The sequence below is a fragment of the Urocitellus parryii genome, chromosome 1 (genome assembly GCF_045843805.1).
Source record: "Urocitellus parryii isolate mUroPar1 chromosome 1, mUroPar1.hap1, whole genome shotgun sequence".
Classification (NCBI taxonomy): domain Eukaryota; kingdom Metazoa; phylum Chordata; class Mammalia; order Rodentia; family Sciuridae; genus Urocitellus; species Urocitellus parryii.
This window is the reverse complement of record NC_135531.1, coordinates 36,124,714-36,358,432: the sequence shown is the minus strand read 5'-3', so window position 1 is coordinate 36,358,432 and position 233,719 is coordinate 36,124,714. Positions and strand designations below refer to the sequence as shown.

At 43.9% G+C, this 233,719-nt stretch overlaps 2 protein-coding genes across 3 annotated transcripts; both read right to left on the bottom strand.

Annotated features, from left to right (window-relative positions):
• Positions 1-57,547: 57,547 nt before the first annotated feature.
• Positions 57,548-73,052, bottom strand: Znf622 (zinc finger protein 622). Its single transcript, XM_026393598.2, has 6 exons — positions 72,280-73,052; positions 70,812-71,072; positions 70,409-70,571; positions 66,277-66,389; positions 58,951-59,094; positions 57,548-57,814 (listed from the first exon to the last, which is right to left on the bottom strand). The coding sequence occupies exons 1-6, from the start codon at positions 72,902-72,904 to the stop codon at positions 57,687-57,689; spliced, it is 1,434 nt and encodes a 477-aa protein (XP_026249383.2). The 5' UTR covers positions 72,905-73,052; the 3' UTR covers positions 57,548-57,686.
• Positions 73,053-77,872: 4,820 nt separating this feature from the next.
• On the bottom strand, positions 77,873-215,468 carry Retreg1 (reticulophagy regulator 1). 2 transcript variants are annotated; one of them, XM_026393594.2, is made up of 9 exons: positions 215,037-215,468; positions 175,735-175,841; positions 163,204-163,234; positions 87,730-87,856; positions 85,405-85,489; positions 83,454-83,591; positions 82,665-82,729; positions 82,303-82,429; positions 77,873-79,985 (listed from the first exon to the last, which is right to left on the bottom strand). In XM_026393594.2, exons 1-9 carry the CDS (start codon positions 215,348-215,350, stop codon positions 79,492-79,494), a joined length of 1,488 nt encoding a protein of 495 aa, XP_026249379.1. In that variant the 5' UTR covers positions 215,351-215,468; the 3' UTR covers positions 77,873-79,491. The 2 variants fall into 2 exon arrangements, with proteins under 2 accessions (XP_026249379.1, XP_026249380.1); XM_026393595.2 differs by lacking the exons at positions 163,204-163,234; positions 175,735-175,841; positions 215,037-215,468 and adding an exon at positions 113,952-114,312.
• Between the last annotated feature and the right edge of the window lie 18,251 nt (positions 215,469-233,719).

Genomic DNA, 233,719 nt, shown 5'->3' with positions numbered 1-233,719 from the left:
CCAGAATAATATTCTGTTAAATGGTGTTTCAGGGACACACTGGGTGTGGTGGGCTCCAAATCTGCCAATATATTCCTTTCCAGGTACTTTTGAAGAGGGGTCTTTCACCCTCTTGTTCAATGCAGGTCTAATTAGGGAATAAGCATCTAAACTTATTCCTGTCCAGAACCATTCTTTGTTCATGAGGGTTCCTCCACAGACCCAACAATCTTTAACCCCAAGACTTTTGGCTATTCTTTCTGCTAGGTTCAAAAAGGAATTCTTTCCCAAAGAGGGAGGGTTAAGATTTGGGCTCAAACCCTCATATAGTTTAGCAGCTTGTTGTAAGGCTCAGGGTGGTTGATTTTGGATCAGAATTCTTATTCCATGTTAGAGCATGAATGTCCAGTGGCCAGCAATACCAAGTTCCCTCAGTTGGAGGGAAAATTCCTGGGTAAGTTATGTCTCCCACATAATAGGATTTGACCCTAACTATGTTGACTCTTTTTCCTTTCTAGAGACAAGTGGCTTCTGAGCTATAGCATCTCTCTGGTGGGGCAGGTCCTGAATATATATTTCAAAATGTCCCTTGGTTACAATAAATTAGTTGGACACATGGATCACATGATGGCAAAATATGCAGCCATGGTGGGGAAGGATCCTCTAAGATTATGAAAGGAAAACCACACTAAGTTATCACTTATTAACATTTTGGCTAGCAAAGGTTTAACTGTGTAAGGCAATAAAGTCAAACTAACAACACCAAATAAATCCTAGAAAACCTATGTAATCAAAGTAAAACAGTACGAATGAAATTTTTGTTACCAAGTGTCCAAAAAGCATAGGAGTTGCTTTTATCGAGGAAAGGGCTACATATAAGGTAGAAGTAAGGGGTGGTATCTCTAGCAATCAGAGAAATGTAAATTAAAACCACTCTAAGATACCATCTTACTCCAGTAAGATTGGCAGCCATTATGAAGTCAAACACCAAGTGCTGGCGAGGATGTGGGGAAAAGGGTACACTTGTACATTGCTGGTGGGACTGCAAATTGGTGCGGCCAATTTGGAAAGCAGTATGGAGACTCCTGGGAAAGCTGGGAATGGAACCACCATTTGACCCAGCTATTCCCCTTCTCGGACTATTCCCAAAAGACCTAAAAAGAGCATACTATGGGGATACAGCTACATCAATGTTCATAGCAGCACAATTTACAATAGCTAGATTGTGGAGCCAACCTAGATGCCCTTCAATAGATGAATGGATAAAAAAATGTGGCATTTATACACAATGGAATATTACTCAACACTAAAAAATAACAAAATCATGGCATTTGCAGGGAAATGGATGGCATTAGAGCAGATTATACTAAGTGAAGCTAGCCAATCCCTAAAAAACAATTGCCGAATGTCTTCTTTGATATAAGGGAGGTGACTCAAAACAGATCAGGGTGGAAGAGCATGAGAAGAAGATTACCATTAAACAGGGAAGAGAGGTGGGAGGGAATGGGAGAGAGAAGGGGAATTGCAAGAAAGATGGAAGGAGACCCTCATTGTTATTCAAAATTACATATAAGAGCTTGTGAGGGGGAAGGGGAAAAAAAGAGAGAGAAATGAGTTAGAGTAGATGGGGTAGAGAGAGGTGATGGGAGGGGAGGGGAAGAGGACTAGGAAGGGGATAGGAAGGGCAGCAGAATACAACAGACACTAGTATGGCAGTATGTATAAACGTGACTGTATAACCAATGTGATCCTGAAATCTGTACAAGTGGGAAAAAATAAGAATTCATACACCATTTGAATCAAATGTATGATATATGGTATGTCAAGATCAATGTAATGTTTTGAACAACTAATAAAAAATAATAATTTTTCCACTGAGAAAAGTAAAAAAAAAAAAACGTAAGGAGTGGCAATACATCACAGTATAAGAACTGTCTTGGAGGAGGAAATAGTTCATTTGTCCTGTTGGTTGGTTGTTCTTCCACCATACATTGATGAACTACCTCCTACGAGGCTGAAGCAGGGCTGCTGTTTCCTCAAGCTTCAGCCATGCGCAGACTAGTCAGCTTCGGGAGTGACTAGAGCAGGGCTGTTGTCCTTCTGATCCTCAAGCTTGTCTGGTGTTTCCGTCCTCCAGATGGTCAGCTTAAGGGGTGCAGTGGGGTCTGGAGTGCACTTTCAGTCCATGGCTGCGGGCTAGACCCTGGTATAAGGAATCCAAGGGCCTGAAGATGCAACTTTTACTGTAGTTGGGGTAGATAAAATAAGAGTGAACAGTGAAAGGACTCTTTCAAATAGTGTTGTGGTTTGTTTTGTTTTGTTGCTTTTTTTTTTTTTTTTTTTTGTACCAAGGATTGAACTCAGGGGCACTCAACCACTAATCCACATCCCCAGTGTTTTACTTAGAGACAGGGTCTCATTGAGTTGCTTAGTGCCTCATTTTTGCTGAGGGTGGCTTTGAACTTGTGATCCTCCTGCCTAAGCCTCCCAGCCCACTGGGATTACAGGTGTGTGACACTGCTCCAAAGAGGTTTTAAGGGTGGAATATTCTATTCTTTGACCTAGATTGAATCTCTAGGCCTGAAGGAATGTACATCTCTGTTTAAACTTACTGGCAACCTTCCCTGACCCATTGGTTGAGAGTCTGTAAGGTTTTTTCTAAAGCTTAAAGCTGTTGTATTAATATTAATTCTCCTATTTCCTGCAATCCCCTGATAAGTAGGTGAGGTCTCCTATACATTATCTCATAGGGAGAAAATTTAGTATTTTAATGGGAGAGGATGTAATTCTCAACAGTGCAATAGGGACGATTTCATCCCAATGGAGGTGAGTTTCCTGACACAGTTTACACAACTGAACCTTTAAAGTGCTATTCGTTGATTCTATTTTACCAGAACTTTGTGGCCTATAGGCAGTATGTAATTTCCATCTAATATTTAAACTTTTGCGCATAATTGTATCACCTCTGATACAACATCTGGTCTGTAGTCTGAGTCAATGGTTATTGTGATGCCAAATCTAGGAATAATTTCCCAGAGGAGCAGCCTTTTCATTGCTAGTTGGAAAGGCTTCCACCCAGCCAGAATAAGAGCACACAAAATCCAAAAGATATTTATAGTCTCGTGAACATGATATATCAGTAAAGTTTACGTCTAGGTCCTCAAAAGGTGCTCCTCCTACAGTTTGGATTCCTAGTTGATGCCTTGGCCCCTGGTTGGGTAGTTGTGGGCAAAAATTTCACATTGTTCACAAATCATCCAAGAGATGCTTATGGGTAGGTGGGTTGAGGGCATAGAAATGTTGACTTAGAACAGTCTCAGGTGCTTTTTGGCCAATGTGTGTTCCCCTGTGGAACTCTCTGATGAAGGCAGGAACTAGACTCTCAGGGATGGCTATTCAGCATCAGAAAATCTCCACCATCCATCTGGGAGATAGCTTCCCTTTGTAGTCTTAAACCAACTATTTTCCTGCTAGGAATACTGTCAAGGCCCACATGATGTTTACTCATTTTCCCTGAGCTAGGGCAATGAGTCAGGTTAGAAATATTAAAGGTATGAGAAATTTAAGAAATAAAGACAAGACAGGAAAATAAGTAAAACAGTGGGATCCTATGGGGACCAGCTCTGATGGAGACTGGGTCTAACTCCCCCAAATGGGGACACCAATGGGATTCCTTGTAAAGAATTTCCCGAGGAAGCAAAAAAGATGATAGAAACAACTCAGTTGGAGCTTAGCATATCAGGCCCAGTGTCTCAACTTCTGGGCAGCTGTGTTTCAACCTAAGGGTGTCCAGCTCAGGTAAGATGTCAACTTGATCTGAGCAGTCTTGAACCAGTGGATTCTCAATGGGAGTTCCAAAAAAAGTAAACCCCCTGCCTTATGAGGGCACAAATCCCCCCATAATTCATGGTCGGCCTCTAACAGATTATTTTGTTTCCCATTCTGTTAGAGGATTAGGGAGAAGAGCAATGATGTTGAAGACTAGGAGCTGAGTGTTCTGTCTGCCTTTTACAAGCTGCAAATATCTTGCTTCTTGGTCTACTCTTTGTTTGCCCTGAGCAACCATAGTGTTCACCTTTTTGGTGGCCATGGCAATTAATAACCATAATTTTTTTGGTGCACCTACTACATCTAAAAGATAAAGAATTTTCTGGCCATATTTTCTGGCTTTTCCTCCTGAATTAATTGGCCCTTTTCCCTTATGGCCCTGTAAACTTGAGGAGTGGTGAAGGCATATTTTGAGTCCACAGATATTCCCACAGATTCCTGCTGCCAATTAGAGTGCTTAGGTAAGAGAGATTAGTTCTGCCCTTTGTGTTGAAGTTCCCTGAAGCAGAGGCTCTGCCTCAACAGTGGAGTCCAGAGTGACGAATGCATATCTGGAAAAGCATATTCTGCCTTCTATTAAAGCTGCTTCCATCTGTGAAGTACTGCACATTAAGGTATTTCAGGGGCTGCTCAATGCAGTTGTGATCAGGCTGCCCAGTCCCAGTGGGCAGCAGAGTTGCTGGGTTTAGAGGAGTCCTGACAACTTCAATGTGGCCATGTGGATTTTCACATAACATGCCCTGGTATCTGATCATCCCCTCATGAGTAGCCATATTGTCATTTGTACTCTAACAGTGTCAGTATGGAGTAGGGTACCTGAACTGTCCCATAGTCAGTGTTGGCCTCTAACATCCGAAAAGCCTTGGCTGCAAGGGCCCATAGACAAAGTGGCCAGCCTTGAACCAGAGTTCAGCTGTTGAGAAAGATAGGCCACTAGATGGTGCCATGTCCCCACCATGTACAGTTAGGACTCCTATGGCTCTTCCAGACTGTTCATGGACATACATAAAGAAAGGCTTTGTGGGGTCAGGGAGTCCTGGTCCACATGGACTGGGGTCCAGTTGCTGTTGTCTCTGAGTTAGATATAAACCAAGGTGCATGACTTTTCCTTGACATATTTGGACTTTCTTATTTGACACTTTGTAACCAGCTTTGCGTAGGAGAATGAGGAGTCATGTCCCCTTCTTGCAGTATTCTCAGGTGTCTCTGGCCAGGAATATATCATCTACAGATTGGACCAATGTGCATCCACATTGTTGTTCAAGAAAGGCCCTCAAATTAGAAGCCTGAACCATCCCAAAGATGGTTGGTGAGGTTTTGAAGCCCTGTGGCAGCCTGGTACAGGTCAATTGGTCATTGTTCCCATTAGAGTCTTCCCACTGCAAGGTGAAGAATGGCTGACTCTGAGGTGCCAATTGAGTGTAGAAGAAGGCATCTTGGAGATCCAGGCATGTGAAACAGGTTGCCTCAGCAGGGAGCAGACTTAGGAGAGTGTATAGATTGGAGATCATAGGTTGTGAGGTGATTGTGGCCTGATTTACTACTTGTAAATAGTGAACTGGCCAGTAATCATCAGTTCCTGGTTTCTTGACAGGCAAAAGGTGTGCATTCTATGGTAATGGCCAAGGCTTAAGAATTCCATATTGTAAAAGCCTATTGAAATGTTACTGAATTCCAAGTTGTGCCTTATGAGGAATATAGTATAATACTCTTAGGCAGACGGGTATTGTTCCTTGTTTAAATTCCACCACATCAGGGGATGTTCTGGGCTAGTCCAGGTGGATTGTCCCCAGTCAATACTCCTGGTACTAGGAAAGGGAGCTTTGGCCCCTGTTGTAGTGCCAATACAACAAGCCAAGGAGTCGCTAATTATCTTCCCCGAGAATTGTAAGGGTTAGAACCTTTCTATCAGGTTTTCCCAGTGACAGGACTACCTGAACATTAGCATCAAAGGTTATCTGGTCTTAGAGCTTTCCCATCGGGTCTCAACCCATCAATGACACCAGGCAATCTGGCATGTACAGAAACTCGTGGATCACTTTGTGACCTGCTAGGTTGCAGTTCCAGGGTATTGGCAACCAGTGATGAGCCTTGTAGCCAGTGGCTACCACAATTGTGGTCTACTTATTTGAAAGTGGGCCCACAGATGAGGTGATGGAATGGTGAACCCCACGGTTCACCATAAAGTCCATGGGACGTTCCCCGTAATTATTAGGATGATAGGAACCTGGGGGGCTCAGAGAGATGGAGACCAGCTGGTCCTAGACCTCATAATTTTCCATGACTACCATCCATAAAAATCCTTCCTTGAGGTACCACAGAGACATCCATGGTGTTGAGGATAATGGGAATGTGTGGGGCTGGTATTACCCTTGATTGATTTGGCCACTTTCATCCTGGTAAGGAGTAATTTTAGCTCTGTTGTATTCCTTCAGGTAGGGGAATTAAATCTTCCAGTAGCCAGAAAGGTGTCAGCAGGCAAATTGGAATACTCTCAGCCTTGTCTTCAGATAGCTGGTCCATCTATCCAGACAGTCCTTCAACCCTGCCTCTAACCAAAATTTTCATATTGTCATTGGCTTTGTCCTGGCAGGAAACCCCCATTAGCGACCATCTGGATTTGTGGTGAGAAGAAGCTGAAAAAAGAACTCTCATCTTCATCAGCCGGTCTAGTTCTAATTGAGCGCCCAGGACAAACTTGATGAAAACTGTGGTGGACATGCCATACAGGTCGCATGAATTCAGTTCACAAAAACACACTGCTTTAGTTTTAGTATTTGAAAATGTCTTCATGAGTGTGTCAAAAAAAAGCCTTCATTGATCATCTACTGCTACATGGTGCCTAGAAATCAAGGAGAGTAAAAATTCAGAAGGTATTCATTCAATAGTGCTTTAAAGAACAACCAAGGTGAAAACAGATAAGGGAAAAAGAAAAAAGTAATTGATGCCAGGCATCAAGGTTTGGGCCATGAAGGGGAACCAGGTGAGGGGCAGGGCTGTGTTTCCCATAGGGAGCCTTCGGGGCCTCGAGCCAGCCAATTCCTCTCCTCTGCCCCAGATGAGTAGGTCCTCAGGGAGGGACAGGGATCAGAGGAGGGGCAAAGGAGAGCACTGTGTGGGTATATCTTTGGTCTGGAATTGGGGACAGGGCTGACTGGGTGGGTGGGGAGCCAGAACCCACTGGAGGAGCCCAGCTTGGGAGAAGCTGAGGGTACGGGCAGTGTCAGGATACCACAGCACAAGAGGAGCAGAGGGGAGGCACAGGAGGGGGCGTGAGCAAGGGGCCTGAAATCAAGGGACAGGGACAGGGACAGGACAGGGACAGAGACAGGGTCCTCGAGGAGGGCTGCCTGGGGCTCAAGCAAGGAGCCAGGCCCAGGAATGGAGAGCCAAGTGGGATGAAAGGAGGGCCAAAGGAGGGCCCAGCGTGAAGAGCCGGAGGATAGGTGCTGGTGGGGTGGGGGCCAGGACCCCAGCAAGGAGCCCAGGTTGGGGACCTAGAGGAGGGCCCTCGCCAGGCTAGAGCAGGGAAGGGCAGGGCCGGGCAGGCGTGTGGCACTAGTGGACTGCAGTGCAGGGAAACCAAGGGGAGCGGGGAAGCAGCCCAGGCAAGGGGCCCCCTGTCAATGCCCAGGGACGCACTGGGCAACAAGGGCCACCAGAGGCTCAAGCGAGGAGCCAGGCCAGGGAGTGGAGAGCCAAGGGTTGGGGTTGGGGCAGAGGGCTCAGAACAGTGGACAGGGCTGGGGAAGGAAGGCAGGGCATCCTGCAGGCGGTTGGGGTGGGGGTGGGGGTGGGGGTGGAGGCAGGATCGAGGCTTAGGGCCACTGCCAGGTGTCAGGGTTCTGGGTGTAGGACCAAGGGCCCAGAGAGAGCAAGGGGCCCAGGTGAGGAGCAGGCCTCCATTTCCCGAAATGCGCACCGGCCCAGATGAGAATCGTGGGACAGGGACTGGGCAAAGGAGGCCTGGCAAGGGACTGGGGCCAGGAGGAGGGTGATGGGAGGGCAGCTTGTCTTGGCATCACAGTGGGGGAGGAGAGGGGTGAGAGCCAGACCCAAGCAAGGAGCCCAGGCAGGGGGCCAACCCGACCGACGATGAGGGACCGAAGTCACGCACCAACCAACCCACCGACCGAAGGAGTAGGAGGCCCGCGCGAGGGGAGAGCAGGGAGGGTGAGGAAGGGGTGGCATGAGGATGAGGGGACAGCGGGCAGCACAAGGGGCACCGAGGAGAGCACGGTAGGGGGCCCAAGCAAGGGGCCGCCAGCTCTGACACCACGCCCCGCCACACGACAGGAGGAATGGGGTCAGGGGCTCAGGGGACTGGAGTGTGAAGGGCTGGGCTTAGGGACCGCTGGGTTGGGGTGGGGGACAGTATGCAAGGCCAGGGTGCAGGGGAGGGTAGGGAGGGCAACTCGAAGGCGAGGGTCGGTGCAAGGCCCACGTCCACTGCCAGGTGTCAGGGTTGGGGCACCGAAGGGGGCCCAGGCCAGGAGCAGGGCTCTGTTTCCCGTAAGGAGACTGTAGGGCGCACAGGCCAGCCAATTCCACTCTGCTGTCCCGAGGAAGTAGGTCCTCAGAATGGGACTAGGAACAAACAAGGGCCAAAGGAAGGCTCTGTGTGGTGATTCAGTGGATCTCAATCCGGGGTTAGTTTAGGGGAAGGTCCTAATCCAGGAGCCCAGGCTAGGGGCGAGCAGGGGTGAAAGGAAAGTGACCACAACATTTTTAGCGATCAAGATTTGTTATTGCAACAGTTTAAAAGAGGAGATAAGAGAGAGAAAAATAAAAAGAACAGAGAAAGGAGAGAGAGAGAGGGAGAGAGAGAGAGAGAGAGAGAGAGAGAGAGATAGAGATACAGCAATTGCGCACAAGAGAAGAAAGAGAGAGGAAGAGCAAAAGAGAGGGGCTCATCAGGAGGGAGTTTTTATAGCCAAAATCTAATGGGGTCTTTGGGTCTGCAAGCTGCCTTGTTGGCGTACAGTGATTGGATCATACAGTAGTTGCTAAAGGTATCATCTTCTGCCTTCAGGCAGATGCGGCAAGGGTCAGATGTGGGTTTCCATTGCACCAGACTGGTGGGGGTCCAGTGTTCAGCCTTTAGTGGCATTGAGTGTTCAGACTTGATGCAAGCAAGTGATAAAGGACCAGACAGAGGGGGGTTTGAGTGCCTGGATTATCCTGTAGCTAACATTCATTAAGACTGCCCTGCACCTAATGTTTCTCCCTTTTTGTTTTTCTAAGTGACGTGGGGGTGGTGAAAATTTGTCCGTCTACTTCCTGCTGAGAGGGGATGGTGTGGGGCCTACCTGGGAGAGCAGGGGTATGTTTGGGGACGGGCTTGTGAATACCAGGGTAGCTAGAGATAACGTCCAGAGGCTATAGACAGTTATCCCAGAAGGGAAAAAGTCCATAAAGGTTCTTTGAAGCCATAGGTTGTCAATGGCATCAAATCATTCCTGAGCAGTGGAGATCCTGGGTATCAGTCATTGGTCCTGTTGTAGGGACTCTAGGAAATATCAGAGGTGGCTTGGTTTAATCCAGTAATGTTAAGGGTGTCTGCCCAATTGTAGCCAGTGGGCAATAGTCTTGACCCATAAACTGAGAGTGGGTGGTGTCATCCTGGTGCCATGTTGCTTGGATGTAGAAGCGCCATCTGTGGTTTGATATAGAAATTTGAGAGAGATTAATGATTATAAAAGAAGAAGAGGGTTGGCGAAAAATCTTGAATTTGGTGGGCATGGTGGAAGTTCAGTACTGGACATTTGGAACAGGTGCTTTTTAAGGTGGGAGACAGGGTACCAGGGGGAGTAGCCCAAGAGCTTGGCCACCGTTGGGGTAGTAATTATGACTGTATGAGGTCCTGTCCAGTGAGGTTCCAACGATTGAGGATGCAGTTCCTAAAGTAATACTGAGTCACCCAGTTGAAGAGGGTCTGATTCGGTTTGTGATTGTGCTGGAATTAAGGCAATGAATGGCGCAGGAAGGCACTGGTCTGCGTGTTCCCTTAGGAGTTTGTGTAGAAGTGTGAGATTGGGCAGGAAGGACACAAGGGGAGGAGGAGTAACTGGAAAGCTTTGGTTGGTTAAGAAAGGGCGCCCACAGAGTTCCTCAAAGGGACTAAGGCCTGAGGGAGCTCTAAGGTCTACCTGAATTGGGGTGAGGGACAATGGCAGGAGATTGGGCCACGAGAGCCTGAGTTCAGTAGCAAGTTTAGTGAGATGATCCTTAAGAATTCTGTTAGCCCTCTCAACCTTACCTGAGGATTGGGGTCAGTAGGGGATGTGGAGTCTCCAAGTGATGTTGAGGCTTTTGGACATTAGTTGAATGACCTGAGAAGTGAAGGCTGTAAGATTGCCTGACTGGATGGAGGCAGGAAGTCCAAACCTGGGAATGATCTGCTCCATGAGAATGGAGGTGACGGTGTCAGCAATCATCTATCCAATCTGAAAAAGTATCAACCAAAGTAAGTAGGTAGTGCCGCTTTTTGTGCCTAGGCATGTGAGTGAAGTTGATCTTCCAGTCTTCACCTGGCTGGTGGCTCCTTATCTGATGCATGGGAAGTTTATGTTTGTTGCTTCCTTGTGGGGATACTGTAGAGCAGACAGAACAAGCAGATTGGACCTGCTGGAGAGTAGTTCTCCTTTAGGAAGTAAAAGAGGGGTTGTAAAAACTGGAAAAGGGGTCAGGGAGGGCTTGAGATGGGGGCAGAGTATCTCCATCTTGGGTATCAGGGGCTGGTAGTCTTGAAGAAGTAGTTGATTGGCCAACTGATGAGTGAATTTGTGTATCTGATCTTGTAGGAACTTTTGTAGGCAATTTAATAGACATAGTCCTATTAGGAGAAACATAAAGAGGATTAATAGGAGTCCTATGAGCAGGAGGAGCCAAGGCCATACTTTACTGAACATTTCCCATGGAGATTGTTGGCCTAGTTGTTGTTTCCTCTTTTCTAGCTGTTCTTATAATTGTTTGATCTTGTCCTTCATTACCCCCAGGAATGACTGTGTTTTGATTTAACTGCTTTTGTTAGGTGTTCAAGACCAAGCTGGTAAAAATTGACTTTGTTTCTATTGTTAAGAGTCAGCTGAGTTCTCATAGAGGTCACTTGTGGGGAAACTTGAGAGCAGCTTCTTAGTTATGCTAGTGCCATTTGTGCTAGGATGGGTCCAGGTCTTGCTTGACCATGTGGCTTCCCTTGGAAGCATCAGGGATGTCTCCTTTTTTCCAATGATCCTGCTATTTATAGCAAGTGCACTGATTGGCTTTTCATTCTCCAGTGTTCTCATTAATTTCCCTGATCAGGAGGTTATGTGGCCCAGAGTTGCAAAGCTCTTTAGAGAATTTCCATGTTTCCTGGGTTCAGACTGACTCAGAGGATAAGAGCCAAATATTGGTTTTCTTGGCCATTTTAATTTAACTTTAATTTTAAGTCTTGATCTTAAACATCTAGCAAGTCAGTCTCATCAGTTTTAAAATAAGAGTACTAGGCTTTAACTAAAGTCTGACCTACTTTGGAGTCATACTGACATGTAGTAAGATAAGAGGTAGAGCCTTATCTCAGGTAAGGCGGGCTCTTTTTAAATCTTAGGTAAAGTATTCTAGAATTGAAGCTGATCTTTGCTTCTTAAATATCATTTTATAAAGCTTACATATATTGTTGCTTGAGATCACATGAATACTAGCTAACACAATATGATATTACGTTTAAATTGTACCCCAGTGTATAGAACTTTATATTAATATTATTGATAACAGGTCCAGTTATATAACATTAAATGATATAAATAAATCTCCAATGTTATTTTTATAAACTTAAAATTACCATGCAAAGTTTTGGAGAACATCAGCTTGATATAATTCTCTTTTAAAGCTTCTACTTTAAAGACTTATATACCTGGAAAATATGAACACATTTAATATATAAAGAAGAGTAATAGTACCACCATTACATTGATGTTCTTATATTAATCAAATTTAGCTTTTAAAGAAATAACATATTATAATATTGCAAAATAACAGTTGTTGTTTACCTATAGTTGTATAATCCTTAATTCCTTCAAGATTACTTGCTCAAAAAACTCACATATATAACCAACTTACACAGACCTTCTTTATCACTTACTTAAACCTTCTTATTTGCTTAATCGTATAGACTTTTTAAAATCCAGAATCACCTTTTTTCCCTTCTATTAAATCCATACCTAGAACCTTCTAATTTATCTTTCCTATCTATTAACCACTTCTTTATTCACATTTTGAAACAATCCTTGTAAATTTCTGAATTTAAGCAAATTATTCCATTTTGATAAGAAAAATTGTGTTATTTACAATATACAGCTAATCACATCTGTTTACCATTTTATGAAAACATAAACAATGTTTAAGTATATAGAATTATACTGTTGTAGGGATGGACAAGGCAAGACACGTAAGATAGCAGGAAATAGTTTTATTTGGCTGTAGCCAGATTCAAAGGGCACAGCTTTTACTGCAATCAGTTAATCCCCTGAACCCCGAGTTCAGGTAGTTTTGGAATTTTATATCCAGCATGTAAGGGGAGGGGCTCAGAAGTTCACAGTCTGCAGAAGTTCACATAAAAGCAGTTTTTTTTCTCTGTTCTGGGCAAGTTAACCCTTCAAGGACACCCGAGAAGGGAAGAGCTTCTTTTTCCCTTTTTTTCCTCTCCCTGCCAACGGTTACCATGGAGCCCAGTTGGTAACTTCCCTTATTTTTGAAATGTAGCCATCTCTGAGAAGCCCCAGCTCAAGGCCAGAGGCCTTGTTTACATATTTTTGTGAAAAACTAGTAAGGGGGTGTCTAGCATCCGGAGTGCTGATTTTTTCTATCCAGTGGAAAGTGGCCAAGTAAAACAGGGCAACATGAAAAGAGGAAGTTTATCTACATTAAACTTTCTGTAGAGACTCTTTGGCTGACAGTCCTAAAATCAGCCATGGTGAAGACTTCTGGAGAAGGTCAGTGAAGACTCTTCTGTGGGCCTGGGTAGGGAGGGGGAAGATAGGAGGGTGGGGCTGAGAGCAGCTCGGGTGGATCTGAGAATGAGGAAGGAGATGTTATAGAATAATGGGAAAGGGATTTGGGATTTTCCCTAGCAAGGAAAACTTGAGCAGTAGAACAGGTAGAGCAGAGGGGAAGACAGGAGCAAATATCCCCCAAAGCCTGTAAGGGACTTAAATTCTCAGTAACCTGTTTTCAGTGATGACAAAACAACTTTAAACTTTAAAGCCATTTTCAACAGATCTCTGATAGGGGTCCAAGGGCTCTCCTTAGCTCGTTTGAGCTTTGGGTTAGCTGGTAAGAGGGCCTGGTGGGACGGGGTATGGGCACTGACAGGAGAAGAGAGGAGTAAGTGGGTGGAGGGATACCTTCAGTACCTTCAGTATCTCAGCAAGGGGGCAAAGGTCTGAGGAAGGGTGGTGGTTTGGGTTTTTGATCTAGTAATTGGAGGGGAGAAAGCAGGTTATTGAGGCGGGGGAGACGGTGGAGGGGCTGGGGCAGAAGGTTGAGGGTGAGGACTATTGGAGCCAGGCCAGAGGGTGGGGGTTCATAAGCAGGATCAAAAGCATTGGATGAGTCCAGAGGAGGATAAGGTTGGGGATTGGTGGTTGGGGGGATTGGTTTGCAAACTAGAAGAATTTGTAGAGGTTTGCAAGAGGTGCAGAGAACAGGATTGAATTGAAGTAAGAAGAAAGCGATCTCTACCCATTGTTTCAAACGCTCACAGTAATGATCAGTTATGATCCCTTAGAATGGAGGGATCCAGAGACCCAAAGGGGGGCCATTTGCTTTGGTTGTCTAGGGGATAAGTGGATCAAGCCTGGGTGCTATATTTGATTAATTTTGGGGGATTTGATATCTGGTGTCCAGGAGAGGGTTTTGAGGTTGTCTAAAAGGCATTGTAAGGGAGAGTTGACCAGCAGAGAGGACACACTATGCTTGTCGCAAATGTAGTATAAGGGGGGGAGGGAAGGAGAAGAAAAGGTAGCATAGGGGAGAAGGAAGGAGACACCAATGGTAGGACAGGGGAGAAGGAAGGAGATGCCAACATAGCATAGGAGAGAAGAAAGGGGACAAAGAGGCAGCACAGGGGAGAAGGAAGGAGATTCAAATGTAGTATAAGAGAGGGGGAAGGAACTGATTTATTGGCAAAAGGGGCATCCCCACTAGAGCCAAAAAATCAGGAGTGCCTAGTGGCAGGTTTGAGGTGCAGAGATTGGCCGGCACCAAATCCTAACAGACGAGGCTCCCATCCTGGATGGGGTCGGAGCCCTGGGATGCTTTGGCAAAGGCCTTCTGGGACCCCTCCTGGAGGGGCCAGAGACTCCCAGGGCCAAAAAGAAGAGAAGGGAAGGGGAGGGTAAGCATATCTCTAGCAGCCGAGTCTTAAAGGTGAGAGGACTTTATGAGGGTCACCGCAACCATGAAGGTCTGGGTAAGGTGTGATTTTCAGTGTTCTGTTATGTGTTCCCAGAGGTTACACAGACCCTTGAAGATGATGTATAAATCCTATGCTGGGGAAGGGGAAAGAAATAATTTTGGACCTGAGAGTCAAATCTGCTGGAGGAGGGAGTCCCTGAGGACCACCTGGCCTTGAAGGCTGTGGTGGGGTGCTTTCCTCCCTGCAGGTAGGTGAAGAGGTTTGCCGGACAATCAATGGTCAAATCCTCCTGACACCACCATTGGGTTTAGGACTCCAGAGAGGGGAAACTCATCAATCGAAGGCCAGGGGGTGGATGTAGTTCTGGCGGTCGTGCAAACGGGTTCAGGCTGTCCTGCAAGTGGCACTTCCGAAGGAAGAGGGAAGCAAAAAGTGGGCTTTCACACTCTTCCTGGGTTTCAAGAACAGAAGAAAGGAAAGTAACCACAACACTCAGAGCAACCAAGAGATCTTTATTGCAGCAGGGCAAAAGAGAAGAAGAGAGAGAGAGAGAGAGAGAGAGAGAGAGAGAGAGAGAGAGAGAGAGAGCAAGATAAAAAAGAAGGCCAGAGAGGGTGCAGAAGAGAGAGGTGTTATAGCCAAAATCTCATAGGGTCTCTGGGTCTGCAAGCTGCCTTGTTGGCATACAGTGACTGGATCATAAGTAGTTGCTTTCACACAGAAAAGCCATGGGTCAGATGTGGTTTTCCTTGCACTTTTCCTTCCACCAGGTGGGAGTATTCAGCCTTGTGGGGTTGAGTGTCCAGACAACACACAAACAGGTGATAAAAGACAAGACCAAGGGGGGAGGGGTTGAATGCCTGGGTTATCCTGCAGCTAACATTCACTGTACTCTGTAGACAACATAGTTCAGCCTGCCATGCATCTAACAAAAGAAGGTGAGGGACCGGACGGTGCAAGGCTACACAGCATGAGGGGAACAGAGGGGAGGTACAGGAGTAGGCCCAAGCATAGGGGCTGAGATCATGGGACAGGGACAGGGTCCTCCAGAAGGGCAACAGGGGCTCAAGCAAGGAGCCAGGCCCTGGAATGGAGAGAAACGTGGGGGGTGGGAGGGCCCAGACCAGGGCCCATGGGAACAAAACAAGGTTGGAGAGGGATGGAAGGGGAGGGCATAGCACAGGGGGAGGTAGGGTCAAGGCCCAGGTCCACTGACGGGGGCCAGGCTTGGGGAATGGGGCTCGGGCTGAGGGAGGGCAAAGAGCCCAGGCAAGGGGCAGGGCTACCTTGTCCCCTAGGAAGCCCGTAGGGACGGGAGGCCAATCCCACTGCCCTGGCCCAAGGGAGCATCCTGGGAAAAGGATCAAGCCAAAGGGCCTGGAGGGGATAGGGACCAAACAAGGGCCAAGGGAGGGAATAGTGCAGGGATGTGGTGGGCACTGAGGGGGGCTGTGGGGCTTGGGGCCAGGACCCAAGCAAGGAGCCCAGGCTACGCACCTAGAGGAGGGACCATGCAAGAGGAAACAGGGAAGGGTTGGGGCGGGCAGGCAGGCAGCACTAGTACAGGGCAGTGCAGGCAAGCCCAGGGGAGCACTGAGCCACGAGGGCCAGCAGAGGCTCAAGCCGGGACTCAAGGCAGGGAAGGCAGAGCCAGGGGCTAAGGGCTGGGGCAGGGGGCTCAGGACAGTGGACAGGGAGGGGGAGACAAGGGGGAGCTGGGGCCAGCAGGGAGGCAGGATCGAGGCCCAAGTCTATTGCCAGGTGTTGGGTTTCGGGGGTGCGGGACCAAGGGTCCAGGGAGAGCAAGGGGCCCAGGCGAGGGGCAGGCCTCGGTTTCCTGAAAGGTGTACCGGCCCAGATGAGAATCTTGGGACAGGGACTGGGCAAAGGGGGCCTGGAAGGGATGGGAGCCAGGAGGAGGGCGACGAGAGGACAGCGGAAAGACCGAAGGAGCAGGAGGCCTGCGAGAGGGGAAAGCAGGGAGGGCAAGGAAGGGCGGCGCGAGGATGAAGGGACAGCGGGCGGCACAAGGGGCACTGAGGGGAGCGAGGTAGGGGGCAAAAGCAAGGGGCCCCCAGCTCTGAAACAAAACCACGCCACGCCATGCGACACAAGGGTCGAGGTCAGGGGCTCAGGAGCCTGGAGTCAGAAGGGTCGGGCTTAGGGACAGCTGGGTTGGGGTAGGGGGCAGCATGCAAGGCCAGGGGGCAGGGGAGGGTAGGGAGGGCATCGAGCAAGGGAAGGTAGGCACATGGTCCACGTCCACTGCCAGGTGTCAGGGTTCGGGCACCGAAGGGGGCTCAGTCCAGGAGCAGGGCTCTGTTTCCTGTAGGGAGCCTGCAGGGCGCACAGGCCATCCAATTCCACTCTGCTGTCCTGGGGGAGCAGGTCCTCAGAAAGGGACTGGGAACAAACAAGGGCCAAAGGAGGGCACTGTGTGGGGATACAGTGGGTTTCAAGTGGGGGTGCGGGGAGAGCCAGGACCCAATCCAGGAGCCCAGGCTAGGGACAAGCAGGGGAGGGGAGGGTCCACACAGTGCAAGACTATGCAGCATGAGGGGAACGGAGGGGAGATATGGGAGTGGGCCCAAGAATAGGGGCTGAGATCATGGGACAGGGACAGAGTCCTCCAGAAGGGCAGCCGGGGCTCAAGCAAGGAGCCGGGCCCTGGAATGAAGAGATATGTGGGGGGTGGGGGGTAGGGAGGCTCGGACTGGGGCTCATGGGAAGGGAACAGGGCTGGGGAGGGACAGGAGGGAGGGCATGGCACAGGGGGAGGTAGGCTCAAGGCCCAGGTCCACTGCCGGGGGCCAGGCTTGGGGAATGGGGCTCAGGCTGAGGGAGGGCAAAGAGCCCAGGCAAGGGGCAGGGCTACCTTGTCCTCTAGGGAGCCCGCAGGGACGGGAGGCCAATCCCACTGCCCTGGCCCAAGGGAGCATCCTGGGAAAGGGATCAGGCCAAGGGGCCTGGAGGGGACAGGGACCAAACAAAGGCCAAGGAAGGGAACAGTGCGGGGACACGGTGGGCGCTGAAGGGGGCCATGGTGCGTGGGGCCAGGACCCAAGCAAGGAGCCCAGGCTAGGCACTAGAGGAGGGACCTGCAAGAGGAAACAGGGAAGGGTTGGGGCGGGCACGCGGGCGGCACTAGTACAGGGCAGTGCAGGCAAGCCCAGGGGAGCAGGGAGGCGGCCCAGGCAAGGGACCCGCTGTCAAAGCCCATGGGAGCACTGAGCCACGAGGGCCAGCAGAGGCTCAAGCCGGGAGCCAGGGCAGGGAAGGCAGAGCCAGGGGCTAAGGGCTGGGGCAGGGAGGGAGAGACAAGGGGGGGCTAGTACCAACAGGGGGAGGCAGGATTGAGGCCCAGGTCTACTGCCAGGTGTCTGGGAGTGGGGTGCAGGACCAAGGGCCCAGGGAGAGCAAGGGGCCCAGGTGCGGGAAATGGTGACCTTTTCCCAAGGGAGCCTTCAGGGCCAAGAGGCCAGGTCAAGTCCCCTGGCCCTGGTGAGCATCCTGGGAAGGGGATCAGGAAAGCGGGCCTGGCAGAGACAGAAATGGCAGGAGGGCCGAAGGAGGGCACAGCCTGAAGGACCACAGGATGGGTGTGAGACGGGTAGAGTCCAGGACCCCAGCAAAGAGCCCTGGCAACAGACCTAGAGGAGGGCCCAGGCCAGGGAGAGCAGGGAAAGGTGGGACTAGGAAGGCTGGGCTGCACTAGGGTACTGCAGTGCAGGGAAACCAAGAGGAGCAGGCAAGCAGCCCCAGCGAGGGGTCCTCAGACCAAGCCCAGAAAATCATGGAGCAAGAAGGGCCACCAGAGGCTTAAGAAAGGAGAGAGGCCAGGGAACGGAGAGCCTAGGGCCAGAGCTTGGGCAGGGGGCTCAGGACAGTGGACAAGACTTGGGAGGGAAGGCTGGGGATCCAGCAGGGGGCAGTCAGGCTCCAGGACCAGGAACACCTCCAGGTTTCAGGGATCCTGGTGCAGGACCAAGCACCAGGGAGAGCAAGGGGCCCAGGTGTGGGGCAGGGCTCTGTTTCTCATAAGGCGCCTTGGCTCAGTTGAGAATCCAGGGCCAGGGTCCTGTCAAAGGAGGCCTGGCAAGGGAAGGTGGCCAGGAGGAGGGCGACAGGAGGGCATGGCAGGGGTTTGGTGTGGCCGCACATAAGGGACCAGGACCCAAGAATCAAGAAATCCAAGAGCGCCAGGGGAAAGCACGAGGGGAAGGGGAGGAAGGGATACGCGAGGACCAGGAGGCAGAGGGAAATGCAAGGGGCACCTAGGAGAGAGAGCCTGCTGGCAGTCCCAAGCAAGGGGCCCTCAGGTCAGACCCAACATGAAGAGACTCCATGCTATGCCAAGGGACATGAAGAACCAGATCAGAGGCTTAGGCGAGTGCCCAGGCCCAGGGAATGGAGTGCAAAGGGTTAGGGTGAGGGAGGGCTGGGTTGGGGTAAGAGCAGCATGCAAGGCAAGAGGGCAGGGGAGGGAAGGGAGGGGACCACTCAGGCTGGGTTGGAGCAAGTCCCATGTTAAGTGCCAGGCCTTAAGGTTCAGGCTGTGAAGGGGACTCAGGTGAGTGGCAGGGCTGTTTTCCATAGGGAGCATTCAGGGTGCAGAGGCCAGCCAATTCCACTCCTGTGCCCCAGGTGAGTAGATCCTCAGAGAGGGACCTGGACCAAAGGAGGGGCAAAAGAGGGCACTGAGAGGCTCTGTTTCCCATAAGGCACCCTGGAGTGTGGAGGTGGGAGGGTGGTTGGTGGACTGCCAGAACCCATTCGAGGAGCCTAGGCTAGGGAGAAGCAGGGAGAGCAGAGGATCTGGGCAGTGCCAGGATACCACAGTATGAAGGGAACAGAGGGGAGGCACAGGTGGGGGCCGGGAACAGGGGCCTGAAACCAAGGGACAGGGAAAGGGTCCTGGAGAAGGGCGGCCAGGGGCTCCAACAAGGAGCCAGGACCAGTAATGGAGAGCCAAGTACTAGCACCTGGGCCTGGGTGAATGAAAAGAAATATGGATGGGGAGGGGTGGGGAGGCAGGGAGGAGAGGGGAGGCAGGGAGGGGAGGAGGGAGGGGAGGAGGGAAGGGAGGAGGGAAGGGAGGGCAGGGAGGGGAGCAGGTGGCACAGGGGGAGGAAGGCTCAAGGCCCAGGGGCAGCATTCAAGGTGAGAGGGCAGGGGAGGGAAAGGAGATGATTGCTCAGGGCTGGGTTGGAGCATGTTAACTGACAGGCCTCATGTTAACTGACAGGCCTCAAGATTCAGGAAGTGAAGGGGACTCAGGTGAGTGGCAGGGCTGTGTTTTCCATAGTGAGCATTCAGGGCTCAGAGGCCATTCAATTCCACTCCTGTGCCCCAGGTGAGTAGATCCTCAGAGAGGGACCTGAGCCAAAGGAAGGGCAAATAGAGTTCTGTAAGGGGATATCTAGAGTGTGTGTGTGTGTGTGTGTGTGTGTTGATCAGTGGGCTGCCAGGACCCAATAGAGGAGCCTAGGCTAGGGAGAAGAAGGGGGAACGGAGGGTCTGGGCAGTGCCAGGATACCACAGTATGAGGGAAACAGAGGGGAGGCACAGGAGGAGACTGGCAAAAGTGGCCTGAATCCAAGGGACAGGGACAGGGTCCTTGAGAAGGGCAGCCAGGAGCTCAAGCAAGGAGCCAGGCCCAGTAATGGAGAGCCAAGTACTAGCACCTGGGCCTGGGTGAATGAAAAGAAACATGGATGGGGAGTGTAAAGGTAAAATTTCTAAGCTGATTCTAAGCCGTAAAGCCTGAGTTAAAGTGTAAAAGACCAGGCATTGTAAAGTTTCTAAACTACGGGGTCTGAGTTAAAAAGTAAAATACTAGGTATTGTTAAAATTCCTCTGCTACCCCCAGAACCTGTAATCCCTGTAGCTGTTAGGACAAAACTGGAACTGCCCAGTAAAAATTTCCACTGATTCCCTGGTTGTTTAATAGCTAAGGGCTCTGAGTAGCTCGGCACGTAGGCATCCAGGCCCCAAAACCAATCAGTTTGAATGTGTACCCCGCTTAGAAGTGACCAATCACCCCTGGCCAGACTGTTCCCGCCAATGAATGTACTAATCCCGTCTCAGAGTTGTTGTTCAATTTTCCCGCGCCTCATGATGATTTGTTCTGATGTATGCAAAGCCCCCCGCCCTCTCCAAAAAGTGTACTTAAGCTCTGCTTGACCTCTGCTCTGGGCTCTGGGCTGCTCTCCTTTCTTGAGTGGTCACGGAGCCCCAGCGTGCTGGTTCAATAAACCCCCCCCCTGCTTATTGCATGAAGCTGGTCTCTTGTGGTCTCTTTCTCCGACGCTTCGCGGGACCCTTACAGGGAGGAGCGGGAGGGGAGAAAGGGGAGCAGGTGGCACAGGGGGAGAAAGGCTCAAGGCCCAGGTCCACTGCAGGGTGTCAGGGTTCAGGAGCAGGGCCGGGCTGAGGGAGGCCAAAGGGCCCAGGCAAGGGGCAGGGCGACCTTTTCCCAATGGAGCCTGCAGGGCCCAGGGGCCAAGTCAAGTCCCCTGGCCCTGGTGAGCATCCTGGGACAGGGATCAGAAAAGGGGGCCTGGCAGAGACAGAAATGACAGGAGGGCCTCAGGATGGGTATGGGTGTGGTGGAGCCCAGGACCCCAGCAATGAGCCCAGGCAGTGGACCTAGGGGAGAGCCCAGGCCGGGGAGAGCAGGGAAGGGCAGGGCCGGGAAGGCGGGGCTGCACTCTGGTACTGCACTACAGGGAAGCCAAAGGGAGCAGGCAAGCAGCCCCAGCGAGGGGCCCAAAGACAAGGCCAAGAAAATCATGAAGCAAGAAGGGCCACCAGAGGCTCAAAAAAGGAGCCAGGCCAGGGAATGGAGAGCCAAGTGCCAGAGCCTGGGCAGGGGGCTCAGGACAGGGGACAAGACTTGGGAAGGAAGGCTGGGGATCCAGCAGGGGGCAGTCAGGTGGGACTGCACTAGGGTACTGCAGTACAGGGAAGCCAAGGGGAGCAGGCAAGAAGCCCCAGCCAGGAGCCACCTCTAGGTTTCAGAGTTCCTTGCACACCAAGCACCCAGGGAGAGCAATGGGCCCAGGCGAGGGGCAGGGCTCAGTTCCCATAAGGCACTCTGGCTCAGAAGAGAATCCAAGGCCAGGGACCTGTCAAAGGAGGCCTGGCAAGGTAAGGCGGCCAGGAGGAGGGCAACGGGAGGGCACGGTGCAGGGTTGGGGTGGCTGCACGGATGGGTGAGAACCAGGACCCACACCAGGCGCCCAGGCAAGGGATTCACCCGTCCAATGGTGATGAGACCCACGGAGCAAGAGAACTAGGAGCATCAGGGGAAAGCGCGAGGGGAAGGGGAGGAAGGGGATGCACAAGGACCAGATAACAGAGGGAAACACAAGGGGCACCTAGGGGAGCTCGCTGGCGGGCCCAAGCAAGGGGCCCCCAGGTCAGACCCAACACGAAGAGACTCCATGCTATGCCAAGGGATTTGAGGAACACGGTCAGGGGCTCAGGTGAGCCCCAGGCCTGGTGACTAGCGCAAAGGGTCAGAGTTTGGGAGGAATGGGTTTGGGTAGGGGCAGCAGCAAGGCGAGAAGGTAGGGGAGGGACAAAAGGGGATGGCTCAAGACTGGGTTGGAGCAAGTTTTGTGGTAACTGCCAGGCTTCAAGGTCCAGGCTCTGAAGGGGACTCAGGCGAATTGCAGGGCTGTGTTTCCAATAGGGATCATTTATGGCCCAGAGGACAGCCAGTTTGGCTCCTCTTCTCCAGATGAGTAGATCCTCAGAGAGGGACCTGGAGCAAAAGATGGGCAAAGAGGGTACTGTGAGAGGATACCTGGTGTGCGGAGGTGGGGGAGATCAGTGGGCTGCCAGGACCCATTCAAGGAGCCTAGGCTAGGGAGAAGCAGGGGGAGCGGAAGGTCTGGCAGTGCCAGGATACCACAGCATGAGGGGAACAGAGGAGAGGCACGGGAGGGGGCTGGCAAACGGGGCCTTAAACCAAGGGACAGGGACAGGTTCCTTGAGAAGGGCAGCCAGGGGCTCAAGCAAGGAGCAGGGCCTAGTAATGGAGAGCTAAGTGCTAGCACCTGTGCCTGGGTGAATGAAAAGAAACATGGATGGGGTGGGGCTGGAGGGGAGAAAGGGGCTTGAGTGGCACCCGGGGAGGAGGGCTCAAGGCCCAGGTCCACTGCAGGGTGTCAGAGTTCGGGAGCTAAGAAATTGTTCCCAGGGCAAGGTTAGCGAGGACATGGCTTCTATCTGAGCATGTAAATCTTGAAGGATATCAGTCACATTGCCAGAAGTGTCAGGGATGTCAAGGCAACCTTCAGTTTTAATAATGGCACAAGTACCGCCTTGAGCTGGAGTGAGGACATCTAAAGCCATCCGTTTTTTGTGTTTTTTTTAAATATTTATTTTTTAGTTATAGGTGGACACAATATCTTTATTTTATTTGTATGTGGTGCTGGGGAACAAACCCAGTGCCTCACGCATGGTAGGCAAGCGCTCTACCTCTGAGCCACAGCCCCAGCCCAAGCCATCTGGTTCTGTAAGGTGGCCTTCCTCATAAGTGTTACTTCAGTGTTAAGGAGATACTTTCCTCAACCTCATGGAGGGCAGTTTGAGTATAATTGTTTAAAGTCTCTACATGCCACATTACATCCTCTAAACCAAGTCGTGGAATAAATAAGGAAGCTAGATGATCATACCAAGGAAATACAGCTCGTCCCCATCTATGTTTGAGATGGAGGAGGTTTGCTGGCTGAGTTATATTTGGGGTCCATCTCCCCTGCATCCAGGGGTACCCAATAGTACATCTCCCTATCCAGCCTGGGGGAAGCCAGGGCCATAAGTTAGTTCCACATATCCATTGAGTCCCATTGGGGGTGCTGGCCAAATAGTTTTAGGTCTAGAGAGCCAATCTGTTCCAAACCAACCATTGGCTTGTAAAATTATCATTTGTTGGCCTAGTGACTCTGGGTCCATCCTAATTCTCGAGTAGCATTAGGCCACTTGTCATAGGTATGGTTTTGTTGTTCCCAACAGATGGGGGCTTCTTGGTTTAAATGCCCAGTAGTGGGAGTGAGCCATGAATCTCCATCCCAAATTTAATAGTAACCATCTTGATATCCGTGACACATTGATGGTGTGGATGGTGGGAGGCGAGAATTAGATGGGCCTATATGGGATTTGACAGCGGTAGAAGTCTGAAGGTCGGTCTGTTCTAAGGTGAAAATACTTACATGTCCAGGTTTTGATAAAGTTTCATTTATAGGCCATAAATTAACATCGGCACAAGAGGCATTTTGTAAAGAGGGTCTTTCTTTTGTTCTAACATTAAGGATTGTAAATTTATCCAATCATTTCCTTGAAAGGCAGCCCAGAAGTTCTGGAAAGGGGTAATAGTCCACATATCCAGCAATTGTCTTTCTGTAACCTAGTGGCATATTGTTGGGCCCACATTAGAAAAGAGTTCATCTCAGTGGATCTGTTTATAGTAATAAAGAAAGAAAGAAGGGAAAGTTTACATATCACCATTGTCTCTTGGGAAGAGATATTTTAGGTCCTCTACTGAAGTGCAGGAGTATGGCTCCTCAGTTCCTTGGGAAGAAGAAGTCTCTTTGGGTATCGGCTCAGGATGGCAGGTTTTAATCCGAGAGCGATGGATCCAGTTCTCCTGTCCCAGCACTTTGACTACAGAAGGGGTGGATAAGATTACAGAAAAAGGTCCTTTCCAAGAAGGGTCTAAGTTTGGGGAGTTTAAAGGTATGATCTTAATCATAACTAGATCTCCAGGCTCATATAGGGGTGGAGAAGTAACTGGCTCAGATATGGGATATTTATGAATTTCAGCTTGAAATTTGGCCAACTTTGTGATAGGAGTCACTAGATGTGCAGTTTCTTGGTCTTTAAGGATATCATTTCTTAGGAATGGTCTCCTGTATAAGGGCTCAAATGGGCTGAGCCCTGATGTTTTGGGGGTGTTCCTGATTCTGAGCAGTGCCACAGGAAGCACCTTAGGCCATGGGGAGTGGGTTTCTTGAGTGAGTTTCCTTAGATGTCTTTTAAGAATATCATTAGTTTTTTCTGCCCTTCCTGAGGATTGAGGTCTCCGTGCACAATGGAGATGGTATTGGATGCCTAAGGCCTCAGATATTCCTTGAGTGACAGCTGCCTTAAAGGCTGCTCCATTGTCACTCTGCAGACTTTGAGGCAACCCAAATCGTGGGATTATTTCCTGTAATAATGTCTTGACTACCTCTCCTGCCCATTCAGTTTGGGAGGGGTAGGCTTCAGTCCACCCAGTAAAAGTATCTATCATAACTACTAAATATTGGAATCCATTACTCTTGGGCATGTGGGTAAAATCAAGTTGCCAGTTCTCTCCAGGGAACTGTCCTGTCCTTTGTAATCCTGGGGGCTTCTTGGCATAATTGAGTGGATTATTTCTTTGGCATGTTTCACAGGCTTTGACTATTTGGTGGATGGTCTTTGAAATATCCTTTCCTTCAAATATCTCTGGGGTTAATTTGAGAGTATTTTCTTCTCCTAGGTGGAAAGATTGGTGTAGGGCATGTAATATCTTCCACTGGGAATTAGCAGGTAAATAAAGTTTGTCACCTTACATTTGAATCCACCCAAAGGGTAGGGGAATACCTCCTTTAGATAATGCCTTGTTTGTTTCCTCCTGGGTGTATTGAGGTCTTATGTCTGGGGGAGGGCCTGTCCATATCAAAGGGGGTAAGGTTATCACCTGTAAACTTCCCTTAGCAGCTTCTTTGGCTTGTTGATTTGCTAGCCTGTTTCCTTCTGCTATTTCATCTATCCCTTTTTGATGTCCTTGATAGTGAATGACTGCTACCTCTTTGGGTAAATGAACAGCTTCTATCCGTTTTTAAGATTTGTTCATAGTTCTTTATGGACTTTCCCCCAGTTGTTTGAAATCCTCTTTCGTTCCAAATTGCTGCATGTGCATGCAGGATTAGGTAGGCGTATTTAGAGTCAGTGTACATATTAATTCTCTGTTGTTTCTCTATTTCAAGTGCTCTCCTTAGGGCTGCCAATTCAGCTAGTTGTGGGCTTGTCCTGGGGCCAAAGATTGTGCCTCTATGGTGTCATGTAAAGTCACCACGGCATATCCAGCTTTGCGTTCTCCTTTGCATTCTCCCATCTGTGAACATGGTAAGGTCTGGATTGGACAGGGGAAGGTTCTGAAGGTCCTTCCGGGCTGAGTAATTTATAGCTAGGACTTGTTGGCCATCATGTTCAGGATTTCCCTCTAATTTCTCTGGAAGGAAGGTGGCTGGTCTTGAAATATCCTTTCCTTCATATATCTCTTGGGTTAAATTACAGCAAGTCTTTATTTGAGTTACAGGTCCATCTAAAAGTAGGGTTTGATATTTTAGAAGGCGATTGTCTGAAAGCCATAGTTCTCCTTTTGTATTTAAAATCCCTGAGAGATCATGGGATGTATAGACAATAAGGTCTCTTCCTGGGGTGATTTTAATTGCCTCAGGGACTAGTAAGGCATTACCCTCAAACAATGAGGCCATCCTCGAGACAGGAGACAGTAGTCAGTAGTAGATCAAGCTCCTTACTGAGATAAGCTATCTGCTGATGAGCTGGTCCTTTCTTTTGTGTGACCACTCCTAGGGCTATTCCTCCACTCTCAGTGACAAATAGGTTGAATTTTTGTTCAGTAGGTAATCTGCAGGCAGGGGCTTGGAGTCAGGCTCCTTTCAATGCCTTAAAGGCTTTCATCTGTTGGTTCCCATATCAGGGAAGTTGTTCCTTGGTGTAGTGTCTCTTTGAGGAAGCTATAAAGAGGCTTACCTAACCTCCCCATAGCCAGGGATCCAAAGCCTACAGTATCCAGTTATTCCTAAGAAGCCTCTAAGTTGCCTTATGGCTTAGGTAGAGGATATTGTCCTTTAGGGGTTATTCTTTCTGGTCCTAGTATGCAAGTTCCTTGAGACAGCTGTTATCCTAAATATTGAACTTGTTTTTGGCACAATTGAGCTTTTTTCTTTGAGACTTTAGAACACTTATCAGCTAAAAAGTTTAAAAGTTCTTTAGTGGCTTCTTGACATTCCTTTTGCGTTGAGGCACATAAAAGTATCTCATCTACATATTGCAGGACACTCAGAGAAGTTTTATCTCTGAATTCTGTTAAGTCCTTAGCTAGGTTTGTCCAAACAAATGAGGGCTAACTCTGAGTCCTTGGGGCAATACTGTCCAAGTTATTTGAGATCCGCTAACCGGTTCCTCAAAGGCAAACAGATATTGTGATTGGGAGTCGAAGGGTATACAGAAAAAGGCATCCTTTAAATCTAACACAGTAAACCAAGCACTGGCTGCTGGAATCTCAGATAACAGACTGTATGGATTAGGGACTCTAGGGTGGAGAGGAACAACTGCTTCATTAATTCTTCTTAGGTCCTGAACTAGTCACCATTCCCCATTGGGTTTTTGTATTCCTAAAATGGGTGTGTTACATGGGCTGTTGCAGGGCACTAAAAGTTTCTGTCTTTTGAGGTTCTTTTATTATTATTATCATTTGGTGGAGATATTTATTTATTTATTTATTTTGTTTTTTTTAGTTTAGTTTTTTTTATTGGTTGTTCACAACATTACAAAGCTCTTGACATATCATATTTCATACATTAGATTGAAGTGGGTTATGAACTCCCAATTTTTACCCCAAATGCAGATTGCAGAATCATGTCGGTTACACATCCACAATTTTACATAATGCCCAATTAGTAATTGTTGTATTCTGCTACCTTTCCTATCCCCTACTATCCCCCCTCCCCTCCCCTCCCATCTTCTCTCTCTCCCCCATCTACTGTAATTCATTTCTCTCCTTGTTTATTTTCCCATTCCCCTCACAACCTCTTATATGTAATTTTGTATAGCAATGAGGGTCTCCCTTCATTTCCATGCAATTTCCCTTTTCTATCCCTTTCCCTTCCATCTCATGACTCTGTTTAATGTTAATCTTTTCTTCCTGCTCTTACTCCCTGCTCTGTTCATAGTTGCTCTCATTATATCAAAGAAGACATTTGGTATTTGTTTTTTAGGGATTGGCTAGCTTCACTAAGCATAATCTGCTCTAGTGCCATCCATTTCCCTGCAAATTCCATGATTTTGTCATTTTTTAATGCTGCGTAATACTCCATGGTGTATAAATGCCACATTTTTTTTATCCATTCATCTATTGAAGGGCATCTGGGTTGGTGTGACAGTCTAGCTATTGTGAATTGTGCTGCTATGAACATCGATGTGGCAGTATCCCTGTAGTACGCTCTTTTAAGGTCTTCAGGGAATAGTCCGAGAAGGGCAATAGCTGGGTCAAATGGTGGATCCATTCCCAGCTTTCCCAGGAATCTCCATACTGCTTTCCAAATTGGCCTCACCAATTTGCAGTCCCACCAGCAATGTACAAGAGTGCCCTTTTCTCCACATCCTCACCAGCACTTGTTGTTGTTTGACTTCATAGTGGCTGCCAATCTTACTGGAGTGAGATGGTATCTTAGGGTGGTTTTGATTTGCATTTCTCTGACTGCTAGAGATGGTGAGCATTTTTTCATGTACTTGTTGATTGATTGTATATCCTCCTCTGAGAATTGTCTGTTCAGGTCCTTGGCCCATTTGTTGATTGGGTGATTTGTTATCTTATTGTCTAATTTTTTGAGTTCTTTGTATACTCTGGATATTAGGGCTCTATCTGAAGTGTGAGGAGTAAAAATTTGTTCCCATGATGTAGGCTCCCTATTTACCTCTCTTATTGTTTCTTTTGCTGAGAAAAAACTTTTTAGTTTAAGTAAGTCCCATTTGTTGATTCTTGTTATTAACTCTTGTGCTATGGGTGTCCTATTAAGGAATTTGGAGCCCGACCCCACAATATGTAGATTGGAGCCAACTTTTTCTTCTATCAGACGCAGAGTCTCTGATTTGATATCAAGCTCCTTGATCCATTTTGAGTTAACTTTTGTGCATGGCGAGAGAAAGGGATTCAGTTTCATTTTGTTGCATATGGATTTCTAGTTTTCCCAACACCATTTGTTGAAGATGCTGTCCTTCCTCCATTGCATGCTTTTAGCCCCTTTATCAAATATAAGATAGTTGTAACTTTGTGGATTAGTCTCTGTGTCCTCTATTCTATACCATTGGTCCTCCCGCCTGTTTTGGTACCAGTACCATGCTGTTTTTGTCACTATTGCTCTGTAATATAGTTTGAAATCTGGTATCGCTATACCGCCTGATTCACACTTCCTGCTTAGAATTGCTTTTGCTATTCTGGGTCTTTTATTTTTCCATATGAATTTCATGATTGCTTTCTCTATTTCTACAAGAAATGCCGTTGGGATTTTGATTGGCATTGCATTAAACCTATAGAGAACTTTTGGTAATATCGCCATTTTGATAATGCCTATCCATGAACAGGGTATATTTTTCCATCTTCTAAGATCTTCTTCTACTTCTCTCTTTAGGGTTCTGTAGTTTTCATTGTATAAATCTTTCACCTCTTTTGTTAGGTTTATTCCCAAATATTTTATTTTTTTTGAGGATATTGTGAATGGAGTGTTTTTCCTCATTTCCGTTTCAGAAATTTTGTCGCTGATATACAGAAATGCCTTTGATTTATGTGTGTTGATTTTATATCCTGCCACTTTGCTGAATTCATTTATTAGTTCTAGTAGTTTCTTTGTAGACCCTTTTGGGTCTTCTAGGTATAGAATCATGTCGTCCACAAATAGTGATAATTTAAGTTCTTCTTTTCCTATTTTTATGCCTTTAATTTCTTTCATCTGTCTAATTGCTCTGGCCAGTGTTTCGAGAACTATATTGAATAGAAGTGGTGATAGAGGGCATCCCTGTCTTGTTCCAGATTTTAGAGGGAATGCCTTCAACTTTTCTCCATTCAGAATGATGCTAGCCTGAGGCTTAGCATAGATAGCTTTTACAATGTCAAGGTAAGTTCCTGTTATCCCTAGTTTTTCTAATGTTTTGAACATAAAGGGATGCTTTACTTTGTCAAATGCTTTTTCTGCATCTATCGAGATGATCATATGGTTCTTATCTTTAAGTCTATTGATGTGGTGAATAACATTTATTGATTTCTGTATATTGAACCATCCTTGAATCCCAGGGATGAATCCTACTTGATCATGGTGCACAATTTTTTTATGTGTTTTTGTATTCGATTTGCCAGAATTTTATTGAGGATTTTTGCATCTAGGTTCATTAGATATATTGGTCTGTAGTTTTCTTTCTTTGAGGTGTCTTTGTCTGGTTTTGGAATCAGGGTGATGTTGTCCTCATAGAATGAATTTGGAAGAGCTCCCTCTTTTTCTATTTCCTGAAATAACTTGAAAAGTATTGGTATTAATTCTTCTTTAAAGGTTTTGTAAAACTCCGCTGTATACCCATCCGGTCCTGGGCTTTTCTTGGTTGGTAGTCATTTGATTGCTTCTTCAATTTCATCCATTGATATTGGTCTGTTCAAATTGTGTGTATCCTCCTGACTCAGTCTGGGCAAATCATATGACTTAAGAAATTTATCGATGTCTTCACTATCTTCTATTTTATTGGAATATAGGTTTTCAAAATAATTTCTAATTGTCTTCTGTATTTCTGTAGCATCTGTTGTGATATTGCCTTTTTCATCCCGTATGTTAGTAATTTGAGTTCTCTCTCCTCTTCGTTAGCATGGCTAAAGGTCTGTCGATCTTATTTATTTTTTCGAAGAACCAACTTTTAGTTTTGTTAATTTTTCAATAGTTTCTTTTGTTTCAATTTCATTGATTTCTGCTCTGATTTTAATTATTTCTTGCCTTCTGCTACATTTGCTGTTGTTTTGCTCTTCCTTTTCTAGGGTTTTGAGATGAAGTGTGAGCTCATTTATTTGTTGGATTTTTCTTTTTTTGAGGAATGACCTCCAGGCAATGAATTTCCCTCTTAAAACTGCTTTCATTGTGGTGTCTTTGTCTGGTTTTGGAATAGATTCCGATATGTTGTGTCTGTATTTTCATTTATCTCTAAGAATTTTTTTATTTCCTCCTTTATGTCTTCTGTAACCCATTGATCATTCAGTAACATATTGTTCATTTTCCATGTGATGTAGGATTTTTTTCTTCCTTCTTTTATCATTGATTTCCAGTTTCATTCCATTATGATCAGATAAAATGCATAGTATTATCTCCACCCCTTTATATTTACTGAGGATTGCCCAATGGCATAATATATGGTCTATTTTTGAGAAGGATCCATGTGCTGCTGAGAAAAAAGTATATCCATTTGATGATGGTTGATATATTCTATATATGTCAGTTAAGTCTAGGTTATTGATTGTGGTATTGAGTTCTATAGTTTCTTTATTCAACTTTTGTTTGGAGGATCTGTCCAATGGTGAGAGAGGTGTGTTGAAGTCACCCATAATTATTGTGTTGTGGTCTATTTGATTCTTGACATTGAGGAGAATTTGTTTTATGAATGTCGCAGCACCATTATTTGGTGCATAAATATTGATAATTGTTATGTCTTGTTGGTGAATGGTTCCTTTTAACAGTATATAATGTCCTTCCTTATCCCTTTTGATTAACTTAGTATTGAAGTCGATTTTATTCGATATGAGGATGGCCACTCCTGCTTGCTTACGAGGACCGTGTGCGTGGTATATTTTTTCCCATCCTTTCACCTTCAGCCTGTGTATGTCTTTTCCAATCAGATGTGTCTCCTGGAGGCAGCATATTGTTGGATTTGTTTTTTTAATCCATGATACCAGCCTATGTCGCTTTATTGGAGAGTTTAAGCCATTAACATTTAGAGTTATTATTGATATATGGTTTGTACTTCCAGCCATGTTTGATTATTTATCCTTTTTTAAAAAAATTTAGTTTGTTTCTCCATGATTATCTTTCCCCCCGCCCTCTGTCTTTACCGAGGCACTTCCCACTGATGGTTTCGGTTATTGTTTTTCATTTCTTCCTCGTGTAGTGTTTTGCTCAAGATGCTTTGCAATGCTGGTTTTCTGGCTGCAAATTCTTTTAACTTTTGTTTATCATGAAAGATTTTTATTTCGTTTTCATACCTGAAGCTTAATTTTGCTGGATATAGAATTCTTGGTTGGCATCCATTGTCTTTCAGTGTTTGAAATACATTGTTCCATGACCTTCTTGTTTTCAGCGTCTGTGATAAAAAATGCGCTGTTAACCTTATTGGTTTACCCCTGAATGTAATCTGCCTCCTTTCTCTCGTAGCTTTTAATATTTTCTCTTTGTTCTGTATATTGGATATCTTCATAACAATGTGTCTTGGCGTTGGTCTACTGTGATTTTGTGTGCTCGGTGTCCTGTATGCATCTACAATTTGTATATCTGTTTCCTTTTTTATTTCTGGAAAGTTTTCTGTAATTATTTCATTCAGCAGGTTACTCATTCCCTTAGTTTGAATCTCTGTACCTTCTTCTATCCCGATGACTCATAAGTTTGGTTTTTTTATGTTATCCCATAACTCTTGGATGTTTTTCTCGTGATTTTTTTACCAGCCTTTCTGAGTTGGCTAGACTCTTTTCAAGATGATATATTTTGTCTTCATTATCTGATGTTCTGGCTTCTACTTGCTCCACTCTGTTAGTGATACTCTCAATTGAGTTTTTAATTTGGTTTATCGTTTCCTTCATTTCTAGAATTATTGTTTGATTTTTTTAATAATCTCTATCTCCTGATAAAGATGCTTAACTTCTTCTTTTATCTGTTTATGTAATTCGTTTTCAATGTGTTCTTTCACTGTTTGAATTTGCTGTCTCATATCCTCTTTAAGGTTCCATTCCATCTGTCTAAGGTGTTCCTTGAGTTCTTTATATGACCATTTTTCTGATGACTCTAGGTCCTCCTGAATATTTAGGCTGTCCTGCATTGTTTGTACTCCTTTTCTTCCTTGCTTTTTGAAGCTGCTCATGTTACTTCTTGTTCTGTTTGACTGCTGAGTTACTGTTTACTCCTATAAATTTATTTGATGCTTGGGAGGAAAGGTATTAGAAGGGAAGGGAAGAAGTCACTAAAGAGAATGAGAGTAAGCAGGTAGAATTCAAGGAAGGGGGAATAAGAAAATTGAAAAGAAATGAAAAGACAAAAGAAAAAAATAGGAAATAAAACAAAAATTTTTAAATAATAATAATAATAAAAATTAAAATTAAAATTAGAAGAAAAAAATTAAAAAATTAAAATTAAGAAAAAATTTAAAAAACAAGAAAGAAAAATGAAAATAAAAAAAAACCCAAATTAAAAAAAAAAAAAACACTAATAAATGCAGTCTTAGAGTTTGATTAACTTCTCTTCCAGTAGGTGGCGCTGTGCCCACCAGGCCAAGCTTCTCCTGTCAATACACGGGAACCAATCACTCTGCAGTAGCTCCTCCTCCCAGACTGGGCGAGTCTCCAATCCTGAGTGTCTAGGGCCTCCTCTTGTGTCTAGTCACTTCCACTTTTCCTCTGGCCAGGCCCCTCTCACCGGTGCCGCTCACCACAATACTGGGTACACGCCAGGTCTGCTGCTCTCGGGAGCCCTGTTTTCATGAATGACTGGGCACACTCTCCCTGTTTGCCATTCCCTCAGACCCTAAGTTTGTAGAGCTTGGGGCTGAGAATCCTCAGCGAATTTTACTTGCCCTCCGGTAGCCACGCCCCCGGTAGCTGGTGCAAGAGACCTCAGTTGTCAGCATTGGTGGGAGTGGTAGCCGGGAGTTCCGCGCCTCGGGTCCTGCGCCACGTCTGATTCCCTCGGTCTGGCTACCGTGCTCATGGGAGAGCTGGGAGGGGCCCTTAAGCTTTCCCCGATGTGTGGAGAGGGAAGGCTAGGGGATTACACACCTGTAGCCGCAGGTTTCAATGAAGTTATCTCCTCCGCCGCAGTCTGGTGACATCAGTTCTCTGCCATGGTGGTATCTCTTGCAAATGGCGACAGTTCGTTTCCCTTTGCTGGGTGACCAATGCAACGGGTGGGTCCTTACTGTCTCTCCCAAGCCCGGTTTTAAACCTGTGGCCGCTACCTATGAAGGCTCGGTTGCCATTACCTCCGTAGGATCAGAAGGGCCGACCAGTTGTTTCAGCCGGATGGATTAGTGCTGAGTCACAGCTGTTTGTCTGCGGGAAGCAGGCGAATGGGAGCTTGAATTCAGCCGATCCGGGCTCAGTGTGTGTTCTGAGAGGCCCAGACTGTTCGCCCCAGATCCACGTCAGCTCAGCATTGCCTAGTGATCCTGAGCAAACAGAATTTAGACTGTTTACGACTCCCTATGCCCGCGCAGCTGAAGAGGTCAGAGACTTGATCTCTCCGCGCCCGCCGCCATATTGGATCTCCCCTTGAGGTTCTTAATAATCTTCAATAAGCCCTTTTATTGCCTCTGGGCATAGGGGATATTGTCTCTGATGTGGAAAGACAGAAGGATCTTTTAAGACTATTTTGATATCTTCATGGCAGATATCTTAGCTAAGTCTACTTTACATTGTTGACATAATTTGGGGTTTTCCCTTAGGGCAAAGAAAACCTGGACATATGGCACCTCACACCATTTCCCTTCCCTTTTGCAAAATTTTTCAAGCTGTAAAATCGTATTAAAATTGATACTTACTTCTGGTGTCCAGGGTTCTCCATCAAGGAGTTTGTATTGAGGCCATGCCTGGTGGCGGAAGTAAATGAGGCGCTTTTTCTTGAGCGTCTGTGGGTCAAACTTCTCCCAATTTTTCAATATGCAGGTAAGTGGTGTACCTAGCCTATTGGAGAGAGAAGCTCCCATCTGAGTGAGAAGAGAAAAAAACAGGACTCAGGCGCCTACACTGGAGAAAACTATTCTCATTAGGAATGTCTCCCTAAGCTTGAGCTTCCTTATGGTCCAGAAAACCTGTCTCTCACCTTGCTTTGCCAAGGGTGTTTCTGGTCCCCTTTGGCAAAGTGCTAGGTTCCCAGTGTGCCCTGTGCCAGAGACTCTGGGAGGATTCAGCCTTAAGGGCATTACTGCTTTCCTCCCTGCCACTATAAAACCCACAGCAAAAGAAAATCGCCTACTCTTCTTGTGGCCTTTTTGGCCCGAAGACTAAAGGAATTTCCTGGGGATGAGGGATATCACTGGTTGTAAGGAATATGGCACTTTATATCAGAGGGACTCCCAGAAGAGTTGATTCTAAAAATGCCTCCCTCTGGCAGCTTAAAGAGAACATAGCACATTTTAAACATCGGAGCAGTAATGGGAAATTTTAACACAGACTAGTGAAAGTTACCTGTGAGCATGAGAGGAACCTTATCCTATGTCTTTCTCAGTCCTACAACCTGAATTGCTAGTGTTTCTGACCTGCGAAGAAAGGGGAGCATCCAGGAAGGAATGGATGCAGGGTTGGGAGTGTTGCCCAGCCCAAATAGAGGCAAATGTAATTGAGGCTTTCCCCCAGTGCCATTCATCTACCGATCACCTTAGATACGCCTTAAGGCAGTCGGGAGGGGGTTCAAGAGAAAGGAACCTTAGGAATCCTTTTAAGTGTAGCCCAAACCAGAATTCTGCAGGTGTCCCAAACTCCTTCCTCCACCTCCGCACATCCAAAGCAGATGGAATTAGGGACACTGTGTACTCATGCCAATTGTTCTCCAGGCCCAGGCAAAAAAGTGGGAAGCGGCTTTGGCAGAACCCAACATGCCTGCTCTGTATGGAACAGGTGATTGAGAACTTCCTAGGCTGAGAAACCTCTCACCCCAGTCTTGAAGATGGCAGCTGCACTCAGTGCATTTAAGTAGCCATCCAGTGCCCACATCACCCTCCAGAAAGAAAGAGAGAAAGATGCACCTCAGACAGATGTGGGGTGCATGGAAAGGGTTCCAGTGGCAAAGGGGGCCCAGGCATGGGGCAGTCTGTGTTTCCCATAGGGAGCCTTCAGGGTGCAGAAGCCAGCCACTTCCACTCCTCTGCCCCAGGTGAGTAGATCCTCAGAGAGAGAGAGAGGACCAAAGGAGGATCGAAGAGGGCACTGTAAATGGATCTTTTGCTTAGGGAATTGGGCATCTGTCAGGGGGAGCCAGGACCCATTTGAGGAGCCCAGGCTAGGGAGAAGCAGGGGGAGGGTTGGGTCCGTGAAGTGCCAGGATACCACAGTACCAGGGGAACTGAGGGGAGGCACAGCAGGGGCTCGAAAATGGAGCCTGAAATCAACGGACAGGGACAGGGTCATCGAGAAGAATGGCCAGGGGTTCCAGCAAGGAACCAGGCCCAGGAATGGAGAGCCAAGTGCCTTGGCCCTGGCCAGGGTTGCATAAAAAGGGACAGGACTGGGAAGGGGAGGGAGGGGAGAAAGGTGAGCAGGTGGCACCGGGATTGGAGGGCTCAAGGTCTAGATCGACTGCTGGGTGTCAGAGTTGGAGAGGTAGGCTCCGCTGAGGGAGGCCAAAGGGCCCAGACATGTGGCAGGGCTACATTTTCCCAAAGGGAGCCCACAGGGACCAAAAACAGGTCTAGTTCCCTGGCCCTGATGAGAATCCTGGGGAAAGTGTCAGGAAAAGAGTCCTGGAAGGGACAGGGATGACAGGAAAGCCAAAGGCACAGCGTGAAGGGCCACAGGATGGGTGTTGTGGGGTGGGGGCCAGGTCCCCAGCAAGGAGCCCAGGCTAGGGACCTAGAGGAGGGCCCAGGCCATGGAGGTGCAGGAAAGTCTGAGCCAGCACTAGGGTTCTGCAGTCCAGGAAAGCCATGGGGAGCAGGGAAGCGCTCCAAGCAAGGGGCCCGCAGTTCAAGCCCAGGGATGCACAGAGCAAGAAGGGCCACCAGAGGGTCATGTAAGGAGCCAGGCCAGGGAATGGAGAGCCAAGGGCCAGCACGTGGGCAGGGGGCTCAGGACAGTGGACAGGGCTGGGGAAAGAAGGCAGGGGATTCGGCAGGGGGGAGCCAGGCTCGAGTGCCAGTGCCACTGCCAGGTGTCACGGTTCTGGGTGCAGGACCAAGGGCCCAGGGAGACCATGGGTCCCAGGTGAGGGGCAGGACTCTGTTTCCCACCAGGTGTCCTGGCCCAGATGAGAATCAAGGGCCAGGGACCAGGGCAAGGGGTCCTGGCAAGGGACAAATTCCAGGAGGACGGTGATGGGAAGGTATTGCACAGGTTTGCGGTGGGTGCGGAGAGGGGCAAGAGCCAGGACCCAAGCAAGGATTCCAGGCAAAGGATCAACCTGACCAAAAGAGGAAAGGAACCCAAGGAGCAGGAGGCCTGTTCTCCAGGGGAAAGCTCTAGGGAAAGGAGAGGAAGGGGCGGTGGTAGGATGAGGAGACAGAGGGTGGTGAAAAGGGCAAGGAGGGGAGCGCACTAGGATGCCCAAGCAAGGGGCCCCCAGGTCAGACCCGACACCAAGAGACCCCATGGGAAGCCACTTGACCTAAAGAATGCCATCAGGGGCTCAGGTGAGCGGCCAGGCCTGGAGATTGGAGCATGAACAGTCAGGTTAGGAGGGCCAGGTTGGGGTAGGGGCAGCATGCAAGGCTAGAGGGCATGGGATGGAAGGGAGGGGATTGGGCAGGCAAGGTCTGCACTAGGCCTTCAGGGGTCAGCCAATTCCACTCCACAGCCCCAGGTGAGTAGATCCTCAGAGACCTGGACCAAAGGAGGGCACTGTGAGGGGATACCTTTTGTCCAGAATTAGGGGGATTGATGGGGAGCCAGGACCCATTCTTGGAGCCCAGGCTAGGGAGAAGCAGTGGGAGGGGAGAGTCCAGAGTCCGGGAAGTGCCAGGATACCACAGTACTGTTGTTGGGACAAATGAGGCAAGACACCGAACATAGCAGGAAACAGTTTTATTTGGCTGCAGCTAGGCTCAGAGGGCACAGCTTTTGCTGTAATCAATCAACCCCGTGAACCCCGAGTTCAGGTAGTTTCAGAATTTTATATCCAGCATGTAAGGGGAGGGGCTCAGAAGTTGACAGTTTGCAGAAGTTCACATAAAAACAGCTTTTTCTTGCACTGTTTTGGGCAAGTTACCTCTTCAAGGACAACACCTGAGAAGGGGAGAGCTTCTTGTCCCTTTTTTTCCTCTCCCTGCCAGTTGTTACCATGGAGCCCAGTTGGTAACTTATCTTAAAAATGTAGACATCTCTGTGAAGCCCAGCTCAATGCCAGTGGCATGGTTTGCACATTTCTAGAAACTACTATATGTTTGTGAAAAACTAGTAAGAGGGCGACAGGAAAAGAGGAAGTTTATCTACATTGAACTCTTTTGCTGACAGTCCTAAAAACAGCCATGGTGAAGATTTCTGGAGAAACCAGGTTAAGAATTTTCTGTGGAAGATTAACATTAACCAGGGATGAGAGGTGGGAGGGAAAGGGAGAGAGAAGGGAAATTGCATGGAAATGGAAGGAGACCTTCATTGTTACACAAAATTACATATAAGAGGAAGTGAGGGGAAAGGGAAAAAAACAAGGGGCAGAAATGAATTACAGTAGATGGGGTAGAGAGAGAAGATGAGAGGGGAGGGGAGGGGAGGGGAGAGGGGATAGTAGAGGATAGGAAAAGGGCAGCAGAATACAACAGACACTAGTATGGCAGTATGTAAAAATGTGGATGTGTAACTGACGTGATTCTGCAATCTGTATATGGGGTAAAAATGGGAGTTCATAACCCACTTGAATCAAATGTATGAAATATGATATGTCAAGAGCTATGTTATGTTTTGAACAACTAATAATAAAAAATAAAAATAATAAAATAAAATAGAAGATGAAAAAAAAAAGAATTTTCTTTGGAGAAAGGGGGTGCCACTTCAATACAAGGAGAAGTGGGGGAGGCCCAGGAGGGGGCACAATAAAGGGGCTTGAAGTCAAGGGAAAGGGACAGGGTCCTGAAGAAGGGCAGCCTCAAGCAAGGAGCCAGGCCCAGGAATGGAGAGCGAAGTATGTTGGCCCTGGCAGGAGTCCCATGAAAACAGACAGGGCTAGGGAGGGGAGGGAGGGGAGAATGGGGAGCGGGTGGCACAAGGAGAGGAGGGCTCAAGGCCCAGGTCCACTGATGGGTGTCAGGTTTTGGGTACAGGGCCTGGGCTGAAGGAGGCCAAAGGTCCAGAAAAAGGGGAAGGGCTACATTTTCCCAAAGAGCCTGCAGGTCCAAAAGTCCAGGTCCAGTCCTCTGGCCCAGGTGAGCATCCTGGTAAAGGGATCAGGAAAAGGGGCACGGCAGGGACAGAGACAGAGACACCAAGGAGGGCACAGCAGGAAGTGCCAGAGGATGCCTGTTGGTGGGTTGGGGGCCAGGACCCCAGCAAGGATACCAGGCTAGGGACCTAGAGGTGGGCCCCATCCTGAAAGAGCAGGGAAGGTCTGGGCTGGGAGGTGGGCAGCACTAGGGTTCTGTGATGCAGGGTAGCCAAGGGGAGCAAGGAAGCATCCCAAGCAATGGGCCTGCAGTCCAAGTCCAGGGATGCATGGAGCAAGAAGGACCACCATAGGCTCAAGTGAGGAGACAGGCCAGGGAATGGAGAGACAAGGGCCAGGGCTGGGGCAGGGGGCTCAGGACAGTGGACATGGCTGAGGAGGGAAGGCAGGGGATCTGACAGTGGGGAGGCAGGCACAAGCCCAGGGACACTGCCAGGTCTCAGGGTTCCAGGTGCAGGACCACGGGCCCAGGGAGAGCAAGGGGCCCAGTCGAGGGGCAGGGCTCTCTTTCCCAGGAGGTGCCCTGGCCCAGACAAGAATCAAGGGTTAGGGACCAGGCCAAGGGGGCCTGGCAAGGGACAGGGGCTAGGAGGAGGGCGATGGGAGGTCATGGCGCGGGGTCTTAGTGGGTGTGGAGAGGGGAAAGAGCCAGGACCCAAGCCAGGTTCCCAGGCAAGTGACCGATCCCACCAACAGAGCATTAGAAACCCAAGAAGCAGGAGGCCAACACTCCAGGGGAAAGCACTAGTGGAAAGAGAGGAAGGGTTGGCGCTAGGATGTGGAGACAGAGGGCAGTGCAAAGGGCACCCAGTGGAGCGCACTAAGGGGCTCCAGCAAGGGGATCCCAGGTCATACCCTGTACGTAGAGACACTTCACAATACCAAGCAACATGAGGAACATGGTCCAGAGCTCAGCAAGCAACCAGGCCCTGAAACTGGAGCGCAAAACGTCAGGATTAAGGAGGGCTGGGTTGGGGTAGGGGCAACATGCAAGGCTAGATGGTAGGGGAAGGAAGGGAGAAGACTGTGCAAGGCAAGGTCAGCGGAAGGCCCAGGTCCACTGCCAGATGTCAATGTTTGGAAGGCGAAGGGGACCCAGGCAAGGGGCAGGGCTGTGTTTCCCATAGGGAGTCTTTAGGGCGCAGAGGTCAGCCAATTCCACTCCTCTGCCCCAGGTGATTAGAACCTCACAGAGAGACAGGGACCAAAGGAGGGCCACAGGAGGGCTCTGTAAGGGGATACCTTGCATTGGGAATTAGGAGCAAGGGTCCGTGGGGAGCCAGAACCCTTTTGAGGAGCCTAGGCTAGGGAGAAACAGGGGGAGGGAAGGGTCCTGGCAATGCCAGGATACCACAGTAAAAGGGGAACAGAGGGGAGGCACAGGAGGGGGCTGGAAAAATGGGCCTGAAATCAGGGGACAGGGACAAGGTCCTCGAGAAGGGTGGCCAGGGGTTCAAGCAAGGGATGAGGCCAAGGAATGGAGAGCCAACTGGCAGGGCCTGGGCCGGTGTCTCATGAAATCGAACAGGGCTGGGAGAGAGGGAGAATAGAAAAGGGAGCGGGAGGCACAGGAGAGGAAGGCTCAAAGACCAGGTCCACCTCTGGGTGTCAGGGTTGGGGAGCAGGGCCCGGGCTGAGGGAGGCCAAAGGGCTCAGGCAAATGGCACGGCTACATTTTCCCAAAAGGAGCCTGCAGGGCCAAAAGGCCAGGTCAAGTCCCCTGGCCTTTGTGTGCATCCTAGTAAAGGGATCAGGAAGAGGGGCACGGCAGGGACAGGGACAGCAGGAGGTCCAAAGGAGGGCACAGAGGACGGGTGTTGTTGGGGTGGGGGCCAGGACCCCAGCAAGGAGACCAGGCTAGGGACCTAGATGAGGTGCCAGGGCAGAGCAGGGATGGGTGGGACCAGGCAGGTGGGCAGCACTAGTGTTCTGCAGGGAAGGGAAGCCAAGGGAAGCAGGGAATCGGCCCAAGCGAGGGGCACAAAGTCAAAGCCCAGAAACGCAGGGAGCAAGGATACCGGAGGCTCCAAGGAGGAGCCAGGCCAGGGAATGGAGAGCCAAGGGACAAGGCTGGGACAGGGGGCTCAGGACAGTAGACAGGGCCAGGGAGGGAAGGCAGGGGATCCGAGAGGCGTCAGGCAGGCTCTAGGCCCAGGGCCACTGCCAGGTGTCAGGGTTCCATGTGCTGGACCAAGGGCCAAAGGAGGGCAAGTGGCCCAGGTGAGGGGCAGGGTTCTGTTTCCCATAAGGTGCTCTGGCCCAGATGAGAAACCAGGGCCAGGGAATGGGCAAAAGAGGCCTGGCAAGGGATGGGGCCCAGGAGGAGGGCAATGGGAGGGCATGGAGTGGGGTTGTGGTGGGTGCAGAGAGGGGCGAGAGCCAAGACCCAAGCAAGGAGCCCAGGTAAGGTCCCACACAACTGACCAAATATGAGGGACCCAATGAGCAGGCTGCTTCCAGGCATGCCCAGGTAAAGCACAAAGGGATGGGGAGAAAGGGGCGGTGCAAGAAGGAGGAGTCAGCTGGACGCACAGGGCGAACCAAGCAGAGCACGCTAGGGGGCCCCAAACGGAAAGACATCAGGCAAAACCACACGATGCCACGCGACTTGGGAACACGGTCAGAAGCTCAGGCAAAGGGTCAGAGTCAGGGAGGGCTGGGTTGTGATTGCGGCAGCATGGAAGGCCAGAGGGCAGGGGAGGGAAGGGAGGGAATGGCGTAGGGCATGGCCAGCGCAAAGCACACTTCCACTGCCAGGTGTCAGGGTTCTGGCGGCAAGGGGGACCCAGGCGAGGGGCAGGGCTCTGTTTCCATAGGGAGATTTCAGGACACAGAGGCCAGCCAATTCCACTCCTCTGCCGCAGGTGAGTAGATCCTAAGAGAGGGACCAGAAACAAAGGAGGGGACCTTGAGGAAATACCTTTCTTCCGGACGTGGGGGGCATTGGTGGGGAGCAAGGACACAATCAAGGAGCCCAGTCTAGGGAGAAGCTGTGGGAGGGGAGGGTCCAGGCAGTGCCAGGATATCACAGCACAAGGAAATCCAAGGGAAGGCATATCAGCACCCCGAGTAAGGGGTCTGAAATTAAGGGACATAAGCAGGTTTCTTGAGCAGGGCGGCCAAGGGCTCAAGCAAGGAGCCAGGCCCAGGAACAGAGAGTCAAGTGCAAGGGCCGGGGCCAGGGGCACATGAAAACGCACAGGGCTGGTGAGGGGAAGGAGGCAAGGGAGGGAGCTGGTGGTGCAAAGGAGGGAGGCTCAAGGCCCAGGCCCACTTCAGGGTGTCAGTGTCAGGGAGCAGGGCCCGGGCTGAGGGAGGCCAAAGGGCCTATTTACAAAATGGAGCCCGCAGGGCCAAGAGGCCAGGTCCAGTCCCTTGGCCCTGGTGAGCATCCTGGGAAAGGGATTAGGAAAAGGGGCACGGCAGGCACAGGGACGACAGGAGGGTCCAAAATGGCACAGTATGAAGGGCCAGAGGACTGGGGAGGGTGGGGTAGGTACAGGACCCAAGGAAGGAGCCCAGGTTAGGGACCTAGAGAAGGGTCCATGCCAGGGAAGAGCAGGGAAGGGCAGGGCCACGAAGATGGGGGTGCTCTAGGGTACCGCAGATACAAGGAAGCCAAGGGGAACAGGCAAGTGGCCCCGGTGAGGGGCCCTCAGACAAAGCCCAGGGACGCAATCAGCAAGAAGGGCCACCAGAGGCTCAAGCGAGGAGCGAGGCCAGGGAATGGAGAGCCAAGGGCCAGGGCTGGGGCAGAGGTATCAGGAAAGTGGACAGGGCTGGGGAGGGAAGGCAACGGATCCAGAAAGGGGAGGCAGGCTCCAAGCCCAGGGCCACTGCCAGGTGTCAGGGTTCTGGGGGCAAGAACAAGGGCACAGGGAGAGCAAAGGGCCCAGGCCAGAAGCAGGGCCCTGTTTCCCATAAGGCCCCCTGGCCCAGATGAGAATCAAGGGCCAGGGACAAGGCCAAGGGGGCCTGCCAAGGGACAGGGCCCAGGAGGAGTGTGATGGAAGGGCACGGTGGGAGGTTGCGGTGGGTGCAGAGAGGGACAAGAGCCAGGACCCAACCAAGGAGCCCAGGCAAGGGACTGAGCCAAAAAAAGATATTAGGGACCCAATGAGCACGAGGCCTGTGCTCCAGGAAAAAGTGCTAGGGGAAGGAGTGGAAGCTGTGACACTAAAATGAGGAGAGAGAGGGTGGCACAAAGGGCACAGAGGGGAGCAGGATAGGGGGCAAAGCAAGGGGACCCCAGGTCAGACTCAACACAAAGAGACACCACTCAAAGTAACAAGACACAAGGAATGCAGTAAGGGGCTCAGGCCGGCAGCCAGGCCTGGGGATTGTGGGGGAAAAGGGTCAGGGTGTGGGAGGGCTGGGTTGGCTTTAGGCAGCTGGCAAGGCTAGAGGGCAGGGGAGGGAAGGCAGCGGATCGCCCAGGGCAAGGTTATCGCTAGGCCCATGTCCACTGCCAGGTGTCAAGTTTGGGCTGCAAAGGGGCCTAGGTGAGGGGCAGGGCTGTGTTTCCCATAGGGAGCCTTCAGGGCCCAGAGGCCAGCCATTTGCACTCCTCTGCCCCAGGTGAGTAGATCCTCAGAGAGGGACCAGGACCAAAGGGAACCAAAGGAGGGCCATGTGAGGAACACCTTTGTTCTGGGATTGGGGGATTTTGGTAGGAAGCCAGCACCCATTGGAGGAGCCCAGGATAGAGAGAAGCAGGGGGAGGGGAGGGTCCTGGCAATGCCAAAATACCACAGTACAAGGGGAACAGAGGGGAGGCACAGGAGGGGCACTGAGCAACAGGCCTGAAATCAAGGGACGGCCACAGGGTCCTCGAGAAAGGCGGCCAGGGGCTCCGGCAAGGAGCCAGACCCAAGAATGGAGAACCAAGTGCAAGGACCCAGTCCTGGGTCCCATGAAAACAGACAGGGCTGGGGAGGGGAGAACGGGGAGTTATTGGCACAGGGAGAGCAGGGCTAAAGGCTGGGTGTCAGGATTGAGGAGCAGGGCCCGGGCTAAGGGAGGCCAAAGGGCCCAGGCATGGGGCATGGCTACCTTTTCCCAAAGGGAGCCCGCACGGCCAAGTGCCCAGTTCCAGGCTCCTGGCCCTGGTGAGCATCCTGGGAAAGGGATCTGGAAAAAGGGCTCAGCAGGGACAGGGACAAGAGGAGGGCAGATGGAGGGCACAGCGTGAAAGACCAAAGGAAGGATGTTGGTGGGGTGAGGGCCAGAACCCCAGAAAGGAGCCCAGGCTAGAGATCTAGAGGAGGGCCCAGGCCAGGGGAGAGCAGAGAAAGGCAGGGCCAGGAAGGAAGGTGGCACTAGGGTTCTGAGGTGCAGGGAAGCCAAGGGGAGCAGGGAAGTGGCCCCATCGAGGCCCACAGTCCAAGCCCAGGGAAGCATGGAGCAAGAAGTGCCCCCAGAGGCTCAATAGAGGAGACAGGCCAGGGAATGGAGAGCCAAGGGCCAGCACGTGGGCAGGGGGCTCAGGACAGTGGACAGGGCTGGGGAAGAAGGCAGGGGATCCAGCAGTGGGGAGGCAGGCTCAAGGCCCAGTCCCACTGCTAGGTGTCAGGTTTCCCGGTGCAACCCCAAGGGCCCAGGGAGAGCAAGGGTCCCAGGCGAGGGGCAGGGCTGTTACCCATAAGGCGCCCTGGCTCAGGTGAGAATCAAGGGCCAAGGACAAGGCCAAGGGGGCCTGGCAAGGGACGCCAGCCAGGAGGAATGCGATGGAAGGGAACTGTAGGGGGTCGCGGTAGGTGTTGAGAGGGGCAAGAGCCAGGACCCAATCAAGGAGCCCAGGCAAGGGACTGACCCCACCAAAAGATATTAGAGACCCCATGTTCAGGAGGCCCCTGCTCCAGGAAAAAGCGGGAGGGGAAGGAGAAAAAGGGGCGGTACTAGGATGAGGAGACAGCGGGAGGCACAAAGGGCACAGAGGGGAACGGTGGCGCTACGGGGCCAAAGCAGGGGGCCCCCAGGTCAGATTCAATACAAAGAAACACCAGACAAAGCAAAGCGACACAAGACATGAGGTAAGGGGCTCAGGCCGACAGCCAGGCCTGGGGACTAAGGGTCAGGGTGAGGGAGGGCTGGGTTGGCTTCTGGGTGTCTTGCAAGGCTAGAGGGCAGGGGAGGGAATGCAGCGGGTAGCCCAGGGCAAGGTCATCACTAGGCCCACTTCCACTGCCAGGTGTCAAATTTGGGCAGCGAAGGGGGCCCAGGCGAGGGGCAGGGCTGTTTCCCATAGGAGCCTTCAGGGCCCAGAGGCCAGGCAATTGCACTCCTCTGCCCCCGTTGAGTAGATCCTCACAGAGAGACCAGACCAAAGGAGGGCCAAAGGAGGACTGTGAGAGATACTTTTGATCCTGGATTGGGGAAGTGTTGGTGGGGAGCCAGCATCCATTGGAAGAGCCCAGGCTAGGGAGATGCAGAAGGAGGGGAGGTTCCGGGCAGTGCCAAAATACCACAGTATAAAGGGAACAGAGGGGAGGCACAGGAGAAGGGCCGAGCAAGGGGCCGGATATCAAGGGACAGGAACAGGGTTCTCAAAAAAGATGGCTGGGGGCTCTGGCAAGGAGCCAGGCCCAAGAATAGAGAGCCAAGTGCCAGGACCCGGAAAGTAAGGGGTCACCATGGGTGTAAGGTTTAAGGAGCAGGGCCCAGGCTGAGAGATGCCAAAGGGCCCAGGCAAAAGGCATAGCTACCTTTTCCCAGTAGGAGCCCGCAGGGCCAAACGCCCAGTTCTAGGCCCCTAGCCCTGTTGAGCATCCTGGGAAAAGGATCTAGAAAAGGGGCCCAGCAGAGACAGGGACAACAGGAAGGCTGAAGGAAGGCACAGCGTGAAGGGCCAGAGGAAGGGTGTTGGTGGGGTGAGGGCTAGGACCCCAGGAAGGAGCCCAGGCTAGGGACCTAGAAGAGGGCCCAGGCCAGGGGAGAGCAGGGAAGGGCAGGGCCAGGAAGGTGGGGCTGCACTAGGGTATTAAAATTCAGGGAAGCCAAGGGGAGGAGGCAAGCAGCCCCAGTGAGGGGCCCTCAGACCAAGCCCAGAAAACCATGGAGCAAGAAGGGCCACCAGAGGCCCAATCGAGGAGGCAGGACAGGGAATGAAGAGCAAAGGGCCAGGGCTTGAGCAGGGGGCTCAGGAAGTGGACAAGACTTGGGAGGGAATGCAGGGGATCCAGCAGGGGGCAGTCAGGCTCCAGGCCAGGGCCACCTCGAGGTGTCAGGGTTCCTGGTGCAGGACCAAGCACCCAAGGAGAACAAGGGCCCTAGGCGAGTGGCAAGGCTATGTTTCCCATAAGGTGCCCTGGCTCAGTTGAGAATTCAGGGCCAGGGATGTGTAAAAGGATGCCTGGCAATGGAAGGCGGCCAGGAGGAGGGCAATGGGAGGGGACAGTGGGGGATCGGGGTGGCTGCACAGAGGGGCGTGAGCCAGGACCCAAACCAGGCGCCCAGGCAAGGGACCCACCCGACCCATGGTGATGAGAGACCCAAGGAGCAGGAGACCCATGATTGCCAAGAGAAAGCGTGAGGGAAAGGGGAGAAAGGGGCTGCAGGAGGACCAGGAGACAGAGGATAGCGCAAGGGGCACCTAGAATAAATAGCTCGCTGGCAGGCCCAAGCAAAGGGCCCCCAGGTCAGACCCAACACGAAGAGACTCCATGCTATGCCAAGGGATATGAGGAACGCGGTCAGGGGCTCGAGTGAGCGCCCAGGCCCTGGGACTGGTGTACAAAGGGTCAGGGTGAGGGAGGGCTGGGTTGGGGTAGGGGCAGCATGCAAGGCAAGAGGGCAGGGGAAGGAAGGGAGGGGATCGCTCAGGGGTGGGTTGGAGCAAGTCCCATGTTAAGTGCCAGGCCTCATGTTTCAGGCGGTGAAGGGGACTCAGGCGAGTGACAGGGCTCTGTTTTCCATATGGACCATTAAGGGCAGAGAGGCCAGCCAATTCTGCCCCTCTGCCCCAGGTGAGTAGATCCTCAGAGAGGGACCTGGACCAAAGGAGGAGCAAAAGAGGGCACTGTGAGGGGATACCTGATGTGCAGAGGTGGTGGTCTGTTGGTGGGCTTCAGGACCCATTCGAGGAGCCTAGTCTAGGGAGAAGCAGGGGAAGCGGAGGGACTGGGCAGTGCCAGGATAACACAGCATGAGGGGAGCAGAGGGGAGATACAGGAGGGGGCTGGCAAAAGAGGCCTGAAACCAGGGGACAGGGACAGGTTCCTCAAGAAGGGCGGCCAGGGGCTCAAGCAAGGAGCCGGGCCCGGTAATAGAGAGCCAAGTGCTAGCACCTGGGCCTGGGTGAATGAAAAGAAACGTGGATGGGGAGGGGTGGGAGGGGAGAAGGGGAGCAGGTGGCACAGGGGGAGAAAGGCTCAAGGCCCAGGTCCACTGCAAGGTGTCAGGGTTCAGGAGAAGGGCCCCGGCTGAGGGAGGCCAAAGGGCCCAGGCAAGGGGCAGGGCGACCTTTTCCCAAGGGAGCACACAGGGCCAAGAGGCCAGGTCAAGTCCCCTGGCCCGGGTGAGCATCCTGGGAAGGGGATAAGGAAAGCGGGCCTGGCAGAGACAGAAATGACAGGAGGGTTGAAGGAGGACACAGCCTGAAGGGCCGCAGGACGGGTGTGGGTGGGGTGGGGGCCAGGATTCCAGCAAGGAGCCCAGGCAGGGGACCTAGAGGAGGGTCCAGGCCAGGGGAGAGCAGGGAAGGGCGGGGCCAGAAAGGCGGGGCTGGACTAGGGTACTGCAGTCCAGGGAAGCCAAAGGGAGCAGGGAAGCGGCCCCAGGAGGGGTCCTCAGACAAAGCCCAGAAAATCATGGAGCAAGAAGGGCCACCAGAGGCTCAAGTGAGGAGCCAGGCCAGGGAACGAAGAGCCAAGGGCCAGGGTACCACAGCATGAGGGGAATAGAAGGGAGACACAGGTTGGGGCTGGCAAAAGGGGCCTGAAACCAAGGGACAGGAGAAAGCATGAGGGAAAGGGGAGGGACTCAAGCATGAAGCCAAGGACTCAAGCAAGGAGCCAGGCCAATTAATGGAGAGCCAAGTGCTAGCACCTGGGCCTGAGTGAATGAAAAGGGACATGGATGGGGAGGGGAGGGAGGGGAGCAGGTGGCACAGGGGGAGGAGGGCTCAAGGCCCAGGTCCACTGCAGGGTTTCAGGTTTCAGGAGCAGGTCCCAGGACTGAGGGAAGCCAAAGGGCTCAGGCAAGGGGCAGGGCTACATTTTCCCAAAGGGAGTCCACAGTGCCAAGAGGCCAGGTCAAGTCCCCTGGTCCTAGTGAGCACCCTGGGAAGGGGATCAGGAAAGCGGGACTGGCAGAGACAGAAATGACAGGAGGGTCGAAGGAGGGCACAGCCTGAAGGGCTGCAGGATGGGTATGGGTGGGGTGGGTGCCAGGTCCCCAGCAAGGAGCCCAGGCAGTGGACCTAGAGGAGGGCCCAGGCCAGGGGAGAGCAGGGAAAGGCAGGGCCAGGAAGGCAGGGGCTGCACTAGGGTACTGCAGTACAGGGATGCCAAGAGGAGCAAGGTAGTGGCCTCAGCCAGGCGCCAGCTGTCAAACCCCAGGGACTCACATGGAGGAAGAAGGACCACCAGAGGCTCAAGTGAGGAGCCAGGCCAGGGAATGGGGAGCCAAGGGCTAAGCTCAGCGATGGGGTTGTTGACGGCTGTCCAGCCGAAGTATCATTTTAAAGTCCTCTTGCTTGGACCTTTTCTGGTACCAGTGGTTTTAAGTGAAAACAAATTTTGATGTAACTTACATGCAAGACTTTCACTGGGGAGATCTTTCAGGACCCATATTTACAAACAAGTAAGTGGAAAAGGATTGCGCAGAGGGACAGGTTGAAGTATGATCCACATGCAATAAGGGAAATCCAATGCATTATCTAAGATTTTTTCTTGTCAGGGCAAGGAGCCACCCAGGATGCAGGCTGCCCCTAACATCTCCACTGCAATGCAGGGTGAGTGTGGCCCCAGGCAGGGCCATTACTTCCACCACAGGAACTGATCTGTGAGGCATCAAAGGCCAACATTTCTGGCAGCTGTGGAATGAGTGCCTCTGGGAGGGGAGGTGTTGAGTTCATGAGTTCATGGTAAGCAGACCAGATAGGCAGCCAGGAGCCCAGTTTTACCCTTACATGGAATCTTGGGAGAAGATCTGTGCTCAACTAATCATTATTGTCATGTTGTTCTTAAAGGAATTCTAAGTAATGAAAGTACCAATGGTTCACTGCATATACAAACATTAAAACCTACTTTTGAAGGGTAAAAGAAACAGAGAGGAGGAGAACGCGAGGCCGGGAGGGGAAGACAGATAAAAGTGAAAGAGAGGAGAGGGCAGAGAAGAGAGGAAAGAAGGGAAAAGAAAAGGGAGGAACTAAGAAGAAAGGGAGGAAACAGGGAAGGAAAGGGGAAAAGAAGAAACCTCAAGTCCTCCCAACTCAGTGCAAAAGATACATCTAGTTAACTGAATACACACACACACAGTCTTTCTACATCCCTGCTTTTTTTCCCCCTTCCTTTGAGATCAGGGTCTTGATATGTTGCTTAAACTTTTGATTCTCCCATCTTAGCCTACTGAGTAGCTGGGATTACAAGGCAAACATCACCACTGTACTTCTCTGTTTCACACATTTTCTGCTTTTTAGTATGGCTGGGGAGGGGACATTTGAAGTTGAAAGAAAAATGACCACAACACTCGGAGCAACCAAGAGATCTTTATGCAGCAGTGCAACAAAGAGGAAAGAAAGAAGGAAAGAAGTGGGAGGGGGTGGGGAAGGCTTTTATAGCCCTTCTGCTGTGCTGCCTAAATCTAACAGGGTCTCTGGGTTTGCAAGCTGCCTTGTTGGCACACAAGGGGGTTAAGTGCTCGGCCTTGAGAGGTGGGCTACGTGTTCAGCCTTGAGCAGGGGCTTGGGCACTTGGGCTTGAAGCAAACAGGTGATAAAGAATCAGACGGAGGGTTAGAGAAGCCAGGTCATCCTGCAGCTAACTTTGTTTGGCATGCCCTGCAGACAGCTTACTCAGCCTGTCCTGTGCCTAACAGAAGTTCCATATTCTGAATCCATGACAGTGGCAAACTTAAATAGGTCTATTACAATTTCAACATATATATGTATTTAAGTGCTCATTATATGTGTGCCATGTATAGATCCCCAAATTAATGCCACTTATTTGTTCCTAAAGTCTAAATGATATTGTAGGTAACATTAGAAAATGTAATTTTAAATTATTTTATCTTTGAAGTTATAGATGATGATAAAATATCACAGAAACCAATAGTTGAAATGGTTTCTCAAGATTTTCTAGTATTGTCATTGAAAAACCAGCCTCTACCTCAGAGCAAACCTGTCCAAGGAAGGGACATCACCTTTGTCCTTGGAAAGACCCACAGAGCACTCCTAGGCACATTCCCACCCTGCTAAGTTGTTTATCTACAAATAACAGGAGAGATCTGCTGTGCCAGGTATCCCTGACTCAGTCAGGCTAGGTGGGGATCCATAGCAACCCCCTAGCAGCCACCAATCAGCATCAGACAGGGAAATACCTGGGATGCCAGATGACTCTCCCAGTAGTTTATGGTGGTTGATAACGTGTTGGGAAACCATATAGTTCAGCACTACACTCCTCTTGGCTTAAACCAATCAGTTCAAACGAATCCCCCTCTTGTAGTAACCAATCACCCCTATCCAACTTGTTCCCGCCAGTGAATGTGCTAATCATGTTTTAGAGTTGTTATTTGATTTTCCCGCGGTGTGTGATGATTTGCTAAGAGATGCTATGATGTATGTGGGGGTCCCTGCCTTCTCCAAAGAATGTATAAAACTTCTGCAAACCCTGGGCTTGGGGCCTCTCAGCGTCACCAGTTACTGTGTGAGCGTGGAGGACTGAGCTAGCTTGCAATAAACACCTCTTTGTTGCTTACATCCATCTTGGTATCTGGTGGTCTTTTGGGGGTCCCGAATTCGAGCATAACATCATAAGATTTGTGTAATTTCAAATTCTGATGAATTCTTTATAAATTTACTTCCAAGCACCTATTTTCCTTTCTTTTTGTTCAAAATCCATTCATAGCAAGAAATTTTATCTTCAAACAACTTTAGGATTTATTTCTCTGTGAAATTCTATAAGTTGGAAATTATACATATGAAACAATCGGTGTGGGCTCTTGTTTTACAAATTTTGAAATGTTGCCATTTGTTCCATTTATATCCCTATAAATGTAATGAGTAATTGATCTCATTGGTGCTTATTGGTGTTCAAAATATATCATCACACCTTATATTTGTTCTTCAGGATATTAGGTTCCTAGCTAGGTGGCTTTCCAACAAGCTTAATATGAAATTTATATGCATTCATTAAAATATCTGCTAATGCCATTGGTTCATTTGGAAATACACCCACAAGCATAATTCACATGTCTAACTCTCCTCCCTCCACCACCAACAAAATAAATGTTTAGTCTTTAAATTGCAGGCAATAGCCACAGGCAGAGTCAGACACACCACTCCCAACCTAGGATCCTATAAAACTGACTGAAAGGCAAAAACCAGACAAGCATGTTTCTGGATCCTTAGATGTCTCCTTCTTGCCCAAGGAGTTGAAAGAATTAAATGAATTAACATTGGTCACAATTCCTAGACTGGTACTGGAACAGTTGCATTAGAAGGTCCACCATATTTTATCTATAATCCCAAATCCCCAGAGTACTGAACACAGAAGATTTTTGTACATCCTTTGGCCTTGCCACATCCTCCTCTGGTCATCATTAGCCAATCTAAAATCAAAGCAACCCTTGGTCAGGCATCCTCTGTCACCCTGTGACATATTTCTTGGAATCATAAAAAGCCCTAGTTTAAAGATGAAGAATCTGAAAAACAATTGACATAATGAAGGTCAAGAATTCCCAAGTGTTCTCATGGTAGTACCCTAGTCTCTGACCATGAATAGCCACTTCTCTTCATCCTTCCACAGCAGGCTGGGGTTTACTTGAAGAAACTGTTTCTTAAGGAGCACTTAGAACCCAGCCAGGACATTTTCTCTATGTACTAAGCAGTGACATGTAGTGTAATGTTCTCTGTGTGATTCAGGGGCCCTTGGATGTCCCTGAGACCCTTGCAGGGGATTTGTAAAACCAAAACTATTTTTGTAATAATATTAAGATGCCCATTCATCCTTGTTCTCCCATTATAGAACAAAAGAGTTTTCAGGGTCTACATGTTTCATATAGCAGATGGAATACAGAAGCAGATATAGCAATCCAGTTACCTTAATATAGACTTATATTAAAGAGATTTGCAAAATGTATGCTATGCTGTGTGTCCCCCAATATTCATGAATTGAAAACTTAATACCCCATACAACAATGTTGAGAGGTATGACCTTTGAGAGGTGATTGAGCCATAAAAGCTCTGCTTTCATGAATCACAAAAAGGTTTGTTGCCACAAGAATGGGTCTGCTATAAAATTGAGTTCAGGCCTCTCTTTCTTGCCCTTCTGCCTTCCATCATAGAATGACACAGCAAGAAGGCACTGCCAGATGCTGACACCTTAATATTGGACTCCTCACTCTCCAGGAAATATATTTCTATATAAATTACCCAATCTGTGGCTCTGTGTTATAATACAAAATAGACAAAAGACAGAAAGGATGAGAATAGGGATGCTACTATAAAAAATATCCAAAAATGTGAGAAACTTTGGAATTGGATAATGGGTAGAGGTTGGAAGAATTTGGAAGAGCTACCTAGAAAAATCCTGTGTTGCTGTGAATGGAGCAATTAAGGACAACTCTGGTGAAGGCTCAGAAGACAAAAGAATTAAGAATTCTTAGGAATTAAGTGGTTTGATCAGACTTTTGGTAGAAATATGGATGGTCATGGCCATACTAACCTGGTATGAGATGAGAATGAGGAACTAAGAGTAAAGTCCATCATTGTTACAAAGTAGCAAAGAATTTGGTGAGATTGTGTCCATGCCCTGGAGTTAAATGGAAGTGGAATTTAAGAGTAATAAACTAGGTATCTTGGCAGAAGAAATATCTAAGCAGAAAAACATTCAAGGTACTATAATGACTTCTTTTGGCTGACTAAAATTAAATAAGAGAGGAATTATTTGAAGATGTAATTTATAATTAAAAGGAAAACGGAATGGAAAAATTTGAAAAACTCTCAACCTAGTGCATGTAAAGAATAAAAAAGTATGTTTGGGAAAGAATTCTAAGGTCGTTGTATTCTCAAATAACTATTTACTAAAGGGTTAATAGGGACAGAAGAAAATTAGGTTCTATTCAACAGAACAACAGAATGACCATGAAGACATTTTTGAGATCCTTGAGGCAAGTTATAACCTTTAGGGCAAGGTATCCAGAGAGGTGCCTGTGGAACATCAGTGTTTATTGCTCTGAATTGCTCTCCACTTCCTGAATTCCAAATCAGTGCCCCCTAAGTTGTGGCTCAAGCAGTCCCAGAGTCCACCATGTGGTGCTAATTCTGCAAGTGTACAGAATGCAAGAACTACAAGGCCATGGTAATCTACACCTAGATTTCAAAGGATATCAGACTGGTTGGAGGGCAAGGGAGACAGGAAAAGAGATCACAGGGCAGAGCCACTGTAGAGAGCCCTCACTAGGGTAATGCCTTTTGAAACCTTGAGAGTAAGGCAGCCTTTGAGGCCACAGAACAAAAGGTCCACCAGCATGCAATGGTAGCCTGGGAAAGCTGCAGGCATGAGACTTCAAGTCCAGAGAACTGCTGGGTGGACTGAACCCACCTAAGCCATAAGGACAGGGCTGCCTGGAGGATTTGGGGATCAAACGCCCACCCCAGTGTGCACAAAATGTGGGACATGAAGCCCCAGGGGATATTCTCAAGCTTTAAGACTATTATTTTCTGTGCTGTTTTGGGACTTATGCTCCTTCCTTCTTGCCTGTCACTCCCTTTTAAAAAAGAACCGTCCTTCCTATTTCCCACCACTGTATCTTAGAAGCATAGGACTTGTTTTGATCTCAAAAGCTCATAGCTGGAGAACTGGCCTCAGGATGAGTCATGCCTTGAGTCTCACATCTGATTTAGGTGAGACTTTGGAGTTCTTATTCAGTGAAACCAAAATTATAGATTCCTTTAAGAAATACAGATCTGATGGTTTTAGTAGTTATAATGTTTTTAATGTAGGGTTAGATATATGTTAAACATAGATGCATTCTCTTCCTCTAAATCACCATATTTACTCAGTAATAGTTTATACTGAAAGATTTTCTTTAATAGCTGTCAATAGTTTCTTTTTTTAATAGCTGTCAATGTCGTTACCAGATTACATTTCTGGTATGAAATCATGACAAGAAGGTACAGGCAGAGTAGTGGGAAGTGATTTAAGTTAGTCACAATGTGTCATCAAAGTCTAAAAATCTACAACTCCAGAAAGCTCTCATTTTTCAGCAGAAAATAGGATAGCAATTAAGTGCAGTATGACCTTGGTCTATTCCTCAGGTGTAAAATGAAAATGATAATTGTGTCTTCTTAATGGTGTCATAAAGATTAAATAAAATGATGGAATGTACGTAAAGCCCTTGCCCTTAATACCATTAATAACAGGGAAATTCCTCAAGGTAGTAAATAGAACCCCAAAACTTCATATTGTGTAAATCCAGTGGTATAAAAACTATTTTATTATGTCCGTCAATTCTATAGACTAAGAAATTTGGAAGGGCTCCATTGGGCAGCTTTTGCCTGGGTCTGTCATAAGGTTGCAGTCAGAAGTAACAGAGAGCTTAAGACTTGACTGGGTTGGTCATGCAAATAGGTGTCCTCACATGCTGGCATTTGATGCTGTCAACTGGTACTTCAGCTGGGCCTGTCAACCTAAATGTGATCTCTCGATGTGGCCCGAGAGTCGATATGTAGGACCCCCTCAGGGTAGTCAGATTATTCACATGATCCAGAGTCTAAGAAAAGGTGTGAGCTGAATTGCAGTTCCTGACTATCGCTGGAAAACTGGCAGCATTACTTCTGCAGTTTTATTACTTGTGAGAGTAATTAAGACTAATCCACTACCAAGGGAAGGGGAGGCTGACCCTACCTCTCTAGGGTAGGAATGTCAAAGAATTAGCAGGCTTATTGTAAAGTTGCCCTATAAGATTAGTAAAAATATTTTTAGTCTGTACTGTCTACAAAATAATAATAATTGAAAATGTTGCCTGAAAAAAATCCCAAATGACTTCCAAGGCACTTACTTCCTAATGTCTCTAAACCCAACCTCACCTAAGAATTTAGCCCATCTTTTTGAGAACAAGGGCACTGGGGAAGGTAACACAATTGCCAATTGCATCTGAAACAAATTTGCATTATACCAATTTACATTAGCAATATCATGGGGTTTTACTTATTAAAATTGTAAGCTAGGCTACTCTAACAAAAACTCAACATGATGGCTTCAATTATTTCACATTAACAATACAATGAACTAAGCTGGTAGGCAGCTCTACTCCTTAATATAATTTAGCAATCCAGGTCCCTTCCATGCTATTACTTTGCCATCCCCTAAGACACTGACCTTATCTGCAAGGTTAGCACCTCACTTCCAACTTCTGAGACACAGAGGCAGATCTAGAAAAGCAGCTTATCTGAGGGAATCTGCAGCAAATTGCATCCATGATGTTTCTACTCCCAACCATTGGCCCAAATTGAGCCACATGTCCACACCTTGCTGGAGGGGAACCTAGGAAATATAGTCCCAGGCTGAAAGCCACATTCTCAGGACAGAGACAACAGATTAGGGAAACAATAGTCTGCCCCACAAATGAGAGTAATTATCATTATAATATCCAAACATTTGCATCATTAACAAGCTAATCGAGATACCTTAACTTCCACCAATTTCATCACCCTAAATTAAGATGCCAATTGCAAATGAATCTGAACCAAATGACATGTTTTTGAAAGCATTTACAAATTTCTGTAGGACAGCAATTCTCTTGAAAAAAAAAAAAAACAATCCACCCATTTGAGAGTTCACCTGGACTACTGCATATGAATTACTGTGAGTTCAAAATTAATGTCTGATTGTATCTTAATAGATTAGAAATGATAATCAAGGTAGGGAAAAACAGCTTAACAATTAATTAAGAATCCACAGATAATTGAAACTGGTTGAGAGCAAAATGTGTTCACATTAAAGGCAAGGTGATGCTTTCTCTCATGTATTAATGTGAACATTAGATTGTGTGTAGATTTATGAGCTTTTTTTGCAGATACTGCAAATTTAATGGACTTGAGTGTATTTTTATAGCCCCATTTTCTCCCTTTGAGGGGATGATGCTAAGAACACTGCACAGATGTGTTGCAATATTAAGATGCTGTACCAGAAATTATCTGGCTACTTTCTGTTGTCTCCTTAAAAATAATTGAACTTTCCTAAGTCGATTTCCTCATTTATAAAACAGTGATACTCCTATACCTCACAGCAGAGAATCATAAAATGTGATTATATTCAGTTAAACACAAATTCATAGTACACAAAGCAGAAAGAATATATCAGTGCCATGTCTAGTCTGAAAATGGGCAGTGAGACCAGCCAGCCAGGCTGCCAGGAGCTTCTCAAAATGCACGGAGAGGGAACAAGATTATGTTCTCTCACTTTTGATCCCAGTCTCAATGGCTCAAGCTAAAGCCAGACAAACCATCCTGTGAGAGCCATCTGGTCCTAGGAATACTCCCAGGAGGAAAGACATCACACAAGCCAGAAAGGCAAACAAACTGAATTTTATAAATTGTGATGTGAATAGGGTGAGAAAGTAGATTATTTCAAAAACTCAAAATTAGAAAAAAAGCTATCTCCCAAAGCCTAGAAGACATGGCTAATAAAACAAATACAGGCAACAGTAGTATCTTAGAGGTCAGAAAATATATTACCCTCCCACTACCCCCACTTAAAACAGCATGTGTATATGAGATACAAGCTATCAGTGCTGGGCTGAAGTGGTAATGTGGATTGGGAGATGATTAAGACACTACAGCAGGAGATGACTACAACATGGTAGACACCCATTTTTGGAACCCTAGCCAGCAGAAGCAATAAACTAGATATTGCTACTTAACTAAAGAAAATGTTGATTGAAAAATGAAACCGAGAAGAGCAATAACATGGTATCACGTACAACTGGTTGAGTATAAATTAAAACCACACCATATGCAACACACTATACCATTTTCTTAGGCTACAGATTTAAAAGATGTGGGGAAATATTAGGAAAGAGGATGAAGGACCAATGTGCAAACCAGGGAGCCCTCTATTGTTGGATAATAGTGAACCTGTATATTAAAGAAATAAAATGAATTCGACTCTGCATCCAAAGTTTAAAGAATAGATGAGAGCAAATGAAGACTGGTTAATACATGGTGAGGGCAACTGCATCCTCTGGCATCCTGAGTACACTTCTCAGAATAGTGTGCTGGCTAGGACACTGGCCTTATGTGCCACCAATTTCCTCTACAAGGGAGAACTTCAAGCACTAATTCAGTGCTAGGAACTTCAGCAGATTTATTTAGCCCTACAATCTGTGAAATGACATACACCTGCATTTTACAGATGTAAAAAATTAAGTCACTTTTCCAAAGTCATCAAGGTATTTCAAAGGCTATAGATTTCACTTTTGGATTCATTTCCAATTTATTAGTGCCTTCTTCTAGGCTAATCATCTCTTCAGAGAGCTAACCATGAGGTAGTCTTTCTAAGATGATATTAATCATTTACCTTTGTTCTTCTCCTAAACTAACTATTCACATAAAGGCAACACTGAAAGTGAAGTCTAAGTGCCTAGCACTATCATTCTTCATGTGTTCACATTTAGAAATAGAAAAACCTTAACAATAACCCACTTTACCTCTGCTGGATTTAATCAATGCCAGAGACACACACCTCCACACGAACCACAATGAGTGACAATTTTTCTCCCACAGAAGTCTCAAAAAGCCCCCTCAAATATGTCCTAGTGCCCTTATGTCATGAGTTATTCTGAAAGTTAAACTGATTTTGGAGCAGACAAGTCACTCAAGTTTCCCCTATCATGCTGACAGCCAGATATCGCTTGAAAGCTGAGGCAATAATGTGACTGCCACACAGCAGTTCAGGTATCAGACTGCAGCAGACACACACCATGTAAACTTAAGCTGAAAACACTGTTCACAAATGCCACCTGAAAATCAACATAAGTCTAATTTTATTATTAGGTCAGAACAAGTGAAGTAGCAGCAAAAGGGTGTATCCCACAAGCCAGGTTCCACTGGTCCTCAGGCAAGGAGGAAACTCAAGCAGGAGACAATCACTCAATCCAGCAGACTCTCAGAATCTCACTTGGGCCCTAAAGTGCATTTGCTTGGTGGCATTATTCTTCATTCCTGTCTTCAGCATCCATTTTGATTTCATCCTTTGGACATACTGCATGTCCCGCTCTCGCATAAGAGCTGCTCCTGTGATTGGAAAGAAGTTTAAAAATGAGCGGAAGCTCAGTTATTTATGGTCAGTGAAAGCCCAATCTTTGTACAGAATGCCAAAGTTAATTTGGGAAGAATGGGCTCTTTTATACTTAAAGAAGAGATGCTATCTTGAGGTTTCCCACCAATGAGCCTAGAGGGTAAATGTGTATCCCAGCCATAGATCAGAACTTTTGTAAATATACATTTCTCTGTATTAGCTTCTTTAATTTTTATAATCTTGAAAGGATTATAGGCTCCACTGATCTAAGAGGACAGGGTGGGAGCTATAAATTGAGTCAGAGAATAATTCTTGACAGGAGTGAAAAGTTAGTTTTTGCTAGATTCAAGTGGCCTCATGGCTCACAAGCAGCCACGATGAGGGTAACAGGTGCATATAAACACAGGGTTTAAAATGGATCAGGAGGCAGTTCTCCCCCTGCCCTTTCCATGTGCCTCTGGCTGGACTGTTTTCCCTGAAGATGTACAGATAAGCAGTTTTATGCAGTCCACACATCAGAGTAGATTTAAATAGCATCATACTGATGAAGTTTCAAAGCTTAATAACTTCAGTGGCCAGCTGTACTATCTGAATATTCTAAGTTTTCTATGGAAAGATCATAAGAAGAGGACTGAGAGCCAACCTTACTATTTGCACACCCTGTATCACACATGCATTATGAGGGTCAATCCTCTCAACTCAAAAAGGTAGGCCCTTCCCTTAACATCCTCAGTGTATAAACAAGGAAAAAGAAGCGTAATTAAATTACTCATTTTCATCACATAAGAACTTGTAAGTACATCATATAAATCATGGTCAACTCCACAGCCTAAACTATTTATAACCACCAAGATATTACTCAATTCTTCTGTGTAGCCTCCAGGATAATTTCAGCCTGGGATGATTACTAAGTAATTCTTTTTCTAAGTATTGTCTGTTGAAAAAGTTAATGGTGTATATAGAGTTATTATACCAGGAATATGAAGTTTTTAAGTCGTGGAGCCTTGGGCTTCACTATAACTAAGTGATAATGAAAACCCTACAACTAAGAAATCAGGCTTGTAATGACAATATAAATAGAAATGATATCACCCAGGTTCTTGGGCTGGTCAATAACCGTAAACAGATGTACCTGTGCTGCCAGTCCACCCTAGGGCTCGGTACTGTTGGAGTACCCTGCCCACAGCCTTCTGATTTTTAGCAACTGCCACAGCTCTTGGCAAGCCAAATCGCTGTTTGTAGTATCTCATCAAGGAGCGATGACCAACTCTGGCACCTGTTTTTCAAAAGAATGATATTTTTTTATTTTTACTTATGGTTATACTTTTTAAAAATTTTTAATTTGTTCTTTTTAATTATACATGATGGTAGAATGTATTTTGACATATGATACATACATGGAGTATAACTTCCCATTTTTGTGGTTATACACGATGTGGAGTTACACTGGTTGTATATTCATATATGAACATAGGAAAATTATGTCCAATTCATTCTACTATCTTTCCCATTCCCATGCCCACTCCCTTCCCCAAGTCCATTCCAGTAAAACTCCACCCTTCCACACCTATTGTGAATCAGCATTCGAATATCAGAGAGAACACTGGGATTGGGTTATTTCACTTAGCATAACAGTCTTCAGTTCCTGCCATTTGCCTGCAAATGCCATGATTTCATTCTTCTTTATGGCTGAGTAATATTCCATAGTGTATACATATCACATTTTCTTTGTCTACTCATCTTTTGAAGATCACCTACATTGGTTCTATAGTTTACCTACTGTGAATTGAGCTGCTATAAACATTGATGTGGCTGTGTTACTACAGTATGCTGATTTTAAGTCCTTTGGGTATATGCCAAGGAGTGGGATAATTGGGTCAAATGGTGATTTCATTCCAAGTTTTCTGAGGAATCTCCATACTGCTTTCCAGAATGGTTGCATCTCTCTTTCTCTCTCTCTCTTTTTTTTTAAATAGGGATAGAACCCAGTGGCACTTAACCACTTATCCTCAGTTATTTTTAAAATTATGAGTCAGGGACTCACCAAGATGCTCAGGGCTGGCTTTGAACTTGTGACCCTCCTGCTTCAGCCTTCTGAGTTACTGGGATTATAGCATGCACCACCATACCCAACAAAGAGCAAAATTTAAACACTGAGTTGGATAGTTTTTTCAAGGTAGAATTATAAAGCAAGGGCTTTCCCAAATCAATCCTTAAGATCTAGCTGGAAAATGGATATGTCAGAAGAAACAGTGTTCTAGCTACTAAATAAAGACAAAGCAGAGGAAACAAAGACAGAATGGGCTGGGCACAATGGCACATGCCTGTAATCCCAGCAGCTCTGGAGGCTGAGACAAGAGGATTCCGAGTTCAAAGCTACCACCCTCAGCAAAAGCAAGGTGACAAGCAACTCAGTAAGACACTGTTTTTAAATAAATACAAAATAGGGCTGAGGATGTGGCTCTGAGTTGAGTGCCCCTGAGTTCAATCCCTGGTACAAAACAAAGAGAGAATGGTAAATCACTTTTCAGCAAAATTTCAGAATCTTGTACTTACAATATGCCTCCCAAGAACTCCCCATAGCAATTCCTACTAAAACAGATAAAAGGGCCCTAGAAAATAAGGAATTTTTAGTCTTTTTTTTTTTTTAATACAAAGATTAAACAGAGAACAATCCTGATAGTTAGGCCTAAAAACCCCAGTCAGAGTCCACAATAGAAATCCATCTTTCCTTTACCTAAATTCTCCATTGCATTCTCCAACAGAGGTAATTTTATCCCACAGGGAACATTTGGCTCTGATTGGAAACATCTTGGGTTGTTACAACTAGAGGCCATCTAGTAGGTAGATATCAGAAATACTTCCTAAACTTTTAAACACACAGGATAGCACCTGGCAACAAGTATTATTAGACCCAACTATCAATAGTACCAGGGCTTAAAATCCTATTACTTCCTAAATGATAAAAAACATTTGGTGAATCAATTAGTGAACTAGAATTTTAAAAGATGATTAAGTTGAATTCTCTCTACAAAGAATTTTTATTTACTTAGAAAAAACTGATAAAATTCTGTGGGTCAATCAAGCTTTCAGAAACTAATTTCTAACTTTCAACAAATTTTGATGTCATTACAATATGAAATTGTATATATAAGCCCCTCAGCAATTATAACACAGTGTGAAAATACTATATTTCAAACAAGAACTGTTCCAGGGGCTGGGGTTGTGGCTCAGAGGTAGATAGCTCGCCTAGCAGATACAAGGCACTGGGTTCAATCCTCAGCACCACATAAAAATAAATAAATAAAACAAAGGTATTGTGTCCAACTACAACTAAAAAGATTTAAAAAAAGAAAATGGAACAAATTTATTGACCACCAAAAGCTTTGGAATTTCTGTACCTAGTCTTAATAAAAACCTGAAGATATTTACCAGAGGAACAATCCAAGATTCCTATTAAGAGGATGTTATAGCTGATGTAATAATCAAGGAGTCACCAGAGGACCAAATCCAACCAACCACCAAATAAATAAATAAATAAATAAACAAACAAACAAATAAATAAAGCTAAAGTAGAGATTTGTGTATAGTTTCTAAAAAAGTTTTATATTTGTGTATATAAAACTATTTCTTTCAGAATCTTTTGATTAGAAAGACCATGAATGGGATACTAAATGTAAAAGCTTGTATGTGTACAAGCTTATATTTGTTTTTGGGATCTAGACCTTTAATTCACATTAAAAAAATGTTGTCAGGTTATTTTAAATCCCTATACCTGGCAAGACACTGGAAAATGACTGCCTTGCAACACAGACATGGAAAAGTACTTACTTGGTTTTGGTTTTATGATCATACTCAAAGAGATGACAAAAAGAACCTTCCATCTCAAAGACCTAGTCTTTGCCAATAGGAATGAAACTATTTCCCTTGAACTTGACTGGTCAGGCAGCACAAGAGTTAACAAACCTCCAAAATAACAAGAAATAAGTGAGATGCATCTGATGGAAAGAGACTCAAGCTAAAGTGGAAACCTAACAGAAAAATCCCAGAATCATTCACTGTAATTTTCTATTTGCAATATTAGGTCAGGGTGCTCTAGTTCCAGGTTTGCATGATGATTATTCCTAAACCATTATATGACAATGCTGGTTTATATTTTTATACACCATTTGGAAATACATTCTACAGTTTCCAATAGTTGGCAGGAGAGAAGTAAAAACACAGTGTTTAGAGTTATTCCTGATGTGTTGGTGGCAATGAGCACAGGACATTAGTACCAAGTATACTATGCTAAGAACAGCTCAACGTGAAAGCCTTCATCATGGAAAAGTATCCTTAGGGACCGTGTGACTGTCCAATTAACAACAGATAGGTTTTGTCTGATTTATGGTGAGGCATACAACCTGTCCATCTAAATTTCAGGTACAATACAAAAATCCGATTCTTCTTAACAAATAGCCATGCAATTGACAACAGATACTGTAAAAGAAAACATCCCCATCTCTAGTTTTGATGATTAATAAGATAAGATGACTAATTATATATTTCTTATGGATTCAACAACAGTTTCATGTAGCTAGTCAGCAGCTAGAGGAATGTGTCTTTCACTTCAGCTTCCTCTAAGTGAACTGAGGAGCAAACAAAGAAATTCAAGGAACCCAGCCAGACCACAATCTGCAAAAGATATGCTAATAGTGCCCTCTACTGGATAATTTTGTCACTGGCTCTGGGATCATCAGCTTGCATTTTACTGAGAACAATCTGAGTAACTAGATTTAAAATAATTTCCAAATTAGCTTTAAGCTAACTAACATCCATGCTAACCCAGTCATATAGATGAGCATATCTGAAGAAGTTTCTGAAAAGTTATGTTCTTCAAAGAGATAAATAGGTAATTAAACAATGATGCTGCTACATTTTTACAATTTTTTTTTTAGAGTGTTCCTATTTTCTTGAGCCATTTAAACCCCTCCCTTTTAAACCAATATTGAGGCACAAGAACAAACCAATGGACCGTCAGGTATCACTACAAACATGACTGACAAAAGCATGACTGGCTTTTAAAATCTGAGATGATAAAGTACAGGCAATATTAAAAGCACTATGTCAGTCCAGATGGAGAAAATTTCAGAATACAATGTTTTTTGATTTGTTGCCATTTAGACAAAACCATTATTTGTGATGAGTAGTGATTTGTATTTGCATATTCTTATTAATGGCCCTGAATCTTCTCCAGGTCACAAAACTACAATCTTTCTCAAGAAAAACACATACTCCCACACACCAAAAAAAGGGCACAGTCTAGTTAAGACTACTTGGAGTAGACAGTTTCTGGTTGTTGGCTAGGTCTTTCCTGAGCTAGTTTGCCTAAAAGTACAGTATTTTGCAATACTAGACTACCAAACCAGTTACCTCACTGCTTCTCGGTCTACATCAAAGAGCAATCTGAGATTCCAAGCAAGCCAATAATTACAAAGAAATAAAGTCAATGTTACCACAGATATACAAGCATCCTGGGAATAGAGGAGACTTCTGTCACCCAATTACTGAGACTATTATCCAGTACTTTAAAATAATATGAATCAACTACTGGGCCCATATCTGTGAGTAAGGAAAAAAGGCTTTAAAACCAAGAGAAAATGGACCTTCCAGCTAATCTCAGGTCACTTTCTTCAGACTATATTACACACAGGCAAAGCAATCTTCTCCAAGGACTTAGGGGGTAATGAAGACAAATAAGATTCTATGTCCCCGTAAACTCTCTCTGCTTGCCTTTTCCTTTATTGTCATAGGCTCCAGGGAATCAACCTTGCTTTACTTTTAAAAATATCACCTCTACCCTTTCAGTCAACAAATATTTATCTCTCTTTTATGCGTCTGAGACCCTGTACTGAGATGAAAAGATGAAAGAAAATAATCTGTTCTCCAAAGTGATTGGGGGTTAGAGAAAATAACTTCCAAGGTTCTATAGCACAGCAGGGTAACTATGGTTGACAACAATTGAGTATTTCAAGATAGCCAATAGGATTTTGAATACTCCCAGCACAAAGAAATGGTATTTTGTCTGAGGTAACAGATATGCCAATTATCCCCTTTACACATTGTATACATGTAAAATGTCTCACTGTCTTCTATAAACATGTACAATTAGTCTCTGTCCGTTTAAAAAAATACACACATATACATTTTTAAAATGTAACCTGGGAAGACAGGCAAGCAAACCAATAATTACAAAAGAGTAAAGTCAATGTTATCACAGATATACAAGCATCCTGGGAACAGAGGAGATTTCTGTCACTCAATAAAGTGACAGTAGAGGGGTTGGGGAAGGCTTTCTGGGGAGCGGGGTGAACCTAAAGAAGATGAGTCTTAGAGGAGGAGTGGGAATACAATAGAGGCACCACCATGCAAAGATCCAGAGAAGCAAACAAACTGTAAGTGGGCATATAGAGGAAGAGCACAAGACACCTGAAGGACCAGAAGCTAGAGAAACTCAGGCAAAGGCTCCACCAGAGGAATTCCAGAAGGTAAAGTATACTGAAGTTTTGGAAAGAATGTTCTGGTATGCATGTGGAAAACAGATTACAGAAGGCCAGACAGGAAGTTATAATAGTGTCACAAAGAGATAAAAAGAAAAATAAAGAAAAAAGTATTCAAAAGATATTTAGGAGTTGCCAAATCACCTGAATGTGGGAGAAAAAAAGAGTATCCTAAAATGATAGCCATTTTTGGCTTTGGCTAATCTAAGAAAACTCAATCATCCTAGGACAACGTGTTTTCTATATAGCTGAGGAGTTTCCATTTTTTCCAAGTTTCAAAAATTTAAAGTCCAGATGAAAACTTCTTTCAAATATGCTACATTTCTTATATATGACATGCTCACTGTGATGTATATTTTTTGCAATATAGTATACTAAAGTAGATGAAAAATGAAGTGAACAGTATAGTGATTCTACAACATGTCAGATACTGCTTTATAAGGATGTCTTTCTCAACTTATTTAAGGTCTGCTGTTATCATATCCTACAGTTAAGTGGAAGCTAAAAAGACGCAAAGCCAAAGAGTCACGAAAAATAAATTATTAAACATAGTCAATCCTTGGTATCTGGGAGGGACTGATTCCAGAATACTACCTTCAAATACCAGACTCCAGGGATTCAGGTCCCTTATATAAAATGGTACAGTATTTCCATACAGCCAATACTTTAAATCATCTCTAGATTAATTTTAATACCCAAGAGGGTAAATGCTACATAAATAATTGTTATGCCATGTTGTTTAAGGAATAATGACAAGAAAAAAGCCTACACATGGTCACTACAGACACAATTTTTTCCTCAGATATTTTTACTTGGTTGACTGCAGATGCAAAAACCACTGATATAGAGAACTGACTATATTTCTTATATTCTGTATTGGTAAAGACATAATATATTGCAATTAACTTCCGTATCACTATAGGAAGAATTGTATCTTCAAGACACATTCTGCCTGCCCTTTCTTTCTACTGTCACATCCTAAAGTTGCCCTTAGCCTTCAAAGGTTATGGTTCTGAATTAAGATGGCTGTCTGTACCAACACAGAAATTTTGCATATGGAAAGCAATACTACAGGGTTGCTTCTTCATCAGACACCTCCACTGGCAATGTGTTGCTCCCACCCCACCATTACTACATTTGCCACAGTTAATATAGGAAAGTCAGAAATAGGCTTCACTAACTAGGTGTGTGGTTTGGGGTAAATTACTCAACCTCTCTAAGTTCCTTGAAGACTTATTGTAAAGCCTGAACATACTAATAACTGCACAGTAAATATCAGGAATTATGAGGATCTTATCATTTCTACTATTTCCTTTCCTTTTACCCCTCACTGTGTATGCCCCTCTGTAGCTTCCCCACAACACTTCCTTCTTTCCACACAATAAACAACAGTTGACACCTCTCATATTTGTAGTTACTCTTAATCTTCTCATATCTAGGATGAATTTCCACCCTGAATCCTATTTCCCAGAGAAGGCAGAACTGAAATTTCAAGCCTGCCCTACAACCAGAATACAGAAAGGCAACTCAGGGAATATCAGTCAGACACATACTTGCCAAGACTACCATTTGGAAGTCTGAGTAACATAAAGACACAGTAATCAGTTCAAAGAATTAGAGTAAAAGCAATATTAGCAATAACAACAAAAGATGAACAGAATAAAAAGTGTTCACATGTTTTTTAAAACCCAAAAGAAAAAAGAAATGCCTAATCAAAATGTTCTGAGCCATAAAAGAAATGAGCAAAAACACTGGCCCAGTTAAAACAAAAGAGCCAACTTAGAGCTAGGCAGCAACCTTCTGAATTCATATGTACATGAGAATGCAAACATACACTAGAATTTATGTTTTATTTTCTTCAGCTATGCCTCTTTCACAATCCACTGGCAGCAAGTCACTTATATTTGACAAACACTTACCAGAAGGCAGAATCAGCTCCATAGTTTCATCGTCATATTCCAAGTTCTTTTCTGAGGGTAATTCCTCAGCCTCATTGGGGTCCTCCCCTTCCATGTGATCTGGGTAGCTGCTCCTATTAACAGCGAACAGGTGTTAATAAACAGATTACCTCAATTAAAAATAAAAATGGTATTTGCAAATGTGGTCAACCTGCTAGCTATTTAAAAAACAGCTGCATGAACTGCCAGCTGAAAGGTTTTAGGGGAAAAACAACTTGTTAGCATTTTTCAGTAGAAGTGAGCAAATGTCCTAACAGGAGAATTTTTCCTCTTATTTGTTTCTCCTCCAGAAGGTTACCAAGTAAGTGCAAAGAAGAGGATAATACAGATTGGACACGGAGCTCTAGTCAATTTAACCACTGTAAAAACAAATTCTAGAACTATGCTATCCAACAGAACTGTAATGTCAGAAATGTTCTATATGTGTGCGTCCTACGCAGTAGCTCTAGACGTGTGGGTTTCAAAGCACTGAAATTTAAAATGGGGTACTGTGACTGAAGAATAGATTTTTAAAATTTTTAATTTATATTCTTTATAGACACAATATATTTTATTTATTTTTATGTGGTGCTGAGGATAGAACCCAGCACCACACAGGTGCGAGGCAAGCGCTCTACCACTGAGCTATAACCTCAACCCTAATTTATAATTTTAACTGATTTAAATAGCCACAAGGGAACACTTAGTAATTACTGTATTGACAGTACAATTCTGGAAGAATCTCTACATTCCTAAAAATTATCATAAATTCATATTTACACATGTACATGGAAAACTCAGATTAAAATATTAATAGACAGCCCAATAAAAAAATGAACAAAAGATTTAATCAAAGACTTCACAAAAAGATCTCCAAACAGCCAACAAATAAATAAATAAAAACATTCTCAATTACATGTTTCATAATAAGGAAGAATTAAAATGACTACATAATTGCCAAGGGGCTAAAATAAAAAATTCTCCCTCACCAAAAGTGGAAGTACAGATAACCACTTTGGAAGACAATTTGACATCATCTTCTAAAATTAAACATACGTATATCCTCTGGCCAGACTCCTAAATATATATCAACATATAATACGTATACTTTTGCCAAAAGACATATACCAGAATTATGCAGGGGCATTACTGATGATAGCTCCAAACTAGAAACCACTTGAATGTGCACCAGCAGTAGGTGAGGTACCATGATGCATTCAACAGAATACTCTACAACAATTAGAACCAATAATCTACAACTGTATAAGTTAGTATGGGTGTAAAGGAAGATGTAAGGAAGAAGGCGATCCAAAAGAGTATATTCTTTCATTTATGTAAGTCCAAAAACAAGCAAAATCAACTACTCAGTTCTATGTCAGAACAGTGGTTATTCTTCAAGACTGGAGGGACACTTCCTGAAAATACACACAAGGGAAATGACAGAGTATCATTAGTGTTCTGTTTCTTGATCTGGATGCTCTCTATATACAATTTCACCAAAGTGAATTATGATCTCATCTGTTCATCACACATTAATGCACCTTCTATAAGTTTATTCTTCAATAAAAAATTTCAAGCCAAAATAAGTTAACATTGGTTATATTTAGAGGAAGGAAGAATTATGGGCAACTGGTCATTTTTTATCTGAGTGAATCCACATAAAGAGCTTATTAAACAGTGTCAGGCAGGCAGTAAGTACTCAGTGCTGGCTTTGCATGTAAGGCTTTCTATTTACCAAGTTTTCTTTACTGAGCACAATCAACTTTTGGGTTTTTTTTAATGTAAATAAGCCACTTAATATTCATTTTTATAAAGGCTCACACCATTTTTCATTTTTAGGAATTCACACAATAAACTCTGTACAGATTCAAAAAAGCATTATTTGAATTAAAGAAAATTCACTTCTTGAACCATTTACATCAGTTATTAATGTTAATACAAATAGTCCACACAACAACCAGTAAACAACACAACAACAAAAGCCTTTCCTTTTTTGAAGCTTAGATTCTAGAAGGAGAAAACAATAAATAAATAATATGCAAAATGGCAGCAAAACTATTAAGAAAAATAAAGAGGATTAAAAAATATCAAGTAGGTGTTGTGATTTTATGAAAGGTGGTCATAGAAGGCCACCCTGAAAAGGTGGAATTTATGCCAAACCCTGCAGAAGTGAATGAACAAGTCATATAAATATTTCAGCAAAGGTTACAGGCAAAGACAACAGGAAGTACAAAGGAACTGAGAAACATAATTTTTGTTTTTAGAATAGCTAGGAATAGGGCTAGGTTGTGGCTCAGTGGTAGAGCACTCACCTAGCATGTGTGAGGAAGTGGGTTCGAGCCTCAGCATCACATAAAAATAAATCAACAAAACAAAAGTATTGTGTCCATCAATAACAGGAAAAAAAAAAAAAAGAAGAAGAAGAATAGCTAGGAATGGAACAAGCAAGAAACAGAAAACACCAAAGTGATAAGGACAGCCAAACCACAAAAGGTTGTGTAGATCATTAAACTTTAGCTTTTGCTTTGAGTAAGACAGGAAGCCCTTGGAAGATTTTGAGGAGAATTTTCTCTTATACTTTAAGAGAATCCCTGTGGCTAGCTCTGAGAATAGAATGTAAAGAATGGTAAAAATGAAAGTTAGGAGACAAGCAAGCAGGGAAGTACTGCAGCACATTCAGTGAAACCTAAGGGGGACGTGGATCCAGGTTGCAGCAGTGTAGGAAGTAAGAAGTAGTTAGATTCTGAAGGTGTGTGGGGCAGGAATGGTAAAGGAGTTAATGAAAGCATGCAATAAAACAGAAAAGATGATGGCAAACTTTTTGGCTTAAGTAACTAAAAGGACAGAGCTGTCATTTACTTAAGGAAGATCAAAGTAGCGAGCACAGCAGGAGTTTGATTTTGAATAAAGTGGAAACATCAAGGAGGGCTGGATACATAAACTAGAGCTGAAGTGAATGCTCTAGTAGAGAGAAAAATTGGGGTGACATGAGCCTGCAAGAGGTACTAAAATCTATGAGACTAGGTAGGATCCTGAATATATAAGAAGGCATGGATAGGGGGGCTAGAAAACCAACACTGCAGCATTCCAAGCCAGCTGCTAGCTACAGCCTCTTGACTCAATCATTGGCTTTGAGCACTTTGATTAGAACAACCTAAGTCAAAAGGTAATAAACACTGCTGACAGGAAACCTGAGAGGGAGAAATACTGTCTCTTGTCTGTAAGAGGATGCTCTCCACTTTTAGCAGATATTCTGTCTTCTTGTCTGCCACCACCTCTAACCCCCTACTTATGCCCACAACTACAAAGTCCTCAATTGCAAAAGGACAAATCAGGGAGAAAACATGAAGTTTAACAGAAGACGACTTTTCTGAGCTCCTGTATCACTTCAGCTATGAATGGTTGGTATGATGATTATATATGCCTGCTTCTCTCCTTTACTACATTGGAGGAATTCTGACAATAAAATCTTAGTTTTTCATGAGCACCTAACATCCATTTGTTGCATGACGTAAGAACTACTTGAGATTTCAGTTAGGGTTAAACCATCAATGGGATAATCTCACCACCAAATACCATGATCTAGTATTATGATCATCCTAGTTTAGCAACCATCTCAACTCCTTTAGGAGACAGCTTGATTCAAGGTCCCTCAAGGAATGAAACCTAATTTCTTCACCTCTGTTCACAAGGTAATTGGCAAAACTAAACTCCTGACCATTTAACTACAAAGAACAAAAACAAGTGAGACAAACTACAGTTTGTGCCTGAAATCTTAATCTTCTCTTTCTAAATGTGCTAAACTGAGTTTCTTAACCTATACAGAGGTGCTACAAGAGTTATTATGAATATACATATATATAATGAATATATTGAGCAGAGCTGCATTCCAGCAGCTCAGGAAGCTGAGGCAGGAGAATCACAAAGTCAAAGCCAGCCTCAGCAATTTAGCAAGGCCCTAAGCAACTTAAAGAGCCCCTGTTTCTAAATAAAATAGAAAGAGGGCTGAGAGGTTAAGCACCACTGGGTTCCATCCCTGGTGCCGGGGGTGGGGGAAGAATATATTGTTGAATACCACCTCAATTCACTTCACATTATGAACCCCTAGACTTACCTAAAATCATAGAAGTCTGCAAATTCCAAAGCAGCATCACCATCTGTGAAAAGCTTACAGTGGCTTTTGTCGTTCATATGTGCCTGTACAGCTTCTGTGGAGTAGAAGGATTTCCCTTTCTCATTGCACCACAAGCAAATCTTCCCAACACCAACTTTCTCTCCTGGTTAAATAATTTGAGGAAAAAAAATATGAAAGCAGTTTTTTGCAGCCAGACTAAATCTCAACATTTATTTCCACAACTCAAAAACAAAAACAAAACAAAAATAATGCATTCATTTCTAATTTTCACTAAATAATTAAATCAAAGATTGATGAGAAACATAAAACTCATGTTCCCTCAAGAACTGCCCACCCCAATAACATGGTATTTCCTCATTAAAAGGAAAACTATTATACTTACCTAAATATTTTATCAGACCCTTAAGGTCTGAAAGATACTCTATATCAGGAATAAAAAAGCTGTGGACTTTAGTCATATGAGCCACATTCTTCATGAGGGAACTTGAATGATGGGGACAAAATAAGCAGTCCGTTACTGGGATGGCACCTAGGGGTGGGCTATGCCCAGCTTCTTCCTCATCTGCATCCTGCTCCTCCGTGTCATCCATCACTTCAGTATCCTCACATTCCAATTCTTCATCAGAATCAATATCTTCCCAATCTTCAAGCCAGAGTTTTGATAAACAAAGTTAACTTTAAAGAGTAGTAACCACAATCAAAGACACCACAATGATTCACACAAAGAGGAATATCTATGTTTGGGGAGACAGAATGGCAACTGCATCCCCCTGAAAAAAAAATCCTTTTTCAAGATCTCAATTTTAACTATTTATTTACCACAGACAAATTTGTATGGGTAAGAAACTTGTTAATCTTGCTTTCCAGTATATGGTAATATCCCTGAATTAGTGTCACACTTCTTTCCTATGTCTGTGGTTTCATTTGGCTGATATTCTTATTCAGTACTATAACAACATCTAGGACTTCACAGGAGTACTACAGTGCCATGTATGTGGTGGTGGTAGTGGTGGTATTGTGCTACAAATTGCTGCTGTCCTTTGAATGTATGTGCTCTTTCATGTTTAAACTGAATCACCACAGTTACAGTACTAAGAGGTGGGGAAGGAGGAAAGTAGCTTTTTTTTTTTTTTTTTTTGGCCTTTTGCTCCTTCTGCTATAGGAGGACACAATCCTTATCTTCGGCCTTTTCTATCATTTGGGTAAATCACGAGCAAACTTCCTTTATGGAAGGCCCTGCCAATGCCTTGATTTTACACTTCCCAGCCTCCAAAACTATGGGAAAATAAATGACACTGTTTATAAACTTCCATCCAAGTCTCAGGTATTTGCTACGGAGACACAAATGAATTAAGTCACTAAGACATACATTAACAATGTTAACAGGACTAGGCATGAGGGAAGGAGAGATCAAATAGTTCATGAAGCTCAAGCTCCACACCAGTTTTGCTAGTTGATTGGGAGCCCCTCGTTCAGTTCTAATCAACAAATCTAAGTGAAAAACCATTAGAACCATGAAGTCCAATAGAATCACCGATTTTACAGCAGCCAGTGTGACAATAACGTGTCTTTCTATGCGTATGTGAAAAACTTATCCGAAACAGAGAACGCGTCAATTCATCCTACAGATATTTACTAAACATCTATTCCTCTTCCAGGTGAAGTTTTAGGCCCTGGATGTACAGCAGTGAACCAAACAGAGAAAATTCCTTCTGAGGACGCTGGCCACAGAAGGCACTTCAGAAATCTAATGATCATTTTCACACATCCACACACCCCTTAAGTATAAACTTGGAAACTTAAGGGAAGCCAACTTCCTCTGGTCCTCCGCCCCCAGACAAGGCCATTACCTTCTCCATCCAGGTCCTCCTCCTCTTCTTCCTCCTCCTCACTCTCTCCGCCCTGCTGCTTGGCCAGTTTCTTCGCCTGCTGTTCAAACCACTGGAGCCGGGGCGGTTTCTCCGCCGGGTCTCGGTCGTGAGTTCCACGTCCACCCGCAGCGACGGCCACCGCACTCCGGAACTCCTCTGTGGACACCTTCTTGGGAGACGTGGACGGCTGGGCCTTGATGGCCTGCTGGATGGCCGCGTTCATGGCGTCCTTGTCCACACTGTCCACGTCTAGCCCCTTCTCCAGGTTCTTCTCGTTCATCATTTCCACTTTCCGATTCACAGCCTGCACCGCCTTCTTCTCCAGCTCCACATGCCGCCGGGACTTGAGGTGATTTTCGTAGGCGTTGAAGGAGGCGAACTTCTTACTGCAGACAGTGCAGTAGGTGGCCGTGCCCTTGCTCTCCTCCTCTGCAACGGCCCGCTGCGCCCGCACTCGCTCCTGGAAGCCTTCGGCAGTGACTGGAGCCATGTTGGCCACTTTTCGCCGCAGGTTGTAGCGGTGCCAGTCCGTTTTGTAGTGGGCCCGCTGCATCTCCGCGTCGCGGAATGCCACCCGGCAGGTGATGCAGGTGTATGTCGCCATGGCCAGGCGAGAAACAAGAGGCGACCTAGCCAAGAATCTAACGATTAGCGTTCCAGTCTCACAGTCCGCTAGCGATTAGTCTTACGCAGAGATAGGGAGACAGGCTCGGCGCTCCGACTTCCTGCTTCTCACTGAGGGAACTTCCGGTACGCGCCGGAAGATATTCACACCTGGAAGGGAAGTCCCGCCTCTTGGCCTGGGGCCACGCCCCGGAAGGCGAGAGAAGTTCGTGGCTGACGACCTCCCGGATCCACTCAGCCAGCCGGAGGGCGGGGTGGGTGTTGATTGTCAGGTACCGCGTCCTCTGTTACCTTCCTCCGCGGTTGTGCGGTGATGTGTGACGCGGTCCAGGCGATGGCTATAATAGAGGGTGATGTGGGTGCCCGGGGCTGCTCCTGGTCCTGGGAACCCTCGAGGAAGGTCCTGCGGGCGAACGGAGGTCGGAGGTCTCGACACCCGCATGCTTTGCCCACGAGCCTGCTTTGCCCACGAGCCGGGTGAATGCAGATGGCGAAAGCGGGAAACGCCCTCTAGGACCTCCGCACCCCAGCCCCTCCCGCTGTACTGATTCACCAAGTGACCCGAGCCTCTTCTTAAGGCGAGGGAAGAGCGCAGGCGAAGCTCTTAAATGAATAAACGTTTTGCCTGCGAGGTTCCCAAAGCATAGCCAAACCACTGTCCAATGGAAATATAATCCAAGCCACATCTGTAATGTTTAATCCGTGTCCACATTATTAAAAAAGTAAAAATGGGTGAAATCGCTGTTAGTGATATAGTTTGTTCTTAAGTTTTCAGTAGAAAAGATTTAAAAAGATAATTTACGTTCTTTTCTTGGTATTAAATCTTGGAAATCTTGTATCTTGCAACCATAGCTCATCTCTAGACTAGCACCATTTCATGTGGTCAGTTGCTTATGTGCCTTCACATATATATATATGTACGGTTTTATAGGAAAACATGGAACTTTAAAAACTTGGGGAAGTTCATAGGTTTATCTACACAGTTGAGTAGAACCAGAGTCAGATTTTTTTCAGAATCCAAGCTGCCAATAGCACCAAGAGAAGACACGTTTTTAAAATATAGGCCAGATTGTGGAGCTCTTTGCTCAAAATCCTTCAAACACCTACCTTTGTGTTCTAGGTCCTACAAGATCTGCTACCAGGAGGACCCCTACCTCTGATCTACTCAACCTTCTCTACCTTGCTCAACCTACTTTGGTCACAGTGACACTTGATGTTATTCTAACAGGCTAAGCAAGCATCTTTTGTTGGTATTGTTCTAGAACTCCTGTTATTCTGCTCTGATCTTCTTGCTCACATTATAAATCTTGAAATAGACTTTCTCTGAAATTAGGGCAACCTCCTGTTAACTTGTTTTTCTGCGTTCTGTTTTTCCTTATTTCAAGAATAGAGGCTGAGGGGCTGGTCCCCCTGGCCTGACAGATTCCCAGTAAATTAAAACTGATATAGTCTCTGGCTAAACATAAACTAGCTAAATCTGCATATGTATATTTTCTGCCTTTAGTCTGTTTGCCTTTTTTTAAGAATATTTTTGGTTGTAGGTGGACACAAAACCATTATTTATTTTTTATGTGGTGCTGAGGATTAAATTTAGTGCCTCACACATGCAAAGCAAGCATTCCACCACTGAGCTACAACCCCCAGCCCTTGCCTCCTCTTTTGAAAGCTTTCCTTGAGCCAGGCACTATGGCCTATGCCTGTAATCCCAGCAGCTCAGGAGATTTAGGCAGGAGGATTGCAAGTTCAAAATCAGCCTCAGCAACTTAGTAAGGCCCTAAGCAACTTAGTGAGACCCTGTCTCAGAATAAAAAAAACATGGGGAGCAGGGAGGCTTGGGATGTGGCTCAGCAGTAAAGTGCCTTGGGTTTAATCCCTGGTACCAAAAAGAAAAAAATAAGATTTCCTTGTCCTTGAGTTCCCCGGATGATTTGAGGCAAAAAATAAAAACAAATATCCTCCATAATCCTTCAAAGTTGGCTTCAAATAACCATTTTCCTGCCCACTTGACCCTATAATATTTGTGGAGTCTTGTGAGTACTAAAAAGCCTAACCTCTTACCCTCCCTACTGCATGTAGTAACAATCTGAGTACCTTCAGAAGAGAGGCTTATCTAAATCCTTTGTAAAAAATAGTGCCCACCCCTATTCTTACCAGACATAAAAGTTCTCTATGATACTATTTGGTTATGTATTACTTTGTATTGAATTACTCCAAAATTCAGCATCAAATTTCTGCAAATCTTGATTTGAGTGGCTTAGCTGGGTAGTTCTGACTCAGTCTTTGAGGTTGCAGTGAACCTGCTGCCAGGGCTAAAGCCATTTGAAGGTTTAGTTTTTGACTGTGGCTGATGGAGTCCCATCAAGAATGGTTCACTCACATATTTGATAGCAAGAGATTTTGGTTTCTCACCAAGAGGAAGACCTAGGTCAACTTGAGTACGGTATCCCCTTCGCACAGAGTAGAGTCATAAAGTCTTTTTTATGACCTGGCCTTGGTCACACACAGTTATTACATAAGGTGCAATTATGCAGGTCAGCTCTATTGAATGTGAGAGGGAACTACAGCAGGGAATGGATACTAGCAGAATGGGGCAAGGTGGCCTTTCAGGACCATATTCAGAGATAGGCTACCACTCAATTATTATCACTGATTTTCCAGTTTTAGCAAACATAACCTAGCTATTTTATCTTTATTTTGTTAAATTAGAGAAACAGAGTTGTTAGGTGAACTTTCCAGAGCCCCAAAGCCAGTGGGGCTAGTTTAGAACCTTACACATTGTGCCCAGTTAACTGAAATAATAGGCATTTTTTGTAGCATTTCCATACATTTATTCCACAGGTATTTATTGGACTATGAGGCCACTATAGTGCTATACCCATCATAAGAACGTCACAGAATTTTCTTGTAAACTTACTGATTGCCTTTGTTATAATGTTTAAAACATTGGCTTAATTGGGACACAGGCAGGAAAAATAGCTCCCCTCCAAAAAAATTATTTCAGATACTTTTTTTCATTTATTCTTAAAACATCCCAGTGTGAAAAGGGAAGAATTAACTTCTTTATTGTATGTTTAGGGAAATTGAATCATGATTTGTAGACATGGTATGACTTTGACATTGTGTTTTAGAGCCATAATATTTAACATTAGAACCAGAATTCCTATTTCCAACATTCTGTTCTAACATAAATACTGCAGTGGAAATGGAGGAATAATACACAAAATATAATTCTGAGACTTTCTAACTTGACTATGATACAAATGATCTGTGACAACAGATATTACATTACAACAATAATGTTTGCATTAAAAGTTTTGTAAAAAGTACCATTAATGTATTGTGTAAATTTGTATTCATATACTTTTGTAAAAATACTAAGTTTTTCTTAATATTTTTTTAGTTGTAGATGGACACAATATCTTTATTTTTATGTGATGCTGGGGACCGAACCCAGGGCCTCACGCATGCAAGGCAAGCGCTTTACCACTGAGCTACAACCCCACCCCCAGTAACAGTTTTCACAATGATTTCCTGTCTTGCAGCTAATACTCATGGAACAGTATAAAGAAATACACTAGTGGGCACTGTGGTGCATGCCTTTGATCCCAGCGGTTTGGGAGCCTGAAGTAGGAGGGTTGCAAGTTCAAAGCCAGCTTCAGCAACTTTTCGAGGCCCTAAGTAACTTAACAAGACCCTCTCAAAGGAAAATATTTGATAAAAAGGTTGGAGATATGACTCAGTGGTAAAGCCCTGGTTCAATCCTTGATATAAAAAAAGAAAAGAAATACACTAATGTAAATTATAAACAGAAAATAAAAATGTTAAAATAACTTAAGTGTCACTTTGCTTCTGGGTCTACAATCAACATGCTGGCATTTGCCACTTTTTTAAAGGAAGAAAGGCACTTGTTTTAAGTAAGAGTGAGATTCCTAAATATGTTGAGAATATTTGCTAATTGCAAAAACCTTGTAAATAAAATAAAATACTAATTCTACTAAATTAGGGAGGGGTAGTTTTTAAAAATCACTTTTGAAGATTTTAGGGTAAGGCAAAAGCAAAGGCATTTTAGAATGAGCCTGTCCAAGCCTTTGCTTCCAAAGCAAACCAACTTTTTGAGCACTGCTTTATTGTTTTAGATCAAAATACGTGATAATATATGCTATTCCCTTTTATGATTTTGCTCAGCACTTTCTGTTGGAAGTAAGCAAAACTTGACAGCTCCTCTACAATTTGAAAAGAAAAAAATCCACAGTTCACATTTTAATGACTTCATTCCATGTAGATACTACAAGCCATTTTTTTGTCAGTTCTTTTTTTTCTTTTTTTAGATATTGAAGAAATATTGCATCTTTTATGCTTTCATGGTAAAAGATATGTCACCCCCACAAGACTGGATCAGTTGCAGGGTTTATTTGTTACTATAGCTTAAAAGCAGACAGTGCCCTTCTCCAAAATTCACACACACACACACACAAGCACAAAACCCTTGTCAACACCCCTGTGTTTTCATTAAAAGTTTTGTAAAAAGTACCATTAATGTATTGTGTAAATTTGTATTTATATACTTTTGTAAAACTACTATTAAATTACATATGTGGTTATAATGCTATGGTCTATAAAGAGCTGATATGTTTCCTCTATAGTGCTGATGACACATTTTTCTACCCTACCAGCTACCCATACCCGAACCCTTTTTTAGTTTGTAACATTTTGCTATAGATCTATTGCTCATACCATTACACATTACTAGCCCTTGAATTGTACTTCTTATAGGCTTATTCAGTGACTTACATAGTTTAATTTCCTGGATATTAAAATTTAAATTCTTCTTGTTTTTTTTTTTCAGTGAAGAAATTGAAATGGCCTTTAAACCTTTTGACTTCATGACCAAGATTTTTTTTTAAGTAAAGAAACACACACATAAAAAAAAAAGAATCCAGGTAACAACTATTTTATAAATAGGTGACTGTATTTTTCTTCATGTCCAGAAACTTATTGAGTAGAATTCAGGTATATTCTTCCAAAACCCACAGTCAGAGATTTTCTAACACAGGTTGACATTTGTACCAAAATGGGCAAGATAATGAAGGCACAGGCTCACTTAGTATCAATAAGGGACATCAAACACAGTCAAGAGGCACTAATGAAACATAAGCTTAGTCACAAAAAGCAAATGTTCGAAGTCTTCAGTAACTTTTCTCCCTTTAACATTTGGCAAAATTCAGTCTAGATATTTTAATACCTCAGAAAGAAAAAATAAATAAGATTCTACATTAAAACCTATAATTCATTTTTAGAAATATAAGAGATACAATGAAAGGAGGGGAATGCTGATTTCCTATATTCTTAGATTATCCTTCCTTTCTGAGGATCTCACATGTCTGTGCATCTGCAGAAATGCCAGCTCTAACTGAAGATTTATGAGTTTATAGATAGTTGCTGACATGGTCCCTCAACACTACTAAAAGTCTGTATCACAAAAACAAAAGCTATCTTGGTTTCTGCTTTTTAGTCCTTTGTTTTAAACTGCAAGTCAAATTTGATTATAGGTGACCAAAAAATTTTAAGTAAAATATATATTTAACTTCTCAATAAGAAACAGATTACATATTTAGACTTCAGTGGCAAATAAATACACTTTAAAGCCAAGCAAGTTCCTCTCTTCTATCTAACAAATAAGAAAAAGTCATTTTTTTTTATTGCTGATGACCACATCACTCATAGAACATATCAAGAACTAGTTTCACGATTTTAGGAGACTCTTTCTATGAAACAATATAAAAGATGAAGGTTTAACTTAAGTCTAAACAGGCAGAATAGACCTCCTATTACAAACATGACAAACTGAACAATAAAACAGCTGAATCTCTGTTTGCATCATAACCACCATCTATGTGATACGTAACTACTCGCTCTCTATGGGTTAATACCACCCACTGCATGCCTAGAGATGGCAATCAATGTAGAATGCCACCTTACAATTAAGCCTGTGTCTACAATTGCAGAGAGAACATGGAAATGTTTCAGCCTACCCATAGTGCTTAAGTATGTTTTTAAATTTTTTCCTAGGAAATTAATTTTGATAGTATTTCCCAAATCCTTCAACTAAAGACATCCTGATAATTTGTCGGATACAACATGAATTCACAATTATTAATGTTTTTCAGTGACAACAAAATTTTGCATGCTTAAAAATTAATTATAAGTAAAAATAGAGAATACTTATAGAAGGATCTTAATAATTTGGTATTTGGGTATTCTTTTCTTTATGCTTTAAAAACAGCCCCTAATATTCTCTGACAACACAGTATTTATATATATTTATATATATATAAAGTTCATTTCCATGCTTATTACGTAAAAATAACTATCAGAAATATCAATCTATCAGTGTCAGCTGAAATATATCCAATTAATTCACTGCAGAAGGGAAAATAAAAATCTAAAGTAATCATTAAAGCTCACAGTTCAATTTTTTTTCCTTTTTTTGTCTTTTTTTTTTTTTTTTTTTGTCTTGTTTGAAATTTTTTGGTGGTTTATCTGTGCTGCTGCAGGCTGATTCCCAGATTAATGGCCTCCAAGGAAATTTGAAAGGAAGCCTGAAGACTTCTTACTTTGCTGTGCATCTGCTTCCTGGTCTTGTGTAAGTCCCAATTCATTCTCAATTTGATCCAGCTCTGACTGGTCAAGTAATTCAAAGTCATCACCTTCTTCAGTGTCTGTGTCCTCCCCTGGGCTGGGTGCAGCTTGAGCAAGTACTTGCTGAGCACTCTCTAGCTGGTCTTTAATAGCAGCAGTCACTGCAGCTGTGATGACATTCCCAGCCAGGTTGCTCATCAAGTGGAAAGTTTGGTCATTGTTCAGAGGAAGGGTGAGACCAGCTGCTGATTGTCTCTCTTTGCTTGGTCTGTGACCACTTTCCGGATGTTCCTTTTTTCTCTTGAGCTCAGTGGGCAAGCCAAGGCTTAATTCATCTTCATCATTTGTTCCCGTGCCATTTTCTAGAGATGGAAAATCTGAAAGATCTCGAGAGAAAACTTCCTCGCTAGGCCGGTCAAGATCTGTGAAGTGCATAATAGAAGTTCGTATTTAAGCACCAAAACAAATTTGAAATAAGAGCTGTCTAAAATCTGATTTTGATTTGAACTTTCCAGGCAACCTTGACATTAATCTAGCCTCTGGAGTCAACCTAAATCAATTTAACAACATATTGGACCCTTCTCAAATCTGTGACACTAGCTCTCCACAAGTACATAAATATTGTATGTCCATCTGTAGCTTTTAACTTGCCTCTTAAGCACAAAACATTGCAATTATCACTTAATATTCAGCTTGTCTAATATGAGCTTTAGGATTTGACTAAAGTTTAGGTGTTCATCGTGAAAATTCCATCCTGCCCCTAAAATGGGAATTATCTTAAGCCACTGGGAATATGCATGATCACAAAATTTAAAAATATGTGAATTGGAGGTATTCGTGGATTCTGATACATCACCTTTTGGATATTATCCAGCCTGAGCATTTCATACATGGAGATTTTCTTGCATATCTATAACCTGTGACTGTTTAAAGCAATGAAAAGAAGCTCCTGCCTTCTCTGTACCAGTTCAACCCAAGAGCTTATGGAAGCATTTGGCTCTCCATCGATATAGCTGAAACTAGCCATGCCAAGATTCGTGATATTTGTAAGCAGTGTCACATGAGGGATAGACTGATTTACTTTTCTTTTTTTTTTAAAGAGAGAGAGAGAGAATTTTAATATTTATTTAATATTTATTTTTTAGTTCTCGGCGTACACAACATCCTTGTTTGTATGTGGTGCTGAGGATCGAACCCGGGCCGCACACATGCCAGGCGAGTGCGCTACTGCTTGAGCTACATCCCCAGCCCCTGATTTACTTTTCATAGAAAATCTTTCAATGTAACAGTGAACTCCTTGCAAAAGTGTTTGGAAATCAAATCTATTAATGAAATCCCTGTATGTTGATTGGATGATTGTTGTCTCTTTTGTTACATAGATCTGAGATGGGATGGTTAAAACCAAGTGATTGTTTTTCTTGTCTTTAAAATATGACCTCAGTTGTAGATACCAAAAGCTTATAGACCTTGAGTGAACAAGAACCAAAAGCTTATAGACCTTAAGTGAACTTCACTGTTCCTCTTGTTCTAATGCACTTTAAATACGACAAAATTGAGGTCCACAAAAATTATGTCATCTGTTTAAGGTCATACAGTGAGCTACTAGCAAGGTAAGACTACACTTGGGTCTCCCAACCTCCAAACCCATCTTTCACACACTTCACAGCCTCCCTCCCTCCCTCCTATAGAACATGTATTTTGGGAAAGTAATTATAAAACCAGGTTACTTATCCTCTTCCATATAATCTGCTCATATGCTCAGTATATGGCTGAGACCATTGAAAAGAAGGTCCAATTGGACAATTAATCCAATGAAACTAGCAAAAGTTAAGTTATTGCACAAGCACTGACTCAACTTATGTTACGGATGGAATTTACATTATTAAATTCAATTTTTACTCTACTACTTTAAATTGCATTTTACCTAGCTATAAAAAACAAAGAGGCTTGATTAACCTTGAAGATAAACATGAGAAACTCTGGAATTGGCTTTACTCAGGGGAACTTGCCCTCCATACTTAAATCTCTTTTAATAAATACCAGGGCCAAATATATAAAATCAGCTTTCTTCTTTCCCTCTTCCCATTAATGCTACAAGGAATGCTGCCAGACATTTCATAAGGTAATTTATATATTAAAAAATTATATAAATATATATATATTTTCAAAAACTATGTATATACATAGTTTTCAAAATAAAGAGATTTTGGCATAGACATTTTTTCTCATGTTTCTTTAAAATAACCATTTTTGAGATGTAATTCACATACCATAAAATTCACCCTTTAAAATATACAGTGCAGTGGTTTCTTAGTATATTCACAAAGCTATACAATCATCACCATTAATTCTAGAACACTTGTATCACTCCGAAAAGACCTACTAATTAACACCATCTTTCTCTCTGCTAGTCCCTAGAAACCACTAGCCTACCTTCTCATATATGAACTTGTTTATTCTGGACATTTCTTATAAATGGAATCGTACAATATGTGGCCATTTGTTTCTGGCTTATCTACCTCCCCCATCCCCAATGCTGGGAATCAAACCTGGGGCCCATGTTGGGCAAGCACTCCATCTCTGAGCTATACCCCCAGCCCAGTACATTACTTTATTACAGACCAGTAAGATTCCACTGTAGAGATATACACATTTTATTTATCCATTCATGATTGACAGAAGTTAAATATTTTTACTTTTACTCCATAATAAGAAGAGTATCCAGAAATATGAGCATACCGTCAGAAGTGTCTGTCTGTGGAGTATAACCTTCGGAAAGGTTGAAGGTCCCATTATCAGTCCAGGATACTTCTGAGACATCTGTGTCAGACACAGATAACTCTTTGGCAGCAACCGTGAGGCTAATCTGTATTAACAGACATACCAGTAGCACATTTTAAACTGCAAAGGAAAATCTTATGAAAAACCCACACTAACCCCTGAAATGTCATAATAATAAAAACAAAGTTATGAGTATTTTTCTTTGAGATTGTTCAAATAAAATAGGAAGAAAAGTCTATCAGGAAATCATTCAGCCTTGATTTATGTAAATAACTGTACAACCAAACCACCCAAACATATTGAAAACTAAACAAAAATACCTTAGGACAAAGAGCTGAAAAGTCTAATTCACTGTCATCTTTGTGACTTTTTTCTTTTTCTGCTTCTGTTGAAAAAAAATTGGAAGCTTTCAGTTTCCTGTCGAGCTTAGACTTAGTGTATTTATTTTATCATATATTCTTACCCCATATTCCCCTTATTCTCCAATGCCTCCCTACCATTAAATGTTTGCTTAAGAAATTTCACATATTTGCAAGTGTTTGCTTTTCAAAGGAAACAGTACCTACTAGTGGTTCTCATAGCATGAACCAATATCATCATCATCTATCAATACAGATTCTTAGTCTACTGATTCACAAATTCTGGGTTGGGACCCACAATCTATACTTCCCCAGTTTGTCCAGGTGATTCTGATGCACATTATAGTTTGAGAACTTATAAGGTCATATACCAAGTTAAAATTTAAAAATGATCATATTGGTTTTTTTCTCTATCTTCCTTCCCCTGTTATTTCACTCCACTCTTATCCCTACCGATGCCATTTTTTTTATTTGCAGTTGTTCACCACATATAATAAATAGCAAGATAAAGAAATCTTTTCTCCCTCTCTTAAAATTTTAGATTAAAAAGTCAAAGTTAATTGTGTATTTGTGAAAAGAATAAAGCCTAAATAGGAAAAGGCCACATATATTATTTTTGGGGATTAGCTTCTATAATCATATTTAGTAAAAGGCTAAATGCACCCTGAAATGTAAAATGGCAATTTTGTAACAAGTAGCCTGCTAATGTCTTACTTGATGCATAGAATCTAAAATTCAAACGTTACCTACCAGATCTCTCTCGTTTCTTCTGATTAATATATTCTCCAATTCCAAAATCTAGTTTCAACAGAACTGACTTGATTTTGCTGTAGATTTTTTGTCCAATATCATTACATTTAAACAGTGGACACAAAAACGCAAACAGTACTGAAATATAAGAAGGAAGAGAATATGGGTAAAATGCACTTCCTTTCAAAAGTTTACATCTTAGTATTTCACAAAATACTGTTGTCTTTATTGAAAAATAGAATTCTTTTTCTTAGGATAATGCCTCTTCCTAATTAGGTTCATTTCCTAATTTCTATTCTTCCTTGTCATGAAATATGTTTTAGTACGTACATGTACACATACACACACACACACACACACACACACACACAGGCACTGTTTTGTAGACTTGCAATCAGATCAACTTCCTCACCTTAATCCTTTTATCTTAAAATCTATAGAAAGGTTGTATGTTTTTCAGGCAGTGTCCTGAATTAAACTTCACCTCTGTTTATTTAATGACATTTTACCATGGGAAAGTTCTTGTTATCTATGATCCTCTCCTCAATAGCACTGGGGTAATAGTGTTGCTTGGGGTCGTTGTGCAGTAAAAGATGTGTGCAAATCCTCTGGAAAATACCTTGCCCATATTTCTCCTTCCCCAGCACTTCTCTTCTTTTCCTCCTAAACAATGCTGATGCAGTGGTTGATATTTTCTGAGAGTTCTATTTGGAAGATTGGATTTGAGTTCCAATCATTTGCCATTTGTGTTATACATTAGAAATACTATAAGAAAAAAGGATTGCCAAACTGAATGTATTATATTCCCTAGTGATTATTTCTCTGTTGTTCTTAGGAAATATCTCAATGCTGAGGAATCATGTGAATTTTAAAAGCCAGTGTAATAAAAATGGGAAAATAAGTAGGGAGTGCCTGCCCTATCAAAAGGTAGCAGTGACAGATCTTCATGTTTCAGGAAAAGAAGAAAATCTACACTTCTGTAGCAGCACTTTTGAAATATAGTTGACATACAAAGACTTGTACCAGCTAGGTATTTGTCAACTTGGTAAGCTCTGACATACATGTACACTGAGAAACCATCACCACAACCCATAGTGAACGTAACTACTACCCCCAAAGTGCCTTCATGTTTGTATGAACCTCCTCTTTTGCCTGCAGTCACACAACTTGACCATAGGCAACTGCTAACCAGCTTTGCCAATAAAGGTTACCTTTAATTGTCTAAAATTATATATAAATAAAATCATACAGTCAACTCACCCTAATTCCCACTCAACCTAATTATTTTGAGACTTATCCATAGTGTTTCATATATCGACTTTTAGTTAATGATTTTAATATACCACAGTTTATGCATTCATCTGGTTATATGGTCATATAGATTACACTCCACTTTTGGCTCCTACAAATGAATCTGCTATGAACATTTGTTTCTCTTGGATAAACACCTATCTGTGGGGCAGCTGGGTCATACATTAGAAACTGCCAAATTGTTATCCAAAGTGACTGTACTGTACCTACCCACAGTTAATGAGAATTCCAGGGGCTCCGTGTCCTTCCTAATACTTGATATGGTCAGTATTTTTAATTTTAGCCATTCTGGTGGAGGTCAATGAGATCTCATTGTGATTTTATTTTTTTGAACCACAGAACTCATACAAAGCAAAAAAGGTGTTGGTATATTGTGGGGGGGGGAATACAGTTTTACTGACGTAATTTAACATAAAAATATTTACTTACGATCCTGGCTTTTTCAGCCATTCTTCCAATTTTAAAATATAAATACCTTTCTGGGGGGGGGAAGAGAAACTTTGTGCAGGAGATTAAAGATAATCATCTTGTTTTATAAGGAAGAACTCATTCCTCCTCTTCCAAACTATGGGAGGTCTACTGACCTCTAAATGATGACATGTGCATCATATAAATTAGCCAAATATTCTATTATACTTACACAGTAGATAGCTGAGTATAACCCCAGGAATGTAACTTCCCAAGATTGTAAAAAATGTGCACACACTGCAGACCAGGAGACAAAACTAGAAGTAATAGAAATAACAGGGGACAGTTATGCACAAAACTAAGACATTTGGAGCACAGAATACACATGCTATCATTTATCTATATGTGACCTATCAGATTATGGCAAATGGTTTCAAACAGCACTCTTGGTACACAAACATTCAACATCCTTAGTTCACTTTAACACTCATAATATATCATGTTGAGAGCAGAGGAGTTAATTTTTTGCCCTGAAAATGATGACTGTCATTACTCATGCCTGTGACTGTGTTACTGCCAGCTGCAAGAGATCTAAAGAGAACTGTATCCTAGAAACTTCTTTTACTCTGCCTCACTTAATGGAAGTAATGCAGTCAGATAATTAAGTCAGCAATTTTAAACTACAACTGTAAGCCCATCCAAATTTATAAACACAGCAAAACATGTTACAGAAATTAGAGGCATCTACACCAATCTAATTAATTTCACAGCTGGTAAACTAAGATAAACTATGGTCATTGTGATCCTCGTTCCTAATAGACTTCATCCACTTTTAGGACATCTAGGAACCAACTACAAATGAAATGAAACTCCTGCAGTGAATCTGATCACTTTCCTCCTGTCAGTTCAAAAAAAAAAACTTGGTTGTTTTAAGAAAATTGTTTTTAAATCTACAGAAGATTTCCTTAATTCCCATTAGAAAGATCAAGACCAAAACAAATCTTATTAAAAAGTTTTCACTTGATTTCCACACTCCAGTCTTAACTATCTTCCTCTTCTTATGTCTTTATCTTTAAATGGAGGTATTAGATTAAATTGATAAGCAAGGAAAATTCATTAGTGGACTTTGTAGTAAGGAAAACAGACATGGGAGGAAGGAATACAAATCTCTGTTCAGTAACTGAATAAGAGAAAGCAAGGAGTCTAAATTTCAGGCTAACTTTGTTTTTCCATTCTTTGGCATAGTGTTTATAAGTTAACTAGCTAAAAGGAGTATAGAATTACTTGTGAAATAAAATTAACAGCAATTTCTGAAACATCAAGGGCCCTAGAAGAAATGTAGAATTCTAAAATTAAATGTTTGAGGAAGAGCTGCAGAAGTTGAAGGAACAAATATAATAGCATAACTATATCCAGAATTGAGTTTCGCAAAGCAATTTCTTATTATCCCTTAGATTTTGTAGCATCATCATCTTCAGTTGATGGACCTGAGGCACACTGATACAATGCAGGGCAGAAGTTTAAAGCTTAGAATCTTCTGAAATACCTTTAATCAGTTGAGTAAAATACCCACCAAAAATACATCATGCCCCTAATAGATATCTATTTTTAAAGTTACCTTCAATGATTAAAAATTCCCATTGGAAGACAACACTGCCATTCTAATATGCTCCAATTCTTTCCAAGCACAGTTCTATTATTCAATAATAGCAAAGTCATGAGACCTCTATACATAGTACAATGACAGGGATCACAAATGCTGACACTTGTACTCTTCATTCCAACCACCCGTGAATATCTAACAAGGCCTATTGGTGGTTCTGCAGTTCATCCTGACTACAAAGACTATCAGTGTGTGTGCTCTTGCTCAGGTCATTGCTTTCCAATCCTTTAGACTCACCCAGTGGGGTTTTTCTTAAATTAGGAAAACACTTGTTCCACTTACAAATCATAAGGAATGTTTTGGCTAAAAGTTTTATTTGTTAAATAAATAAACCATACAAGTCTCCAATTTTCAGAATGAAAGTGACACACTGTTACCTCTGAAAGTACCTTAAAGGACTGTGTGTTCAATTCATGTCCCTTTGACCTCAGAAAATGGGCCATTAAACATGAATGAAATTCTAAATAAGACATTTTTTTTCCTTCTTGGTTTGGCTGATACAGACTAATCACCATTCAATTAATAAGCTAAATAAATGTATATGATATATAATTTCAAAAAAAAAAATTTGGTACTAGGGATAGAACCCAGGGATGCTTTAATACTGAGCTACACTCCCAGACCTTTTTATTTTCTATTTTGAGACAAGATCTCACTAAATTGCTAAGACTGGTGTCGAACTTTCGATCCTGCCTCAGTCTCCTGAATTGCTGGGATTACAGGTATTGTGTACCACCACGGCCTAGCGCATACTAAAGTTACTGAGCCCTTGCTGATTCCAGCTTTTCAGCCATATGTTCCCTGTGTATTAAGAATTAGAGAATGTTTATGATAAAAGCATGTGATAAATGTACATTGCACATTTAGAACACACTCTTGTACTAGAAAACTTGCCTTTCCAGGGCTCTGCTGTTTAAAAAGAGACATTTCTTGAAGAAATATGCTGAAATTCATCCATGATTCTGCAATACAGTGGCTGAGTCTGGGTCTTTCATCCGGTTTGGAATTGATGACTTCCCAGCTAAGGAGACGAAAAGAAAAAAAAAATGTTTTTGGTTCTTAACAAAAAGTACAAGCTTTAGATGATTTACTCAACATCCATGGCTTCAGCAAATATTGTTTGAGCATCTACTGTTGGCCTTACTCTCTGGAAAAGCCCTGTGAATTCACAGATGAACCAGTCAGATACTTGCCTCATGAAGCTCATATGCCAAGAGAAAGAACCAGCTACACAATAAATCATCTATTACAATAAGGGAAACACTGAAGAGAGGAGGAGTACAGGGTTGGGGCTTTGGGATATTATTAACCAAGGAAGTCAATTTTGAGCTCATATCTGAAATGGATTAACAGTTTACCCCCGTGTTCTGATAGAAAAATGTAGATATATGTAGAGAAAGAGCTGGAATGGGAAAGGGCTAAAGTGCCACCCTACTAACCCTACTGTGGATCCAACAAAGTCAGTCAGGAGAAATATAACAAATAAAGCTCAGGAAGCAGGAGATGAGCTAGATCATACAAGGCCTTGTATGTTTGTTAGAAACTTTTAAACTGTACAGATCAGAAAGACACAGTGCTTTTAAAGAAACTTAGGTACTAAGCATATAATCATTATTAATACTAAATACCAATAATGTATTTTCAGTATGTATGGTAGTTGGTCAACTACATAGACAACTGGTACACTCAACAGGATCTCACAATGCCCCGTATTTCTGAAGTATCTTTTCCTGATCATCATCTAGAATGTGTTGAATGTGATGCAGAGACCAGGCAGTGTGCTGTGTGTGTCCCTGCACTCATTTTGCCATGAGAATCTCAGTGAGCTAAAAGCAAGAAACAATCACTCCAGGAAGAAGACATATGCAAGTTCCTAAAATTATAAGGACTCTTGCAATAGTAACCCATATAAATATTCCAAGAACTATTAGTGAACTCTCATCTGAGTTCCAATTGTAAGGGCATCAGGATGAGGCTGAGCTCTGGCTTCAACCCCAATACCTCTAAAACAAATCAAAATGACCTTGGCCCATGATGTTCAACCTCACAGAAACGATATATATATATATATATATATATATATATATATATATATATATAGATTGTTGCTTTTTAATATATTTTGAATAGTAAAGCAATTTGCAAATTAATTAAAATTCCTTTTGAAGTGTAAATTTTAATCCAAGTGAAATAGCAATAAAAAAGGCAGGGGGGCAATATATTCCTTTTTTCCCTTTGACTTTGCCTCAATTGATGCTCTGCCAGAGAGTCACTGAGCTATCAGTGGTCCAGAATGATGTTATTCCATCAGGTAGGGATTTGTCAAATGAGTTCCTGCCTGTCATGAGAAATGACCTTTTGGGGCTGCCTCGCTGCCCAGGAGTGTTGTGTAAGCATCAGCACTACGCTATCTGGAATCACTAAGTATGCTACTTCCACTGGTGGTCAAATCTGCACCAGGTTTGCATTCCTAGTAAGTGACTTCAAACTTCCTGAAATAATAAGAATGAATGACTAAGAAACCACTGTCTGTAACAAAATCTTGCCCATATATATGCTTCATGGGAAAGGATTTTTATTTTACTGGAGAGCAAGAACTGCATGGCAAAGACAATATAAAGTTATTAAACTGTCGTCTTTCTTCTTAGACAACAAATCGGCACAGACTCCAGAAATACGGGGCATTGTGAGATCCTGTTGAGTGTGCTGTGTGTGTCCCTGCATTTTTTTTTACATGAGAATCTCAGTGAGATAAAAGCAAGAAACAATCACTCCAGGAAGAAGACATATGCATAGACATATGGATATGTCTATGCATAGGCTTGGCTACTGGTCAGGTCAGTGGGCCACAATTCTTCATTTCTGCTTTCTGTGTTGGGAACATTTAAAGGTCCAACTGAACTATTTGGCAAATATATAATTCTAACCAAAATCATTTAAAAGCCTAATGAAAGGTTTTGAGTATCAAAACATTTTAAAGATTGTTTTAAAGTATCTTTTAAAGATTCCTGATGCCCAGTACAATTCATTTTAAAACATGCTCTCTTCAAAGAAACAATAAACTCAAAGGCGTCCTTCAAAGAGACCACATTGTAATTCAGAATAAGAAGGAACACTTGATGTTCTTCCTGCTCCTCCCTAGAACCAGGGGGGATGGGGTGTGGCTGACCAACGTGGCATCATGTAGGACCAACCCTTTCCAGGAAAGCACAGCACTTCATGTGCAGAATCCAAACACTCAGCGGAAACTAAGATTTGTGCTTGGTGGTTGGTTGACGTTTAATACAGATGACGTCTGCACACACACAGAGTTGCTCCATAATGGGACTCTAGGTTTTCCTAGAGAGCCTTTCTTGGGAAACACATAACCAGAGAAAGGATCTCCTGTGAATACTGGACAAGATTTGGAAAGCAGGTCTTTCCCATGGCATGTGGCTATCTTCCCACCATCCTTGGCACTAATTGGTCTATAATGCAAGGCCCAAGTAACAAAGAAATAAAATACACTTTAGCCTTCAAAACAGTTTGAGATTTAACCAAGTTCTTAACCAAAAGTACAAGTTCTCTGTGATTGAAACTCATCTAAGGGAGAAAATCCTGTTTCCTATTAACATTGGCTCCTTACTTTCAGAGGGGACATATCATTTTCAGTGCAAAGGGAAATGAGGCTCATGCTCTCATAGGTCTTCCCTTCTGTTCACCCTCCTTCCAACTTCCTCTCACACTCACACTCTTGCCTTCATTAAGCAGGGAACTGTTGCACACTCCAGCCACAAGATAAGGACACAGGAGTCACTATTCATGGCCACCAACCACAACTCATCATACTCAGTGAGTCCAGTTTCAGTGGTACTCAGGGAGAAGTTCCTGTAGCTCCAGCCTCCTTAAGGCCACACCAGCTTTCACGTGGCCTTTGCCCAAGTACCAGCAGCTGCAAATGCTTCCCAGTAAAGGCTCTAGCAGAGGCCATGGGTTGTTTTCCTTCTTAAGAAAAACTGGTCAGGTGTTTTTGACAAAGGACATTTTGTAATCAAGATAAGCAATTATTTACCAAAGAAACCCAAGCCAGGGCAAAGTCCTTTTTCAGTGGCTGAGGAACATGGTCACCTGCCTAAGGAAGTAAACATTAGTCAGGTGGCTCCTCAGGCAAGCAGCCTCACTGTGTCCACACAAAGGACTTCAGCTTTCAGGTAAAATTTCTGCAGATCCCTGTTAGAATACAACTAGTTGGTAGTTTGGCCAAAGCAGACCTTTTGTGATGTTCATAAAACTGGGTGTGTGTAACACGAGCTATTCAAACAGCACTGTCTGAGCCTTACTCAGGAGATTCTGGTGGAGCAGGTCTGGGTGAAGATCAGAAACCTTCGTTTTTAACAAGTATCCCAGGAGGTTCTGAGGCACATGTGAGAAACACCTGAGAGAAAATTTCCATCGAATTCCCATTCACAAATAAAAAGTAGGGAAACATGCTTCTAGGCAAGATGGTGTGGCAGGGACCTACCTGGTTTACCCTCCCTCCTGAAATAACCAAACACGTACAAAGGAAAAAAAACCAGACAAAACAGATGAAGCAATGATGTTGAGGACCCTGGGCTTTATACAAGGAAGGACAGTGACCCCTGAGGGACAGGAAACCAATGAGGGAGTCTTGAGACCAGCTCCTGCCCTACAGGTCTCCAGGCCTCAGATAAGTGAAACCCACCAGGTCCCTGAGTTGAGGAGACAGAGTTGAGGGTCCAAAGAGGCACCCAAGAGACCAGAGTTGGCACAACACAAGATGAGGAAGTAGATGCTGTGCAGAGAGCAGGATCTGCAGGGGTGGCCCCTGGAGCCTTCAATGGGGACTGACCAGCATACATATTTGAAGAATATGTAGGAAGCCAGGAAAAAAGCCATTAGAAAGGACCAGAAGGATCAGTGCTTGTGCCAAGAATGACTCCTTGTCCCACCAACTATACTGGAAAACCTCATATTGGTGGAGTGTTCATCAGGGTCATGTCTCATTGCACAGAATAATCAGTTCTGAACTAAATGCTTCTTTGGTCCCACCTAGCAAGTCTTAAAAGCAAGCCCCAAAAGAATAAAACTTATTTTTTAAGTAATTCAACCATCATTTGTATGAATACATTGCATGAATACAAAGTGGTAGGTTTTGTTATAAATCAAACAACTCAATGGTCAAATAGAGATCTAAATGATTTTACTTTTTTTCTTTCATGTGTATCTTTTAAATCATTGTGCTTTAAAGATACAGTTACCAAAACTGAAAGATACAGTTACCAAAACTGACCTTTAAATATTGTATTAAAAGATTTGTTTCTCTGTAGTTTAATAGCTACACACATGAGTTCTTGGGCACTTTGTCCAGTTTCAGAATGCAGTGCACAGTACTGTCCATTAGAGGGAGCTAAACAACCAGGAAATGTGACAGTTGTACTCCTTAAAAACACATTGTCATTCTCTGAGAGGACATATTGTAGCAGCCTGATTCTTCTCTTTCACTCCAAGTGTCTTTGAGCACTTGAAAAAGATGCTGAAACAGATGAATGTTGGTAGGGGAAAAATAATGTCTCTTGGTATCCCCTCACTTCCTTCTGTTCATTTAATAAATAGACACATTAATTGTTACTAGGTACATTAACTGTTACCATTCCTAGCTCCAGATATTTAGACATGACAAAGGCACAACCCTAAAAAATACACTTATTTCTAGATGTGACCCAGCATGTGTGCACACACTCTCATATATGAAACTTACCTTTTTAAAATGGTACTTAATTGTATCTAGTGCTATTGAAGAAAAATAAATTTGAAAACTAAGTTGAGAATTGGATATGTGAAGGGAACCTGTTAAATACAAGATCTTTTCATTATAGTGCATTTTACAGGTAATACAGAAAAATGAATTGTGTAGTCATATCCCAGTGAATTTAAAAGTCTAAGTAATATAAACAGCTGAAAGCTATTTTTCAAAGCAAAATTTATATTTTTTAAATATATCAATGTTCAAATTCTTTTTTCTTTTCTATTTTTTTATTCTTATTTATTTATTTATTTTTGCCATACGATTTATTTTTATTTTTTTTAGTCCTACATGACAGCAGAATGTATTTTGACATATAATACATACATGGAATGTACATACATCAATCATAATGTCTATTCTATTCTGCTGCCCTTCCTATCCCCCCTACTCCTCCCCTCCTCTCCCATCATTTCTCTCTATCCAATCTAATGTGACACATTTTTTTTCTTTTTCTCATCACAACATCATATATCTATTCTGTATAACAATGAGGTTCTTCCATCTTCCGTGCAACTCCCCTTCTCCATCTTTTTTCCCTCCCACTTCTCTTCCCTATTTAGTGGTAGTCTTCTTCTCGTGCTCTTCCTCCCTATCCCATTTTGAGTCACCCCCCACCTTATATCAGAGAAGACATTTGGCATTTGTTTTTTAGGGATTAGCTAACTTCACTTAGCATAATCTGCTCTAATGCCATCCATTTCCCTGCAAATGCCATGATCTTGTTATTTTTTAGTGCTGAGTAATACTCCATTGTGTATAAATGCCACATTTTTAAATCCATTCATCTATTGAAGGGCATCTAGGTTGGTTCCACATTCTAGCTATTGTGAATTGTGCTGCTATAAACATTGATGTGGCTGTGTCCCTGTAGTATGCTCTTTTTAGGTCTTTTGGGTATAGTCCGAGAAGGGGAATAGCTGGGTCAAATGGTGGTTCCATTCCCAGCTTTCCAAGGAATCTCCATACTGCTTTCCAAATTGGCTGCTCAAATTCTTTCACATATTCTTGAACTTTTCATTTGAGGAAATAATTACCAAAGATAGACAATCTGGAGTAAGTGAGTGCAGGTGTGGGAGAGAGCATATGAATGAATCCTGATGGTGTGGTTAGGCCCAAGTGGCAAGGTGCAAAAGCAAATCCATCCATGATCACCCCCATGATTAGAATCAATTTCTGTGTGCCTTAAGCTTTTGGCAGTTTGGTTTCTGGCATTTGTGACACAAAGTATATTGCTGCATTTCTCGGCAGACACAATGGAAAACTTTATATTAATTATGAGATAAAGATAACTATTAGAAAGTTACAGGCTAAAATTGCACCAATTAGCATGACTCTTTCATTTCAGTGGCAATTTTTAGTTGAAAGAAAAGCTGCAAACAGCTTACTTGAATACTTTTCAAATAAAGGCAGTTTATTATCAATTCAAGTAAAGAGGGTCACAGGCAGCATGAAATAAGAATGGCTCACTCTCCAGGCATGGGGCACTGCTGGGCCTCTTATAAACTTCCTGTCTCATCAATCCTCAGCCTGTGAGGGAAGTATTACTTATTATTCTTGTCTAACAGATGAGATAAAGGCCCAAATTCATTGACCAATTGGCTCAAGGTCACAGAACTAATACACAATGGAATAGGGAATTGATCCATGGAACTAGAATGCAACTGTGTGGTGAGAGGCAGGAAGAACACTCCAGACTGGAGTGTAGGAATCAGAGGGAAAGAGCTTCAGAGCTGTAACATGGACAGGGTTTGGGGTCAACTAAGCTAAATAAGTAGAAAAAGAAAGATCAAAAAAGCAGCCTTCGTTCCCTGGTAAAACTTGGTCACAGAAGTTTAGATTCGTCTTTTTTTCTTTTAAAGCCCATCAGCTTTTCATAATCTGAGCCCAGCTTCTCAAGCCTAAATTACTGTACTTGTGCATGGCAGTCACAACTTCTGCTGTTATTTGCTGAGGTCTCATTGTGTACCAGGTATCACATCAAAGATCTTAGATTCCTAAGATCCCCTCTCCACCCCAAAGCCATTACAACACCCTGCAAGAAGGTTCTCTCCATTATATCCAAGAGAAAATAGCTGGGAAGAATCTCCTTGTTTGATCTCCATAGCATCTTGTGTTGGTCTCCTATAGCAATTGTCTATTGTAACTGATTTACATGCTGTTTTCAATGTAGACTCACCATCAGACTTCACATTCCATGAAGGAATTCTTGGATGCTGATCTGTTTTCAGTAGCTAATAGAGACTGACATCCATGAGGCCCTCAAAATCATTGAATGAGCCAAGTATGGTGGCACATGTCTGTAATCCCAGCAACTCAGGAGGCTGAGGCAGGAGGATCAGCAATTTAATGAGGCCCTAAGCAAATGGGTGAGACTTTTCTCAAAATTAAAAAAAAAATTAAAAGGGCTGGAGATGTTGATCCATGGTAAAAAGCGGCCCTGGTTTTGATCCCCAATTCCCCCCCCCCAAATTTAATGAATAAAAGAATTATAAGTAGTAAACATCCAAAAATGAAAATATCAAAAATAGTTAACAATGTTAACTAGTAGTTAATGACATCCTGTATGCTTTTTATTCACTCTTTTTTATTTTTATTTTTAATTTTTTAAAATTTACATATATTAACTTTTTAATTTGTTTTAATTAGTTACACATGACAGTACAATGATCTTGACATATCATACATTTGAATCAGATAGGATACAATTTCTCATTTTTCTGAGTGTACAGGTTGCAGAATTACATTGGTCATGCAGTCATGTATATATTTATTTTTTAGTTTTAGGTGGACACAATATCTTTATTTTTATGTGGTGCTGAGAATCAAACCCAGTGCCTCCCGCATGCTAGGCGAGTGTGCTACCACTTGAGCCACATCCCCAGCCCTTATTCACTCATTTGAATGTTTCTGTACATTACATGTTAGCAATAATTAGTACATATCCCTCTCTATATGTATAAAAATATAAAAAATAATAAACAAAAGTCCTCTTAAAAAATTAGAAACCAAATTTAATTTATATGAACTAGTTCTTCTTTGCAAATGGGCAATTAAACTACCTTCAAAATTAGGCAATTAAGAAATATGCTTCATATGTTTCAAGATTTTTCTGGAACTGGAAATCATTAATTCATGTAGGATTCCTTCTGGCAAAACTGAATGATTGACTTCTTCGTTAGATCTCTGGTCCATGAGTACTAGGGGTATTGATGCATTTGTGGTGCTAGTGGAGAATAGAACTGGTCCCTCCTAAGTTGAGGAGATCAGAATGTGAAATAAACAATTCCCAAATCTGAACATGGGACAGAGAAAAACAAGTCCCTTTTTACTTATTTTTTCAAGTTTTTACAGGGCAATCTCACTCCACTGGAAAACACTTTCGGATATTGTCTGTTTGTATCTGACTTCCTCTCTTTCTCTCCCCCCCCCAACACACACATACACACACACACACACACACACACACACACACACACACAAGCTTCTTTCTCGTCATTTTTTGAGTTTTTCATATTTCTACAATCCATCCATAGTACAGTAATCATTATTAAATACATGTATAAGATCTCTGGCATAACACTTCCCAAGAATATACATTACTTCACACTATTTGTGATTTTATTAAAAATAAGTAGTGGATATGGAGGCTAAACAATATTTTTTTAGAAAATTAGTTATGTCAACGTCACATATTGACATATCAAAAAAAAAAAAAAGAAAAAGGATTTGTTATAACCTAAGTTGTGACCTAGTAACTGTGACAGACAACTGCTGCAACCATTACACTTATAAATAAATATGCTCTGGCTTAGAGACCTTTCATTCTCAGCTAGTGACTAAGGGTCTCATGCTCTCAATTAGTAGTGAACATCTGTTGATACTAATTCCTGTGAATCTTTCTTAGAAAGGTCAGTTAATATCTGGTTACAGATTTTAACATTTCTTAAGTGTAATGTGTTAGAATTTTTTTTAATCCTTTGGATACTTATTATGTTCCACCATGATTGAGTTTATGTAGGAGAAAAAATAAGAACAGGGATATACTTCTCTGCATAAGCACTCACCGAATTAGAACCATGACAAAGCAAATAGGATGTGTCAACTGGAGTATTAAATAAGCAAACACAAGATTAAGAAATTACATAGCACTCAATTTGAAGCTTTCACTTTCTCAAACCAATTAGTTATGTGAGCAGCTCCTCCTCTCAAGGCCAGGGACAGACAGGCGCCAGTGAGTGCCTGCTCTTGCTGCCCAGGGAAGCTGAGCCCCACCTTATTTGGGGTACTTTGGTATTCTATTTGGGGTACTCTCTCTTTTTATACTGAGTTTGAAATGAACCAGAGATCAGTTATTTATTTTGTACAATTGTCTTATCCCCCTCTGTCCCAAAGTAAGTACTGCTGTTTCCCTGGGTGGTCCACCAATCATCCGGAGCCTTTGGAAGGATGACACTGAACAACTGCCAGCCAAGCAGCTGACAACAGGCACTTCTGTTAATTTTTTAATAACTAGACTTCTGTAAGCCCAGGGCATCAACAGTGTTGATTCCATGGCAGATAGGACAGGCACCTACTTGACGAAGGCAGAAGATGAAACACTCTTTCATCTGTGAATGCCAACATCTACCCCAAACAGTATCTCTGGGGAAGAAAAGATTTCTACTTTATCCTTGAGGAAAGATAATAAAGTCAAGAAACATTCCTCGAGGAAAATGGAAATTGTGATTGTGAAGCAAATTTGCTAACTTGAATATTAGCCTTCCCATTCTATTTGAGAAACAATTTTCAATAAACTATCATCCAGGATTTACTGTAGTTAGACCCCAAAGTAAATATCCCCCCCCTGATTTTTTTACCTTTGTCCTAATTATGAGAAAACTGTGATGATATTTTAAAACATCTTTCTATACTGCAAACAATATTAACAATATAGTTCCTTATTTTGCTTGTTAGAGATTGTGCCCATCTCAGTGGGCCTGAGCAGGAATATATATAGTCTTAACAGACTGAATTGCCAAGTTCTTCCAAAGTGCCTTTATTATGAAGGTCAATTCAAATTAATTTTGTTTGTAGAATCTGCTGTCAGACTTTACACTAACAAGGGATAGCCTGGAGTATAACAAACCTGGGGTGACTAGTACTCATAGAAAGAGTCAACCAAGATGCAAGACTGTTGAACTGGAGGCCATATTCCCACCTTAATCCTTTCTTCAAAAAGCACATCTCTTGTTTCTCTTAACATGACACAATTAGTGGCTTTTAAAGGAAATGCCCTCAACAAGAGGATTACATCCTCATCAGTCACAGAAAAAATAAGTCTCATTGTGATGTCTCAATGCTTGCTAAATGTGCCATCACCATCCTTCCAAGGCAGAATGACAATAGGCTACTGTGTGAATAGTGCATGGATTAATGGCAAACTAGCCTAATGCAATTCTCAACACCATGCAAGGAAGGTGGGGCACCATCTAAAGGGTGCAGAGAGGACAAACAAGAAAGAGGACGGTATAAGATTGTGTTTCAAAGCACTTCAAGAGTCTGGAAATAGACTTTGAGAGGCAAGGGATGCCTAGGAGAGAAATATGAAATGTCTTACCCTGGAGGAGACTTCCTGGAGTGGATAAGCAGTGGCTGACACTATGGAGTGAGGGCAAATTCCAAAAGAAACTATTTCCCTTAATGATAGGATCTTTAGGAAAATAAAATTATAAAACTTAATACAGCCTGCCTGATTTAAAGAGCATTGTTTATAGGAATATACTTCCTCCACTTTGTTATACACGTGAATGGAAGCCAGAATTTTAAAGAAAAGGATTAGGCCTCAAGTATTTCTACTTACCAGGATAATAGTCATTGTATACTCTGTTTATGATATAAGGAGTTTCTATAAACATTTCATTTCCATTCACATTTTTTATTTGCTCAGGAAAACTCATTTTGAAAATTAGCATCCCCTTATTAAGTGGAATGCAGTGCAAATACACAAGACTGGGATAGTACAGGCTAATATTCACAAGACCGGTGAGAGCCACCTGCCCATCCACATGGTCCCCCTTTATTTTTGCCTGTCCCACATATCCACTTCTGCTGCCAGAGTTCTCAGCTGGCTCAAGATTCTGTCCATGGTGTTCAGTAGAATCTAATGGCTGTCACTTGTGCTTTATGACGGCCAAAGCAGTTTATTGTTGATTATCTGCCAGCCAAGGCCATTTTGAGGAAGAAATTTGCCCAAATCAGATGTCACAGGAAGGTGATGTGCATATCCCACCTACCAGTTCCTCAGGTACAATGGTCGGTGTTTGATCTTTCCTGCTCTCCTGTGGAGGGGCCTACTTACTGGATTTTCCAGGCAGTGACATGATTGTAAATGTCTTCTGTTTGTTATATGGACTGATTAATAAGAATTCTGTTTGTACCCCACATTTCAGTAATATGAAATGGATGGGATAAGGTCCTGTAGTAGGGTAAGATAGCTCTTTAATCAACCTCATTTATTTTGCCTGTATAGAAGCATTCAGAACCACAAGAATGGAATAACTGTAGAGTAGCACTTCACTGAGCCTAGGCATCCCAGGATTGTCTTCACCCAGGCAAGTAGATTAATTAGGTGGTATAAATATTTTATCCTAACCGACTGGGATGCTCCTAACTCTAGGTAACAGTTATAAAGGCACTCCTTACTCTAGGGACAGCTATATGAGTATTCAGGGAAGTGAAAATGAAACCAATTTGGCCAGCTGGTCTAAAGAAAACCCCTGTTATTAATGAACAATGGCTCTTCTAAATAACATGTCATGAAAGACAGAGATGTCAATATATCCCCTGATGACTGCCTTGAAAAATATGTTATCCTTTGAGTTATATTTTGATCAGAAGGAAATCTATGGTACACTCTCCTGATTTTTCTCCCTTGTTCATGCATTTTCAATTAAAAAAAAATAGCTCATCAAAATGTTGAATTTTAGCCAGGCATGGTGACATATGCTTGTAATCCCAGTGACTAAGGAGGCTGAGGCAGGAGGATTGTGAATTTAAAGTCAGCCTCAGCAACTTAGCAAATCCCTATCTCAAAAGAAAAAATAAAAAGGGATGGAAATTAGGCTCAGTGGTTGAGCTTTCTCTAGGTTCAATCCCTAGTACCAAAATAAAATAAAGTAAAATTCTGGGTTTGTAAAAGGTAGTGGTTTTTGAAGTTAGATATCTGCCATGGCTTCTCTCATCATTAACATGAGCCTGGTATTTTCTAATCTGTGTAGTCTTTAATCAAACTATCCAGTTTCAACATCACTTGAGTAACCCCTCTACATATCAGCCAGAAGAGACCACTGTCAGTGACTGAGTCTGTGTTTGGGTTCACATAACTTTTACATTAAATTTTTTATAGATGTTTTATTCAATAAATGGGCAGGGCAGGAATGAATCATCTCTGTGAAATTTGTTATGAATAAACTCATTAGAATCATAAGAACAATTAAATTTCATCTTTTAAACAATTTATGTTGAAGAATGCAGAGAGTCAGTGACATGCAAATCAGAAGCATGACTTCCACCAACACCACTGGGAGGCCAGAGGTCTGGCCAATCCTCAGGAGGAACCTGGCTGTATCTGCTGAATGAGACTGGATTGCTAACACTTTTTGGATTGTTGTGCCCTATGAAATATTGGTGAGCCCTGTGTTGAGTACTACCGAGAACACCTTTTGTAGGAGGATGTTATATTCTAGAAGGAGCTACCCACTCACATTTACTTGAAAATCTGAATGCAGCAAAACTGAATATTTTAAGTCCTCTACTTTACGAAATAGACATTTACTTTCTCACATAAAGATGACCCTTCAAGTATTGTCAGAGTGTCAAAGCTCAGGCCCAAAGTGGTTTCCAGCCAAGAGGCCTCCTACTCAGCTGAAAAGGCTAAGTCTACTTTCATTTGCTGATGCTGAGAATATTAAAATATGAAATGTCCAACCCACAGTATGCACATGTTTGTGATCTTATAATGGGGAAATTTAAAGCCATAAAGAGTTTCAGCTCTCATTTACAATGGACTAATAATGCCTCAGGCTGATTCTTGGCCCTCAATACTGCCCTGCCAGTGTGCCACACTCAGCCTGCTGATCAATGAGGGCAGCCTCCATGCTCCCTTCTTCATCAATACATTATCTTTGTTTAGCAAAGTCAGTAAAATGGAGATCTAGAAATTCTGTGTTTGATCATGACAAAGACCTCAGATTTCACTGGAAACACGGAGCTGGAGATCCCAGGGATGAGGGTTAGAAAGTAAAGGCAAAGGTACCAAAAACAGTTGAGTGATGCTAAACATTAGGCCCACAAGCAATTATATCTTCCTTTCTCAGACTTTATTAAGGGATTTAAAAGGACTATGTATCCTATCCATATATATATAATTGCAAGTAATGGTCACCTGTGACCTGCTTTTTCTGTATCAGATAACATCCCCCTCTTCCCTTATCCAAGATGATATAGATTATGTATTAATCCCAAAACATACTAACAAGAAATTGGTATGAATGTTTTTAAATTCATGGTATAACTTAAATAATGACTCAGGATTAACAAATTAAATACTACCTCTGGAACATTCAATTCAATACAATCAATATTAACTTATGTATAAGTGGTAAGGACTTATCAAACTCCCAGTTGATTTAGGACTTGGAACAGTTTGATATTCTTGAATAAAACACACTGCAATATATTGTGCATGATTTCTAGTTTTGTTTATTTAAAAAAGTGCAAGAACTTAATCACAATCAAATATGGAATCTTCCTAAACTTTTATATCCCACCCTTTTAAGTTGTCTTTCCACACTTTTTGTAAAAATACAATATTGGCAATATCCCTCTACTGACTCCCTCTGCTGGCTTTGACTTAATTTTCACAGACATAAAAAACTGTATATACGAAGAGACAAGCTCACCTACTATATCAAATGTCAAAGCAATGGTCATTTATACAAGAGAACAGTTTGTTTCTCCCTCCTGTGACAGCAAAGCCTAGGGCTCCAGGACTGATATGGCACATCCATAATGCTGCAGACCCAGGCCCTTTCCATCTTGTTGCTCAGATACTCTCAAATTAGCCACCCCATTGTCCAAGAGAGTTACTGCAGCTATTGATATCCTTACCCTCCTTGCCACCATCAGGAAAAGGGAAGCAGAGGGCACTCTTCTTTCTCTTTAAAGTCACAGCCTACAAGGTCCACCCACTTCCCACTGGCTGGAACATAATGACCGGCCGAGTCTAGTTGCAAGAGAGTCTAGGAAACAGTTCAATTGCTGGTGATCAGAGAAAACTTGGGATTCTATTCCCAAAAGAAGAAAGGAAAGCTGGGTATTTGGGAGCAACCAGAGAATCTGCTACAAAAATCCTCTTTGGAACTCTTATTTCATCAATTTACATAACTTATAGTCATGTGATTACAATCACAAAAACAACAAAGAACACAGAGAGATGTGAGAATAACTACAACTAAGTACACAGCTCCAATGGTGGGAACAATTATGTTCTAGAGTAGGGGTAGGCAAACATTTTCTGAAAGGGCTATAGAGTAAGACTTTCCAGCTTCGTTGGCCATATGGCTGGTCTGTCTCAACTATGCTATTGTGGCAAGAAGATAGCCATGAACAATATAAACATGAAAGAGCATGGCTGATTCACCAAAACAGGCTGCAGGGTGGATCTGGCCTCCAAGCTTCAGTGGCCTACTCATTCATGGTATCACTGGCTTCAGACATGTGGCTATACAAGGTGACCAAGGCCACTGGTGAACCCAGCAAGCTATCTAGTCACCATTAGCAGAGATGCTGCTCTATGACAGCATGTACCAGATGCCAGCAACTACATTAGGAGCTTTAATTACACTATCTCTAGTCCCCACAACAACCTGACAAGGTGGGAAAAATGCCTCTGATGACCAGCAGACACAGCCAAGGGGCAGCACCAGGATTAGAACACACTCTGCAGCTCTCCAAGCCACTACCTTCCCAAGCCTGTTCTCTTCTAGATGAAACAGTGTTCTTCTACGGAAGTTGGATGAAAAATCATCCTTCAGTTAACAAGAGTGAAACATATGCACAGGGATCTCTCTATAGCATTGACAAAGCTGCTCTGCTATTACAATAGCAAAAGTTTTTCTGTAATCTTAAGAATAGCCTTTGCGGTAGAAGTTTATCCTAGTTTTAATAAGGAGGCACTTAACCTTCAGATTTTCCTGAGTAAAGCTGCCAAGGTCTTAAGTGTCAGAACGCTGGCAGCTAATTGGGGGTTTATAAGTCAAGGTGCCATCAAAATCACTGGACACTTGCAGAGTCATTCAAAGTCCACCCTTGCTGTGGAACAGATATGAGTGGTACCACTCTATCTTCCCCACACATGGCAGAGGACATACAATAATGCATCACAGCATTCTTTCCAGAAACTTCCTAACAAGGCCTCATGATCCTTATCAGAGCTCCTGGAACCATTTCCAGGTTATAGGAGTTGACAACAGAGAACGAAGCCATGTGCCATCAAGCCCTGGACTCGTATGGGACATAAGAGCCTTCCTCTCCCCTTCTGTTGAGCCCCAAGAAGACATATTATTAGTTATTTCCTATATCATCAGTGTCGTTGTTTTTTGTGTCTTAGATTTACTGAGCAATTCTCTTCTTGTTTCAGCAAGCAAGGCAATTAATTCTAGGTTTACAACTTCTCCATGTATCTGTTTATTTTATAGAGAACAAGTTTCCATAATATCTCAGAATGCAAAAACTATGGCTTTTTAGAATTTGTGTTCTATTTATTCCAATTGTGAAGGGAAAGTTATCTGCCACTAATGTTACAAGCTACTCCAGACACAAGGTACATGTGGCACATAATTTGATTCTTACATAGAATCCTCAAAGTGATAGAAATTAGTAGCCTCTAAGAAATTTAAGTACATTTGTAATCCCCTCGCCATATCTAAAAATGGAGTTTATAATTCTATAGGCATAATTTTGAGATCTTCCACTGATAGGTAGGCTTCTTTTCTTTTCTTTTCTTTTCAAAATAAAGCACTTGCTTATAGTTTACATAAAACAGCAGCATGAAATGTCACTTCCTGAGTCAGGGTGACTTGGTGTGCAGCTGCTCCTGTTTTGTTTACATGGCTGGTATGAGGCTCCACCATGATGGTAATTACTACATGACACTCATTAACAACCATGGTGTGGGAGTGTCTGCCCAGCTCCAGGAGCACCAGTCTCCACCCATGAAACACTTGCATTGCAGGAACCTTCCACAGAACACTGCTGCCAGGCAGAGTGAACATTCTGGCCTTTCCATCACCTCGTTCCATAACAGGTGCTCACAACTGCAGTCCTCCCTTTTAAGGCAAAGACTCTGCAGTCTGGTGATGTCTCCCCTAGACACTATTAGGCCACAGAGCCAAATCTGAATAGCACTCGATGGTATTTACCCAGTGGGTGACAATTACTCCTAAGGCAGGCCAACTTTGCAAAAAGGACACTGTAGCAGGAAAGAGGGTGTGGGCTGGCCCAGCCTGGAAGACCTGAGGAGCCTCTCTTAGGATTATCACTCCATCTGTGTCCCCGATGACAAGGTTGTCTGGTCCACATGAAGCAGGGCAACACAACTGTCCTCTCAGGCACCCAATACCTTGTGTCTCCTGGGATAGCTGGGACATTCCCTAACCCAGGTTTCCCAATTTCTCATCAGGACACTCTGACCTGTGTATATTGTGGTGCATTGCTACATCCAGGTTTCACCCCTTGCCTTTGCCAATCTGGGACTCCAAGATGGCAGGGTCTATGGGTTTGAGAGGCAGCTCTGTAGTGTGAGGGTGTGAGGGGAGCAGAGAGAGAAGAGAGAGAGGATGATGAGAGGTCCCGAGGGTGAGCAAGAGTATGTGAGAGAAATTAGAAAAAAACGCAGATGGGGCCTGTGGCGCAGACTGTGCTGCCTGATTTCATCCCACAGACGTCACTGCATCAGTGACTTAGACCCAAGACCCGAACACAATATTCCTCACAAGGCGAGGCCATTTTTAATTTCTCATTCAGAGTTAGCTGGTATTTTTTAGAAGAACAACTGAAAAGCGGGGGAAAACACATAAGCAGAGTTTTATAACTCATTTCTGCCTGAAGATCTTGTCTGACTTTCATTATATAGTAAGAATGTAAGCTGCGGTGGGGCCAACAGCCATATAAATGAACCAAAATCACTGGATTTGAGTTGAAAGAGAAGTTTGATTGCTGAAGAAAATACCAATTTTCAAAGCAGCCTTCCATGCCCTACTGCTGATGATGCTGAGACCCAACTTTTTCAAACATGAACTGAAATATTGTACTTCTTTCCCCTTACCTCCAACCCTTCACAGACCTCTGAATCTGTTTTGGTCTCCTAGTCTGAAGTTTAAAAATTAGGTGAATGGGACACTTATTTCCCACCCCCATCCCCCATTTAACTTGTGTATATCCTAGGCTACCTCCTGGCCACAGGATATATTTGTGCAACATGTGAAATGGCACCTGTCAGCCAGCAAATGAATCAGGGTAAATTGCTTGGGGCCAGAGCCTGATTAGTGGTCAGAGGGCAAAGACAATCTTAAAGCCATGTGGAAGAAGGGCATCCAGAGGCATGTTCCAGAAAGTTTTGCTCACTTGCTAGAGGGGAATTGTATGTTTAGCACCAAACTTCCATAGGGCTCAATCAGAGATGGAAATACAATCATTCAGAAGATTTACAGTGTCCCTGAGATGAAACCAAGCCAATCAACTGTGGAGAGATGCTTGCATGTTCTGAGCCTGAATTTTCTCCTGTGAACCTTCATCTTCCTGTGAGAAGCACTGGGTGGGCATCCTTGCTTCCCCACAGAGAGGTCAATGCAGGCAGCCCTCCATATCTGTGGGCTCTGCATTCAAAGATCCAACCACCTTTGGATTGAAAATATTCTAAGTTACAACTGTAACTGAACATGAACAGATTTTTTCCTTGGCATTGTTCCCTAAACAATATAGCACACAACACTATTTCCACAGTATTTACATGAATTAGGTATTCTAAGTGAACTGGATGATTGACAGTAGATGGGAGGGTGCACAGAAGTTGATACAAACACTGCACCAATTTATATGAGGGACTTGGTATCCCCCAGGTGTCCTGGAACACATCCCTCTAGATGCCAAGGAACTGAACTTCATACATTCAACACAGTCTAGCATAACACCAATGCTCATGCAGCTTAAGTCATCCTAGGGAGGGTCAAAACAACCAAACACACACTACTCCAAATACAAAGAGCAGACAGACCATCTAGACTAGACCAACCAGCAACGCTCCTCAGAGCTGTTCAGTGGGTGAGAGTTTCAGGTAACTCTGCCTCTATCCCCTGGCAAGACCACCATTTAGAAGGGGTAGATGCAGTGCTTGTTAGGTAGTATCTAACAATGAGTAGTGAAATGCATTGCAAATTCACAAAGTATTCTTTAAATTACTTTAGGATCCTTCTTTAAACTATCTTGAGAAATCAAGTGGTGGTAGTTAATATGCAGAAAATAAACAAAAGCAAGGGAGCTATTTGGAAAACACATCAAGAGAAAAGGATTAATGGGACTAACTCTTGACAGGATCCACTGAGGTTGGTAGGAAGCTAGGAACTATAGTTATAAGTGTCTCTATCTGTCTCAGAAGGAATATTCCTTTAGTAGTACAGGTGCACTAAGGTAACTTCTGACCAGCTATTGACCCCAGGGCCCACATTAACATGGGATTGACTTGTAGAAGAAGCCCTCCAGTAAATAGGATGGCCACCATGACAGTTTCAGAGAGGACCAACTAAGGTAAAAACTCCACCATCTAATGCGAAGGAGGAGTTGAACACCTGATTGGCAAAGAATACAGAAGATGGTCCCCAGTTCTTCAAACAGTAATAAATCTGGAGACAGCCTTGTCTCCTTTGTTTTTCTCTGCTCTGAGATGGTCCACTCTCTCTCAGAGTGCTCTCTGCTTGAGCCTCACTTTGCTTTTACTTTACTTTCACCTCACCTTCTCTTTACTTTCACTTATACTAAAGTTTTCTTGCATGGCTTTTGGTGTCTAAATTTTCTTTCATCGGAACACAAGAACCAAAGTTTGGAGTTTCAGCTCCCTGATTTCCTGTGACATGCTCAGGATCCTCCCTGTGTGCTGCGTCTGTTGATATGCACAAGGATTAGACCACAAAGGGTTGAGGTGTTTTCACTCAAAAGTAGCTTATTCTGTACTGCTAAAGGAGATGGATTACTGATATATCATTACTTACTACTTTTGAGTGCTTAAGAATGAGCCACTCATGGGCTGGGGCTGTAGCTCAGTGGTAGAGCACGTGCTAGAGCACTTGCCGAGCACACATGAGGCACTGGATTCAATCCTCAGCACCATATAAAAATAAATCAATAAAAGGTATTGTGTCCATCTATGACTAAAAAAAATCTTAAAAAAAGAGTGAGCCATTCACTAAACTAAATATTTAATGTGACTTACCATATTGAAACTACAAAACAAACCTCTAAATAGGAATCCCCATTTTACTGTAACAAAATGAAATTTGGAGAGGTTAAGTAACTTGCCCATATATCAGCCACCCAGCTAATATATGATGAGGCTGGGATTTTCAGCCAGAACTGAAAACAGCTTTGTTTTATTCCAGAGCCCATAACAATGGTCACCATGGAGAACGGTTAAAATTGTTAAGTATTTATGCTTAAAGATGTTATTTCAATGAACCACAGAGTTATCCTATGTAAATGAGCTTATTCATCAAGCGACTAGATAACTGGCGCATTACTGTGATAGGGAGAAAGGTCAAGAGTCGTCAATTCTTCTCAGCAGAGAAAGCCAGTGCAAGCTTTGCTATGGGTATCTTTTTGGATAACTGGCAAAAATTTTATAACAACAAATATTAATTAAGCATTTCTTAGCCCCACAAATCTTTGACAGTCCTCCCAAGAAAAGGTGGGCTCTATGTCCCCTCCCCTCCAATAGGGGCCACTTGGTCAACAGAACACGGTGGGAACTATGCTGTATTGGTTGTGGAACCCAGTCCTTAAGAAGCCGGCAGTGGCCAGGGTAATGGTGCAACACCACCTGTAATCCCAAGGACTCAGGAAGCTGAGACAGGAGGATCACAAGTTCAAAGCCAGCCTCAGCAAGGTCAGGTGCTAAGCAACTCAGTGAAACCCTGTCTCTAAATTTTAAAAATGCAAAATAGGTCTGGGGGTGTGGCTCAGTGTTTGAGTGCCCCTGACTTAATTCCTGGCAGGAGAAGGAGAAGGAGAAGGAGAAGGAGAAGGAGAAGGAGAAGGAGAAGGAGGAGGAGGAGGAGGAGGAGAAGGAAGAGGAGGAGGAGGAAGAGGAGGAGGAGGAGGAGGAAGAGGAGGAGGAGGAAGAGGAAGAGGAGCAGCAGCAGCAGATGTTGCTGCTGCTGGCAGTGTTTACTCCCCACTTTCTACCTCTTGTTTCCCTCAAATGAAGAAAATACAGTAATGTACCCTACTCACATTTATAAGTGGCAAAATTATTTTTAGTAACAATGACCAATAAATGTGGGCAAATCCAAAGGATAAAATATTTTGGCAGGAATTTTTAAAAATGCTTTTGAAATGTTTAAATGCCATAAGAAAATGCTGATTAGAGAAAAAACAGCATAAAAAAATACATGGACCATTTACTTACAACTGCCAAGAAAACAACCAAGAAGAACTAGAAGACAGTATAACTGTTTTCTTTCTTTCTTTCTTTCTTTTTTTTTAGGGTAATAGACTATAGTTAATCTTTTCTATTTTATTCTTTCTTCTTTCTTCCTGATACCTTTACTTCCCCAAATGAGCAGCTATAACACCCTATAGTGGGATAATTGTTTGGGATGTTGTTTTTAAATATGAATGAGAGAATATGAGATCACCCCTTGGCCAAACCTTCACACCCCTGTGCCTTCTGCAGGACCCAGATCAGCACAGTATTGAGAAGTAGCATAACAACCAAATGGATTCAGGCACCAATTTTCCATAAAAGGCCAAGAGGCAGGGGGTGAGGGGATGCCCACATATTTGTGTTTTGTTCTATCAGTCACCTGAGTACACCTGCCCACAGCCCACCACTCAAGAGCTGCAGCACCCCTGCTAAAGACACCTGCATCACAGTCTTAGGAAGGCAGCAAAGAATCAGGTGCCCTGTGCTTATAGGTCAGAGATTGGTTCTACCAAGGGTGTGTGCACCCAGAACTTCCTGGGAGCTGCAGAGGTTTAGGAAGCAATGTGCATGTTAACCGTGAGTGAAATAGCTCACGCAAAACAAACTCTCTTTGCAACAAGGACAGATCGTATTGTTCTACATGTTCTTAATCAGTTTCAAATATTAACCCAGCTGGCTTGAAGTAGGATTTCAAAAGTGATAAACAATTTCCATTCCTGATAGATGTTTCCCATGACTATGTGAGAAAGGGGAAGAAAAATAATCATTAATTCCTTCAACAAAACTTTATTGAATGCTTATGATAGTATTATGGAGTAATCCATTGATGGACTCATAGCTAAGGGGACTACTAGGAAGTGGTGGATACTGAAAGAAGTGTGACCTAGTTAAATGGAATAGGTCCTTAGGACACTCCCCTTCCCCTTTGGACAATATCTTTTCCCTGGCCCCTTCCTCTCCTCCTCTCTCCACCTCAATCTCTGCCACCCACCCCACCTGCTGTTTCCTAACTGCCATGATGTGATCACCTTTGTTCCACCATACCATTCCACGACGATGTCCTGCCTCATCACAGGCCAAGAAGCAATGAAGTCAGCCAGATATGGACTAAAACCTATGAAGCCAAAATGAATCGTTCCTCCTCTAGATTGATTTTTTCAGGTATTCTGTCATATCTATGGGAAGCTGACTAACAGATGGCTTAGAGACACATAAATAAAGAAGACATAGCATTTTAGAACTGAATGCTAGCTCTCTTATCTTGACCTACAATCACTTGTATAGAAAGGCTGACCTCCACAGGCTCATGAGAGCCAATACTGCAATTCTCTTTCCAATGCTACTTTCAATGATCTCATATAGGTAGCTTGAAATCGACCACAGTGCAAGGAGTTACAGCACAAGAATCAGCCAGTGGTACATACAGATCAGGACTTCCCTCCTCCATAGAGCTGGCTCTTGAAGCTTTACCAGCACCCCACTCCAAAAGGGCTCAAATGAGAGGCTTGTGTGTACCCCTCCCACTTATCTCCAACCAGTCCCTTTTCTTCCTGTGTACTAACCATACCTGACCTTTCTGAGCCCACACCAGCCTTGCTTCTGAATGTTAACCCACCCTAATGCATCTTCACCACACAATGATTATACATGGGTCTAAGGCAAATCCTTCAAATCCTAACTCCTTCACTCAATGGCTATGTGGCCTTTGTTTATCTGTTTTCTCTGTGTCTATTTCCACAACAAGGCAGCATAGAAACTTTTCAGACACATAAAACATGAATACATGTGCTCACAGGAGTCCGCTTAACCCAAGGCAAAGGTGCACAAAGCTTGAGCTGGGGCTCCCTGCTCATGTGTCCATGTGAGGCAATTCTACTCTCACCCTGCACTGTAAAGAAATGATATTATCAAAGGACAGGCCTCACCAGCAATTTAAATTAATTCCATAACGTAGTCAATCTGAATTAATAAAACATCTGTATTACAGAACATGTTTATACTGAAAGTTTCTTTGAAACCTTCAGGGAATAAAATTCAATGCAATTTCTTTGGTTTTTCTAAATACAAAAACAAGTTGAGCACTCCTAAATTGAAAATCTGAAACCTGAAATGCTCCAAAATCCAAAGTATCTTAAGTAATAACAGGATGTCACACGTGGAAACTTGCACACTTGACCTCATTTGTGATAAGTCACAATCAAAACACAGTCATGCTACAAATATCCTATAAAACTTATTTCAGCCTATGTGTATAAAACGGATATGAAGCATAAATGAATTTTGTGCTCAGATTTGCTTTCTAAAATGAATTTTGTGTTTAGACTTGGTTCCTATCCCCAAACATTTCCTCATGTACATGCAAATATTTCAGAACTGAAAACAGCCAAAATCCAAAATCCTTCTGGTTCTAAGCACTTCTTGGAACCACACTCCTAAGTTTGGAGTCTGTACTTGACCACCTTACCACTCCAGAGCACTGAAATTAGCGTCGCAAAGTTACAATTGTAGAGCCTTTTCAAACAAACTCCTAAGTCCTTATTATATGACAACTTGAATATCAATGTATCACACAGCCCCGAACTACCACCATTTTGCTTTGTACCTGCCTGGCTCCAGCCCCGACATATACCAGGTACTCTCCACATTAGCATTTTAAATTTCATTCCCTCAGTCTTTACCATCTGAAGTACTCCCATTTACTAGATTTCTACTTTGTGGCCTGTCTCCCCAACTCCAGCTGCATTTCCATGACAGCAGGGACCTAACCCATGACCCTATCACCTACACAGCAACTGGCTTAGATTCAGAGCCTAATAATACCCAGTGAACAGACCATTGGGTGAACATAGTCATCTGCTATGAAAGTGCTTCCAGGACAGCCACATTAAGAGCTCAGTCCTAATGCTGGCCCACCTCCCTCTTGATATCTGGAATAAGGAATGTCACAGGTAATGTGCCATCCACCCACAGCCCTCTCACTCAGGCTATCAAGGCCTCTCAGAAAGCCATCTGCTGCTGCTCCAAGGTACAACGCCAAATGAAGTGGGACATAGAGCCACTCTCAAGCCAGGCATCAGGCCAGGGTATAATTTTCCTCCTATTTCTTGATCTTGTCTGCTTTCCTAGTTGCTGCGTTGGGTTGTTTGTTTCTTTTTCTTTGGCCCCAGTGCTTCCTCTTGGGTCTGTGCCTTTCTGAGCCTGCTCAGCATGGCTTTCTTGCCCTCTCCCTTCAGCTCTTGACCTTGGAAATGGCACAGTCCTCAGGTTCTTACCAAGCAGGCTCATTAGTTGCAGAAGACAAAAGACAGGGAGGAGGGTCTCTCCCCTGCCTGCCCCCTCCCTGTTGTCCACCTGATGAATATAAAATGGCACCTTGGAGCCATAGGCTCGGCCAGGAGAAAACCAAGCAGTGGGCACCAGGGATGCCTGAAGTACACACCCCAGTACAATAATGAGGTTTCCCATCATTCGTATTCCACTGATTTTTTTTAAAAAAGACCAAACTCAGATTTAGCTCACTGGCAGTTATAGAGCAACCCTTGGACACCACATTCCAAAAATGAGACCCAAGTAACATGAATAAGCCTTAATGTGATAGTCAATTAGAACCTGCTGCAATCAAGTCCTGAGAACGCGTTTTGTCAGCAGATTCATGACTTATAATAGCAATTTCTCTTTTAGACATGGCACTAAAGGACTTGTCCTCAGGCATTTAATCTTAAATTTATCAAGAATAAAATTCACTCTCAATTGCAAATATTTAATTTATAACTTGGTTCTAAACTTTCCCCCATCCAGAATGCCCTTTCTTTCTGAACAGATAGGAAAACAAACAAATATATGAGGTAAAGCCAAGTATACAAACCACCAACCGTTAAGAACTGGAAGTTATCCCATCAAAATAAAAAAAGGGGGACAGAGGTATGCTACCTCAAAGGAGTGAGAGGGAACTTCCACTTTCCCTCAAATATATTATTAGTGATAATAATTCTATGTGTGTCTAATACATATTTATGTCTCTGTACATATTTATACACTTTCCTCTTTATATGTTTATTCTTTTTACCCAGTAAAATTTACTTAGAAAAAAAAATTGCTTAGTTGACACCCAAAACTGTTAGTTCAAAATAATTTACTATCAACAATTAATTACTTTTTAATTGTTAATGTTGCATTTCATTAAAGCAACCCATTATTACATTTCTGCCAAATCTCTCCCTCTTCAATCCTAAAGGGATCAGGTGCCCCAGATAGGTACTACAGGTGTAAAATAGCTTCTAAATATATCTCATCTAACAAATATGTGTATAAAAAGCCTACTGTGTGCAAAACTGTACACAGAGAGGTGGTGGGGATGCCCAGGTGCCATGAGAAAAGAGAAAGTGTTGCTTTCAGAAATGTAAAGCTGTGCAGGAGGGGATATACCCATGCCATGACCCAGGAACTACCCATCACCTGGAAACCAACGTTTGACCTTCTCTGAAAATGTTTTCTTAATTAGTTGGCTAATCGTATACCTCTCCAGGCACTTTTTATAAAGGTCATCTTCAAGTACTTGATTTAATGCCTCATTTTATTTATAAAGTTATTTCATTGTTGAATTAAATGTCAACCTAATGTCTCTTTTCATGTGCTGAGAGAATTTGGAAGAAAATAGAATAAACTAAAGAGGAAAGGTAACTTTTAAGGTTGCTATTACTATTGATTATAATCACTATACACAAACCACCCCATGACCATGGCTTTCAAAAATACAGCTTGGTACTCTTGTTCTTAGAGGGTTACCAGTTTCCCACTTACTTTATTTGGTAATAAAATTATCAATGATCCCTTTCTAAGTTCCTTTCTACTTCTTTATATCCAAAGGTCAATTACCCCAACTAGAATTCCAATGAAAACTTCTACCTGATTTATACAAGTTTTGTTACCAGTAATGGAGATGAAACGGAGACTTTCCACTTGGGCACAGTTAGACTCAGATTAGTAGGAATTAATGTCTGCATCTTTTCCCCTCTATGTTCCCCATTTCTTAGAAGTAGATATTAATAATATTTTTTTTAAAAATTGATAAGATTAATGTAGTATGCACAGGCCCAACCTATCACACCTCCAAAAATAAAAATTTGTGGTTAAAAAAATTGTTTTGAAATATAAAAATTGTAAAATTGGCCCAATATCTAACCTTTAAAACTGCCCAGCAAGTTTTTAAAATGCAAATATTGAAAAAAACTATTCATGAGCTTAGATTTCCAACAACTATCATCTCAATTTAAAAATGAAACATAGAAAAACTCAAGTAGACTTTACTTGGTATCCTGGAAAACCATTTTTTTAAAAAAATTTCAGGCCATTCATCCCTTCTTTGTACTTTTTTCTAAGAGGACATTAAGTTAATTTTGTCTCATTAGGGCCAGAACATTCCAAAGAAAATTCAGTTTCCTGGGATCAAGGAATGGCATTCCTAATTTTTTTGAAACTATTTTCATTTAAAGCCCTTTTTAAACTAATCATAATAGTTTTAAGACCAAAAATAGCAAACAAAACACCCCAGGTAAAGTAAGTATAAATTGTAATTACCTTTTGCCTGGTCCAAAGTCCTCATCTTCAGGCATTTCAGCCCTTTTTAGCATGGCCCAGCTGTCACACCTGCTTGCCACAGCAGGGAAGCTGAACAGGGTCTTTTCCAGAATAACTCTGAGGGTCCAGGGAGAAAAGCCCCAGGAGTGAAGATCTTTCCTTTTCCCGGGAAAAAAAGCACTCCTCCCTTACTCCGAAAGTTGGTGTTTACAAACTTCCAAAATGCTGCCACCAGCCTTGAATGAAGCTAAGCTCGGGGTTATTATGACAGCCCCTTTCTAAAAATAAAGAGGTCACCTCTTACTCCCAGCACTTGACAGGCAGCTGGGAGCAAGCGCTGCCCGGCACCCAGCATTTTCCCCACAGTCGTGTGAGGAGGTGTCACCACCCTTACAGGATGACTTCACCGAGGCCAGCCTGCCCTTTCTTTTTTTTTTTTTTTTTTTTTTTTTCCTGGTGTGACTGGGCACCCACCAAAGGTAGAGCAGCTGCCAGGCGGTTCCAACTTCACCCTGAGCTATCAGATCTCCTCCTTCAAGTCACAGGAGGGAGTTGGAGAGCAGAGAGAAAAATGGGCTGTACCTGTGAGAGCCCAGACGCTTGGTAGCTTGAAGTGCCTGGCCACTCAGCTAAACAGTCCCTGACTCAAAAAAGAGAAAGCAAAGTCCATTGAGCAATTGGGTTTGGGGGGATATTGTTTTGCAAGAAAACCTTTCTTTGGGTCATTTAGATCGCTCAACTTAGGGTGAGCAGGGATCCTAGCCTATGTGGCTGTGTGGACACAGTGTCTTCTCCCCCAAAGCTTGCCCAGTGGTCAGGGGCAGCCGGACACAGAGCACAAAAAGGCTGCAGGTCCGGGTGTTTGTCTAACTTGCCTCCACACCGCATGGGGCTCTCAAATCACTGCCACTCTCCTGTGCTGACCTTTTTAAAGACTAAAGTTAAAATAATAATAATAATAATAATAATAATAATAATAATAATAAAAAAAAACACTTCAAAGCTTCTGGCTTCCAAAAAGCCAGTAAAGATATTACTGAGATGCTTTTAGGAATCAACCTGAAAGATTCAACAAACACCTTGTAAGTAACCATTTCTCTTTCTCTGACTGGGAAACATTAGAGAGGCAGAAAGCAAGACCTAGTTATTAGGAAATAATATACTTTTTCACTTTTTCATGTTATTGCTAAACCTAGCACAATACTTCTCTTAACTGTATTTTACATGTTTATATTCCTCAAAGTGGTTTTCTTGATCATTTAAAGAATCGAAACATCACAACAAATAATATAGTTATCTGCTTTATTTTGGAAAAAGCTAGCCATTTAGTGAGGTGTGCACATCACAACTAGAGATTTGTCTAAATGGTTCCATATTTCATACAAGACCTAATATTTTAGACACCTCAAAGCCTAGGTCCTATGGGTTCATGTACTCAGCTGTAGAATCCAGATACAGAGACCTTGAAAGGAAGCAGTCATACAGTTCTGCAGATGGGGGCAGAGCAGGCAGAGACTCCTAGAAACAAAGCAATGTTCTATATTGTTAGAAATCCCAGGGGTTTGAAGAATTTTTTAAAAAATGAAATACTGAAAATATTATCCATGATAACATCTTGACACTTGCATTTAACCTTAACAGCACAAAATACTAATTGTATTATCTCTCTGTCTGATCATATCTCCCCTTAATTTTATCTTGTGTTTCTCTTAAGCTCTAATTTTTACCACTTTTTGAATCTAAATGAAACTTAGCTATTAGATAATACAAACTGAATTGTCATTTATTTATTTATTCTTAAATATTTATTTTTTAGTTATAGTTGGACACAATACCTTTATTTTATTTATTTTTATGTGGTGCTGAGGATCAAACCCAGGGTCTCGCATGTACTAGATGAGCACTTTACCGCTGAGCCACAGCCCCAGTCCCCTGAATTGTCATTTATTGATAAGTGTGGTAACTGGTGAAGTCGTACCATCACCATGAACCATTCACTATATTTCCCTTCAGTACTCCACAGATTTCAAAATTGCTTGCTCTAACTACAAATTCTCCCTTATATATTGCTGTGACATTCACAAGGACAAGGTAGAAAGGAAGGACAACATGGGTAACAAACACCCGAGTGTAGCTGCATGACTGAGCCTGTTCCACCAGGCTGTACACATGACTTGTGCACACAGACATGGCCTTCCAAAACTGCTGGGGACTAAGGTTCTAAGGGTTCCCTCACCATTGTTGACCTGATATCTAGTGGACATTCAGAATTTTAAAAGCCCTGAAGCCCACTGAAGCTATCACCCAGATATTCAGAGCTGAGACTGTGGCCCAGCAAAGTTAGTCATCCCATTGGTGACAGCCAGCAGCCTCCAGGTTCACCGTCCCTTGACTGAGTGTTCTTTCCCTCCTCCAGGCAAAGATGCAGCAGAGCCCACGCACTCTAGCCAAAGCCCACGTGCACACACTTCCGTGGCTTACACTTTTTTGTGTCCACACTTAACAAATCAGTGTGCATTTGATTTTGGTAATGTACTTTAAATGGAATTTTAAAATCTTTCTTTGCAATTTTATCATAGAGCATGGTCTAAGAAAAATCACTGCCATTTCAAAGCTAAATGTCTCCTTTTTGTGATGTCCTTTTCCTCTTCACACAATCATGGCCTAAGAAGTTTTGTTTCTATCTTTTCTACAATCTAGAACTTTCTATGAAGACACTAGGATGGACCCTCCCCTTCTCTTCCAAGTCAAAGAGCAATATGAACAATGAAGGGTCAACTAACTGCTTATGCTATTGTACAGACAGGGTATCACCTCATATCCCTTCCCGATTTTGCCAGTTAACAGAAATCTCAGTTTTTAGCTGTATGTGTGGTCTTCCAGAATAAAGACTAGATTTCTCGGCCTTGTTTGAGCCAAGTAAAGCCTTGACATTGAATTTTGACTGAAGGGATGTGGGAAACATTAGGCAACTCCAAGAATCTTCCTTAACGAATGCCTGATTCATCCCCTTCACCTCTTCCATTTTCCTGATAGATAGAATGCAAACATGATGGCTGGATCCCCAGAAGCTACTTTGGGGAAGAGGTGACTTGTGTGATGGAGACCAAGATGGCAGAGCTCAAGAGAAAAGAAGCCTGGGGATGACAGATGTTGAGGATAGTCATCAGTCACAGACACATTCTACCTCTGAGCTTGCAGGTGAGAGAGAGATAAGGTCACTCATGTCACTGTTATTTTGAGATCCATTACAGTAGTCCTACCTTAGCCTCAGTTTTGCTTTTCATGGTTTCAGATACCTGAGTTTAACCATGGGCCAGAAATATTAAATGAAGAATTCAAAAAATAAATAACATAAGTTTTATCTCACACTGTCCTGTCTTGCCCTGTCCCATGCACGACCTGAACCAAAGCTTGCTCCCTTGTGTCCATGCTGTGGACACCACCTGCCCATGACCCACTCAAGAGCCGTCCTGGTCATCAGATCGACTCTTGAGGCATCTGCAGGGACTATGTTCCCTTGTTTCACTTAATAGTGGCCCCAGAGCATGAGAGTAGAGATGGCGGCATTCCAGATATGCCAAAGAAGTGGCAAAGTGCTTCCCTTAAGGGGAAAGGGGAAAGTTCTTGATCTAATAAGAAGAGTGGGGGAAAGAATTATATGTTCAGGTTGATAAGATCCAGGGTAAGTTGTTGTCATCAATCTCTTACTACACCTAGTTTATAAATTAAGCTTTATCATTGGTACATACACACATTTAAAACAAAAAGTAGAGCACACAAGGTCCAGCACTACTCTCAGCTTCAAGAATCCATTGTGGTCTCAGAGTGTATTCCCCACAGATAAGAGAGGATTACTGTACTCGTGCCCCAAATTAATCCTAATGAAACTATTTCCCCCAAATATAAGCAATGACTATTAAAACAGAAAGGAGAACTGGAGTTGTAGCTCAGTGGTAGAGCACTTGCCTAGCATATGTGAGGCACTGGGTTCGATCCTCAGCATCACATAAAATAAATAAAGGTCCATCAACAACTGAAAAAAATATTTAAAAAAAGAAAGAAAGAAAAGGGCACAGGCTTCCACCTCAGGTCACAAGGTGAGATCAACCTCTGTGTGTGAATGAAAGGATGGATGCCCCCCTCGCCTGGTCCCCACATGGTAAGATTGATTCCTGACGACAATCCTAGTAGTCGGTGGAGTTTTTGGTTTGGTTTGGTTTGGTTGTTTTTAAGGTGTCTGCTCTAGAAAAGATCCAGAACGGAGAATTAAATCACAAAGGTAATAATTTTCATAAGAAGAACTTAAAGACAGTAGTGACACAGGAGCTCTACTCAAATATTTAAAGTGGCTCCTGCTAAAGAAAGATTCAATCATACAGGGCCACAGAGGGCAGATCTGAGATCAAGCGTGGGAAACTAAAGGAGGGAAGAGGTTCAAGGTATTCAAGCCCAGGGGGAACCTATTCAAGAATTCTGGCCAGGCGCAGTGACATATGCCTGTAATCCCTGTGACTTGGAGGTTGAGGCAGGAGGACGACCAGTTCAAACCAGCCTGGGAAACTCAAAATAAAAAGGGGTGGGAACTGGGGGATGCATTTCAGGGTACATACAGTATGCTTGATTAGGACCTGGGTTCAATCTCCAAAAAAAAACCAGTGACTGCTGAAAGAGTTCCAGAAGGGGCCCTGCTGGCCGGCAGCCTGATGGAAGCCAAGCTCCAGGACATCCCCTTGATTGTAAGGGACAGGCCTGGGAATCCTGAGCTCTGAGGAGCAGAGATGACTGAGAATCCTCTAGAGCTGCTCTTATCCAAGCCTACACCTGCATGAAGTTCCTGGGGATCCCCTTGAAGACAGGTGTCTGGGACCAGGCCCCAGGTTCAGGCCACACCAAGCATGTGGCACAGGTACACTCAGAGCTCAGCTGGGAGCAGCCTCTGAGGGGAGATGAGAATGGACAGGGCCTTGAGGATTGATTGAACCTCCCTGACTCAGCTATAAACACCCCAGGATCCCCACATCCAACAGGAAGACCACTCTGAACTGGGGTGTGCTTCAAGTGTAAAGGAAAGACATCTGCTCTCACCCTGTGGCACACCTGGCTTTGCTGCTGGCTTTGCTGCTACTGCAGGATCTTTTCGAGAGGTTCCCACCTTCTTGAGCTAGTCTCTATTGTTAGGTTTTGATCCCCTGGACCACAGTCCTGATGGCTGGATTAAGAGACACTGACTCACTCTGTGAGAACAAAGGCCTCTGCAGCCACCTCACATCCTACCCTGAGGTACATCCCTGAGGAGAGTCAGGCCCAGAACATGCAAGGCCTACTCAGGATCTGTGGGTGGTAGCACAGTTTGTTAACTCTGAATATACTGATATCAGGGATTTTCAACTAATGTTCCCCTAGAGGCCTTTTTAGAAAGTTTGACCAACTGACCACTACTCAGAATTTGAAGTCACCTACCAACCCATCACTCAACCAGTAGACATAGACAGAGAACCTTCAATAATACCAAAAATAACAAAAACAGCAGCACTCCAATGCTTGTCATTTGTTCAACACAAAGTGCTTGGTGTGCAACAGGCAAGATCCCTGTAAGCTGGGGAGTCCCTGAGGCAGGGACAGGTTGAGCACCTCACCCAAATTCACCCATTGGTGGCTGCAGAATCCACACCCAGATCATCCTTTAACATAGTCTGCTAGGCCATGCCCATGTCCTTGGAGAAGAAAAACTTTTGAAGAATGGAAAAGCAAGCAACTGAGACATGACACCATAGGGCCTTTTCAGCAGAAGGGAAACTAGTTTAAATTCTATAGCCAGGAATGTGGGGATGTGTAGCCAAGAAGTAAGGTGGCTGAGGGAGTCCAGAAGGAATCCTGCTGGCTGGCAGCTGTGGAGCAAGAAGGCTCAAGTGTTGATGTATGGAAAACCACTAAGAGGTCGGTGCTAAGGTTAGAAGGTGTACCACCAAAGTTTTCAAATTCATATATCGAATTTATTGACTAGACTTTTGGGATGTTATTAAGATCAAAGACATCAGGGTAGGGCCCACATGGTGGCATTAGTGGCTTTATTAGAAGAGAGACATGAACTAGCACACTGGCTCTGGCTGATCATGTGATACCCTCCTCCATGTTATGACGCAGCATGAAGCTCCTTCATCAGATGCCAGTGTCATGCTCTTGAACTTCCCAGGCCCAGAGCCATGATCAATAAACCTCTATTCTTTATAAATTACTCAGCCTGAGGTATTCAGTTAAACCAACAAAAAAGTCTTGAAAGGAGGCCGGGGTGATTATACATCCATCTGGGGAATTAACAGGACGAGGAACTTGGTCAAATATTGAGGAAGGATCAAATATTGACAAGAAGGGATTTTTGCTAAACCAACCCGATAGGAGTCTTTCTAAAATTAGGCTTTTGAGAGCTTGTTTGCACATAGCCCCATTGAAAAGAATCTCAGAGGAACCTGACTAGAGTCTCATCAAGGAGAGTTTTTGTCACTTCCCAATAAATTTTTTCTATTAGCATTTAGTGCTACAAAATGCATGGACTCTCCCGAGCTGCACCACCCAAGATGGTGGCCACTAGTCACTTGTAACCACTTAGCACTTAAGATGTGGCCACTCTGAACTGGGGTGTGCTTCAAGTGTAAAGTACATGCTGAATTTTTAAGACCATGTACAAAGAAGAAGAAAGATAATATCTCATTAATTAATTTTTATATGGACCACATGTTGAATGTAATATTTTGGATATATTGGTTAAATTATGAAAATTAATTGCATCTCTTTCTTTTTTGCTTTTTTAAAAACATGGATACTTGAAAATTTTTAAGTTATAACTTACATTATATTTCTTTGGCAGCATAGCTCAAGAGCTTTAATTCTATACCAAAATTGTCTAAATTAGACAAAATGAAAATTAGCAGCAAGAGCTAATTGGCTAATACAATCTTAGGAACTGTTTCAGAAACACTTCCAAAATTCCTTAAAGAGATGGAGAATACAAAAGGCGTCAACAGGGTGGGAGAAAGAAGAGCCCACAGGACATTTATACTCTCAGCATTTTTACTCAAAAGTATAAAAATTTTCCTTCTCCACCTTCCTACAGCCTGACAAAGTCTTCTAATGATACTGACCCAAATTTGTTTCTTATGAAAATCCGAGTATATATTATACAAGCACTTCACAACAGTAGAATGCAGGCGTGGCACTAGCATCAAATCCAGCATATTTCTTAAACTGAGTGAAAGAAAATGTTCTTTTTCCCTAAGATAAAAAAAAATCAAAGGATTAACTTTGCATATACATATGTGGTATCAATAATGCCATTCAATAATGCCATCTGACTAATAATCATACCTTCTCTCTTGCTTTGATACCTTCTCTCTTGCTTAGCAGTTGGTGGAATCATACTGAGATTTACCCTGGATCAGTGGTTTTTAAAACAATACAAAGTGTGTTGTGGTTTTTCCTTTCAAATGCAATGTTATGCCAAACTTAATATATAAAAGATAGAATCACCACCAAACCAAGAAGAGTTAATCAGGTGTAGAAGGGTACAGGGCATTGAATAGTGGCCTCAGTTTCCCAAAGGAGCCCCACTGTTAAATTCATGGAAACCCACATACAAAATAACAGTTTGATGACAGTGGCCTAGATCAGCCAGTCAGCCAGAAAAAAAGAGAAAGTGGGAAACCTTTTTCTCAGTCTTTTCTCATAATAATTAAGATAAGACTTAACCCAGTTACCCATTTTATCTTTTTACCTTTTTTAAAGCTTAGCACATGGAGTGTTTCCCACAAAGTTCTTTTATCCCAAAATAGCTAGCACCAACACACTGAGCTTCTGAAGCTTCCCACCCCAAGCTCTGTTGAATTCCTCCATTTTTTGGGGGTGCATCTCCTATATTCCAGCATTGGAGGTAGGGCCTAAAGAGAGGCAACTGGGTCTAGAGGGTGGAGCCCTCCTGAAGGGATAATCTCAGACAGTGGAGGGGTTGGTGATTACCAGAGTACATTAGTTATTGAGAGAGAGGGCTCTTATAAAAGCGAGTCTGAGTCTGTACTCCCGCTTTCTCTATTGCATATGCTTGCCTGTCATTCTGCCTTCCACCATGTTACAGTGCAACATGAAGGCCCCGGCCAGATGCTGTCCTATGCCCTTGGACTTCCCAAGCCTCCAGAGGTGTGAACTAAATCAATTTCTTTCCTTGTAAGTTGCCAAGTCCATGGTATTCTGTGATAGCAACAGAGCATGAACTAAGGTGGTCTGTGCCCTCCCCTTTCCTGTTCTGTCTGAACAGTTCCCAGTTACACCTGCATTCTGGTATAACTATTAACAATTCCTTTCACACTCAGCTGTGCCCCTGTCTAGGCCTAACATTGTAGGGTAACCCAATATATGCCCATCTTCTTACCCTGCATTGTCAGAACTTGCATTTTATTCATTTGTATTGAATTGTCACATCTCAGTCATCACACAATTTGGTCTCAGCTGGGACCCACATGGAGCTACATTCTTGCAACAGACTACTCAGTTTGACCCCTAAATCCCTTTTCACACCTTTCCTGTTTTGCCCAAGTCACACCTATTGTCTCACCTGCCCTTGTTGTGGTTAAACTATTCCCCCAAGAAGTGATGTTGAAGTGAAGCTCTGTGGAGATCATGCTGTGGACAGAGTACAACAGCCACCAGAGGGATGCTGGAGAAGCCAAGTGCATACAGTGAAAAGGTAAGGACTGGAGGATGTGAGGAAGGGAGGGAGGGGGTGTGAGGAAGGGCAGAGACCTGGGAGAATTCAGACACAAGTGGGAGAGAAAAGGGACAGCAGAGCCCTGAGGAAGCTCGCCAGCCTCCAAGAGCTGTGGTCTTTTCCAGGGATAGCTTGTCATGTGATCTCTGTGGTGGAATACTTCATCCTCTGGCTTTCTGATCAAATATTATGTCTCTTAATAAAAGTTCATTGCAGGCTGCTAATTTTTGGCCTGTGATGTCTGGGAGATAGAGTCCATTGAAAGAGGAGGTAAAGCCAACAATATGCTGTTGGCTGTTCCATTCAGTGGTGTGGCTCCAGAAGGGTGAAATAATAGTGAATGAAGAAGTAGAGCAGGAAGTGACAGGAGGCAGAGTGTAGGAGGAGCCTCAGGACACAAGAGTGGAAGAGGAGGCAGCTTGGCAACAGCTTGAGGAAAGGGGAGAAGAAAATTGCAGGTGCTGAGATTCATGCACATGCCACCCCGAATCACAGATCTGTTTTCTTGTCTTGTTCTGCGATTACTGAGACCCATCTCACTGCACTGAATTTGCTCTCTACAAACCTGACTGTGACTCCCACTCAAAGGACCTGTTGGTTACCTGGGACTGGCTTTGTTCCCAATTGCTCATTCCTTCTGTCCTTTAAACATAGCTAACGTGCCTCTTCTACAAGCCAATTTCTTTCTTTTTCTCCTCCTTCCCATCTTTTTCCTATTCACACACTCACCCTGAAAAAAAACTTCCATAAATCTCCTTCAGGAGCTCAGACACCTGCAGAAACCAAATTTCCCAGGGTGTCAGAGTGCCCAGTTGGGCCAAGCTGCTATCCACAGAACACACCTGTTCCTGCCTGATCTTCCTGCTTTCTTTCTACTGAAAGCTCTTTTCTAAGGCTGGAATATGTATGTGAGGGGTGAAGTTTCTTGACAGAGAATCTTTTGTTCCAAGAAGTTTAGAACAAATAGCCCTAGAGGTGAGAGGACACTGGCCAATTGCCCCACTCTTAGAAGCATAAGGAAATGAAAATTCTCCAAGTCCAGAAGTCATACAGACAGAGGTCTTTGTGGATAGTAAAGATAGGAGTGTCTCAATGAGTATGACATACAGCTCAAAACAAACCTTATCACCTGAGTTTAAAAACACAATGTGACTTGGGGCAATTCTGTTTAACAATGGGTTGGTTATGTAATGCTTTGGTTACTTGTTGATCTTGCTTATTACATTTTGTTTAGGTCAATGCTAAAAATTTTCATTCTTTGAGTAGCGACTGATAAGAAGCTTCTTGTCTATACATTTGCCCATTGTTTTATAAAGAAGCTAAACTGAAAGGAGATTTTTTTCAGCTCAACAACTCTAATAGCTCATCATTATTTCCATATTCATTTTGAGGGTGTGGTTCAGGTGACAGAAAGCCTCCTCCGAGTCTGTCTTTGCCATGGGCCACCTGGCAACATTGTGGCCTGGTCTGGGTGAGCTCCACCTGCTGACCCAGCCTTGGATGAAACATCCTCACATGCTGAAGAAACTTCTCCACCGGATACTGGGGCTTGGGAACTGTGCTCCCAGATCAACATCCTCCAGCCTCCAGGCATTTCCAAAGTGGAACCAGCCCCTTTGAGGGATTTGCTGCAAGAACAGCTGGGTACCTTCCTGATCTGAAAAGTGGGAAGGAGAGGGCTTTAACTTAAGAAGCCTCATAAGTGCTTCTCTTGAAGGGCAGATTCCTCCAATAACCTAACATGCTATTCCTTCCTATTGCCACCATCACCGACAACCTGTGACTCTCAGCAACGTAGCTTATCTCCTTAGGCCACTTCAGGGTTCCAAAGAACATAGCAACTTGAAGGTGTCCTATACGTGGCCTCATTTCTTCCAAGTTATAAACAAAACCTTTCTGTCTTCATCCATTTTGTGCTGCAATAACCAAACACTTGAGACTGGGTAATTTAAAAAGAACAAACACTTATTTTTTACTTCTGCATGCTGGGAAGTTAAAGGTCAAGGGGCCCACATCTGACAAGGGCCTTCCTGCTGCATCTTCCCATTGTGTAAGGTAGACAGGTAAGAGAACAGAGAACACGCCCCAGTGAAAGAGGAAGGAGGCCAGCCAAGCTCATCCTTATATCAAGAAGCCACTCTCTTGGTAACCAACTCCTCCCCTGATTAAGCCATTCTCCAGGGAAGAGCCCTTGTGACCCATCACCTCTTAAATAGGTCCCATCTCTCAACACTGTTACTTGAAGATTAAGTTGCCAACACATGAATTTGGAGGACAGCTTCAAACCATAGCACCCTTTGATGACTAGAAAAATCAGTGAGCTTTCAAAACAGTATAAAACAAACCCAGAACTTGAATCTTAAAGAACCTCAGCAGAGAAACTAGGTCCAGTGAGCCCCTACGGGTGCTATGCCTGATCCCCTGCATAGGGGACCCCGTCACAATGCCTTATGAACATTTCCTCCAGCAGCTGTCTCCTGTTTCCTGGGAGCCTACATAAACTTGTTTTAGTTTTAAAAATGATCATTTTTGAAAGCTATGGATTTTTATAGAAGAGTTACAAAAACAGTAAGGAGAGCTGTTATGTATCCTTCACCTGGTTTTCTGTGTGTCAGCATCTTGCATTACCATGGCACAGTTGTAAAAACTAAATACCAACACTGACACCTTCCTATGAACCAAACTCTGGATTCCATTGCATTTCACCAGGTAACACCTTTGTTCCCTTGCAGGATTCCATTCAGGGCACCACGTGGTATTCAACCATCAAATCTACTGAGTCTCCAATGGCCTAGGCGAATTGCTCACTCTTTCCTTGGTCTTCGTGACCTTGAGAGTTTTGAGGAGTATCTTGAGATACCCCAGGTTTGCATTTGTCTGGTGGTTTTCTTAAACTACACCAAGAGCTAGAAGAACACCGTGAGAAGTGTCATTCTCGGCACGTCAGGGGCCGCAAGACTTCTCACTGACGATGTTAATTTGATCACTCAGATACAGTAGTGTCTCCAAGGTTTGCCCACTGAGAGTTACTATTTTTTCCTTTCTACATTCTATTCTTGAAAGCAAGTCACTCAATCCAATCCACCCTTACAGAGTGAAAGTGGGTGGCAAAGGGACCAAACCCTCAACTCCTAAGAGCGGAGAATTGACATAGTTTGGGGTTCTTCTGTACGAAGAAAGTCCGCCTCTCTCTTCCACTTCCTTATTCATTCAGTTACCTACTACCGTCACCTCTTAAAGAGGTGACCTTGCACTCTGGTTCTACTCCAGCCCACAAGGGTTGCTTTGTTGCTGCAGTCATTCCAACTGCAAACTTGCTTTAGCTCCAGCCCCTGGTGTGAACTGGAGGTGCCACCTCTGCCTCAGTGTTGCTCTCAGCACTCTTGGCATGGCTCCACTATCCTGGCCTGACCCTGTACCACCCTCTGTAGCTAAGCTCTGAATGAACCTCAGGACCCCAAGTTTTCTCCGAGACTCTCACCCAGTATAAGTACCAGTCAAGCAGCAACACCAGGAGGAACCCAGAAGTAGGGTGAGTGGACACAACAGAACCACAAATGTCTGTGCCCCACATCTGCAGCCTTCTCCATGAACACGTGACACAGGAACACATGTATGCCTCTCAACACTGTGACCAGTGTCCACAGCATTGAGCAGTGTGAACCACTTCCAACGTGTTCTCATGAAAGCCATGAATGACGAGCTGCCATTTTCCCTCACCTTGATAAACTCTCTAAGACTTAAACCGTGTCCATATTTCCTTTGCATGTATGCCATTAGGTCCTTACCTTTCGTGTCTCTTCTCTATTTTAAGTATCAGAGGAAGTCCATGGTTTAAAAATAGAAATGAGACTTGGCTTCTTTACGTGCACCTACTTTTAGCATCAAACCATGGCAACGTCATACACACAGGGCATCATAAATTTTCATGGTGGATTCTCACTGCCAGAAGCCACTTTTGACCTTCTGGGAATTTTTTTCTATCCAACTTGATTTTATATTATATTTAATGAGACAATGAAATCACTAACCATGCTCCAAATTGTAGAGGGTGGTGACCTGTTGAAGACTCTTACCGACACAGCTCCTGTGCCCATCATAAGCAGTTAAAATGTAAACACTGCCTCAGTCCTAAATATAAGTGGAGGGAAAGGGACATGCTGTGTCAGGAGCTTTAAGAGAAGCCAGAAAACAGTGTGTCCACACCATCTGTGACAGATACGGGGGGGACACCATGTTTACATGCATCCTGCAGAATGATCAGTGTCCTCCCCCAGGAAAGTGCAACTGGCCTCATGTGAGGAGACAGACCAGGAGGCCCTCCCAAAAAGGAGAACAGGCCGTTCCTAGTTTTTCACAACCCATAAGTACGAACCCTAAAGGCAAAGCAAGGCTCCCCCCCTTTGGTGGCTCAATTGAGGAATAGGCCTAAGCAGATGAGATGGCATCTTCTGCAGCCTGCTGAGAAGTCGGGCCGTGGACTCCCAGGTGGGCATGGCAGCCATTCACGTAAAAGCTGGGAACTAGAGCCCGAGAAAACGCTGAGTTCCCAGGTGTGTTAGGATCCTCAGGGAAAGAGGGCCCAAAGGATTTTCATACAGAGATATTAACTTAAGGAACTGGCTCATGGAATTGTGAAGGATGGCAAGTCTGCAGTCAATAGGGAGGCCAGCGAGCTGGAAACTCCAGCACAAGTGGCAGTCCTGAGTCTGCAGGCCGTCTAGAGACAGAATTCCTTCCTCAGGGCACCTCAGTCTTCACTCTAAAGGCTTTCCATGGACAGGAGAAAGTCCACCCACATAATGGAGGGTAATCTGCGTTACTCAAAGTCTACTGATAAGCTAATCACATCTGAAAAATATCTTCACAGCTGCATCTTGACAGGTGTTTGGTCAAATGAGTCCGACACCACAGCCTGGCTGAGTTTGCACACAGATTCGGCCATCACACTAGGGTGGTCTCCCACGTTCATGGAGGCACACTGCTGTGGGTTTCAAATGGATCAAGGAGATTCTGTAGAAACACATGTTCTGTTTTTGAGAAAAAAATCAACGAATGTTGACCTATGGGCACATTGCTGAGCAGACAAGAAAACCCAGATGTGGGGGCTGTCATGCTGAGTGACTTGCATTTTCCTTCCCGTGATTAGTAGAGGCTCTGTCAGTCACTTTCGTAGTGACATGGTCACTTTCGTAGTGGCCTAAGACGCTGCCCCATCCTCGAAGTAGCAGAATGTGTCTTCGTGCCTAGACATGGCCTCGTGCAGCCCCAGGGGTCGAATTACCTGACCTGTCCTTGTAACCCTGCCCCTCTTAACCTTTTTTGGATGGAACTTTCTAAAGAATGAGGGTCCCCCCAATCAAAGCTCACTTCCAAACATGCCAGCTCTCTCTCACCAGCCTTTTTCCTTGCTCTCCCATTTGGGGAGCTTGAGGCATCCTGAAGCTTGATTTAAAGGTAAAATGTGTGTCTGTGTTTTATTTGGTATCCCAGAAAATTCACTTTAGTTAGCAATCTTTAGTTTAGCAATCTTTAGTTTAGCTGCCCGCGCTGGTCGGGGGCGGCACCCAAAGCCTCATTAACTCGTCAAATATTTATTGGAAGTGTATTCTGTGCAGTTTCCATGCAACGTAACAGGTTAAAGGACCGGCTATGGCATCAGTGGCCTGGGTTACGTGGAGGGGCAAAAGCAGGAAGGGGCTTACAGACTCCATTCTCAAAGGCTCCTACCTGCATGACCTGGGAAAATGTGGAACCCAGGGTAGATGTTTCAGGGATAACTAACTATAAGGGCCCTGAATTAGAAGGGAAATTGGCATATTCCGAAACAGAGTCTAGAAACCATTAAGAGAACAGTCTGGTTAAAAGACAATGGCAGATGAAACACAGGAGGTCCACTCTTTTAATTTTAGTTTGCTTAGGAAACACATGTCAGTTTCTGGGAGCCAGACACTGATCTGATGCTTCTATTTATATTAACCCATTTTAACATCATGTTCCACCCTGCGAGAAAGGGATAACTCTTTCACCAGGGGGGTGGTGAAAGAGTTGTTCCTCCAGGGGCAGGAGGCACTACAGGGATAGCTCACAGCTTCAGCCCTCTTTGGGTACCATCTTGGCTAAAGGAAACTAACTGCCTCTCCTAAAGTCACGCCTCCATCCAGAGCCAGCCAGCGACTGATTAGCGCAGGAGAGTAAAAGCCAGGCTTCCATGCCCCAACTGGGGACAACTCCGCAGGGCTGTCCCAGCTCCAGGGCTCCCTGTGTGTCTGGAGGCCCTTATAGGGACATTGTCACAGCTCAGCTCTCCCAGTGTGCAGTCCTACTTCCTCTTCCTCCCCTCCTGACAGTGACAAAGCACACCTCACTACAGTTATTCACCTCCAGCTCAGAAGCTGCTTCCTGGGGTCCTTAGACAAACAAAGCACAGAAGGCTCTTGCCCAGGGCCCAAGAGCAAAGAGCCAGTAACTGTGGGAGATGGGATTCAAACCCAGGCCAGCTGGCTTCAGGGTGGAAACCTGGTTTTATAGGGCTGTTTGGAAATCAGGTTTCACCTTATCAATCTGAACTTAAAGCAAAGTTTTTCTGATTTTGTTTTACTCAAAATTATCCCTCAAAAAAAGACATGGTTGCATGCTTGTGACCTTACAAAATGTGTCATGTACCAGGGCTGGCTGAGCATTCAATTTACTCTGAATCAGAAAGCACTGGGGAAGGAAAAAAGGCAGAAATGGCATCAATCAGTGCCAGTTTGAGAGCCCTTCGATGTCACAGAGGCTACCTGATAGAATTGATGATAATAACAATTTAAAAGTAAGAAAATTTTATTACAAATTTCATAATTATTGGAGAGGTGAACTCACAATTTAAAAGGCTACATGAATAAATAAGCCTTTCAAAACTTTCCTCAAAAGTAATATAGTGTGTGCCTGTATGAATATGTAACAACAGATACCACCATTATGCAGAATTATAATCTACTAAAAAATGGGAAAAAGTGATATATTAAGTGGTCATGTGATAATGATTAATCAAAATACTTTATAGCTCAGTACAATTTTTAACAACTCTAATTTTTTTAAAGTGCTCTAGCTCAACAGTGAAGACAATTTTTTCAGGAAGATGTGTTAAGACTCAAAAATGCCCTACTCCCAATAAATCTGGCATAAAAGGATAAAAGGAAAAGCAGAATTTTAAAACTAATATGTGAATAAGGTGTTTTTATATAAACACAGCTAAATGAGCAGGCAGTAATTTTAGAGAGAGAACAATTAGCATGAACAGAAATTGTGACTTTTCAATTTCTATTCCTAGAAGCCCATACACTCAAAGTGGCCACAGATTCTCCTAGATCATGGCAGTGGAAAGAGCTAAGGGGACAATCATTTCATGTTCACGGTCACCTTGTGTAGATTTGCCACAGATCCAGAGATTGAAAAGTTTTCTGGAAAGAGCCAGAGAATAAGAGCATCCAGTCTGCATCCAGATGGCCTCTGTCACAGTGCCCAGCTCTGATGCAGAGCATGAGGGCAGCCACAGGCCACGTGCACACATGGGTACAGACCATAGCCTGCACCTGTGCTCCACACACACCTCCTACCAACTTAAAAAAAGCATGTTGCCTATCTAGAAACTGATTTTTAATACTATCTGGGAGGAGCTACATACCTCAAACTGTTTTCACATGTCAACACCTAATTTGGTATCACCATCCCACCCAAGAGACACAGGGGTTATTCTGCATCACTATTCGCCAGCAGCTGAACCCTGGTGTAAACAAGCGTTTGGGTGTTAGGATCCCAGCCATAGAGCTATTTCTTGTTCACATCCTTAGGCTATTAATTCAATTAAGTCCTATCACTAGGAATGGAGATGAATGCTATCATTCTTTCTTTGGCATGCTTTATTTTCAAAATTTTCCTTACCTATGGATTCCTTTTGTAAGCAGGTAAGATCTACAAGTGAAGAACAAAGTCTGATACTCTCTTTAAAGATTGACAGATGAAAACAAAGTCTTGGATGCTCTGCTTGTGCGTCCTGTTGTGGGTCGTACTTTGTTATTGAGGCCATTTAATATGAAAATATTTATCAGAAGGGTCACTGGAACATCATTTCCAAATCAGCAGCTGACAAGAAAATAACTTATAGCTGTGTTTCCTAGACCCAGAGGGTTTGTTTTTTATCGCATTGGCTGAGTCTCTGGAAAAGATTGCATCTTGAATTAGCAGCTTGACTTTGCTTTCCAGATAAATATTGTGTTGCTATGACTGAAATGGCCCTGCCACGTGGGTCACCCTGTCATATAATTAGCTTCTTATCATATCAGGTGCAGATCAAAGGAGCAGCACTTGCTGTTAATGTGGTAATTCAACAAATCAGAAATGCTGTTTGCAACTATCAGCATCTGATTTATTGTCCTCACCATCCCACAGAAGGCTCTGCGCTGTGGTTACTTTGTGTCACTGTTCAACTGCTTCACCTGGTGTCAACCAAACATTTGGGTGTTCGATTCTTAGTTCTGTTGGCCAGTTTGGCTAATTGTTTTCACATCCTTAAACCAATCATCGCACCTTGTGTCGGCCAAATCACCGCAGAACGGGGTAGAGGCATTTAACTCTAGGTGTCTCTTTGGTGCATAAATACTATTCCCAGGCCCTTCTCATCTGGGCCATCCTGCATGGCTGTTGGATTACTTTTCAGCCTGTTTCAAAGAGAGTCAAGTCCAAGTGACGCCTGATGCAGCTTGACCAAGTACAAATAGCTTTGCCCTTCACCCTCCAGTCATTCAGCATAGTCCCCCTGCCCAGGAGGCCAGACTGCAGCAGCTCCACTTCCCCTCTGTGTTCTTCCTCTTGTCCCTCCCTCCTTGGGTGTGGACTCTCACAAACGTCCCCCTGCTCATCTCTACCTCATATCTACTTCCAGGGAACCCACCCTGCCTGTAAACCTCTTCAGTTTTCAAACTGTATTTTCATCTCTGTACAATTGTAACTCTGCCTGAACAGACCACCACTAAGGGGCAGCGCCTCTGGCTTCCAGGCTTCTCACTGTTGTGGGCACAGTACATGTGCTCCCAGCATGCCAGGTTACCCCAGGAGCTAGCCAGCTTCAGTTCTGATGCTGGCTCTACAACCTACTGGCTCTGTGATCTTGGGGAAGTTACTCAACCTCTCTGAGCCTGTTTCTTCACCAGTAACATGGTGACGACTATACTTCATTATAGTTGTTGTGAAAACTTAAAACATATGAAAATGTACTTTAGTAGATTAAGTATAGGATTGAAATAGACTGAATATATAGAATGCATGTAAATGGAATCCTATGCAAAACACAGAATGGTGCTTGGCATACTGACTGTCCTGTTTATGTGTCTGCTTTTCCAAATACCCAAGAGAGAAGGAGAATGAACCTCCGTTTTCCTTTTTGCTGTTTGCTATCACAATGATCTTTCCTTTCTCTGACTTCCACCAGATTTTTAACAGAAAGAAAGCAAAGCCAGAAAGGAAGGAAGGGAGGGAGGGACAGAAGGAGGGACGTTCTTAGATTTCCTGTTCTTTCGTTTTTAGTGGCTCCCTCCTGCTGGCCAAGTGTCCCCTTGATGACAATGACAACAGCAGCAGCTAAGGTGCTCTCACTGGGTGCTAAGCTCTCCATGTTGTTTTATATAATCCTCACAGCGAGGAAGGTGTTCTTACCCCCCTTTACAGGGAAGAAGACTGAGGTTGAGAGAAGTGAAGCCACTAGTCCAAGGTCGCAGGGCCTATAAATGGCTGAGCAATGGCTATTTATTTCTCTTGGATCATCCATGGCTTATAGAACAACTCTCCACTCCTCCCAGATGCTTATTAATTTCACTGATTAAAGTGTCATTAGACTCATTCAGCAACAATGTGTTCATGGCCAGTCGCAGGCCAGGCACTGGGAGGGCAAAGATGAGAGATGTATAGGGCACTGACCCAGATGGAGTCTGGTGGGGACACAGACAGATGGATGAGCAATTACAAAGCACAGGGCTCAAGGCCACCAGAGCAGGGAAAGCAGAGGGATACGGAAATGTGCAGACTGAGCACAGAACAGTCTTGGAGGGGTGAGGTCGCTGGGGAAGGGGACGGTAAAAGACTCATTGGGTTTGGAAGGGGAGAACTCCAGGTAGAAGCCAGACACAGTCCACAGCACATCTGAGGACCTGGTGGGGAGAGGAGAGACAGAGCTGAAGGGGGCACAGGAGGTCGCAGGTACTAGGCTTAAACAGGAGATTCCTGTAACAAATCAGGCCGTGGGCTGTGGGTGGTTCCCTGTCTTTCACAGCCCATGGCCTGAAGATGTGGTATCTAACTTCTATGTTCCTTTACACCAGCATTAGTTAGACAAGGTCCAGGAACATGTCAAGCCAACTGGGGCTGTGCCCACCAGGCCAGGCGCTCAGGGGGCCAGGATGGAGGAAAAGGACCCAGGATCTCCTGGGCCTTGGAAATCTTCCTTGAGTAACAGAAGCGTGAGGTCACACATGGGAATGAAATGATATTTCCTAATACCCAATGCAGACCCCATAGTATTTTCTTTGTTTTTGCTCTTTTGGTTATTTCCTGCTGGAATGCAGGCGAAAAAGGGAAAGACGAAGCAAATTACCAAGATGCCATTCTTAATTTTTACAAAGTATGCCTCTATTATCCGCACAACTTTCCCAAATTCCCAGTGCATGTAGGTAACTGCAGGAACTCTCCACATCGAGTTAGTCTTGGGAGGCCAGCTGGGTTCCTTGATAGTTTAGAAAGCAAGGATGCTAATGAACAATCAGAGCTCATGGAACATAGCTCATGCAAAAGACTCTGGTGAAATTTAACACAACAACTTCGAAGACAAATGATCTAGAAAAATCATTTCATCCCTCAAAATAAATTGCAAATCCCAACAGGCACAAATGTCAATTAATACTGTTTGCGATCTTAATGTGGGATAGGTGGCCCTTGGGAAAGAGCCAGGAATATCCTTTCAGGAAGAACATCCTTTCAGGAAGATGCCTGCCCTGGACTCTAGACTTTAGAGCTGAAGGAAATTCACAAAGGACTTAAATACATACTCTAGGGGTTGATAATATAAACAGCATAGGTGGACCTAACATTCATTCTCTTAACTGCTTGGCCCAGGAGTCTAATCACAACCCCATTCCTCCCATTTCTCAGGAGAGACACCAAATTTCAAGTGAGGAAGAAATAAGTCCAAAGGCAGACCAACCTGGACGTCTCCAGGCCTAAGCCTTTTCCAACTGAAACTCAGGGATGGACCCTGCCGTGGTGACCAGCAGAGTTCCAACAGGGAGCTCCTGCCTACATGCTTTCCTTTAAGCCTACTTTTCTCATTACCGATCTCTAACTCCAAGTGTGACCAGAATGCATCTGGCTGGTAGAGCCCAGGGTGTGAGCTTCTGCCCTTGCTTCCAGGGAGGCTGGAAAGTGAGCTCTGCCTCTGTTTTAGAAAGGCATGGATTCAAGTCAGAGAGTTCCCCTTCTCAGGAAAGTCCTTCCGAAGATCTGGGCAGCCAAAAGAATGACACCTGCTCCCCTCTACCCAACTGATTTACGACAAGGAACGTTCCACCACCAAACCCCCAGTATCCGAGTATGTTCAGAGGAGCCGAGAGGCACATTGTGTGAGAACGCGTATCATCCCCACACTCTAAAGTGACTGGCTGATTGAGCTGTGTGGGCAAGCCCAAAGAGGAGCTCCCCAAGGTTATCATCCTTAAGTGCAAAGGGCTCCCCACTTGTCCAGCCTCACCTCGGAGTGAGGCCATGCAGAACAGAGCAGAGGCAAGATTGCCATCCTTTCTTGAACAGACCTCACCAAGGCCAGAGCAATTAAGTGATAATGTGTGACTCAACCAGATGGGGCAGCCTGGGCACTTCTGCACCCGTCAACACTCACGTGTCAATTCCAGCCAGTTTCCACCTTCCTTTCCTGAATGTTCACAAGCCTCTTTCCACATGAGGCTCCTAGCCTCTATTTTACTAATTTGCTAAGAGTAGAAGCCCCTCAGAATTATTTACTCTGTGCCACTGATGGCTATAGAAATAAAATATCTCTGCCAAACTTCAGAAGGAAATGAAGTGATGGTCTTTAAGTGATGGTCTCTTTTGCAGGAGCCAGATCAGTGGTTCATTCAATTATTTTTATTAAGTACCAGGCACTGTGGTAGGCCCTGGAGACTCAGAGGTAATTAAAAGAGACATGGTCCGTAGCTCATGGGCTTCTAGGATCAGAATGCTTTATTTGATCTCCATGATGCCAAGTTCAGAGAGCACCCTCCACCCACAGGAGCTGTGGCTATTGGGTGCATACTGTATTGGGCTGACACAGAGTTTACCATGTGCATTGCCTGGGGCACATCTCACAAGAACACACAAAGCAAGAACTCAATGAGTTCTAATCTCCTTTGGAGCCTACCTCCCTTCTGCCCCTAGAAGGAGTAAGGTTAAGTTCCACTCACTTCCCTTGTCTTGCAGGTGCTAGGGAGACTGGTCACCAAGGAAGAAAGCTGCCTTTGTCCAGAGGTGGCATTGAAACTAGACAGCCCTCCAAATGACTCCCTGAGACAAGCTCCGCCAGAATGCCCTGAAGTTGGATTGTGTTGAGAAAAGCCCTAATTTACTCCTATGTCTGCAAACACCAAGAATCTAAGCACTCATGGTGACCACAAGAGTGGTCAGCATGAATTGCCAACCTGGTTCACCTCCTGGACCCACACCCACCACATGTCAACACATTTTAACTCTCTTCCCAAGGAGCCACCAAGGGCCACAAGGACACAAAACAAACACCTAGCTCCCATTTCATTTTCTGAACTCTCTGACATTTAGTCTCTGGTCCCATCCAATAGGAAGCACGAACTCCACAGATATGAGTGGGAAAGTCATGAATCACGGTGGGGTGATACAGCTATTGGCCAACAGGCTGGAAATTGGTGCAAGGCATGGATGGCACCAAAGTCAAGGCATAACTGAGACCAAATGGAGGTTAGAGTTGGGGTGCTTCACGAATTTATGAGACCCCAAGTTCATCTCTTGCTTTTGCCTCACAGGAACAGTCTGGCAGACTAAAATCATGTCTTTCCAACAGCTTGAGGACCATCAGAGACAGACTCTTAGCGTGGGGAAGAGCATACTCAAAGGCCAAGAATGGGCCCTCTTTTGCAACTCATGCCACCATAGCTGGCAAGAGCTACTGTCTTAGTTCATTTTCTATTGCTTAACAAAACACCTGAGACCAGGTAATTTATAAAGAACAGAAGTGTATTTGGCTTATGGTTCTGCAGATGGTTAAGTCCAAGAGCACAGCATGGAATCTGGTGAAGGCCTATTTGCTGCGTCATAATATGGCAGAGGGCATCTTATTGCGAGATGGAGCAAGAGTCCGGGTCTAGCATGGGTTTCACTTCCTCCTCATATAATGCCCCTAATGCCATCATGAAGGTCCCACCCTCATGACCTCATCTATCCCTAATTATCTCCCCAAAGCCCCACCTCCAAATACCATTAACACATAATTTGGGATGACATTTCCAAAACATGAACTTTCAGGGAAACACATTCCCACTGGCAAGGGGGTAAACAAAAGGTCCCCTCCCTAATCTCCACCTGATCAGCCTGGCCCCATGTCAATCCCACCCTGTCTGTCCAATATTTTACCGCAACAAGAGTCTGTGTGAGTCAGAAGCACAGATCAAAGAACTGCCCCAGGGCCAGGCACTGTGCCAATCATGTTTTAGGCTTCTATGTACTTCATCCTTCCTCTGACCTGACGTAAACACCACTTGCCACATATTAAAAGGGAAGAAATGAGGCTCTGAGATCTTGAGACTTGCCCAGGGTCAGGTATATGTCAAGAGAGAGAGCTGCGTTGAAACCCTGCCTGAGCCTTAGAGCCCATCCTGTTAGTGATTCATCTCTAAAAGGTAGGACCAGGCACGGGGGCTCAGCAAGACACCTGCTGCAAACATTGCCCCATGTAAAAGTACAGGAGGTGGAAGTGGACTGTGTATGCTGGGTAGATTTGGCCACAGATCAAAGGCTTTAATTCTTTTTAAAGGAAAAAGGATGATGGGAGGCAGACTTCTGGGTGGCATGACGCCACTCCCACACAGGGTGCCCATGTTCACAGCCTGTAGTGGTGACCTTCCCAGACTACCCTCTCATCCTGCATCAGGGTCCACAGCTGTCAGAGCCAATATCAGGCGCACAAAGCCCATGTCGTGCAGGAATTCTCAGCTATCAAGTCTATTCCACAACCACAGAATCTGAGTGGGGGAAGGAACTAGGATCCATAGCCAGCACCCTTCATTTTACTGCAGCCCGGAAGGGAGAGTAAAGGACATCTGCCAGGTAGGTCCCAAGTCAGAACGAGATCTCCAGAGCTGCGGTGCAACCCTGGGCCTTGGAGAAAATGCAGAAACAACGTAGCCCCTCCACCCCACCCATCTCGTCTAAAACGAGGAGCAGATGGCGCCTGGCTCTGGCTGTGAGGACCAAGTGCCAGCCTCAGAGGGACAAATGAAGAGACACTGGGGACGGGAGGAGCCTGTGATGTGACTACTCCTAGCAGCTGCAGGATTAGTGCTCGCTCCTGGCTCCCCTGGGTGTCTTGCCCGTTACCGTGGAAGTGGCTTCAGATCAGGGGCTCTTCGTGTCTCAAATAAAATATGGAAAAGGACAGATGGTGATAAGGGGGGGTCACTAAAATGAGCCGAATGAACACACACAGATGCTGTGTGAAATGCCACATGGAGGATGAGAGGTAATCCTCCCCAAAGCGCAGTGAGGGTGCTGCTCTTAGTACTCCAATCTATCCTAACCACCACGTCCCTGCCCCCCAGCACAACCACAGGCCTTCTGAGACACTGGGGACCTCACCGGCCAGTCGAAGATAAGCTCAGAATCGCAAGGAACAAAGGACTTGGACTCAAAATAAATCTGAGCGATGGTCCCAAGAATCCATTACAGTTTCATTTTCTATTCCCAGATATTTCAGGGGTGGCTCACACATCACTAAGGGATTTCAAAGAACTCTGCCTCAGAGGCCATTCCCTGAAAAGGGTTTCACTTAAATGACTAGGGACACCCATCCAGAGGGGCACACCAGGGAGGAAGGAGGCCTACCTGCTAGAAATAAACAAGGAAATAAACAAGCTATTTTGTTTCTGTGCTCACGTGCTCACCCCCACGCCAGCAGGCAGAGTCCGAGCATTCAGTGACTAATCAGCTGATGGGCTGGGACACACACCCCTGAATGTCATCAGAGTCCAGGCATTCGCACCCGGAATCCAGAAATAAGCTGTCACCAAAGGGACGTGTGCCCTCTGGAAATAATTTCCAGAACATGTTTCGTAATCCAGGGCTGGGGACAGAGCGAGCCAGGAGACAAGCAAAGGTCAAAAGGCAGCCCTACTCCAGCCTGGCCAGCCGCGGGGCAGCCTCCTGCCCACTCCCCTCACTCTTCTCCCTGCCTGTTGTCACATCCAGAGCCCCAGAGTCCCTCCCATGAAGGGTCCGGGCATGGGGCCCTGCCACCACCTCAACACCCGCAGACAGGTCTCATGCGATGGCAGCCGCTGTCATGGCTTCCTTCTGTTTGCCTTGAGTATGTTTTCAGTAACTGTCAAAAATCAATGAGGAGCTGATTCACCAGACATTTAGACGTCAGAAGATTACTCGCACCTATTCTCCACTTCGAAAATGCAACTGAGCTGAATGACGTGATTTAAATCTAATAATTTTTAAAGCAGTACAGCCTCCTTGTAGCCAACGGGAAAGCCATTTTAAATGAATTAAGAATTCTTTTTTTTTTTTTTTTTTTGGTACTTGGGATTTCACCCAGGGGTGTTCAACCACTGAGCCACATCCCCAGCCCTTCTTTTATATTATATTTAGAGACAGGGTCTCACTGAGTTGCTTAGGGCCTTGCTAAGTTTCTGAGGCTGGTTTTGAACTTGCAATTCTCCTGCCTCAGCCTCCAGAGCCACTGGGATTACAGGCGTGTGCTACCACACCCAGCTGAAATGATTAGGAATTCTTCTTTTTTAAAAATATATTTTTAGTTGTAGTTGGACACAATATCTTTATTCATTTTTATGTGGTGCTGAGGATCGAACCCAGTGCCTCAAACGTACGAGGCGGGCTCTCTACCACTGAGCTACAGCTCTAGCCCTAATTAGGAATTCTTGAATACATTCCAATTAACTTTTAAATGAAAGGCTTATTATTATCTTATTTATATTCCTGAGTGCTTTTTGTTTAAGACACAGGATTCGGCCAATGATAAGAGTAACGTACCCCATGGGCTGGGGATACAGCTCAGTGGGTAGAGTGCTTGCCTCGAATGCACACGGCCCTGGGGTCAATCCCCAGCACTGCAAAAAAAAAAAAAAAAAAAAAAAAAAGGGTATACACAGTCCATGAGTGACTCTATCAAAAGTTGTTCTTTTGGAACTGTTTTTGGGGGGTTTGGTTTTGTTTGAGTTCACACTGGGGCCTGGTGTATGCTAGGTAAGTGCTCTACCACTGAGCTACACTCTCAACCCTTTTGGAATATTTCTTGATGAGGAGCTAAAAGTCCAAAATGCATTTCTGACATTAAGCCTGGATCCGCCAACTCAAAATTACCAAGACGACCAACATCGCCACAGCGCTTTCATTTTCTGTGGCAATGGTCTCTACGCTATTGGTGCATGTGTAAATTTCCTGAGAGCAATCGATTATTTTATTAGCCTCGCCGATTGAGCAGAGTTATCAATAAAGCCAACGAGTGATGAACTTGGAAAAGGAGATGGCATCTCAGTACTGCATCTCAGTACTTCCTGGGAGCACATGGGTGACGAGCAGGTTAATGTGACTGTCACAGGAGAGCACCCACCCTGCACAGGTGCACACCAGGGCTAAATAGTGGTTTCACTTCTATACAAATTCAATGAGCACAGGAAGGACTTTAAGACAGAACCTGGAGCCCTGCGAAGACCCAAACAGGAAACCGCAGGTCTCTCTCACAACAACCACAGGCCTCTGAGCCCCTGAGCACAGCACAAAACAGGACAGGGATGCGCAACACACGTGACCCCATTCTCTGGCTGGCTGACTTGTCCCATGTGTCTTTTGGCCACACATCTATGAAACCATGGGGACAGGATTTGTCAGGTGGTGATTCAGACCAACTAATGGGGAAGCCCCCGCCAACACAAGGATTCAGTCGACAAGCATTATTCTGCTGGAGAGGAAGACCTCAGATGAACAGCAGCTTGGTCCTCCAGGGTCCTCAGAGCTTACAGGCGTGAGCAGACATGACTAACATGCATGCCAGACAAGTGGTTTAGCACTGAGCTACATCCCCAGCCCTTAGTCACATTTTTCTCATATTTAGATAGTGCTATGATCTGAATGTTTGCATGCCCCCCAAATTCATACGTTGTATTACAACATATACTATCCTATGTGATAGTATGAAGAGGTGTGAGCTTCAGGGAAGTGATCAAATCACAAGGACCCCACCCTCCTGAATGGTATTAGTGCCCCTATAAAAGATGGTAAAGGGAGCTGCCTTGCCCTTTCCCCATGAAGACACAGAAAGATGTCACCATCTGTGAGGGACAAACCCTCAGCAGACACTGAATCTGTACCTTGATCTTAGGCTTCCCTGCCTCCAAAACTGTCAATAATAAATTCCTATTATTTATAAATCACCCAGGTTAAGGTATTTTGTTATTGTAACCAAGTGGATTAAGAAAATAACCTAAAACAAACCACCTCAATTTCACCTTTGACTTTGCAGCTATAAAGAAATAGTATGCAAGTTTAAAAATAAAAACTAATCTATATATCTGTCAGCCTGATTTTCACTACTATAACAAAATGCCTGAAGATGGATATTATTATTATTATTATATTATCCATCTTCAGGCATTTTGTTATAATAGTGAAAAATCAGGGGCTCATTTAACAGTTTGGGAGGCTAAAGTCCAACACTGGGTAGCCCTTTGATTCTTCCCCTGGTGAGGGCACAGCAGATGACAGTTTCATGACCAGAGTACATGGATGAAGGAGATACTATTGTGCCAGGCAGGCAGCCAGAGGCAGAGGGAGGGACCTGGCTTGCTTGTCTTACAACAATGCTCGCTCAGGAGGACTAAGGAAAGTTCTCTTGAGAACCACCTGATGGCTTGCCAGGCTGGCTTCCCCAGCCACCTCTCACTACCCCCCCTCTTAAAGGCCCCCCACCACACTGAGGACCCAGCCTCTAGCGCATCTGGAGGCCAACCACACCCATCCCAGAGATGCCTGTGGTGGAAAACAGCAACAAAAAGATGGTCTTTAATGACTCAGAGACGCGATTATGCAATTGTTCTTTTTCTATCTGTGTCCACAAGTCACGATGAGGGCTGAGGGCAGAGCTACGTGAAGTTTTTAAATAACAACTCTGTCAAGGTAGAATTCACATGGAATAAACTGTGTCCACTTTTTTAAATATTTATTTTTTGGTTGTAGTTGGACACAATACTTTTATTTTATTTATTTATTTTATGTGGTGCTGAGGATCGAACCCAGGGCTTTGCATGTGCTAGGCGAGAGCTCTGCGGCTGAGCCACCACCTCAGCCCCTAAACTGTGTCCACTTAAAGCACAAAAGCTGATGCATTTCTCATGCTTACACTCATGAAATCACTACCACCATTAAGACACAAGCAATCCCAATACCACAGCCCACCTGCCTTACCGCAGGCTCCTCAGCCCACCCCTCCCTCCAGGGGGCAACCACTGCTATGCTTTCCAGGGAGAAAACAAACTGCTCAAAAATAAACAGTAATTTTGGATGTACTGTAACAACAGAAATGAATCTCTCAAAATAATTAAGCTGAATGAAAGATGCCAGGCCAAGTTGTATTGTATGAATCTGTTCATATAAAAAATTTTAATGCAAACTTATTTATAGAGAGAAGGTAGATCAGTCTTCACCTTGAAAAGAAGCAAAGGGTTTGGTTTTTGTTTTTATGACAAAACAAGAAAGTCACTCTAGTTTGGATCTTGAACCTCTCCAAATGGTCCCATGTGGAAAGCTTGGTTCCTAGCTCACAGTACTAGGAGGTGGTGAGACCTCTGGGAGGCAGGGCCTAGGGAGAGATGTTAGGTCACTGGGAATGAGGCCTGGAAGGCGATATTGAGACCCCAGCCTCTCCCTTTCTCTCTCTCTGCTTACCATGAGGTGAGCAGTCTCCTCCTCCATGTACTCTCACCATGATATACCAAGTCCAAAGCAGCAAGGTCAAGTCACCAAGGTCTGAAATCTCTGAAACTGTAAGCCAAAATAAACTTTTCCTCCTTATAAGTCTTTTACCTCAGTTATTTTGTCACAGCAATACAAAGCTAACACGAAAGATAAAAGCCACGCCAAATAAACTCAGCTCACAGCTCAGGCCTACATTTGTCTATGAAACTCAAGGGGAATCTGGAGAAAATAATTTACTCTCAAGAGTAAAAGGCCCATTTAATTATTTGGACTAAAAGAAATACATGCCGTATCGCATGCAAAAGATACAGCAATATGAAAAGGTGTCAGAACTTGCTCTGGAATTATCTGTAGACAGTTTAACAAAATTCCTGCTAGCTTCTAAACAAGAAAGTCTCTGTCTCTGTGTTCTCAGACATGTAGTTATATTGACTGCTATCCCTGTTTCATTTTAAATGGCTTGATTGATAGATAATAAACTGCATATAATAAACTGCATACATTTAAAGTGACATTTATACCCATGGGACTATCACCAAAATCAGCACAGTGAATAACTCCATAATCCCCCCCAAATTTTCCAGTGCTCCTGTTAAATAATCCCTCCCTGCACTAAGCCCTTCCTTCCAATGCAGAGACTGATCTACTTTCTCTAAATCAATTTGCATTTTTAAGATGTTATACAAACCGAATCATACAGTAAATACATGGCTTCTTTCATTCAGCATAATCACTTTGAGATTCACCTCTGCTGTTTCATTTTCCAGTACATCAATAATTACTTTTTATTTTTTAACAGCTTCCATTGTGTGTCTGCACCACCATTGATTCCTGTCACCTGTCAGTTTCTGGCTATTACAAATAAAGCTGCCACCAACACTCACGTGCAAGCCTTTGTGTGGACACATGCTCTCCTTTCTCTTGGGCAAATCCTACCAGCAGAAGCAGCTGAACCATGTGGTAGGTGTATGTTTATTTTTCTTAATAAGTTGAAAGCCCGCTTTAGAGAAGGGCTGTGCCACCTCACCTGACCTCCATTGCCACTAGTAGCATTTGAGGGTTCCAGTCACACCTCAGCCACCAACAAACACCAGGCCTGACAATCTTTCTAAATTTTAGCAATTCAAATAGGTACAGTGGGCTCATACTGTTGTTACTTCAAAATTCTAATGTCTAATAATGCTGAGCAGCTTTTCACATTTTTCTCCTATGCTAAGTATCTCCTCAAATCTTTTGTATTCTTTCAATTGGGTTGTTTTCTTATTAATTTTAAGAGCTTTTTTATATATGCTCTGGACAGAAATCTTTTGTTAGATATATGACTTTTTAAACATTTTCTCCTAGCCTGAAGCTTGTCTTTCCACTCCCTTAAAGAACATCTTCCTAAAGATTTTTAATTTTGGCTGGAGATGTGGCTCAAGCGGTAGCGCGCTCGCCTGGCACGTGTGCGGCCCGGGTTCGATCCTCAGCACCACATACAAACGAAGATGTTATGTCCACTGGTAACTAAAAAATAAATATTAAAAATTCTCTCTCTCTCTTTAAAAAAAAAGATTTTTAATTTTGATGAAGTCAAATTGTCCTTCTATGGGTCAAACCTATCATTTAGAAGTTTTTTCCCAGCTGGGCGTGGTGGCACACACATGTAATTCCAGAAGCCTGGGAGGCTGAGGTAGGAGGATCACAAGTTCAAAGCCAGCCTCCAGGGGCTGGGGCTGTAGCTCAGTGGTAGAGCATTTGCCTAGCATGTGTGAGGCACTGGGTTTGATTCTCAGCACCATACATAAATAAATGAATAAAATAAAGGTCCATCAATATATAAAAATTCTTTTAAAAAGCCAGCCTCAGCAACTTAGCCAGGTCCTAAGCAACTTAGTGAGTCTTGGTCTCTAAATTTAAAAATAAAATAGAAAAAGGGGTAAGTGGGGCTGGGGTGGAGCTCAGTGGTTAAGCATCTGAGTTAAATCTCTGGTACCAAAAAAAAAAAAAAAAGGAAAGAAATAAAGAAATCTTCCTAACTCAGAGCTATAAAGACTTTCTCCTATGTTTTCTTCTAGAAGTTTTATAGATTTGTGTTTACATTTAGGCCTATGTTTCCTATGGAGTTAATTCATATATGTGGTACAGGTACAGATTAAAGTTCATATTTTTACAATTAGATATTCAATTTTTTCTAGCATTATTATTCCAAAAGTCCATCTTTCCTCCACTGACCTGACTTTGGGCCTTTGTCAAAAGTCAGGTGTCAGGTACATGGGGTCTCTTCCTAGACACCCTAGACCATCTGCTACGCGATCTTCACCACAGGGTTCTAGGAAGCCTACTCACTTGTTCTAGCCAATAAGGAAACTGAGGCTAGAGGGCAGCACTGATTATTCAGTCCTATGTGATTTCATCAGTGCTACATCATCTGCTAAGATTCTTTTACAAGTAAGGAGAAATTTATGCCAAGAAAAAAATAGTTAATATGACAGATCAACCTAATCTTGCTAAAAATACAGCCTCATTTTGTGATGAAAGCAAGCTTTAAACCTACTTAAGATAAGCTTTTAATAGCAAACACATGTCACTCACAAAAAGTCTACCTTGACTCCCCAGCATCTGGAGAGCCCCAAGGTCAGGGGTTAGTCCCTCCCAGCTGAGGTCCCCACGGGCCTCGACCACTGCTAATCCCTCCCTACACACTGACGACACCCACATTCCACTTGCTTTCCAGTCAAGGGCATGTGATGAGAACATCTTAAATTTTGTTTTTAATTCCTAACCATATCTTTATTTTCTGAAATACTATTTAAGAAGCTATGTCCTGGAGGGTGGGCTGGTGGGAGGGGGGTGGAATACATGCTACTTGACGTGGGATGCAGTAGAAGCATTGAGGCCAAGGCCGCTGTCGATGGAGAGGAGACAGGTGAGTGCTGAGGTCTTCCCTCTGTCACTTTGGTCAAGCCACTGAAACCAAGCTTTGCTGCTCTTGTCTAGTCATCACTGCCTCGTCCAGCTCTCTGAGAATGGATTAGGGAATGCAGAAGGCACCTGGCACAGTGCCGGCCAGGGGCTAGGCTCTCAGGGAGGACGGTGGCTTGAGCTCTTTACCATCGTCATCATTGGCACCCTCCTTCTCCCCACCCACCCCACAAGGCCCCTGGTTGGACTTTAAGTTTCCTGCCATTTTCCATGGGTTCCTGGGGAGGATTTAAACTGCTCCTGTTCTGGGTCATTTCCTGGTCCCAGTTCCCTGCATTTCTTGCTCAGAGCTTCTAAGAGATGTCCTGAATCCAAATAATAATTCCTCCTCATGCTAGATAGAGAGGATCCCTGTGTTGTGTTGCGAGTCCAGGCCAGATGCAGCACTGAGCTATGACAGGATGCAGCTCGGCATGGCGGGGTGAGCTGGAGACCCCTCTCTCAGTGGGAGATCTGAGCAAGTCCAGTCTACACCCGCCATCGAGAGCTTAGTGGTGGCAGACCAAGATGGAAACCTCAGGAGGAAAGAAGAACACTAGGAAGTAACCAAGTTCCTTTTATACATCTGTTTTGTCCACTGTCCAGATTCTGATGTCTCATTCCTGAGACAAACACTCAACCTCTGAAAAGACACAAGTCTCTAGAGGCAACGGGTCATTTTTCTATTTCCCTAATTATAACAGGTGATGGAAAAATAGGAGGAAAACAAGGTGACAACGCAATTTCAATAAAAACGAAGGCCAGACTCCAATGCTGAAGTAGTAATCAGTGTGTACAAAATAAAGCTGGCAGCCTTCTCCAGTCATCCCACACTCTACCTTTTTTCTTAAAATTATCATTTCGATGAGCAAAAAGGAGTCATTCTAAATATAACCATGGACTTTGCTCCCCCCAAAGGCCTGAAGTACCAATGAAAACTTTTTCTGATGATGTAATGCTTCCAGTTATTTTTGTTCTGGAGACACGGGCTGTTTCTTTATGTAGAGCAAACAGCAGTGGAATCTCTTTAGAATGGTTTGAAAGGTGAATCCACAGGGTTTCGACTAAGCCCCACAGTGCGCAGCTTTCTCGTTGTGCTCCACCTTGTGACTCCTGACACCTCCTCCTTGTGTTCTGACATCAAGGGAAAGGGAATGAAGAGCCCTGACACCACGAGGCACAGGTGCTGCGCATCCTGCAGAGTCTGTCCGTCCCGTGCATGGCAAGTGTTCAGTAAGTGCTGGGAGAATGAATCCTCTGGCTGGAGCTGCAGACTCCCACAAGGAAGGTGGCCCCCAAATTAAGCAGGAATCCAAAATAGCGGGTCCACCAGAGACCAGCAGGGTGACTGTGGAAAGCATCACCTCCCTTTCTCTATTCACAGCCCCAAAGACGACATTCACTAAGTGTTTTATCCCTTACAAATATCTCCAAAAAATCCAAGTGAAGAATTTCAGAGTCAGGCCCAAGATAAAAGATACTTCATAAGGGAAAACACAGACGCTGGCGAACTGCTCAACAGAAACAATGAACCTGGTTTCCACATTCACTTTCTACTCCACTCCTGCAGAGCCCTGAACTAAAGGCCCTGTTAGCCCTGTTACCTTTTGCTAAAAAACCATGAGTGTTACCAACAATGAGAATTTAATTACAATCAAAAAAAAAATCAAGTTTTAGCAGGATTATTTATGCTCCGTGTGTGTGTGTGTGTGTGTGTGTGTGTGGTGTGTGTGTGTTTTCAGTTCCCTATTAATGCGTACAATGGGGCCTTTCTAAAAATATAAAGCAACATGATGTCTTCAGAGTCACACTGCAGCTGACATTCCAAAGTCCTTTACTGCTGAGTATACAAACACACACAAATGCATCATTAGGATTTCAAATTGCCAACAATTTTATATCCCAAAATTATTAGTGGGTAAAATTGTACTGGTTTTGAAAGAGGGAAGAATAATAAGATTGAGAAAATCCCTTAAAAGGGGTATTAGATAAAACTATAATCATGGCAAAAAAAAGTTCAAGCAATACCTGTAAAAAAGGGGCCAGAAAAAAGTATTTAAAGTAGCTATTTTCAAAGATAAATGGAACCAACCGTTCACAGAGGCACAGGCCTATAATCCCTGCAGCTGGCGAGGCTAAGGCAGGAGGATCAAAAGTTCAAAGCCAGCCTCAGCAAAAGTGAGGCACTAAGCAACTCAGTGAGATCCTGTCTCTAACTGAAATATGAAATAGGGCTGGGGATGTGGCTCAGTGGCCAAGTGCTCCTGAGTTCAATCTCCAGTACCCCACCCCCAAAAAAAGTTAAGTGGAGGGTGTCCAGGAGTACTGGCGGTATACACCTGATGTCCCTGCTAGCAGGGAACCTAAGGCAAGAGGGTCATTCAGACCCGGGAATTTGAGGCCAGCTTGAGCAACATGGTGAGATCTATTTCAAAAAAATCAATCAATTAATCAATAGCGAGATCAGACTCAGAAGTTTATACCCTGTAAGTAAAAATATGTATTATACACACGCACATTTAAAAAAAATATTCTGAAGAGCTGAATAATTTGAAAGGCACTGAATACAAAATAAAAACCTATATAACTACATGAAAAATAATCCCATTTAGTAATTTAAAAAATCAATGTCAGGTTAAATTATGAGGCACAATTTTTTGCTGCCTCATTGTGATGTCTATCACCCCACTATGACCTCATGTCGCAGAGATGAATCTCCCCCTTCGTAACCAGGGGCTTGGCCATGTGACTGGCTCTGGCAGACTAGACATGAACCAGTAGAGCTTGAAAGTTTGGCCTTGAGCTCTTGCGGTCCTCCTGCCTTTGTCCTTGAGAATACTATGCCTCAGGTAGCATGTTTTATGCCACAGAGAACTTGGTTTTGGTAACACAGCAACATTGGACAATGAGTCCTTACACAATTAAAAAAATAATAATAATACATGGAAAACCAGGGGGTCATGATGCCTGCATTGCCAAGCCTGTTTCTTGGTGGTCTCACATGGCTGATAAAGAAGAATTTTAAAGGATCTTGAAACACTGTGTTATAAGCTTTGACCAAAGACATTTTATACAGATCCACACTATGGACCTCCCCAAGTTCATGTGTTGGAAGCTTGATTTCTCTGTTCTTGCGAAGGCATTGATGGGAATGAAATGTCAATGCCTGTCTACCCATAGGGAGAACTATGGGGAACTTGTTTGATTTTACAGGCTCAGATGAACCCTGCCTTGAGTCTCACCCATATCTGACTTAGATGAGATTCTCATCTTTGGACTTTTGAGTTGGTGCTCTATACAAATGAGTTAAGACTTTGGGTCTATTGGCATGTTTGGCGGGTGGGGTATGCAAGTATTTTGCATGTGAGAAGGTCATGAGTTTGGGAGCCAGCGACAGAACGTATGGTCTCAATGTGTCCCCCAAAGTGCCTACTCCTTCTGCCTTCATGAATGGATTCATGTTGGCTGTCCCTCTGGCATGGGTCAACGTCACTACCGTGGGAGGGATTTGTTATAAAAGTGAGCACACCTCCCTGCACATTGGCTCTGGCTCTCCATGTGGTGCCTTCCACCCTGCAGTGGAGAAGCCAGAAGGCCACACTAGAGGCAGAGCAGATGTAGACACCGTCCTCTTGGGCTTCTCACTCTCCAGAACCAGGAGCCAAATAAACATCTCTTCTTTATACATTACCTGGTGCTGCGGCTGGACCTTATGTGGGTCCCCGAGGCCCACATGGTAAAGGTCTGGTTGCCAGCCTGTGGCACTACTGGAAGGGGTAGAAGGGCCTACCAGAAGGAAGTCACTGGGGCCTGTCCTTGAAGGGGACACTGAGTCCAGTTCCCTCCCCTACCCCTCTTTGCCTCCCACTGCCATGACATGAACAGCCTTCTCAAGCATCTACTCCTACAGAGTTTACTCGTCTGCCAGGCCCAAAGCAGCAGTGACTATGAACTGAAACCTCAGAAACCATGATCCAAAATGTCTTTCTTCCTTCTAAGTTGATTTTCTCAGGTATTTTATCACAGCAATGGAAAGTGAACTAACACACCTAGCATTGGTCAGCAGAAGCAGACCAAGACAAGCCGTTTTTCTATTTTGTCTGGATTCTATCCTCCTGTAATGTGAATGAAGAACGATAATCTATCAGATTCCAGGGTTGACCAGGATTGGCTAATGGCTCTGACTCTGGTGCTGTCTTGATGTTAAATGACTCGGCCATGTGACCCACACATCCCACCCAACACCTACCACGAAGTTAGACCCATGTTAGTAGTTGCAAAGTTATCTTCCAAAGGTATCAGAATATAAATGAGTAGGAAACTGGAAATGGCTAAGTCCTCTGAGGTCCAAACTTAAGTATCTACAACAACCTTGGAAATAACTCCCATAGTTCAGGGATCCCAGAGCTTAATAGTAATAGGAGGGGAAAGAATCTAAAATAATTTGAAAGAACTTTTCCTTTTTCTTTTTTTTTTCTGGCGCCAGGGATTGAACTCAGGGGTACTCAACCACTGAGCCACATCCCCAGGCCTGTTTTGTACTTGTTTAGAGATAGGGTCTCACCACATTGCTTAGTGCCTCATTGTTGCTGAGGCTTGAACCCATGATCCTCCTGTCCCAGCCTCTCAAGCCACTGGGATTACAGGCATGCATCACTGTGACCAGCTCCTCTTTATTTCTAAGGGATTCGTGAAACACTGAAACTATTAGACCAAAGACATTAGCCAACAATGCCTTCTCCAGGAATCCAAATGCAGAACTGAAGGTCTTTATGATCTGGTGTCTTATGATCTCTTCAGGGGCTGAATCACCGGTAAGTTCATCTGACTCTAGTTCTGCATTTCTGTGAGTTGCATTAACCCCACCCAATTCCTCCACTCAGCCTCATTATTGAATTCTAAAGGGGAAAATGGAGCAGAAGAGAGAGAAGAGTGCTGTGGGATGAATGTCTGCGTCCCCCAACTCACATGTGGAAGTGCCAACCCCCAATGATGGCATCTGGGGGTGAGGCCTTTGGGAGATAAGTGAGTTCAGATGAGATCATGGAGATGGAGCCCTGCATGAGGGAACCTGTGTGCTGATAAGGGGATGAAGGGTCAGAGTGACCTGTGTCTGCTACCTGGGGTCCAAGAAGAAAGCAGCCCTCAGTCAGGCAGGAAGAGGGACCGCCACAAGCGCCAACCATGGGGGTGCCCCAGTCACAGACTTCCAGCCTCCAGGACTGTGAGAAACTAATGCTTAATGGCATGCCACAATAGCAGCCCCAACTAAGACAAAGAGAATCCCAGGCCAAGAGTCATGCAAAGTGGCAGTGGGAACCCACGTCTTAATGACGGGACCTACCTCAGAGTTAAGCCTCCTGCAGCACCCAGCCCCGCCCCACTCTCTCCCTCCACGGCTTGAACTCACCTGCTTACAAGAACATGGCTTTGCTTCTAGTCCAGAAGTAAGGTGGCAGAATCTAGAGGAGAAGCTTTCTCCAGAACTTAGCCTTTCTGCTATTGATGGAATTATCCATCTCACATTCTAACCAGCATGAGAAAATTCATTTATTACAAGTTGCGTATTCTTTCACCACGGGAGAAACAAAGACAAACATGACAGACTTGTAATTTCTAGGTGTCCCACACAGAAAGCACCCGTTCCTCCAGGCAAGATCACCTCACCCTTCCATTTGGCAAAGGACCTAACTCCATCCCCTAGATAATCTGTTGACTGAGAAGCGCAGTCTCCTCTATTCCAGTTTCATGAGGACCCCGGGAGGGTACTGTTTTTAGCCCCGAATCAGTTTTAGGTCTGTTTCTCAATTTAAAAATACAAGATGATTTTTCATTTTAAAATTCTCTCAGTTTCTAACTCTTCATTATACCCGAGCAGGGTGCATCCATTAAAAAGTCCCTTCAAGCAAAATGATTTACTTCCAGCTTAAACCCTGCAGGGAGGGGGTGGGGATGGGGGGTGGGTATCTAAATGTGCAAATTGCCAACATAAACAGCCCCATTTCTGAGTTGAGAATGTTTAGCTTCATCAGTTTGGGGATACAGAGTTTTCTTTCTACAGCAGATGATTCCTGAGTCATGGTTGAAAATATCCTCACTCGTTTTTATAAAGATAATGATTTAAACTGATTTAAAAATAAGTCCAATACCAAGGAAAAGATTTTTGATGTCTTTTCTGTGGGAGTAAAAAAATAGTCTTTGAAATCTAAAGCTTGCAGATCAGGAGAAATAAACATTGTAAGTGCTCTTTGGTCTTTAAAGGACACGAGATGGCTCTGAATGTTTTAGTTTAAAAATACTCTCTAAGAATACAAGCCAAATGACTGCAGGATTATAAGTTCTCTCTCCCAGTTGTTCAGGTATTAAAAACAGGCACAAGTAAGAATAGCCTTCAGAAGAACTAATAAACAGCCAGGAGCACAGGCCACGAGCCACAGGCCTGCACCCCCGAGGGCTCCTCTTACCCAAGCCCTCTCAGTGGCAGCACCGACCCTTCCACGCTGTTTATTCCTCCTCCTTAAAGAAACAAATCAAAACGGAAACATGACTTGAATGACAGAGGAAGGGCGCATTCTTGGTTCTTCCTTAGAAGTGACACCCTCGCTGCTGGGGGATACTGATACCTCCTGGACTTCCACTTCCCCAGTGGACACGGGAGCACTTGTTCGTTACCCCATGCTATCTTCAGTTTTCCAGTAGAGATTTATGGCTGATGAACAAAGCCACTCCACCTCCTCCAAGATGAAATCTGTCCCAGAGCCAGACCTGACTCTCCCTTCAGGCCCTGCGGCTCATCTCTTCTCCTTCACCCACGTGGTCAACATCTCTCCATTATGAGAACAAAACCAAATAGATAAAACCCAGCGGCACACTATTCACATTAGCCAAAAGATGGAAATAACCTAACTGTCCATTGATAGACATTTAGTGTTATGTCCAGACAATGGAATAGTATTCAGCTGTGAAAAGGAATGAAGTACTAAAAACAGTAATAACATGGGAGAACTCTGAAGTCATTATGCTAAGTGAAAGAATCCAGACACATTTAAGATCATGCAATTCATTTATATGGAGTATTCAGAAGAGGAGAAGTCAGCCGAGAAATGCAGACTGGCTGCCAGGAGCCTGTTGGGGAGGGGGAAAGAGAAATGACTGTGCATGGTTATGGGATTTTCTGGATATGGGAGGTTCTGGAACTGGACAGTGATGGTGGTGGCACAATACTATAATGCACTAAGTGCCACACAAGGTAGATTTTACATTATGTGTGTTTTATAAAAAAAAAAAAAAAAAAGAAAAGTTCAAGCAACAGCAATGAAAATTTGGGTTTTCATTCCTGAAGGCCTCCTCCCCTCCCCCTCCACACACATCAACAGAATCACAGAGAACCAGTCACACAGGTCTCCCCAAGGGATTTTACACAACCATGGCCTTTCCCAGCGGGTGGCATGCCGGCCGGCTGCCCCAGGCCTCCAGGAAGAGCATCTTCAGGACACTCTTAGCTGGTTCCCTTCTCGGAGGCTCTGCTCCTCCACCCAGCGGGAACATTCTCCCTGCCCCACGCATGGCTACCTGTCCTTCCTTCTGCCTTGGCGATGGTGCCTCTCGGTCCTGCGCCACTCTGACCCCTTCAGGATGACCCCACGAATCCTGTCAAACTGCATTTCTTTTGTGGACATAGCTCTGACTTAGCAAAACCGCCCTCCACATTTTCTAACAAAAGTCAAAAGTCTTTCACACAATCAAGAATATTATATTGGGGCTGGGGCTGGAGCTCAGTGGTAGGGTGCTGGCCTAGCACGCGTGAGGCACTGGGTTCGATTCTCAGCACCACATAAAAATAAATAAAATAAAGGTCCATCAACAATTAAAAAAATATATTTTTTTAAAAAAAAGAATAGATTCGTCTCCTATTGCTGCTGTAACAAATGGTCACAGATTCGATGACGTAAAACTCCACTCGTGTCTCTCCTCATTGTCCTGCTGTGGTCTCTGGGTCCTCTAGATGCTCTGGGTAGTCTATGTCCTTGCCTCTTCCAGCTTCTGCAGGCCACCTGCATTCCTCGGTCTGTGCATCCCTTCCTCCATCTTCCAAGCCCGCAGCTGAGTATCTTCTCTCCCCTTTGATCTACTTCCCTTATTTTTGTCCCCCAGTGCTGAAGACTGAACCCAGGGCCTTGTGCAGGCTACACAAGTGCTGTACCACGCAGCCACACCCCCAGCCCTTTACTTCCCTCTCACAAGGACTGGTGGGACAGTGTTGGGTCCACCTAGATAACCCTGGGTCATCTCCCCACCTCAAGATCCTTAGCTGAATCACATCTGCAAGGCCCATTTTGCCATTTAAAGTAACAGATTCACAGGGTCTGGGAGTCAGAATATGGACCTGTTTGGTGGAGAAGGAGGGTATTTACCAAGTCTACTCTAAAACCCCCAAATTCCTAAAAAACATGCTGCTTCAGACACTAGACCTGTAAGCTTTTCCAACAAGGAAAGACCTTTGCTGTCGATATTTAACAGAATCACCAATACATCCTCTCTCCATCTAACCACATCCAAATTGAGCTATTTTCTGGGAATCATGATTTCAGGTTAGAGTTGGGGGTGGGAGGGGGGAGAAATCCATGAAGTTTCATTCATTTTTCCAAGAGAGAAAAACACGAAGTCAAGGACCAAGGGTGGAAGGAAAGATTTTTGAGAATACACAATAAACAACTCTCAAAAGACTTTATATAAGTCCCTGGACAAAAAAGAGCAGTAAAAGGGTCCGGCACTCAAAGTGGCATTGAGTTCTTAGGAGCCTCGAAAATCGTTAGGTCATTTCTCCACTAGGGCGCACAGCCCTTTGTCACTGATTTATGCCATTCGTTTGTGAATTTCCTCCCTCACCATCTTTCTTTTTCTCCAATGATGGATCCTATCACTTCTCTTATTCCCTATTTTTTCACTCCCCCTATTTCACTAAGATTTATTATCCATGCATCTCTGTGCCACAGAGATGAAGTAGCCTCTAATTGGATTTCTTCTTGTAACCAGAGCAATAGTAAGGTTCTTGCCCTCCTAAAATGTGCAGTGCAAGTCCACCGCCACTTGGGGGCCACCTTCTGACGGCTGAGACTGCCTGCCTCTCCCACTCCCCCTAGTGGCAGCCAGCTCCCGAACACTGCTGGGCTTGCTCTGTCTAAAGACACAAGCAAAACTTGCGGGGACGCCTGAAATGTTTCTAATGGGTGTAGATTTTACATAACCTTTCAAACGTATAGCGCTCTTGCTCTGGAAACTGTTCACCTCAAGCATCAGGCATTTACTCTTTTCCTTGTATTGATCTTTGGTACTGTCACAGAGTGAACTCAGAAACCACAGAAACAATGGACAGTGTGATTAGAAAACAAACAAAACGCCAAGCCCAACAAGAGCAGAGTGGATAAATACATCGTGCTATAATCACATGATGGAATATTATAAAGTAGAAAAAATAAATGAACCACAGCTATATATAGCAACATGATTAATCTTACAAAATGTCATAAGACATTAGTCCTACAAGAGTATGCAAATATGGTACCATTTTTATACACCTCAAACCAAAAATTTTATTTACGCGTATATGTAATTAAAATCCCTATACATAATTAAATATAAACTATAAATATATGTAAAATATTTACATAAAAGTGTATGATTACAAATATTACATATATACACATATATATTAAATATATATGTAGATGTAGATCTTTTTAAAAGCAAAGGAAGGAAGAATACAAACATTCAGGGTTGTGCTTCATACATCTTCACTTGATTATGGTGTTTTTAGCTTGTGTGTGTGTGTGTGGTGTAGATTCAACAAACACAATCATTAAACTCTAACTAAGGGGTGTGTCTAGGCAGACAGACCAGCCTACCACAGTCGGGGACAGGCTGTCAAGACAGGACCCCACGTCTGAGAGGTCAGATTCATTCCTGTTTGAACTTTCCAAAGACTACAAAGGTTTGGAGCGTGGGGTCGAGGTGTGCTTCTGACTGTGGATGACACACAGTTTCTAAATATTGACTTGAAACATTCTCAGTTGTCTACCTAAGATCCTGAGCACATGCCTTTGGACCTGTACCTGAGACTCGCCACTCCTGGGGACTCCACCTGACTGTGGAACGACTTGGCTTTCCTTATCCTGGTGCTGTGGGCTGTGTGTCAAGCGTGGGGCTGGCTGGCCCCACCTGTAATGGCATTTACGTCCTTGCCCTGTCTCCTTCTCTGGACCTGGGCCCCATCTTTGTTTCCAATGACTGGGCAGCGCCAGCCTCCTCCTTGACCCAGAGCCGTTTCTGGACGGCAGCACAGGAGCCACAGCCCTTGGGCACGAAGGCAAGCTAAATCCCTGGGCCATGCTGCAGCCCAGTGTCGCCTCCCCACAGCCACCAGACTGCTGGGACACTCCTCACTCTCCAAGTTCTCTTGCTTCCCTTCTTGATAAAGGCATGTGCAGTTAAAGGGAAAAAAATGTAATGAGGATCAAGGACCAAAACAATTCAAACCACCTAACATTCCACGGGTGGACGTAGCTACCAGCTTAGAGTTGTGCCGGGTACTTCACTGTGCTTACTTTAAATCTACAATCTTTCATAAAAATTAGCCATGAAAGATGATTTTTCATATCCCTAAACATCTTTTATATGGTGGTCTTTACTGGCAACATAATATTCCACTGCTTTCAGCACATAACTACAATAGTGAAAAACTAAACCTCCTGGTGTAAAACAATAGTCCTCTCACACGGGGCTCCTACCTCAGGGCCCTTGCACCTGAGACTCCCTCTGCCTTGATTCTCTTCACCCAGACATGATTCTCCATCTCCCTCCCTCAGGGCTTTGCTCAAAAATCTTATTGTGCCCCTTGTCTTCTGCCAATGTTTGGCTCCATCAATCTGTTTATATTAAGGGGAATGTATTACTTGTGAAGGGAATATGCAGCCAGCCACGAGGGTAAGAACTTACGCCTTGCCAACACAGCAGGTGGGATACAAAATACACCTTCTGTTTCCATCCATCCATCCATCTGTCCATCTATCAATTTATTTATTTACTTATTTCATTGGTACCAGGAATTGAACCCAGGGGTGGGTGATTAACCACTGAACCACATCTACAACCCTTTCATTTTTTATTTTGAGACACGTTCTTACTAGGTTGCTTAAGGCCTTGCTAACTTGCTGAGGCTGGCTTTGAACCTGGGATCCTCCTGCCTCAGCCTCCTGAGCCACTATGATTATAGGCATGCACCACTACTCCTGGGTCCCTTTATTTTTAATGCCTCAAGAAATACATCATGGCCATAGTGAACATCCACATCAACTTCTAGCGGGCTCTTTCCTTGAACTTCCAACCTAGGGAGGTGCTGACTTTGGTCTGACAGATTCCGAGGGAAAAGTGTGGGCCTTCAGTGTCTGGCATGAAACATTTTTAAAAACCTGTTGATTTTTTATGGAGATACATCATTGATAATGAGGGATAATTAGTATGACTCTCCATATCAGTTTCCTCCAAAGCAGCTTTAAAATCTGGTCCCTTGTTTCACACTTGTCTTCAACAGGTCTCATTTTTCAAAGTGCAACTTGAAAAAATGGACGCAACAGATCAGAGTCTGGATGGGGAACGCTGCAGCCCAGTCCCTGCAGCCCTGCTAAGGGTTTGTTGTGTGCTGATGAATGGGTCCCTTCTTTTGTAAGGAAGAAAGAAAAGGGCTTTGACTCTCCCTTGTACAATAGATGACTACAGAATTGTGCTCAATTATTATTTTTTAAAAAAGGAATGAAAGGCCTATTCGAGCTTTTATTTTGACAGGGATGGACTTTCAAAGTGGTGCTGAGCTCCTGGGCTCCCCAGGCATCCCCCGCCAGAGACAGATCAGGCACAATGAGCTTATGCCCGGGGCCAGAGGGTCCCAAAGGTCACTGGCTATTTCTTTTTTCTTTTTCTTCTTTTTTTTTTCTACTTAACCCAATCAAATTTGGCTGACTTTACTACAAGATTTCCTTTTAAAACTCATGGAGAGGGCTGGGGATGTGGCTCCAGCAGTAGCGCGCTCGCCTGGCATGCACGGGGCACTGGGTTCGATCCTCGGCACCACACAAAAATAAAATAAAGATGTGGTGTCCACCAAAAACTGAAAAATAAATATTAAAAAATTCTCTCTCTCTCTCTCTCTTTCTCTCTCTTTAAAAAAAAAAACTCATGGAGATGTGACTCCCTCTTTATAGGTTACCAACCATAAAACTAAAACCTAGAGCTTTCCCACACTATGGGAAAGGTACAAGGTCCAGGCCTACAGTGTGTAAGTTACAAGGGGACTTTAAGTCACATTAGAAAAATTAAAACTCTAAATTCTATAGTTTTCAACACTTGAGAGTCAGAACGATTGTTGTACTAACACGAAAGGGAGTAAAGCTCTCAGGCTATCAGCTCTGCGTGAGAACCCAGGTCAGCCAGCCTGCTATACGGTTCTGATGTGAATGATGAGATGACGAAATGTAAAACAGCGATCTAAGCTCCACTTCTCAGAGGAGACAATTTGGTGAAGGCTAGATGGCTGTCCCTTGTGATGGCGGTATAATGCTGACCTTGGGATCTGATGTCCTAGACACCTCTGACTCAATGGCTCCAATCTGCCCTGGGACCTAGGCAGCTGGGACAACACCAGGACTTGGATTTTACATCCAATGATTCCTGGATCCTCTCTCTCTGCCCTTCCAAATCCACAAGCACCGGGATGCTTGGCTGGCAGTTAGGGTGAAGCCCACCAGACAAAAGGGCCTTTCATTTCCCAGAACTGGGCTACATACTGCTACTCTGAGAACACAGAGAGAGTGACTGGGAGTGAGAGAGCTGGGAGGAACTCCTGTGATCCAACCCCGCCAGAGTAAAAGGCTGATGGCCCTCTCACTGGACCTTTGGCCCCAGACAGACCTACCCTGTTAATTCTGTACTCTGCTCTCAAGAGACCAGTCAAGGGGAGGCCACCAGACACCAGTCACCGTCTGTACTATTGGAAGGTCACCACCCTCTTCTTGCAGATAGCATGCTGTTGGCAGCATCTGGATACCTAGAATGTCTGTGAGAAAATGCCACAGCTCTCGGCCATAATTTTGAAATTTCATATTTCATTGCCACCAAGAAAACTTTTTTTGTAAATTGGTACTAAAGAAATAGATAAGATTTATGCCAGGTGTGGAGGTGCATGCCTGTAATCCCAGCAGCTCAGGAGGCTGAGGTATAGGAGGATCTCAAATTCAAGGAAAGCCTCAAGCAACTCAGCAAGACCTCTTTCCAAATAAAATATTAAAAAGGGCTGGTGTTATGATTTGGATGTGAGGTGTCCCCCAAAAGTTCATGTGTGTTATAATGCAAGAAGGTTTAGAGGAGAAATGATTGGGTTATGAGAGCCTTAAACCCAATCAGTGAATTAATCACCTGATGGCAAGTAGAATCCCTGTCTCTGTTTCCTGATCATCAATGTGAGCTGCTTCCCTTGGCCACACTTTTCCACCATGTTGTCTTGCCTCACCCTGGAGCCCTGAGGAATGGAGCTGGCTGTCTATGGACTGAGACCTCTGAAACCATGAACCCTCAAATAAACTTTTTCTCCTCTACAATTGTTCTGGTCGAGTCTTTTAATCACAGCAGAGAAAAAGCTGACTAAAACAGCTGGAGATGTGGCTCAGGGGTAAAGTGCCCCTGGGTTCAATCCCTGGTATCAAAAAAAAAAAATTAAGATGAAAACAACCCATCTCTTAATCTGGGTGACAATGAACAAACTATTGAAGAACTAGTAGAGACATTTTGAATGATTGTTACATATAAGTGAAGATGTTTCTTTATAACTCATACTTACTGAGCAGTACCTGGCCACGCTGAAGGCAAGTTTACATTTTTAGAAGACACACAGGCGGGACAAGGTAACACTCTTGTTTTCTCTCAAACAGATGATTTTTCAATCAATTGCCGTAGTTTTCATGCAGAAAGAAAAAGCTACTATGATCGTGTGAACCAAGTTTCAAGTCAGTGCTAGGAATGAACCATAAAAGCTGTTGACTGGGTTCAGCTGACAGATGGCTCTGACTAGATCCTGCTCCGATCCTCGCGGTAGTGCCTGGGGAAGGAGGAGGCCGCTCAGGAGCCCTTCTCAGGACACACCCACTGACAGCTACATTTTGACACATGAGTTTTCCATGTGCCTAGTCTGACTTGTGAATGGCATCTGATTAAAATCATCCAATTTTTATGATTGATGAGACCACTGGAAATCAACCCTGGCTCGAGTACTATGTATTAGTTCAGTGAAACCTGGAGAACTTTGCAGATACCCCCAAGTGTCCAGAAGAGCTGTTTCCTGGGCAGGAGCTGTCACCACCTTCCTGAATATTTTGAGGTTAGTTTAGATGATGATGAAAGCACATTTCCCCAAAGAATAAATAACACTCTGTGAAAGGACAAGTCTCGGGGCGACTGCAGGGAAGAAGGGAGGAAGAAGTTTCTTTTTAATTCAAAAAGCTTTATAATGGCACTGAATGGTGAGTGCAGTGCTCGGATCCACTTTTCAAACTGAAATTAATGCAACTGACGCTCCTTAAATGCTCCTCCTGCAAAGGAAAGCACAGGGGCAGAGGGCCTGACTTACTCTATGGTCCAGCACCCACTGAAATTGATCCAGTGCCGCGCTGGAAAGAGGCAGGACAGGCCCTGCTGTCTTGACTGAGAGCCTCAGCTGTTGGGCCCATGGGCGCAGGGGGATTGCCAGCTACTGCCAGTGAGGTGAGGGTGAGGGTCCTGCTGGGCATCCCCGATGGGAAGTGAAAAGACCCTGGTCCCACACAGAGCCTCCCTCTGCTGCCAAGGATCTGCTGATCAGCTGCTGTGTGTTCTATCCTTAAAGAGTCTCTTACTTTTTCACTGTTAAAAACATAAGCTCTCCCCAGGGCCAGATGCTAAGGATCCCTGTACACAACACACCGAATCACCCTCAAAGCAATTCAAGGCACAAACATTTTAATTTCACACCTCCAACGGGGAGAAGGGTATTTCAGGTTGTAGACAACAGAGGACAGATACAGACAAGTTTCATTCCAGGATAAATTAAATCAGTTTGAGAGTCACTGACCGCAGAAAAACATGAAGACGACAATATGGAAGAGATGCACAGACCCTCAAATAGACCTTCACAGACACTGACCTCTGGGCAGGACATCTGAGATGATGAATCTGACTTCCCTCCTAACTGAGGCCAGGAGAGGAGTGGGCCTTGGCAAGATCAGTAGCCTCAAGGGTGGGACCAGGATAAAAACACCTAGGGGACAGGGAATGAGACCCTTCCTAAAAGGCTACTTCCTTTGTCATGCCTGAGCACCCTCCCTAAGGAACAAAACATTATCTGTCCAACAAAGGACACAGAAAAAGGAGTTATTTCTCTATGACCAAACCTAACTGGTAGTAGAGTGAGTCCTGTGGTCCTGTTGTGCTCATTACTATTTTTTTTTTCCAAATCATGATCAAATAATAAAATGGCTTCTCTATGAAAAGAACACACACAGTAAAGATTCTTAACACAAGCTGTCCGTGTGTTCAGAAGGACTGTGGGTGGCAAGGACTCCAGGAAAGAAGGAGAGATATCAGGGCCTTTTGTGCTACTATAACAGAATACCTAAGGCTGGGTTATTTATAAAGAACAGAGATTTATTTCTCATAGTTCCAGAGGTCGGGAAGCATTCGCCAGATGAGGGGCTGCATCCTGTGAGGGCTTCTTGCTGTGTCATTACATGGTAAAGAAGAGGAAGAGGAGGAACCTGCAGCCTCAAGCCCTTTTATGAGCTGCATAGGGCCATTCCTGAGGTGGGGGCCTCGTGACCGCCTCCAGTGAGGTCCCAGCACCTAACACTGTTGCACTGGGGATTAGGTTTCTGACACATGAACTTTAAGGGACACGTTCAAATCATATCAAGGGATGACACTGGTCAAATTGAGCAAACGTGAATCTGCAAGGATTTTGCATCAGAAAATCACAGGTTTTTGTTGTTTGTTTTTTAATCTTGTTGCAGTTGTAGATGGACAGAATGTCTTTGTTTTGTTTGCTTATTGTGTGGTACTAAGGATTCAACCCAGTGCCTCACACAGGGTAAGCAAGTGCTCTGCCACTGAGCTACAGCCCCAGCCCCAGGTTTTTTTGTTTTTATTTTTTTTAAATCCTGAATTCAAGCAGCTCACCTGGTCTAACCTTCTCCCAACCACAACTAGAGAACAAGCCTCAGTTCTGCCATCTGATGAATGGGAAAACCCAGGTACAGAGAGCCTAAGATAAAGACCCAGGACAGCCCAGCACATTCATGGGGGGGGGGGGGGTGAGACTAGGAGCAGGCCCTGGGGCCAGGCTGGGGAGCTACCTCCGTGGACTGTCCTTACACTCAGATTCTGCTCCCTGGCTGTGTTCTCTGATCTAATCTTCACTTCCCAGATAGATTCTCCTGCTTCACAGAGAACCAGCCGGAGGCAGCTGCACCATGACTCAGCCAGGCAGTCAGGCTAAAGTCAAGTCCTGATCCTGCGGACAGCATGTCCCCTTGTCACCGTGTGATGAAAATGGCCCCTGGCTTCCATGGTCCTCCCAAACATGTCACCCCAGTCGAGAAACACAGCAGACAGGTTTCCAGAGGGGCCTCGTTTTAGGCAGCTCTTTTGCTGCTGTGACCAAAAGACAGGAACAATTTTAGAGGAGGAAAAGTGTACTTGGGGCTCAGGGTTTCAGGGGTCTCAGTCCACAGATGGCCGGCTCCATTGCTGTGGGTCAGAGGTCAGGAAGAACATCATGGCAGAAGGGGGTGGGGGAGGAAGGGACTCAGAAGATGACACCAAGAAGCAGAGAGAGACAGACAAACAGCTCCACTTGCCAGGGACAAAATATAAACCCTAAAGGCACCCCGCCCCCCAGATCACCTCCGCCAGCCACACCCTACCTGCCTGTTTATCACCCAGCTAATCCCATCAGGTGACTCATTTACTGATCAGGTTAAAACTTGCATGACCCAGTCATTCCGCCTCTCAGCCTTCTTGCATGGTCTCCCACGTGGGCTTTGCGGGGAGCCTCACATCTGAACCACAACAGGCCTCCTATGGTGTACCTGACCAGTGCTCCTCAAAAACATCAAGATCAGCAAAAATAAGGAAAGGCTGAAAGCCATCGTGGCCCAGAAGAGCCTGAGGAGACAGAACCACTAGCCCAGCGTGATGTCCCGCGTGGGACGCTGGAACCGCAAAGCAGCATTAGGTAAGAACTAAGGGACCCTGAACAAGGCAGGGACTCAGGTCCATCCGAGCACACGGCTCTGCTTCATGACCTGAGACCCATCCCCATGCTGAAGCCAGATGTCAGCAACGGGGCCTGCGCCTGGCAAAGGCAATGGTTTGTGCAGGAGTTTTCGTGACATTATTTTGTCGTCCTTTTCACACACCCAGTTCATGACGTCCACTTGACGCCAGGCCAGTACCCCAACCACCCTTTCTAAGTCATACAAATATGTATTTTAAGGCAGAAGGTTTTTTTTTTTTTAAAAACCAATCCCTACACACATTCCTTTCCCTGCAGACTGATCCCCACACTGTCCTCAGTTTCCTGCTTCCCATGTGTCCAAGGGGTGAAGTGAACCCTCATCACCTGCAGCATCCCTGTCCTCGTCCACTGGAGCAGGCCCTTCCTGCTGCCAGCAGATGATGCCAGATGAACTGGGCCGAGGTCTGGCCGTGGCAGGCGAGTGGTCAGCGGCTGCTCAGTTTCCACTGCACTTCACCTGCCAGCCGCTCACCCCTCCCCATCTTCTCCCCCACTCCAAAGTCCTCTAGATGGACAGCATGTCTAACCCTCGGGAACATTCCAGTGGAGTTCTCCATCCCCACCACTGCAGCACTGTCCACACCCCCTAAACGAAGCCTCAAAGGAAGTCCCAAAGGGAAATGCGTCCCTCCCTTCACTTCCAAACCCCCATGCACGATGCACTTCCCACACAAGGTCCCCAATATTAAGACAAAATGTGGACCATTTCCTAAATGAGTCCCAGTTTTATCTTGTTCTCAGTTTCACTGTATTTTTATTTTTCCACTCCTGTAAATTACTATAGGACTTAGATCCCCCGTCACTAAAAATATGAAGTCAAAGCCACGTCCAGGCAGCTCCGTCCCCCTCCCCTGCACCCTCCCCTGCACCCTCCCCTCCACTAGCCATATCATTGAAAGAAAGTCTCCTACCTTTCACTGAGGCTTCTCCACAACTGTGCACCTGCAAGAGGGAGAGGAAAATGAGAGACTTAACCAAGCTTCGCTCTCCTGAGGCATTTCCCAACTTAAAAATATTACAAGATATGTCAAGTGGAACCTTGAGATCTTCAGGCGCTGCAAACTATCAGATCTTAGGAGGTATACTGCTGGTGCCAGGACTAATTCAGGCAGTTAATTCACAAAAAAAAGTTAGTGGAATCCTTCTACCTGCAAAACAGTTGAGTCGGTGCCCTGAGGGATGGAATGCTCCAGCCACACACAGTCCCTACCTCGGGGGCTTCACTGTCCAATGTGGCAGACCAAATGTGTGCTCCAGTAAATGTGAACCCAGAGAGGCAGAGCAGGAACCAAACAAGAGGAGGAGTAACCATGAGGGTGGGGGGCGAGGATTTGTGGCTGTTCCAGGGAGCATGAATAATAGAGGTGGCATTGAAGGTGAGTCTTGGCACCATCCTGGCAAACTGAGACGACTGTGACTGGAAAAGGGAGATTTTTATCTAGTCATTCTTTTTTTTTTTTTTATTAGTTGCTCAAGACAATACAGTGATCTTGACATATCATACATTTGATTCAAATAGGGTATAAATTCTCATTTTTCCACAGATTGCAGGATCACATTGGTTATACATCCATGTGCATACATACAGCAATCCTAGTGTCAGTTGTATTCTGCTGCCCTCCCTATCTCCCCTCCCCTCCCCTCACTATTCTCTGCCCATTCTACTGTGACACTTATCTCTCTCTCTCCCTTTTTTTCCTTCCCTTCCCCCTCCCACCATCATATATGTATTTTGTGAACCCATGAGGGTCTCCTTCCGTCTTCCGTGCAATTCCCCTTCTCCCTCCCTTTCCCTCCCTCCTCTTTTCCTTGTTTTGTGGTAATCTTCTTCTCATGCTCTTCCTTCCTACTCTGTTTTGAGTCACCTCCCTTATATCAGGGAAGACATTCGGCATTTGTTTTTTAGGGATTGGCTAGCTTCACTTAGCATAATCTGCTGTAGTGCCATCCATTTCCCTGAAAATGCCATGATTTTACTATTTTTTAATGCTGAGTAATATTCCACTGTGTATAAATGCCACATTTTTTAATCCATTCATCTGTTGAAGGGCATCTGGGTTGGTTCCACAGTCTAGCTATTGTGAATCATGCTGCTATGAACATTGATGTAGCTGTGTCCCTGTAGTATGCTCTTTTTAGGTCTTTTGGGTATAGTCCGAGAAGGGGAATAGCTGGGTCAAATGGTGGTTCCATTCCCAGCTTTCCAAGGAATCTCCATACTGCCCTCCAAATTGGCTGCACCAGTTTGCAGTCCCACCAGCAATGTACAAGTGTACCCTTTTCCCCACATCCTCGCCAGCACTTATTGTTGTTTGACTTCATAGTGGCTGCCAATCTTACTGGAGTGAGATGGTATCTTAGAGTGGTTTTAATTTGCATTTCTCTGACTGCTAGAGATGGTGAGCATTTTTTGTGTGTGTGTTCTTGTTAATTGATTGTATATTCTCCTCTGTGAAGTGTCTGTTTAGATCTTTGGCCCATTTGTTGATTGGGTTATTTGTTTTTTTGTTGTTTAACATATTGAGTTCTTTGTATATTCTGGAGATTAGCACTCTATCTGAAGTGTGAGGGGTAAAAATTTGTTCCCAGGATGTAGGCTCCCTATTTACCTCACTTATTATTTCTCTTGCTGAGAAAAAACTTCTTAGTTTGAATATGTCCCATTTGTTGATTCTTGATTTTAACTCTTGTGCTATAGATGTCCTATTAAGGAATTTGGAGCCCGACCCCACGAGATGGAGATTAGGGCCAACTTTTTCTTCTATTAGATGCAGAGTCTCTGGTTTGATTCCTAGCTCCTTGATCCATTTTGAGATAACTTTTGTGCATGGTGAGAGAAAGGGATTCAATTTCATTTTGTTGCATATGGATTTCCAGTTTTTCTAAGCAGGAAGGGTGAAACAGGTGGTATAGCGATACCAGATTTCAAACTATACTATAGAGCAATAGTAACAAAAACAGCACATGGTACTGGTACCAAAAAAAGCGGGTAGACCAATGGTTCAGAATAGAGGACACAGAGACCAATCCACAAAATTACAACTAGCTTACATCTAGTCATTCTTTAGGTACAAGCTTATGTCTAGGCACAAATGAAAGTATATAGACATGCATATAATTTGCTTTTTAAAATCTCCAGTGACTGTCTTCAGTGGCTCATTTTTTGTTTGTTTGTTTGTTTGTTTGTTTTTTGCAGCCCTAGAGAATGAACCCCTGGGTGCTGTATCACCGAGTTATTCCCAGTTTTTTTTTTTTTTTTTTTTTTTTTTTGAGTGAGAGTCTCACTAAATTGCTCAGGCTAGTCTCAAACTTGAGATTCTCCTGCCTCATCTTTGGAGTCCCTGGGACTATAGGCATGTGCCAGCACACCTGGTGACTGAGTCTTGATATTATACTCAAAATAATAAATGGCCATGAGAACATTTCTGCATGGTCCATCAGACAAAGGGTCAAAGGTGTTGTCCTTATGTTCTTCACAATCCCCTATCAAAGGTCCAGGTGATAAGTTGACTTCCAGGAAAAAGTTTCTCAAAACTGTTTTCTGCATTTCCTCAGACCAACAGAACTGTGCAATTAAGTCTACAGCCCTACCACCCTGAACATGCCCCATCTTGTCTGATATCAGAAGCTAAGCAGGGTCAGGCCTGGTTAGTACTTACATGGGAGAACTGCATAATTAATCTGATTTCCTTTTTGCCTTGGTTGCCTGTAAGCAAGGGGATAAACCTGTTGCTCAGAAATGTTACGCTGTGAGACTTCTGCTCCTCTGATAGACCTCTTGTAAACAGCATTATGTTTTATGTCCCTTCAAACTCTTTGGAGTTAGGTGGCATATAAAAGCAAATCAACAACTCAAGAGAACCCAGGCAATTGTGAGCAATAGTGAAGTCCCAACTAGAGTTGGGAGCTGGATGGACTCAATTCTACAGACATCAGCACACCTTGACACATGACATTTCCATAACAACACTGCTGCCAAGAGTCGGGAAGGCAGACGGTGGTATGGGATGCTAGTGTGCTTGCTTGTCTTGTTATTTAACCTGGTGGAATAAGTATGGTTGGTGGACAAGGGAACAAGGACACTAAAAATAGCAAGGACAGAATCTCTACAGTCTTTGAGCACGGACTGGAGGAATGAGCAGAGAAGGGGCTGAGGGACAGTGTATGAGAGGCAAGGGGCTGAGCAGGAAGAGTAAATCAAGAGTCCCTGAGCCAGCTCAGCAGGAGCAAGGAGCCAGGGAGGGTAGGTGCAGGGTGCAGTGGCAATGGAATTTCAGGCTTTATAAATGGTGGACATACAGTACTTCCAAAGGCTAAGATCAAAGATGAAGCTACCTAGCAGGTGACCATCCAGCCATCATCTGAGCCAGAGAGAACCACAATCAATGGAAAGTGCATGAAGATCTAAGTGGACCACAAGCCCTACATATCCCTATTCCATAGCAGCAAGAGTGCTCAGCCTGTGGCATAAACAGATAGTCCAGATTTTGCAGAAGGGAGAAGGCCTAAAGGGATAGTGGTTGCAAATGCTTCCCACTGGTAGCCCTGGGGAGTGAGGGGGACACTGGCTAAGCCCTCTTCCTATCCACAGAGCTGTAGCTAAAGATCTTAAAGAGAGCCTGGGGTGGAAGTGGCTGGTTCTACTGCAATGGGGAGAAAAAAAAGGTGGTAGGATCAAGTTTAGGAATGGGAGAAGAGTTCTCCATGGCACAGAAGAATTCCCCAGAGCGGAAATGATGGGTTAACACTGGGGCACATGTGCTCAAGGACCCTGCTAAAGAGAGAAAGGAGAGAGATCTGCTGCAGAGCGTGGCCTATGCAGACCAGCCACTCACAATAGGATGTGGGTTCCCTTAGGTTTCACAAAAGCTCATTCATTGGATGATAACTCTGCTCCCCCATCCCAACTGCTTTCTATTTCATATGAAGCACCTAGGATGGTACCAAACATAGTAACTAGGAGTACCCAGACTCACAGAAGTAGAAAATAGAGTGGTAATTGATCAAATTACATTTTTATGTGTGTACAAACATCCCACGATAAAACCCACCAATCTGTATAATTAAGACTCACCAATAAAAATTTTTGAAAAAGAAAGAAAGGTGGTTGCCAGGTCCTAGGGGGAAGGTGATGGGGGACTAGTCACTAGGTGCAGGTGTTCAGTCATCAAGAAAATTCCCAGCCAGAGCTGCTATGCCACATGCACCAAGGTAATCACACGGCACTTGAAAATTCGGTCAGAGGGTTTAAAGAAGATAACAACTGGGAGAGGTGTATATGAAGTTCGTGAATATCTTCAGTCACAAATGTGGGGAGCAGGGAAGCCAAGAGAGGGGGAAGGAGCAGAGCTGCCGGCGGCCCGGCGGCCTAGTCTTCCCCCGGGCTGTAGTGGACACAAGCCAGCTGTCTGCCAAGAGTGGCTGACGGCTCTGACTGAAGCCACGGAACTACCAGAACCACATCTGCATCCAACTTGGAGCGATTCTGTGCCTCCCTGGGACTGGGCATCATGGCAGCGCGCTGTGCTGGAAGCCCCCACCGACAGGCTCAGCCAGCCATTCACCAGCTCAATGGGGTCTTTGTCCTAAAGACTCTCTAAAGGACGCTGAGAAGCCACCAGGGTTTCTCAGTCGCCGACTGGGCAGCTCTGGGAAAGCACAGTAATGAATTCCATCTTCCTTTTTCTTCTTTCTTACAGAGAAATGCTATATTCAAAGCAATGTCACCCAGTGAAAACCCTGAGAGAAAGACAGACCTGAGACAAAGGCAGGTCCCCCAAGGCAGACCATAAGGGCTCTGCTTGGGCAGGGAGCCTGGCGTGTCTGGATCCCCATGGAAGCCAGCGCCTACACAAGGCCCTGGCAGAGAAGGCACTCAACCCAGGCTGACTGACCAGTGAACAGACACCATGCTATCCTGAATCCCTGTCAGCCAGCAGAGGAGAGGCCGCTGTGCCAAAAGTACTTCTTATTTTTTTTTAATTAATTAATTAATTAATTATTTTATTGGTTGTTCAAAACATTACAAAGATTGCAGAATCACATCGGTTACACATCCACATTTTTACATAATGCCATATTAGTGACTGTTGTATTCTGCTGCCTTTCCTATCCTCTACTATCCCCCCTCCCCTCCCCTCCCATCTTCTCTCTCTACCCCATCTACTGTAATTCATTTCTCTCCTTGCTTTTTTTCCCCATTCCCCTCACAACCTCTTATATGTAATTTTATATAACATAGAGGGTCTCCGTCCATTTCCATGCAATTTCCCTTTTCTCTCCCTTTCCCTCCCACCTCATGTCTCTGTTTAATGTTAATCTTTTCCTCCTGCTCTTCCTCCCTGCTCTGTTCTTAGTTGCTCTCATTATATCAAAGAAGACATTTGGCATTTGTTTTTTAGGGATTGGCTAGCTTCATTTAGCATAATCTGCTCTAGTGCCATCCATTTCCCTGCAAATTCCATGATTTTGTCATTTTTTTAGTGCTGCGTAGTACTCCATTGTGTATAAATGCCACATTTTTTTTATCCATTCATCTATTGAAGGGCATCTGGGTTGGTTCCACAGTCTAGCTATTGTGAATCATGCTGCTATGAACATCGATGTGGCAGTATCCCTGTAGCACGCTCTTTTAAGGTCTTCAGGGAATAGTCCGAGAAGGGCAATAGCTGGGTCAAATGGTGGTTCCATTCCCAGCTTTCCCAGGAATCTCCATACTGCTTTCCAAATTGGCCGCACCAGTTTGCAGTCCCACCAGCAATGTACAAGTGTACCCTTTTCCCCACATCCTTGACAGCACTTATTATTGTTTGACTTCAGAATGGCTGCCAATCTTACTGGAGTGAGATGGTATCTTAGGGTGGTTTTGATTTGCATTTCTCTGACTGCTAGAGATGGTGAGCATTTTTTCATGTACTTGTTGATTGATTGTATGTCCTCCTCTGAGAAGTGTCTGTTCAGGTCTTTGGCCCATTTATTGATTGGGTTATTTGTTTTCTTCTTGTTTAATTTTTTGAGTTCTTTGTATACTCTGGATATTAGGGCTCTATCTTAAGTGTGAGGAGTAAAAATTTGTTCCCATGATGTAGGCTCCCTGTTTACCTCTCTTATTGTTTCTCTTGCTGAGAAAAAACTTTTTAGTTTAAGTAAGTCCCATTTGTTGATTCTTGTTATTAACTCTTGGGTATGGGTGTCCTATTAAGGAATTTGGAGCCCGACCTCACAATATGTAGATCGGAGCCAACCTTTTCTTCTAACAGATGCATAGTCTCTGATTTGATATCAAGGTCCTTGATCCATTTTGAGTTAACTTTTGTGCATGGCGAGAGAAAGGGATTCAGTTTCATTTTGTTGCATATGGATTTCCAGTTTTCCCAGCACCATTTGTTGAAGATGCTATCCTTCCTCCATTGCATGCTTTTAGCCCCTTTATCAAATATAAGATAGTTGTAACTTTGTGGATTAGTCTCTGTTTTATATTCTATACCATTGGTCCACCCGCCTGTTTTGGTACCAGTACCATGCTGTTTTTGTCACTATTGCTGTGTAGTATAGTTTGAAGTCTGGTATCGCTATACCGCCTGATTCACACTTCCTGCTTAGAATTGCTTTTGCTATTCTGGGTCTTTTATTTTTCCATATGAATTTCATGATTGCTTTCTCTATTTCTACAAGAAATGCCGTTGGGATTTTGATTGGCATTGCATTGAACCTATAGAGAACTTTTGGTAATATCGCCATTTTGATGATGTTAGTTCTGCCTATCCATGAACAGGGTATATTTTTCCATCTTCTAAGATCTTCTTCTATTTCTCTCTTTAGGGTTCTGTAGTTTTCATTGTAAAAGTCTTTCACCTCTTTTGTTAGGTTGATTCCCAAGTATTTTTTTTTTTTTTGAGGATATTGTGAATGGGGTGGTTTTCCTCATTTCCAGTTCAGAAGATTTGTCGCTGATATACAGGAATGCCTTTGATTTATGCATGTTGATTTTATATCCTGCCACTTTGCTGAATTCATTTATTAGCTCTAGTAGTTTCTTTGTAGACCCTTTTGGGTCTTCTAGGTATAGGATCATATCATCTGCAAATAGTGATAATTTAAGTTCTTCTTTTCCTATCTTAATGCCTTTAATTTCTTTTGTCTGTCTAATTGCTCTGGCCAGTATTTCGAGAACTATATTGAATAGAAGTGGTGAGAGAGGGCATCCCTGTCTTGTTCCAGATTTTAGAGGGAATGCCTTCAGTTTTTCTCCATTTAGAATGATGCTAGCCTGAGGCTTAGCATATATAGCTTTTATAATGTTGAGGTAAGTTCCTGTTATCCCTAGTTTTTCTAATGTTTTGAACATAAAGGGATGCTGTACTTTGTCGAATGCTTTTTCTGCATCTATCGAGATGATCATATGGTTCTTATCTTTAAGTCTATTGATGTGGTGAATAACGTTTATTGATTTCCGTATATTGAACCAGCCTTGCATCCCAGGGATGAATCCTACTTGATCATGGTGCACGATCTTTTTGATATGTTTTTGTATATGATTTGCCAGAATTTTATTGAGGATTTTTGCATCTAAATTCATGAGGGATATTGGTCTGTAGTTTTCTTTCTTTGAGGTGTCTTTATCTGGTTTGGGGATCAGGGTGATATTAGCCTCATAGAATGAATTTGGAAGTTCTCCCTCTTTTTCTATCTCCTGAAATAGATTGTGGAGTATTGGTATTGGTTCTTCTTTAAAGTTCTCTTGTAAAACTCTGCTGTATACCCATCCGGTCCTGGGCTTTTCTTGGTTGGTAGTCTTTTGATGGCTTCTTCTATTTCCTCACTTGATATTGGTCTGTTTAGGTTGTCTATATCCTCCTGACTCAATCTGGGTAGTTCATATGTCTTAAGGAATTTATCGATGCCTTCACTATCTCCTATTTTATTAGAGTATAGGGTTTCAAAATAATTTCTAATTATCTTCTGTATTTCTGAATTGTCTGTTGTGATCTTGCCTTTTTCATCCCGTAAGCTAGTAATTTGGGTTCTCTCTCTTCTTCTCTTTGTTAGCATGGCTAGTGGTCTATCAATCTTATTTTTTTTTTCAAAGAACCAACTTTTAGTTTTGTCAATTTTTTTGATTGTTTCTTTTGTTTCGATTTCATTGATTTCAGCTCTAATTTTAATTATTTCTTGCCTTCTATTGTATTTGCTGCTGATTTGTTCTTCTTTTTCTAAGGCTTCGAGGTGTAGTGTGAGGTCATTTATTTGTTGGCTTTTCCTTCTTTTAAGGAATGAACTCCATGAAATGAATTTTCCTCTTAGTACTGCTTTCATAGTGTCCCAGAGATTTCGGTATGTTGTGTCTGAGTTTTTGTTTACCTCTAAGAATTTTTTAATTTCCTCTTTGATGTCTTCTGTAACCCTTTGTTCATTCAGTAGCATATTGTTTAATCTCCATGTGATGTAGGATTTTTCCTTTCTCATTTTATTATTGATTTCCAATTTCATTCCATTATGATCAGAAAAAATGCATGGTAGTATCTCAACTCCTTTGTAATTGCTAAGATTTGCCCTGTGACATAATATATGGTCTATTTTTGAGAAGGATCCATGTGCTGCTGAGAAGAAAGTGTATCCGCTTGATGTTGGGTGGTATATTCTGTATATATCAATTAAGTCTAAATTATTAATTGTATTATTGAGCTCTATGGTTTCTTTATTCAACTTTTCTTTGGAAGATCTGGTGAGAGGGGTGTGTTAAAATCTCCCATGATTATTGTGTTGTGGTCTATTAGACTCTTGAACTTGAGAAGAGTTTGTTTGATGAATGTAGCTGCACCATTGTTTGGGGCATATATATTAATGATCGTCAAGTCTTGTTGGTGTATGGTTCCCTTGAGCAGTATGTAGTGTCCTTGTTTATCCCTTTTGATTAACTTTGGCTTGAAGTCTATTTTATTTGATACAAGTATGGACACCCTTGCTTGCTTCCGGGGTCTGTGTGAGTGATATGATTTTTCCCAACCTTTCACCTTCAGTCTGTGTATGTCTTTTCCTATCACATGAGTCTCCTGTAGGCAGCATATTGTTGGATCTCTTTTTTAATCCATTCTACTAGCCTATGTCTTTTGATTGGTGCATTTATGTCATTAACATTTAGGGTTACTATTGAGATATGGTTTGTATTTCCAGCCATATTTGGTTATGTTTGTTACTTAACATGATTTGTTTTTCCTCTATGCTTAGTTTTTCCTTTACTGTACTACCTCCTGCTGTTGGTTTTCATTGTTATTTTTCATTTCCTCTTCCTGTAATGTTTTGCCAAGGATGTTTTGAAGAGCTGGTTTTGTAGCTGCAAATTCTTTTAACTTCTGTTTGTTGTGGAAGATTTTCATTTCATCTTCAATCCTGAAGCTTAGTTTCGCTGGATACATGATTCTTGGTTGGAACCCTTTTTCTTTCAGCGTTTGAAATTTGTTGTTCCAGGCTCTTCTAGCTTTCAGAGTCTGTGTTGAAAGATCAGCAGTTATCCTGATTGGTTTACCCCTAAATGTAATCTGCTTCCTTTCTCTTGTGGCTTTTAAGATTCTCTCCTTATTCTGTATGTTGGGCATCTTCATTATAATGTGTCTAGGTGTGGATCTCTTATGATTTTGTACATTTGGTGTCCTGTAGGCTTCTAGTATTTGGATTTCTTTTTCATTCTTTAAGTCTGGGAAGTTTTCTAGTTTTATTTCATTGAATAGATTGCTCATTCCCTTGGTTTGGACCTCTATACCCTCTTGTATCCCAATAACTCTTAGGTTTGGTTTCTTGATGTTATCCCATAATTCTTGGATGTTCTGCTCATGATTTCTTAACATTCTCGCTGAGCTGTCTATGTTCTTTTCAAGTTGAAAAACTTTGTCTTCGTTGTCTGAAGTTCTATCTTCTAAGTGTTCTATTCTGTTGGTAATACTCTCATTTGAGTTTTTAATTTGGTTTATTGTTTCCTGCATTTCCAGGATTTCTGTTTGTTTTTTATATCCTCTATCTCCCTATAGAGTCGATCTTTTGCTTCTTGGATTTGTTTATGTAATTCATTGTCAAAGCGATTTTTCATTGTCTGAATTTGCTGTATAATGTCTTCCTTGAGACTCCAGATCATCTGAAGCATCCAAAAGTACTTCTGTTCTATGCTCTTAACTGCCCCTCATACAACCCCCTGGTGTGAGGATGGTTCCCCCATTTAGCAGGATAAAGAGGTTCTGGTGATAAAGTAGGCTGAGTCACAGTCCTGAAGATATCAAATCTTCATCCCTGGAATCTGGAAATGTGACTTCATATAGAAAGAGAGCCTTGCAGATGTGGTTGGGTTAAGGAATGGGAGATGAGCAGATCACCTGCCACCCGGGTGGGTGCCAAAGGCAATCCAATCACAAGTGCACTTGGTAGAGACAGGCTGAGGAGGATAGATAACAGACAGAACCCACCAGAAGCTAGGAAAGGGCAGATTCTTCACTAAGGCCTCCAGAGGGCATCCAGATCTCTGACTCCTTGGTTTTGGTTCAACAATACCAACTTGGACAAGTGGCATCCAGAACCACGAGAGAAGAACTTTCTTTATTTTGAGCCACAGCGTTGATGGTATTTTGTTACAGCAGTAACAGGAAACTAACATAGTCTGTTATATGGCTTCTCTACAGCTAGAAATGAGTGACCCAGTCTGAGAATTAGACTTTTTAGGCTGGCCTTCTTTCAATTCCATAATATTTTAAAGGACTGAATCTCTGTGATGTACAGCTTTCCTATAATTCATGAGAAGGAAGTTTCTGCCTTTGTGTAACCCATCAAGTCAGGAAGCCAAACTAGAAACTTAAGATCTTCATAGGTCCACAGAATGGAAGCTGAAAGATTCCCTAACTGTCCTTTTCTCACACTTGGCCACTCACACAGAGATCAAGTCTCAGTCTTCCATGTTTGTCTACTCTTTGTAACCTGTGCCCAGATGAGGACCAGATTTGTCATACAACTCAAAGCACCAAGATGCTCAGCTTCCTCCGTGGAACAGCTGGGTCTACCAAGATAATATGGCTGCTGAAAAAACTTGCAACTGGCTGTCACTTCTAGGATTCCCCTCCCAGAGGTTCTAGAGGGGGAGCATGTTATAAAAGTTTATTTGAGAAAATGGTTAACAAACAAGGAGTTGCTGTAGACCACCCGACAAAGCCTTGCACAAAACCAAGGAAATAGATGCTCTGCCTCTAGGTGACCTCAGTGCATATGTGGCAAGCAGGAAGAATCAGTGAGCACCTGCTCAGGTTGAAGCTGAGGCAGTTCAGTGCCTGCTCTCTGAGAGAAAGGGGTAGGGAGAGAGAGGGAGAGAGGGAAGTGTGTGTACAAGAGTATAATCGAAATCTTCAGATTCATGAAACACATTAACTGAACAAAAACAAATGTGTTCACCTTCCGAGATGCTAGGCAAGAGGGAATTGCTTCCAAATCTGGAAACACACTAATGTAAAGCAAACTTCCTAAAAATTGTTTTCACAATGATGTAGTTTAAGAAAGATGTTAAGTAAACCAGATTTAAAGCAGATCCACAGAATGTCTCAATGGTAAACCTGTAACTGTGTGCATTCTTGGTCTCATGTGGGTGTTAGGGAACAGAACATACCTCCTGCAAAAAGGACCTCAATATCTCCACCAGGGTGAGACGTCTGGGCAGTTCTTAAACACATTGGTCCACATGGGTCTCAACCAAAACTCTGTCTCCAGTTGGGGTATAGTCAGTAAAATTAAATGCCTGATTACAATCTCCTCTGGGCTAATTTTGATCAAATCTATCTATTCCACTTGGCTTCATGGGACTCAATTATTTCCAGGAGGGATTTTTGCCCACTTACAAAAAACTAGCTCAAACACTCATGGAAGAGCATCCTCCAACTATGGACAGCTTGATTTATAATATAGTTAACCTACTCAAAAATACATTAAGCAAAATTTAAAATACTGTAAGTTCTCACTTTTAAAATTAATGTTTGAAATTTATTCATTTTTCATGATTGTTTACTCATTTAAAATTTTCTCTATCATTTGCTTTTAAATCCTCAATTGTTTTTCTTCATTGAGGCAGAAAAAATGTTTATATAAACGTGTCCATTTTCCAGTGGACCAGTTGGACCTGATGAAGTAGGATGTAATAAATATTTAACTGCTATCCTCACTGCAGCCTACTTACATATCAAAGTGGTATTTGAAATGGCACTTAGAGCCAATAGGAAAGGCAGTAGTTGAAGCTATGAATCAGTTACATAAATTACTATATTGAAAATAGCAAAATCAATACTTATACAATCTAATGCTTTTCCTGTTCAAAGGAATATTCAAAGGAATAATTGGTTAGTGTACCCTCACAAGAATCAGACATTCAGAGTTGAGAAAATTAAATGCCATAAAAATTAAATCTTGAGTGTTCTTACCTCTTGTTCTAGACAAAACCATATCCTTTATTATTTGCATAATAACACGCCCAAGGATCATGACCGAAATCAGATGATATACTCTCCATGGAGTCAATGCAAGGAACCTGTAACAGAGAAACATCATTATTTCAATATGAGGATTTTCATCTCATTTTTAACAGAATTAGGTTTTCTGCCTGTCCAAAAACATGAAACATCAAAAAAAAAAGCATTCAATAATGATTTTGCTTTTCAAAAACCACCCCGATGTAACTGCACAAAAATTATTTAATAACCAAAGCCAGCAGAATAAACACCCTTGATACACATGTATCCTGTGCTGGGCTTTCTCCGCTCACCTCTAATTCAGGAAGGAGATTTGCTCTCCTGGGAATGAGCCAGCAAGACCCTCAGTGACAAGCTTCTCCCTCAGCAGGTACGTTCGGTAGTGACCTGAAGCACTCTTGTGCTGGCTGAAGAGCCCGAGAGGCAGGATGTTACAGGATGGCTGGACACCCCTGTCTCACAGTTCTCTGAGGTTTTTCGTCTATGCCCTAATCACTTCCCTGAGTTCCCCTTCTCCCATCTCTTATAAATGGCACTGAGGATCAGATTTGCTAATACTTCCTCTTCAAGATGCCAGCCTCCTCGTCCACCTTGTCTCCAAAGAAAAACAAACTAAACATTGTTTACCATGAACAGGTCGCAAACCTGGCAGGACTGTCTTTGGCTGGGCTTGAGAAGAAAAGGAATGACAGAGAAGTCACAAGCAGCCTCGAGCCTTCATCCGAGACGGGAGGCTGAAGCTCCTACTCCACACAAGTTAAATGGCCATGCTGCCCGTTAATATTAACACTGGTGTCATCAGAACTCATACAAAAATCAATTCAACAAACGTCTAATAATGGTGACAAGGGTGTACAGTGAAGTGAAGGACACATGCATGATGGCTCGGTTCGCTTTTTGTCACTGGAACAAAATAGCTGAGAAAAATAACGTAAAGGAGGAGAAGTTTGTTTGGGCTCATTGTTTCAGAGGTCTCAGTCCATGATTAGCCAGGTCCATAGCTTTGGGCCTGAGATGAGAGCCCATCATGGCAGAAGTGTATGGTGGAGGATAGTTGTCCCCTCATGGCATCCAGGAAGGGGACGGGGACAAGATACAGCCCTCAAGGATATGTCCCCAGGAACCTGCCCCCTCAACTTTGTTCCACCTCCACCTTGAGTCCATTCACATTTTTAACTCCTCAAAAGGTTAATCCACTGATGGGGTCAGAGCCCTCAGGATCCAATCACTCTCTCAAACCCCACCTTTGAACATGGCTGCACCAGGGATCAAGCCTTCAACCAAGGAACCTTTGGGAGACAATCTAGATCTAAAGTACTCCAGTAACAACTGCCTTCTATTAGCTTGCTCTCCCCATCAAACATGGGTGAAGTTAAACAAGTCCACAGCAGTCTTAGGGGCTGTAACAGAATAGGGACAAAGAGCAAGATGCATCAAGGAAGGAGTGATTAACTCCAAATCAAGGAGGATTTTATAAAAGTGGCACTTGAACTTGGTTTGGGAGGGTGGATGTTATTCAGAGAAAAATAGAGGCTGCTCCACCTGGTGGATACACATGAACAGAAGGCCAGAGTTGGTAAAGGTTAGTTGTCTGTGGCTTCCCGGGTAGCCTGGAGTGGCCCCAGCAGGAGGTGACAGCAGAAGGAGAGAGTTGGGAGATTGGAAGAGAGAGAGAAGAGACAGAAGGGACAGGAGGGCAACAGATGCTGGTGGGTTCTGAATGATATGCTGCTCCATGTTTGGTCTTTCTACTACTGGCCACAGAAAGAAAGCCAAAGCTATAGAGCAAGAAAATAAAATGATGAGTCATTTGGGAGAATGTGGTGGTGTAGAGAGGAGTATGGAATCCATGCCACCTCCTAGAAGGCCATGGAATGTTTTTAGAGAACTTGGTAAGAGATGCCAGGAGTTGTAGGTAAAGCCCTCCACCAGAAGAGGAGCGACCCAATTTTTAGCATGGTTCAAATGCTAACAGCATGTGTAACCTGGGCCAGGGAATGAGCAGATGGACTAGGTCTATGCTTCCTAAATAATGGTCTACAACTGCCACCAGGTTAGCTACGTGGAAAGCTTGTTAAAACAAAAATTCTCCTCCCCAATTCTCTGAAACAGGTGTCTTAATTACTAGTATTTGTATCTGATAAATATGGATGTATTACCTACAGTAGACCAAACACGGAGCTACCAAAAGGCAATAAATGGTGAATACGGGGCATGAAGGGAAGGAACGGACACCAAAAAACAATCCACCATGCCAACCTGTGTGTCTGCAGCAACAAAAAAGTATCCTTCCACTAAGGGGCCACTGCATAGTTGCTTGCTTGATTGACTGATTTCAGCTTTTAGGTTAGTTTAAGCTCAGGGTGTGTTTTGGGCTCTGTTTCTTTGGGGCCTACCTCTTTACCAGCAGTTTATGATTAACTCTTGCTGTTATCCATATGCTAGGCTGTCCCAGCTCTTCCACATCATATACTAAAGTGGCAGTTTTTAAATCGTTGACAGTGATCCACAGCAAGATATTTATTCACATCAAAAAACAAATGAAACCAAAGTCTCAGAAAAACAGTATTCATCTTCACAACTTATAATGCCTTCCACTCAGTTCTCTCTCTCTCTGTTTAACTGCTGACTGTGACCCACTGAGGAGCTGCAAGTTATTAAGTATAAAAATGTTTTGAGATACAAATCTTGAGATAAAGAATTGCGTTTAGAAAAATCTGTATTTGGCATTTTAATTTCAAATACTGTTTGAGATGATTTGTCTCATGGTTCTACTTTAAAAGTACATATGGAGCAATTCAGAACTGTGATTTGTAATTACAATCTTAGAAACACTTATGAGTTAAATACATTTTTCAAAATATATTTTTAAAAGTATATTTAAAAAATTTTTAAATATATATTTTTGAAATTTATTTATTTATTTTTAAATTTTGATTTGTTATATATGACAACAGAATGCATCACAATTTAGACACATATAGAGCACACTTTTTCATATCTCTGGTGGTACCCAAAGTAGAGTCACATCCTTCGCGTCTTCTTACATGTATGAGGGGAGCTATCTAATATTAGGGAAGGTTTGAGCTTTTTTTTTTTTAAGCTGTTTTCTAAAAATTTGGGTGTAAATTTCAAACATACACAAAAAGAAGGCCAGAGTATAATGAACCCAGTTTCAACAATTCATGGTCAATCTTGTTTTCTCTAGTTTCCCACCCACTAAGCTCCTCCCTCCCTCCCTAGCCAGATTATTTGAAGTAACTCCCAAATACCATATAATTTAATCTGCAAATATTGCCATTTATCCTCCCCCAAAAAAGGTCTTTTTAACAGAGGGACCAACAGGCCTGAAAAATAGTTTCACTCTTAACGTCATCAAATGTCCTCACTGTCCATATCTTCTCATTCATCTTTGCACACTCATGTATACACACACATATACACAGAATGAAACAGCATCTGAAAAGTCACACACTGAAATCGGCCCCTGGGTGTTTTGTTTATTGTTTTCTCTAGACCTGCTGCAGCTTCTCTTTTTTAATTCTTGGAATTTTTTTTTTTTTTTTGTGGAAGAAACACTCATTCGACCAATTAAAAGTCTTCCAGATTCTAGGAACTGTTCATTTTGTGCTTGTGGCTTAGTTTGATATTTTCCTGTATTTTTGTATAGCCTGAAAATTGGAGGTTGGCTATGGAGGCTGGATTAGATTTAGGTTCCTTGCTTTTTCCTGTAAAACCCCCTAACAGGTGGTGGTGTATGTGTACATCAGGAGGCGTGGATTACTACTGGGGTGTCTGGGGTCTATTTTTGATGACATGAGCAGCCAACAAGGGTCACTGCCTAGCATTTAACTCCTGGGGGGCTACTTGGCAGTGATGGTCCTTCATTCCTGCTCCAGATATCAGGTCTCAGCCATAAAGAGGAACTTCCCCTCGGTGATGTGTGGTTAGCCTCCAAGACAAAGCTCATAAGAAAGATAGGATCAAGCCTTGACTCCTTTTATTTACCAGGTTTCCCCCCTCAAGACAATGAGGCATCTCCTAGTACCCTCCAAAGGACACTAGACAGTGTCTTCATTCCTTTTTTAAAATTAGTGCTTTTAAGAACTAAGAATCTGAAAATACATGGTTTCAATACACAGTAGCATTAGCCTTACCCTCAATCTGTTCCATCTTGGCTAGTGGCTCCTAAGCCCTTTTAGGGACAACCTTAGTATTCTTTGATAATGAAGTACTTATAAAGGGACATAGAAAATATAAAATCTGAGCTGGGGTTGTGGCTCAGCAGTAGAGCACTCACCTAGCACATGTGAGGCCCTGGGTTCAATCCTCAGCACCACGTATAAATAAATAAAATAAAGTTATTGTGTCCCACTACAACTAAAAAAATAAATATTAAAAAAAAAGAAAATATAAAATCTACAAATGCAGTCTGAAATGTCCAAAGGGGCACTACTTAACTTGTATTGAAACCAATCATTCACCTAAAATTCTCTTGAAACTGCTTGATAAAATTTGCCAGATTTATAAACAAAGTAATGTTTTGTCAGTTTAAAATTGAGCTCAAAGAAAATATGTGGGTTTTGAATTTGGAACTTTATGAAATAAAAATTTATTTTTTAATAAAAATAAATTTGTTTTCTAAAAAGTAACTGAATGAATTGGTTTGAACTAATCTTTATATGAAAACTGTCACATGGAACATTTTTTTAAAAAATCCTTGCTAGCTGGACATGGGAGCTCTGACTCACCATCCAGAGAAACGCTATTGCTGCCACAGAGTCACCCATCTGGATGGAGCTCAGACGCTTTCATCTGCTCTGCGAACCCCTGAGGTGCAGTCGCCCAGCTTTCCTTCAACACTGCTCAGCCAGGAAGACCAACAGGCCTTGCTGCATCCAGTTTCCTGTGGTATTTTACTGTCACCACTTTTTCTCCATTGACAAGAGTGTCAAACACTGGGAATACACCGACAGCTGAATCACAGCCTGCCCCAGAAAACACACAGGCAAAGTACCACCCTGAACCACAGACTGTTGAGAAACCGCGAGAGCAGGAGAGAGCGCTGGCAACTGCAGGTCAGAGGAAGCTCTCCAGCGAGGAGGCCTCCAAACTCTGACTTCCTGAAGACGTTGGATTTGGCCAGGTGGCAAAGAGACCCGAGGTCCAATGGGGGAGCTGCGTATACAAAGCAAAGGAGACTTGAGTCTCAGACTGAGGAAGTCCACCCCAAATCTTTGGCGCTCTGCCCCTGCAGGCACTTGACCTGGCCTACAGAACCAAGCTCCAGGTGAGTCAAACAGCTCTAGTGCTGTGGGCACTGGCGCTTATATACATATTCCTCATTTTACCCCTGAAACAAGCCACCAGGAAGGCACTGCCAATATCCCCGATGTATAGATGAGCAAGGAGAGGTTTGGAATCCTGCCCAAGCTGCAAGACAAGGGACAGGCAGGACCGGGTAGTGAGGCAGGCAGCCTGGCCCAGAGATCTCTTCTCACCTCTCTGTCAAATGCCTCCCAATGAGTGCAGGCTTCTGCCACGTCTGCCACTATCACATGAAAAAGCTTGGCTGGGTGCCATCAGTTCACAGCTTTCTTCACATTTAATTATTAGACTTTATCTTAGAGCAGTAAAAAAATTAAATAGATAGTACAGAGACCCCATATGTACCCTTTTCCCTACATACGGTGTCCTCTATTAATATCTTGCATTATTATATGGTACGTTTGTAACATCTGATGAACCACTGCTGATAACAGGATTCCCAACTAAGTTCCTAGTTTACATTAGTCTTCTCTTTGTGAGACATATATTCTAAGGATTTTGACTAATGCATAATGCCATGTATCTACCATTATAGTGTTATATAAAATATTTTCACTGCCCTGAAATCCCCTGTGCTCCATCTATCATTCCTCCTATCTTAAGCCCCTGACAACCACTGGTCTTGGTATTGTCTCCATAGTTTGGCCTTTTCCGGAACGACACATAGTTGGTATCACACCGTGTGTAGTTTTTTCCCAGTGACTTCTCTCACTTAGCAGGATGCATTGATGATCCCTCTGCATGTGTGGCTCAAGGGCACATTTCTACTGATCACTGAATAATATTCCACTCTACGTTACTAAAATTTAGCCATTCACCTGTTAAAGAACATCTTGGTTGCTTCCAATTTGGGGCAATTAGGAATAAAGCTGCTATTAACATTCACATGTAGGATTTTTTTTGTACATACACGTTTCCAACTCATTTCAAGACAGACTTTTTAAAACAGTTTCATCATCATGCTGGTTTATATTCAATTTACAGACAGTTAAAACCCCCAAGGATTCCATTCTTCACATGCAGTTTTGAATCTAAGCATGTCCTATCAAATTTGTTCTTTGTGACACAGCCTGTCATTCAAACAGACAGACCTTAATGGTGGCATCGATCATATCTCTGCTCTCTTGTCCAGCTCCAGGACACCCACACATGGCATATCTGCATGTCATCAGGCCTCATTCTCACCACTGATCAAAGATACTGATCAGCACTGGAATCCTGTCATGCCCCATTAGCAGAGTAACCTAGATTCATTAATCAGCACTTCATGAATACAGACCATGCAGCTTACTCCATAAGAATAGATTTTTGTAAGCACACTGCTGAGACCTGCTGTAATCCTGAGGTCTAAATGTCTATAAGTGTTAATTGGCTTGGCTACTGATGAGAACTACTTTGAGGTATGTGATAGTTCCCTGTAGAGGAACTAAACACCATTAGACCCAAAATATCATGGGGCATGTCCCGAGCCAAAGGCCCAGGGTGACGTTGCCCATCTACCCATTTTCAGAACTCACAGAAGCATGTGGTAAGCACCTGGCCCAGGTGAATTCTGTGGCACACAGGCTGTCAGGAGGTTCTTGGGTGCTACAAAACAGTTATCGCAAGAGGGGCGATGGTCAAGACAGAGGGTGTCCAAGAGGTCGTGAGAGCAGACCTTAAAGGGAAGGGTCTGTGGATGTGCACTATCCTCACACAGGGGGTTTCATAAATTTTCAAGACTCAGGGCAAACTGAAATGCAGAGACCTCATCGGGGCTGCAGAAGTCAATATTCCCTTCCCAACCTACTCCTGCCCTAACCCAGACAAATAGTAGTTCCCAAACATATTGCTCCTCAGCTGCAGGCTACTTCTGGAATGTGCATCCAGGATGGATGAGAAGCCCCGGCCCAATCACCCCGAATGCACCCACATCACTGCCAGCCACGACAAGGATGCTCACCATCTGTTTTGCAGCTGTGAAGTACACAGGCCCTCACGCTCAGATGTCCCAATGAGGAGCAGACAGCCACAGTGGGACACAAGTCTTCCCCACTGCTGCAATCAGCCACTGCCCTGGACAGTCACACAGAGTGGGGTTGAGAGGGAGGGACTGGGCACCATGTGACAGGGAACAGGTAGCCATAATCTAACCTGGACAGGTAGGACTGCACAAGTCCACCAGCCCCCTGAGCAGCTCCATCAGCCCACTGAGCTTCACTTACAAAACAGATTCGAAGATGAAAGTATAAAGAACTGTAAGAGGCAACCAGTGCGTGAACCCCAGTGTGGGCCCTCTGAAGTCCCCACCCCATACAGCTGTGTAGGTCACTCTCCCACACAGCCAGCCCTGCCCTCAATGAGGTCCCCGCACAGTGATCAACAAAGGCTTTTCTTTTGCTTAAAATAATGGTTATTAAAATTCACACCAAAAAAAAAAATCATTGACATTCATCTTTATCCAAATTAGTCTAGGGATCCATGATCACATCAATGGGTCCCAGAATCAAGGAAATTCAGAAGCACCATTTCCACCAGCCCTTGAGTCTCCAGCTCTCTGAAACATCTTTCTATTAATTGACAGGCTTCTTATCATCGACTGAAAGAATAAATAAGTACACATTTTTAAATTAAAATATCAATTGTTTACTAAAAGAGCTACATGTTCTTGTTGGGTGTGGTGGCCCATGCTTATAATCCTAGTGACTCAGGAGACTGAAGCAGGAGGATCATGAGTTCAAGGCCAGCCTCAGTGACTCAATAAGGCTCTAAGCAAATTAGCAAGACCCTGTCTCAAAATAAAAAAATAAAAAGGGCTGGAGATGTGGCTCAGAGGTAAAGTGTCTCCGGGTTCAATCCCCAGCACCAAAAAGAAAAAAAAAAGTTACATTTTTCTTTAGCTGATGTAAAACATTACTTTTATCTGACAATGTATGTTTCGCATTTGGAAAACCAAGACAAGCAAATATTATATATGATGATCATAATATGTATATATGTATGTTTATACATATATATTGTGCTAAGCAAACATTACAAATGACAATTATATGCTATGTAAAAATATAAAGTTGTCTGTGTATAATACTACCTCATTTATCTTACAAAGACACCCTGTGTGGTTTAGCTGTCACTGGAAAGGCACAGATCTGTAAATTACTATGAACTCTTTATTTTAGCAAGATGTGGCCTATTTCTCCACCCCAATGTGGTGCCTGCTTAAAAACATACCACATCACCTAGGTGTGATTATCTCAGCCCACAGGTGATTTCTAGCCATGCTTGGACAGCATCATTTCTGACTCATTTTCATTTTGGATTAATTTGTCCATTTGGTTTTTTTCTTCTACTTTCTTCTATTCCATTTCCAGATTCAGTAACCTTATTTTGGCTTTTAAACCTGCTTTTCAAGCAATCAGCTGCCTTCTCTTGCTTTTCATTGCTGGGATAGTTATGAGACTGATCTCCATTATATCTGGGTCAAGATAAGAATGAGACCCCGTCCCCACACTCGGAAATAAAGTAAAACAGATGAAGATCCAAAGAAAGATTCAAAGCCTAGAAGGTCAACAAAGGGGCCTGGATAATGGTTACATTACTTCAAAAATGAACAATTTTAAGAAGAGATTCTTCCTACCAAATCACAGACTCTAATATGGAAGTTAGTCAGCATTCACTGTTCCTGCACTACTGCAGAGTCAGAGTCAGGGCGGCATTCCGTGAGGATGCTCAACACAGAAAGGGAGGCCAAGAACTAGATTGCTCTTGGGTGACACACGGCCTCTGTGCATGAATCACTCAGGAACCTGCCAAGGTTCACTGCTGTTCCTTGGTTCTGTATTGACTTTCAAGCATTCCATATACAAGGGCTCTGGTGGTGATTGTTTAGACTCGGCAATGGAGGAAGTCACAGCAAAGCAAGTGGCCATGCTGGTCAGGGTGTGGGGACAGGCCCTGGGCTATGTGGATGATTTATTCCATGAAAAAGGAAGGTCAAAATTCTGGGACAGCCTTCTATAGACTTCCACTCAGTGGCTACCTATAAGTGATGTTTCTGACTAGCTGTGTATCCATTTGACAAGGAAAAGTCTACATTTCCTACTCCATGATGAGTTTTGCAAGGCCAAATCCCATGAATCCATGGAACATCTTTTTTTCTTTTCAGGCAAAGAAAGAACTAATAATGTTAGTCCCCACCCCCCTCAGTCTCTCTCTCTCTCTCTCTCTCTCTCTCTCTCTCTCTCTCTCTCTCACACACACACACACACACACACACACACAGCAAAAGAATAAATTTCTCAGACAATAAATGCAAAGGACAATACTCAGTTCTCCCATGTGTAAAACACTTAACATTCATTCTGGGTAACGCACAGCCTTCTCTATACTATGAAATGAATGGTGTCAATGGCTTCAGAGAAAGAAGGTCTCTGGATATGAGCATTGGGCCCTGCATAGTTCTAATATGGATATTAATCTGCATTGCTTGCTTTGTAACTCTCAATATAGAGATTTAAAAGTGAGATTTTGTTTTCCTTTACTGAACTCTAGCTGTAGACTGAGCCGACATAGAGTCCTTAACGTATGCCAGCTTTATCTAATATTATGGTGTCTCTAATCATAAAAGAAAGAAGGGTCTCGTAAGATGTAATGATTCCCCAGATGAGAGTTGAAATGATCTACTGGAAGATAACTGTCAAGAGTTAGGAATACTGGTAACCATCTACCTTAATATCAGAAATATCCTGAATCTTTTTATATAAATCCTGCAAAATTAATGACTGAAGATGACTTATGTACCATAAAGGGAAAAAAAAGTGCTGCCAAATAAATTATGACCTTCTGAATTGAAATGCACATCTCATTTTCAGAGCTGCTTAAAATATGCACTTGTGTCGGCCAGAGGGGATATCTTTCTTCAAAATCAACAAAAGATTAGGGGGAGGGAGAAGGGAAGAGAAAAGGAAGGGGAAGAACGTGGATTGAAATCAAATTCCTTGCATGTATTATTTTGTCAAAATGAACCCAAATACAATGTATAAAGCCCTAATAAAAAAAATCAACAAAATATATCATTTTAAAATAATTTGAAAAGAAGTTAATGGTAAAATTGAGCAAGATAAAGAAAGGATTTTTAAAAATGATTACAAATCAGATATTAAATGAAACCCAGAAATCTTTTGGCCTAGAGAAGCACCTCCTTAGTCATCATGACCACAAAAGTGAATGAGAAGCAGGAAAGAAGAATTGGGGGCGGGGAAACAGGCTTCTCTCTGCAGGGAGATGAGGAATCTCCCAGGATAACAGACCAGAAAACTTGGGGAGAGCCGCCAGTACATCTGCTGCGGCGGAGGAGGGAGGGCTCCTTCCAGCAGAAACAGGTCTGGCTAATCCAGTGAATTCAGGGAATGTGCCCAGGTCAGCAAGCGCAGCGGAGAAAGAGACAAGACAGCGGGAGGTGCAGCGGGGATTTGTGCTCTGTGTGCAGGCTTGAGCCCGTGAAGGGGAGAAGCCAAGGGCAAGGCTGGAGTGGAGCCCAGCCAAGGGCAGGAAAAGCACCATCGGGCACCATCTACTACTCAGCACTGGGATTGTAAGAAAAGCCATGGGTAAGTTAAGTCAGGCGCACCCCACGGAAAAGCTGAATACCTGGCCCACGAATACTGACCTGCAGCAGCCGGGTCATGACAGTCAAGGAGACACCAACAAGGAACAGGTGAGTCACCCGCTGCAACTCTCTGCTCTAGTGAGTTCCAACTCTCTGCTCTAGTGAGTTAACACCAACCACCAGATTTAGTCAGAGGAAGGAGTTAAGAGGGAAAAAGTAGAATATCAGTCAAAGGCACACATTCAACAAAGAGCAGGATGGTAAAGGGGCAAGGCGATTAAAAGGCACAGAGAAGAGAGAAGAGAGAAATGCAGAAAGGTGGGAGGCGGGGACGACAGTGGAGTCAGTTTTGGGGGGATTTCATGCAATGACAAGGAGATATTTTGTGTGTCCCTCCCACAGGAGCAGAAGGGTTTGGGGCCCAAATTACCGCTGTGCACAGAGGCCAGATGGCTGAAATAGCACTCTATCTTCCACCTCAGAATTTTCATGTATAAACTGAGGCACCCGCAAGAATGATCAGAGTTCAACGAATCATTCTCAGAATTACTTGAGGCACTTCTTAAAAATACAGACTTCTAGGCCCCACTTTGGACCCTGTAGGTCAGAACTCTCAGCCAAGAGGTGCAGAACCCACATGTTAACAGTCAGGTTTATGGACCACTAGACTACAAAGCCCCCTGTGGGCATTTCTCACTCAAACATTTTCTGAGTCCACAGACCCTAGTTCTCGAGGACTGCCGTACAACTGACTCAAATATCAAACTAGGGGCCTCTTCCTGCAGAAATAAATAAATACCTTTACTGGTGTCTCAGTCCATTTGGGTTGCCATAACAAAATACCATAGACCAAGTGGCTTATAAACAACGGAAATTTATTTCTCCAGTGCTGGAGGCTGAGAAGTCTAAGATGAAGGTCCCAGCAAGTTTAGTGTCTGGTGAGGATTTGCTTTCTGGTTCACGGACAGCACTTCCTCACTGTGTCCTCACATGGCAGAGGCCTCTTTTCTCACTCAGGAGGACTCCACCCTCATGACCTGATCACTTTTCAAAGGCTCTGCCTCCTGATACGATCACACTGGAGACTAGATTTCCACATATAAATTCCAGGGGACATAAACCTAAAGTTCATTACAACTGGATGTAAAGAATAATGACAGATGCCAAAAGAGTCTTCTAAGAATAGCCCTTGGGGACAGGTAGCAGAGGAGCAAGGCACACACTAATGAACTGAGTGAACCTTTACAGGCATGCCCAAGAAAGAAATAAGCTGATGTATAATGAGGGCCTGTGGCACTGAATACTATCTCACTAAACAACATGATGGACTCAGGTATGTGGAAGTTACATGTCCATAAATAGAGGAGGATGAACACTTTGTTTAAAATCATGAAGCCTATCAGTGACAATCAGGATATAAACTTGGGTTCTTCCTGACTCCAAGTTCACTACTCCATTTACAACCATTTGTGAAATCCCTTGGCATCAAGCTTTCATCAATCAATCAATATTAAAGTACCAGAAAGTTCTAGAGGCAGATTTGAAAAAGCAATTTTGAACTTGGTTCCTGCCTTTCCGATCTCCATTCAGTTGTACCCATCAGCTGTTCATGTTCACAGTCTGTTCAAGAGCCTTCTCCAATGTACAAGTCCCACAAAAGGAATTCAGTCACTCCTCAGTTCTGAGACTGATGGCTTTGGCACACACAGCCACAGAAGATTCCTCCCTCACTCCAAAAGAACCAAGGATGCAAATGACAGGACTTTGGCCCTCACATATGCACATGACACCTGCTCTTGCCTTGTTTGTGCTCAATTGGTCAGCCTGGTTCTCCAGCCCATCCCTCCCCTGCTCCCTCTCATCCCCCTCCTCACCAGTTGTATGTCTGCTTACCCAGATCCAGCCAACCCCTCTCGGGGTAAGTGAATCTTGATCATATCCTGTTAGGGTTTAGATATGAGGTATCCCCCAAAAAACTCATGTGTGAGACAATGCAAGAATTTGCAGAGGTGAAATGATTATGAGAAGTATAGCCTAATCTGGGAGATTAATCCACTGATGGATTAACTGGGTGGTAACTGTAGGCAGGTGTGGCTGGAGGAAATGGGTCACAGGGAGTGTGACTTTAGGGTTTATATTTTGTCCCTGGTGAGCAAAGATCTCTCTGCTTCCTCGTTTCCATGTCTTGAGCTGCTTTTCTCCACCATGCCCTTCTGCCTTGATGCTTTGTCTTATCTTAGGCCCAGAGCTATGAAATTGGCTGACTGTGGACTGAACAGCTGAAACCATGAGCCAAAAATAAACTTTTCTTTCTCTCTATTTTTCTTGTCAGGTCTTTTGGTTACCATGACCAAAAAAAAAAAAAAAAAAAAAAAATGCTGACTAAAACACCAAATAACCCAGAGTCCAAGATCACAGCCCTGTCAGATAGACCTACTGTTACCGACCATTCCTGACCAAGTCCCCGGACTCACCAGTAAGATTCCACACTGCCCAGACTCTCACGCGTTCTGTCTGGGATCACTGTATTCACTTTTAGAACCAGGTCCAAGGCTTTTCACATCTCCTGGGCCAAGGGTCTGAGTTTGCTAATAACAGAATACCACAGACTGAATGGCTAAACATTCATTTTCTCACAGTCCTGGAGGCTGGAAGTCCAAGATCTCAGGGCCAGCAACTTGTTTTTTTCTGGGGCCTCTCTTTCAGCATGCAGATGGCTGACTTCTCACTGTGTCCTTTCAGGGTCATTTCCTCTGAGTGGACTCATCCCAGGTGTCTTGGTCTTGATGAGGACCCCCACGATACTGAAGACCAACCCCTCCCTTCCCAGACTCCCTGCTAGGAAGGGAGCCCTTCTCTCTGGCTGTTCCACGCAGTAAACAAAACCAGAACATAGTTGGACTAGCTGGACAAGTCATAAGAAACCTTGCACATTAGAACAAACAGTTTACTCAAGATCAGAGAGGCCATACTAGCCCAGTTTACACAGCATCCTGACCCACTTAGGTTGGGATGATAAATTACATGGTCACTACACTTAAGATCTAAATGAACACATGACACAAAGAAGCTAGTAATTTGTTTTAAAAACTCAAAATATAAAATATGCTGAGCAGTAAACTAGTAACTATATCATCTTAGGAGGGCCATTTATCTAAAGGCCAAGATCAAGTGTCCTTTATCAACATAATGAAGCCGCACTGCCCAGTAGGGCTGACCTGGTCACATTTATGAGCACAGACCTCTGTGCACAAGCACAGCTTCCCTGGATGTGTGAGCAGCCTCCTGCACAGACAGTCCTTTAATATCTGGAATACCATGTCCAGTAGCCATTGCTGGAAAATATCACCCACCTTTATATCTTATTTAATGCTGAAATGATCAGGCAAATAGATATAATCCCAGCAACTCAGGAGGCTGAGGTAGGAGGATCCAAGCCAGCCTCAGCAACTTAGCAAGAACTTGTCTCAAAATAAAAAAAAAAAAAAATTAAATGGGCTGGGGTTGTAGCTCAGTGGTTAAGCTTCCCTGGGTTCAATCCCTGATATCAAGAGAAAAAATAACAGCTTGTGGACTGTCCAGGGACATCCTTTTAGATACTAGCACGGAAGGGAAGAACCACGGCCCCTCAATTCCAGTGCATGGGGACCTGCAACTGCCTGCTGTTCTGTGGCCAACCCTGAGACAGGACAAAGTGTTGGCCAATATCTAATACTAGATATCAGGACTGGCACTCTGGGCCTCATGCCAACGGCCAACTTCCAGTTGGACTTTGATTGGCAGAGCCACCTCAAGGCCAGGGAGAGTATGTTCTATCATTCCAGGCAGGAAAACACTGAGTTTTTCCTATAGGTCTAATTAAAAGACAAGACAAAATGGGGAGGTGGGCATGGGCATGAGGAAGAACTAGCTGCCTCTGGAACCCCACTCCTCTAAGCTCCACAGATGGCTACATTTCTAGAACATTCTAAACCACAAGTGGACCAGCCACAGGCTTACATCTTCAGCAGATGAGGATGCGAATGGACTTTCAAAGGCTGTGAACTCTTTAGGGTCCCCAGCCTCAGTCCCCTCACTCACACAGGTTATATCGCCCACACTGATGGAGATCGTGAGTAAGCCCTCAGGAGAGACCACTCCCGCGGTAACGAAATGTGGTCTTATCCACAACCCTGCACGCCGAGTACTGAACCTAGACCTCAAAGCACAAGTTAAACTGCAAACCAGGCTGCCTTTGAGGCGTAAAAGTGTTTTTATTTCTATTTTAATGTCTTGTTGTATTTTATTTTTAAAGTAAAATTCAGTAAATGGCACAAAAAGAGAAAAATTAATGATGCATCTTGAAGCTGAAAATTGTTTTTTATTTTAATTTTTTTTTTCTTGGTAGTTGTAGATGGACAGCATGCCTTTACTTGTTTTTGTTTGTTTGTTTTTTAATGTGGTGCTAAGGATAGAACCCAGTGCCTCACACATTTGAGGCAAGCAATCTGCCACTGAGCTATACCCCTACCCTGGAAACTGTTTCTTAAAAAGCACCCCGGGATGAGGGCACAGGCCTGCACCCACACACTGGAGGAGAGCTGCAGGAGAAGGCCTGTCTCCCAGGGCCTCAATGTTGTTCTGTGAGGGGAGACCACAGCTCAAGGAGATCTCATCCCTGGACTGGCTTCATCTAGGCAAGCTGGTTCACCTATGCCCAGAAACCCCTCCTCACCAGCCACACACTTGCACGCACGTGTGCACACACAAGAACACATACCGTGTGCACACACACACATCCTTGCTGCCTCCAGAAGCATTCATTTCTACTACACCTCAGTCCAAACCACAATGGAGACCTTAACAATGACAACCAGCAGCAGATCCTTTAAAAAATAAGGAAATTGGGTAAAGGGAAAATAAACCAAGGAAAAGAGGATGACTCAAGTTGAAATGTAGCCCTCAAGAATTCAAGCCATGTGTGACAATGAAAGAAGATAGCCATTAATTTGGTTCCCAGATGACCCCTCGGGGTAAGAACTTGATTGTCAAACGCCCTTTTAGCTCAATAGGAAAAGATAAAATAACACTGGGAAAGTTTTCACATCTTCTTAGTAGAGAAAGAGTCAATAAAGCGCAGCAAGACTATGAAATAAGTGAATGTCACAGACAACCAACCCCAGCTCACTTTGAGCGCAGAATCATGAGCCAAACAGCGAGGCCACACTGACTTGCTAAAAGGAAGTCTCTGGGGAGCTTGGTTTTTAATGTGTCTCTTTTTATTTTTTTCCACTGTTTGCCAAAAAGCAGCTATAAAATAGGACCGAACAAGAGAAATGGTGGTTAGAAGCGTTCCGGGGAGGAACACAGCCATCCCCTCCAACACGCACTGTGTAAGAGCTGACGTGCGCTTGCTAGGAGAAGCCACCTGGGCTCAGCAGGCTCCCCAGTTCTGTCCCCTTCGTGTGCACACATGTGCAGGACACAGCAGCACAAACAGCCTAACAGCGTTCTCTAATTAAACAAGGGAGACAAAGCCCTCCCTTAGCACAGGCCCTAACCGGGCTCTAATGAAAAACATATGCCTCTCTAGATAATTCCACCTGAGACTTCCAGCACCATATGAACTCTCCAAGCAAGGCAGACCAAGCCCAGGGAAAACAATACAGGGAACAGGAACAAAAGACTACACAATACAGAAGATGACGGTTTCTCATTCATCTCTCCACGTGAGCAGCACGCCTCGGTCTTTAGGACACTCAACATTAAACACGAGCAAGAAATCTCCTCTTGAGTTTTGACTCCACAATCAGCACCAGAACCTGGCCTCATTCCAGCCACAGGCTTACATCTCCAGCAGATGAGGAGGGGATGGGAGCGGAAACCGTTTACAAATAATGACAGAGGAATGCCCTTGGTGGAACAAATCTGCTGAAAAATCCCAAATCATGCATCCAGCTACATCAGAACTTCAAATCCATATGCCCCAAAGGCCTGGCCCATTTTGATAAATGAAAACTTTGGTTCTTGGGCAAAAGGAGTTTGTTTTCAAAGGCTTGGCAAAGGGACAGCAATCAATTCTTGACCACCCACACACAGTGGTCAGCTTGGCAGCAGCAGGGCAAGGAAAACCCAACCGAGTCTGGTGGCAGCCTGCCATCAACCAGGGCTCCCCCCGGCTCCCAGCACTCTGGAGTCCCACCTGGATGTCTGCTTGCCTGTTCGTCTGTCTTCTACCACTCCTTCCATTCAAAACTAGGCATTCCCACGAAGACAGGACCCACTCTTCCCTGTTCACCAGTGTCACCCCAGCCCTGGACCACTGAGGTTGTCATTCAGGGTACAGTGAGTGAACAATTCAGTTAAGCCATTCATTAATCATTCATTAAATCAATGTAATGGTTAATCGTGAATTCTCTAAAGCACACTATCATAACAGTAACCACTTGTAAAATTGAAAAAAAATATGTACAGGGAACATTAAAATCTCCTTTTTTGGAGCTGGGGATATAGCTCAGTGGTAGAGAGCTTGCCTCTCGCACATGTGAGGCACTGGGTTTAATCATCAGCACCACATAAAAATAAACAAGACAAAGGTATTGTGTCCATCTACAAATAAAAATAAAACTAAGTAAAACTAAAATTAAAATTTTCTTTTTAAAAAAATACTGAGGATTAAACCTAGGGGTTCTTAACTACTGAGCCACATCCTCAGCCTTTTTTTATATTTTGTTTAGAGGCAGGGTTTCATTGAGTTGCTTAGAGCCTCACTAAGTTGCTGACGCTGGCTTTGAACTCACAATCCTCTTGCCTCAGCCTCTCAAACGGCTGGGATTACAGGCATGCACCACCAACTAGCTCCATATGATTTTTGAAGACATTGTGGGGAGCAATGCACAACATGAGAGGCCCTGGGGTCTTGCCTTAGACTATTTCTTCTTTAACAGAAGCACCAGCTTCTGATTACCTATTCTTCTTGTCTATTTTCTGTTGCTAATAACACAATACCATAGACAGGGTAAGTTATAAACAAAGATTTATTTTGGTCACAGTCATGGCCCAAGGTCAAGAGGCTGCATCTGCTGATGACCCTCTTGATGGCAGAGTTCCTGGGCAGTTCAGGGCACCAGGCAGCAAGACAGGAAATGTGAGCTTGGGAGTCCTAGCCAAATTGGCTTTTATAGCCGATCTGCTCTCCAGATAACTCATTAACCCATTAATCCACTAAGCACATAAGTAGATTAATCCATTCCTGAGAGCAGAGCCCTAATCACCTTTGAAGATCCCACCTGGTCCCACCTCTTAATATCTCAAAATGAAGATTAAATGTCAATGGGTTTCAGAGGGGACAAATCATATGCAGACTACAGCATCACAAAAAGTTAATCTCCCTAGTCTGCCCCATGCTGAAGCTATGTGGCAACTGGGCAGGTCAAGAGGGCGGGGTTCACGACTCATCACCAGCAGAGCTGTAGCTGACATGCAGCTGTAGCTCTGTAGCTGTGAAAACCACCCCAATACTATATAAATATAATATATACTATATCTGAGTGTGTGTGTGTGTACAGATGTAAATGTACATGTCTGGGCGTCTTTCTAAACATCTGATACTTTTATTAACTAAAAGCCGAAGATCGTCATTGACATTCTGTAGCCCAGGTTCTTTGGCCACAGCATGCTCTTGAATGTCATAGGCAGGTGGCAAGACTGTCATAGAACATAGTCTCAAAAGTCTTTCTGCTTCAGGCAAAACTCCCGCACAGCAGAGATTCTTTGGGCAACATAAGAGCTGAAAGATGGAATATACGCAGAACCAAATATCTCCATCATACACAGAATAGTAGATAAGCAGGCTGAACTTTTTCAGCTATATTCAATGTTGTTATTAAAAATAAAAATTTCTCCTGAAGCCAAATTTCCATTTTGGTAAGCAAAAGCTATCATTCGTGTATACTGGTTAATTAAAAAGAACAGAAAGGCAGTTTTAAAATCACATTTTCATTCCCACTCAATTATATCTTTTAAAAGTCTATTCCAATAAACTTAGGACTTGAGCAAAAAGTGAAATTTCATTGTTAAATATCTTTAAATATTTAAATAACTTTTATAAGAAAAAAAAGTTAAGCCACACTGGGGTTGTGGTTCAGTGGTAGAGTGCTCGCCTAGCAAGAGTGAGGCCCTGGGTTTGATCCTCAGCACCACATGAAAATAAAAAATAAAATAAAAGTATTATGTCCAACTACAACTAAAAAATAAATATTAAAAAAACTTAAAAGTTTAACACATCATTTTTCATAGTCTCTGATAATAAACTGGTTAAAAGTCTCTCCTAAAAATTCTTGAAGTTATAGATGACATAATGATGATGCAAACTATTTCTAATTTGTTCAAAGGCACTTGGAAGTTAATTTCAAAGGTAAGCCAAGCCAGGGGTGGTGGTAGTACACGCCTGAAATTCCAGCAGCTCAGGAGGCTGAGGCAGGAGGATTGAGAGTTCAAAGCCAGCCTCATCAAATCCAAGGCACTAAGCAACTCAGTAAGACACTGTCTCTAATAAAATGCAAAATAGTGTTGGGGATGTAGCTCAGTGGTTGAGTGCCCCTGAGTTCAATTCCCAGTAGCTGCTCCCCTCTCCCAAAAAGAAAAAAGGTAAGTCAAGAAGATATACATTCATTCCATAAAGGTAAAGAAACAGATGAAGTAAGATTTCCATAATACAGTCAATGCCCCAAGACATTACCCACTCAGGTTACAGGAATCAACTACATGAGGACCGTCATGGTGTCCCTCCTTTAGCTCATGAGACATTTCTTCCACTTACAAAGATGGATTTGATTTGATGCAACTCTGAGCAACTATGACTTAGTCCATGAAGCCACCTTCTGACTCCTGGTGAAACTCCCCTGGCAGGGTGCTGGTGAGCTCAAGCCTGTACCGCCTACGCATCTTACGCCCTAAACCATGCTATTCTAATGGATTCTCTGACTCTTGTTTTTACATTTTGTTTGTATTTCACAACAAAGGTCTGATTTTTTTTTTATTGGTTGTTCACAGCATTACAAAGCTCTTGACATATCATATTACATACATTAGATTGAAGTGGGTTATGAACTCCCAATTTTACCCCAAATGCAGACTGCAGAATCACGTCGGTTACACATCCACAATTTTTCATAATGCCCTATTAGTAATTGTTGTATTCTGCTACCTTTCCAAGGGAAATTGCATGGAAATGAAGGGAGACCCTCATTGCTATACAAAATTACATATAAGAGGTTGTGAGGGGAATGGGAAAATAAACAAGGAGAGAAATGAATTACAGTAGATGGGGTAGAGAGAGAAGATGGGAGGGAAGGGGAGGGGGGATAGTAGGGGAAAGGTCTAATTTTTTGAGCACTGAGTGAATATATGTTTTCTTGTTTGCAGACACCTGTAATGCGTGTCATAGCTAGGGATGATTCTTAATGACAAAAGGTCAAATGCTCTTTTGGAGAGATCTCCTAAAGTTGTGTTATGATAACTAATACAACTATTAAAGTGACCCTGTCCATTTTAACAGGTCTTGGTGTTGTTTTAGTATAAAACGCCAGTATCGATGTCTCACTAAGGATCACATAAAAATGTTTCCTGTGAATAGGAAATGAATTTTTAACTGCCAAGAATCCCCTCCATGAAAGATTTCCCAGGACGGAGTCACTCTTGTCATTTGAAAGGCTGTGTGACCATTAGCCAAACACCTTACATCAAGCAGATGTGGCCAAACGCAAGTCAGAACTACGGTGGGCAAGCAGAAGCCCTCCTCTGCCTCCTTTTATTGGAGCAACTCTTCACAAACTCTGGCTCACTTTTCAGGAAAGTAGCAAGGGATGGTGACATCTAAGGCAAAAGTCTGAGGATCGTGCTTGAAAGCTTTTAAAGGTCCTGGCAGAGCTTCAGGAAATCTGTCCCTACATCTGCTGCAGACCCTTGGAAGATTCCCCCAAGACACAGTTGAGCAACCAGAGAAACATCATGGGAGACTCTGACACCAGCCATGCTGTCACCAGCTCACTGTGGGTGACAAGGAACTTGAATTCAGTTCCTTCAGCTATAAAATGAGGTTGTTAAACTGGAACAAAGATTTCCTCTCTTTTATTTCATCATAAGGATGTCTTTTTATTTTTTTTAAAGGATTTAGCTGCCCACAAAACAAACAACCTGATTTACTAGGTCCAGGCTGGTACAACCGAATCACAGGAATAAGTATCTCCCAGGCTGAAATACCGGAAACAGGTCAGCACCTGCAAAGCGCTGGGCAGAGTTCAGGGTCCCAGATGATTTTTTTTTTTTTTTAAAGAGAGAGTGAGAGAGGAGAGAGAGAGAGAGAGAGAGAGAGAGAGAGGAGAGAATTTTTAATATTTATTTTTTAGTTCTCGGCGGACACAACATCTTTGTCTGTATGTGGTGCTGAGGATCGAACCCGGGCCGCACGCATGCCAGGCGAGCGCGCTACCGCTTGAGCCACATCCCCAGCCCGGTCCCAGATGATTTTAATTCTTTCTGTGAATCTTCAGCTAAAATCGGCTTTATCTCAGACAACATTTCTTTCAGCACTTCACAGACTGACAAGACACGAGAGAAACTGCCAGGGTAGCTTCTGGAAGATGACAGGGGATACTGACACCTCTATGACCTTGCTCTCCAAACCCAGCCTAAAATGTAAATAGCAACGACAACGTGGTCTCAGCTGGTTGTATCCTGGTCAGTGACGGATGAGAATATTTGTCTTGAATACTGTGCTACCCAGGGCGGGGCATGAGTTTCTCTCAGCCTTTTTTGTTCATTTAGGCACATGGTACTCTAGAACCCCACACTGTTCCCCCAAAGCCAGGCCCATCGCCCGGTCTGACACCTGACCCCCAGGGCACAACCCAGCAAGGCCCACCAGGCCCAGCCAGGGCGGCCTCCTTGACCACTCCAGGGGTCTGCGAGTGCTGTTTTCTGTGGATGGACAGCACAGAAGCCCCAAGCAAACTCCATCCTCCTCAAGAATAGACCTGAAAATTAAAAGACACCATGCACTCGGCAAGCAAGAGTGGGGTCTTGGGTGCTCAAAAGACAAGAAGAAATGCTGTAAGCTTGCCCGGAAGAGCTCAAGCATGAGAAATAACAGCACGGTTTCTGCGTACCTCAGACTCTAGAAGCTGTAAGTCAGCGTTAGACCAACTCCAGAGAAGTTCATCTCTACCACGTGACGGACAGAGAATATTGAACAAGTGGGCTGGCCAACCCTGAGGACCGGACAAGACGAGCCAAAAAGTCAAGGAAAACTCTGCAGACATTCCCCCATGACTGGCCTCCGCAAGTCACTTCACGGCCCTGGGCTTCAGTGTCCTCTGAAAGATGGGAATGTGGTGAGGATGCCACCTCCTCACCAGAGATGCCCCCAAGGAACGGCCTAAACAGGGTAAGCACTTAACCCATTAGTGAGTCACAGGTTTGTCACTGGGTCTTCATCGTTAAAGCCAAAATCTACCAAATCTTGATAAGCCCTAATCAGGGTGCCAAAGAATGCTGTTGCCTTTCTCTGCTGGACCCGGCATACCCCAGGGAGCTTCCAGGGCTGGGCCTGGCTGCAGACTCTGTCAGAGCCCCACACGGGGAAGAAGGTCACTTCAAACCAGCAGTGCCCCTCGGCCTCTCCCACCCACCAGGTGACCTTGGGTCACTATGACCAGCGGGTCCCTGTGGAATGAGGGGTCCCCACAGGCTTTCTCCTGACTCTGTCCTCTCCAGATGCCAAAGTGGCCACCTACACCTGCTCCTCCCTGCCCCCTGCCTTTTCTGTAACAGAATGTACCCTGCGAGCTCCAGAGTTATCTACAGTTCCCACTGGCTCCCGGGCCTGCAGGTTCCCTGTCCCCGGTCTAGTGCCTGAGACCTTTTGGGTCCTGGCACAACTCCGCCCCCTCAGCTCCTGCCCTGCCAGACACCACCTCCTTGTTCCAGAGGTAAGGAGCTATGGAGGGGCCTCCTGGGCAGGCCCTGATTCTGCTGGGGCTGGCCCTCACTCCTTCAGGGCCCGCCTGACTCGGGTGTCTCTTCTCCTGCCTGGCCTCACCCTGCACTGCTCCCCCCCAAGCAGATGCCCTTCCCTCTGGATTCCTACACGCTGCGTTACTGGGTTTAGAGCAACCCCTGCCCCTGCACACCTGGCAACCTAGCTCATTCCCACCAACCCTAAAGGGGTCCCAGCTCAAGCAACATCCCCTCCAGGTCCTTCCTGGCCCCTGCTGCACTACCACGCCACCTACTTAGCCTGGCACAGCACTGACGGGAACAGGCCAGAAAGGCTCGAAGCTCAGCTTCTTCCCCCGAGGGTACGAGGAAAGAAGGCCTGGCCTCCCAGTTCAGCAGGGCAACTTCCACTGACTCATCCTTGTCCCTGGTGAGTGTTTGCTAATGGAAAGAACCAGGGATGCGTCCTTGACGGTCGCCCATCTCCCACTGCCCATCTCCCCCACCCGCTTTCCAACACTCCTTCCGCCTGGAAGGCCTTCCCACCGTCACTCACCCAAACCACTTGTCATCATCCCACACTGAGCACAGTGCGCCCTCCCGGAGGAAACCCTGTCGCCACGGTACCAGCCAGGGCACTTCCCGCTCACTTGTCGCCTCTCCCAAGAGACCCTCAGTGCCAAGACCCACTGATGATGGTGGATCCGAGGTTGTAGGGGGAGCTGAACTCTCCTGCCCACCCCTGCGTAGTCACAGACCCTGCTGAGTCGTCTGGACCCATGACACGGAAGCTCACCATCCCACCAAGTGCCCCAAAGACACCTGGGATTTGGAGTTTGATGTTTGAGGGCCCTTTACTCACCAGATCATGTTCTACTTATTTAGGTTTTTTAAAAAATTTTATAAATAAAATAATATGCTGTAAAGTGCCATTCTCATGCTAATAAAACTAGTTAGTCTGATAGACGGTATTCATGAATATTATAATTTGTGAAAAAAAATGATTCATATCCTAGATATGAGTTGCTCACTAATAAAGTACCATTCCAGCCACTTTTTAATATAAAATCTATAAAGTGCTGTATTTGGATTGGGGAAGCTTTCTCATGATGGTAGTTAATATGTGGAGAAGAACACGGGAAAAGCAGAATTACCCTTCTCCAGGGAGGTACCTGCAGGACTGCACACCTGTCTCCCATATCATGGGAATCGTGAGGAAACAGATGAAAAAGCTGAGAAGAGTCACTGCAGTTTCACCCATTCAGTTATGGAGCACCTACTATATGCCACAGTGCTGGGGACTCAGAGCTAAAGCCACCAACCTAGCATATGCCACCCCTGGAGGCAGCTCTGAGGTGGGAGAGGATTCCCTGTGGTCAGCTGGGTGCATTGAACACGGCTTTCTCCCCCATCCCCTCACCAGGCTAGAATAAGCCTAAAATAAGAGCAAAGACATACCCAGAAGAGACAGGGAGCGGGGGAGGAGCCAGCCAAGAGGGCAGCACGGTTGGTTCTGGAGTCAAGACAGGTTCATGCTGACAACCCAGTGGGCAGGCAGGGTAAGGACATGCAGACCCACATGCCCATCACTGACACAAAGGCAAGTCCTTCTCACAGCTCGTCCACTGTGCCGAAGACCCCAGAGCATCTCCGAATGGACAGCCCTGGGAGAAGACAGGTCTAAAGAGAGAACTCTGAAAATTCACAACCCCTAGAACTTGAGATCTCCCCATCCACCCAAAGAGGAGGAGCGAGGACCCCCACCTACTCTCAGAGATGAGATCCGAGGGCCTCAGCCTCCGGTGGTATCAACTGGGGCTCCTGCCTCCTTGCCACCCTCTAGTCAGGCTTCTCCTCCCACCTGCCCTGCCCACCACACACATGTCAGCATGTCAGCCGGTCCCCAAAACTAGGCAATGTAAAACTCTACCCTGGGGCTCCCTGTGTGGGTGGGGCCTCATCTGCTGGGCCACAGGGAATCCCATGGAGTGGCCACACCTCCGCCGGCACACGACACTCCAGTCAGCCTGGGTTCCTGTACTGTAACAGGAACAGGACTCTAAGGGCCCCTTCAATACTTCATCCTGCCTCCAACATCGACCAGACTGCAAAACACACAGGAATGAGGAACCAGAATGATCATAGGAAACCCTTAAGTGATCATGAATACTCTCCAGGAGAGGAGATGGGGCCTCCCTGTTCAAGATACTGACTTTCTCCCGTCCTCCAATTTCAGTCTGAGTCCACTTACAGGCTCCAACTCAGGAGAGAAGGAAAAAGAGAAAGATACAGATGTCCTCAGTGGACAGCACGCCCAAGGGACGATAGGACAAGAAAGAATGAGGGCTTCTTGAAGGCAAGGTCCAATGGGCAGGGGCGGAGGGGATCAGAGAGATAGACATGTCCTGATATTTGTCCTTTATCAAAAGGAATTTTCCAGGTATGCTAGAGAGTTAAAAAGATGAAAGAAAAAAAATGCTAAGAGTGATAACAAAATAAAACTGTATGAGAAAGAAAATATAAACAAGGCATTCTGCTTAGTTCAGGTATGAGTAGCATTCACACAGTCATGATGATCGAACCAAAACGGTGATATCATAAAAGCAGAAGCAGGACTGGAAGGGTTGGTGGAATTAGGGAGTGAGGAGGAAATTAATGTCTTAGATGGCTCCGTCATGACCCGGCATTTCAAGATTATTATTTTTTCAGTCTTAAAGTTTTTTAAGAGCATCAACATTAACAGGGGTTATTGTGAAAACTGCTGGGAAGCAGGCAAGACAGGACCAGAGGTGCCTCTCAGTGCCGGCCCAGTGGACTCGGTTGATACCAAGGTAAGAAGGGGCTCATTTCCATGTGCAATATTTGCGTTTCACTTACTGCATGTTCTGGAATTGCAGTGTGAGTTTTTCTTTCTTTTTTTTTTTTTTTTCCCTTTGACCCAAGTGGTGTGTACGACGGAGTTTTAATAATTTTCTAAAAATTAGAAAAATGAACACATAGAAAAACAACCACAATATCTTCCAATTGCACCAAGTTCTCTGAAGAACATAGCACCTCCGACACTGAAATCAGCAGGGGCTACAGTGTGAACGTAGTCCCTCAAAGACTGTGTGTTGGAAATCTCATCCCCAGTGCAGAAGGTTGGAAGCTGGGGCCTAATAAGAAGCAACTTTGGTCACAAAGGCTCCATCCTCAAAGATGGATTCACGCTGTTATCTCAGGTTACTTTTTACAGGAGTGGGTTTGATATAAAAGCAAGATTGGCTCCCACCCTCCCTTGCTGGCCCCGCTCCTGTCCTTCTATCTTCCATGTTGCTGTGATGCAGTACAATGGCCCTGGCCAGCTGTTGGCATCATGTCCTTGGACTTCCCAGACCCCTGAATGTGAGCCAATAAATCTCTTCTTTATAAATTACCCAGTCTCAGGTATTTTGTTATAGTAGCAGAAAATGGACTTGGGCAATAGGCAAGACCTAAGGAAGGTGGCCAGGGATGACCTTGTTGAGGATGTGAGTGTTAAGACCCAAGGACAAAGAGGAAGCTGGGAAGGGAAGATGAAAACACGGGGGGGGGGGGCAAAAGGAGCTGAAAAGGGCTCATTGGCTTTGCCAAGTGAACGAGAAGGAGAGGCAGTTGACATGGACTCTCCTGCATCCCTTGGTGCTTCTTCAATAAAAACTCCACGCACACCAGCCCGGCTGCCCGACTCCACCCTCAGTGCACACACGTCCTCCTTAAAGTCGACAGGTCACTTCCCTAAACCCGAGGGCCACCCAGGCCCGCATCCTGTACCACACATCTTTCACGACCCACCGTGCACCCCACAGTGTGCAGCCACCTGCGAAAGGCAGGGGTCCATGAGACTTTTCACCTAAGAAGAGCCACCCTGGGTCAGAGGGCAGCTGCAAAGGGGAAGTGAGATAGGAAACTGGGCCACATGACAACTCAAAGATGCACACGCCCAGGCTGGAAAAGGAAGGCCCAGAACAGGAAAAATAAAAGGTGGCAGGGGCACCTCGGCAGCGATGAGCTGGGGCTGAAATTTTAGTCGGGAAAATCAGTTAACCTCTTTCTCTGAAGTAGACAGAGAAAGCAAGTTATGCGGGAGACAGCTGAAGCTTTCATTTGAGAAGTGACTTAACTTTGTCCTTCCGGGCACAGAGAGAAGGGCCACCGAAGTCCTGCTGTCACTGTATAGCCCACCCCCACCCTGCAGGGCAGTTCACTGGGGTGAAGCCTATGGAAACCAGGTTGGAATCCCCACTTGGCCACATGCTGCTCCCGGGGGAAAAGTTACTTACCTACCCTGAGCCTCGACATCCCTTTTGTCAAATAGGCCAAAGACACTTTGCTGCTAATAATTAAATGACGATGCTACCAAGGGCCCAGCAAAGTGGAGCCCAATACACGGTCATGGCTATTATCCATGGCCGCTGCAGGAGTCAAGAGGAGAAATCACACAGATGGCCGGCCCCAGGAATCTGCCGGAAGATGACCTGCTCACCACTCAGCAGCCAAATTGGTTTACTAGAAACCCAGGAACCCACATGGCCACAGCCTGAGGGAGCTCTGTGTGTCATCTGAGTCTGTCTTTCAGCGGGAGGTCCTTCCGCATCTGGAAGAGAAGGAGGCCACTGCCCACGGGTAGCTCACACTCTTGGTTCTCAGGTCACCCTCAGGAGCATGGGCGTGGCCACACCTCACCCAGCACATCTTCACCCAGGTACTACTTTCCTCAGCTCAGACCCCAAAACCTCTCCAGATAAACTGAGACCAGCAGGACAAGGGGCAAGGCCCTGAGTCATCTGACAGGTTCTCTGCAAATACCTGAGTTGCAGGCTTCTGAAAGCACACCTGAAGTGCTGTGTGGCTGTCGAGGACTCAGCTCACCTTTGGCAACAGGAAATCAAATATAAATAGGGGGGCCCGCAGTACGACATTTCATGCCTTTCCATGAAAACTGCACCTTGAAAAAAATCAAGTCCCTGAGGACAAAGATGAAGACGCAGGAAACTCATCCAAAATCTATTCACTGAAAAACTGGCCAACCATAGGCAGGTCAAGAAAACAGGGTAATCCAGCCACCCCACCACCCCAGCTAGCCTTGTGTGGTTTGCTGTTGTTCCTCCCCATGGAAGCCATGGTGCAGGAGTGGGGAGGACCCTACAGAAGGAGCAAGATCCTGACATTCACAATACGGCACTCCATTGGGCATGAAAGCCAGGCAGCATCAAGGAGAGTGTGTCTTAGTTGGTTTGTGCTGCTGTAACAAAAATCTCATAATTGGGCAGCTTATAAATAACATAAATTTATTTCTTACAATTCTTAGAGCTGGGAAGTCTTTCTGGTGGGGGTTCCCTTCCTGTTTCAAGGATGGCACTTTCCTACTATTCCCCCACATAGTGTAAGAAGGGAGCAGTAATTGCAAGTCGGATGCTTGCTGACATCAGCAGTAGCTCTGTGGTTTCTGCAGAAAACCCCCCTCCAGGGGCTCGTCCACATCCACACTGCCTCTCCTTGCTTTCTGACTCGCTTTCTAGTCATCACCTGGGTCATGTCAGCCTCCCTGACGCTCCCTCCCTGCTCCTCTCCTTGTCCCCAACAAATGCTCCCCACAAACTCCACCCTCCCTCAAGAACCAAACCCAGCACCTCACTGCACCCTACCACTCAACCCGCACCATGCACGGCAGCCTACAGCACCAACCCTGCAGCGACCTTGTGCCCAATCACCCCGTGGGCAGTGACCCAGAAATGCAGCATCCCCCACACTGGGCATTTCACATTCCACCCCCAAGCTCCATCTACAACTTTGTGACCCTGGAGCTCATTAATAACAGTCCCAGCCACCTGTCATTTACCCTCATGGTCTGAGTCACTCCCCCATCCACCAACTCTTCCAGTTTTGCCAGAGTCTCCCCCTTGAATCCACCTCCTCTTCCCCATCCCTACTGCCACTACCTTCCGTCAGCCCTGCTCACCACCAGGTGCTCCTGCAGTGGCATCCTAGTTGGTCCCTAGCTGACAGCTCTCGCTCCTCTAATTCATCTGGAAGAATTGATAGAAACTGACAAGCAGAATCTGGCAGGGTTGTGGCACAAAGTTCTAAGCTACACTAATGCTGTCTCCTGTTTGCTCACCTGGCTTCAGACACCCGTCTTGTTATAAACACCCCAAGCCCACTCCCAACCCAGGGCCTTTGCACATGCCATTTCTTTTCCCTGGAACATCCCACTCCAGAATTATCCACTAGGATCACTCCCTGACTTATCCTTTGGGTGTGTCTGTTTAAGGTCACTTCCTGATGACCCTTGGCAAAGTCACACCTCCTTGTCACCCTCTGTTCCTTGCCCCAGGTTTAGTTTTCTTCACATCTAGCACCTCCTCGCCTTGCCTATATTTGTTGATTGTCTTTTTTTCTACTACTTCCAACACCAGAACACAATCTCCATGAAAACAGGGATCTTATCTTTTTGTGCACTGCCCTCTCCCTACCACCTGGAACAGTGTCACCATAGAGATTCAGTAAATACTTGCTGCATTTTTTCAATATATATATATATATATATTTTAGTTATAGGCGGACACAATATCTTTATTTTATTTTTATTTGGTGCTGAGGATCAAACCCAGTGCCTTACGCATGCTAGGCAAGCACTCTGCCACAACCTCAGCCCATTACTTATATATATGTAATACATATTTTAATATATATTTTTTAGTTGTGGATAAACCTTTATTTTTATGTGGTGCTGAGAATTGAACCCAGTGCCTCACTCATGCTAGGCAAGTGCTCTACCACTGAGATACAACCCCAGCCCACTGGCTACACTTTTAATAGAAGTTTAGATACCCTATAAGATAAAGTCCACATTGCCTATTAGATATGGGCCAAATGTCTCAGCATGATTCAACAACAACCTCTTCATAAATTGGTCCCAACTACCTTTCTCTTTCTAACCTCACCTCTGTAACTCCTCCAGCACAAAAACCACTGTATTTCTCTGTCTTTGTCTGTCCTATATATGATATTTATGAATATACTGTCTACCCTCTGTGTACTGCCATAGATTAACTGAAGACCTACTATATAGTAGCTACTTGATATGCATTAGCTCTCCTACTTTTCACATTCTAACTATCTTAACTCCTCCCCAATCCCCATATGTCTTTGTCTTAGTCTGTGTTCTGTGCTATACATGGATAACACATATAGGATCATTTATAAAGAACAGAGGTAGCAGAATAGAATAGACATTATGATTGCTGTATGTATATAGGTGACTCTAAGACCAGTGTGATTCTGCAATCTGTACAATTAGAAAAATGAGAAATTATACCCAATGATTTAAATGTATGAATTGCCAAGATCATTGTAATGTCATTTGTAGCTAGTAAAAAAAAAAAAAAGAACAGAGGTTTATTTGGCTTGTGGTTCTGGAGGCTGGGAAACTAAAGTTCACGGTCAAGGCATCTGGTGAGGGCCTCATGCTGCATTAGGGTGAGGCCAGCAAGCACACTAGCTTAGGTTTCTCTTCCTCTTCTTACAGAGCCACTGATGCAATTAGAAGGACGAGTCTCACCCTTGTGACCTCATCTAATATGATTACCTCCCACCAACATGAATTTGAGGGTTAAGTGTCCAACACATGAACTTTTAGGGGACACACTCCAGCCACAGGACTGCTCACTCACTGCCTAAGGAAATCACACTGGTTCTTGTTGGCCTCCAAATGTCAGTTTAGCACTCAAAGCACAATCATATTAAAATTATTTGCTTTACTAACCCGTTTCTCTCTCCAGGGATCTGAATGTGTCCTAGTCATCACTAATTCTCAGCAACTGGGAATAATGATACACCTCATTTATTCTACTCATTGGCATCAATTGGGCAACATTCATATGCAAGACCAGGATGATCAGGGGCTGGGGCTGGGGCTCAGCGGTGGAGTGCTTGCCTAGGGCGTGCGGGGCCGTGGGTTCGATCCTCAGCACCACACAGAAGTAATAAATAGAATAAAGATATTGTGTTCAAAACAACTGAAAAAATAATTTTTTTAAAAAAAGGAATAGGATAAAAAGATGAAGACAGGATAGCAAAATGAAGCTATCTAAGCTGTTGCCCAAATAGCACAACCATAAAACTGTGCAGTTCCTTAAGTTGGACTGAGAGTTGGCTCTGAGGTTTACAGTTTTGACAGCAGAGAGGAAGGAAGACCTGAAGAATTTTAAGAATGAGCATTCAACTGGTGCCCACAGCTGTTTCCTGGGTCCTCCACTTGGTGCTAGGACCAACGTTGGAGAGAACAGTCCATGTGAGAACTCATGGGGAGCCTTGGTGTCTGACAGTCAGCACCCAAGGCCACCACTCAGTTCAGAAGAGGACAGTTATCTTTAATGAATGAAGTCCTCTCTATTTTGCAAACCTTCCTACCTCATTTAGGCTAGAGGAAGCTCTCCATTTCAACTCTGTTCACCAAACTTTTCTAAAGATCTTCCTTTCAAATCCTACACTAACCAGATTGATTCCTCGATCCTCAAAACTTATTCCCCATGGGAGTGGGTGAGCCTCCCTATTCTTACAGTGCTCAGAGCTTTCTTCCACCATTTATTCCTGGGTTCATCCCTCTGTGGAAGCCCTTGCCATTAAACTCACTTTAGAATTATACCTTTTCTTCTAAATCTATCAGTCAATCGCACAGAGCTTTCATCAATAATTCCAAAGTCCCAGATCCTCTTCATCCTACACCCCAAAGCCCTGGAGACTGGGATATGCAATTCAGAACCATGATGATGTATTGTTTCAGAATCCCCTGAACCAGTCATGTCTCTTAAATCAGAGAGTAGATTCTCGGAAACAAGTCCAGACCTGGGACTTCTGGACTTCTGGTATATTCCATGCACCCAGCACCATGCTGAACATGGAGTAGACACTCATCCACATCTGCCCACTACCCAAATGGAACACAGATAAGAAACCTGGACTGGATTGATGATAGAGCGAAAAGCAACCACCATATTGACGCAGGTGTACCTCTCCTTGGTATTTATCCAAAAGAACTGAAGTCACCAGACTAGAGCAGAACATGCAAGCCCATGTTTATAGCAGCTTGATTCACAGCAGTCCAGTTATGGAACCGGCCTCAGTGTCTGACAGCAGGTGAATGGATAAGGAAAATGTGGGGTAGTTACAGAATGCAGATATACTCAGCCACAAAGAAGAATGAATTACGTCATTTGCAGGAAAACAGATGGAACTGGCGAACATGATGTTAAGTGAAATAAGCCAGCCTCAGAAAGCCAAGGATCATGCTTCTTTTCATATGTGGAAGATTAAAAAAAGAAGGGGAAAAAGTATTTCATGGAAAAAAGGGGGGCCGTGGGTAGGGGAGACCAATAGAGGAAAGAGATAGGAGAAGGGATGAGGAATGAAAAGGGGAGGTGCTGGGTAATGATGGACCCCACTACATTGTGGGCATATACAAATGCATCACAATTAATCCCACTATTTTGCCAATAAATAATAATGTGACAATAAAAAAAGAAGCAATGCCTCTTCCAACATAATTATTTTTACTCAATGCTGGAATCATAAAGGATTGTGTAATATTAGAAAATGTAAGGCCCAGATGTCTCCTAGTGTTCTTTAGAGTAGATTAAAAAAAAAAAAAAAACACTGAACTTATGGAAAACGGATATGGCTTCATGAGCTGGCCCCATGCCTATTATCTAGGACTGTGCTAACTCTGTAGCCACTCTCCACATGTGGTTATTTAAGTGTGAATTTAAATGAAATAAAAGTAAAAATGCATTTCCTGAGTCACACCAGCCACATTTTATATGCTCAACAGTCACTAGAACCTACTGGCTACCGTACCAGACCAGGAAAATGTACAATAATTACCATCATGAATATTCTATGGGAACATGACAGGTTGAAGTCATCTTTGATAATTCAAACACCTTCTATGGGCCTCAGTTTCCTTTCATGCAAAACAGAACACATAACTCACTGGGTTCCTATAGGATTTATAAATGCAAAATGTGAACATCCTTATTGATCATTGTAGTAATTGAAGTTTGACAAACTACTAAAAGGATAACTACATAGTTTGGCAAGTGTCTCACAAGCAACAATAGTATGGCTATTGAAGTGTGTTATTGTAACTGAAATAAGAAATGCTATCTTAGGCTATGTGGCCAGAAGGATTCAGTGCTCCTTCCCAGGGAAGCCTGCTGCGTACAAGGAGGAATGGAGAGAAAGAGAACCATGCTCAGAAGAATCTGCAAGCCATCTAAGAATCCAGCAGTCATGGAGTCCAGGATTTCTCAGCTGGGGAAAAGAATGCAATGAATTTTGAAACAGAGAACTACTCTCGGATGGGACCTGAATCCTTGGGCAGCTCCAGAAATCACTAACTCAACAAATAGAAAACATGGATTAGTTAAGAATCATCCTACAATGGAAACGTTGCCTGATGAGGAAGAGAGTTCATAACCCCAGAAAGAGCTCAAACACAGCACTTCCCAGACATCAGTGTATCCAGTCTCCTGGAGAGCTGGGAAAACCCAAGTGTCTCAGCCCCACCTCCAGAGATACTGGTTCTGTAGGCGTGGGGTGGGGCCCAGATGATGCAGATGTCAATGTCTTGGGTCTAGAAGGACACTGTGAGGAGAAACACAAGCTGGAGGACCCACGAGCACTGGGAGAGAAGGGGCGTTGGATCCCAAGTGGGAGGTGGGTCCCTGTAACCTTTCAAACCAACTTCACAGATGGTGCTCCAAGGACTCTCCATGGGTCCCATTGGTGTTCCCACTGCACAGTGTCCAGCCTAATCTAGGTCTTTGAAAGCCAGAGGTGCCAGGTGTGTCCCTGTGTAGTCACAGCAGGCAAATCAGTGCATTGCATTTCCAACAGTTACACAAATAGAAGGCAGTATGGTCACGCGTGCCAGATGGGCTGGGGAAAAGGACCCATGCATAGGCTTCTCTGCATTTCGTGAGTTCAAACTTCATCACATCAGTAGCTTTCTAGGCTCCAGAGGCAATGTACCCCCAAAGAGTGACTGAATCATAAGCCCTTTAATTTCAAAGTCATGATCAGCAAGAAGCCTTAGAAGATGGACCTTTGGTTCCATTCCTTGCCAGTCTGAGGCAATCATCACATGACCATACAAGGCGTGGCTTAGAGCTCACCACTCCCTTACCAAAAACCTACCCTTCACCCCAAGATCTATGCCTGAACTTTCCCCATAGCTTTAATAATAAAAATAGTCAAGTGTGGAAATGACTCAAATAAAGTCACCTTGCAAATAAACAAATTGTGTTGTAATCCTGAAGTGGCCCACTACTGAGCAGTCAAAGGGGGTGAATCTCAGGATGTTAGGCTGAATTAATGAAGCCAGGAACAAAAGGCATAAGGCTGCAAGGTAGCACTTACAGAGACTTTAGGAAAGACAAATCTCATCTATAGGGACCAGTTCCCAGTTCCCATGGACCAGTTCCCAGCAATGGGTACTTACAGGAAAGGAACCCAAAAAGCCCTTTTGGGATAATGGGGTATTCTAGGTCTTGGTTGCCATCACGATTACACACACACACATATATAACATACACATATATGCAATTTGTATGTGTAGAGTGTGTGTGCATTTTATTGACAATAAACAGCAAAAAGGTGATTCTTTAAAATCAAAAATACGCTGGCATGTTCTGTTTCATTGTGTTCATCCCATTTCATGTTGTCCTGAAAACTGTAACACTGGTTGCCTCTGGGAGGAAACTGGGTAGCCAGAGACGGGCGTGGGAAAGAGATTTTCAAAACGTTTACTCTGTTTGCTTTTTAAACTTTTGAACTGGGAGGCTATGTTAGTTGTTTTTAAAAATAAATAGAATTGTGAATTAAGAAAAAGAATTTTGAAAATGTGTTGTTCATTGGTACAGAGTGGGAGTATGACCGGAGGCCCTGCCTGCCCCGGGTCTGAGAAACTCTTTGTCACCGGATCTATTCCAGTTGCAGAAACCCTGATTTTTGAGATGGGCACTCTGTGTGGTCTGTATTTTATCAAACTCTTCCAAGCTTGAGTGAATATCAATGTTTTAGCTTTTTTTTCATATTTTAGGCTTTTTCATAACCATATCATAGATAAGTGTGGGTGTGGGTGTGTATCTGTTCAAGAATGCTCAATCATTTTGGTGGTTTTATCTCCTATGGGTGTATCCTTAATCAATTCTGTGCACTTTGGGGCATTTTAAACTTTTAAACCGAATCATCTGGCTGGGTGTGGTGGTGCTCACTTACAGTGCCAGCTAGGCAGTTCCTTGGGAGGATGAGGCAGGAGGACAGCCTGAGCCCAGGGGTTTAAAGTTTAAGGTCAGCCCTAGGCAACATAGAGAAACATGGTCTCAAAAAAAAAAAAAAAAAAGAATCATTCTGCTAATGTTATTTTGTGCTTCTTTGCCTCAAATAACCCTTGTAAAATCTGCCCATGGTGGCTGCCTTCAGTTGCTGTCTATCTTACTGTTCTACAGCAATCCATGGTAGAAATGAACCAATCATTTATTTAGTCATTAAAATATTTTCCAGGGCTGGGGTTGTGGCTCAGTGGTAGAACACTTGCCTAGCAAGTGTGAGGCACTGGGTTCGATTCTCAGTACCTCATAAAAATAAATTTAAAAATAAAGGTCCATTGACGACTAAAAATATATTTTAAAAAATATTTTCCATACTTTTAACAAGGCATTTTTTATTGCCCCCATCACCTACTGCAAAAATAAATCCAAACACTCGGCACAACTTTTCAGGCACCACTGTCCCCCCAACATGTCCTGTTGTCACCTAGACAGCCTCATGTCCCTTGTCCACTCACTGCTCTCTGCCAGCTCATGTGGCCATCACATCCATTTATTTGCGCTATGGCTGAAATACTCAGCACACCTCCAAGGTGCTCCCCCTCTGGTTTTATTCCTTAGAGCTGGACCACTATTGCCCATGAACCAAGTCTACCCAAGCCATTACTGTCCATTAAGGTCTGGTTTAAGCATGATCTCCTCATGAAGAGATCTCCTTATGAAGTCCCCACAATATTTCCCAACCACAATGCCACTGTGCCTCCCAAACTCGAGATGAACGGTCCTTTCCAGAAGCTTCTACCACCTTTGCTTCATGCTGACTTGAGTTACAGCCTCTTGTTAGGATGATGTCTCAGTTTTTGTCTTTCTAGTGCTTGGCACTAAAATCTTGCAGGTAATGGGTAGGTGATGAAAGTCCTTCCAGTAACTGCTGGCACAGGCACTAAATCATTCAAAAATTATATGTTTAAAAAGTTAATTTCCACAAAAATGAAACAACACCAATTAAGGTGAAAAAAAATCACTGTTGATCAAGATAGGATTGGGGTTCTCCATATTTCTAACATTGATCTTTTTTCTATTCTCACAGAAAATGCAAGCTTTCGAATTCCTAGGAGAGAAAATGTTTGAGTATTATACAATTTAAGATCACTTGATAAGAAATACACTATTTAAAAAACCTTTCGACTTTGAATAGCCTTTTAAACCTGGATGGGCAAATAAAGGAGAGAAAACTCCAAAATTTTAATGAAATCAAACTCCAGTGAATTATGACACAAAAGCAACAAATATTTCAGAATCTAAAGATCAGACCAGGCACAGTGGTATGTGCCTGTAATCCCAGCAGCTTGGGAGGCTGAGGCAGGAGGATCTCAAGTTCAAAGCCAGCTTTAGCACCTTAGTGAGGCCCCTAAGCAACTTAGAGAGATCCTGTCTCAAAATTTAATTTTTTTTTTTTTAAAAGGGGCCAGGGGATGCAGATATGGTACAGTGCTTAAGCACCCCTGGGTTCAACCCCTGGTACAAAAAAAAAAAAAAAGAAGAAGAAGAATTTAAAGAGCAGTATTTTTATCTTTCTGTCAAAGAAAATACATACCTGGAATGCAGATACTGTAAACAGGAGAAGAAATAAAACAAATGAGATTATAACTAGGTTGAATGTCTGGCCATTGTTTGCCTCTGTAACAGTTTTTATTTAAAAAAAAAAAAAAAATATATATATATATATATATATATATACAGATGGAAGACATCACTGCATAATACCAGATATGCCTTTAAATTATTTTATGTCAAAACCATTATTTTCAATAGGTGTTATTAAACAATGCCTCATAAATGTTGGGATACGGCTCAGTGGTAGGGCTTGCCTAGCATGCACCAGGCCCTGGGCTCAATTTTCAGCACTACAAACCAAAAGAACACATCATAGAAAAATGTTTATAACTTATAGTTACAGAAATTAGGCTACAGTCTTTAATATTAATAGAGCTCTAAAAGTCAATAAAAGACAAATGGCCCAATTGAAAAATAGATGAAGGTTATTTATAAACAGATAATGCAGTCAAAACATAATTATAGTAGCTTCTGAACATAATAAAATAAATATTTGATCTCAGAGAAATGCAAATTAAAAATCATGCTGGGATATCCTTTTCCACCTGTAAGATTTACAAGATCAAAAAGTTTCATAAAATATTCTTGGCAAGAGTATAGAGAAACAGGCACATGGCTGGTAGGAGTATAAACTGGTAGAACCCCAGCAAATGCAATATGGTGAGATCCTTTAAAATTACAAGTGCCCAACCCCTGGGAACTAGCAGCTTCACTTCAAATTTAACCTTCAAAAACACTTGTACACATGCAAAATGATGTATGAAAAAGACCATTAGTTTTAATAATGGATTTGCAAAAGCTTGGAAATTATCTTAGTGACTCCATAGGACACAGATTAAATATTTGAGACATACTTAACAAAAGAATTCTATGCATCTGAGAAAGAAAATGGAAGGGATCACCATGAAAGAAGAGTAGCAGCCCATATGACATTCCATAATTTGCATAGAAAATCGTGTATTTGCTGAAATATGAACTTATCTGCAAAGATATGCAGGAAACTGGCAACATTGGTTGCCACTGGAAGAAAATGGGAGGCCTGGGACTAGCGTGGGAAAGACATTTTCAAAATGCTTACACTTTTGTACCTGTAGAATTGTATTGATTACTTTTTTAAATAAATAAAAAAGTAAACTTTTTTATTGAACTTTTGAACTGAGGAATTGTATTAGTTACTTTTTTAAATAAATAATTTTTTTAAAATTAAGAAAGAAAATCTAAAAAAATTAAAATGTTGGGTGTTTTTTGGTGCAATGAGTAAGACACAGCCCTAAGACTATTGGCCACTGTCCAGCCTAGCACAATACAGTACATCTTCCTTATTTGAGGGTTCAGGCAACTTCGTAAGAGGATAGAATAGACCTGGAATAAACTGGAGAAACACCAGTGGCTAGAAGACTCAGGGACCCTGACAAGACACAGCTTGTTTTAAGAGAAAACCAGGACTAGCATGAATCTGCAGAAAAATCTTCACAGTGATCAAGTTAATCTAGAAAAATGACAGCCTATGTCTCTATTGTGCATTTATTTATTTCCCAACTTTAAGGTTAAGAAATCTATGTCCTGTAACAAGGTATTTGTTAGTAAAAACTGCTTACTCTGCACTTTGCAAAGAAAGGTTTTCTCTGCTCTCAGTCACACAGGTAACAGATGAGAGAGGCCTTCCATGTCAGACACTTCCCTTCTCACCTGTGAAGACGGCTTTTTGGAAAACCAGATCCATTGTTCAGGGCTATTAAAAGAACATGCCCATGTATTCTCTTGGGACTTTACCTGGAAATATGACTGTTTTCCACACTGGGCACACCTGGGGGGGGGGGGTGATGTGCATAATCCACCTGTTTGTTTGCCTCCTATTTTCTCACCAGGGAGCAAAGACAGTAAATCCAACCCTCCAGGGGAAGGAAAAACAAATCATTCAATGCCCATCCCTGGTGGCTGATAAAGCCAGCAGTCTTGAGAGTGTACCTAAGCTGGTCCAGATATGCCTCTGGCGTGCAAGAATGAACACAAGTTCAAACACCTTTGCTCCTGCATGCATGGAAGAGCAGGTCAAGACCTGTGAGTTTCAGAAAGCCTAAGTTTTCAAGTGTGCTGGGAACATCTGTAGGTACAGGTGCATGTGGACTGCAGACCACCTCGCCTCTGAGCCTGGATGCACACACGGGGGGAGGGTGACAACTCTGTACAGACAAGTGAGTCTTTGAGGAAAGTTGAAGTAAGTATCTACCTGTTTGAGAAAGGTTGGGTGAGAAAGTGAAGCAGGGTTGACACTTAGTCCGCCGCAGTATACGGCTTTCGGCCCCGCACCCGGCCCTGGGCACCCCCTCTTCCCTGCCCGGGCGCCCCAAGGTCACCTGCCCTCCTTGGCGCCCCTACCCAGCCCGAGCTCTCACCAGAACAGCAAGTTGGCACCCACGAAGCCGAGCAGGCTGCGCAGCGGCCTCTTCCAGCTCAGGAGCTCCTCGGCGCAGCAGCCCAGCCACAGCACCGGCTCCCCGAGCAGCCAGGTCACCGCGGCGGGCACCCGGCCCGCGGCCTCCTCCACCTGCGGCCCCGCGCCGGCTGCCGCCGCGCCTTCCTCTGGGGCTTCCTCCTGCGCCTCCTCTTCCAGGGGAGCCTGGGGCGGCGGCCGCTGTAGTGCCAGCTCCCCGGCAGCCGGAGCCGGGCATCCTTCCTCGGCGTTCTCCTGGGGCGCCGCGCTCGCCATCTTCAGCGGTGCTACCAGGCGGGGACCGAGACGCGCGCGCCTGGCTGTCGGCACGAGAGAGCGGCGGGCGGCGGCGAGTCCGGGCGCGGGGTGCTCGCCGCGGGGCGCCAGCGGCTGGGTGCCTTGTGACGTCAGCCCGGGCCGCGGCGGGGGCGCAGCCCGGGGGAAGTGGGTGCGGTCAAGTTCGCGCAGGGGCGGGGCCCGAGCGCCGAGGGGCCGGGCGGCATCCTGTGCGCGGTGGGTGCTGGCTGGGCGGTGGCTCCGGGGAGCCCGAGTCCCCTGGATAGCCTCGCCGGGATCCGACGAAAATAACCCCCTTTCCCTTCCAGCGGCGGGGGAGGGCCAAGGAGAGGATCGCTGCCGGCTGGCTTATCTAAAAGGGAGTCCAGGCTACGGGTCAAATAAATGGGACACTCACTTTCTCAAGCCAGGGCCACCGATCGCCTGTCCTATGGTCTCCGAGGACATTATCCGAACTCCCCCTCCCTTCTTGGCAGCTCATTCCAGTCCCCAAGGACCCATCCCCCAGCCCCAGCCCCGCCCGGTGCCCTTTCTGGGACGCCTGCATGCATAACCATAACCATAGCAAAGGTCTTCTGCACCCTAGGAATAACATGCTGATACAAATGCTGGATTTAAAAAGGAAGAAAAAAAAAACATCAACAACATCTTGGGTCAATTAAAGAGTTGCCGGCCCTCTGATTTTACTAGTTAGGAAACACCAGGCCGCAGTGATGGGTGCTCCTCCTCTTAGCTTGGGGCTGTGATTTGGGTCAGAAATGCAGGTTACTCTGTGCAAAGTACAGTGAGCTGATAGCCGAGAAGCAAGAACCTCTGCGTAGCCTGGATGCCTTGCCCTGGACTCTCTGCACGTGTCCAGCTGGGTGTGGTAAGCTTGGGCGGTGGTTACTTAAGAGTCACTATGGTCTCGGCGTCAAGTGGGTGTCAGGGAGATGACATGGAATTCTGAAACCTCTTCAGAGGTCTCTTTGGGGCTGGTACTCCTGGGCGAGTGTAGTGAAAGGGGAAAGCAAAATAATTGTTCAATGCTCACTTTTCACCGTCTACATGTTGAAAATCGCCTCCTCTGTGATCCCGTTCTTGGTTTTTTTCTAAAATAAAGTAATCTTCCCTCAATCCTGAGAATTCTACCTGCAGAAGAATCAGGACATGTCACGTCCTCCCCTGCACCAGCCTGCCTTCACAGAATGGATAGAATTGGGCTCATTCCCAAGCAATTAAAGCCCATTAGCAGGGTGGTGGCACAGGCCTGTAATCCCAGCGAATGGGAAGGCTAGTCAAGGCCAGCTTGGACAATTTAGAGAGACCTTGTCTTAAAATAAAAACCAAAAAAAGATTGGGGGTTGGGGGTGTGCTCAATGGTAGCCTCCTCACTGGGTTAAATCTTCACCAGCGTCCGCGCGCGCGCGTACACACACACACACACACACACACACACTACTTCAACAAAGGAGTCTGGGTAATATTCTATAATGCTCATGCTCATCTGGATGGTCATTATATACCTCTGTGTATGCATATTATCTGTGCAGTGTAGATGTGGGCTCTTACCTGTGTAAAATGTGCTGCATTTAAAAGTGATATATGCCCTTTGAGGTCACTCAAAGGTTTATAAACACTTACTGTGTGCCCATGCATTACTAAGCTCTGTGGATACGGCTTCCACCTACAGAGGCTCACAATCCAAAAAGGCAGCAATTACAATTGTGATAACTGCTGTGATCAAAAGCATTGCTAAATGTTAAGAGATTTCTTATTTAAATTCTGCATCAAAAATTAGGGAAGGAGGGGCTGGGGATGTGGCTCAAGCAGTAACGCGCTCCCCTGGCATGCGCGGGGCGCTGGGTTCGATCCTCAGCACCACATAAAAATAAAATGAGGATGTTGTGTCACCGAAAACTAAGAAATAAATATAAATATCTCTCTCAAAAAAAAAATAGGGAAGGAGGAGCTGGAGCTCAGTGGCAGAGCACTTGCCTAGCATGTGTGAAGCACTGAGTTTGATCCTTGGCACCACATAAAAAATTAAACAAATAAAGGCATGCTGTCCTTCTACAACTATAAATAAAAAAAATAGGGAAGGAGCTGGGCACTGTGGCTCATGCCTGTCATCCCACAAGGCTGAGGCAGGAGGATCAAGTGTTCAAAGCCAGCCTCAGAGATTTAGCAAGGCCCTAAACAACTCAGGGAGACCCTATCTCTAAATAAAATATAAAAAAGGTCTGGGGATGTGGCTCAGTGGTTAAGCGCCCCAGAGTACCAAAAAAAAAAAAAAAAAATGGAGAAGGAGGGATGGGAGTGTAGCTCAAGGGTAGAGCACTTGCCTAGCATGCATGAGACCCTGAGTTCAATCTTCACTACTGCAAAAAACGTTTAATTAAAGCTTAAAAAAAAAATAGAAAAGTAGTGGAGTAATCAGGTTTCTGGAGGATTTGAGGATAGTTGGCATCTGCCTTGACTTGTAAGACACAGCGAAGTACAGTGGAGGTGGGGCAGAGTAGGGGTAATAATTCCTATTGGGAGTTCAGTATGAGAGAAGGTATGAGTTGCAGGAGGAGTTGCACTGTTGGTCAAGCATATTGGCCCAGGGCCTTGAATGATCCTCTAGTGACAGGAGGTTTGGTTATCCTGAAGGCAATGCAGAATATCTGACATTTCCAACTTGCCTTCCTAGGAGTAGCCACATGATAACTGACAGAGAGTGACCTAGGAAGCAATGAAAAAAACAATGTAGAAAACATTCAGGTATTTTTTCCACCAAAGACTCTTTTCACAGATGTAGGTCCTCCCTCTGGAGGAAATTTCGATAAACAAATATACTTTATTGTATGCTTTGGTCTTTGGGTTAGCACTTGAGACAGCTCAGAATTATGACATCCTGAAATTCATTTCTAGACACCCTGTGCTGCTGCTGGTCCTGGGAACACAGGGCAGAGGAGATGGGGAACAGGCATCCCCGCTGGCTAGGCCAGAGTTGATGTGCTTTCAGAAACGTTTGCAAGATTCTGCATGTTACTTTGCTCCCCTTGAATTCTAATTATTGTCGTCAAGATTCATTGAAGTAGTAAAAGCTGTTGGCAACCAAGATACATAAAAGCTGAGTTCCAGTAGCTACCTGTGGTTTGTAACACTTGTTATCTCCCTTTAATGATAAATCTCCCCATGAACGGATCTGCATTGTGAAGTGTTTTCTTCCTCTGTCTTAAAATTACTATGGAGAAAGGGCTGCACAAAATGGTTTTGCATACAAGGCTGGACTAATTGCTCTAAATATGTCTTTTTCACCTCTGACCTCTAATAAGTACTGACAAATTGTGTGAAGGAGTAGACACTGGCATAGATGCATAAATGGGTGCGACTGGGTGGTTTTTTTCCTTTAATTATCTTTGTGATGCTTGAATAATTTATTCAGCACTGAGGCAACTGAAAGATGATGTCAATGCTGGCTACAGTGAACCTCATCCCCAGGTTTCAAGGGGTGTTGGAAACTTTTGTTGGTAACCTTAGCATTTAAGATTTCCTCCTGAATTTTGCTTTGCCGGATGTTGAGAACAAAGTGATAAACACGAATAAACTAGACAATTTGACAATATAGATTTAAGAAAAGCAAGGAAACTTGGCATATACCTGAGACGAGATGTTACTGAAAGTTTAGTCCTCACCCCTGATGCCAATCCAATGATGAAGACAAAGTTTTGAGAAAAGGGAAAAAGGAGGTTTATTTCTTTCCTAGCAAAGGAGAAACACAGGGGGCTCTTGTCTCAGAGGCTGTGATTCTTCCCCATTAAAGGGAGCAGGGTGTTTTTTTTTTTAAAGGTGAATCAGAGAAATCCCGTTTCCCAATGTTAGGGAGGAGAGATTAGGAAGGAGAGCAGGGAGGAGAAGGTCAGGGAAAAGAAAAAGAGGGAGGAGAAGGTCAGGGAAAAGACAATCAGGGAGAAGAAGTTTGGGAACAAGAAAAAAAGTGTCAGTTTTAGAGCAAAAAGGGATATAGTCAAAGCATAAAGTGCATCCCTGTTACAAAAACAAGAATGAGGTTAAATATTTGTGAACTCAAATATTTGTGAGTCAAGGAGACAGTTTAGAAAATAATACAGCTGCAGAAAGAAAAAAAAAAAAACAGTCATACATATACACATACAAACTCTCCAGAAGAGGCCACTCACCTGTCTCTTCTGAAAGTAGGTAGAAAGCTTGTAATAGGAGAGAAAATAATGAATAATTAATTCCCACTCTAGAAGGTCTCATGGGGCAAAATCAAGCTAAGCCTTAGAATGAGAGGGATTTATAACAGTATCATTACTTGTTTCTTAACACATTTCATAGTGGATCCTAAATAGGCCCATGTTCCTTGAATGAAAGAAGCCAGGTATATGTGCTACTTTGTTTATCAGTCCTACAGGTGGAGTTTTTGTGTGTTGACAATTTTATTAAAGCCATTTCACCTTCTTCCTCTTACATACCCTCTATTCCTTATCCTAACTTTTCCTAATTTTTCTCTTACTGAGCCAAGAAACCCTAAATAGCTCACTCTAAGTATAAATAAGATCATCACCCAACAGTAGTGACAGAGCGAATAGGAAGGAAGATTATATCTTTCTCTAAAGGTCCTCTGACCAGATGAATTTCCAAGGCCTAGCTCAGTGACTGACTCTCAAAAGGAATTCACTAGTTCTGTTTTGGGTTGAACGTCTGTTGTTCATATACAAATGAGACTATCCAAACTAGAGTAGCTTGTATTTGACAAGCATTCTGTAAAGGATATGCTTCCCAGAAATGACAACCTCACACCAAGAAGGTGGCCACCCAGACATCTATTTGGGTATCCAGTTTGTATATGGCTCCCTAATACCCACAAGGGCTTTTTTAAGGGTTCAAAATAGCCAATGAAAAGGAGTCACACTGTCAGTCCATTTTCTACTGCTACAACATAATACCAGTTCATTTATAAAGAAAAAAATGTAAGGCCTGGGGCTATATATAGCTCAGTGGCAGAGTAGTTGCCTAGCATGTGTGAGGCACTGGTTCAATCCTCAGCACCACACAAAAAATAAATTAATAAACAAAGATACTGTGTGTCTCTACAACTCAAACAATAATTTTAAAAAAAGAACAAAAATTTATTTGGCTCATGGTTCTAAATGCTAGGGAGTCCAATAGCATTGTGCTAGCATCTAACTGGTGCCTTCCTATTGTATTATTAAGGTGGGAATGTCAGAGAAAGAGAAAGAAGGGAACATTCCAGCCTATGTCTCTCTTCCTCTTCTCATAAAGCCAATAATTTCAACAGGGGGAAACCATCCTCTTGATCTCATCTAACCCTAATTTCCAAGCCCCACCCCCAAATAACCATCAACATGTGAATTTGGGGATTAAGTTTCAGACACATGTACCTTAAAGGATATATTTAAACACACTATATGAGTGTGTCCCAAAAAGACACCCGTCTATCTACTAGTACACACACACACACAGCATGATCAATGCTGTGCCTTAACTCCCAAACCCTTCGCAATGGCCTGTCATTTACAACTAAGTCAGTAGCCTAAGCTCTGGTGTGGTCCTAGTCTGCAGCTCTTTTATTATTATTTTTTTAATTTATTTGTTTGTTTGTTTTCTATGGTCTTGTTTTTGCCTCTTGGGCATCTGTATCATTCGCTCATGATTTCTTAACTTTTTCATTCACATCATTAAACATGCATTAAAAGCTGGTTTTCAGTTTATGGTCAGATGAACCGAATGCTGGTTTCCCTCATAGGAAGAAAAGAACCTGAAGAAGGTAGTCAGGTGAAGGGAGTGCAGAAGTCCGAGGTGCTCCGCATGGAGGCAAGAGAGAGCAGCCTGGCCCTCAGAAGAAACCAGGATGTTCCTGACCTCCAGCTCAGGCCTCCAGGTCTTTGTTCCAAGCGCAAAGGAAGCCTTTAAGAGCTTTTGCAGCAGGACTCTAATGTGACCCAGCTAGTGTGTCTTAGAAAGATATCTCTGGAGCCTGGCTTGAACAGAGCCAGAGGCAGGCAAGACCCCGTTGGGGATTTTTCCCTTGTCATTCACTAAGAGAAGGGAGAGATGTAGCCAGTTTGGGAAGGAGGCTGTTTCCTCAGGGCTATCTTTGGAAATGTCAATTAGGTCGTTGCACACAGGAGTCTGCAGCTCAGACACCAGCAGGAGTCTTGAACAAGAGACAGATCTGGGCAGGTGGAATGGGCTGTATGAGAACTTGGCAGAAGCATGGCCAAGATGAAGGTGCTGAGGTGCTGGCCAGCTCAGCGTGACTGCATGGGGCAGAGGACAGACAATCCCTGGCTTGCAATGGCTCAATTTAGGGTTTTTAAACTTTCCAATGATGCAAAAGCAATATGCATTCAGTAGAATCCATATTTTGATTTCTGATCTTTTCCTTGGCTGGAAATGTGTGAAACAGCAGCAAGTTGCAGCTCCCAGTCAATCGCATGATCATGAGGGGAAACGACTCAGAGTGTGTGGCATACTGTATTGCTCAGCTGTGAGGTGCAGCAGACTAGGCGTATTCAAGCCATTTTTTACTTAATGGTATTTTCAACCAGGGATGGGTTTATCCAGCCATAACGCCGTTGTAAGTCAAGGAGCCTCTGTACTTGAAAGGGTAAACAGATCAGATAAAGAAAGTTTTGAGTATCATTCATAGAGATTTAGATGGGAGTCCTATGAGCTGTAGAGTGTTCTGGAGATTGGTGGTTTCTTTGTTGTTGTTTTTTTGTTTTTCCCAAGGAAGTGACAGGATCAAAATACCAGTCTCCTGAGGTCCCGGGAACTCCAACTTGACATCCACCATCTAAGCAAAACAGTGGTGTGACTATCTTCAAATCCAGGTCTCCAAATCAGGCCTCCAGTCTCTAGAGGTATTTCCTATGCTAAAATTAGATTAGTGGAATAACTATGCAAGTTACAACCCACAAACAACCCTTCAAAGTGTGTATTTGGCTTGTCATATGTTTCTAATTTTAGTTCACTAGAAATTAGGCACAAAATCTGGTGGCACTTCAGGTTGTGATAAGGGCTGCAGGCCTGTAGTTAGCTAGTGTGACAAGCGCCTCTTGGGCCATGCAGAGCAGGTGTTTCTGCACAGTCAGAGCATTGCAAGATTCAAATGCTTCCTGAAACATTGAAGAAATATTAAGATTGTATTTGTTGTAGTTGACAATACAGATGTCAGCTTGTAGGATAATTCATTGAAAATTGAAGCTTTCACCAAGTCTTTAATACCAGTAACTAGGGAGTATGAGGCAGGAGCCAGCTTCTGCAACTGAGTGAGACTCTGTGTCAAAGTAAAAAATGAAAATGGGTGGGGATATAGCTCAGTGGCAGAGCACCCCTGGGTTTAATCTCCAGCACTGAAGAAAGAAAGAAAGAAAGAAAGAAAGAAAGAAAGAAAGAAAGAAAGAAAGAAAGAAAGAAAGAAAGAAAGAAAGAAAGAAAGAAAGAAAGGAGGGAGGGAGGGAGGGAGGGAAGAAAGAAAGGAAAGAAAGAAAGACTGATTGAAGCCATCTCTCTTCCTCTAAATCATTTTCTTTTTTTGCTTACAACATTTCTAACACCAAATAAGTAGGATTTTCCATATCAATAACCAATTCTCTAACTCTGCAGACACTAAGGACCAACAATTCTGACGCTAATTACCTGAAGTGAACATCAGAACACATGGGTTGAAAGTTACATCCCATTAGGCTGCTCCACTTCAGATGCCAGTCACAAGTCCCTGGCCCCCACCAGGTGTGACCTATCATCTATAAATCAGGGATTCCCATGACCCCTCCTGGGGTTTGACAATTTGCTTGAACAGCTAGAAACACTTTATATTCTATTACTGGTTTATTATAAAGGATATTATAAGGGATACAAATCAGCATCCTTTGGTAAGGTTCCAGTCGTCCCAAACATAGGAGCATTTGTCTCCAGAAGAAGCTCCTCTGGGGAGCTGACACACACCACCCTCCTAGCACTGGAAGCATTTGCTCACTAACCCCAAGCCTCTTCACTGAGAGTTTTAATGAAGCTTGCAATATGTGGGCATGATTGATTGAGCCACTGGCCAGTAGTGACGGATTCATTTGCAGTCCCGTTTCCTTTCCCAGAGTCTGCTGGGGGCAGGGCTGAAACTGCCAACTTCTAACAGCATGGTTCATTCCTCTGACTACAGGCCCCATCTGCAGTTATCTAGGGGCCCACGGAGAATCACCTCATTAGTCTAAGCTCAGGTAGGGCTGAGAGGGGCTCATGGTGAATAAAATATATGCCTCTCCCTTATCACTCAGAAATTCCCAAGGTATTTAGAAGCTTGGTGCCAGGAACAGAGAGTGAAGACATATTTATTATTACATCAGGATATCACATCACTCCACTAGCACCCTCACACCTGCCCCTGCAGACCTAAAACCAGGTGCTCTGGTGCAGGGAGCAGAACTTTCCCATGAAGTGGCTTTGAGCGTTCACCCAAGGGGTATAGACAAAGGCCTGTCTGGGACAGAGGCCTCTCTCCTTTCCACCGGACAGGAGATGCTCTTGAAAGCAGGGTCTCCCAGATTCAAAGGTTCCCTTCCCAGACAGCTTCTCACAGACCCTCAAGTTAACCAGGTGTAGGCAGCTGGATTCCCCAAAGAGCTTCTGCAAAGTTAGCATCGAATGGGGTCATGGCAAGGCTGTTCTTGTGCCTGTCCTATAAGGAAGAGAAGCAGCAGAGAATGAGATGAGAGGGGCTCCTCCTTAGAAATATCACCCTGGTGGACCCCAGAGAGAATCCTGCCCAGGCACACAGTGGTTAGTATAGGGAAATGTCCTACTGAACCTCAGCCTCCCAATTTTTCCCCCAAAACCTCTTCCTTCCCCCATTTATGTGGGGCTGTCTGACTTCTTGAAGGCTCTGTGGGGAGGACAAGTGAAGGTCACAAAGAGACTCTCCTTGCAAAAGAGGTAGCATGGACCATGAGTCTGTGAACACTAGAACCTGTAGTCCTAAGGGCAAGAAAAAGAGATAGTGAGAGGGCAATCACCAGAGAGGGGTGGACTCCCCTGTATCCCCTCTATCTGGAGTAACCAACCATGGGCCAGGGCTGTCCTGGGTGGGTGTCGTGGTGCTTGCCATCTAGCATGGTTATTAATGGTGCTTCACTCTCTTTCTCAGACATGTCCCGGGGTGGGTGTTAAATTATATGGGCTTCCTGCTCTCTCCAATCTGTCAACAATTGCTGAGAACTCCTCTTGAACACTCCATCCCATGTAGCCCATGTTCTTCAGTCTCAGGGTCTCAGGTGGCCATTCCAGTTCAAGCCTGTCTGCAGGCCAGCAGCCTCCTGTCTCCTCTTCTAACCTTCTTGCGTGCTTCTCCTTTAAAACACTGCTTTCAGCTCATCGCATCCACCCCCAAGTTCTGAGCCTTGCCTAGTTTTCTAGAACTATATACCTAAATAATTATGAGCTACCTTTCAGATCTCTGGTTCAGTCTCTTTCTAGAAGCAGCATTCCTCATTGCTTCCTAATTGAACAATTGACTGTAGTGGGATTCGCTGTCCGGAGCCCCACGCCAAGGAAATTTTCCCATCCATGATATTGCTGATGCCGTGAAACCCTTCCCCATCTTCCCAACCTCTTTATGCCCTTGAGTATCTGCAGCTCAGCTCTGACCTACTCCATCGCCCCTTGATAAGTAGAAAGAACACGGGCTTCTTAGGAAGATCTGGAGTTGACTGTAGATGTCCTTCCTCCACAAACTACTATGTTTCATTGAGTTTAAGAGACCTATTTTTCCTCCCCATTCTAACATACTTCAAAATGGAATGTTGATTAAAAACATAAGCATCCAGAGGAGTGTGGTAGCTCTGTAACTTTGTGTCACAACACAAACTCTCTGAGTCTCAATGCCCTTGTCTGGATGGTAGGAGTGTCACTTAACCCCCAAGCCTGCCGTGGGAATTGATGGACCATACTTGAGTCCTGCAGGGTCATTTTACCTCTTGCTCTTGGATCTAATGAAGGTTTTCAGTGAAGTGAGCTAGGGCATGGAGTGGGGTGGGGGGATGGAGAAGCCTGTGAGGGCCTGGATGGGAGCCATCAAGACTCAAGGTGGGAGTATCCCTGTGGGAATCTGGATTCTCTTCCTGGCTGTTTTGTAGTGATTAACTGAACCCCTTGGGAAAATCCTGCAACAGGTACCAAAGCTGGTACAATAATGGAACTTCACAATAGTTCTCTGCAGTGTGAAAAGTCAGAAAGAGAAACCAGTCTGAGTCACGGCGGTGTTTTAACCACAATACTCTACTAAGAACCCTGTTGGAGGGACTCACCAAGGGGACATTGCTCCAGGGAAAATGAGCAAGTAGCTTTCTGTGGGAAACATGTCATCTTCGCAGAGAAAACAAAAGAAGCTTTGTCCTTAATTTATTCTTCAGTAGGAAATCTTCAAAAGCTGATGTTATGTAAAAAGTCCACAGGTCGGTTTCTGAAGAATCAGGTCACAGGTGCGTGTTTGGATAATGTCCACTTGAACAGTTGTCCTCCTGTATAGCTTGCCCACTCCAAGAAGGCCCCGGTAGCCAACTGCCTGGGTACAGTCCAGCTGCTGGCCAGTGGTGCTGGGGATTGAACTCAGGGCATTTACTGCTCCCCCTGCTGCCAGGCCCACTACAGAGAAGGACCATACTTGAGTCCTGCAGGGTCATTTTACCTCTTGCTCTTGGAACAAATGAGGGTTTTCAGTGAAGTGAGCTGGGGCATGGAGTGGGGTGGGGGGGATGGAGAAGCCTGTGTTAGGGCCTGAATGGGGGCCATCAGCAAGTAGAAGATAAAGACCTACTTTGTCCACCAAAAACCCTAGAATCAGTGATAAACCCACAGCAATAAGCTTATTTAGGGACTGGGTATTGGCTTCTTGCCAAAAGAACCAGAACTCCTTAGAGAATTCGCTGATCCTAGGTCAGACTTCAGAACATCTTGTGTGCCAGAGAGCAAAGATGTATTCCCAGACTACTACATAATCTGTGTCAAAACGGCACAGAAGTCAGTCATGGGAGGGACATCAGGTGACAAAATTGAACATTTGACCTGAACATAACAGAGGAATCTGGAATGTAGAATGTTCTGCAGATCAACCAGCCCTGATCTTCAAAGAGCTGAACGTCAGGAACAATGAGTGAGGAGAATGAAGAGCAAAATTAGCCAAGTCAGAGTGAAGCTCGAGTCAACTCTGGATCAAAAAAAAAAAAAAAAAAAAAAAAATGGCTGCTATCAAGAACATTCTGAAGGATGATTAGGGAAATTTGAGCCCAGAGCACATCAGATGATGTTGTTAAATTAATGTTGATTTTCTTAGGATGATAATGGTGTTACAGAAGCATTAGAGAAAGTCCTGGTTCTGAATGGTGCAAGATGAATTTAAGGTCAAATGCCATGACAGCTGCTGCCTGCTTCCTGCAAGAGGGAAGTGTGTGTGTGTGTGTGTGTGTGTGTGTGTGTGTGTGTGTGTGTGTGTGTGTCTAGACAGAAACAGAGGAAGTAGGTGTGGTAAGATGTCGGGGAACCTGTGAGAGGGACATCCGGGTGTTCAGTGTATTGTTCTTTCAACTCTTTTGTGGGTTTGAAAAATTTCAAAACAACAAAAAATGTTGTTCAGAAGGAAAGAGATAATTCTTATACATTTTTTAAGAGACTGTTTTATTCTCCTTCTTCCCCAAGAATGTCCCCTTGATGATAGTGGTTTCTTCTTTTTGTGAGCTCTTGTTTGACTGAAATCATCATGATGCCCCTTAACAGGGAATCCGGTGATGGCTGACATTTCCATCAGCAACAAGAAAGGAATATCTTGCTGGGCACAGTGGTGCACATCTGTAATCCCAGCAGTTTGGAAGGCTGAGGCAGGAGGATGGTAAGTTCAAAGACAGCCTCAGCAAGGCCCTAAGCAACTCAGCGAGACTGTCTCTAGACAAAATATGAAAAAGGGACTGGGGTTGTGGGTCAGTGGTTAAGTGCCCCTAGTTCAATCCCTGGTATTAAAAAAAGGAAGGAAGGAAGGAAAGAAGGAAGGAGATATCTTTTTTTCACTAGAAACAGAAGTTTGTGTCTTAAATTCAAATTTGTTATATTGTGATTCAGCTGTTTTCCAGAATCCTGGAAGATAAGTGGTGCAAAGACGAACATTATGTTCTCTACCACCAAGAGGCAGAAACTAACCCACAAAACTCACTCAAGAAACACTGGAGCCAAATAGAACACTGGGACTAAGTGTCTATGAATAAGACAAGGGACCAATTGAGAATCCCTCTGCTTCTGGGAAGTATGAGTATGTTAACTTCAACATATCAGGTTTATGAGAAGACCTTTTTCACTTTCAAAAAATTATAACCAAGCATTCAGTACAGCTTTAGAACAAAGAGTAACTCTGAGCTATGGTTTAAAGAGTGGTTCAAAGGTTTTCAGATAAATTGGTAGGCAGCTGGGCATGGTGGCACATACCTGTAATCCCAGCGACTTGGGAGGCTGAGGCAGGAGGATTTCAAGTTCAAAGCCAGCCTCAGTGGCTCAGTGGTAAAGCACCCCTGGGTTCAAATATATGTGTATATGTGTGTGTGTGTGTGTGTGTGTGTGTGTGTGTGTGTGTGATATATGTGTGTGTGTGTGTGTATCCCAAACAAATGAGACAGAATATATAAGAGCTTAAATGTGTGAAATGAGTATGATGTATTTGGGAACTGACAACTAGTTAATTATAGCTTGAACGTGGAGTACTTGTAGAGGGAATAGGAGAGATGAAGCTAGGAATTTAACTTGGGTTAGTTGATAAAGAGCTTTCGTGTTACATGTGCAAGTTTGAGCTGTGTTTTAGTTAGCTTTTTAATTGCTGTGACCAAAAGACCTGACAAGAACAATTTTAGAGGAGAAGTTCATTTGAGGTTCACAGTTAAAGAGGTCTCCTTTATAGATGGCCAAATCCATTGCTTTGGACCCAAGCCAAGGCAGAACATCATGGCAAGAGTGTGGTGGAGAAAAGCAGCTAAGGACATGATCATCGAGAAGCAGAGATATGTAGCTCAGCTTACCAGGGACAAAATATATATCCCAAAGGCATGTCCCCAATGACCCATTTCCTCCAGCTACACCCTACCTGCCAACAGCTACCACCCAGTTAATCCATTAAAGTGGATTAATCCAGTGATTAGGTTAAGGCTGTCATAACCCAATCATTTCACCTCTAAGCCTTCTTGCACTGTCTCACACATGAGCTTTTGGGGGGACACCTCATATCTAAACTACAACAAACTGTAACCTGCAGGTGATGAGCAGCCATATGGACACTCTGGAGGTAAGTGACATGATCAGATCAGAGGTTTATCTTAGGAAGGTAACTCTGTTGGAGTGGCAGGTGATTTGGAAAACGAGGTAGTGAGTCTGAGTAAGAGACTTTTATAATAGTCCAGCTGAGAGATGCAGGGCCTAATGCAAGTGTGGGGAAGTGGAGACAGAGTGGACTCAGGAGTGTGTTCACAGCTTGCAACAGCAGGGCATGTGACAGAGGAAATGCTGGGAAGAGGAGGAGGCCCAACAAAGAAAACCCCTGTGTTAGGATTTTCTGGACATGAGGACCAATATGTGTGCATGTGTGTGAGTGTATGTGTAGAAGGAGAGAGAGATTTTATTTATTTATTTATTTTTAAATTTTTGGTTGCGGATGAACCTTTATTTTATTTATTTACCTACATGCAGTACTAAGAAGCGAACCCAGTGCCTCACACATGCTAGGCAAGTGCTCTACTACTGAGCTACAACCCCACTCTCGAGAGACATTTTAAAGAACTGGCTCCCTCAATTTTGAGTATGGACGAATCCCAAACCTACCAGGTAACTGGCAGGCTGGAAATTCAGGCAGGAGATGATACTGTAGTCTTGAATACAAAGTGTCAGGAGACAGATTTCTTTCTTCTTCTCAGAGGAGTTTTCTCCTAGAGGAATCCAGTCTTTTCTCTCTCTCAAGGCCTTCACCTGGTTGGATGTAGCCCACCCTCATCACAGAGGAATCTCTGCTTTACTCAAAGTCTGCTGATTTTTAAAGTTAATTATTATGCGTAATATGAATTGTAATGCATTCTGCTGTCATATACATAAAAAATCAATTAAAAAAGAAAGAAAACAGAAAAAGATGAATAGGTAGGAAAAACCATCTAGGCTTTTGAGATTGTAAATATAGAGAAATTCAGAGTACAGCTTGGGTCGTGGACAATGGATAGGGGCTGTAGCTGAAGTACTAAGGTGTTCCTGTTCCTCTGTGCGGAAGAAATCCAGGAGCTCAAGCTAACTGTTTGGGAGGAGTTGTCTCTGTCATATTCTAGTAATTCAAGATGATATCATTTGTATGTGGTGGTTAGATTTTAGTTATAGTTTCTTCTTAACGAATAAATAAAATTCACCATCTTTTTTAAAAAATAAAGAAGCCTACAAAACACACACACACACACACACAAGTTAATCACATCTTTAAAAATACCTCGACAGCAACATTTAGACTGGTGTTTGACCAAAAAACTGGGCGTGGGGCTGCTGGCTTTGTCGGTGCTTTGACCCCAGGGAGTGAGTGGCTGGCAGTTGGCTGGGTGGATGTGCTCAGCAGACCTTCATGTGGCCTCTTAGCTCAGCCTCCCTGTCCTGCAGTTGAGGGTCCATGAGGGCAATTCCTTGCTGGGTCTCTGTTTGGGTCACATTTTCCAATGTCCCAGTGACCACAGCAAGTTCCCAGAATGCTCTCTAATACATGTTAAGTGCACTGGAGAGGAAGAGAAGAGGGGGAAATGACAGATAATTACATTCGAAGAGGTGACTTCAGCCGATCAGACAGGGTGATCGGAGAATGGAGGTGGTCATGGAGCAAGGCCATCCCAGACAGAGTGATCTGCACGTGGAGAACGTGAAGACAGGTCTTGCTTGAAATGCCTGAGAAACCAGAGAAGGTGGGGTACATGTATGCCGGGTTGCTCGCAACTAAAACACTCAGGGTCACTCCAGGGGAACTGGGCTAATTTGGCTGTGTGAAATCACCACACAAGAGACAGAAATACCTTTTTCTTTGAGGGTGCTGTGAAGGCTCCTCTGACTTTAAGGGTCAGGAGAAAGAGAGAGCGAGAGAGCACATGCTGACCCCTTTTATTATGGAGAAGCTATTCAAATGAGGCAAGGGTTCAGGTTTCAAGGGGCTGAGTCTAGCTTCATGATGTCTGCTGTCAGCAGGTTGACTGACATCTAGGAAGGCCACACTCAAGGGCAGCGTAAGAAAAGGGGACATACAGAGGGCATTTCTATGGAACATTTTATCCCAAATAGGGCAAGGGGGTAATATCGCAAAGGAACAGGTGAGCATAGCTCCACCCATTGGGTTGTAAGAAGACACACCCAGGCACGAAGACACAGTGGCTTGCACCCTAAAAGATCGAGGGAATCGGCTGGGTTACCTAGGCAACCAGATCACAGAGTGACCTATGATGCCACACCAATCAGAAGAGGAGACAAATTCGGTTTGGCCTCCCACATATGTATATATAAAGATTTATTATAAGGCCTTGGCTCATATAATTATGGAAGGAAGAAGTGTCACAAACTGCTGCCTGTAAGTTTGGGACTTGGGAAAGCCAGTGGCACAGTCCCAGGCCTGAGATAGACAGCCAGTGGTGCGCATCCCAGTCCAGGCTAGACGGCCAGAGAACCAAGAGCTCTGGAGGCAGAGAATCGATGAGCCAGCTCAAGCAGTCAGCAGACAGTGACCCCAACTTTCCTCTACTCTCCATCTATTCAGGCTCTCAGCACATGGAGCCATGTCCTCCCACACTGTGGTGGGCATCTGCTTTACTGAGTCTACCAGTTTAAATGCTAATCTCTTTCAGAAACACTCTCACAGACACACCCAGAAATAATGTTTAGGCATCTGTCTGGGCCTCCAGTGGCCAATTTGGCACACAAGGCTAACTATCACATACAGACTTGGAGAATTGGGCTTATTGGTGGGTGGGATTTTCCAAGACAACCCAGGAGACAAAGGGACCAGGTGGAAGTTGAAGGTACATAACAAATGAAAATACAGTGACTGACTAGAGATCCACAACAAGGGGAGGAGGCAAGCCATGGACAATGAAGAAGGCGGTGGGCTCAGTGCGTCTAGAGGTCTTTGGCGTGTGTGTGGGGTCACTGTTGGAGCGTGCTTTTCTCAAGTGTGCTGAGAAAAAGTGGAGATGGAGCAGCTTAGGAGAGGAGGCTGAGTTGAGAGGGAGAAGGTTGGGGAAGTAAGGAGGCCAAAGGACCAAGAAGGACCAAGAAGCCAGTCACTGGATATTCATGAGAAGGAAGTCTCCAGAATAGCAGTGCAGAGAAAGATGAGCAGATACTTGGACAAGGAAGAAGATTGGATGGATGGACCAAGGGCATTGCCTCTAAATACCTAAGGACTTTCTGCAAAGAAGGAAGATAAGGAAGTACAAGGGGCAGGTCATCGCACAGTCAGTCCTCACCCTCAAGGTTTTGAGGTTTGGGGGTTTTGCTTAGAGCCAGATGGTGCAGAGAACTCAGGAGAGGTGGTGATTAGAGGGTTTTGCAGATGACAGATCACACACTGCAGAGGGCTCAGGCGAGTGGGGAGAAACGAGGGCATTAGCTGGGTGTGGTGAAAGAGAAGGTAAGTTTTTCTGACTCTGTGTGTGTGTGTGTGTGTGTGTGTGTGTGTGTGTGTGTGTAGAAGAGGAATCAGCAAAGCTCACACGGACAGTTGTTAGTTACTCATATGAAGCCAAGTTTTGCTTCCTTGCAGATTCTGGCTATGTTCTGAATGATTGCGTTTGCCAAGTAAGCACCATATGAATAATTTATTATCACAGAAAATGACATTTACTATGTTTTAATTATATAACTCTATTTGAAGAAAGAATCCTGCATGTTTCTTTTTTTTTTTGTCAGACATTGTTATATATTCTAATTTAAGTTCATTTAAAATTAGTTCAAGAGACAGGATTCTAAGGAGGACTGAGTTACATTGCACATAACATGAACTCAGGCCAAGCTACCCTGATCTAGCAGTCATGCCACATCTGGCATGGCAAGTGCCATGGTGACTACTCTTTGTTGAGTTTGCCATAGTTTGCTGTCATCCTATCCTCTAAGATCGCTCTGGTTTTTGTAAGGCTCAGACTTGTGAATTAAATGGCAATATAATGGGGTTGACCGCCCATTCCTGCAATTTGCCCCAGGATGCACGTTATTTTAGTTGCACTACTTTGGTCATGGAGGAGATTCATTTCAAAGAATTGTCCTGGGTGGGTCCTCTATTATGATTGATAGTCTTACTCTAAGCCAAGGAACCAAAGTGAGAGTGTGCACTACAAAGGATGTCTAATTTCATTTTATATTTGGGAGGTAGATGAATGACCATTGGGTTGGTCTGCAGATCACTGGCCCTAGTAAGCTGGATCTGAGCCAGTCTCTGTGTTTTACCTAGCTCCAATATTCTTCTACTCTTACTGGGGCCCATGGTGTTGATTTGTGCCTCTATGTGTTATATCTGTTAAGACCTTGTCAACAGTTATCAGTCACCCAAGCAGATTTCTTGGGGGAGTAGATCTAGGCCCTCACACAGTTGCTATGGTCTTCCTCCTGGGGACCCAGACTTTTCTTCAGTTGGTGGGCCTCACTCCCAACAATGGCTTGGGCCTAGAAACTGACAAAGATCTGAGACTTTTTGTGGGCTCCTGATCATCCATCCTCGATTTCTTTCTATTACACAGATTGAGCCCTCCCGTTAGCTGCCTGCCTGTTTTGTTCCTAGGGATTCAGTAGCTCATCAGGATGTTGAGTTGACTTAACTTAGTGTTCTTTTTTGGCTATAGGAGGAGTTTTCTGTATCTGGTGGAGTCTTTGTGGATATTTCTTGGCCAGAGGGGCAGACTGTGGTAGTGGGAGCTGACTGGCCGGCATCACACTCCCTTATGTAGCGAAGCTCCATTCCTGAGGGGCAGTTGCCCAGCCTGCGGCTATACTTCCCAGCATCCTTTGCTCATAAGTCACGCCACATGACTAGCTCTTGCTAGCAGATCTTAAGCAGAGGTGACATCATCTCTCCGCTGAGGAGTTTAAGAGGTAGATGACCTTACCCAGTCAACTGCTCCTTTCTGTATGTCAGCAGTTTCTATGCCCAGGGAGACCATGCAAGCTAAATATAAAAAAAGGAATTGCCTCTGTCGGTCCGGGCCTTTGAATAGCCACAAGAAAGAGCCAGCACCCTCCCAGTGTTATACCAATATTGGACGGTTGTGCAAGCAAGAAGCCATCTTCCATTGTGCTAGGTAGTAGAAA

Coding starts and splice junctions, on each gene's coding strand:
- Znf622 (XM_026393598.2), bottom strand. CDS start 72,904: ATGGCGACATACACCTGCATCACCTGCCGGGTGGCATTCCGCGACGCG. Junction 66,390..70,408: donor GCAGACTTCTATGATTTTAG/GTAAGTCTAGGG, acceptor CGCTGTTAATAG/GAGCAGCTACCCAGATCACA. Junction 57,815..58,950: donor AGGGTGGACTGGCAGCACAG/GTACATCTGTTT, acceptor TTCCAATCACAG/GAGCAGCTCTTATGCGAGAG.
- Retreg1 (XM_026393594.2), bottom strand. CDS start 215,350: ATGGCGAGCGCGGCGCCCCAGGAGAACGCCGAGGAAGGATGCCCGGCT. Junction 163,235..175,734: donor GGTTTTGTCTAGAACAAGAG/GTAAGAACACTC, acceptor TCCCTCTTGCAG/GTGCACAGTTGTGGAGAAGC. Junction 85,490..87,729: donor AACAGCAGAGCCCTGGAAAG/GCAAGTTTTCTA, acceptor TATTACTTCTAG/TTTTGTCTCCTGGTCTGCAG.